Source organism: Chamaea fasciata, unplaced genomic scaffold (assembly GCF_029207755.1).
Source record: "Chamaea fasciata isolate MVZ Bird 193981 ecotype frontalis unplaced genomic scaffold, bChaFas1.0.hap1 SCAF_41, whole genome shotgun sequence".
Taxonomy (NCBI): Eukaryota; Metazoa; Chordata; class Aves; order Passeriformes; family Sylviidae; genus Chamaea; species Chamaea fasciata.
The window spans coordinates 1,768,131-2,040,897 of record NW_027094126.1 but is presented as its reverse complement, the minus strand read 5'-3'; the positions used below and the strand labels follow the sequence as shown (position 1 = coordinate 2,040,897).

Here is a 272,767-nt window from a genome sequence, read left to right as displayed (position 1 = left end):
CCCGAAATGGACAAAAATTGGACCTGAAATGGACAAAAATTGGACTGGAAATTGGCACAAAATGGACCCAAAATGGTCACAAAATGGAGCCCCGGTCAGGAGGCCTCACACTTTTATAAGTTTTGGTCCATTTGCATATTTTTCCATATTGGGCCTTCATTTAAATTAATTGCAATGCCCCAATTAATTTAAACCAATTGCAATGTCCAATTTTACAGCTTCGTGTTTTGAAGTCCCGCCCGTCCTCCTTGTTTTCTCCCCTCAGCCCAACTCTTGTCGATCCTTTCGGGCCTGAAAGTTGTTCCCGGCCGTCCCTTGGTCTCCATCTGGAAAATTATTTGGTTTTATTTTCTCCGCGCGGAGAGCTGAGACACCCTGAACGTGAGGCTCAGAACTGCACAAAATCTGGGGGAAAGAAAAAACCAACAAAACCATGAAAAACACGCCCGGGCGGCGCAAAAAAAAAAAAAAAAAACAAAAACCTGAAAAAAAATAAATGAAATTCTTTCCTAATTTCTGGACAATTAAAGCATCGACCCTAACGAATTCATACCCAGAGAGCTCCCAGTTCCTCCCAGCCCCAAACTGGGGAAGGAGGAGGAGCTGGGGCTGCGCCTGGGGACACATTAAAAATCTTCCCAGGCCCCTCAGCTCCCTCGCTCAGCCCGACAACCATCAATCTGCAAATTATTTTAAAAAGCGCCGGAGCGGGGAGGTGATTTATGCCCCAACGAGCTATTTCCATTTATCTGATTTATTAATCTCACATAAAATTACCAGGAGCCGCTGATTTATTTGCAGCCGGATCCTTTCCTCGCAGGATTCAGGGATATCGAGCTTTAAACCACACGAAGAGGGATAATCTTGTGACGTTTTAAGTTTTAATTTTCGATTTTTAAGTTCACTTTTTGGATCCAACTGATTTATTTGCAGCCGGATCCTTTCCCTGAAGGATTCAGGGATGGCAGATCCAAAATCACACCAAGAAGGACGATCCTGTGATGTTTTATATTTTAATTTTTTTAGATCCAACTGATTTATTTGCAGCCGGATCCTTTCCCCGAAGGATTCAGGGACATCAGACCTAAAATCACACCAAGAGGGGCGATCTTGTGACGTTTTGAGTTTTAGTTTTTTAAGTCTTAGGTTTTTAAGTTTTAGTTTTTTAAGTTTTAGGGTTTTAAGTTTTAGGGTTTTTAGATCCAGCTGATTTTTCTGCAGCTGGATCCTTTCCTCGCAGGATCCAGGGACATCAGACCTAAAATCACACCAAGAGGGACGATCTTGTGACGTTTTGAGTTTTAGTTTTCATTTTTAGGTTTTATTTTTTTTAGACTCGGCTGATTTATTTGCAGCCGGATCCTTTCCTTGCAGGATCCAGGGACATCAGACCTACAATCACACCAAGAGGGACGATCTTGTGACGTTTTAAGTTTTCTTAAAAAAAATTCAACCCGGGTTTTTTCCTCACCCGCCCCTGGCCGGGGGCAGCTGTGGCTGAGGCTCCCCGAGCTCCTGGTCACCGAGTGAGGGGCGTTAATTAAAGAGGCCTCTAATTATTTCACGTCCCCCCTTTTCCCCAGGGGTTGGGAACGGCTGTAAATTCCTGCTGCAGAGGGGATCAAACCCGGCCACAAAGGCTGAGCTGGGATGGGTTTGGATCTTCGGGAATGTTTGGGGAAGATTTGGTGCCTGGGGATTTTGAGATTTTTTTTTTTAATTATTATTATTTCTTTTTATCTGTTTTTAATCCCCGCAGTTCTTTAGCGCAGGACTCTTAAATTCCACGCACAGTGTGAGCTGCTGGTTTCCCATTTTGGGGCGGGCACAACAATTCCTCTCCGGGCCTGGGGATCGAGGACACCTCAGTGCCTCAGGCCCCGAGAAATGGGAATAAAAGCGAATTGGAGGGGAGCAAACTTGGGGTGAACTTGGATTTCGGGGGTGGAAAACGCGGCCACCTCCCGGGGACACACGATCCTCGGGGCGACTGTTTTATTTTTGCACGGTAAAGCGAGAGCCGGGAAATATTCCAGGTATTCGGGGTTTCTCCCGGCGCCGGTCGGCAGCTGAGGAGGAGGAGGAGGAGGAGGAGGAGGAGGAGGAGGAGGAGGCCGGGGCTGCATCCTCAGGGGTACGGGCAGGGTTGGAATTGGGGGCACAGGGATTTTGGGGTGCAGAGGGAGCAGGGGCAGGGGTATTGGGGTTCAGGGGTGTTGGGGTGCAGGGGTCAGGGATATTTGGGGTTCTGGGATATTTGGGGTTCAGGGATATTGGGGACAGAAGTCAGGGATATTGGGGTTCAGGGGTCAGGGATATTTGGGGTTCAGGGATATTTGGGGTTCAGGGATATTGGGGACAGAAGTCAGGGATATTTGGGTTCAGGGGTCAGGGATATTTGGGGTTCAGGGATATTTGGGGTTCAGGGATATTGGGGACAGAAGTCAGGGATATTTGGGGTTCAGGGAGGACAGGGTCAGAGGTATTGGGGTTCAGGGGTGTTGGGGTTCAGGGGTCAGGGATATTTGGGGTTCAGGGATATTGGGGTCAGGGGTCAGGGATGTTGGGGTGCAGGGAGGACAGGGTCAGGGATATTTGGGTTCTGGGATATTGGGGACAGAAGTCAGGGATAGTGGGGTTCAGGTGTCAGGGATATTGGGGTGCAGAGGGTCAGAGGGATGGGGGGCTGGGGCGACAGGAGGCAGGGATTTTGGGGTGCAGGGATTTTGGGGTGCAGGGATATTGGGGTGCAGGGGTCAGGGATGTTGCGGTGCAGGGAGGACAGGGTCAGGGGTATTGGGGTTCAGGGATATTGGGGTTCAGGGATATTGGGGTGCAGGGATTTTGGGGTGCAGAGGGTCAGGGATGTTGGGGTGCGGGGATCAGGGTTCAACGGTTCAGGGTTGCAGGAGATCGGGGTCCATGGGGCCTGGAATGCTGGGGTGCAGGGGATTGGGGTTCAGGGATATTGGGGTGCAGGGGATTGGGGTACAGGGATTCTGGGGCGCAGGGGATTGGGGTACCGGGATCCTGGAGCTCAGGGGATTGGGGTACCGGGATCCTGGAGCTCAGGGGATTGGGGTACAGGGATCCTGGGGCGCAGGGGATTGGGGTACAGGGATCCTGGGGTGCAGGGGATTGGGGTACCGGTATCCTGGGGCGCAGGGGATTGGGGTACAGGGACGCAGGGATCCTGGGGTGCGGGGGCTCCGGACGCAGGGATCCTGGGGCGCCGGCGCTCGCTCTCCCCGGCTGCCGGGGCGCAGGGGGACGATGTGCCAGGCCGCCGGTGCTCACCGTGCTCGTCCTCCGGGGCGCTCAGCCCCGCGGGGACCCTTCCCATCCTCTGCCCGGAGCGCTCCCCGCTCCATCCCCGCTCCATCCCCGCTCCGCTCCGCCCCGCCGCTCCTCGGGGGCGGGCAGTGGGCGGTGGGAAGCGGGGGGGCAGCCCCAGCCCAGGCCCCGGCCGCGGCCCCGGCCCCGGCCCCGGCCCCAGCCCCAGCCCGGCCCCAGCCCCCGCCGCCCCGGGGCCGCCGCGCCGCCCCGCATTGTCCGGGCGGGCAGCGCAGGATGCGGCGCCCGGAACGGCCTCCCGGGCTGCGCTAAAGGCCCGCCGGCATGAGGAGGTGAGTGGGGCCGGCTTCGGGGTCGCGGAGAAGCGGGGGAGGTCTCCGGCAGAGCATCCGCCGTCCCCCCCCCGCCAGGGATGCGGATCCCGCCCCGCCGCGCTTCGGGGAGAAAGCGGCCGGGATGGGCAGCGAGGAGGGGGAGAGGGAGGGCGGCGGGGAAGGCGAGAGCTCCCGGGGAGCGGGGCAGCCCCCGCGGCTCGGCCTTCCGTGATCCCGTCCCTTCTTCGCCGAGAAAGGGTGCGGGAGATCCGCGGGGGTGACCCGGTCCCGGGGGAGGCCGGCCCCCAGGGGAGGCTGGTCGCAGTGGCTGACCTAACCCTGGTCCTAACCCTAACTGAAGCTCAGGGGGTGCGCACGGCGCCGTGGATTGCGCGTCCATCCCTCCGTCCGTCTCTCCATCTCTCCATCCCTCCCTCCCTCCCTCCATCCCTCCTGCCTTGCCTCCCTCCATCTCTCCACCCATCCCTCCCTCCCTTTATCTCCCCATCCCTCCGTCCATCCCTCCGTCCCTCCGCCCCTCCCTCCAACTCTCCACCCCTCCATTCATCCCTCCCTCCATCCATCTCTCCATCCCTCCCTTTATCCATCCGTCCATCCGTCCATCCATCCATCCATCCATCCATCCATCCCTCCCTCCCTCCCTCCCTGGGTCCCTCCCCCCAGGAACAATGCCGGCTCCCGCAGCCGCTGCCGCACGTCAAGCGCACGCCGCAGCGCTCGCCTTCAAAACACTCCCAGCATTCGGGGGCCCACGGTTGATTTTTAAACAGAACCTTTGCCTGAAAGCTCCTTTTTTTTTAAAAAAAAAAAATTATTATTATTGGAATGAGCATTTCTCACTCGGGGGGGAAAAGAGGAACTTGGGAAGAGCAGCAGGAAGGGTTTAAAATCACTTTGTTCCGTGTATTCTGCTGTAAATTCTGCTCGGTTTGACGGCACCATGTGCTGGCTCGCGTCACTCCTAGTTCCAGCTCCGGGGTCACAAAAATTGACGTTATCACTGAATGGATCTTGGTTTTGTGACAGATCTCAGGTGTGGAAGGGAATTTTGGACAGAACTTGGGTGTGGAACAGAATTTTTGGACGGAACTTGGGTGTGGAACAGAATTTTTGGACGGAACTTGGGCGTGGAAGGGAATTTTGGACAGAATTTGGGTGTTTGATGTGGAGGTGGCCCTGTGGAGGGTGCGGGGCCCTTTAATGGCTCGGGATGGATTTTCTGATGGGAATTGATGAGGTTTCTCCCCGAGATTTCTCCCCGAGATTTCTCCCTGAGATTTCTCCCCAAGATTTCTCCCCGAGGTTTTTCCCTGAAGTTTCTCCCCGAGATTTCTCCCCGAGGTTTTTCCCTGAAGTTTCTCCCCGAGGATCCTCCCAGGGTTTCCCATGTGGGCGCTCCGGCTCCTGTTTGCTCTGCCGCCGATTCTGAATCCAACATTTCACCGGGGGCCGAGGCCTGGCGGTTGTTTATCCCGTCAAACATTTGTTTTAGCTCTCCTCCACAGAAGCGTGTTGACATTTTCTCTTGGGGGACCGCCGGGGAGAATGAATGGCACGTACGGCATTGTGCTCCTCGGAAAGCCACGGGGACCCTGCAGCAACGTAAACACCGAAAGGAAAAAAACCCGAATTCAGCCCGGAGCACAGAGGAACGGGCTCGGCGTTTCCGTCCGCGCTGCTCCCATCCCAACCGTGTCATTGATTTTTTGGGAACACCCCCGGCAACGCTCGTTGTAAATACAGATTGATTTCATTGCCCGCAGCTGCAGTTTTCGCTCCCTGCCCCGTGCTTGGGCTCTTGTGGAGGGGAAGGAGAGAGCAGGGTGGGTTTTGGGGAGCGGCCACTCGCTCTCCCCGCTCAAAATCCCTGGAGGAATTCCAGGGAGCAGCCTCTGGCTGTCCCCGCTCACAATTCCTGGAGCAGGGAAGGGTTTTGTGCTCTCCAGCTCTTCCAGCTCGAAATTCCTGGAGCAGGAAAGGGTTTTGTGCCCTCCAACTCATCCAGCAAGAAATTCCTGGAGCAGGGAAGGGTTTTGTGCTCTCCAGCTCTTCCAGCTCGAAATTCCTGGAACAGGGAACGGTTTTGTGCTCTCCAGCTCTTCCAGCTCGAAATTCCTGGAGCAGGGAAGGGTTTTGTGCTCTCCAGCTCTTCCAGCTCGAAATTCCTGGAGCAGGGAAGGGTTTTGTGCTCTCCAGCTCTTCCAGCTCGAAATTCCTGGAGCAGGGAAGGGTTTTGTGCTCTCCAGCTCTTCCAGCTCGAAATTCCTGGAGCAGGGAAGGGTTTTGTGCTCTCCAGCTCTTCCAGCTCGAAATTCCTGGAGCAGGGCCGGCTTCTGCGGCCGCCTTTGTTCTCCCGCCGAGCCCCCGCTGCATTCTTCCCTTTTGCCATTATCATTTCGGTTAAACAGAGCGGCGCGTTGTGTACCATATGGATCATGTTAACAATTGCTTATCTGGAGCCCGTGTTTTCTCCTCTCCCTCCCTCCCTCCCTCCTCCTCCTCCTCCCCTCCCTCTTTCCCTTTTCCCAGCCCTTTTTTTTTTTTTTTTTCCCATCCCGAGGGCCGGGCTGGCGCTTTAACAGCCTTTGGTGCCGGGCTGGACGCGGTGCTGTAACCCGAACCTCGATTTGTGTGTTTCCCGTCGGAGTTCGTTCATTTCCAGGAGGAAAAAAAAACCAAAAAACAACCCAAAAAACCCCGTGGGATGAAGGCTGAGAATTCTCCCGAGCGCTTTTCCCCCCTCGGTGCTGTGGGATGTGAGATCCCAGCCCCAGGGATGAGCTTCCACCTGCTGCAGCTCCCTCCCTTTCCTTTCTTTGCAGGTGATTTTCCCCAAATCTCTGCTTCACATCCTGGATAAGCTGCCCGAAAGTTTTAAACCCTCACCCTACACCCAACCAACACTCCCAGTAGCCACAGGAGGAGAAAATCCTAAAAAATTGGGAGGGGTTTTTTTGGGTTTTTTTGGGGGGGTTGCAGCCCTAAGCCGTGGCATCACTTCGTTCTTTTTGGCGTCCTCCTGGTGGAGGAATATCAGGAATACCAGGAATATCAGGAAGACCAGGAGCAGCCAAACATTTTCCTGCCTTCACTCCTCGCTTTTCCCAACGCTCTGGGCTCCCTGCGCCTCCCTGCTTGCTCCTGGATTTCATGTGGGAAATCCCTCAGCCCAGCAGACGAGGGTCGGAGCGAGGATTCCTCAGGGGAATTTCCCACTGATGCCTCTGGAGAAGCTCGGAGCTCAAGTTTTGCCCTTTTGAACGCTCCTCACGTCTCTTTTCTCAGCTCCATGGCTGGCGGGAGCTCGGCCAGAGGCTCTTCTCGTCATCGCAGGGCGAAATCCCATCGCAAAGTCCAGCTGAAATTGTGCAGGCTCCCAGCATCTGCTTCTCTTCCTCCCTCCTCTGCTCCTGCTCTGGTGGATCCTCGTTTTGTCGGGTTTTTTAGCAAAAAAAAAAAAAATAAATAAAATTAGTTTTCCTTCTTTTTTTTGGGATGGAGGGTGGTGCTGGTAACTGGTGTTACCAGGCTGGGAAAGCTCGTGCCAGGCTGGTGGTGGTGTTGGTGGTACTGGTGGTACTGGTGATACTGGTGGTGGTACTGGGGGTGATACTGGTGGTACTGGTGGTCCTGGTACTGGTACCGGTGGTACTGGTGGTGGTACTGGAGGTGGCACTGGTGGTCCTGGTGCTGGTGGTACTGGTGGCACTGGTACTGGTGGTGGTACTGGTGGTCCTGGTGGTGGTCCTGGTGGTACTGGTACTAGTGATACTGGTGGTACTGGTGGTCCTGGTGGTGGTCCTGGTGGTCCTGGTACTAGTGATACTGGTGGTACTGGTGGTACTGGTGGTGGTCCTGCTACTGGTACTAGTGATACTGGTGGTACTGGTGGTACTGGGGGGGGATACTGGTGGTACTGGTGATACTGGGGGTGATACTGGAGGTGGTACTGGTGGTAGTACTGGTGGCACTGGTGGTGCTGGTGGCGCTGGTGGCACTGGTGGTGGTCCTGGTGGTACTGGTGGTAGTACTGGTGGCACTGGTGGCACTGGTGGCACTGGTGGTACTGGTGCTGGTGGTACTGCTGGTACTGCTGTTACTGGTGGTACTGGTGGCACTGGTGGTACTGGTGCTGGTGGTACTGGTGTTACTGGTGATGTTACTGGTGGTCCTGGTGGTCCTGGTGCTAGTGGTACTGGTGGCACTGGTGGTACTGGTGGCACTGGTGGTCCTGGTGCTGGTGGTACTGGTGGCACTGGTGGTACTGGTGCTGGTGGTACTGGTGTTACTGGTGATGTAACTGGTGGTGCTGGTGCTGGTACTGGTGGCACTGGGAGTGCCAGAGGTGTCACCCAGTTCACCTCAGGGAGCTGCTGGGGTTAAATCTCGGGAATCTTCAGCAGGAGAATTCCCATTGCTGGACCAGCAGCCGAGCAAATATAATAAACAAATAATCAAATAATACGTATAAACAAATTTTAAAACCCCAAATAATAAATATAAACAAATTCGCGTTCATAACAAATAATTTGGGAATAAACCAAATTCTCCCCAGTGCCCGCCAGGGCGAGCAAATATAATAAACAAATAATCAAATAATACGTATAAACAAATTTAAAAACCCCAAATAATAAATATAAACTAATTCCTGTTTATAACAAATAATTTGGGAATAAACCAAATTCTCCCCAGTGCCCGCCAGGGCGATTCCCAGCTCTGAAAAACCAATTTATCTCCTCTCAAAGCTTTGCCACTGTGAGCTCAGTTGCCACAATAACTCCTGGAACTTGGGAATTTCCTTTGGAAACTTTTTCCTTCCCGCTGCAGAGCCCTGGGTGGGATCCTGGAATTCTTTCTCCTGCTCCAGGAATCCCATCCTTGGTGTTCAGATCATTGCGGTGCCCGCGCCGGGCTGCTCAGACCTTCAGCTCTGGCAGCAGGAGTTGGAAATCAGCTCCAGCTCTCTCCTCAGCGAAGTTTTTTTATTTTCCTGTGCCACGAGGGTGCTGTAAATAAAACAAAAACCACAAAAAACCCCCCAATCCTCTCCTGGCCTTGTGTCCCAACAGCGGCTGGAGTTACCGTCAGTTAAATTAAATCCCGCTCGGGCCGTTCCCCCAGCCCAGTTTCTGCCTGGGGTCGCTTATCAGCAGCCCCAGATCTTTGTGGTGGTCCTGATAAACCCACTTGTGGGAGAGCTGCAGGCTGCCAGGGAGAGGTTTTCCCTCCTGGCTGCTTTCCCCTCAGCACAGACTGCTGGAGCAGGGGGGAAAAGAAAAAAGCAGAAAGGTTTATTTAATTCCGGCGGTGTGGTGTGTGCGTGTTGTGGCGATGCCCTGCCCCGGGCTGGTCTGGATCTGGTTTTCTCTCAGGTCAGGGTGTTGTGGTTTCCTCCCTGGAATTAGATGCGGAGGTTTCCTCCCTGGGTGGAGATCCTGGACTGGGATGTTGAGATTTCCGCCCTGGATGGAGATCCTGGACTGGGATGTTGAGATTTCCACCCTGGATGGAGATCCTGGACTGGGATGTTGAGATTTCCACCCTGGATGGAGATCCTGGACTGGGATGTTGAGATTTCCACCCTGGATGGAGATCCTGGACTGGGATGTTGAGATTTCCTCCCTGGATGGAGATCCTGGACTGGGATGTTGAGATTTCCTCCCTGGATGGAGATCCTGGACTGGGATGTTGAGATTTCCACCCTGGATGGAGATCCTGGACTGGGATGTTGAGATTTCCGCCCTGGATGGAGATCCTGGACTGGGATGTTGAGATTTCCACCCTGGATGGAGATCCTGGACTGGGATGTTGAGATTTCCACCCTGGATGGAGATCCTGGACTGGGATGTTGAGATTTCCGCCCTGGATGGAGATCCTGGACTGGGATGTTGAGATTTCCACCCTGGATGGAGATCCTGGACTGGGATGTTGAGATTTCCACCCTGGATGGAGATCCTGGGCTTCTCTCCCTGGTCAGGATGTTGGAATTTCCTCCCTAGATCGAGGTGTGGAGGTTTTCTCTCAGGTCAGGGTGTTGTGATTTCCACCCTGGAATTAGATGTGGAGGTTTCCTTCCTGGATGGAGATCCTGGGATCTCCTCCCTGGATGGAGATGTGGAGGTCTGAGCTGTGCTACCCAGACAAGCAGAGAGAAAAGACCTGCGGGGTTTTTTTCTTTTTTTCCTTTTTTTTTTTTCCCCCCCTTTTTTCCCCAAGAAAGTGAAAACAAATGTCAGGACGAAGTGCACTTTAACCCCCACTTGTCTTCCCTACAAAAACAAAAAAAGAAAAAAGAAAAAAAAGAAAGAAAAAGCAGCTGAGTAATAGCTGAGTAAGGAGGCTCTGCCTGCACAAAGGCTCTGCTGTGTCAACGGCCAGGGCTGTGACAGCAGCTCCAGCCCGGGGGGAACCCGTGGGATCACAAATGTCGGAGCTGGATCTGCTCCCTGTGTTTCAATTTCCTCGGGGCTCCCTAAAAAACAGAGGCCAGGCAGAGTAAAGGGAGTAAAAATCAGTTTATTTCTATTTATTGAAGGGTTTTCGGGTGCATTTCGGGCTGATTAATCCCACCTAGGCAGAATGAAGGGAGTAAAAATCAGTTTATTTCTATTTATTGAAGGGTTTTCGGGTGCATTTCGGGCTGATTAATCCCACCTAGGCAGAGTAAAGGGAGTAAAAATCAGTTTATTTCTATTTATTGAAGGGTTTTCGGGTGCATTTCGGGCAGATTAATCCCACCCAGGCAGGATGAAGGGAATAAAAATCAGTTTATTTCTATTTATTGAGGGGTTTTCGGGTGCATTTCGGGCTGATTAATCCCACCCAGGGGCTACACCCAAAGACAGACCGCGGGCTTTTCACCCTTTTATAAATCTGGTCTATTTGCATATTGGGAGTTCATCTCCCAATTACAGCTTCAGCTAATGAAGTCCTTCACGCCAAGTTTGCTCCCCTCCAATTCGCTTTTATTCCCATTTCTCGGGGCCTGAGGCACTGAGGTGTCCTCGATCCCCAGGCCCGGAGAGGAATTGTTGTGCCCGCCCCAAAATGGGAAACCAGCAGCTCACACTGTGCGTGGAATTTAAGAGTCCTGCGCTAAAGAGCTGCGGGGATTAAAAACAGATAAAAAGAAATAATAAAAAAATCTCAAAATCCCGTGGCACCAAATCTTCCCCAAACATTCCCGAAGAGCAGCAGGACCTTTCCCCTCTCTGCCACAGCGCAGGGATGTTCCCATCACAGGCTTTTATTTATTTTATTTTTTTTTTTTTTCCCCTCCTTTTTTTTTGCCAAGCACTTGACTCCGATGGCTGCTCCGGGAGCGGGATAATGTGGGTGTAATTGATGGGGAGAGCGCTAATGGCCACAGAAATGTGTAATTAAAGGCCAGGGGTGACACCCAGCCCGGCTGGGCCACGCGCTGGAGGTGACGGAGGTTGAGTTTTGAAGGGCTCATCCTGCGCGTCCCTCTCCGAGGAGGAGAGGGGGTTTTTTTTTTTCCACCTCCTGGCTGCTTTCTTCTCGGCGCAGAATTGAGCAGGAGAGGGGAAAAAAAAAAGAAGCGGAATTTATTTAATTCTGGCGGTGTGGTGTGTGCGTGTTGTGGCGATGCTCTGCCCTGGGCTGGTCTGGATCTGGTTTTCTCTCAGGTCAGGGTGCTGAGATTTCCACCCTGGAATTAGATTTGGAGGTTTCCTCCCTGGATGGAGATCCTGGAGTTCCCTCCCTGGATGGAGATCCTGGAGTTTCCTCCCTGGATGGAGATCCTGGGGTTTCCTCCCTGGACTGGGTGCTGAGATTTCCTCCCAGGATCAAGATGTGGAGGTTTTCTCTCTTGTCAGAGTGCTGAGATTTCCAGCCCAGAATTAGATTTGGAGGTTTCCTTCCCGGACTGAGATCCTGGGGTCTCCTCCCTGGATTGGGATGCTGAGATTTCCTCCCTGGATGGAGATCCTGGGGTTCTCTCTCCAGTCAGGACGTTGGAATTTCCTCCCTGGATTGGGATGTGGAGGTTTTCTCTCAGGACAGAGTGTTGTGATTTCCACCCTGGAATTAGATGTGGAGATTTCCTCCCTGGATGGAGATCCTGGACTGGGATGTTGAGATTTCCTCCCTGGATGGAGATCCTGGGGTTCTCTCCCTGGTCAGGATGTTGGAATTTCCTCCCCGGACTGAGGTTTTCTCCCTGGATGTTGGGGTGTCCTCCCCAGGCAGGATTTTGGGGTGTCCCTCCGCACGAGCTGCTGGAGGCTGGCGTTGCACCCACCCGCCGGGCTCGGGCTGCAGGAGTTCCTCCCCGTTCCGCACCCGGCACCTCCAGATCTCAGGCGCTGCCTCGGCACCTTCTGCCGGCGGAAATCCGCCCGAATTCCACAGCGTTGGACGGTGGCAGAGCTGGGAGCCCCCGGCTGTGTCACCCCCGTGTCACTGTGTCACCCGTCTGCCACTGTCCCAGTTCTGTCACTGTCCCAGCTCTGCCACTCCTGTCACTGTCCCAGCTGTGTCACCCCTCTGTCACTCCTCTGTCACTGTGTCACCCCTCTTTCACTGTCCCAGCTCTGTCACTGTCCCAGCTGTGTCACCCTGTGTCACTGTGTCACCCCTCTGTCACTGTTCCAGCTCTGTCACTGTTCCAGCTGTGTCACTGTCCCAGTTGTGTCACTGTCCCAGTTGTGTCACCCCTCTGTCACCCCTGTGTCACTGTGTCACCCCTCTGTCACTGTGTCACTCCTCTGTCACTGTCCCAGCTCTGTCACTGTCCCAGTTGTGTCACCCTGTGTCACTGTGTCACCCCTGTGTCACTGTGTCACCCCTCTGTCACTGTGTCACTCCTCTGTCACTGTCCCAGCTGTGTCACTGTCCCAGCTGTGTCACCCCTGTGTCACTGTTCCAGCTCTGTCACTGTCCCAGCTCTGACACTCCTCTGTCACTGTCACTCCTCTGTCACTGTCACCCCTCTGTCGCTGTCCCAGCTCTGTCACTGTCCCAGCTCTGTCACCCGTGTCACTGTGTCACCCCTCTGTCACTGTGTCACCCCTCTGTCACTATCCCAGCTCTGTCACCCGTGTCACTGTGTCACCCCTCTGTCACTGTGTCACCCCTCTGTCACTATCCCAGCTCTGTCACCCGTGTCACTGTGTCACCCCTCTGTCACTGTGTCACCCCTCTGTCACTGTCCCAGCTCTGTCACCCGTGTCACTGTGTCACCCCTCTGTCGCTGTCCCAGCTCTGTCACTGTCCCAGCTCTGTCACCCGTGTCACTGTGTCACCCCTCTGTCGCTGTCCCAGCTCTGTCACTGTCCCAGCTCTGTCACCCGTGTCACTGTGTCACCCCTCTGTCGCTGTCCCAGCTCTGTCACTGTCCCATCCTCGGCAGGGGACGAAGGCAGCAGAGTCAGCAAAGAAAGGCGCCACCCCACCCCCCCCCCCCCCCATCCCCAAAAAGGGAATTCCTGGAAAATCCATCCGTGGAAGGAGTGCAGGAGGGAGCTGGGATTTACAGCCGGGGCTGTGGGGGGGTTTTGGGTTGTTTTTCTTAAAAAAGAGAATCCGAGAGTCAAAAGGTTTGTGAAAACAAAAGGCGCGGGGGGGGAGCTGGGAGGGATCCCCCAGGGATGGGAACGGGATCCATCATCATCATCATCATCGTCATCATCATCATCAATCAGCGTTAATTAATATTCACTGCCGGGGGCTCCCAAAAATCAGCGTTAATTAATATTCATTGTTGGGTGGTTCCCCAGTACCAGCATTAATTGATATTCGTTGTTGGGTGGTTCCCCAGTACCAGCATTAATTGATATTCATTGTTGGGTGGTTCCCCAGTACCGGCATTAATTAATATTCATTGTTGGGTGGTTCCCCAGTACCGGCATTAATTAATATTCATTGCTGGGCGGGGCTGGGCATCTCCCCAATATCAGCATTAATTAAAATATTCATTGCTGGGAGGTCCTCCAATATCAGTATTAATCAAAATTAATTCCTGGACGGGGCTGGGAGGTTTCCCAATACCAGCATTAATTAAGATTAATTCGTTAGGTGCAGAGCAAACTGAGAGGACGGGAATTCATCACCTGAGGCTGTAATTGGACAATTAACCCCAATATTTAAATGGACCAAAACTAATAAAAATGAGAAAACTCCCGGCTTGGGATCTTGGGTGTAGCTCTGGCCAGGCCCTTGCACTGTTTTATAGTTTTGTTTTATTTTTTTATTTAATTTCATTTTATTCTTTATTTCATTTCATATTTTTTATATTTTATTTTATCTTTCCTTTCCTTTCCTTTCCTTTCCTTTCCTTTCCTTTCCTTTCCTTTCCTTTCCTTTCCTTTCCTTTCCTTTCCTTTCCTTTCCTTTCCTTTCCTTTCCTTTCCTTTCCTTTCCTTTCCTTTCCTTTCCTTTCCTTTCCTTTCCTTTCCTTTCCTTTCCTTTCCTTTCCTTTCCTTTCCTTTCCTTTCCTTTCCTTTCCTTTCCTTTCCTTTCCTTTCCTTTCCTTTCCTTTCCTTTCCTTTCCTTTCCTTTCCTTTCCTTTCCTTTTCCTTTCCTTTTTATTTATTTTATTTTATTTTAATTTTTTTCTCCCACCTCTTGCATCATCACCCACCCGGGTTTTTCTCCCCACGTCCCCTCGGTCCCGGAATTCCCTTTTCCCAGGGCTGGGAGTGGGGTGGCCCTGACAGATGGGCCCAGATGGATTTCCCATTCAGCAGCCCAGGCCAGGGCCAGGACAGCTGGACAGCCGGACAGCCGGACAGAGGGACAGAGGGACAGCTGGACAGAGGGACAGAGGGACAGAGGGACAGCTGGACAGAGGGACAGAGGGACAGCTGGACAGAGGGACAGAGGGACAGAGGGACAGCTGGACGGGATGGACAGCTGGACAGAGGGACAGAGGGACAGCTGGACAGAGGGACAGATAGATGGTCAGCTGGACAGCTGGACAGAGGGACAGCTGGACACCTGGACAGACAGACAGCTGGACAGCTGGACAGCAGCCCCGTGGTCACTCCCGCCTGTGCTGGTGTCCAGCTGCTCTGCCCTCGGCCCAGGAGTGACCAGCCCAGGGCCCCCGACATCCCCTGTGGAGTTTTTATCTTCTCCTTCTCTTGGAGCCAGGATTAAACGCTGGAGAAATCCCAGGACCGTTTGCCGGGGATCCCGGCCCGGCTCCGGCCGGGGCTCGGACCGCTCACGGCGGGTGGGGACACCCCTGGCCTGGGACACCTGGTCATCCACGGCGTGGAGCCCGCGAGCCGTGGGTGACCACGGAGAGTAGATGACCACAGAGTGTGGATGACTGTGGAGCTGTGGGTGACCACAGAGCTGTGGGTGACCACGGAGCTGGGGATGACCACGGAACTGTGAGTGACCACGGAGCTGGGGATGACCACAGAGCTGTGGGTGACCACGGAGCTGGGGATGACCACGGAGCTGGGGATGACCACAGAGCTGTGGGTGACCACGGAGCTGGGGATGACCACAGAGCTGTGGGTGACCACGGAGCTGGGGATGACCACAGAGCTGGGGATGACCACGGAACTGTGGGTGACCACGGAGCTGGGGATGACCACAGAGCTGTGGATGACCACAGAGTGGTGGATGGCCGTGGAGCTGGGGATGACCACGGAGCTGGGGATGACCACAGAGAGTGGATGACCACGGCGCTGTGGATGGCCGTGGAGCTGTGGATGACCACAGAGAGTGGATGTGTCCACGGAGAGTGGATGACCACAGAGAGTGGATGACCACAGTGCTGTGGATGACTGTGGAGCTGTGGATGACCACAGAGAGTGGATGACCACAGAGAGTGGATGACCACGGCGCTGTGGATGGCCATGGAGCTGTGGATGACCACAGAGAGTGGATGACCACGGCGCTGTGGATGACTGTGGAGCTGTGGATGTCCACAGAGAGTGGATGACCACAGAGAGTGGATGACCACAGCGCTGTGGATGACCACAGAGAGTGGATGACCACGGCGCTGTGGATGGCCGTGGAGCCGTGGCCTGGCAGCTCAGGCCGGCACCCAAGGGCTGGGATAGTCCTTGGGAACGCTCCAGCGATGCTCCCAGCGCGGCCCAAAGGGATGAGAGCCCTCGGGACCCCCTCCCTCCCTGAGCCAGCCCCTCTTCCTGGGGCTCAGGGCAGTTCAAACCCCGTCTTCAGCGCATCCTCAGCCTGAACGCGTTTGCTCTTCTCTCCCGTTTCACCCTCCGAATCCATCGGAGCCCGCCTTGACCCCCGCAGGGATGCGGGGCCATCCGCACATATCGCTCCGGTGGGATTTTTGGATTTTTCCCAGACTTTTTTTTTTTTTCCCCCCTGTCAGCGGCGTGCCCGTGGGGCTGGGGGCGTGCGAAAACCTTTTGTGTGTGCGAACGTGAGTGTGCGAACGCGGGCTGGGGGAGCTCCAACCAAAGCACCCGGGGCTCTCCTGCATCCCGCGGCCCCCGGGGAGGGGAGGGGGAGGTGGATGAAGCTTATTATTATTATTATTATTATTATTATCATTATTATTATTATTGTTATTATTATTATTATTTTTCCCAAGGAGGGGGGAGATGCAGCACGCCCCCATCCCCACGCTGAGCCGTTGGACACCCTCAGCTGCGCAAAAAAAAAAACAACAAAAAAAACAACAAAAAAACCCCCAACAAAACCAAAAAAAAACCCCCAAAAAAAGCCCCGCCGGAACAAAAGCTCGGTTCAGACTCGCTGCTGAATAGATTAACAAGATTTCCATAATTAGGGCGGGCGGGGACAATGGGATTCTGCGCGGCCGGCAGCCCCCGGCCGCCTTTTGTCTTGTGCCGGGGGGAGCGCGGCCGTTTGGCCGCTCACCTTCTCACGGCGCCCTGGAGCATCTGTCCCGCTCCGCCGCTTCCTTCGCGCTCCCGTCTCGACGCCGGCAGCTCCTCCCTGCCCTCCCTCCCCCTCTGCTTGCGTTTGGCTGTTTTATTCCGCGGATATATTTTTTAAATTTTTTAAATTTTTAAAAAATTTTTAAAAAAATTTTTTAAATTTTTTTTTAATTTTTTAAATTTTTTTTTAAAATTTTTTAAATTTTTTTTTTTCTTTTTTGCCCACGGATTTGGGGGTTTTGCTTTTCCACGGATTTAGGGTTTGGTTTTCCATGGGGTTTGGGGTTTTTTTTTCTTTTCCACGGATTTTGGTTCGGGGTTTTTTTTCCTTTTCCACGTTTTTTTTTCTTTCTTTTTTTTTTTTTTGTTTTTTTTTTTTCTTTTCCACGGGTTTTGTTTGTTTGTTTGTTTTTTCTTTTCCACGGATTTTGTTGTTTTGTTTTGGTTTTTTTTTTCTTTTCCACGGGTTTTGTTTTTTGGGGTCTTTTTTTCTTTTTTCTTTTTTTTTTTTTTTCTTTTCCACGGATTTTGGTTTTTGGGGGTGTGGGTTTTTTTTCTTTTCCACGGGTTTTGGGTTGTTTTTTTCTTTTCCACGGATTTTTTTTTTTTCCCACGGATTTTGGGTTTTGTTTTTTTTTTTCTTTTCCAGGGATTTTGGGTTTTGTTTTTTTTTTCTTTTCCACAGATTTTGTTGTTTTGGTTTTTTGTTGTTTTTTTTTTTTTTTCCCCCACGGGTTTGGGGTTTGTTTTTTTTTCCTTTCTCCCAAATTCACCGGGTTTTTCAGAGACTTGCAAACCTGGTGCGTTCTTCTCCTTGCAGCAGCTCCGGGGTCATCCAGGGATTTGGAATGGAGCTGGAGGAGTTGTGGGGGAACTTCCAGCCCCTCCCAGGCCACCCTCTCCAGGCGTTGGAGAAGCGATTCCATCGCTGGGTCCACCTCTAGATTTTTTTTCACCTTTTTTTTTTTTTTCCCTGTCCTCAAAATCCTGGGAATGCCGCTGGGATTCGCTGGTTGTGCCGCTGTGGTCAGAGGAATCCCCGAGGCCTGGGCTCGCTCCTGCTGAGTGATTTTCCAGGGGGGGGAGAGAAGAAGCAGCAGCAGCAGCATCGCAGGGCACCCTGCACCCGCTGAGCGAGGATGGAAACTCCTGGAGGCTTAATTCCTTTAAAAAATAAAATTAAAAAAAAAATTAAAAAAATAAAATGAAATAAAATAAAACAAAACAAAACAAAACAAAATAAAATAAAAGGAGGAGAAGGAGGAGGAGGAGGAGAAGGAGGAGAAGGAGGAGGAGAAGGAGGAGAAGGAGGAGGAGAAGGAGGAGAAGGAGGAGGAGAAGGAGGAGGAGGAGGAGGAGAAGGAGGAGGAGAAGGAGGAGAAGGAGAAGGAGGAGGAGGAGAAGGAGGAGGAGGAGGAGAAGGAGGAGAAGGAGGAGGAGGAGAAGGAGGAGGAGAAGGAGGAGGAGGAGGAGAAGGAGGAGAAGGAGGAGGAGGAGGAGGAGGAGGAGAAGAAGGAGGAGGAGAAGGAGGAGGAGGAGGAGGAGGAGAAGGAGGAGGAGGAGGAGGAGGGTGACGCCAAGCTCAGGTGGAGGAATTCCTTCACGGAAAGTGTTGGATGGGGCTGGGTTGGGTTCCCTGCTGTCCCTCCAAGCGTGGGGCCACCAGGCCTGGTGGGACAGCTGGACGTGCCGCTCCCGTGCTCTGGTTTTGCTCTGGGACTCGATTGGTCTCCGAGGTCCTTCCCGAACCTCCGTGACCCTGCGACGGTCCAGAGTTGGTCGATGCGGGCGTTCACAGTCCGGGGCTGCGGTGGCGTACGGTTCGGGGGGGCGCAGAGTTCCCGTCTCACCTCTCTCACCCGTGCTGTCCTCTCCTCCCCGCCACAGCTCTGTCGAAGATGCACTGGTCACCAGAGCATGCCCAGTCCCTGAACCAGTGGCCGGAGCAGCACCTGGACGTCTCCTCCACCACCTCCTCACCTGCCCACAAACCCGACCCGTACCCCAGCACGCGCCAGCGCTTCAACTACGCCTGGGCCAACGATGACATCTCGGCCCTCACGGCCTCCAACCTCCTCAAGAGGTACGCCGAGAAATACTCGGGGGTGTTGGACGCGCCCTACGAGCGGCCGACCCTGGGCGGCTACGGGGACGGCGCCTTCGGCCCCGCGAACGGGCAGAAGGGCGACGGGGAGCCCCCCTGGCCGGGGGCACACGGCTCCGAGGGCTCCTACCCCCTGACCCCCATCCACGATGGGCACGCCAAGGGTGCCGTGCCACCCTCCAGCAGCGGGGCCATGGGGCTGGGAGGGTCGCCGGTGGTCTCGGCCAACCTCGGCGATGCCGTCTACGCCGGGAATTCCTGCGGGGCGGCTGCTGCCGCCGCCGCCGCCGCCGCCGCCTCGGGAGGACTCGGGGCGGCTCAGGAGTACCCCTCGAGCTACGGTGGCACCTACCTGCCCTCCGGCTACTGCGGCCAGCCCTCGGCCGCGTTGCCTCCGCCGCACCCTCCCGCCCTGCACAGCTCGGGGCTCCTGCAGCCTCCGCACCCCTCGCCCGCGCTGGTGCCGGGTTACGGCTCCTCGGGGCCCGTGTACAACTACACCGCGGGCAGCTACGCACCGCAGCCGGCCTACGGGGGCATCCATCCTCCGCACCCCTCTGCCTCCTACCTGCCGTCCGGCATCGCCGCGCCCACGCCCATCCCGGCCCCGCCGCCTGCCGCCCGACCGCCCGGCGTGCCCGGGTACGGCTACCAAGGGGCTGCGTTGGGTCCCCTGGCAGTGCCGCCGCTGGGCACCGAGGCGGCGGGCACGTTGAAGAGGAAGGCGTTCGACATCCCCGGCGAGGATGACGGGGAGGGCAGGTACAGGAAATACAGCTACGAGCAGCCCAAGTCGCCCTACGCGCTGTCGGACAACGGCGAGTGCCGGGGGAACGGCTTCGGCGGCAGCGGGGAGTCCCCCCAGGTGGCGGCCTTCAAGGCCGGGAAGAGGCCAGCAGGAGCTGGGAGCAACGAGGAACACGGTGGGAAGTACGGCGGGCAGCAGATGAAGGGGATGGCGTCGCCGTCCTACGGCTCCAGGGACGCTCCCCTGAGGCCGGCAGAGCCCTTCGAGAAGTTCAGCCCTCCCTTGGCCAACGGGGAGCGCGCGGCCGAGCCGGGACCCCCCTTCCCTCTTCGGCCGCCCACCAAAGCGCTGACTTTCGGCGGCGCTGCGCTGGAGGAGCAGCCCAAGAACGTCGACCCGCTGGTGCTGGAGCTGGTGAACACCAAGGTGGTGGAGCGTGGGCCGCCGGTGCAGTGGTCGGACATCGCCGGGCAGGTGTCGGTCAAGGCGGCCATCGAGGAGGAGTTGGTGTGGCCCATCCTGCGGCCGGGCTCCTACAGCGGCACCGGCCACCCCCTGCGCACCCTGCTGCTCTTCGGGCCCCGCGGGACGGGCAAGACGCTGCTGAGCCGCTGCATCTCCACCCAGCTGGGCTCCACCCTGCTGCGGCTCAGCGGCGCCACGCTGCTGTCCACCTGGAAGGCCGAAGCCGAGAAGATCCTGCAGACCGTGTTCCTGGTGGCCAACTGCCGGCAGCCCGCCGTGGTGCTCATCACCGAGGCCGAGTCCTTGCTGGCGGACGGCGGCCAGGCGGGCGGCCTGAAATCCCAGCTCCTCTCTTACCTGGACGACGTGGCTTCGTCCTCGGAGCGCAACGTGGTGGTGATCGGCACCACGGCCAGGCCGGGCAGCATCGACGAGGCGTCGCACCGGCGCTTCGGCACGCGGCTTTACATCCCTCCGCCGGACGGCGAGGCTCGGCGTCACATCCTGCGCCAGGCCCTGGCTCGGCAGAGCTGCTGCCTGAGCGAGAGGGAGCTGGCGGCTCTGGCGCAACGCACCGAGAGCTTCTCCGGAGCCGAGATCCTGAGGCTGTGCCAGCACGCCGGGGCGGCGCGCCGCGCCCTGCCGGGACACCCCGCGTCCTACCAGGACCTGGAGAAGGCGTTCTGTAAGGTGCGCCCCGCCGCGTCCCAGAAGGAGCTGGATTTGTTCCTGGAGTGGGATAAGATGTACGGCACCAGGCACTGATGGGGGCGCGGGGACCGACCCCCAAAGTGGCAGGGATGGACTCGGAGGTGGCGAGGACACACCCCAAAGTGGCAAGAAGAGACCCCAAAGTGGCAGGGAAAGACCCCAAAGCGGCGTGGACACACCCCAAAGTGGAAAGGACAGACCCCAAAGTGGAAAGGACAGACCCCAGAGGAGCAGAGACAGACCCCAAAGTGACGGGGACAGACCCCAAAATGTCAGGGACAGACCCCAAAGTGAAAAGGACAGACCCCAAAGTGACGGGGACAGACCCCAAAGTGACAAGGACAGACCCCAAAGTGACGGGGACAGACCCCAAAGTGACAGGGACAGACCCCAAAGTGACGGCGACAGACCCCAAAGTGACAAGGACAGACCCCAAAGTGACAGGGACAGACCCCAAAGTGAAAAGGACAGACCCCAAAGTGAAAAGGACAGACCCCAAAGTGACGGGGACAGACCCCAAAGTGACAAGGGCACACCCCAAAGTGACGGGGACAGACCCCAAAGTGAAAAGGACAGACCCCAAAGTGACAGGGACAGACCCCAAAGTGACAAGGACAGACCCCAAAGTGAAAAGGACAGACCCCAAAGTGACGGGGACAGACCCCAAAGTGACAGGGACAGACCCCAAAGTGACAAGGGCACACCCCAAAGTGACGGGGACAGACCCCAAAGTGACAAGGACAGACCCCAAAGTGACAGGGACAGACCCCAAAGTGACAGGGACAGACCCCAAAGTGAAAAGGACAGACCCCAAAGTGACGGAGACAGACCCCAAAGTGACAAGGACAGACCCCAAAGTGACGGGGACAGACCCCAAAGTGACAGGGACAGACCCCAAAGTGAAAAGGACAGACCCCAAAGTGGAAAGGACAGACCCCAAAGTGACGGGGACAGACCCCAAAGTGACAGGGACAGACCCCAAAGTGAAAAGGACAGACCCCAAAGTGACGGGGACAGACCCCAAGGTGACAGGGACAGACCCCAAAGTGACGGGGACAGACCCCAAAGTGACGGGGACAGACCCCAAAGTGACAAGGGCACACCCCAAAGTGACAAGGACAGACCCCAAAGTGACAGGGACAGACCCCAAAGTGAAAAGGACAGACCCCAAAGTGACGGGGACAGACCCCAAAGTGAAAAGGACAGACCCCAAAGTGGAAAGGACAGACCCCAAAGTGATGGGGACAGACCCCAAAGTGGAAAGGACAGACCCCAAAGTGACGGGGACAGACCCCAAAGTGACAAGGACAGACCCCAAAGTGACGGGGACAGACCCCAAAGTGACGGGGACAGACCCCTAAGTGGAAAGGACAGACCCCAAAGTGACAAGGACAGACCCCAAAGTGACGGGGACAGACCCCAAAGTGACGGGGACAGACCCCAAAGTGACGGGGACAGACCCCAGCGTTTCAGGGACGGACCCCAGAGTGGATTTGGGATGGATTTGGGGTTGGGGTCCTGCTTGTCTGGGTGGGTTGTGTCCCGGCACCGGCCAGCCCTGCGGTTGTTCCTCACTTTCCCTATTTCGGGCTCATCCAGGGATTTTTCCACGCTGTGGTTTTGTTGGCTTTTTTTTTTTTTTTTTTTTTGGTTTTTTGGGGAGCCTCGCCCACGACTCAGGATAAGCTATTTATTATTTTCCCGACCCTCCGTGCCTGGATCGAGGATTTCGGGATCCAGCAGCGGATTCAGGAGCTCCCCCATCCACCCCAAAGCTTGATCGGGTTTTGGGGTGGTTTTTTTTTTTTATTATTATTTTGATTTCTTTTTATTCTTCTCAACAAAAATACCTCGGGCGTCTTTGGAGCCCCTTCTCACCTTGATCAGGGAAAGGGGGAGCTGGGGGAGATGCCCAAAACCAGGGAATTTCACCCCAAAACGAGGGAGTTTCACCCCAAAACCGGGGAGTTTCATCCCAAAACCAGGGAGTTTCACCCCAAAACCAGGGAATTTCACCCCAAAACCGGGGAATTTCACCCCAAAACCGGGGAGTTTCACCCCAAAACCAGGGAATTTCACCCCAAAACCAGGGAATTTCACCCCAAAACCGGGGAGTTTCACCCCAAAACCGGGGAATTTCACCCCAAAACCAGGGAATTTCACCCCAAAACCGGGGAATTTCACCCCAAAACCGGGGAGTTTCACCCCAAAACCGGGGAATTTCACCCCAAAACAGAGGTTGCACCCCGAACCAGGGGATTAAACCCCCAAACCAGTGGGTGACACCCCAAAAACCAGGAGGGTTTTGGAGTAAAACGCTGTAGATTGTTGAATATCCTAGGCTTGGGTTTTTTTATTTTTGTAAGGTCCGTAGTAATTTTATGCTTTATTTTGTTTGTTCGTTCGTTTTTTATTTTCTTTTTAACTACTCAGGAAAAGAATTACCTCAGAAAAAAAAAAAAAAACCTAAAGAATGTTTTTTTGTTTATTTTTTTTTTAAAGAACACTTTTTATCTTCTCAGAAAAGGAATTAAAAAAAAAAAAAAAAGGAGATTTTTTTTTTTTTAAAGAGTTTTTCCGACCTGGGACAAAAAAAAAAAAATAAAGCTGCCTCCTGCATTTGCTTCCGAAGGGGGTGAAGAAAGGAAGAAATAAAAGGAAAAAAACCAAAAAAATAGAAATAAACTTGAAGCTGTTACAAAGACGAAGTTTTGAATGTATTTCAGGTGCTTTCCGCTAATACTATGCCATAATTTTATTGGAAATGTTCGGGTTTTTTCCCTTCGTTTCGTTTCTAGCCCGGTTTATCGTAGCGTTTGGTGGAGTAACGTGTCCTCAGTGGAAGGTTTTAGTGCTGTAGCTTGGGAGCTGTCGCCGGCACCACTTTTTGGAGCAGATTGGGGCAAAAAAAAAAAAAAATCGCTTTTTTTCAAAATCACTTTTTTTTCCCCCCTTTTCCCAAAAAAATTAATAATTTAAAAAAACCACAAAAAACCAGCAGGGCTGAGCGAGGGGCTTTGCACAGAGCGTGACCCCCTGGCCATCCCCATAAAAAAATGTGAATTTTGATTCTTTTTAGTGCTCTAAAAATGTGAATTTTGATTATTTTTAATGCTCTAAAAACGTGAATTTTGATTCTTTTTAGTGCTCTAAAAATGTGAATTTTGTTAATTTTTAGTGCTCTAAAAATGTGAATTTTGATTATTTTTAATGCTCTAAAAACGTGAATTTTGCTAATTTTTAGTGCTCTAAAAATGTGAATTTTGTTAATTTTTAATGCTCTAAAAACGTGAATTTTGATTCTTTTTAGTGCTCTAAAAATGTGAATTTTGATTATTTTTAATGCTCTAAAAACGTGAATTTTGCTAATTTTTAGTGCTCTAAAAATGTGAATTTTGTTAATTTTTAGTGCTCTAAAAATGTGAATTTTGATTCTTTTTAATGCTCTAAAAATGTGAATTTTGTTAATTTTTAGTGCTCTAAAAATGTGAATTTTGATTCTTTTTAATGCTCTAAAAATGTGAATTTTGCTAATTTTTAGTGCTCTAAAAATGTGAATTTTGCTAATTTTTAGTGCCCTAAAGGCCTCCCCTCCCAAACCTCCGGGTCTGCACGTGCAGAGAGAACAAATCCCTCGCTGGGGCTCCCCACAGAGGAGTCCGCCGGAAAAAAAATAAACAAACAAAAAAAACCCACCAAAAATCGATTTTTCCCCCCAATTTTTCCTCATTTTTCCTGCTTCCTCTTGCATCCAAGAGCATTACCCGGGCATCCCTCCACGCCTCCCACCTCCAAAAAGTCGCGCCGGCTTCCCGAAGACTTTATTATTATTATAATTATTATTATTATTATCCTATTTGTACACTCTCTGTAACCATTTCTACCTCATTTTTTTATTTTTTTTTAATTTTTTTTTAATTTTTTTTTTTTTTTTGCAACGTATTGTACATGAAAGTATTTAATTCATGTCTTATTGATGTCTGAGACAGACAAGCTCTAGGGCTGCGACGGTCTACCTCAAGAAATGCTGTATTTTAAAAAAAAAAAAAAGAGAAAAAAAAAAAGACGGGGGAAAAAAAAAAAGTATTACACAGTATTAAAGAGATTTCCTGAACCGTTTCTTGGTGCTTGGGGTGTCCTGGGGGTGGAGGGGAGAAGAGTTCAGGGGGGATTTCAGGTGAAAAAGGAGCAGAGGGGCAGAATTTGAATTCTCTGATGGGGAATTTATAGGTAGATGTGTAGAACGTATCGGTTTATAATATATAATATTCGTGATGTCTATGGATGAAATGTTAATTTTAAATGTTATAATATAACGGGGAGGGGGCTCAGGGGTCACCCCCAGGCTGGGAGGGGACACGGTGACATCCCTGCCCAGTGCCCAGGAGGAGCCCTCGGGAATCACAGTTTGTCATCAGCAGGGAAATCCGGGGAAATTCCGGCAAACCACAGCTGGGTATCAGGGAAATATCAGGGAAATATCAGGGAAATCCATGGAAACAGCCGTGGGATGTGACAAACCCCAGGGACGGGGAGGGGGAGCGGTGGGGGTCAGGAAAACACCCCAGGGCGGCTCCAAAAAATAAAAAACGTGGAAAATTCAAACTGAGGCATCACAGCCGGCCCGCCGGGTGTCACAGTGCCACACCGGCCACGACCCCAGCGACAGGAGCGTCACCCTCTGTGAGGTCAGGAAAACACCCCAGGGCGGCTCCAAAAAATAAAAAACGTGGAAAATTCAAACTGAGGCATCACAGCCGGCCCGCCGGGTGTCACAGTGTCACACCGGCCACGACCCCAGCGACAGGAGCGTCACCCTCTGTGAGGTCAGGGCGGTTCCAGGCTCCGGCACAGCCCGATGCCAGGCGGGCATCACATCCCCGCCGGCACCTGGACGATGCTGGCGCACCTGGGGCTCGCCCTGCTCCTTTCGCTGCCCTTGGGTGGCCGAGGCGACGATTCCGTGGCTGCCAGCGTGGGTCGGCACACCGTGAGCCGCATCGCCGAGCTGCTGAGCGCCTCCGAGTGCCGCCAGCTCCAGGCGGAGCTCAACAGCCCCGAGGAGGATCTGGAAGAGCTCCTGGTTCCCTCCGAGGTGAAAAACCCCGCTCGCCGCCTCCGCCGCCGCGGCATCCGCAGCTCCCGGGGATGCTCCGAAGCTCTGCGGCTGTGGCTGGTGACAGCGGGAGAGGCGACAACCTGGGACCGCCTGGTCCGTGCCCTCCGCCGGATCGGCCGCTCCGACATCGCCCGGGAGCTGGGGAAAAACCTCAACCAGGACAGGAGCCTGGAGCTGCGGAGGAACGTGCAGGGTTACGGGCGGAGCGTGCAGCACCTGAGCTCCGCGCAGCTGCGGCCGAGGGGCGGCAGGGCTCCGCTGCCCGGGGGTCTGCTCTTCCAGCGCCGCCGACCCTCCCGCTACAGCCGCGGCCTCCTGGGTTGGGTGCCCCCCGTGCTTTTGGGGGTTCTGGGAGCCTTCCTCACCTCCGTGCTGCTCACGGGCGCCGCGATGTATTTCTGTCACTGGAGGAGGATGCTGGGCGCCTGAAAGGCCGGGAGGTGCTGGAGGGGAAACGAGACCCAGTGAAGGGCCGGGGGAGGGTTGACATCCAGGGAGGGGCCGGTCCTCGGCTCGTGCAGGGCGAGGTGACCACCAGCCACCGCCAGCAGCCACCGCCAGCAGCTGGAGATGTCCCCGGCTGTCACTGGGTGCCGGAGCCCCCCCCCGGGTGGGGATGGAGCTGGGCAAAGCCCCCTTGGATGAGTCCTCAGTGCAGCTTCCCACCAGGACGGCAGCTGCCAGGGCTTCCTCGGTGCTCAGAGGAGGCAAAAAAATTCCCCCAATTCCGGGTGGGAAAAAAGAGCACAGAGGCGGAACCTGAGCTCTCCGCTGGCTGAGCCAGCGCCTGGGGCTAATTGCTCATGGCTGAGAGAGGTTAATTGCGAAAGCCATGTCATTATGATGCCCGTGAGCTGACCAAGATAATCATTCAAAAGACACGTGTCACTTCAAGATCCTTTATTTTCTGGCTGTTTAAGCATTTCATAGCTACTATCCTTGAGAGCTTTGTTTTAGAATCATATTAAGCGACATCACTCCGGTTTAGAGCTGGAGTCCTGGCCAGACCTTTGATTTTTATTTGGATGGATGTTCTGCCAACAAAGAAAGATGTTTTCTGCATCAAAAACCAGTACAGAAGTCGCATCCACAGTGTGGATTTGCAGGAATTAAGGGCAGGAGCAGGGTGGTCGTGGCAGGAAATGTCTCCTAAAGCAGAATACGCCAGGATGGGGTTGGGGTGGGATTTGTGTTGTGCCTGGGGCGGGTTTCAAAGCTGTGATTCCTTCCCAAACAATCCCTGGATTCCGTTTCAGGGCAGGGATTGGGGTTGGATGCCCAAATTTCAGAGCAGGCCCAGTTTGCAAAGCCACCACTGGAGTCCTGTCCTGCCCCAGGGGACATCACTGGAGTCCTGTCCCGTCCCGTCCTGTCCTGTCCTGCCCCAGGGGCCAGGACCTGATTTTTGGGGCACCAGGGAGAGCAACAGAACCACAGGGCAGTCAAGGACAAGTTGTTAAAACAGGATGGACGTAACCCCTTTATTATTGCAAATTCCAAAGTAAAAAGATGCACAGTACAAAGGAACTGAAAAGGCTCAGCCATGGAACTCCCGGCCCGTCCCTTCCACCGCCTTCCTCCACCCTCCCCCAGCTCCATCCTCCTCCTCCTCTCCCCCAGGTATAAACAGAACGCAGAGGGAGAATAAAACCGCGGGGTGGACAACGGGGAGCACGAAGAGCACGGGGCAAACACCGGCGGCCTGAGCGGGGGCTCCGAGGGTGTGGGACTTTCACAGCAGCATTTTTGTCACCTCCCCACTGGTGCCTGCACACACCCGAGTGCCTGTGACCCTCAGCGCAGCGCGGAATTAAAGCCTCGCAATACCCCTGTGAGGCAGGGAATGAGCCCCCGCATTTACCGACGGGGAGAGCCGGGAATCCTCCATCCCCGCGCCCAGTTGAACCAGTTAAACCAGTTAAAGCGGCGTGTGCCACACTGGGGAGGCGCAGGACGGCACAACCGCGCTCCGGGTTCGCTTTAAACCCGCCTCGAGCGAGCAGCAGAACTCACGTTTGGCAAGAACGAGCCGGGACCGTCTGTTTGTTTGAATAAAGGGACCAAAAGTGGCGGTTAACGCTTCCCGGGCTAAACAACCGCGAAGTGACCCGAAGCTCAACCAGGAAAAGCGACTCCAAGGTGAAGCCTCGGCTGCGCAGCTCCGGGGAAAACCCTGTTCGGCGAGGCTCGTGCCCAGCCCGGCGCCTGGGGTGCAGGGGAGGGGACAGGAGGGGACAGGAGGGGGCAGGAGGGGGCAGGAGGGGACGGGAGGGGACGGGAGGGGACAGGAGGGGACGGGAGGGGGCAGGAGGGGGCAGGAGGGGGCAGGAGGGGACAGGAGGGGGCAGGAGGGGGCAGGAGGGGGCAGGAGGGGACGGGAGGGGACGGGAGGGGACGGGAGGGGACGGGAGGGGACGGGAGGGGACGGGAGGGGACAGGAGGGGACAGGAAGTGGCAGGAGGTGACAGGAGGGGGCAGGAGGGAGCAGGAGGTGACAGGAGGGGACAGGAGGGGGCAGGAGGGGGCAGGAGGGGGCAGGAGGTGACAGGAGGGGGCAGGAGGGGACAGGAGGGGACAGGAGGGGGCAGGAGGGGACAGGAGGGGGCAGGAGGGGACAGGAGGGGACAGGAGGGGACAGGAGGGGGCAGGAGGGGGCAGGAGGTGACAGGAGGGGGCAGGAGGGGACAGGAGGGGACAGGAGGGGGCAGGAGGGGACAGGAGGGGACAGGAGGGGGCAGGAGGGGACAGGAGGGGACAGGAGGGGACAGGAGGGGGCAGGAGGGGGCAGGAGGTGACAGGAGGGGGCAGGAGGGGACGGGAGGGGACGGGAGGGGACGGGAGGGGACAGGAGGGGGCAGGAGGGGACAGGAGGGGACAGGAAGTGGCAGGAGGTGACAGGAGGGGGCAGGAGGGGGCAGGAGGTGACAGGAGGGGGCAGGAGGGGACGGGAGGGGACGGGAGGGGACAGGAAGTGGCAGGAGGTGACAGGAGGGGGCAGGAGGTGGCAGGAGGGGACGGGAGGGGACGGGAGGGGACAGGAGGTGGCAGGAGGGGACGGGAGGGGACAGGAGGGGACGGGAGGGTGTCGGGTGCAGGGGAGCGGTCGCAGCCCCAGTTCAGGCCCCTTTAGCACCACGAGCAGCAGGAATCCGCTCCGGCCCCAGCGGCCCCGCCCCCGTCACTCCAGGGGGATCCCGGCTGGAGAAGGGAAGCTCGGAACGGGGGGGGGGTCCCAGTCTGGGGTCCTCACCTGCCTGGGGTCCTCACCTGGGGGTCCTCACCTGAGGGTCCTCACCTGGGGGTCTTCACCTGAGGGTCCTCACCTGCCTGGGGCCTTCACCTGAGGGTCCTCACCTCCCTGGGGCCTCACCTGAGGGTCCTCACCTGGGGGTCCTCACCTGAGGGTCCTCACCTGCCTGGGGTCCTCACCTGGGGGTCCTCACCTGCCTGGGGTCCTCACCTGCCTGGGGTCCTCACCTGGGGGTCCTCACCTGAGGGTCCTCACCTGCCTGGGGTCCTCACCTGGGGGTCCTCACCTGAGGGTCCTCACCTGCCTGGGGTCCTCACCTGAGGGTCCTCACCTGAGGGTCCTCACCTGCCTGGGGTCCTCACCTGAGGGTCCTCACCTGCCTGGGGTCCTCACCTGAGGGTCCTCACCTGCCTGGGGTCCTCACCTGGGGGTCCTCACCTGAGGGTCCTCACCTGGGGGTCTTCACCTGAGGGTCCTCACCTGCCTGGGGTCCTCACCTGGGGGTCCTCACCTGAGGGTCCTCACCTGGGGGTCTTCACCTGAGGGTCCTCACCTGCCTGGGGTCCTCACCTGGGGGTCCTCACCTGAGGGTCCTCACCTGGGGGTCTTCACCTGAGGGTCCTCACCTGCCTGGGGCCTCACCTGAGGGTCCTCACCTCCCTGGGGTCCTCACCTGGGGGTCCTCACCTGAGGGTCCTCACCTGGGGGTCCTCACCTGCCTGGGGTCCTCCCCTGCCCCAGCACAGGGAGCCCTGAGGCGGCAGCACCGACCCCACAGACCCGGCCGGGCTCCGCCACACCTGCGGGCACCTGCGGGCACCTGCGGGCACCTGGCAGCACCTAAACCCCCCCGAGAACCTTCCGGCAGCTCCTCCTGCACCTCCTCGAACCTCCCAAAGCGCCGCGGAGGAAGCACAGAGAGGGAGGAGAAGGGGAAGGAGGAAATAACCGGGACACCAGGACAACCTTCCCCCGCGCAGTGAAAAGGGTCGTTTGTTTCCCTTTTCTTTTCCCTTTTCATTCTTTAGATTTATTTTTTTTTCCCTTTTTTGCTTATTTTCGGGGTGGTTTTTTTTTTCGGCGCAGAGCAATCGGTAATCGCGTCGGGTCAGAGCCACCAGGCAATTTCTATCACGCCGCTCTTCGCTGTTGAGCTTTCACAGCTTGCACAGGTTGTCGGGTTTGGGGTTTGTTTTGGGGCTTTTTTTTAAATTTAATTTTTTTTTTTTTTTTCTGCAGCAGAAAAATCATTCTGAACACCACGGCGTCACCCGAATTGGTTTTTTTTTTAAAAAAATTTATTTTTCAACGTCGGCTTTCTGTATTTTAAGGAAGAAGGCGAAGAGGAAAGTGAACGAAGCAGCTTGGGCTGGCGTTTCATTAACGCGACTTTTGGGAGACGCAAAATTCACCCCAAAGGGGGGATTTTGGAGGCGGGGGAGGGAAGGGAACCGCTTGGCGCGGTTGTGAATTTCGGCTACGACTTTCTAACGCCACCAACCGCCCTCCCCGCCCCGAACTTTGCCCCCCAAAACCCCGAATCCTGAGCGTGAATTCCCCGTTTGAACCCGCGGATTCGGCTCCTTGGCCCAAATCCTGAGGCTTTTTTTTTTTTTTAACCCAGAAATTTCCTCCAGCTTCGGTTTCACCCCCACTGCTCCCCGGGGAGGAAACATCTGCCCCGGGGGGGATGGAAACCAAAAGAGAAAAAAAAAAAAACCCCAAAAAAAACCCCACAAAAAAAAATAATAAAACAACCCCCAAAACTCCCTTTCAACATTTTTTTTTTGTGAGCACAAGAACCAAAACCTCCAAAGCCTCAACCTCCTCTTCCCTCCCAACCTGCTGCGCCTCTCGCTGCCAAAACATCCAAAATAAATAAATGTGTATCCAGAGTTCGAAGGGACTTTTTATTATTTTAAAGTCGTTGAGCAGCTTCATGAGTTGCCAGCACAAACGCCAACGCACCGAGCGTCACCTACAAGACTCAGCCCAGCCTAAGAACAATTATGGAGTTCAGCCAAATCTTGCATAGAAGTGGTCGACTTATTGCACATTGGAACCCAAAAAAAAAAAAACCAAAAAAAAAAAAAAAAATTTAAAAATAAAAAAATAAAAATAAATCGACACTTTTTGCTGCTGCAAATACCGCTTGCAATAAAGCTTTCGGTTAAAATCTCTTTAACCAAATCAATAGTTGTTTATTTAGTTGGGGGGAGGGGGTTTAGGTTTTCCTTTGGGATTTTTTGTTGTTGTTGTTGTGGGGTTTGGGGTTTTTTTTTTCCCTTTGGGGGACGTTTCCTGGCTATCTAAAATCTAAGGACAACGGAAAAAATCTTAAAAAAATAAAAATAACCATGGACAATGGCGTAAGCCAGAAGCCATTCTATAATTTTTCTTTTTTTTTTTTTTTTCCTTTTTTTTTTTTGGTAGTTCTCTGTATTTACAAAAAAGGCATGCCGATAAAATAAAATGATATATTACAGTATTTATAATATTCTCTTAAAAAGTTTCAACCACACTTTTCAGCTGTTGTGTTTTTTTTTTTCCTTTTTTTTTTTTTTTCTTTTTGTGCTGTTTACAACGTAGCCTGTACATATGTATGTAATTAAATTTTTGTTGTTGTTGTTGTTTCTTCTTCTTCTTTTTTTTTTTTTTATTATACATCCCATCCTAGGAGCAACGGGGGCAAGGCAGGAGAGGGGAGGTCCCTCTCCCCCACGGCCCCGAGGACGCCGAGGTGGCACGGATGGCAGCTGGATGGCTTCGTGCTCGGGTTTGGTTTGGATTTCGGGTCATTTTCCTCTCCTTTCTCTGGGCTCATCTCCCATCGAGCTCTGGGGTCTTGGGGGTTTTGTTTTATTTGGGGTTTTGGGGGGTTTTTTGTTGTTGTTGTCGTTTCGGGGGGTTTTTTTTATCCTCCTCGTTAAGTTTGGGTAACGCTCGGCTCGCACGGGCCCCGGTGTCACCCCTGCGGTGACCTTTGGCTTCCCCGCGCTGGTGCCACCGGCCTGGCCCTGAAGGGACAGCCCTGAGTGGGGCTGGCCTGGGAACTGGCTGGGGACACCCCGGGGACAGCTGGGGACAGCTGGGGACAGCTGGGGACACCCTGGGGACAGCTGGGGACACAGGGAACAGCTGGGGACAGCTGGGGACAGCTGGGGACACCCCGGGCACAGCTGGGGACACAGGGAACAGCTGGGGACACCCCTGGGGACAGCTGGGGACACCCCAGGGGACAGCTGGGGACAGCTGGGGACAGCTGGGGACACAGGGAACAGCTGGAACACCCCAGGGGACAGCTGGGGACACCCCTGGGGACAGCTGGGGACACGCTGGGGACAGCTGGGGACACCCCAAGGAACAGCTGGGGACACAGGGAACAGCTGGGGACACCCTGGGGACAGCTGGGGACACCTCAGGACACCCCAGGGGACACAGGGAACAGCTGGGGACACCCCAGAGCACTGCAGGACACATCTGGGACACCCCAGGGCACATCTGGGACACCGCAGGGCACAGCTGGGATACCCCAGGACACCCCAGGGCACATCTGGGACACCCCAGGGCACATCTGGGACACCCCAGGACACCCCAGGGCACATCTGGGACACCGCAGGGCACAGCTGGGACACCGCAGGGCAGAGCTGGGACACCCCAGGACACCCCAGGGCACATCTGGGGCACCGCAGGGCACAGCTGGCCGCACAGGGCACAGCTGGCCGTGGCTCGTGACGCTCATTCCGCTGCACGGAGGCTGCTCAGGTCGGCCGCAGGGGTGGGAATCGGGGGGAGAAGGTGAAGGCACCGAGCCCCTCCTGGGCTGCAGCCCCCCCAAAAAAAACCCCCCCAGGCTCCACCCCAGGAGCCCGTGGCCCAGCTCCGATCCCCCCACCCCAGAGCAGGAGCCACGAGAGAACCAAAGGTGAGTCCCAAACCCCACCCTGCACGCCAGGACTGCTGCGGGCGAGCTCCCCAAATTCCCACCAGGCTGAGATAAAACGTGCTGCTTTTTCGTTTTGGTTTTTTTTTTTTTTTTTTCCCCTCTCTTTTTTTGAACATTTCTCTCCACCAAAAGAAGTGTCTACGCCGCAGGATGGAGGCTGAACCGATAATTAATATTAAATGCTAAATATTGCAGGATACAACTGACCTTGCTTGGCTGGTTGAAGCCCTAGGGGTTTTTTTTTTTTTGGGTTTACAGTGACATGGATAACAAGCCATTCCCAGATTTATCCTCTCCCCTTTCGGCGAGGTCCAGAGCAGCATTTTGAATTTCGTCCCGTTTTCAGTGCGCCAAAAAAAAAAACCAAACAAAAAAAAAAAAACACAACCAAAAAAAGACCGGAAAAAAACCAACCACCCGCATGGCTGTAGGGAGAACGAGAAGTCGAAGTTGTTAAACAGACACACACAATTCATTCACCTGCTTGTTGGCTTCTGCTGGGGTTTGGGGTTTCTTTTTTGTGAGTTCTAAGAGTTTTTTAGTTGGGTTTAATTGGGTTTTTTGGGTTTTTTTGGGTTTTTTTTTTTCCCTTCTGCTGGCAGAATGGAAGATTCTCTACGAACCGGGACGTACTGGTGGCGGGCAGGAGCATCACTAAGGTTTTGGGATTTTGTTTTTCCCTCTCTCTCTCTCTCTCCAAATACAGCGTGCAGTAGATGCTCAAGAGTGGAGGGCCTCGAATTTGATGGCTTTGCCACACACCTCTGTGGACAGGTGACTGCGTGTCTCTCCTGGCGGCGGTTCCTCACGCGTGGTCCCCGGTCGCGCCGTCGTGCAAAAACCGCTTCGACGCGCCAACGAGCGCCTCGGGTCGATTCGGATTTTTGGATTTCTTTGGATTTTTGCGATTTTTTTTTTTTTTTTTTTTTGGTGGAGGAGAGGGGTGGATCAGCCCAAGCTGAAGGGACCCGATTACCCCATCTCCCAAAACCAAGTGAAGCCCATGTTTTAGAAAGGAGAACGCAAATCACAAACCTCAAATGAACTATGGTATAACTCGGTGGGCTCAATGGGCGCTTTGTGTCGTTTTTCTGCTTTTTTTTCTTTTTGCTGTTCTACTTGTTTTAACTCTTTTTTCAATTCTTTTTTTCCCTCTTTTTTTTTCTTTTATTTGTTTCGTTTTTGCTGCTTAACTAAATGCAAATCTAGTTCTGCACGAACAAACCCATTAACACCGCGACTTCTGGGTTCTCTTCCGAGAATAATCAACAAAATGGGCAAATAAAATCCATTTGGGGCTGCTTTGGAAAACACGTGAATCCCAGCAGCGGGTTTTGTTTTCCTCTCTCTGTGTGTGTGTGTGTGTGTGTATGTGGTTTATTTTGCTTGTTTGTCCTAAGTTGCATTGACTGATGTGGAACATGCAGTATCCACCTGCCCAAACGATAGAAAATCCTTTTTTTTTTTTTTTTCTCCTTTTTTTCCGTGTTTAAATGTTTGTTTACAGGGTCCTTTAAACAGGTGGTGGGTCACTGCTTTAGATGCAACGCTGTCACACAGTAAGCAGACTATGTTTGGTATAAGATCTTCAGGTAAGTGTCTCCACAGCTGTTCTGTATTGATATATTTCAGGAAGTTTGTAAACAATCTCTATTTTTTTGTTTTCCTTACTTTTTTTTTTTTTTGGCGGCGTTTTTTTTTTTTTTTTCCTCTTTTTTTTTTTTTTTCTCTCGCTTGCAAATATTTTAATTCGTACAATTCTACTACTGGTTTTATTTATTTTTTTTTTTTCCTTTTTTTCGGATTGCCTTTTTTTTTTTTTTTTTTGTTTTAATCCCGCGTGAGCGTGTTTGTGTCTCGTGTGTGCGCGCGCGCGTGTGCGTGTCTCTCTCTCTCTCTCTCTCTCTCAAGACTTGGCTCCCCTGGCGTCCTTTTGCCTCTTTGCCTTTTCTCTCCTCCCTTCCTCGGCCCGCTGCTGTTTCTCCTTCTCGGGTTTGGTGACGCTGTCGTAGGAGGGCAGGGAGGCCGTGGAGGGGGTGCCTTCCTTTTTCTCCCTGTTGGCCCCCCCGTTTTCCAGTTTGGTGGCCGCAGGCCTGCGGCTGATGAAGCCCCGCCGTGCCAAACGAGCCCTGTAAGCCCTCTGGATCACCACCGCCGACACCTCCTCCTGCTTGCGCCGCAGCGTGGTGGTGATGGGCTCGTAAGACACTTTGGAAGGGTTGGAAGCCACGAACCTCTCCTCCATCTGTTGCCTCAGGATATCCAGCTCCCCGCTGTCCCCCAGGACGCGCTTGGTGAAGGCGAACAGGATGTCCAAACAGTGGATCCTGTCTCCACTTACCATAGGCAGGTCCATGGCGATGAGTTCGATGGTGTTGGGCTTGGGGACGCGCAGGGGATGCTCCAGGGCGTCGGCGAAATCCGCCAGCTTGCTGTACTCGATGAACTGCGTGGCGTCGGGGTCGAACTTCTCCCAGATCTCGTAGAAAGTCTCGAAGTCGTCCTCGCTCAGCGGGTCGGCGCTCTCCTCCGTGGCCACGCTGAAGTTCTCCAGGATGATGGCGATGTACATGTTGACCACGATCAGGAAGGAGATGATGATGTAGCTCACGAAGAAGAAGATGCCCACCGAAGGGTTGCCGCAGTCCCCTTTGAAGCCGCTGCCGGGGTGCTCCTTGTCCAGGTCGCAGTCCGGAGGCCGGTTCAGGATGGGCAGCAGGAGCCCGTCCCAGCCGGCCGAGGTGGTGATCTGGAACAAGCAGATCATGCTGTTGCCGAAGGTCTCGAAGTTGAACATGTCGTCGATGCCGGCCTCGTGCTTGACGTAGGCGAAGTTGGACATGCCGAAGATGGAGAAGATGAACATGACCAGGAAGAGCAGGAGGCCGATGTTGAACAAGGCAGGCAGGGACATCATTAAGGCAAAAAGCAGCGTGCGGATCCCTTTGGCTCCCTTGATCAATCGCAGGATGCGGCCGATGCGGGCCAGGCGGATGACTCGGAACAGGGTGGGCGACACAAAGTACTTCTCGATGATCTCGGCCAGGAACATTCCTAAAGGGGAGAGGCGACAAAGTGTCACACTGGGGAGGTGTGGGATTTTCCCCTCTTCTGACCTAGACACGGGGCAACTGAGAGGAGTCTGGAAAGCTTTTACTCCCTTTTCAGTCTCGTGTGAAGGGTGAGGTGGTGCAGACGTTACGGTTCACGCCATCCCAATCAGAAGCCAAATTATTCCCTAATTACAATCCATTTTAAGAGCTTCTTGGCCTGTCAGCTTTCGCCACACAGTGCAGCGAACGCCTTGAAGCCGACCACCTAAAATCGCCCCTCGTGGCTCCTACTACAACGCGCCTCTCATAGTTCTATCCCCCCAAAGATTCCAGTCTCGTTCGCAAGGCCGTCCCGTGAAACTTGTTCCCAGTTCCCCTTCCCTCTCAACGATGTCCGTCCTATCCCGTGGCATCCCCCAAGCCAGCAAATCTCTTATCTCAAGAACACGTTCTACCCTGCAAATGCCTCAAAGGCCTGGGAGCGTTGCCACACTTACCCACGATGGACAGGATCACCACCACGAAGTCAAAGATGTTCCACCCGATGGTGAAATAGTAGTGCCGCAAGGCGAACATCTTCAGCACGCACTCGCAGGTGAAGAAGATGACGAACACGAAGTTGATCCAGTACAGGATGTCCTCCATCTGCTTGCTCTGAGTGTCCGTCTCCACCATCATGGTCACCATGTTGAGGCAAATGAGCATCATGATGACGATGTCGAAGGCTTGCTGGGTGACAAAGTCGAAGACGGCTCCTTGGACGCGGTTCTGTGGGGCAGGAGAGGGACAAAGTTGGAACCCAAACCGTGCAAGCGTGGAACGGTTTGCATTGGAAATGCCCTCGAAACCATCCCATTCCACCCCCTGTTGGGACAGGTAGAAGGAGCACAAAAGAAAGGCTTCATAAAATCTGAATCTGCTCTATTAAATGAATAGCTGTCATCCCTTCTAAGCGTCATTAAGAAATTTGCAAGTTCCCGCGTGAAAAAACAACCTCGGTGTGAAAGGTCCCTCGACACAACAACCTCTTCTGGGGTTGAAAAGCAAGTGCACCTGTGTAAACAGTAAGATTTGTTCCATGAGAAGCCATAAAGGACAGAACGTGAACAACCCGAATCTTAGCACCTACGCGCAAATCGCCTTCCGACCAAAAAAAGAAGTCGTAAGATAACTTCCAAGTTTCCTTTCCAGAACTTCAGGCCAAGGGGGGTTTCACGCAAGTCTCTGAAAACTGTATAAAAGGAGTGATGTGAATGAAGAATTGGCTTTTCCCTCATGAAGAAACTGGAGTCTTGGCTGACTTATTACAATAACTCCCCGCCCAACTTGGCCTTGGACACTTCCAGGGATCCAGGGGCAGCCACAGGTTCTCTGGGTAACCTGTGCCAGGGCCTCAAAGGGAGGAGATTCTTCTTAATTTACCATTAGCCAACAAATTATTTCACCACTGGTGGAAAGAGGGACGTCGTTTTGTCAGTATTGAGGAAAGATTTCAAGGCAAACCCTGTCCACACGCCAGTCTGGTCAGGGCCAAGGCAGGAAAATGCAATTATTTGTAGCCCAACATGCTACTCCAGCCCTACCAGCAGCACATTTTCCTCTCTGCTGAGCCTTTCCAGTCACAGCTGGGGAAAGCAGCCAGATCCTCGCACTGATTCTGCAGGAGGATTCACCCTCTTTTGTGTCCTGGCAGCACCACGGTCCCAGGAGCAGGATGCTTCACCCACACTGCATCCCAGGGACTCAACCCCAAACCCCGTTTTTGGCTTTCTGAGGGATTCAAAGCCTTCCAGAGAGCAGGGAAATGAGCTCAGTGCTCCATCAGTGAAGCCCCCCGAGGCTGGGAAATTGCCAAAGGTCCTCCTGGGACTGCCGGGAGGTTCCTGCTCCACATCTGGTGAAGTTTTGGGATTATTTTCTTGATTCGGGCGATGGTATTGATCGACACCCGTCCCAACACAAAGTGTTTTAACCTTCTGCAGGTGACACCCGAGCTACAATGGCAAGGCCAGGGTGATGTGGAGCCCGGCGTGAGTCAGGACAAAGCGATTTGGAGACAAAGCTCCTTTTGAAATCCGCTCCACAGGTTTAGAGCTCCCTCTAATGTACTCACCAGAGGTCGGGGAATGGGTTTTTGAGGCTTCTTTGAGCCCAGCTTTTTCATGGCGTTGTAGTACTTCTTCTGTTCCTCTGTCATGAAAATATCTTGACCTCCAAAGTAAAGGGGGGGCAAAAGGAAAACTTGGTTACAACCAGCTCACAAACCAGAAGGGAAAGGAGTAAACCCCAGCTGAGGCAGGAGGAGCCCTGCCAGGTGAGAGCTCGGTGGCAGCAGTTTCAGACAGGAACAACTCACACCAGGGGTGCACTGGTCTTTCTTTAAAAACGACTTGTTTTTCCTACAGATGACCTGTTTCACTGCCTCCATCCCCAGCCCTCTCTCCCCCTGGGCGGTGAAGAGGTGGGAGGGCATTTACAGGAGCTGCACGATGCAAATCCTCAGCTTGACTTAAGGGGAAAAGCAGGATGTGAGACAGAGGCAAGAAGACATCTTGCTTCCAGCCTGTATTTTAGACAAGGCGTTAAAAAAAAAAACCAAACAAAAATGCACAAAAAATGCAGTCGAGGGAAAAGAATTAATCTGCCTGCAGTTTAAACCAAGCTTGGGGCTGCATGTTGCGCTCAGCCATCCCCGCGATCCACCAAGAGGCCCACAGCCCTAAAAAAGGAGGTTTGTGCCCCCAAATGATTTTATTTTGCAGGGAAAACCCACCAGCCTGAGGAGCCAACACTCCTGGAACAGGTCTGAGCTCGAACCAAGCAAACAGGGATCACTTATCTTTTTCTTTTGTTGATTGAAGTTGTCGATGATGACGCCAATGAACAAGTTCAGGGTGAAAAAGGAACCGAAGATGATGAAGATAACAAAATAGATGTACATGTAAATGTTGTCCTCGTACTTGGGTTGCTCTTCTTGCTGAAGGGGAGATGAGGAGAGCGACAAATGACATTTCAAAGACATCATACAAATAAGGGCAAAATGAGATTGGTTGTGTGCCCAAGCTATTCCTTTCGAAGATGCAGGACCAAAAAATTCAAAAACCAGAAGAACATTTTCACCCTTTCCTGGCACGGTCCTACTTGTTTCAAACCTGCATTCCGTGCAGGACAAGAAAATCCGCCTCAAAATATAAATTTGACGTTTCATATAGAACCAAGAGAATAGAAGGGGGGGGATAAAATTGAAACTCACGGTGTTTGCATGATTCCAGCATGCAAGAACCAGGAAAGTGCCTGAGGAACGATCTCCAACCCAGACACAATTCCACAATTGGATTCACACTAATGCTCAGACTTGCACACGGACGTAAGATTCCTGGGGGACCTTCTGGCTAATTCCTCCCCGTAATTTATCCTAATGATTAAATCTGTAATTTCACTCTGTTCTTTCCTTCACTGTATTTCTACTCCAGGACCAGGACAACTTTAAAAAAACCAACCAGGAGAACCCGCCCTTTTTGGGATTTTCTTTCAGCATCTCTAAACTCCTCAGACCACCGGAGCAAAAGGAAACAACCGCAGCACGAAACACGTGCTACCAACACAGCCCTACAACTTCCAATCCCGATTTTTGCCGAAGCTGAAGAGCAGACACAAACAAGGGGAGGGGAGTTTTGTCTGGCAGGTTTACCTTTCTGGAATCTACAGCTGCGTACATGATGTCCATCCAGCCCTTGAACGTGGCCTGGCAAAGAAAACACGGAGACAGAATTCACCCAGAAATACAAGAAACAAGCCTGAATCGTGCCAGCTCTGTCAAGGACTCCCTGGCACTCTTGACGGCGCTGTAAAATGAACTTTAATGTTATTTAAACAGCATCATTTGTTTATTTATTTGCCTCTTTTAATTTAATCTGAGTTAACAGAAATCAAGCTCAAGCAGCTGAGCCGCGGGAACCTCACGAGGTTCAACCAGGCCAAGGGTAAACGGACAGACTTGGGGCCCCTTTACTGTGCTGGGAGAACCACAGATTAGGAAAGAGAAGAAATATAAAATGGCAAATTCGTTCCAGCCCCAAGCCCAGTGGAATTTCAGAGAGAGGGGAAGCACTCAGAATGCACCATGAGCGTTTTGTATTTCCCACCAACAGGGTGACAGTCGAAATCTGTGGGAACTGGCAGCGGTCAGAACACGGATTTTCAGGCTCCAGGCAGTGCCTTGAAGCCTGTGGGGAAGCCAAGGACAGAACTCTCTCCGTCTGGCCTGGGAAATCACACGGAGGAACCCAAATCAATCTCGTGGATCTCCTCCTCCTGGCACCTGGTGTTTTTCCAGCTTCTTTACTGGTAGAGGTGTTCACAAAAAGGCGCTGCCCTAAAGGACCAACCCCATTCATTGTACCCAAACACTGGATAAAAAGAATCTGTATTTTAACCAGCTTTGCTGTAAACCCTCTGAAAGAATCAGAGTTCCACGCGCGGTTACGTGAGCCCAACAGACAGAACCCCAAACTCACCACTTGCAGAAGAGCCAGATATCCTGCCCCAACGTTGTCAAAGTTAATTTTCACGTTCTTCCATCGGATCTCCGTGGAGTTGGGTGGCATCAGAGCCTCGCAGTCTGTCTTGTTGTTAACAACATCTATCTCAAAGCGATGCTCAGCTGTTTCATTAAAGCAGTAATGATATTTCCCGGCAAACAGGTTAACCCCCATAATGCTGAAAATCAGCCAGAAGATAAGGCAGACCAACAAGACATTCATAATGGAAGGGATAGCGCCAACCAAGGCATTGACAACCACCTGTGTTGGAAGGGGTGGGAAAAAGTTTCAGTATAAAACACGAGGCAGGAGACAGCAAGCATCAGTACAGCTGTTTTTCTTTTCGGGGGGAATAGGGGACCAGGCCACTGACACGTCGGTTGCCCCAGGCAGAAAGCTGGCAGTCAACTTGTTCCAAGCTTCAAATTCTGCTTCAGAGCCACCCGGCTCTGAGGGGGAGCTCTGTTTTCGAAACAAAACAGGCCACGTTTCATTTGGATTTTTATTTGGATTTTCATTTGGATTTTTGTTTGGATTTTCATTTGGATTTTTGTTATTTGGGTTTTCATTCGGATGGTTTTTATTTGGGTTTGCGGAGTTTGGATTGCTGGCTCTCCAACCAAACAGCAGTTATCCGATGGGATTTTATTTATTGTTTGATGTGATTTTAATTGCCCAGAGGGAGAACGCGGGCTCAGACTCTCCGTCGTAACAGGCTCCTGGATGGAATTTTCTCTGAGCCAAGTGCCAGGACACTTTCGCTCGTGGATTCAAGAGGTTGGTTTTTTTTTTTTTTTAATCAGCCAGTGACCCCTCCAGCCATTCCCCACTTTCAAACAAGGCTGTCTTCACTCCAGGGCCTGGTCCTGCTCCCACCAGGGGCCCCAGCAGCGGGGTCAGGACCAAGCCCAGCATCACTGTGGTCACACTAAAGCACCGAGTAACACCGAGATCATACTGCGTGGACTAAGCAAAGCCAGTCACGTTGTGCCAGGCAAGAGAGCCGAGCATGCAGCCTGGCAGGCTCCAGAGGACAGAAAAGCCACGTTCCTCCCTCCGAACGGCAGCAAACGCGGCAGGAACGAGGATGGGGTTTCGTGGTGAGAGCTCGAATCTTCCTAATTTTAGCCGTACACGGTTTGGGAGCACCGTGTCCCTGAGCATCCCGCCCGGCCAACACACCACCAAAATGTAAAGCTTTTAATAGAGGCAGGTCAGCAGGCTATTAAATCTTTTATTACGCCCTCCTAATTTAGATTCCTTTAATAGACGAACATCGGCTTCAACTACAGTTACCCCTCCGCCTTAGTTTTTGAAAGACAACTCAGCCACGGGGGGGAACTTGGGAGGGCCCTGAGGGTGGAAAAAGAGCCACAGCTTGTCCTGGTCCCTTCTCCTCGTAAAAAATCCTCTCCTTGGAAGCCACCGCCACACACAGGGTCGGTCACGGCAGCAGACTGGAGTTCTGGTCTGCTGGAAGGCGTCCAGGGGGTGGGGACAGGATGGGCTTTAAGGTCCCTCCCAAGCTGTGGGAAATGGATTTGCAGAGAGTTCTCAAATTCTCACCAATCTCTACGCAAACTCCGAGATAAAATCCGCTGACTCGGGCAGGCCACGGGATAGGACAGACTTTGTTGAGAGGGAAACGGAACCGGAAACAAGTTTCAAATGTCGGCCTTGCAAACAGACCAGGTATTCCGGAGAACTAGGGCAGGGGTATTGCGGCAGGAGCCACCAGGGGTGATTTTAAATGATTAAGGCATTAGCAGCACGGTGCGGCAAAAGCCGACGGGCCAAAAAAACGTTTACAACGGATTGGAATTAGGAAATAGTTTGGCTTCTGATTGGGATGGCGCGAACTGTAACGCCTGCGCCACCTCACCCTTCACACGAGACCGAAAACGGGATAAAAGTCTTTGAAACTCCTCTCAGGAGCCCCGTCTCTGGGGTTAAAAAAGGGATAATCCGACACCAACCCAAACCAGTCTGGGATAGAGGAATGGAGGAAAACCGAAGACCACAGTGATCCAAGGCAGTGAATCTTCCCTTCCAGCTGCTAAATGATGCCAGGAATTCCTCGCTACACCCAGGAAGGTGAGAGCCCCAGCAGGCTGCACCCCCTGCCCTCACTCTCCCGTCATGCCAACAGGATGCTCAGCTGCTGGAAACCAACACCGCACCAGCAGGACTTTTTGGGTCACCTCCTCTTAGGAACACACGGAATTCTTCCAGGGTAAAGGAAAAAAAAAAACAAAGGGGGTAAAATCCCTCCTGAAATACGGCCATCTGTGGCTCATGAAATCCACACAGCTTTCCAAACAGGAGCGAAGGGAGGAACGTGGCTTTTGTGTGCAGGCCGACAAGAACGCATGCATGTCTCACAGCAGCGCTACCAAACTCCCTGACCGAGCTCAGAGCACAGCAAGCTCCCGGAAATGCAGACTGCTATGGAGGAGAGAAAAGCAAAGAACTACAGCTCCAGTCTCCTTTGCAAATCCGTTTCAGATCTCTGCTCGCCTGGCCTGTGACACTTGTCTCCACATCAGAACCGAAGTTAAAAAAAAAATGATTGGGTCGAGCCACCTCACAGGGTCGTAGCTATCAGTCCTCCCCTGGTGAAAACCCACTCACTTCAAGCACGAGAATTTAATAATTTCTGACTGTACATCAGAAATCTTCTCCCCGGCACGGCTTTCAGTTTCTCCAGGTTTAGTGCTAGGCCTGCTCTTGGTGACCAAACCTCTGGGTGGGACCCAAACGCAGCCCAGCAGAAGCTGCCCCTCTGTGCCAACGGAAATTTTCCTTCCTCGGTGCCTCCGCTGCGGATTCAAGTCCAGAATCAGACGAATGGCACAAAGGAATAACGGCGGGAGAAGGTCTCGGAGAAGAAACAGCTCCCTTGGGTTTGGAGCTCACGTATTTTTGTCACTCCCCAGGGGATTTGAGGACCCCTCCTCAGCTCACTGCTCCTCTGGGGCTGCACTTTGGGCTCAGGCTACAGCAAATCCAAAGATCAGCAGGATCCAGGTGAATTTTCCAGAAGGATCCACACGGGATTGCTCCACTGAGACCCTGAAGTAAAACTGTGACTGCTATTCCCTTCCCTCGTCCTTTCAAATCCATGATTTTCTCTCTGGCAGCGTCTCTGGCTGTGAGCTAACCGGGATTTAGCACAAAACCCCACAGCCTTCTTCTGAGAGCACCTGGGAAATCCATTAATACAAAACACCCCTTGATTTCATTCTTTTCCTACGCAATTTATAAATTTTTTTTTTGTTTTTGTTTTTTTGCATGTTCTTAGGAGACTATTTCAATCCCAAATGGGGAAAAAAGAAAAAAGAAAAAGGCCCCAAAATGACAGAATATTAGTGGCAAAGCAGCGAGACACTGCAATAATTGAAACCCCCTCCCCAAAGGGAGTGGTGCCAGTAACCAATTCAAGGAAAGCTCGTTCAAGTTCAATGCTTTGCTTGTGCTTTGTTCTGGTTCCACAGTGACGGGACAGGGACCAAAAAAGCATGGGAAAAAAAAAAAGGAAAGGGGACGGAAAGGAAAAAGCTTCACTACCAGACAAGGCTGCCAGTCACCACCAGACTGGACTGAGAACAACAAGGTGCAACAAGAGGAATGAAACCAAAGTTTTCAAAGAGCTGAGCTGCCCCCCCCAGTCCCTTCCCGGTGACTTTTCCCCCTGGTTTTCTCTTTTCCCCCCTGGTTACTTTTTTTAATTAACATTTGCTCTTTTCCCCCCGGTTACTTTTTTTTGTTTGTTTTTTTTTTTTGTTTGAAACCCCCCCCTCAGACAGAATCTTTCCATCCAATTCCACCAACAGCCAACGCCCCGAGACCCCGAAGGTGGTTCCAATTCTGCTTCTTTGCACCTGGTGATTCTCCCTAGATCAAAAAAAAAACCAGAACCAAAACCAAACGAAAAACTGAAAAGTTCCAGCTGAGAAGCCCCTCGGATGCTCGAGGTCAAAGCCAGGCCAAATGAGAACAGCCAAGTGTCGACATCGGCCATGAATGGCAGGTGGTTTGGGCCATTAATTAATGTAATGAGGCAGCTTAATGCATCTCCCTTTGTTAGAGGGGAGGGTGCAGCAAGGGTGAGGGTTACATCCACGATAGAGGTGATCAAGTCAGCAGCTGCATCATGATTCTAAGTTTGGAATTTTCTTTCCACCAAAAGTTTTGATCAGTTCTAGCATGCTTTTATATAAAAAAAACCGCTCCACGGGCATGCAGAAGGATCAGCTGCTAATGGCAATTCTTACCCTCATCCCCTCAAATCGGGACAACGCTCTTAAAGGCCTCAAGGCTCTTAGTGTCCTAAGGGATTTTATGGCACCTAGTTCCGAGTAGCCCAGGGCATTAGCTATAAGGCTGACTAAAGAGACCTACACAGAAAATAGAAAACAAATAGAAAGAAAAAAAGCAGAGAGAAAAAAAAAAAAGAGGAAAAAAAAAAAAAAACCACAACGAAACAAAACAAAGAAAGGAAAACGAAAGGAATAAAAAAAAAAAAAAAAAACAAACGAAAGGAAATAAAATAAATGGGAAAAAAAAAAAAAAGAAAAAAAAAAAAGAAAAAAAAGGTTCCAGACTGTTAGATTGGATCCCCTAGCCCTGATTGCCCAGCCCAGGAGCCACCTGGGCCGCCCCAAATACCGAAGCCATGACACCAGCTGCCTACTTCACTTGACTGAACCGACCTGGAAGGAAATAATGCGGTTGAGAAAAGAACAGAGGGGAGAGAGATCGGTGAGAGAAAGGAGAGAGAGAGAGAGAGAGAGAGAGAGAAAAAAGAGAGGCAGGGACACACACGGAGAGGGGGCTGTTTGGAAGGAAGAGCCCAAACGATGACAAAAACCTTACCCTCGCCCTTTTACCGGCTGCAGGGATCCCGGCGGCGCCCATGAAATTTAAGCCAGACAAATGTTAAAGGTACCTATGAGAAAGAATACAGATAAATACACACACTGCACACCTGGGCCAAGAGCTACTCCCGCATCACTCTGGAAATCCGGAGCCTCGTTTCCGGCTCCTCCTGCCTGACCGGCCAAGGATGGGGCTCCGGATTTTTTATTTTCCTGCCTGTCGCGCAAAAGCATCTCAGTTTTCCGCCTGCTCCAACGGCGATGCTCGGCACTGATCCTGTTTTTACAGCTGCTCGGACTCCTGTGCTGAGCCACAGCAGCTTTCGATCCATTTTTCCAACGCTTCTCCAACCACAAAGACAACCTGTTGAGCAGCCTGGAGCCAGGTTTAGGCTCTGAACCTGAATTATCAGATATCCTCGAGCCCACCAAGTCCCGGACGCGACTTGGCCACGTGTGAACGGTTACAGACACGCCACGGCAGCTGCCACTATTCCCATTTTTTCCCCTCCGTCAGACAGATAAGAAAGAGACGTGAGCCCTTTTTAAGGAAAAAAAAAAAACAAACCCAAAAAACCAACAACAACAACGAAAAAAAAAAGACATCCATATAGAGCAACAAACAAAAAACACGGGACCTCCTCCCGGAGCAGGTGAATTCTCAGCACAGGACACTTCCTATGGATCACTCTTTTACAGGAGAGATACTAGAATGATAAGGTGGAATTAATTGCAAGGGTGATTCTTATTTCCGCAGGTTATTTCAGGGAAATATCAGACCCGGGTTTGAAAAGCATGAATGCGTGGAAAAATTGAGATTTCATCTTATTTTGGGCCTGTTGGCTCGCGTGCTTTTCACACCCTGTCCACAGCAGGGACCTGGAATTAGGTGATTTTAAGGTTCCTTCCAACTCAAACCATTCCGCAATTCTGTGGTATCTTCCCCCCCAAAAAAGAAGTGGCCACAACCGACGGCCACAAAGTGCTTTGGTTTTCCCGTCTGATTTTATAATTCCGGGAATTTTGAACCACGCCAGGGCTGTCCCAAAGCCTTTGTGAGGCAAAACCAGCTCAGCCAGGCCAGGTATGTTAAAACTCTAAATATAAATAAAATTAAATATAAAAATCCGATGGGTTTGGAGACGTGGTCTGTTTACCGCTGGAAGTGCCCCATCCCTGGAAACTGCCTCCGGATCCCTGGAAGTGTCCAAGGCCAGGCTGGACAGGGCTTGGAGCAGCCTGGGGCGGTGGAAGGTTGAATTTAAGGTCCCTTTTCCAAGCCCAAACCATCCCACGATTCCATGAACAAAGAATTCTCATTTTCAGAGCTTCTTCCCCTCGGGATAACATCATACTCCCGAGCAGGACACTTAAGACCGCGACAGAAAAGGCTGCTGGAGATTATTTTTTTGTTTTAGGGATCTTTGAGGATCATTCCCCTGAGGACATTCCAACAGAAGACACAGCAGGCACCGAGGTCGGACAAAGGGAATCCCAGATTGACTGGAAAAGCAGAATCCTTCCTTGTTACCCAGTAAAAGTCTTCACAAACACACCCAGGAAGCTTTGGGGATGAGGGGGATTGGACAATGCTAGAGCAACCTGCAAAATAACATCCAAGAGCGTCGTTAGGATGCAAAGGCTCGTTTCCCTGCTGCCCTGGCTCACTCCAGCCCCTTCCGCGACCGCGCCACAAAATCCGGGTTAAAAAGATGCGATTCAACACATACAGGACACAAAGCAGCGCTGAGATTTCGCTGAGGGATGTTTTTGGCATCTCAAAGTCCCATTTTTGGATTTTTTTTTTTTTTGGATTTTTTTTTTGGTTGTTTTTTTTTTTTTTTCAGGGAAAAACGTGCAACTCTTCCACACCAAGGGGAAAACAGGAATTCCTCCTGAAGCCCTGGGAATTCCAAATCCTTCTGCACTTGTTCCCTCACCGCTCCCTTGCTGATCTTTACTCCGCTCCCAGATACACGGGGAAGGAAATTAAACTCGTACCACATCTGCTCATTAAACTGCACTTAAACCAAGTGGAACGAAATTCCTACTTTATCTTCAGGCAGCCAGAGAGACCCAGGGTTACCGACAGAAAATAAAACGTGCAGGTTGCACCCAAGGAAAGGTGCTGAGGGGATCAGAAAGGATTTAAAAAAAAAAAATAAATAATTCAAATTTCAATTTTTCCTACAGGAAACACGGAGTTTGAGTCACTTCTGCCCCTGATTTCCAAGCACAGTTCCTTCCACCTACTCAGGAATATTTCCAGACTGATAATGGTGCTGAACAGCAACTGAATCACACACAGGGTGCTCCAAAGGAGAAGCTGGGAAAAACTTGCAACTCTTTTTTAACATCCTTGCTCCCGGGCCAGTCACTAGAGCCACTGAATCCCAGATGGATGTGACGGAACACTGCAAAAGCGCCCAGGCACTTGGGATTCTAAACTCCCTGCTTCTGAAATTTCCTGTTGGATTACGCGGTTTTTCTGCCACTTTGGACGGCATAAATTCCATTTGTTTTAAATTCCCTCGCTGGGCTTCGGAGCCGAATTTGTTGCTAAAACTTCTCTCTGTTGCCTTTTTTTCCCCTTCTAATCCTACAATCTATCCTCCCTTTTTTTTTTTGGTTTCTCAGATTTATCCTCCCTCCCCAGATGTTCTGCAAGGGGGATCTCAGGGTGGAGCTGTCCCTCACTCTATGCTCTGAGTTTTCTTCTTCGACACCATCCTGCTTTTCCCCCCCCCCCCGTTTCTTTTGAACAGGTTTTCTTTTGACGATGCTGAGCTTCACTGTGCAAAAACGAGCTCTCCAAGGACTGGGATTCTCACAAACCAAGAACAAACCCCGTGGGGTGGTGGGATGGGGAGGTTCTGCTGCCTCATCCCCCCTCCTCATCATTAATAATGCAAGAAAACGATCCCAGAGAACGTAACCACCCCTCGAAATATCACCAAGGGATGCCACACCTGCACAGCTTTCCCACCGGTAACAGGGCAGGCCTCCTAGAAATTCTATTTTCAGCGGAGCAGAAGAGTCAAAGCCTGGAAAATCCTCCTCGGTCCCTGCAGGGTAGAAATCCCACGAGCCGCACAGGAAACACCCAAAGGGGTTTTTATCCTTGATTTGGGAACTCACAGGTATCTTGGGACGGTTAAATCTTATGGTCTGGTTAGGATGTGAGGAGGAAACATTTCCCAGCACTGTTTTTTCCAAGCAGAAAAAAAGGAGGAGAGGATACATACAGCCACGATGAGGAAATCCAGCCAGCACCAGGCGTTGGTGAAGAACTTGACAAATCCATAGGCACACCACTTCAGCAGCATCTCCAGGATGAAAATGTAGGTGAACACCTTGTCTGCATACTCCAGGATGGTCCGGATGGTTTTCCTCTGCTCGATGTAAATATCCTCAAAAGCCTGGGAAACAACCGGGTATTTGTGTCGTTTTATGGGATTGATTGGCCAGTTATTCCAGGGGCTTCAAACGGTACTGAGGTGAGGTCAATATACAGTTATAGGCGAGTTAAATATTTAAATTATATACGTATACTTTTTTTGTGTGTGTATATATATTTATATAATATATATGTATTTATATATATATATTTTTAATATAAAATAAAGAAATCAAACATCGAAAATTGATGTTGTTTCAGTCACTGGTTGGACCCGATGGCGTTGGAGGGCTCTCGGGATTATGTGAAATCAGACATCGACACAGGCTGACTTTTCCCCAGATCCTCACGTTTCTACCCAAACTAGGAGCAGGACCCAGGCCTGAAGGCTTTGCTCTTCATTCAAACTAAACCGAAAACGTTAATTAAAGCTTTTGTACGGTACCACGAAGGAGTTGTGCTGGTTTTTTTTTTTTTTTTTTCCCCAAAATTCCCTGCATACAATTAGATGTCCCCGAGCCCAACACCTCCGGGCTACACACATTTTACTCACCAGAGCACCACTGCTCAGGAGGATCATAAAGATGATGAAAGTCTCAAACCAATTGTGCTCCACGATCAGGAAGCAAGTCTTCCTCAAGGTCCACCACGACTTTCCCAGCCCCTCCTCAATATTGACCTGACAGCACTTGCAGCGCTGCATACAACCTGCAACAGGGACAGGGCACACCTCCACTCAGAAAACACAGGATTTCAGGGGAAAACAGGGAATTCTCACTGTCCAGAAGCAGCTTTGAGGTCACCAACGTGAACCACGCCGAGTAAGTTTCAACGTGAGTTTAAAACCTTTGCATTCTTGAGGGTTTTAGGGTTGTTTCGCCCCGGCTGTGCCTGTAACCAGAATTAACGTCAATTTGGGAACAGATCAGCTCGTTCTGTTCGGTGAGGTCCATGCTCTTGAGGGGACAAATGGAAAACTCGCTGATGAAATAACCTTGAACCATTTAAAGCATCTTTGCCATGGGAATTCCTGTAACGGATCGGCTCACGGAAAGACACCGAGGCCGGTTACAGGAAAGGAAAAGTACTTCAGGCTTCAGCTGTACAAAACTCAGCTTGTTCTACCACAGGTCATCTCTAATTCTTTAGAAATTCCCCCTGTGAGGGTGCCCAGAGAGGCTGGGGCTGCCCCTGCCTCCCTGGAAGTGTCCAAGGTGAGGTTGGACAGGGCTTGGAGTGACCCCGGGACAGTGGGAGGTGTCCCTGCCCATGGCAGGGGAGGATATTTGGATGAGCTTTAAGGTCCTTCCCAACACAAACTATCGAATTATTCTGTGACTGACACCCCAGCAGTGGCAGCTGCATCTCTGAGAGCTTCACTTTGCCAATTCCTCGGATTTAGTGAGAAGCACCTCGAGCTAAGCCAAGAGCCAGCCGTGATCCTGGCCGAACCCTGAGGTGAGCTCAGAGCAGCCAGAACATCCCCAAAGCTTCTTCCTTCAGCCCCTTCTCACCTTCTGTGAAACAGGCATCGGGGTCCAGGTACTCCTCTGGCGCCTCCACGGGCACTTCCTCCACTTCAGGCTTTATATCAATGGTGCTGCCCTCAGAGGAGCTGGTCTCGTCCAGTTTCTGCAACACAGAACCCCGACCCGATCAATAACTCCCAGCAAATCAACTTGACCGTGACTCAGCCAATTATTCACCACGTTTCCTGTCGTCAAAGCTGTGTTTCCTCACTTTGGCCACCGAGATCCTGACCCGTAGCTGATGTCTCACGTTAACAGGACAGACAGGATGAAATGTTTATTGTTATTTATCATAAAATGCGCCCCTGCCCGTGGAGGGGGATGGAACCAGATGATCACACGCTTCTGTTCGAACCACACACCCATTATCCCAGTGCTGCCACTAAATTCCGGAAGCTTTTCCCAAGGCCTCGGGTCAATTGTGGTGTTTTCTTGGGGTGGGTCAGCACAGCAAACCCAAAATTCTCAGCGCCCAAGGTTTCACCGCCTCCCCACTGTGGGCTTGACATTTCTGGCCCTGAGAGATTTTCAGCCTGCCAGCAGCCGCTAACTTTTTCCCAAGGAAAAATTTCACAAGAAAGTTTCTTCTCAAAACAATCTCGGCCAACAACTCTCCTTCCTCAAAACAATCCTTCTCCAGGCGGCGTTTTGCTGTTTCTTTAATTAACTAATGGGATTAAAGAGGTGACGTTCCTATTCACCGACCACGTTAAGTCTGTATGGGAACACCTTATAAAAGGTAGAATTAAAGCAAAGAAAGTAGAAATTAGAAAAACAAAGCTTTCTTTTTCCACGCTCTTTGCCTTCTGAAATATCTGGGAGCCTTCCTCTCGTGTCCCATTAGTTAACTAATGGGATTAAAGAGGTGACGTTCCTATTCACCGACCACGTCAAGCCTGCATGGGAACACCTTATAAGAGGCAGAATTAAAGCAAAGAAATTAAAAATAAAAAAACCCCAAAGCCTTCTTTTCCCATGCCCTTGGCCTTCCGAAGTATTTGGGAGCCTTTCCCTCGTGCCCTACAGCGACAGCCCCTCCCTTCACCTCCTTGCTGCCGTCGGGATCCGTGTCGCTGCTGAAATCCTCCGTGTTGAGGTTCTCGAAGTCCGACTCGCCCACGGCGATGGGGACGCGGACGGTGAGGTTGGGGTTGTTGATGAAGGACATGTGGTCCTCGTCGATGATGTACTTCTCCACGCTGCTGCCGATGCCGCTGGTGGTGCCGTTGCCGTTCTTCAGGTAGTCGATGTCCCTGTTGATGTCGGCCCCGGTGTGGTTGGCGATGCAGTTCACCTTCTTGTCGTACAGCTCGTCCAAGGGCTTCACCTCGTCGGCCTCTCTCTGCTTGAAGTGAGCCTGCATGAACTCCCGCACCTTGGCCTTGGTCCAGGCGATGCCCTTCTTGATGCGGATCACCGAGATCTGCAGGTTGTTCATCTCCCCGTCGTCGTCCGTGGCCGCCAGGTTGTCCGCGCTGAAGGAGCTCAGCAGCAAGGCCAAGAACAGGTTCAGCACCTGGAAGGGAAGGGGTGATGCTGGGCTGACACACAAAGAGGGGTCTGGGTGTTCCCAGAGCTACTCGGCGCCCGCGCCCTGCTGATGCTGCAGAGCTGTCCCAAAACCAGCTCTGCGCTCCCACAGACTCATCCCAAGGTTCAAGACCCTGATGCTGCAGAGCTGTCTCCAAAACCTGCTCTGCTGTCCCACAAACTCATCCAGGTGCTCAAGGTATGAGACCCTGATGCTGCAGAGCTGTCCCAAAACCTGCTCTGCTGTCCCACAAACTCATCCAGGTGCTCAAGGTTCAAGGTATGAGACCCTGATGCTGCAGAGCTGTCCCAAAACCTGCTCTGCTGTCCCACAAACTCATCCAGGTGCTCAAGGTACGAGACCCTGATGCTGCAGAGCTGTCCCAAAACCTGCTCTGCTGTCCCACAAACTCATCCAGGTGCTCAAGGTACGAGACCCTGATGCTGCAGAGCTGTCCCAAAACCTGCTCTGCTGTCCCACAAACTCATCCAGGTGCTCAAGGTTCAAGGTATGAGACCCTGATGCTGCAAAAAGTTCCCTGACCAGGGACCCTGGCGCAGCACGCGGCTCTGAGGAGTCTCAGGGGTCCCTGGATTGAGCCCCTTGGAGATGTCAGAGAGGGGTCCAATCCCCAAGGGATTTAAATTCAGCCTTCCTGGTTTCGTCCCACCTCTGCCTCAAAGAAAACGGGGAAAATCCTGGCACTTTGAGTGAGCACTCCCAGCTCAGTTTCCTCGCCCACAGTTAGTGCCCGTCCCCACGAATCGCTTTATCAAAACCCTCTGGCAAGACAGGACTCCTCAGAGAGAGACCACAACTGCTTTGAAGAATTGGGACTGCTCATGTGACTTCATTCTTGCTCACATTTTCCTCCCCAGACTTTCCTTCGTGAAATTCAAGGCCAGAAGGAAGCATCATGATCTGGTCCAACCTCCCACACAGCGAGGCCCTGCAGATTCACGGCCCATTCCCGCACACAGCAGCACCTCATGACTGAGCCAGTGGGCAGGTTTTTAGAAGAAACCTCCATCCTCATTTTAACGCTTCAGGACCTTCCCCTGTGCACCGAATTATTTCATTTTCCGCCAACTGAAATGCCAGGTTTTGCTTCTTTCAGCTTCTTTTCCCCCTCAGCTCAGGTGTAGGTCTGTCCCCTACGACCGAAGCTTTCATACCTTCCGCTTTTCATGCAAAATGCTTTTAATTACGGGTGTCTGCTTAAGGTCCTCACGGAGCGAAGAACGTCTTGAACGTTGCGCTACCAAAATTTGTGGGACTGTTGTTACACCGAAGGACCTCCACAGAGCGGGAAGAGAGACTCACAAACCATCACTCCCTCAATCCTGGGGTCTCCCCGAGTCCTACCCCACCCCAGAGGCAACCAAGAAAGCCCATCAGTAACCATTTACTGACCACTAAGTTGCCGATGACCATGACCATCATGAAGACAATCAAGCACATGGCCTGTCCCGCCACTTCCATACAATCCCACATGGTCTCAATCCACTCCCCACACAACACACGGAAGACAATAAGGAAGGAGTGGAAGAAATCGTGCATGTGCCAGCGGGGTAGCTCACACTCCGGATTGATCTTGCAGACACACTCCTTGTAGCTTTTGCCAAAGAGCTGCATTCCCACCACGGCGAAGATGAACACGATGATGGCCAGCACCAAGGTCAAATTCCCCAAGGCACCCACTGAGTTACCAATGATTTTTATCAGCATGTTCAGAGTGGGCCAGGACTTGGCCAGTTTGAAGACTCTCAGCTACAGAAAGAAACGCAAAACAAAACAGGGAAACCTTAAACAAAGAGGAAAATCAAGCTCGTTCCTTTGTTCCCAAACAACAACCGTTTTGCATTTTACACAAAGTTCGTGCTTCTGCTACTGAGGTTACAGGGAGCGGAGAATGCGTAACTTTTCTGGGAATTTGGGCTGGAGTATTTCGTACTTATTCCCCACATGCTGATCTCCCTTTCCCAAAGGAAAAGTCACCCTTCCCTGCCCAAACGCACCAAGCTGCTGCTCAGATCTCGTAAAGAGCAGCCATGACGAAAGAAGAGATCATAAAAATGGCACCACTCCATCTCTGTCCTCCCTAAACTCAGACCAAAGGGGGTCTCCCCTCGTCCTGTGGGAAAAGTTACTTCCCTTTCCCTAAGTGGGAAAAACTCCTTACGTGAGAGGAGTGGCTGGAGCTGTGTCAGGGAAGGGAAAGGTTGGGAATCAGGAAAAGGTTCTTCCCCAGGGAATGGTCACTGCCCCAGGGCTGCCAGAGATCAAAGGACATTGGGACAATGCTCTGAGGCACGGGGTGGGACTGTTGGGGTGTCTGTGCAGGGCCAGGAGCTGCACTGGATGCTCCTTGTGGCTCCCATCCTGCTCAGGGCATTCGTGATTCTCTGATTCTGAGCTCCGTAGTAGCTCCACGACAATAACACTGAAAAAGAGCCGGAAGACGGAATACCAATCGGAAAGATCGCAGCACGGAGAGTCCTTCCACATCTGCCAGACTCAGCTCCATTAAACTGAGGGAGACAATGAACCCATCAAAGATGTTCCAGCCTTCTTGAAAATAATAGTATGGATCCATCGCAATGAGCTTCAGGAACATTTCTGCCGTGAAAATCCCAGTGAAAACCTGGAGCGGGGAGGAGAGACAGACAAAGAACAAGGAAAGAGTCATTTTCGGCTTCGGCAGGCTAAGCCTCAACAAGGAAACTGATTCGAAATCCAAGCCCACATCCAAAACCCAGGCATCCCAGCTGGAGCAGGTCTGCGGGGAGGATTTAGCACAGCTCTCTTACCAGATTTCCTACAGAGAGCACATGCTCAAACTCAGGGGTCATGGGGTGGTGCTCCATGGCCATGAACAACGTGTTCAGCACGATGCAGATGGTGATGGCCAAGTCCACAAAAGGATCCATGACAATTAAGTTCACGATCTCCTTCAGCTTCATCCAGTAGGGGTGGCACTCCCAGATCAGGAAGGTGTTGGCAAATTTGTACCAGCAAGGGGGACACTTCCTCTGGGACTCTTCCAGCTCTGCGGGCACAAAACGAGACAGAGTTCAGGCTTCATCCCTGAGGCTGGAGGATTGTAAAGCTGTGAACTTTGTGAAAATGGCCACGGAGGTGACACGAGAGGAGAGCTGGGTCAAGTCTGTGGGCAGGCTGGACATCAGGAGGAAATTCCTCATGGAGAGGGTGGTCAGGCTTTGGAAGGGGCTGCCCAGGGAGGTTTGGAGTTCCCATCCCTGGAGGTGTCCAAGGAATGACAGGATGTGGCACTGAGGGTGCTGGGCTGGGTGACACCATGGGGATCAGTCACAGGTTAGGCCCAAATGACCTCGGATTCCGGGATTTCACTATTTTATTCCTGAGCTTCATGAGTTCTCCTTTGCCCCTACACGACAGCCACGCGACACCTGCGGCAGGTCACCACAACGGCAGCTCTGACCCCGTGCTTCAGCCCCACCAGGATGATTCAACGCAAATTATTCCAAATGAAGGGCTATATTTAACTCGGAACTGATCAAGGTAAAACAGTTAAAGCCGAAGTTACAGATTTCCAAACTGCCTTTGGTGCCAGTTTTTAAATAACTGAGATGAGTTCTGTGCCGAACACAGACACGGTCTAAAAGAGGAAAGGGATGACATAATGCTGCGAAGGATTTTCAACAGGAATAACCTGATTAAGACTAACTACATCCATTTACAGAAATCAAACACAGAAATGCTGCGTCCATTTCTTTTTTTTTTTTTTTTCTTTTTTTTTTTTTTTTACACTGGCTTATCTCAAGTGTTTAGGGGAAAAAAAAAAAAACCCCAAAAAACCCCACAAACGAGGAGTTGCCCCCATTTGTTGACTTGCTGGTTGCAGCCAGGCTGTGCAGCTGTGCACCCTCACCTTTTATTTTTTTATGGGAAGGGAAAGGACCACCGTGCTCTCCTTCCCATTGGCTCTCCGGTTGCTTAGTATTTAGTTGCCTTGGAATTTCTCAAGTTAAAAAAGAGGCCCGTGGCACTGGAGCCCGTAGGCGTTTGCGCAGGAGGGGAGCGGCAGCAAAACCCTGCTCTGTTTCTAAGTATATTCCAGTTTTCATACAATTTTATCGCAGGAGACAGCAGGAATTTGAGATCATCAACCGCATGTGGCTGCTGTTCATGAATTCTTGCTGGCTCCTGCACAACATCTTGGGAAACCTCATCTCCATGCGCTGTCCATTCCAGAGTTCCCACCATCCACCAGCCCCTGTCTCTTCTGACAGCTGACACACTGCAGCTCTCAGTGCAGCTCCAATCCTTCTCTCCCACGGACTGGAGCAAAGGAAAGTCTCTCCAGAGCTGGGGAGATGACAGGAGACAGAACATCCATGCCCGACACTGCCTCACTCCTCTGATCTCCACACTGCATTCTCTTTATTGTAAAGTTACAACTCCTTGCTGCCCTTACCTCCACCTCTGCGCAACTCGGGGTGCAAAACCCAAGTAAAATGAAGCGTAATAAGTATTTCTTTAGTAAGAAAGATCTAAAAGAAGCAGATTGAGGCAAAACCATGCACGAAGACTAGATGTGGCACTTGGTGCCGTGGTTCAGTTGAGGTTAGGGTTGGGTCGGACTTGCTGATCCTGGAGGTCTCTTCCAACCTAATGATTCCGATTCTGCTCTAAAGCACGGGGAGCCGAATTCCACTAGCCCAGGTTGCTCCAAGCCTTGCCCAACCTGTCCCTGGACACTTCCAGGAACGGGGCAATTCCCCTGGGCAACCCCACCCTCAGAGGGAAGAATTCCATCCCAACATCCCACGCAACTCTGGCAGTGAGAAGCCATTCCCTGCGTCCTGTGCCTCCAGCCCTTTGTCCAAGGTCTGCCCCCAGATGTCTTGGAGCCCCTTGAGGCCCTGCAAGGAGCTCAAAGGTCTTCCTCCTAATCCCCAAATCACACCTACCCTCAACAAGGGTGTTGGTCAAGCCAGTCATGACACTGTTGGTCCGATCCTTCCTTCCATAGGATGCGTTCACCTGATCCATCGAGACCAACAGAGACCCGCCAGGCTTCTTCCTGATTTCAATTTCCGTGGTACCCTGAAAAATTCACGCGATGATTAATACAGGCTCGAGTCTTCCCTCTCTCTCTCTCCCGGAAATGCAGCACTCAGTCTGCATTTCCATACTCTGTGCTTTCTATAATCCGAGTTTTCTATATTCCGTGTCCCCCTCTGCCCTCCCCACCCTCCTGCAGTATAGAAACGGTCAAACCAAAACTCAAGCCCTTTGAGGGAAGGAGGGAAAAGGGGCACTGGAAGCTTGGGGTTGTTGAGTTTGGGAAGGAAGGAGATGGGGCACCGGGAGCTTGGGGTTCATTGTTGGGCATTGGGTAGCATTGTTGAGTTTGGGAAGGAAATGAGGCAGCGGAGGCCTGGGATGTTGAGTTTGGGAAGGAAATGAGGCAGCGGAGGCCTGGGATGTTGAGTTTGGGAAGGAAATGGGGTGGCAGAAGCCTGGGGTGTTGAGTTTGGGAAGGAAATGGGCACTGAAGCCTGGGCTGTTTATCATAGATGAGTTTGGGAAGGAAGGAAATGAGGCAGTTGGAAGCCTGGGGTGTTGAGTTTGGGAAGGAAACGGGCACTGAGGCCTGGGCTGTTTGTCAGCACGGCCACTATCGCCGGCGGTCCGACAGACCGACCCACCCTGCCGCCACCCCTCCCTGCTTGTAAAGGAGGAGGAAGAGGATGACGACGATGACGAGGAGCAGGAGATCCACTCCGTGCCCTCCCTCCCACCTCCCTCATCGGCTACCTCGGGCAGGATGCGCCCTCCGGGCATGCTGGAGGGCGGCCCCCCGATGAGGGAGACGACGCCGTTGCAGTCCACGGTGCTGTTCCTCTTGACGCTGCGGCGCAGGGTGGGGAAGATGCGCGAGGAGCGGCTGCCCACGCTGTAGCCGCTGTAGCCGCTGTAGCTGCTGCGCCGGTCGCGGCCTCGGATGGGGATGAAGAGCGAGTCCCTCCTGCCCTCGCTCTCCTCCACCGTGCTGTGCTCGTCGTCGGCGAACTCGTTCTCCGAGCCCGGGTCGCGGAAACGGCCCTTGTAGCTGAAGATGCTGCTCTTGCTGTTGTGGCGGGAGAGGAAAGGGGAGCCCGGGATGCTGAGGAGAGACTGAGGGGGGAGAGAAAGGGGAAAGGGAGGAGGATGGGTTGTTAAAAACCCACAAAGCTCTGCCGGGCGTGGGTTCCTACAACCACGGGACGGTTCGGTTTGGAAGGGACCTCGTATGGTTCCACTCCCCGTCACTGTGGGGTGGAACCGCTGCCTCGAGCTGCTCCAAGCCCCGTCCAGCCTGGCCTTGGGCACTTCCAGGGATGGAGCAGCCACGGCTTGTGGGCCTGAGGGAATTTCAGCCTGCTGAGCAGCTGCTAACCTTTTTCCTAAGGAAAAGTTTCTTAGGAAAGCTTTTTCTCCAAACAATCCTGGTAAACAACTCCCTCAAAACAATCGGCGTCCAGCTGGTTTCTGCTTTTCTGGTTTAATCAGTGGCGCTAGAGAGGTGTCATTCCTATCCACCAATCCTGTTAAGTCTGTACCAGAACACTTTATAAAAGGTAGTAAGATTTAGACAAGGAAGAGCCTTCTTTTTCCACACTTCTGCCTTCTGAATTATTTGGAGTCTTTCGTGTCCAACAGCGACAACAGCTTCTTTGGGCACCCTGTGCCAGGGCCTCCCCACCCTCACAGGGAGGAATTTCCTCCCAGTATCCCATCCGACCCCGTCCTCTGCACTGGGAAGCCATTCCCCCTTGTCCTGGCACTCCAGGTTTGTACAAATGGTCTCTGTCCATCTGTTTCCCTCCCTCTCCAGGCCTGCACTGCGAGAGCTGCTCACTCCTGGCTGCCTGAGCTGTCTCTGTGGAGGATTTTACCTGGTTGGATTCCTCAGGAACAATTCCTGCCAGGGGAAGTGTGTGTGTCAGAGTCCTAAACTTGGGCTTTAAGTGTTCTCCTGACCCGACACAGTTTAGGACAGCGGCCAGACCCCTTGAGGTGCCCACAAGAACCTAAAGCAGAATGTTACCCCGACCTCAAGCAGCCACAAACATTAGTGAGGGAAAACTACCTGGTTCATGATGGAAAACTTCCTTCCCAGCCTGTTATCCGGCAGCCTGAACGCCTTCCTCCTCATGCCATCCTCAGACTCCGACTTGAACACCTTCTCGTTGTCACACTTCTCATCTCCTTCCGACAGCTCCTTGTCCTTCCTCTTCTTCCTCCTGTTCCGACGCTCCTTGGCACTCTTGGAACTGAGTTTGGAAATCTCCGAGGAGCTCCTGGACATCCTGCCCCCACCATCATCTTCCACAGCATCTTCAGAGACCGTCCCTGCCGAGGTGACCATGGCGGCAGCCTGAGGAAGGAAAAACAAATCCCATCTCCCCACCATGAACGCCCAGTTTGCCGCTTTAACAAAGGGTTTGGCTTAATGCACCCGAGCGAAAGACTTCGGGGGAGGACCGAGACGTTTATTCTCTCCTTGGAAGCAACTCGCAGGCAGAATTTGTTGGAATTTTTACAGTTTACTTTTTATAGTTTACTTCTGTGGAGTTTTTACGGTGGTGCAGGTGGTAAAATCAGCTCCTCTGGCAACCTGGGCCGGAGCCTCGCCACCCTTACAGCGAGGAATTTCTTTTTTTTTTCTCTCCTCTCACCTGCGCTTCTTCCTGCTGCTTTTTCAACTGTTCCAACATGGCCTTGAATTCCGCCTCCTTCTGCTCTGCCTCCTCCAGCGTGGCCTGGTTCTGCTCCTCGTAGGCCATGGCCACCACAGCCAAAATCAGGTTCACCAGGTAGAAGGACCCCACAAAGATCACCAGCACAAAGAAGATCATGTAGGTTTTTCCTGCCGCTCGTAAAGTCTGGAAAAAAAAACCAAAAAACAACAAACCAGCAGAAAAGGGATTAGAAAGGAGAAAGGGAAGCAACTTCAGGCTTCCCCGACATGAGATGCACCACGTTCCTTGACCTGAATGTTTCTAAGAAAACCCAGCAGTGCTGAATATCCCACAGCTCAGCGTTTCCCCCGCAGAGCGCTGAGGCGCTGCACACTCCTCAGCCACGAGCACAAAAGGTGACATCCACCTTCTTCCCTTAAGGGAACGTCCAACAGACACCAGCTGAAAAGGATCCAGAGGCACAGCGTGAAAGCCAACGCTCGGACTCCCTTAGAACAAACCGAAGCAAGGAGAAGCTGCTTCAGCAAGGACCCCGGAAACTCTGTGCCCTCCAAAGAGCCTGAGCACCCTCTGTGAGCAGAGCTGGACGCCCACAGCCTCCTGCAGCTACCGCTCAGGCTCCTCCTGAATTAATTCACAGCTCAGCTGGACCCACCATCCCTTCTGGACTTCAAGCCCGACACCTGCTGACAGGTAACGTCCCCTTCCTCCTCCCCCCCTCCCCACCCAAAAAAAAAAATAAAATAAAAATCTCACTGCGAAGCTTTACCCGCACTCCCTCTTTTTGCGAGAAGGAATAAAACAAAGCGTCTCCCCACTTCCCTTTCCTGCTTTATCCCCAACCTCTCAAACAACACCAAAGGGAAGCGTTCACTTACTAATTGATACAAGTTTTCCCAGAAGTCCTGAGTCATAAGGCGAAATAAAGCCAGGAAAGCCCAGCTGAAGGTGTCGAAGCTCGTGTAGCCGTAGTTGGGGTTCCGTCCTGCCTTCATGCACGTGTACCCCTCGGGACATTGGCTGGGGAGGGACAACAGCCAGGTCAGGGCGCTCTCCGTGCTCCCTGCCACCACTCTCCCAACAAACACCAAGCTCTTTCCACGCCAGTTAAGGACAGCAGACAAGGAGATTTCGGGGATTTCGGGCAAGCCCTGCTGCCCTACAGAAATGAGATGCCGCGGCTTTTCCCTCAAAGCAGGAGCTTGGGCCAGAAGGGTCTTCAGAGCTGATGGTTGTGGTGGAAAAGCAACAGCAGAAGGCGAATTCCCGTTTCTGAGCCTCCGGCCACCCTTCTCTGATGATCCTTAAGATTGGATTCAGAGGGAAATGACGCCACTGGCCATCGTTGGTAGCCAGAGAGGGAAAATGTCCCTTCCACTGCGTCAGCAACGGGCTCAGAATTCGATAAGGAAATTGGAAACCTGGTGAAGTAACACCAGAACCAACAGAGGAAGCGGACAGGGAAGAATTCCAAATATATCCCAGCTTTAGAAAACAGCAGTGAAAACTGATTAATGGAGCTCAACACTCACCCTGCATCTGAGCTGTTACCACAGAGCAAAGGGTCGGGGGCGCCAGGAATGATGTAAAAATTTGCTGAAGATGAAAAAGAAGAGATTATATCCACGCCCAGACGGAGTTAGAGGATTTAACAGACTGTAACACTATTAAAACCTTCATTTAAAAGCCCCTCCCTCCCAAAACCACTGTTGAGCAATTTATCAGTAAAAATATATTTTTCAACAAATTATTTAGCTAAAAGAGCACATCTAAACCCTTTTAAAGGATGAACTCAACCAGGAACATCTCAACAAGGTCAGATCCAAAAGAAAAAACCTTGAAAAACCTCTGGACATGGGGTTTTTACAGTGAAAATCTGATACACTACAGGATGAGCCATGCTGGAACTCCTGAGCGGCAGCATCGAGCCCAGCCAGGAGGTTTTAGGGAACCTCACGCCGCAGAAATACCTACACATATTGTTGGTGTACTCCTCCCAGTCAAAGCCCCTGGAGCCGTTATCCAGGAAAGTCTCGTTCACATTAATTGGCCAAATCACACACTTGTTCCTTAAATTGCCCATGAACAGCTGGAGCCCGATGAGGGCAAAGACACTGAGACAGAAAACTGTCAGGATCATCACGTCCGACAGCTTCTTCACGGACTGGATCAGGGCCCCCACGATGGTCTTCAAGCCTGCGGAGGAGGAAACGAGACTGGGAGTCACCCGTGCGGAGGGAAAACACACTGAGAACCCAAGTTAATGCAGCACCTTCGAGTGACTCTGCGCTGGGAAAGGTTGCGGCTATAACTGGTGCCGGTTCCTGGGTCAGCTTTTCCGGCCAGTGCAACACTGGGGCGGAGGCAAGGGATGGTCAGAACCAACCAAAAATCCCAAATTCTGTCCCCTGAGGATGCCTGAGCCTCGCAGCAGGACTGTGGAATGGGGGGGATCACTCGCCCCGGAGACAATTTGAGGATCAAATTGGGATTTGCTGCCACAAAACCCCTCGCGGGGCGACGTTCAGCCGTGTTCGCCGGGGCACGGGCTACAACGACTTCCAGAGGTGGATAAAACACCTTTAACTCTCCACATCTCGGGTTTTTCTCCTGCTCAGCTGAAGCGTCTCAGCATTTCCCTTCCCTGGGCAGCAGAATCTTCCCTTTCACTGGTGGTTTTGGTTAAAGCCAGGGCAGGGTTTCACCCAGAGCATCGTCGCTTTGGGATTTACTGAGGCCACTGGGTGAATTAACAGGCTCAGGAGCAAAAGTAAAATATTCCCAAAGAAAAATCCTGCTGGTTTCCCCACGCCAGTCTGCCCCTTGTGAGTGGGGAGAACTCGGCATCGATTTTTAGGTGAATTTTTAGCCAGAATTTTGCATGCAGACACAACACCAAAATCAGGCCCCTTTAATCAGCCTTTCTGGCGTTAAGCAGGATGATTCTGCGTGAACGAATAAATTTATAAATCGAGAAGTTCATAAATGAGCGGTGCAGGGAGGAAGGAGGAAAAAAAAATCAATCACAGCTGGATTTGGGGCCAGCCAGATCCAAACTTCCAGCTGAGACCACAGCGAACATTTTGCAAGGAATCCTGGAGCCCAAACCTTGCTCCTTCCACAAAACCCTCGCAGACCGACACCAGCAACACAACGATGCCAGAACCAACAGCTGCAGATCCACTCCTTACAAAGGATTTCCACCTTAAAGCGCCGTTTCCTTCCATGACCCAAAGCTTTTCACGGATTTTTTTTCCGAGGCAGAGCAGGATTTTTTTTTTTTAATTATTATTGTTTTATTGATTTTTTTTTTTTTGCTGTTGTGGCAGACACATCAACCCCCAGCCCCTCCTTGGCCATGCTCGTCCCACAGCTCTGCTCCGCACATGCATCAGCACTTGGGCTCCTGCTTTGGATGCTGCTCTCGCACAGCTGGGCCAGGAGAAGTTTGGGACCAGCCTGGCAGCGGGAGAAATCCCAAAAAAAAAAAAAAAGGGGGTTTTTTGGGGGGCTATTTTAGAGTGGTTTTGGTCTGTTTTTTGAGGGGTTTCGGGCTATTTCGGAGGGTTTCAGGACAGTTTTTTGGGGGGGTTGGGGGAGTTTTGGGGCTATTTTAGGATGTTTGGGGTATTCTGGGATGGTCTGGGGGCTATTTCAGGCTGGATTTTTATGGTTTTGGGTACTTGGGGCTGGGTTGGGTTTTTCTTTGGGTTTTTTTTGGGTTTTTTTTGATTTTGGGGTGTTTTGGCTGTGTTCTTCTCTTCGTTTCAGGGCAATTTTGGGGTTATTTTAGAGCGGGTTTGGGGCATTTAGGAGGGATGTTGGGGCCTGTTTTAATGGGTTTTCAGGAGTTTTGAGCTATTTTAGGGTGCTTTGGGTCTGTTTTATTAGGGGGTTTTGGGGAGTTTTGGGCTATTTTACGGTGTTTCGGTTTGGTTCGGTTTTTTTTTTTTTTTTAGATTTTAATCCTCGGCGTATTCTAAAAATCACCTTTTCCTTCTGAAACCGTAGCGGCAAAACCCATAAAGAGCACTTTCTGCATCCCTATTAAATAACCCCAAAGGCCAATTGTTCGGATGCTTTACATTCCTCCTGCTGTCACAACAAGGAGGCGGGGGCAAGATCCGTGCTGCAGAAACACACCTGGACAATCCTCCCCCCAAAAACGGATACAAACCCTCGAAGTTTTTGCCATTTCTGGTACGTTCAGCATCCCCAGCACCCGAACAGGATCCCCTTGGGCTGCGTGTGGCAAATCACCCCTTTTATTCAATCCAAACAGGCAGCAAAATCATCCCTCCAATAAAAATCACATTAAAAAAAGAAACGTTCTGAACTCAGCAGGGCTCGGCCCCCCCTCCCCGACCGCAGCCACTGGAAATAAAACTCCTTAAATTTCGATTTGTGTGGAGAGAACGATCCAAAACGGAGCTGCTCTGCTCCCTTCCAGGGGAACACGAGGCATGCTGCCACACCTAACCAGCTCCTTCAAGCTGCACCATCTCCACTTTGCTACAACGAAGAAAAAAAAAAGCAAAACACAGGCAAAACTGGGGTTTTTTGGTTGTTTTCGTTGTTTTTTTAACAAGGCTGCTTCTCCTCGGAGCAAGGCAGTGACTCTCTGGAGCAAGCCGAGAGGATGACAACCAACCCTCAGACCCACTCTGCTGACAGCAATTAACCAAAGGTCTTCTGCTCTTAAACATCACCAGACACGAAGGAAAAGGCTCAGGAGGAACATCACCCCAGCACGGTCTCACTGGGTGCAAGGAAAGCAGGTGCCACGTAGGAGCATCACCATCATCACCACCATCATCATCATCATCATCATGCACAACAGGCAGGTACAGCTGATGGGGTTGGCAGTCTGGGATGGGACAAAAGTGCCCTAAAAAACCCACAGGCTGGTCCCTGGGAGCCTGAGAGCAGAACCAGCACTCAGGGAATGGATGAGGGGGGAAAACACAAAGGAACTGAGACCAAAACTGGTCCCTGGCAATGTGAGAGCAGAACCAGCACTCAGGGAATGGATCAGGGGAAAAACACAAAGGAACTGAGACCAAAACTGGTCCCTGGGAGCCTGAGAGCAGAACCAGCACTCAGGGAATGGATGAGGGGGAAAACACAAAGGAACTGAGACCAAAACTGGTCCGTGGCAGTCTGAGAGCAGAACCAGCACTCAGGGAATGGATGAGGGGGGAAAACACAAAGGAACTGAGACCAAAACTGGTCCCTGGCAATGTGAGAGCAGAACCAGCACTCGGGGAATGGATGAGGGGGAAAAAAAATAAAAACCCACAAAGGAACTGAGACCAAGAATTCATTGAGGAGTGATTTTGAAACAGGTTTGAGCCCCTGGAAACCAAAAAGCTGGAGGTGCCTGAGTAAGACCTGAGCCTTGAGCTTGAACACAGAATTAGGGGCACTTTTGAGAAGCCACGTGCACGAAGCTTTTCTGTGCAAGAACTCAGGATCAGGAAATGCTGCAGGCCAGGCTGGACAGAGCTGTGAGTTAAACTGGTCTTAGTGGAAAGTGTTCCTGCCCACAGCAGGAACAAGATGAGCTTTAAGGTCCTTCCCAACCCAAACCAGACTGGAATTCTGTGAGTCTCAGTCCATAATGTCTCCACGGTGGCTCATAATAAAGGAAGGGCTCACCCTGTGACACCCGGCTGAGCTACAAGTGCAGAAGCAGCTTTGGGAAGGGTGGTGCTGACAAATCCCGTTCTGGGGGAGGGGGGGGGCCACAGGAAATGGGCAAAAGGGTTTTAATCGTGGCTGGGTTTTGTTCTGCTGCTTTACAAAATTATTCCTAAAACGACTCCAAAAGCACTGATAACAACAGGGCAAGTCCCTGAGCCAGAAACTGCTCAGCCTGAGGAGGAGCCTGATCCTTCTCATCTGGAATTAAACTTTTAAGCCTGGCTCCAGTTTCAGTGTGGAATGTGCACACAAAGGGACAGAAAATATGGACGAACAGCCTGCTGGTGCCATAATTCGATGGCTCAGGAGCTTTGAATTCAACCTGCTTTGTTACACAGACTGCAAACCCCATCCAAAAAAAAAAAATCCCATCCAGCGCCATTTCTGAGGAGTGAGCAGTGCAGGAGGGGAGGGGAAATACGGAGAGGAGCCACACACAAGCCCAGCCTTTAATGCCGAATGGTTCTCACCTGGAATTACAGAGATAGTTTTCAAAGCTCGGAGAACTCTGAAAGTTCTCAATGCTGAGACATTCCCAAGGTCCACAAACTCTGTGACATATCTGCAATGAGGGAGGTCACACACAAAAAAAACACCATGACAATACACACACCAAAAAAAAAAAAAAAAAAAAAAAAAATAAAACACCAACTACAGACAAGAAGCAATACGTCACTCACAGGGGCCTGTACCCGACAGCTAAACACCAACCGGGGCCGCCTTACCTGGAATTACAGAAATAGTTTTCAAAGCTCTCAGAACCCTGAAAGTGCGCAGAGCTGAAACATTGCCTAGGTTTACAAACTCTGTTATATACCTGCAGAATTAAACCAGAGTTAATGGCACCGTTGGGGTCACCTCCCTGTCGCACAAATCGTCTGCTTGTAGGAAGCAGCTCGTGATTTTAAAAAAAAAGCTTCAGAATCGGCATTGAAAAGAGAGAGAGAGGGAGAGAGGGAGGGAGGGAGGGAGATAAAGTTGCAGAGGTAAAAACGTGGTTTAAGTCTCTCTGCTCCTCAAGCAGCTTGCCCGGGTACCTGGTTGGGTACCTGGTTGGGTACCTGGTTGGGTACCCATGCTCACCTGGAATCACGGAGTGTCCTGAGATGGAAAGAACCCACAAGGATCATCCAGTCCAACCCCTGGCCCTGCAGATCGCCCAAAAATCCCTCCCTGGGCATCCCTGGGAGCGGTGTCCAAAGGCTCCTGGAGCTCTGGCAGCCTCAGGGGAGCCTGGGCAGTGCCTGAACCCTCTGGGGGAAGAACCTTTCCCTGATATCCCTCCTAACCCTCCCCGGGCGCAGCTCCAGCCGTTCCCTGGTGTCCTGTGCCTGTCCCAGGGAGCAGAGATCGGAGCTGCCCCTCGGGATGAAGCTGCGGCCCCCAGGGAGTGTCCCCTCAGTCTGTTCTCCAGCTGAACCGACCCAGAGCCCTCGGCCACTCCTCCAGACCTTCCCTCATCCCCTTGTCCTTGCTTTGGACCCTCTCCAACAGCTTTAGGCGTTTTTTGATATTGTGGCACCCAAAACTTCTCCACAGTCCTCCAGAGAACTTGGAACTCTGCCATCCCCACAGAAGAAGGCAATTGTAAAAGCGTCAAATATTTGAGGAGACTTGGCTGACACCACCCAGAGCAACCTGGGACAGTGGGAGGTGTCCCTGCCCATGGCGGGGGCTGGAACTGGATGAGCCTTAAAGGTCCTTCCCAATCCAAACCAATCCATGATTCCGCGACCGCACGATCCCCTCAGATCAGGGCTCTCGGGCATATTCGCTTCACTTCGTGTTTTTGAGAAAACATAATCACCTTCTGCTTTGATTAACATCCTTCGATTTAATTAGCATCCTTCATTTTAATTAGCATCCTCCATTTTTAATCCTTTATGCTTCAATGTCTGCTTGTGAGCCACAGGAAGGTTTGATTCTCCTCTTTTTTTTTTTTTGGGGATAAACCCAAGATACTCAAAGGAGAAGAGGCAAAGTATCAGGGTTCTATTTTACCCCAGCTCAGAGAATATTTCCTCTGTGCTGCCTGGGGGAGAAACTTGGTATGAAAAAAGCAAAGAAAGGCTCCACATTGGAGGGGTTGGTTTTTTTTCTTCCTGGTGCAGAAAGGCCTCAAGGGCTTCAAAAAACACTCAGACCCTCTCAGTGTGGTTTAAAAAACGCCCTTGACAAAAAAAAAAGGGATTGCACCAGAGCAATCTGGAAAGGAGAGGGATTTAGGACATTCCTTGCAGACCAATGACCCTGGGCCCTTGAAAGCTGCTGGGATGATATTTGTTAATTTCCGGAGAAATTCAGGAATTGCCCAATTCCCAGGTGGGATTTGGTCTGTGGGCAGCCACACCGGGCACAGCAGATCCCTGACCGCTCTGAAATAAAACTCAGGCGCTGGGGAGCTGCTGGTCACTGGCTTTTCATGGACAGTGTTCAACTCTTTGCATTTCATTTAAATGAACAACTAAAAGGTGGGGAAAAAAAACACCTCAGCAAACTCAACAAGCTTTGGTGCAGAACCCAGCAAAATACGATTAAAGCGTTTTACTTCAACTCAAGCGCTCTGAACCCTTGGAAATGAAGCTCCTGAGCTTTCCTCTGTGATCTCTGTTCCATCAGAGCTTGGTGAATGTGGGATCCCAACCATGCCACGTAAAATACCCCCAAAAAAATGAGTGTAAAAGGGCAAAAAATGTTTCTCTTCCACCAGCAACTGGGAGTGCCAGTGACAGAGAGCAGGTTTCCACCAGCAGGACTCGGTTCGAGCCAGGATCAGCTCAGGGCAATATGGAAAAAAACCAAAACCCAACAGGAATTTGGGCTGTGTCTCCTGAAGTGACTCAGGCATGCCCATGATCCTCAGTGTCAGCCCAATCCAGCACAGGAGGAGAGAAAGAGGAAAGAAAATCAATCAGATCTCCTTTCTGACACTGCAGCTCCGTGGGAAATGGGTTAATAACCGCCGCTAATTAACAGGTTATCAGTGGGTTAATCACAGCCCAACCTCCAGTCACAGCCCGAGGGGGAAGGAGTGGCAGAGACGGGAATTTAAAGATATTTGGTTCCTACGCTGATCTGCCCCTCTGGTGCATGAACCACCTAAAATCTTCTATTAACCAAGGCAATTCTCAGAAAATCCTAATTGTTTTGCAGCGGCAGCTCCACTAACTCCACGCTGTTGCAGTTTCGAGCTGAAATCCCATCAGGCTAAAGCTTTCCTTGGGAAAATCCAGGTTGGGTCGGGGAGGGGGGGGGGGGGCGTTTCCATTGAAAATTTCCTGGATTTTCTTTTCCTTTACAAACCCACCTCAGGCCTGGTGCCCTCCCACGCACACGAATCCCCGGAAAAAGCACAACTTACGCCATCATGATCACGCTGAAATCCAGCCAGTTCCAGGGGTCCCTCAGGAAGGTGAAGCCATCTATACAGAAACCTCTGGCAATGATTTTCACGAGTGATTCGAAGGTGTAAATCCCGGTGAATGTGTACCTGCCGTGACAAAAAAAAAAAAAAAAAAAAAAAAAGGAGAATTACAAAGATTTCAGGTGAAATGAGAAGCTCCAAAAAAATAAGGTGCTCATGCAAAAAAAAAAATACAGGAAAGAGCAAGGTCCTCGAGGGAACAAACTCAGTGTTTTGGGAGGTTCGAACGCGGGGTTTAAATGGCATTTAAAGGTGTTTTAAACGCAACAATTTGGTACTTACTCCACATTCTTTGACCATTCTGGCGGGTTACTAAAAGTCATGAATACACAGTTGGTCAAAATAGTGCACATAATGATCATGCTAAATACTGTGGGACAAAGTCAAGGAGCAAAGGGACACAGCGGTGACACTTCACGTTCCCTCAAAGTCCCCAAAGGTCACTGAGCGAAGGGACAAATCGACCGTTTCCTGGCTGCTCCCTGTGGGTCACTAATAAGGGCTGAGATGCTTCCACCGGTCACGGGGAAACACGATTGTTCGTGTTTTTTACATTTTGCGTTACATACAGTACCTACATGCCATAGACACTGTGTTGGATGCAATATTTATATATTTTAATACACTGTTTAGATAGTTTCATATGAAATATAGATTAGAAATAATATACATATTATATTATTCATAATGTATAATGTATAATGTATAATATATAATATACTATATATAATATATGATATATGATATATGATATAGAATATAGAATATAAAATATATTATAGAATATAGAATATAGAATATAGAATATAGAATATAGAATATAGAATGTATAATATACAATATATAATATATAATATATATGTAGTATATAATATATAATATGTAATGTATAATAAATTACATATTACATATTACATATTACATACTATATACTATATATTATATATTATATACCATATATTATATATTTTATATTATATATCATATATCGTATATTATATATTATATATTATATATTATATATTATATATTATATATTATATATTATATATTATATATAATGTATTATATAGAATGTACTATATACAATATATAATATACAATATTTATTCTATATAATACAATAATATATAATATAATAATGTATAATAATATATAATGAACATTTTACATAATAGATCTAATTTGGATGTTTTCATACACTGTATTAAATATAATACACATCCTATAAAATACAATTACATGTAATATGCATTTTATGTAATGCACAGAATTTCTAGATTTTAATATACTGCTTTATGTATAATGCATCTTATGAAAAGATGGAAAAGCTTTTCCTCCGCCTGAGATCCAGGAAGGGAGAGATTACAGAAGCCTCTAAACCACGTGGACGTGTTTCCATTCCAGAGCCATTCTCTAAAAGTAAATAAATAAACAGGGCGAAGCAGCCCGGTCAATAAAACACATTATTTTTTTTTTTCCTCCTAATAACACCAGCAGCTGATGCCTCCAAAGCTCCCCGAGCCCCGCAACGGGACATTTTGGAAGAGCTTTGCCATTAGGAGGAAGTTTTAGAGATGCCAAAAGGGCAAGAAATTACTCAGCGCCTGACTGCAGATGAGGTGGCTGCGGCTTGTTCAACAGATAATAATTCTATTTATTTCTATATAATATTTCAGCATTTATTTCATTTACTATATTGATTTATTATTATATATTATTATATTATTGCACGTTATTGTATATTATTATATTTATTCTATTGTGTTAATTTATTCTATTAATTCAATTTAACCATTTCAGGAGCTCTTAAAGCCTGCACATGAAGCACAGCCTTAAGTCACATCCGTTCCAAAACACATCCTTGTCCAATGAGGCAAGAACAGGGAAAATAAAGAAGAATTTCCCTTCACTAGATGTGGCTAAAAACCTGCTTTTTCCTCCAGGAAAAACCCGGATTTTGTGTATCCTGAGACCAACCCACACCTCCGGGACCGGCATTCCTATCTGTGAACTGAGCAAACGACAACAGGTCAGAGACTTTCAAGGAAAAAATTCAAGAGAACACACAAAGGTAAGCCAGCAATAAAAAGGATATGAATGTATCAAAATTTTAATAGCTATTCTTCTAAACAGATTAAAAGGACTTAAAATGTACAAGGCAGGTGTGGCACTAAATCGGAAGAGTGTTTTCCCTCTGTTTAGTACTACAAAGGTCTGCAGAGAAAAAAAAAAGAGAGAGAGAGAGAGAGAGAGTTAATGCAGGGAAATCATAGCAGGAATTGTACAAAGTAGACAAACAACTTCCAGGGTAAAAAAAAAAAATTATCATTTTCTGGGGTTTTTTAGGGTTTTTTTTTAAATTTAATAATCTCCTTTATGGAGCTCCCTTTAGGGTACAGCACACCTGGACATCAGCCGCCGGGACGCCGTGGATGATCCTACTCCAAATATCCGTCTCTCCAGAGAGACCTCGGCCAGGGCAGAAGCCAAACCTCCCCCCCAAGCCCTTCTTTCCCGTCCCCCGGATTCCTTTTTAAAGGACGAGAAGTCCCAAATGCCTCAGGAGCAGCCCCGGGGGGGCAAACGTGGCCGCCGAGCCCACGCTAGTGATGCCTTAAGGTTTCCTTTTCATATTCGCAGATTCCGTGCTGCCCGGGGATGCAGTTCCGAGCTTCACATCAGCTTCTCTTCACAGGGGACAGGGCAAATCCTTTTCTAACCAAGACCAAGGAGAACCAACTTTCAGGCCCGAGAAGGATGAGACCTCACAACCTGAAGCTGTAAGCGGATAATTAAACCCCAACATGCGAAACGGACCAAAACTTATAAGAACGAGAGATCCTGTGACTTTTTTTTTTGGTCATTTTTGGCGGCTATTGGTAACGGACCCTGGGCGCAGCCTCGGCCGGGCTCCTGTCCTGCTCGAGGTGGATCCTGGAGGCCTTTCAATAAATTCCTGCTTTATCCCCCAGCTCTGTCCAGTCCGTGTTCCGGCTCAGCCTTCCCAAAGCATCACCCCCAACCCCAAAACACCAGCCCTGACCCCGGGCACAGCCCCAGCCTCCTCCCCAGACAACCACAACCGGGAGAAATGGCTTTGCAGAGAATCCCCAAAGCCTGGCCGAAGGCTCAAGAGAGTTTTTTACATCTCCACGCAAACTCCGAGATAAAATCCGCTGACTCGGGCAGGCCACGGGATAGGACAGACTTTGTTGAGAGGGAAACGGAACCGGAAACAAGTTTCAAATGTCGGCCTTGCAAACAGACCAGGTATTCCGGAGAACTAGGGCAGGGGTATTGCGGCAGGAGCCACCAGGGGTGATTTTAAATGATTAAGGCATTAGCAGCACGGTGCGGCAAAAGCCGACGGGCCAAAAAAACGTTTACAACGGATTGGAATTAGGAAATAGTTTGGCTTCTGATTGGGATGGCGCGAACTGTAACGCCTGCGCCACCTCACCCTTCACACGAGACCGAAAACGGGATAAAAGTCTTTGAAACTCCTCTCGGGAGCCCCGTCTCTGGGGTTAAAAAAGGGATAATCCGACCCACAACAAATCCCGCTGCTACAAACACCTGGAAAGAGAGGCTGACGGGATGCTAACGTGGCGGCAGTGTCCCCCAGGCCAGCCCTGGCTCTCGCCGCTTTTCCCTGCAGAGCTGGTTCACGTGTGAGGCCCATTTCTTTATTAAGAACCTGTGGAACGCTCCGTGTGGACGTGGGGTGGAACCCTGCTGCTCCGTCTCCCTGCAGGGAGCACGTGCAGCACCTCGAGGGACGCTTTTAAGTTCGAGTTTTCAGGTTTTTCAGACTCTGTGCTACCTAGGGGGTGTTTTTCAAGGTTTTTTTTTCAGATTCTGAGCCTCACAGTCAGCGTCACTCAGTTCTCTGCACAGAGCAGGGAGATAAAACAAATCCTTTTCCTTCTGGAGACCAAGGACAACTGGGACAAGTTTTCAGGCCCAAAAGCATGAACAACAATGGGCTGCAGAAAGGAAATAAGGAGGATGAGACCTCACAACCTAAAGCTGTAATTGGGCAATTAAACCCCAATATGCAAATGGGCCAAATCTTATAAAAGTGCGAGACCTCGTGACGGGTCGTTCATTTTACGATCATTTTGGGTCCACCCTGGGCGTAGCCCTGGCCAGGCTCTTGTGCTGCCCAAGGTGGATCCTTTAAAGCCTTTTAATAAATCTCCACTTTATTCTCTCAGCTCTGTCCAGTCTCTGCTCCAGCTCAGGCTCCCCAAGGCATCAGGAGCATCGCTGGGCCCGTGGGTGCTTCACACCAGCCCACCCAAAGCACCCACAGAGGGGAGGAGGGGGGAAAAAAAGCAATTTGTGCGCACTGAGAAGCCAAAACCCTTTCCCTGGCACCACCAATCCCATTTTCATCCTCTCCAGGACGGCCCCAAAGCTCAGCCGGACTCGCTCCTGTCTCCAACGCCCGGCCGGCACAGCTCGGAGCCCAACCCAGGGGAATCCACCAGGGCTCTCTGCCAGCTCAGGCTTCCCCAGGAGACTCCCCCTTAGGAAATTTGTCACTTCCATCCTCGTCAATGAAACAACGGCTCGGGGCTCGTTGGGCTGAACTGGGACCGCCGAGCAGTGAGTTATTTGCGAAAGGAAATGGAAATCCGATCGTGGTCCGGCGGCGTAGAGGGGAAGGTTCGTTAGCAGAACCACTAATGCATCCCCACCAAAAGCACTTGAAAGACAACCCTGGACAGCTCTTAAATGGCAGCATCAAGAATTAATGACCAGATCACCCTGGCACGGACAAACCTTCTAAAAGGCCTGAAGATTGGCGAAACTGCCATTACAGAGCGCTCAGGGGACGCCCAATTCTAGGAATCAGCTCTCCCCCCATTCCCTGACGCCACAAACTTTCCAGGACTCGCATCCCCTTCCTTTTTAAATCTCTTTTTGCTCCAGAGCAGGACACTCATCCCACCGGGATTCTCACAAGCTTCTGCTGCGTTCCCAGCTCAGCACGGATCTCCCAACTCTCCCGCAGCTTTTTGAGCAACAAAACCCCCAGCACGACCGTGCTGAGCATTACGTGGGGCAAGGCGAGCTGGAAGGAGAGAAGAATTTCCCAAATTTTCACCGTGTCTCCGTTTCCCATGGGAAAACCCCCCCCCCGTGCAGGAGCCTGCGGGTCATTCAGCCAAAATCAGCGAGCCAGGAGTGAAGCCATCCTTCCCCTGGAGACACGGGAACTTCGGAGCTTCCATTTGTGCGGCTTCACGGAGGTGGAACAACCCCAAAGTCAGAGCCAGCTGACTAAATTCAGCCGGGTCGTGGGGATGGAAACAGCCCCACTCAGGGGTCGGGAGCCTTTTGTCCTTGGCACATGGATCACAGGGAATTTTATCCGCTCTCGGCAGCTCTTTCACAAGGGCTGACCCAGGAACTGGGCACTGCCTGCTGAAATGTCACGGAATCCCTGAGGGTTGAAAAAGGCCACCAAGACCAGCGAGCGCAACTTGTGAGCAACCACCCAGCTCAGAGCGCCGAGTGCCACATCCGGGAATTCCTTGGACCTCCCTGGGCAGCCCCTTCCAACGCCTGTCCACCCCTTCCGTGAAGAAATCCCAGCTTTCATCCCACTGTTCGCCAAACATCAACTCCACGCTCTCCCCGCTTAGTCCCTCGCCTGGTTTACGACTGTACCTAAGGCAGCTCCTTGTTTTCTCTCCGTGCTCTGCCCGGATTTCTCCTCTTAGACCACAAGACTTGCTGAATTGTTCCTGCCTGTAAAGCCCATCACCCCTGGGCCTTCCAGCACAACCCTCGCGCCAATCGGGTGTCGTAATTCCGGTCTGCTCATCGATTACGGCTGCTCTGAGATCCACCAATCCCCTGTGTACCCCGTAAAACCCCCAGGAAATCTCCACTCGGCCTCATCAACAGAAAGAAGAGCCCAAAAAGCCAAGAAGCGCTCGGCAATTTAAACCCTCGCTGAGTTTTCCGTTCCGCTGCTGACATTTGAAAACTCCATTTCAAAATGGCTGCAAGCTCTTAAAACGTCTTCTGGATCTGGGCCAAGGAACGTCCTCAAGAGCTTTGAGGATGTGCTGAAGCGAAGCTCCAAACTCAGAGGATGGGGATACCTGGGAAAAGGTATTTTGCAGTCGTTTTAAGCGATGGCTGCCTCTGGTTGGACTTCCCAAAGCCTCCTTTGGTCGTCAGAGCTGTGACAAAAACTCCACCAGGTTTCGTTTCCATCAAGTTGTCGGGACCCAGCGAAACCTTGGGAATAGGTTTCATAAAAAACAAGGAAGGTTCCCAAAAGATAACGAGGTTTTGGAAATAGGATTCGTAAAAAGAAGGAAGGCCTCCCAAAAGATAAATTCCCTAAATCGATCTGCAAAGCGATGACTGAGCTTGGGAGAGCAACAAGAAGCGACTGAGGGATGGCAGGAATCATTCCAGCTCCAGGAAGATTTAAAACATTCCTGCTCCCTGCAGGTTTTTCCACGGAGCGGTTCTGTAATGGCTGAGGAGTGAGGGGGAGTGGGCAGGAGATTTTTTATTTTATTTTATTTTATTTTTTTTTCAGAAGGAAACAGCTTTAGGAACAGCCTCAGAACATATGGAAGCACATTCCTGCAGCAGCGACACGATGACGGGCCCCGGCGCTCCGTGTTTGAGCAGGGGAGAGCCGTGACTTCCTGCTGACATCCTGAGAGAGGCACCGGAGCTGCTGGAAAAATCAACTCACAGCAAACTCGGGCAGCCTGTGGGCTCCAGGATTACGGCCACAATCAGTCCTGAGAGCAGCCCTGGGGTGAAGGGGTTGAGGTGCTGGACGTGCCCCAGGAGCCCCCCAAGCCTGGGCTGAGCCCCCAGCCCTGCTCAGGTGAGACCCCACCTGCAGAGCTGCCTCCAGGCTGCAGAAGAGAAGCTTTGGGTGAGCTCACTGTGGCCTTCCAGTGCCTGGAGGAGCTGCAGGAAAGACGGAGAGAGACCTCAAGTGCCAGGACAAGGGGCAGTGGCTTCAAACTGCCAGAGGGAAGGGCTGGATGGGATGTTGGGAAGGAATTCCTCCCTGGGAGGGTGGGGAGGTGCCCAGAGGAGCTGTGGGAGCCCCTGGAAGTGTCCAAGGCCAGGTTGGACAGGGCTTGGAGCACCCTGGGACAGTGGAAGGTGTCCCTGTCCCTGGCAGGGGGTGGCACTGGATGGGCTTTGAGATCCCTTTCCACTGCAAACCATCCTGGGATTCTTCAGCTTACCCAAGAGACAATTTCTTTTATCAAAATTCCATTTATCACAGCCCCAGCACAGGGAGGATGCGGAGCTGCTGGAGAGAGTCCTGATTCTTTAAGGACCTCACGATCTGCCCGTGCAAGGAGATCCACTCTGCCTCCGGGCCAGAAATAATTCTCCACCCTTTCCCCCCATCACGAGCGGGCCGCAGTTATTCCGGAGACGGGAGCAGAGATTCCACACTTGGCATTCCCCGCTCCCAGCTCTGCACTGCTGGATCCACAGCAGCTACAGCCACACGCAGCCAACGGCTCCAGCACACTCTGCCGCCCCTCCAACACCTGGAGATGACTGCCAGGGAATCCAATCTCCTTTCTCCACCCTTTCACACTTTCTCCTGCTCCTTTGAAGCCAACTGGAGAGGCAGAGTGGAAGAAAAAAAAAAAAAAAAAACAACAAAAAACCAGCATTAAGCACTCAAGACCTGGAAAAGGCAAGGAGCCTCTGGAAATAAGAATAAAAAGCCGATTTTTGAGCCGGTTCCGACTCTTTCCCTCCCTTTTGGTGACTTCACTGAAATGCAAGCCCAGGGACGGTGTCGTGACCTTGCAGAGTCACCACCTCTCCCTGCAGACACCACGGGCACATCCCAGAGCCAGACGTGCCTCCTGCAGCTGGTCCCTCGCATCCCTGTGATTTTCCTGGGCCAAGGTGACACTCTGGACCCACAGGGCTCGTTTCCAAAGCTGCCATGTGACTTGACAAAGCTGCAAGTCACTCCCTTGGCACAAAGGCTCCGGAGAAATTCCTCAGGTGCTTCTCTGGCAGCCGTGGGTGACCTCAAACGTCCCACCCCACCTCAGATCTCACACGTGCGTCTTCCTTTTTCACTGAAATCCATCCCCCTAAACTCAGCTACAGCCTCACAGAACATCCAGGGATTTTCTGCTGCCTCGTAACTTTGCACTTCCACCTCGTTCCGGAGCTCAGATGAAATCCCTGCCCAGGGGGATGGAAGGAAAAGGGCCACAACCTGGGAAAGAACAGGGTGAGGAGCTGTTTGGTAGGAGGGGTGGGCCGGGCCACGAATGGATCGGAAGGAAAGAGAGGGTGCAGAAGATGGGAAAACATTCCAAAAGGAAATCCCGATAACGCTTCAGGAATGAAAGAGGAAGACGGCCCTGATGTCTGGTTCAGGAGGATTTAACGCCACGAAGCCGCTCTGCTCTCACAGGAGGTCCTCCTGAATCCTGCTTGCACATGTGAGCAGGGAAGTTCCCGCACCTGCCTTTCGGATGCATTCACTGAAATATTTTGGGTTTCCCTAATGAAAACGGGCAACTATCGCTCCCACCTTGTGCTTGAGGGCAGGAACTGGGAGGCCGCTACAAGCTGTGAAAGATGAGAAAATTCTTCCTGGTCCTTACACAGAGACTAAAAGGAGCCAAAGCAGCTCCCAAAGCTGCTACCTGTGAGCAAAGGGATCCCAGATCCTCCTCACTCATTCCAGATTCTCCTCAGAGTCATGACTTACCCCTCACTTCAAGAGACACGGGAGGGGCTAGGATGTGCACCGGGGTTGGGAACAAGTCAAACTCGATCCTGGAGGTCCCTTCCGACTCCAAGGATCCTGGAATTCCCGTCACTCCTATTTTGCAAGGTGAAACTGAACAGGGAAAGGAGCAGCACCTTGGCCAGACCCATTGCTGGAGTAGGGACCCAGGACTTGCGACTACTCCCCGTGCCACGGTTCTGTTTCCAGGTCACACTGTTTCTCCTTTAAATATCAGTTTACAGGCGCTGGGAGGTTCAGCTGCTCTGTTAAAATGCAGTTTCAGTTTCCTTAGACAAACCAAGATCACCGTGTCCTCCTGCAGGGAAAAAGCAACCAGCTGATTCGTCCCTGTGTGCACGCTGCAAAAGCAGAGACCTGTGATGCAAAGCTTTCTGGAGAGGGGAGGGAAGGAAAAAGAAAAAAAAAAAAAAAAAATCTTGGAAAACTTCCCGTGATTCAAGCAGATTCCTGATGATTCAGAGAAGGGCCTTTTTTAATGGCCTTAGGAAAAAAAAAAAAAAAAAATTTCTTTGTGGAAAGTCACTGAGTGCTGGAAGCAGCAAGGAGCACCTAAGGCACGGCCTTGGCGGATGCAGGGCTTGTGGGGAGAGCTCCAGCACCTGGCTGAACTATAAACTCCAGGTTTGATTTGGGAACTGCGTGTCCTCCTAGCACTTTGTGGCCCAGGAGACGCTTTCGTCTCACCTGCTGCTTCTTCCCCTTCCGTAGCTCGCTCTGCACCAGCGAGTAACCACCAAAAGGAGTTCTTTCTGCCTTTCCTTCTGCCTGGTACGGACGTGGTTATTTGGGGGGGATTTGCCTCCCATCTTCCAGAACCTTCCCTGCATCTCAGCCCGCCAAGGATTCCCACCAGGCGCTTCCAGAGATGTGACAGATGCCTTCAGAGAGGGGAAGGCAGCTCCTTCCCTCCTCTAAAAATGAGAGGTTTATTAATAGCCTCGCGTTGGGAGGCAAACGTGGAGCCGGATGAGGCAGGAGGGGTAACGGGGTTCCCTGGGCCTCCTGTCTGTGGTGGGATTTGGAGAACCACGCGGCTCTGCCCGCTGCCCCTCCACGGTCGCCACCTATTTGAGCCAGAAAAAAACCACATCAGTCGGCCCGATTCTCCCACCTGACCGCCACAGAGGCTCCAGAAGCCTCCCAGTGGGACCACGGATGTTTCCTGACGGCTCTGTGGTGGGTGCTAAGGGTCAAGAGACCTTGTGAGGGTGGGGAGGTCCTGGCACAGGGTGTCCAGAGGAGCTGGGGTTCTCCCTGGATCCCTGGAAGTGTCCAAGGCTGGATGGGGCTTAGAGCAACCTGGCACAGCGGGAAGTGTCCCTGCCCCATGGCAGAGGGTGGAAATGGATGAGCTTTAAGATCCCTCCAAACGCATGCCGTAATTCCATGCCCTGCTCCCACCAGAACCAGACTGGTTTAATAAAGAGAAGATATCGAATAAACAAAAAGCGCTCCCGAGGAGAACTTCTTCCCGCAGCAGCGTCTCCTGAAGGACCACACCAGCCGGGCACCACGAGGCACCACAGAGAGCCCCGGATCCCACCGCCCTGCTCTGAGCCAGGGCCCGCACCCAGCACTCTCCACACGAGAAACGAGCACCAAATTCACCAGCGTCAGCGCAGTAAAGAAGGGTCGGCTGCACTCCTCACTCTCCCCAAATTCAGCCGATTCCGTGCGAGCAATGCCCGGACCGTCCCAGAGTCACTCCTGAGCAGGGCCGCAAACGTCTGTCCCAACAAAAACTCGCCGGGCTTTGGTGAGCCGCGACAGGGATTTCACAGGCAGCCCGTCCTGCCCGAGCTCCGAGCAGCCACATCCCAGCTCCCGTCACCCACACGGCTCAATCTGGCACAGCTGAGCCTCGGTGGAGACGGTGGCTGCCTCAGTTAGGCTTGTATCAAAGAGAGCAATGAAATTAAAGACTAAAGAACCTCGGGTTTAGCCTTCCAAAGAAATCAGCGACCATGCTCCTCGCTCCATCACCAGCCGATCCCTCCCCTTCATCCCCAGCAGAGTTTGCCAAGCGCTGCCCTCACTGACGCCGTTTCTTCAAACACCCACAAATGCCTCCTTGCCACGCCACCTTAGCTCCAGACAAACAAAAATCCGCTAATTAGTCTCCATTTCGGCCACGATTGTGTGTCCCAGGGCTTCATCACCGTCAGCTTCAGACCGAACTCCACGGAAGGGCCGAACTACACGCTGAAACCCTCCCTGCCACCCCTCAATTAAATTCTTCCTCTTGCCCCGACGGTTACAATTGGCACATGGGCACAACCGCAACTATTTTTCGTTCCCAGAGCTTGTCAGGAGAACAAGCCGCCCTTAAAGACCGACCGCATCGCCTCCATTAAACCCCACGGAAAAACGTTTAAGAAATGCAAACAACCGAGCCAGCCCCATCCGAAACTCCCTTTCTTCGCCTTCCGTTCAAGCCATCCCCAAACCTGTGACTTCCCGAGGCAACACAAAGGCGCTTTTTTAGCGACTCCTTTCTCGCGGACTCACTTTCTGGGTCATATAATAAGGGTCAAAGTCCTCCAGCGGCACAGCGACCAGCCCTTTAGGGATGTCCCCGTAGATGAAAGGCAAATTCTTCCCCGCCTCAAGGTCACTGTTTGGTTTTGGTTTGCTGTCCTCGTCGTCATCTCGGTGGCTGCTGTCCTGCTTGGAGCGTTGCTTCTTCTTCAGCTCGGCGATGTGTTTCTCGATGTTGGCCAGAGACTCCGGAGTGAAGGGTTTAAAACTCTCGGGGCCCGGTGGTGCGAGCAGCCGCGCTGCCATCTTTTCATCCTGCAGCAGCTTTCTTTAGCGACGGTGCACCCCTGGGCAGGTCAGAGCTCTGAGGGGAGCAAACACAGGCACAAGGTGAGAAAACACAGATCCCCGCTCCTCAAATCCTCAAATCCTCGAAGTTCTGTAGGGAGAAAACACAGGTACAAGGTCAGAAATCACACATGGAGCACCCTGCTCCTCAAATTGTCAAATCCTCAAAATTCTGTAGGGAGCAAACACGGGCACAAGGCCAGAAAACACAGATCCCCGCTCCTCAAATCCTCAAACCCTCAAAGTTCTGTAGGGAGCAAACACAAGCACAAGGCCAGAAAACACAGATCCCTGCTCCTCAAATTGTCAAATCCTCAAAACTCTGTAGGGAGCAAACACGGGCACAAGGTGAGAAAACACAGATCCCCGCTCCTCAAATCCTCAAACCCTCAAAGTTCTGTAGGGAGCAAACACAGGCACAAGGTCAGAAATCACACATGGAGCACCCTGCTCCTCAAATCCTCAAAGTTCTGTGGGGAGCAAACACAAGCACAAGGCCAGAAAACACAGATCCCTGCTCCTCAAATTGTCAAATCCTCAAAACTCTGTAGGGAGCAAACACAGGTACAAGGTGAGAAAACACACGGGGAGCACCCTGCTCCTCAAATCCTCAAATCCTCACGGGGCCCTGCTCGTTTCTGTGGGAACTGGCAGCGGTCAGAACACGGATTTTCAGGCTCCGGGCAGTGCCTTGAAGCCTGTGGGGAAGCCAAGGACAGAACTCTCTCCGTCTGGCCTGGGAAATCACACGGAGGAACCCAAAACAATCTCGTGGATCTCCTCCTCCTGGCACCTGGTGTTTTTCCAACTTCTTTACTGGTAGAGGTGTTCACAAAAAGGCGCTGCCCTAAAGGACCAACCCCATTCATTGCACCCAAACACTGGATAAAAAGAATCTGTATTTTAACCAGCTTTGCTGTAAACCCTCTGAAGGAATCAGAGTTCCACGCGCAGTTACGTGAGCCCTCCTGAATCCTAACAAGGGGTTTTATTCCCAAAACGAGCTCCAGGCACGCGCACACCAAGGCTGGACACAGCTGAAGCCGCTCGTTCCTGCCGTTTCAACGAGTTCTATGTCACAAGAAAGAAGCAGCTCGTAGGACTTGGGCCCTCCTCAACCCAAACCACTCCAGAAGAAAACGTTCTGAAAAGCAACTTCAGCCTCAAAGCCACTGTCTTCCCTGCAAAAGCAGTTTGACCAGTCGCTGCTCTCAGCTAAACCGGGTTTTAGATGGAATTCCAAGCCAGCTCAAGCTGGAGCAGGTGTTTGGCCTGGGTTGATGTGACCTGATCCCAGGGCTGGGCACCGGCACATTCCTCGCTCTGCTAACGAGGTTTGTTGTTAGCAAAGCGCTCCCTGGTACACACAGCGGTCACCTGGGGCTGGGTTTATCGACAGCACCAGCACCAAGGTGAGCTGAGCGCGCCGAGCATTCCCAAAAAACCGCTCAGGTGCTCCTGCAGCCGTGAGAAGTTCCCCGGATGACTTCAGCGCCGGAAGAAGCGGCCGAGGAGAATTCCGAGCGCTCTTTCGGTAGGGCCGAGCCCTCAGCAGGCTCACCTGCCTCACCTGCTCCCGGGCACATCACAGCTCCGCCCGATTCCACAGGAAGTCAAACCGCAGCCTTTCGTTTTACAGAGAGAGAATCACGTGAGGAAATTCCTCCCCGGGAGGGTGGGGAGGTTGCCCAGAGAAGCTGGGGGTGCCCCTGGATCCCTGGAAGTGTCCAGGGTCAGCTTGGATGGGGCTGGGAGCCACCCTGGCATGATGGAAAGTGTCCCTGTCCATGGCAGGGGTGGCACCGGACAACCTTTAAGGTCCCTCCCAACCCAAACCATTTCATAATCCAATCATCGGCCCTTCCACGAATCTGAGGCCACCAAAACGAAATCTTCAAAATAAAAAACTCCCATCAAGCACCGAAGGGATTTCTGAGAGTTCAATTTCTCCCGTCATTTTGGGTTAGACGCAGGGCACCGCCGGCACCAGACACACGGCAAAGGGAAAGGGAAGGAAGGGGCGCAGGGCACAGGTGAGGACAAGCCCCCGGGGTTTGCCCCATCCCTCCACGGAGCCCCCTGAGCTCCTCCACCCACTGCCACGAGCAGCAGAGCCGCGAGGAAGTTCTCTCCCCCCCCCCGAATGCAGCCGCCCACGAACCGCTCTGCAGCTCTGGCTGCTCCTCGTGCCAGGCTCTGGCTCCAGAACCAGCAGCAAGGAAGAAGACGTTGCATTTCTGAGCTGCTGGTACCTCATCAGGCTGTTCCCACTCCGGGAGGAGGCCAAGGGAGGAGAGGGATGACAGAAAGCCTGCACTGATGCAACAGCACTGCAGTGCTGCAGGCTGGAAGAGAACCCAGCCCTGACAGGGTGCTCAGGGAGGGACCCAGGCACCAAATCCAAGAGGAAAGGCACCAAAAAAACCCCCAAAAACCCCACGAGGAAATGGCACAGAATGGATCCCAGAGCTGCCCGGGATAAGGTCCCTCAAGCAAGGGAAAATATAACCAGCAAGGTCAGATCTTTTAAGGCAACACGAACGCAGCATCCAAATAAAGGTCTGGAGAAAAGAATGACTTTCAGATTCCTTGGAAATTCCGACCCGGGGCTGAATTGGTCAAATTCAGTTATTTCAGCACGAGGCCAAGCAGCCACAGCCCGCCCAGGCCGCGAGGATTGTGCTGAACTCACGTGGGAGGAGTTCAGGGAAGCCCCAAAACAGAGAGCCACAACCCTCCGGAGAGCAGTGGGTTTCAGGAATAAACACCCAATAAATAACTGAGTCCTTGGTAAAGAACACCTGGAGATCCCAGCCCTCAACGAAGCATTTCCAGAGCTGGAACCGCCAGTGCAAAACACTCTGAAGGGATCTCAGGTTATCCCTCGCAACTGCCGTGACACAACCTCTTCCACCCCTTCCATCCACACAGAAATCTGAAGCTGCACCACACACACACACACACAGAGACACACAGAGAGGGTTTAAATGCTGTTTCCAGCTCAGGTTTTATCTGAAGATCCAAAAAAACCTGGAGTACAGATCTCCCTCCTTATGTAATTCCAGAGAACAGCAGGGCCAGGAATTCTCCTCCTGTAAACCTGACCGGGTATTTCTAGAGTAACAATAGTAAAGACTCAAATAAAAAAAAAATAAAGAAGATAGCAAGAAGGGGAGAGAAGAGCGGGTATCTTGGTCGTATTATCTCTGAGACATCACCAAATGGCCTGCTGATATTAAGGAAAATTAATTTATGCTATTCTTGCAGCATTTGCATGCATTTAATTACCGAATTTCCCACATACTGTGAAACTATAGAGCAGCATTGGGGATGTGGTCTAATTGAATGGCACAGATAAATATGCAAGGCCTGAATTTAGAAACCAAAGTAGCTCAGGGACACAGCATAAAAAAAAAAAAAGGGGGAAAAAAAAAAATGAAGGCATGAAGGAATTTGTGCAAAATTACACAACCCACAACTGGAGGCACCGACTCGGCTGACCGGCCACTTAAGGGGAAAACCACAACCAAGCCCAACAAAGCAGCACCATTCCCCAAAATCCGGTTCACAGCTGCACGTGGCAGCAGTTTTCCCACATTTTGGAATTACCCCCAGGGCTGTTTCTCGTGCACCGTCAACACTAAACAGTGACCTGAGGGTCTCACTCCTTGGGATGTTCTTGCCTGTCCTGATTTCACTTGTCTTCCCCATAAATGATCCCAATAAATTAAATTAAATAACATTATTCGATTCGTTTATTACATTAAGGCAGCGGACCAAGTTAAGACGTGTGGCTCCACCTCACTTCCACCAAGGAAGAACTTCCACAGCTGGTCTGTTCTGGCACTGGCTGGCAAAGCTTCTGGAAGCTAAAAAAAAAACCCCTCACAAATGTTATTTTCCAAGCAGGAATGGCCCTGCTGGGATTGACATGGATACACCCCAGGATTTATTTCAGCCCTTCCCGCATGAATTTTTTTTTCAACCTGCAACAAGAGAAACGTTCTGAAAACTGTGACAACAGGCTCAGCCTCCAGGTGAGTTGGGGGAAGAGAGGTGACAGGGTCAGGGATCCATGGAGACCTGCACTGGGAGCCAGGAATTCCTCCTGGGAACCTGGATTTGGGTGCACACACAGCACACGCACGTTGTTCAAAAGGCAAAGCTTTTCCACCAGAAACTGCTGCACTGAGGTGCCCAGTCGCTAAGACTTAATTATTTTTTTTCCAAACGTTCCCAGCAGTCCATTTACTGGTACATTATGAAATATTCCGATAAATTATTCAAGCTGATCGTCAAAATAAATTAAAAAAAAAAAAAAACACTTTTGAGGCAATTTCCGTGCTTTAACACACTTCTTCCTCTATTAATTACCAAGAGCCAGCCATTCACAGTGTGTCTTTGAGAGAGAGACCTTCTGTGTGGATTTTTATGTAACCCACACGGACACACGTGCCTCTTGATTGAGGATTGAGGCAGGAAGGAAAAGGTGGTGCAGACGAACAGCACCCCGAAATCCTGCCGCAGGAGAGCCGAGAAAAGCTTCGGGCAAACCCGAAATATCCGCCCGTGGGGAAATCCACGGCTGGAGTCCCCCACCTGCAGTGAATCCTGTGTCTGGAACAGGGTTTTATCAATGAAAAGGGTCAGTGTTGTGACCAGCAGCAGGGAAGGAGGGACCTTTCCTTTAGGAAAGCTCTCACGGCACGTTTGATGCGATAAAGTGGGAGGAAAAGGAAATATTTCCGCTCCCCAGCAGCATTTACTGCTTGGTGCTGGGTGTTTTCCCACCTTATGTAAAACCCTGTGGAAGTTCCCAGGAGTTTGGCTGGACGTGGGAGCTCAAGGGCAGACCTGGGACAGGGCAGGGAAGTGCTCGTGGTCTTCAAGTGGCCGTGCAAGACCTGAACTTGGGCAGACACGCCTCTAAAGGTAAAAAAAACCCAAATGAACAGAAACGTACAGAGGAAAGAGAAGAATATTAAAAATATCAGAATCCTCGAATGGTTTGGGTTTGAAGAGACATTGAAGCTTTTTCTGTTCCACCTCCTGCACCTTCTACCAGCCCAGACTGCTCCAAGCCCCGTCCAGCCTGGCCTTGAAGGCTTGGCCACGCAGAAAACGTTATTATTTAACAACATTTTAATGAAGACTGACTAAAGCCCCATTCCTGCAGGGTCCTCGCTCCCTCCCAGTCGCTGCGTGGCTTCAGTAAAATCCCTCAGTTACAAGGATCAGAACTAGTTAATCCCAGTTAATTAATTAATCCCCGGTTCCCTATTCTGCCCTTACTCAAGGCCAACTTACGTTTATCTCCAAACTCGCACAGGACTTGGGAGGTTCACAAACTGAACAACCTCAAGCGCTTCAACCTCCCCCTTTTAAATTCCAACTTCTGAACAAAGAACTGTTCAAAACAGCCTTTTGTGCAAGAGTTCAGCCACTAACCCAAATTTAATTCCTCCTTCGGTTCATCCGGCCCATCCGTGACCCATAAAACAGGAGGCAGGGAATGGTTATTTTACACTGTAATTCTGGGGGAATTAATTTCTTGTTGCGGAGCACTCAGGTGGTTTGAGTACAGAGAGGGGACAAACATGAAAGGGGAGGGGGGAGAATAAACAACCCCCTTCTGGTGCTGTGTTAAACATTTCTGACGTGTGCTGGAACACAACCCAGGTTTCCCCGCGGAGTGACATTTTCTTCCCTCCTAATCACCCCCCTGAGCATCTGATCAGACAAACACCTCCCTCTGCTCGGGTCAGGTATTCCTGGTTGTCTTGACATCACCATCCTGCGACTGATTTCACTCAGCAGACAAGGAGAAAGTTCCTCTCCCACTGGAAACGCCGCTGCAATGGCCACGCTTGTCATCCAGCCTCACGTTCCCAGGGCGTTTTCCCACCTGGGTGACAGAGATCCCACACTGAGGAGCAGCTGAGGAGGCTCAGCCTGGAGAAAATCCCCCCCTTTTCTCGCTCTCCACAAGTCACTGCTCCCTTCCCCAGCAATGAAGGGTTTATTTCCACAACTTTAAAGCCACCTGCACAGTTATTCCCGTAACTTTAATACCAATGCAATTGAACGCAATTCAGCAGTGCTATGAAGTATTCAACAAACAATTCCACCCCAAGTCACCTCTCAGCAGACTTCACTACAAACTCCTCACGCTCTTCCTGCTGGGGCAGAAGTACCAGAAGCACGGAATGGGATTTTTGGAGGGCAGAAAGATCTCTGGCTTTTGAAACAGCTCTGTTCAGGAAGGAGCAAAGTCCCAGCTTTGCTCTTTCTCCTCAAAATCTCCCATCTGCTGGAATCCTCCATCAGGCAGGAATAACAGTTACAGGGCAAGGCCAAGGGGAGGGAAGGCAGAAGTTGCTCTAAATTTGGAACAGCGTTTCAAGACAGAATCCCAGAACCACTGAGGTTGGAAAAGCCCCCCAAGCTCATCGAGTCCAAGCTGTGACTGATCCCCACCTTGTCACCCGGCGCAGAGCACTGAGTGTCACCTCCAGGACTCCACCAGCCTCCGGACAGCCCCTCCCAATGCCTGACCGCTCTTTGTGCGAAGAAACCCCTCCTGAAAAGGAGAGTTTTGCCTAAGGCAGAAGCGTTACAAGCCGGACTGGAACCTGAGCTAATGTCAGGGAGGTTTTGTAACACGCTCCTGCAGCAGGAAGCCACTTCTTCCCTACTTGTAGTCTCCATCTCTGCACAGAAATAGGACAATGAGGCACAAGAGGGACAAGCGATTCCTGAACGCCACCAGATTCCAGCCAAGGGTCCCACAGCCACCAGCTCTCCACCATCACCAGCGTGAGCCACCACACGCCTTTCCTCCCTGTGGCTCCCGAAATCACTCCCCCTGAGCTTGTTCCCAGCTGGTTTTGTTGTTTCAGCGCTCCGGCTCCAACCCAGCCCATTGCCGTGAACTCAACGATAAATTATTGATCCCAGTGTATCTGTGGATGTCAATGGAGCTGCAGCTGCTCTGGGGGAAGGCGATCGATTCCGAGGAGCCACCGCGGGACAGCAGGAGCCACGCGGCCTCGGGGCAGCTCCACTCAGCCCCTGAAAAACAGCAACTCGCCATCGAGACGGAAACCCAGATCGGGTCGTTTTAATGGAAAAAAAACACACTCAGGCAGCCCCACCAGCAAGCACAGACACGGCGGCAAACAGGAAGATGATCCTGTGATTTATGTTCTGAAGCGACTTCATTTCCATTCAGCGCTGACTTTGTTTCTGCTTTATTTAACAGAATGAAGGCCCGGCCATGCTCCATTTCCTGAGGCACGCGATCGCTCGCCCTCCTGCCTCTTAGGAACTTCCTCCCACCCAAAAGCCACAGGATTGTACTTGTCCCGCTGAGCAGCACAGTATCTATACCGTGATCTACATCTCAGCCATACATACAAGCTTATATAACTGTTTAAATTACCTGTGATGGGTCCAGGCCCTCCACCCTGGGTGAACAAGGCTGCAGAACAGCCCAAACGCGTTGAAATGATCAAAAAAAAAAACCCCAAAAAACCCCTTTGGTCGCGTTGTTAGTTTTATAGGAATCACCAAAGTGAAGAACAGGGACTTCCTAAACGCAAAAAGGATGGAAAAACCTGAGCCCTGGAGCTGTGCGAGGCCTTAGGATGGACCCATCAGGGAAAGGTCCCAACGGAGTGCAGGGGCTGGTTTCTCCTAAAGGCACCAAGTCCCCAAGCCCGGCGCTGGTTAGAGACCCTGAACAGCTGCACCAACTTTATGTGACAGCACCTGCCCCTGAAGAATGGTGATGGTGGGCCCGAGGGGACAGTAATGGGCACGGGGAGTGCCCAAGCCTCACCCACACCATCCGCCCCAGGGCACCCGCTGGAGGAACCCACCCCAGAGCTTCCCCAAACCTCCATCACCCACAGAGGAAAAACCAGCACCACTTGCAGGCCCCATCCCTCCAAACCAGGACTGCCCAGGGAAACCACCACGGGGACGCTTTTCCTCCCTTTCGGCTTCTAAAGACAGCGGCAGGAGGGGGACAGGGACCCCGCAGCAGCCCCGGGGCTCACAATTAACGCTTCCCGGCGTGACAAGAAGACGTCCCGGTCACGGCAGGCGGTGCGGGTGGAATGCTGCAGTGTGCCAGGGCTTACCCATCCCCAAAAACACACACAGACACACGGCACAGACACAAGAGGAGCCGCCAAACCCGCCCCACCTGCGCGGCCCCTCGGGGGGCTCCCGCTGCGACACGGCGCGGAGGGGACAAGAATGATCCTCGCACGGCTGGGATCAGCCTCCAAAACCGAGCCCCGAGGGTCCGCATCCAGCCGCTGTGCCCCCCTGCACACACAGCTCCCCCCCCCTCGCCACGACTTTCCGACTTCACCCCGGCTCATCCGCAGCCGCTGCCGTGGAGCATCTCCCGGTGTCCCCACCCCCACATCAGCTGGGCATCGGTTTGCACCAGAACGCAGGGGGAGGGGAGGAAGACACCCAGATTTTTTAATAGAAAAACCTCGTGAATGTGCAATTCCCTCCCAGCAGGAAGGGGAAAAAATAATAGCAACCGAATCTGCCCTCACCATCCCCCCACCCCCCCAAAAATTAAAAAAAAAATCTGTGGCGGAAGGAAAGAGGGAAGGAAGAGGCACAACCACGATGCTGACCCAACATCTGGGTCAGCTGGAACACCAAGGCTGCCCCAAGCATCCCACTGCCCGCCTCACCCCTCAAAAAAACCCCTAAAAACTGTCCACCAAGATCCCCCCTCCCCGGGCAGGGGAAGCTCTGCATGCCGAGCGGTGGGAGCAGGGGGAGATGGAGGGATGGAGCAGGGGGTGGTGGAGAGATGGAGCAGGGGGTGGTGGAGAGATGGAGCAGGGGGAGATGGAGGGATGGAGCAGGGGGAGATGGAGGGATGGAGCAGGGGGAGATGGAGGGATGGAGCAGGGGGTGGTGGAGAGATGGAGCAGGGGGTGGTGGAGAGATGGAGCAGGGGGAGATGGAGGGATGGAGCAGGGGGAGATGGAGGGATGGAGCAGGGGGTGGTGGAGAGATGGAGCAGGGGGTGGTGGAGAGATGGAGCAGGGGGAGATGGAGGGATGGAGCAGGGGGAGATGGAGGGATGGAGCAGGGGGAGATGGAGGGATGGAGCAGGGGGAGATGGAGGGATGGAGCAGGGGGTGGTGGAGAGATGGAGCAGGGGGAGATGGAGGGATGGAGCAGGGGGAGATGGAGGGATGGAGCAGGGGGTGATGGAGGGATGGAGCAGGGGGTGGTGGAGGGATGGAGCAGGGGGTGGTGGAGGGATGGAGCAGGGGGAGATGGAGGGATGGAGCAGGGGGAGATGGAGGGATGGAGCAGGGGGTGGTGGAGGGATGGAGCAGGGGGAGATGGAGGGATGGAGCAGGGGGAGATGGAGGGATGGAGCAGGGGGAGATGGAGGGATGGAGCAGGGGGAGATGGAGGGATGGAGCAGGGGGTGATGGAGGGGTGGAGCAGGGGGAGATGGAGGGATGGAGCAGGGGGAGATGGAGGGATGGAGCAGGGGGTAATGGAGGGATGGAGCAGGGGGAGATGGAGGGATGGAGCAGGGGGAGATGGAGGGATGGAGCAGGGGGTGATGGAGGAATGGAGCAGGGGGAGATGGAGGGATGGAGCAGGGGGTGGTGGAGGGATGGAGCAGGGGGAGATGGAGGGATGGAGCAGGGGGTGGTGGAGGGATGGAGCAGCGCTGCAGCGAGGGCCGAGGGGGAAGGGACACCGAGGAGAACTCGGGCTCTCCCTTCCTACACTGCAAAAGAGCACGGCCCCGAATTTGGGGCGTGGGAGGAGGGTCCCGTGGGCCCCCCAGGTTGTGGGGTAGAGGAGGGATGCAGGCACGGACGCAGGGAGGGATGCAGGAATAGATGGAAGGATGGGGGCCCAAACGGGGCTCCAGGTGGAGGGTGGGCGCAGAGAGCCGTTGCCCCTTCCCAGACGGAGCCCTCCGGCCGGGGGATGCTGATCCAGGCCCGGCACCGTCCCCCCGCACTCCCCGCAGGCCGGGGGCCTCGGGCTGCAGCGGACGGACCCTCCCCGGCCCGGGCAGCGGCTGCCGGAGCCCCGCGGGCAGCGCTGAGCGGGCACGGAACCGGCCCCCCGACCCCCTTCCCGGGATGCGGGGACACCGGGCATCCACCGGGCATCCACCGAGGGGACGGCTGAGAAGGGCCAGAGCACCGGGACCCTCCTCAGGCGGCGGATTTGGGGCCGGGGGCTCCCCAGGCGCTCCCCCCCACAAGCCGCCCCCGGCGTCCCCGGGGCTCTCCGGGCCGCGCTCTGCGGCAGAGCCCCCGGGGGGACGCGCGCCGAAGGGCTAACGGGGAGGGGGACGGATGTAGCGGAGCAGTAAGCCAGGGCAGCTGCGGGTGGAGCCCGCGGGGGTCTCGGGGGCTGCGACTCACCGTGTCGGGCGGGCTCAGCGCGGCCCCGGCGCGGCGCTGCCGGACTGCGGCGCGGGGGGAGCTGCGGGAGGGACTGCGGGTGTCGCCATCTTGGTGCGCTCCCGGCGCTGCCCCCCCCGCCCGGCCCGGCCCGGCCCCCGCCCGCCCCGCGCGCGCCGCACGGGGGCGCTCCCGAGGCGGCCGGAGCGGCGCGGGGGGAGCGGGGGAAGCCCCGGGCCCGGGCGGCGCCGTGGGCACCGCACCTGTGTCCATCGGCACCAGCATCATCATCATTATCATCATCACCATCATCATCATCACCATCATCATCCCTGGGCCCATCGGCACCACCATCATCATCATCATTATCATCATCACCATCATCATCATCACCATCATCATCCCTGGGCCCATCGGCACCATCATCATCATCATCATCATCATCATCATCACCATCATCACCATCACCATCACCATCATCATCACCATCATCATCATCATTATCATCATCATCATCATCATCACCATCACCATCATCATCACCATCATCCCTGTGCTCATCGGCACCGCACCTGTGTCCATCGGCACCATCATCACCATCATCATCATCACCATCATCATCATCATCCCTGTGCCCATCGGCACCGCACCTGTGCCCATCGTCATCATCATCACCATCATCCCTGTGCCCATCAGCACTGTACCTGTGCCCATCGTCACCATCATCACCATCATCCCTGTGCCCATCAGCAGCAGCGCTGTACCTGTGCCCATCCTCATCCCTGTGCCCATCATCATCATCATCACCATCACCATCATCCCTATGTCCACCACCACCATCACCCCTGTGAATCTCAGGAGCACCCCCAGGATTCCCACTGGGACACTGCAGGGCTGCAGGAAACAGAAACACACTTCCAGGACAGCCTGGCCTAGGGGCGTTGGTTGGGTTTGTGTGAGGGATCCCTGAGCCAGCAGCTGAAGGAATAAAGAGCTCAACACCCAAGGGTGTGAGGAGTAGGGATAAAAAAACACCAAAAAATTCCCAATGGACCTCACTGATCCCACCACAGCAATCCCAGGGGAGACGCAAAGTCCTGCTCAACGCAGTGACACTTCCGCAGGCTGTCCCTGCACCCTTTGATGGGCATGAGGATCATCCAGCTCATGTTCCCGCTTGAGGTGAAAAGGAATCCCTGCAAAATGCACATGTTCAGAGTCTGTGTTTTCATTTATCACATCTGAGAAACGTGAATATAGAATCTCCTTCCCCACACGCCAGCGAGAAAAAGTTATTCCCGGATGTTTATAAAACAAGGGATCTCCTCAGCAATGAGAAACCAAACATCCCTGGGTCAGACACTAAAATATTAAAGTATTTAAATATATTGAAGTATATTTTTGTTAGAATCACAGAATGGTTTGTGTTGGGAGGGACTTGACAGGTAATTGCTTTCCTCTGCCATGGCAGGGACACCTGCCACTATCCCAGGCTGCTCCAAGCCCTGTCCAGCCTGGCCTTGGGCACTGCCAGGGATTCAGGGACACCCACAGCTCCTCTGGGCACCCTCTGCCAGGGCCTGACACTCTCTGAGTATTAAAATTAAATTTAAAGTACCATAATACTGAAATACTGAAGTATTTGAAGTCTTTATCTGCCTTGTAAAGCAGATGAATGTTACAACTCCAGCTATAAACTGTTCATTTTCTCACCTGTAATCAGAACAGTAGATTAATAAATAACTTAAACTCCTCCTTGGGTTAAAGAAAACAGAACTACCCAGGACATGGGAGGCAGAACTGGAATTCTGGAGCTGAGCCCTGTGCTGGCTCTGTAAGGAGCTGCTCAGGAATAAAAACCAATTAAAACTGCTTCATAAGGATCCTGCTTTTTCCTTCTTTCATCCCCAAAGCCCTCACACCTCCTTCCCAGCAGTGACCTCTACTAACGTGTTACACCTATGCTGAAACTCTGCATTTTCTACTCTCCCTCCAACCTCAATCACACCTTTTAAACACGGGAGTTTCATTAGTCATAATTCTCAGGAAAACTCCTTCAGGATACCAGGAGCGAATTTCCGTGGCCAATCCAATCATTTCCATGAGTCCCTGCAGCCCAGCAGCAAGGAATTAAAACCAGATCTACAACCAGATTATAATAAAATAATCCATTACTATCTGTATTTGGTGCAGAGTAACTAAAGGTTGGACTCGATCTTGGAGGTCTTTTCCAACTTAAATGATTCCGTGATTCCCACTGTTCCATCCGCAGCTGCCACAAGGTGGAGGCACGAAGATACAACCGAGGTCGTTAATGAAACACCTAATTACTCCAGGGTTTAATTTGCTTTATTGCCACCAGAGGGAGGAGGAGACACACTGGCGGCGTTCCCAGGAAAACAAAACCCCAACGCAACCCCCAGAACTGTTCCCAAGTTATTGGGGACCACTCATCCCAGGGTTACTGGGGACCTTGGATCCTCCTGTCACCTGTTAATGGCCCATCCACGCTGCCACCAAACCCTTTGGATCTGGAATCCTTTGGAAAACACTGGCCACTGCAAAGTTGAAAAAGTCCTCCAGGATGTGTTCGTGGAGTGGTCAGTGTTGATTCGACCCCAATAAAAACCCAGACTCCAGGTGCTGCACGCAGAACTAAAGAATTAATCAATTGTTCTGTCTCTGTCAATGATTCCCATCCTTCTGGAAGATCACTGGGGGAGCCCGACCTCGCCCACCGAAAGATTTAAGGTGTCCTCGAACTGCAAAGACTTAAAACTGCTGCTCAGAGAGAGCAGTGAGCTGCTGAGCAAACCCAGCGGCTGCAAAATCAACTCCCTAACAATTCCCTGAACTGAAACGTTTATCAAGCCCCTAACGAAATCCCTGCAGAGATCCAGAACTCGGCTGAGCTTCCGAGGGCAGCAGAGGCTGCTTTAAGAGACGTGACTGTGCCCGGGCACTTGCACAACTTTGCCCGGGGTTACACACCAAGTTGCGCTGCCCAGCTTGTCCTGGCTTGTGAACAAACTGGCAGCTCCTCCCCTGGACTCTGGTCACCGCTTGGCTGCACCTGCACTGTTCAGTCCTCGCCTGTGACCGGACTGAGAAATCAGCTGGAGAAAAGCGGCTGAATGTGCTCTGAGAGGACAGAGCACATGAACGCGGCTGTGACCGAGCTCCCCGAGCTCTAACACACACAGGAGAAGCAGTTCTGCTCTGCGTGGATCCTCTGCCCACGCCGAAAAATGCCCGAGGCCGGTGCCAGCGTCCTCCTGCTCCGGGCTTGCCTGGCCCTGCTGGCCTCACCCATCTACCTGCTGTCCTTCCTGGGCATCTGGGAGCCTTTCTGCAAGAAGGTCTTTTTCCCTTTCCTCTTAGACAAGATCTGTTTATCTCACGACAAGAAATCCAAGAAGCACAAGCAGGAGCTATTCCGTAACCTGCCCGACTTCAAGGGCCCCTCCGGGGCGCTGAGGCTGCTGGAGATCGGCACCGGCAGCGGCTCCAACTTCCAGTTTTACCCGCCGGGCTGCAAAGTCACCTGCACCGACATCAACCCCAACTTCCAGGAGGGCCTGGCCAAAAACATGAAGAAGAATCAGCACCTGCAGTACGAGGGGTTCCTGGTGGCCGCGGGGGAGGACCTGGGGCAGGTGGCCAGCGGCTCCGTGGATGTCGTGGTTTGCACCCTGGTGCTGTGCTCCGTGCACAGCGTCAGCAGCACCCTGAGGGAAGCGCTGCGGGTGCTGCGGCCGGTGAGTACCTGCAAAAAAAAAAAAACAAAACCCCTGCCTTTGGTAGAGCGTTAATATCTGCTCTAGAGGTACTGCCCCATGAGGAAAGGGGGGGAAAAACAAACAAACAAACAAAAACACCCCAAAAAACCCCAAGTGAAAAAGAGTTGGTTTGAGCTTAAAAGCCAGACCAAAAAAAAACCCCAAAAAACCCAAGTGAAAAAGAGTTGGTTTGAAAACACCAGTCATGTTAGCAAGTGATGGAAACAAAACCACAACAAACTATTGCTGGAATAGAAGAGGGGTCAAGTAAGTCAGTCCTTTGTGCTTTTAGAATGCGCATTTTGAAATCTCTGGACGTTTCCTTCTTTCATTAATTCCAACTAACAGAGGGAAGGGGGAAAAAAAGGGGGAAAAAAGAGGGAAAAGGGAAGGGAGGGGGGAAGTGGGAGCCACTGGGTGTGACCCCCCACACACACTGTAAGAAAACTCTGTGTTCCCAGGGAGGAGCTTTCTATTTCTTGGAGCACGTGGCCGCTGAGCATTCCAGCTGGACATATTTTTGGCAGCAGGTCTGTTACCCGACTTGGAAACTCATCTTTGCTGGATGCTGCCTCACGAGAGAGCTGTGGAAGAATCTGGAAGAGGCCAAGTTCTCGGAGCTGAAGATCCAACACATCAGCCTGGAGATGCCCTGGATGCCCATCGAGCCACACATCGTGGGGTACGGGGTGAAATAACCCCTGTCCTGCCCCCCTGAACCCCAAAATTCCTCATGGTGACCAACACAACCTTGCACGGCACAGGCTCCTCCACACGTGCCCAGATCAGTGATGGACTTAAATCAGAAACCAAACTGTCAGGTGAGAAGAGAGGGTCAGTTTTCTGAGTGTCTCCGAATCACGCAATCGACAAAAGCTGGAAAAGCCCTTTTGGATCAGAGTCCAACAGTTAACTCAGCACCATGTTCACCACTAAGCCACGTCCCCAAGTGCCACATGCACCCGTTTTTTGAACACCTCCAGGGATGGTGACTCCACCACTGCCCTGGGCAGCCTGTGCCAGGGCCTGACAGCCCTTTCTGTGAAGAAATCTTTCCTTCTAGCTAATTAAATCTCCCCTGGTATAACTTGAGGCTGTTTCCTTCCTGAAGGCCTGGCAGTGCTGACCCTGCCTTGTTAAAGCCCAGTGCAGCCAGGGAGGATCCCAGGACAGCCAAAACCAGCCTGGGAAGCAGAAAATAAATGTATTAATAGAAGAGGACTGTTGTGTGTACCTGGTTAACTCCGGGACGGGGTTCCTCCAGGTGCTCCCCAGCCGGCACATCGCTGGGGCTCCATCGGACCTGCTGCCCGCTCCCCACGCTCCCTCACGGCTGTTCCACCTGATGGAACCTGAACCCCAAACCTGACCCATGGCCCAGGTGAGGGTGAGCCCCCTGAACCTCTGCTCAGGTGAGGGTGGGACCCCAGAACCTCTGCCCAGGTGAGGGTGAGACCCCACAACCTCTGCCCAGGTGAGGGTGAGACCCCACAACCTCTGCCCAGGTGAGGGTGAGCCCTTGACCCTTTGTTCAGGTGAAGTTGAGCCCCCTGACCCTCTGCCCAGGTGAGGACCAACCCCTGGACCCTGTACCTGGCTGAGGGCTGGCTGACAGCGCTCGCTGAGGGCCGGCCGGGCCCTGCCGCCCCTCACCAGCTCCTCCGTCCGTCCGTCCGTCCGTCCGTCCGCCCCAACGGCCCCGCGGCTGCACCGGCCGTTCCCCCGGGGCTCCCCTCACGCCCCGCAGCCGGCACCGGCCGTTCCCCCGGGGCTCCCCTCACACCCCGCAGCCGGCACCGGCCGTTCCCCCGGGGCTCCCCTCACGCCCCGAGGCGGCACCGGCCGTTCCCCCCGGGGCTCCCCGCACGCCCCGAGGCGGCACCGGCCGTTCCCCCGGGGCTCCCCTCACACCCCGCAGCCGGCACCGGCCGTTCCCCCCGGGGCTCCCCTCACGCCCCGCAGCCGGCACCGGCCGTTCCCCCCGGGGCTCCCCTCACGCCCCGAGGCGGCACCGGCCGTTCCCCCCGGGGCTCCCCTCACGCCCCGAGGCGGCACCGGCCGTTCCCCCGGGGCTCCCCTCACACCCCGCAGCCGGCACCGGCCGTTCCCCCCGGGGCTCCCCGCACATCCCGCAGCCGGCACCGGCCGTTCCCCCCGGGGCTCCCCTCACGCCCCGCGGCGGCACCGGCCGTTCCCCCCGGGGCTCCCCGCACGCCCCGAGGCGGCACCGGCCGTTCCCCCCGGGGCTCCCCTCACACCCCGCAGCCGGCACCGGCCGTTCCCCCCCGGGGCTCCCCGCACATCCCGCAGCCGGCACCGGCCGTTCCCCCGGGGCTCCCCTCACGCCCCGAGGCGGCACCGGCCGTTCCCCCCGGGGCTCCCCTCACGCCCCGCAGCCGGCACCGGCCGTTCCCCCCGGGGCTCCCCTCACGCCCCGCAGCCGGCACCGGCCGTTCCCCCCGAGGCTCCCCTCACGCCCCGCAGCCGGCACCGGCCGTTCCCCCCGGGGCTCCCCTCACGCCCCGAGGCGGCACCGGCCGTTCCCCCCGGGGCTCCCCTCACGCCCCGAGGCGGCACCGGCCGTTCCCCCCGGGGCTCCCCGCACATCCCGCAGCCGGCACCGGCCGTTCCCCCGGGGCTCCCCTCACGCCCCGCAGCCATCTTCGGCCGCGGCCGGCCATGCAGCGGGCCCGGCCCGCGCTGCCGCTGCTGCTGCTGCTGGCGGGGCTCCTGCCCGGCGGGGCGGCCCCCACGGACCCCGTGGACGGTACCGGGGCCCAGCGGGGCCGGGGAAAAGGGGCTGCGAGCGGAGCGGGCTGGGGCGGAATAACCTCGGTATTACACGGAGATCTGGTGGGATTGGGAAAGCAGGCAGCGACTTAACCGCGGAGCTGTACGCGAGGAGTACACCTCAGTCAGATAAATACGCCGTGTTTCACATCGGCTGAGAAGGTCCCGGGATCCCCGGAGGCCGGGATGTGTGAGGCAGCGAGTCCTGCGGTGCTGAGATCCGTGGAATGGTTTTGGCTGGGAGGGGAGGACCTTAGAACCCATCCTGTCCCCCCCCTGCCATGGCAGGGACACCTTCCACTGTCCCAGGTGCTCCAAGGCTCATCCAACCTGGCCTGGGACACTGCCAGGGATCCAGGGGCAGCCACAGCTCCTCTGGGCACCCTGCGCCAGGGCCTGCCCGCCCTCCGAGGCAGGAATTCCTTCCCCAAATCCCCTCTAACCCTGCCCTCTGGCAGTTGGAAGCCGTCGTCCCTTGTCCTGGCACTCCAGGCCCATTTAGATGGTCTCTCTCCATCTTTCCTCCAGCTCCTTCATGCACTGGAAGGCCACAGTTAAGTGAACTGGGAGGTTTTTTCCTCGAAGGTGAACAGTCCAAATTCTCCCAGCCGTTCCTCACAGAGCTGCTCCCTCCCTCTAAACAACTCAGTGGCCTCGTCTCCAACAGGTCCATGTCTTTCTTGTGCTGTGGTGATGGTGGAGATTTAAAAATCCAAACCCAAACCAACTTAAACCCCAAAACCCACCAGCAGCAGCAACAAAAAAACCCCACCAAAACCCCCAAACATCCAACCAAACAAACCCCCCCCCCAAGACAGCAGAAAAACAAATAAAAACCAGACCAAGCAATAAACCCGAAAGCTGAGTTTTGCTCTGAGGAGCCCCGTTGTGTTTTGCAGAGTGTCAGCAGCAGCTGCCGCTGGCCCGGAGCGTGGCGTCCTGGATCGTGGGGGGCCACGAGGCGCCGGAGGGCGCGTGGCCGTGGGTGGTGAGCCTGCAGGTGCTGCGCAGCGGCGCGCGCTTCGTGCACCTGTGCGGAGGTGTGCTGCTGAGCCGGAGAGCCGTGCTGACCGCTGGGCACTGCGTGGACGGCAGGACGTACGTACTGACCGCGGCTGACCGCTGCTGGGGTTGACCCCTGAACCCCCTGGGTGGGGGGAAGGAGGTCAAGGGCACCCTGAGTTGTGACTGACCACTGCCGGGGCTGACCCCTGGGCACCACGGCTGGATGGGGCTTGGAGCACCCTGGGAGAGTGGAAAGTGTCCCTGTCCATGGCAGGGGTGGGATGAGATGAACTTTCACGTGCCTCCAATCCAACCCATTCCTGGATTCCACGATTCCAGGAAAACAAAAGGTTAAACCAATGTAAAGCCTGTGAATTCTCTGGTAGGGACCCATGCTCCTGGCGAGCCGTCCTGGGCGTGCACAACCTCCAAAAGCACGGCCCACACACAGCGAGGAGGAGGATCAGGAGGATCGTGGTGCACTCGCAGTTCAGGAGGGAAACCTTTGAGAACGACGTGGCCGTGTTCGAGCTGAAGTCGGCCGTGCGCTACGGCCTCTACATCCAGCCCATGTGCCTGCCCCCAGCTGCCCTGCTGCAGCCGCTGGAGAACAGCTCTGACTGCTACATCAGCGGCTGGGGACGCATTGCTGAGAAGGGTAACGGGCTCTGGTCGCTGCTGGGCACATCCTTACCCACGCACCACGGGGTAACACCCATTGCAGCTGCCCAGATTTGTGAATTCAGTTTGCTTTTCCTGATCTTCCAAGGGGGAATGGCGCCAAACTGAAAGAGCGCAGGTTCAGGTTAGATGTTGGTAAGAAATTCCTTCCTGGGAGGTTGGCACAGATTGCCCAGTGCAGCTGTGGCTGTTTCCATCCCTGGAAGTGTCCAAGGTCAGGCTGGACGGGGCTTGGAGTAACCTGGGATAGTGGAAAGTGTCCCTGCCCATGGCAGGGGGTGGAACTGGATGATCTTTAAGGTTCCTCCCAGCCCAAACCATTCCATGATTCTAACTGGGTTTGCTCAGGTTATGGTCTCCTCACACAACATCATTTAACTCTGCAGTGAGGATCTGCTTTCACAAGCAGCTGTAACCACAGGAATACATTTCCCAGCCTTTCTTCCAAGCGTAACATGAAAAAAAAAAAGGAAAATAAACTCAGGCAATTTCAGATTCATGGTGCAGGTCAATGTGGGCTGCTGGCAACAGCTATTTTTATTGAAAAGCAACAATTGTGATGCCACATGTGAACTGAGGGGTTCCCACGGGATTTATGAATGACTACGCCCCCTCCAATTCTTTCTTTACTCCCACTGGGCACAAATTCAGTGCCAGTTGGTGTCGTGTGTGGGAGTTTGAGGGTCAGCTGGGATTGTATGAGCCTGTTTGATAAGTCACCTCTGACATTTTGAGCAAGGCAGGTGTATTATCATTGATGCTTCTTCTGAGGAAGAACTGCAAAATCTACATCAAACCCAAGCCTTCAAACCTTTAACACTTCCAATCCGCTGAGAACAGACAGGGTCTGTATCATACCCATGTCTAAACATGTCCAGGAACACACCTAGGCTGGCGAAACGAAAAAAAAAAACACACCACCAAACCATCCAAGAGTAAAACAGCTACAACACCTCCAGCATTATTTCACCTTTCTCAATTCTGTCTCCGTTCAAGGTAAAACCTCACCTGTGCTAAAACAAGCCCATGTGGGAATCCTCCCTGCCAGCCTGTGCAACAGCTCCGAAGGGTACGCGGGGCTCATGAACAGCAAAGCGCTCTGCGCCGGCGCCTGGGCCGGAGGCACCGACACCTGCCAGGTGAGAAGGGAGGTGCTGCCCCACCTGCCTCGCTGGAAACTCCCAAGCCAGAGGCTCAGCGGCATCAGTGATTTGTAGCATAATTAATTAAAGCAGCAGAACAATAGTAACTGGGTAAACATGTCAAATGCAAAGGAGGCGTCGTAAAAAGGGTGGGACGGTGATGGCAAAGCAAAAACGTACGCAAAGGATTTGGTGATGGTGGGAAGAGGACAGGAATAGGTGAACAAAGAGGAAGGAAAAAGAATGCAACGTATTTATGTCACAAATGTGTCAGTAAATGATATCTAAGACAAAACTCTGGACACTGTACCATGCAGTGTGTGTGAAGCACATGTATGTCTCACCTGTTCTTATGCTGGAGAGCAGCACTGGACACGGTAAGGCTCAGGGATGTGGTTCAGGGATAGGGTTTTAGGAAGTGGCTCAGGGACGTGGCATGATTTTAGTTTAAATTCTGAGCTATCACCACCTCCTTCTCGGAAGAGCCAGTTCTCGGGTCCAAAGCACTGGCAGAAGCTGCAGCACCAGCTGGGACATGGAGACGTTTCTAATTAAACCCCATAATGTATTCCTAAATGCTTTGTCTGATACACTTCCTGCTTCTCTCAGCAGTTTTCCCTGAGCAGGTGACACGGCCAAGACACAAGATGTCTTTTCCTTATTGTGTCTTTTGGAGCTTCCACACCATGTGGACAAATTCCCCTGTTAAGTGAGGAGTGAAAAGATGCAGAGAGAAAACAACAGAACCTGAGTTAAAAGATACTTGAAGCAGTGCAGGCCTGGGGCTCTGGTCAGTGCAGTGTCTTGACCAGAATCAGGAGGAATTTTCTCCATGGAAAGGGTGGTCAGGAACTGCCCAGGGAGGTTTGGAGTCCCCATCCCTGGAGGTGACCAAGGAACAACCGGATGTGACACTCAGCACTCTGGTCTGGGTGACAAGATGGGGATCAGGCAGAGGTTGGACTTGACGGTCTTGGAAGGGCCATTCCAACCTCAGGGATTGCTGGTTTTGTGTCTTTCAGCAACACCAGATTTACCTTGAGTTCTCCACGTGCTACTGCCCACGTTTTACTGTCACTGTGACTGTCTGGTTAACCGAGCTGCTTCAATTAAATCTAAATAGCCCGATTAGTGCCTGAATTGTTTCCTGGAAAGAAAACCCTGACGTGCTGCTGGTTTTTGTGGTGTTCGTTTGTAGGGAGACAGCGGGGGCCCCTTGGTGTGTTACCACCCTGACACTGACAAGTTCTACCTCATCGGCATCGCCAGCTTTGGGGTGGGCTGCGGCCGCCCCAAAAAACCCGGGATCTACGTGCGCCTGTCCCAGTACAGAAAATGGATAAAAGCCAAACTTCTGGTGACTAACAAGACCTGGAACCCCGTGAGCACCACACTCACCATCCTGCTGACTCTGGTACACACAGTGCTCACGCAGGCTTTGCAGATGGGGGCAACAAACCATCGTGTGGCGTCCTTGCAGAGGCCTGTCCTGCCCGAGAAAAACCTTGGAAAAAAACCCCCAAAAAACCCTAAAAAACCCCAAAAACCAGCTCCCTCCTGACTCACAATAAATCCAAGAGCCAAAGGATGTGCACTTACTTTTTAGGAGTCATGTTTGCCATTGTATGTTTTTTGTTTCCTGCCTCTGATATCCACACTGACAGGAGAGGAAACAGTAACAGCCTCGGCACTAACAAGGAAAATTGAATATAGAAATGTTATCAACTGGAAACGTTTTCTTCTCACCTTATTTCTGTGCTTTTCCAGCCATCAGAAGGCTCAATGCACTCAGTGATATGCCACCGGGGTTTGGGGATGGCTGATGCTCCCTCTGCTGGGTAAAAACCAGCAGAGCACACTAAGGTTTTAATTAACCATTTAATTAACCATTAGCCTTAACTGTGGCTCAGCTTGTCGAAAACTAAGAAGGTAAAAAAACTCTGCAGGAAGGTAAAATCGTGATTTTTAGCACTGGCAGGTGTATACAAGTGCCATTTCATCCGCTAAAACTGACTTATTATTTATTCTGGCTGCTGTCATAAGACCCCATCCCACACAGGTATTCACACCTGGTCACCGCCACTGCAGCTCTAACTTCATTAAAAATAAACAGGGACCATCAGAATTATAATATTTTAGCGACTTTATTTACCAAGATCAAAATTTGCAACCATTAATTGTTTCAACAAATATTTACAATTCATGGAAAGCACGGACTGTTTGGAACCAACCAGCAGAACAGCATCAGCTGCTTCCTCTCTTACCCTCAGGAATGAGATTTTACTCTTTAAGATCGAGATTTTAAAGCAAATCCAAACTAAGAACTTCATGACCAGTGCTTAAAGAGCAAACTTGTGTTACTGTTTAATATTCCCATGATGAAAAATCAGCTGTTCTTTCCAACACACTATTTTAAGAGTATAAAAATTGACTCCTGGCGTGTCTGGCAGGACAGGTGCTTCCCTTGCTGGGTACAAGAATTGGTCACCAGGTTTTTACAGTCTTAACACTTGGTATTTTTTGTTTATTATTGTTCCATATTACAAAAGAGAAAAAAAAAAAAAAGAGAGAACACAGTGAGGATCAGCTACCACAGAGTTCCCAAAGCAGTTCAGAAGTGTAGGTCAAACCCTCTCCCACATGCCAGGTTACACACAGCTGAGGAAAGGTCCAAATCTCTGAGGTGCGTGTTCCAGGCACATTCCAGGCTGTTCAGTTTTCCTGAAATTCCACCAAAGAACCAGGAAAACCTCGCCAGGAGCAGCTCCCTCAGTTTAGGACTTTCCCAACCTTATTTCTGATGCGGCACAAAGCTTTTGTTCCTGACACGATGGCAACCAGGAGTCACACTCCAGCCTGGCCTAAAGGAAACGCATTGGGACTCGTGCCCACAACAATCAGAGACTTAGGAACTTCAGGGGAAAAAAAAAACCAAAATATCCTTTTCTAGCCCACTAACCGGGAGATTGTGGAATGCAGATTCCTCATGGCAAAGAGCTCTGCTTGCTACAAGGCCATTAAATTCCCAAAGGAGTAAAATCAAAAGTACTGACTGACCATGGGATAAGCATTACACATCCAGGGAGGGAGCACAGCTTGGAATTCCATCCAGATCTGAGCCGGCACGACACGCACGGAGCTCCAACACCTTGGAACAGCACGGTCCACAGTGTCATTCCCACCGACAGAACTGGAAGCAGGATTCAATCCCAGCTATGGAAATGGTTTATTACTCATGCAAGAAGCACTGCAGTCACCTACGGCACCTGCCCAAGGCCACGGCCTGACCACCGGGGTCACACCTTGGCCAGGACTGTGTCCTCACCACGACCATGTCCTGCCCACCAGGCCCACAGCCAGACAGCTCTGGGGATCTCCAGGGATGGAGATTCCCCAGGTAAAGGAGTCCTGATCATGTCAAACTCTTGGGTTTTTTTTACCTGAAACAAATGAAAATTGTACAAACTGGACTCTCTGACACAAGGAGATCTAATGTGTAGATATTGTCAACTCTGGGGAGTAAAAAGCCCTAATTTCTTTCTTTTTTTTTTTTTTTTTTTTTTTTCTCTTTTTTCCTCCCAAATACTCTTTAGGATCCATTTTTTCTGCAAGTTGCCTACAGACATACAAAATTAATTCAAGTATCTCCTACACCAAAGAGGATCTCATTTGACTTTGTACTATCCATAAAAATATATCCTTGAAAATCTGGTTCACAAAATATTTCATTTGGTTACTAAAATGAAAGATATAAACTGTCAAAATACGTATAGAAACTCAATTTCAGGTTTTGTAAAGATCACAATTTAGCTACAAAATATACCAACCATCTCCCTGTTTGCAATATAATATTTGCTTACAAAGACACCATTACTTTGCAAAATAGCTCCTACCTTACAAAATTAGGCTGGAAATTGTAATTTTGCACTACTTCCAGCAATAAACCAGAGATTAGAACCTCATAACCCTTTGGTATAGATCTTCCACTTTTTACTACATCATTTTTCTTCTATTTGGTTTCATGTTCCAAAGCCCAGGAGAATCCCCAGCCAGGACAAGCACTGAGTGTTTAATTGTAGATACGATCAGCACAGAATTTAATTTTTCAATGACTGATGTTTGTCATGCCCAGAACTAAGAACAAACTCTTGTGAAATTAAAAAACTTTCAGAAGTTTAATCTCAGAAATTCTTCAGAACTTTTTATCACCAGTCCTTGCCCCTCACAATGTGCTTTAGAATCACTGATGTGTTGAATTCTCTAAGAAATTCAACACAGTTTTCTGTGCCTCAGACATTTCCAGGACCAGGCCTCTTGCTGCCTTCTGCAGATCCTTCCCCAATCTGATAAACACAGCAAACATGGAAAAAAAAAAAAATCATCCCAACTTTTTAAATTGTCATCTGAGAAAGAGTAAAAACATAATTTATACCTCGAGCAAAGTATCAGCTTTTTTTTTTTTTAATCATCTGCACCTGTAAATACCAACTTACAGGTTAAAATAAAAATATTTACAGACAAATAACTGAAGGAAAAAGGCTTGAAAAAGAGTAAGAAATCAAAACATACACTGGTTATAAACGTTACTAATAATGTCAGCTATGGCAAGGATTCTGTTTCATCCACATTTTCTTTGTAACCAAATTCTGCCTCCCTTCTTAGAGGTATTCATAGGAATTTTTCAAAGAAACTCTCATCACCTGCCTTGCCACACGTGACTGTCCTTCTGCTGTAGCTGCAATCTTGAATTTATCAGTTTCCAGTTGTGCCAGCAGGAATTTTGGTGAGGTTTTCTTGTTTCCTGTTTGTACTTCGTCACCAACACGTTGTAAAGAAAATCTACAGAGTCTTTGAGCTGTGAAATCTAGGTAGAAAAGTTTCATTTTTGACCTTTCATCTAGTTTAAAAAATGCAGTATAAAAAAAAAAAAAATTCTCCTCTGATATTTTCACCAGTCCCCAAAGGTTTTTACCTTCTCTTCTTACACACTTTTATGACAGTAAAGATCTTTCAAAGTTTTTAGCTCTTCAATTAGAGTTTTGTTCTGATTTTCCAGGACTGCCACTCGATTTTCCAAACATTTCACATACTCCTTCTTCTTCCTACGGCATTCCCGGGCAGCTTCTCTGCAACAGAGAAGCAGAGTTCTTGATTTTAGCCGTGAGATCTATTTTCTGAATGTCACAATACTGACTAACATGAGAGACCTGCAGTGAGGAACAAAACCAAGCCAAAACTGCCCGAGGAGAGCAGGAAATTCAGCAGGATCTGGTAACACACGTGGCAGCCAATCTCCAGGGGAAACCCAGTTTTGGTTTCTCCACACTGTGAGACTCAAGGGAGCACGTCTGGGTCAAAATTTCTCCTGTCTGGGTCAAAATCTCCCTTGGAAAGAGGCCAAGGGTACCTGGGCTGTACCAGCCATGGCGTGGCACAGGACCAGGGCAGGGATTGATCCCCTGTGCTGGACACTGTTGAGGCCCCTCCAGTTCTGGACCCTCACTGCAAGAGAAATATGGATGGGCTGGAGCATATCCAGAGCTGGGAATGGAGCTAGGGAAGGGGCTGGAGAACTCCTGAGGGAGCTGGGAAAGGGGCTCAGCCTGGAGAAAAGGAGGCTCAGGGGGGCCCTTCTGGCTCTGCACAGCTCCCTGACATGAGGGGCAGCCAGGGGCAGGCTCTGTTCCCAGGGAACAGGACAAGGGGAAATGGCCTCAGGCTGTGCCAGAGGAGGTTCAGGCTGGACATCAGGAGGAATTTTTTCATGGAAAGGGGACTGGAAGGGGCTGCCCAGGGCGGAGGTGGAGTTCCCCCATCCCTGGAGGTGTCGCTCAGTGCTGGACTGGATGTGGCACTCAGAGATCTGCCACCCTTTGGTCTTCCTGATCCTGGAAATCTTTTCCAGCCTCACTGATTGCACGATCTCAGCACAGGAAACTCACCAAGAGCAGGTGAGTGCGCTCACATACCTGTTCTTCATCAGCCTGATCTCTCTTTTCAGCTGTGGATCATCTGTCTTGCTGCTCTGCGATGTCAGAGTGACAGGGGACGTCATCACCACGGTCTGGGGCAGGGAGGAGGTGGTGGGCGTGGTGCGGATCTGGTAGGTCTGCATGTCCCCAGAGGCAGCTGGGGACACAAACGGGGCAGCCTGAACAGGTGACACTCCGCAGGTGACACTCGGCAGGTGACACTCATTACGACAGGGGTGTAACCACGTCCCCAGGGGGTAATACTCACTCTGCACCACCACCTGGTTGCTGGGCACCAGGATCTGCTGGCCATCGGAGGTCTGGGCGTACTGCAGGATGGTGGTGCCGGGCTGGGAGGCGCCGGCGTTGGCCATGGTCAGTGTCTGCAGCCCCTGCACGCCGTCCGCGCCCGGCCCCGCCAGCTGGAGCCCGTTGGCTGCGATGGCAACTGTCAGGGGAGGCACGTGGACAAGAGCATTTGGAGCTGGGCAGTGTAAAATGCAGGTCAATCACAGTGTCCTACAGTTGGGAGGGAGCTTAAAGACCATCCGGTCCCACTCCTGCCACGGGCAGGGACATCTCCCACTGTCCCAGGGTGCTCCAAGCCCTGGCCTTGGAAGCTTCCAGGGATCCAGGGACACCCACAGCTCCTCTGGGCACCCTCTGCCAGGGCCTCACACTCTCTGAGTATTAAAATTAAATTTAAAGTACCATAATACTGAAATACTGAAGTATTTGAAGTCTTTATCTGCCTTGTAAAGCAGATGAATGTTACAACTCCAGCTATAAACTGTTCATTTTCTCACCTGTAATCAGAACAGTAAATTAATAAATAACTTAAAACTCCTCCTTGGGTTAAAGAAAACAGAACTACCCAGGACATGGGAGGCAGAACTGGAATTCTGGAGCTGAGCCCTGTGCTGGCTCTGTAAGGAGCTGCTCAGGAATAAAAACCAATTAAAACTGCTTCATAAGGATCTTGCTTTTTCCTCCTTTCATCCCCAAAGCCCTCACAGGACAGAAGCAGATGTGAAGCCAAGTGGGAACATCAAAGGAACAAATCCTAGTTTTTTGTACCTCTCTGATTCCACAAAAGCCTTTTAGTGTGGCCTATTTTATATATATATATATATATACACACAGGTGTCTGCACTGACATGTTGGGTTAAATCCAGCCAAGACCACTGCTGTGTGTTCCACACAAACTCCCTTAAATGTCTTCATGTGCAAAAATTAAAATTACAAAGCGCTGTGTTTATCCGAAGTCTGTAGATAACCAGTTACTTCTATGTACTAACTTTGTTGACTACCAGGTAATAAACAACTTTTGTCCTCCATCTCACTCAAATATTTAACAAAATCTGTATTTTGAGGCAAGCTGAAGAAAAACTGTGAGGGTTTTGGCTAACGTACTGTACTGTCCAGTGCTGGTCTGGTAGATGGGCGTGGGAACGGACATGGAGGTGACAGTGGAGACCCCGGGACTTTCCTCATCTCCTTTTCTATCCCGTGTGTCTTCAGAAGAAAGATCTTTCAAAATTTTTCTGTGAAAAAAAAAAAAGAAGGAGTCTGACATTTGACTGCGCTCCTCACTTCAGTAAAATGATACAACTGAGTAAAAATTACAGCTGGTGAACATTCTGCCCCGTACAAAAAAAAATCCTGCTGAGGCCAATCTCCAGTTAGTGGAGTCAAAGTTTCCTCAGAGGAAAGACGGCTCAGAATGCTCAGTGCCTGAACAGATTCACTGAAGGGAAAGGAAACAACCTGAAGGGCAGCAGAATACTGAAAACCACGGGAAGAGGCTGCTGTTTTGGTTCCAAATAAAACCACCAATGTCTCACACCCGTACCGGTAGGATGGACGACGAGCCAAGATGCCTCGAGCCTTCTGTGAGGAGCCAATGCTGTCTGAGGAGTCCTGAGAATCCTCACTCTCAGACAAGGAAGATACCTGGTGAAAAAAGGAACAGGAACACCAGTCATGTCCTAGTCAACCACAGAAAGCACCTGGAATCTTTTATGTAGCAGAGGAGCAGTGGGGTTTGTTGGTGAGAATGTTAAAGTCCAGTGAAAATAATATTTAAGGCAGCGGCATATCAGGGAGTAAACATGCAAAGTATTATCTACAATTTTCTTTATTCCACTGTGCGTTCATCCAGTTCAAAGTGTTGTTTTGTCTCTGATGCTCCTTATTAGTGAACAAAACATTTATTTGTTCTTATCCCTGTGCCAGCAGCAGAGTGCAGAGGAGTGCACAGAGCTCTGGGAAAAGCCTCTCACTGAACTGCAGAGACAGAGCAGCCTATGACCAGCAGGGAAAAAAACCTGCTCGTGTTGTACTTTTTCTTTTTTTTCCCCCCCAACAAGGCCACAATGTTCATAAATTACAGAAAAGGAACGAATCCAATCAGTGGAGACTGTGCAGCCAGAGAGAAGGAAAAGGAAAGAGACTTAACAGAGACACCAACAACCAGGCAATGCAGATGCTGGACTCCTTCCAGCAGGGCCACATGTTCTCTCCCTGCTCTGATGTTACAGCAGTGACAGGTGACAATCCCTGCCAGGTTTGCTTCTCATGGCTTATCAATTTAGCGTGGTATGAGGAGAGGAGTGTGGGACAAGGATCAGGGACAAATTCCTGGGTTTTAGGGCAGCTCCTCCCTCGCCTGGCTGCCAGGGCAGTGGTTTCCCAGTGGAACTCCAGGTCCCCAGGGGCTCTGCAGCAGGGACTGAGTGGAGCAGGAACAGACTCACTGCAACTCCCTGGCTACCTCCTGGAAGGGACTCCTACAAAAATCACATGGCCAGTGAGTAAGAGACACAAGCAGAAGTTTGGGTACCACGGAAAGGGAGTTACAGCATGACCAGCAGCTCATTTCCCTTCGCACAGCTCCACCTTTCCCAAACACTCATTTTAATCCACTGCTGAATTATTCCATTATTCCCCACTCCTCTCCTCTGGGTGTCAGACCCCACCTGACTGCCAAGGCACCAACTACAGAGCTGTGGAGTGGATTTTTTTAATAAAGGGAGGCGACATCGAATGGTTTCATTTCGACTGCAAAGGTGACTTCCCACGAGGAAGAATTTCAAACCCAAATGAGGGATCCCACAGGACCGTCCTTGGACTGCTCACTGTCTCTTACAGCAGGGCACAAAGGTCAGAGAAGCCTCTGTGCATCCCTTCACATCTTCTCGCCTACATTAACTGCAGATGTGGGGTATTTAAAGCCATTCTGGAGTTACCTGCACGGTTTGCACCTGAGGGGAGTGGATCACAGAGGAGGACTGAGCTGTCTGAATGACTCCCTGGACCTGGACTTGCTCGCCAGGAAGCTGAACCACTGTGAGGGGAGCAGAACCTCTGAGAGACATCTACAACAGACCAAAAACCATCAGTGAAACATTTGTGCCACAGGACTCAGGAAGTGGAACACGTGGAGGAAAACTGGTGGGGAACCCGCATTAGCAGCTGATTTTAATTCTAATTAAGTCACAAAAGTACCTTTAGAGATGCACATTTTTTAAGACATTATTTGCATATGAAAAAGGGTGAAACCTTATTTCCTTCGGTTGGAGAAAAATGCAAGGTGGCATTATGTCACAGGATCAAATATGTGGTATTATGTAACATGCTAAAAACATGAAAATGCTTCAGCTTCCCACAGGGTTTGTAGTTTTGATGTTGAACTTGAGTCTTTGCACTTTAATTCAATTTATATTGTTCGCATTTCCATACGTTCTCAAACCAAAAATAATTCGAGTTATACACGTAGATTGCAAGTAAATAACCACTTTTGTCATGAAATTTCTTCACTGCTTTTATTAATCTGAAATGCTTGAGAAGATGAGGGGATCATTAAAATACACACGGCTGAATTTCCACTGAATGCTACTTTTGTATTATTATTATTAATTTTGTAATATTAAGGGACAATCAGAATTTTATATAAAAACAGATCAGGAAACCAGCCTGGAAACAAACCCCAGGACAAGTGCTGATATTTTCTCTAAATTTTGCATCAAAATCCCAACTGTCTCCACAGGATAAACAGTGGATGAGCTGCAAAACATTGTTTTTTTTCCCAGGAAAACCCTCCGGGAAGGATTCACTCCTTCACCACTTCTAAGGGATTCAGGTTAAAGCTCTGACAGGCATGTTACCTTAGAGGAAGAATCTCAGATTTTCAAGTTCATATGGTTTATTAGATTAAATATGCTCATGTTGGGCTCAAATCCAAGTGTTTCCATGGTGCTGAGTACCCAGGACTGCTGCTACTACAGAAGGAGCTGGAAATGCTTTTTTTTAAGGAAAAAAATGAAACCAGGCCCTCATTTTATTCCTGAGCAGCTCCTGTGGTCGACTAACCCCAAATCTGGGCTGCACTTCTGCACTGAACAAACACAAAGATCGCCTTTAAAACACTTTTTAATTAATTTTATGTCATCCACCATCAAACAAACCCATTTTTCTTAGCCTCTTTCTGTTTTTTTTTTCCTTCTCTGAGTGCTTCTAAGAACGGATCTATAGTTTGTAGCGCATAAAACCTGGCTCCAAACTCCCTGAAACGTTTGCTGAGATCCAGCCCAGGCTTTACCTGTTGAGCAATATGAGAGAGCTGAGCTGCCTGGAGGGTTGTACCTTGTACAGCTGAGGGCTGGGACGTAACAGAGCTGCTGCTGCTGCCACCTTTGTGCACCTCTTCCATCATCAGCTAGGAGAAAACCAGTTGAATCCAGTTAGTAATGAATTGGGAGAGCAGACAGGTGCCCAGTTCCAGCAGTGTTTTATACCCTCAGTGCCTGACGATTCTGGTCTCACTTGGACACGCTGAATGAGCTCTTTGCCCTCCGATGTCACAGTTATTAAGGCACAGCCTGGATTTTGGTCACTTCCCATCAACACCCTGAGTCTTTCCGTGCCTCCTCCATGGGGAGGGACACGGTGGGGACCTTGCCCTGCTCATCCCTGGGGGTTTGGGCAGGTGAAGCCCCACACCTGGAGTCACCTGCTGAGGCCTGGGGACAGCAGGAGTCTCAGTCAGGAACAGAAGAGGTTTGGTCTGTGCTGTGAAGGACACAGAGAATTGTGGAATCACGGCGTGGTTTGGGTTGGGAGGGACCTTAAAGCCCGTCCAGTGCCAGCCCTGCCATGGGCACGCACACCTTTCATTATCCCAGGGTGCTCCAAGCCTTGTCCAACCTGGCCTTGGACACTTCCAGGGATCCAGGGGCAGCTCCAGCTTCTCCGGGCAACCTGTGCCAGGGCTTCACCAATCCCATAATAATCCCATTAATATCCAATTCCTAATTACCACCTAACCCTGCTCTCTTTCAGCTTGAAGGAAGATCCAGGAAGAAAATCAAGATTCTTTATGCTGAAGAGTATCTTTCTCTAAGTAAGATACTTTCCAAAAATATTTTAGCCGAGCCACCAGCCAAACCTATTTTAAACTATCTGAAGGTGTATAAAAACAAACCAGGGACTCAAATCAAGGCGAAGAGAACACACTTTTGAATTTTAAGACTCACTCTGTGTCTTGATGTAATGCAGTCAGCAACACTTCTCTCATGTCTAAGATTTTATATTTAACTGTTCAACGTCTTGCCAGCATCCCCCCTCGGATTCTGGGGGATTCAGGGATGCACAAACGCAGGTTTCAGCTGGGGTGAGTGGGAGGACCAGCCTGGAGCATTAAAAGCTGATGGGTGAGTGTTAAACATTTTGTCACAGAAGGTTTGAAAGTGTTGAAAGGACAGTTGCTATGAGACTGGAAATTACATTTCTTTCTGTGGAAATGTGAGTCATTGATTTTTCCCTGCTGAGCCGTGCCACAGCAGCCGAGTGAAGAGTCAACCGAGAGCAGAGTCCTGCTCCTGCACCCTCACTGCTCTGAGGGCAGGACCCCCCCCCAAAAAAAGTCATTAAAGCAGGGAGAAAACTGCTGGCTGGGTGATACAAGAGATTAGGACTGATGGAGCAGCTCTGCTGTGAGGAAAAGGTGGGAGAACTGGGATTGTTCAGCCTGGGAAAGAGAAGCTTCAGGGTAACCTAACTGTGCCTTTCCAGGAGCTGGAGGAGCTGCAGGAAGATGGAGAGAGAACATTTACAAGGGCCTGGAGTGACAAGAAAAGGGGGAATGGCTTCCCACTGCCAGAGGGATGGGAGATTGGGAAGGAATTCCTCCCTGGGAGGGTGGGGAGGTGCCCAGAGAAGCTGGGGCTGCCCCTGGATCCCTGCAAGTGTCCAAGGCCAGGTTGGACGGGGCTTGGAGCCACCTGGGATAGTGGAAAGTGTCTCTGTCCATGGCAGGGGGTTGGAATGAGATGTTCTCTAAGGTCTCTTCCAGCCAAAACAAATCCATGGCTCTGTGTGTCCTTTACAGCACAGACCAAACCTCCCCCAGCAGCTTCTCAACATCCTCGAGGCTGCAAACATCAACCACCTCAAAATTCCAGGGAGAATTAATGACAAACCTGCAGTGGACACAACTTTGTCCTCAAACACAGTTTTTAGCTTTTATAAAGGGAAAAAAAAATAAATCTACATTTTGCACCCTGCAAAGCGTCCCAGGTAACCAGGGGCCCCTCAAACCGACATCCAGGCAGCAGCAAAAATGACAATAAATTTCCAGTGCTGCAGAAACCTCCGTTCATTTCTGTAGTGCAAAACCACAGCCTGCCCTCCCCGCTGTCTGCTATTAGTTTCTCGACTTTACTGTCCCATGGAAGACTCACAAACAGCCTCCAAGAAACAGTAAAACCAACAAAACCACCCCAAATAAGCACCCCAGGGAGAAAGCACAGAGGGCTTGGCTGACCTTTCTCTCACTGGTGTGAAGTTCTGCTTACAGGAATAAAAGATGAAGTATTTCCCCTTAGAAATAAAAGTTTTCAGTTGAATTCATCCCTGCTTGCTCGGGAATATTTAATTATTCATCTGACATCAATCAATAAAAAGATTTAGCAAGGATTGCAACGAGATGGAAATTTGTTCTGCACCTCACAGCCTCTGGGGACGTGTCACACAAGACTCCCATTCCTTTATTGGGGTGGAAAACCAGGAATTTCCCCCTGGAATGGCTGTCTGGGAGACAGAGGCTGGCATCTGCCTGTCTGAAGAGAGAAGTTCGAATGAAAAAAACCTCAACCTGCAGGTCTCAAGCTCTGACAAGAAGCACCAAAAAGGAAAACAGCTGAGCACAGTCACCCCCCTCGCAGGTAAAACTGCTCTGACGGCTCAGTTTGATTTATTTACCTGAGAGCAGCTGCTCTCTTTGGGGTGAAGGGAGAATTTTGTTGTCACAGAGCACTGACAAAAGCAGCAACACCCAAGGCTTTATTGTCCAGAGAATGATTATTGTCCCAATCTGTACAAACACCACTCTTTTTTTACCACCAGACGGGTAAGGGTGATGCTTTTCACAGCAAAGTCATTTAAGCGAAAGGATTTTGCAACAGCAGCTCGTGAAATTTGCTTCAAGGACTCCTCAAACTCTGGGCATGGTCTCCCTCCAGCCAAGGAAACTCATCCTACTTCAAACCTGAGCCTGAAAACCACCTTCCTTTGACACATAAACAGGAATGTCACCGTTCATCAGGGCACCTTTCATTCCTCAAAGTTCACAGACCCACCAAGGAGCAGCAATTAAAAAAGAAAACCCGTTCCCACAACTTCCACTGATTCCCTAATCCTGTAAATTCCCTCAAATGCCACAGAGAGCACCAGAGGAAGAAACCAAGTTCTGTTTAGCCCTTGCAAACTGAGCAGAGGAAGGGTTTGAATGATGTTTCGTCACTAAAATACTGTAAAAGCCAATTGATTATCTTTTTTATAATTTCAGAAATCAAGGGAATGTTTGAATTTTATTCTCAAATAGTAACAGGAGTCAAATTCTGACACTGACAAATTGTACAAAGGGATTTCAAAACGTTTTCTTTAATGACACTTAAGTAATCTGGGGGAATTCGGGGTCCTAAAAATCAGCTGCTTTCAGCCGTGAAAATATCATTTACCTAATTTTGCCATTAAGACACTTGGAGAAAATCTGCACACGCAGAAAACTGACAGAACTCAATTTTTTTTCCCCCTCAGAACTCAGTTAAAGACAGAGCAAAAAGGGGCAGCACATCCCATCAGCTGTGCCAGAGAGCAAGGGAGAGTCAACGTGCCCAGTCACTGCTCCAGATTCCATTCCACAAACACACCAAGTTACCCCTTAAAACTCCAGGAGCGCTTTCCTCACGGGATTTCTCCCACTCCCTCCTGGCCGGGAACATCCCCGGACAGGAGCTTCAGAAATAAAACGCTGCAGCCTAAAAACGTCAATATTCTCCCCGCATCAGGGATCTGAGAATAAAACAGCCCAGAGATCATTTATATCCCGCCGCCCTGGATCCGCCCGACCCTCACCGAGCGCTGAAGACAAGGCTCAGGCACGGGTGAGACAAATTCACGGGTCTGGGGCAAAATTCATCCAGGACAGGTAAGGGCGCTCATTGAGGGCGGTTTTTGAGCGATAAAGCGGAGTTTGTCACCGGGCAGGGGCCGGCTGGAGCCGCGGGGTCCCTCATCACGCCCAGACCACCTTTCCCCCACTCCCGAGGGCAGCGGGACCCGGGGCGCCCCTCGTCACCGCCAAACGCCTTTCCTCCCATTCCCGGGCCAGGCGACACCGGGACTGGGGAAGGCTCCGTCGCCCTCGGGTCTCCTTTTTCCCCCCATCCCCGGGGAGAGCGGGCCCGGGGCCCGGCAGCAGCCCCAGGCCGCGGGGCAGCGCCTCAGGCCCGGCTCCACTGGGAACTCCCCGCGCTTTCCTCGCCGAGGCCGCGGCCTGTGCCCGTCCCCTCACGGCCCGCGGGGGCGGAAAGAAGCGGCGGGCGGGCCGAGGGGAGACGGGGCGGCCTCCCCAATCCGCGCTTACCTCAGAGCCCCGCAGGGCCGCGCAGTGAGGAGCGCCGGAGCCGCCGCCGCCGGGTCCCGGCCCCGGTCCCGGCCCGGTCCCGCCTCAGGGAAGCGGCGCCGGCGGGGGGGGGCGGACCGCGACCATAGAGTGCGCGCCCAGGGGCCCCCGCCATAGAGCCCCAGCGGCGCGGAGCGCGCGGGCGCCGGGCTAGAGCGGCCGCCTGGAGCCGGCCCCGCCCGGCCGCACCACCGAGAGGAGGCGGCGGAGCGCCGCTCCCGGGCACGGCGCGGAAACAGCGCCGCCGCCGGCGCCCGGAGGACCGCGGGAGCCGAGCCGCGCTCTGCGGTGGGGATGGGGATCGCTGCCGGGAACATCACGATAATCGCGATATTCCCGGCTCCCCGCGTGCCGAGGGCTGTGCCGAGTTGTGGCGGCACGGAGGCCGAACGCGGCTGGGACGGGCCGGGACTGTGGCCGCGGTTCCTCACGGCGGGGACTGAGGGGTTTGAAGGAAGCAGGGAAGGGGGGGGGGGGGGGTTTGGCCCCTCTGCGGATTATTCCACGGCGGATTTTAGGATCACAGTAAGGCTTTGGGATGCAGTGGGTGGCCCCCTTCATGGGACGGTTCCTCAGCCAGCACTGGATCAGGGGAAATTCAGTATTCCCTGTAACGCACAAACCGCAGCCAAGCACCTCTAGGAACAGGAACCTTGGCCCTGATTTTCACAGGATCCCGGAATTCCCGAGGTTGAAAAGTCCCTGCGAGACCATCGAGCCCAACCTTGTCCTTAACCCAGAGCACTGAGTGCCACCTCCAGGGATGAGCATCCAAACCTCCGTGGGCAGCTCCTTTCCATGAGGAAATTCCTGCTCGTGTCCAAGCTGAGCCTCGCCTGGCCCAGCCTGAGGCCGTTCCCTCTCCTCCTGTGCCCGTTCCCTGGGAGAAATCCCCAACCCTCAGCTGTCCCCTCCTGGCAGGGGCTTGTGCAGAGCCACAGGGTTCCCCCTGATCCCCCTTTTCTCCAGGCTGAGCCCCTTCCCCAGCTCCACTCCCTGCTCTGATCCCCAAAAACTCCGATTCCCAAAGCTCCAGGTACAAGGAACGCCCAGCGCAGCTCCTTCACACCCTCAGAGCTCCAACACTTCTCCAAACAACTTAAAACACAAGATACTTACAAGTTCTCCCTCTGCCCGGGATGCATTTTAAACCCGCGGGGTTTTTTTTTTTCTTCCTTAAAAATAAAATTCCTTCATGGAAACAGCGCTGGAAGGACTAAACAAGCAACCAGGCATCAATATTTATTAACACAAGACAAAGGAAACACAATCAATGCGTTAATGGGACACTGTCCAGCCAGGTGTTAAATTTAAAAATGTTAACTAATCTAATTTTAAATAAATAAAACCTTTATACATAATTACAGAATGCCGGAGTCTGGATTGGACGATGGGAAAGAGGTTGACAGAAATAAAAGCAAAAGCGGAAAAAAAATAAAAAGCATCTAGGGCTAAAACTGATCTGGTTTTCATAACCTTATTGTAGGACAGTTAGTAGGACACAGCTGAATTGATTTACACCAGAAACGAAGTGCAAATTCTAACAAAACGGGACAAGACCGCCCTGTTCCCGCAGCGTTTGCTCGGAGGAGATTCAGGAAACAGTGAGACACACACAACCCTTGAGTCCAGCGGGAAGAACTCCCAGCTCCTCGGTTTCACTGCAGTTGGTAAGTTGGAACCTGAGGGGCAGGAGAAGGGGAATGATGCGCCCTGTGCAACCCCAGCAGAGTCACACCGGGAGGGAGAGGCTGTTTCTTTGGGAAAAGCACCCGGCCCTGCCCACCTGCCAACGTCTGGAGTGAAGGATCTTGCTTTGCTCCCCAAAAAAATACGGGAAGATCATCCTCAGCTACAGAGGAAGGAGTGGAACGACCTGTGGAAAGCTCAGGGCAAGGCCTGAGCAGAGCTGGGGGTGGAATTTGGGGATTCCATCCTTCCTCCTTCTCCAGCACCGTGCCAAAACACGGGCAAAGCATTCAGGGAATTCAGGGAGGCCAAAGCGAGCAGCTTCTCCTTGTCCCTGGAACGTTTCTCTCATCCCATGGGCAGGGCTGTATCCTGCGGTTCTCCAGCACACGGAAATGGAACGTGCTGGAAGATTTGGAGCACACAGGAGAACTTGCAAGATAAAAAAACCCCCCGCAAGCCACAGGAAGCTACCAGTACCTATCCAAACCAAAAAACAAAAAATAAAGGGAAAAAAAAAAAAAAAGATCAATCCAGTCACATTCAAAAAATGCCATTTCAGGAATTCCATCTGCCACATTTGATGGAATTCACACGCACACACACACACAATTGTTTTATTTGTGAAAAATCACGGATAAAAATAAAAGACAATCCTGGAATCGGACTTGAAATCTACTTCAATGGACAAAAAAAAAAAAAAAAGTGTTTGTTGAAACAATTTGTCTAAAGCTTTGAGTAAAGGAAAAGGTTCAAGACCACCAGTTTTCCCTGGAAAGGTCACACTGGAGTGAAGCTGCTTGGGCTGTGCAGGAAACACAAAAATGGTGACAAAGAACATGGAATGACGGGAATTTTCTGGCTGAAAGGGGACAACGACCTTTGTGCACTTTACACCCCAAAGAAGCTGCAGGACCAACTGTTTTAGTCACAGTTTGACCTGCCACCGTCCCCACTTTGTGTTCAATTTGTTAAAACTAAAAATATTCAAGATTTTGTGCATATTCTGCAGTGTTGGCTGATACTGTGGAAAACACAGACAAGGTTCCAAAATGTGCCCCCGAAACCCAAAGTGTTTGCAAAGAACCTAAAGCCCAGACCTGCCACAGAACTGCCAGCTCCTACTCCCCTCAACCAAATATTTTTTTCCAAAAATATCATTTGAAACTTCTTATCTGAGTTTTAAAGCTCCCGTTCTCAGTGAGGAACCACCAGGATGCAGCAGGAGCTTTCCAAGGACACAGCTGGGGTCTGCTCGTGGATCCACTGGACTCTGGTCCAGTAACTGCCACAGGATCTTCCAAGCCCACACCACAAACCTTTTAAAAACTGCCTAAAAACTTTGCGTGAGGTAATCTGGAACATTTGAAAAGTTTATTTACACTGTATACCACATCTGACTCAAAAAAAACCCAAAAAACCAAAAAAAACCAACCCTGTTGCGGGATCTGGTAGCAGCTCCCAAGGCTTCCAAAATCATATATTAGCACCCAGAGAAATGTAATTGTTAAAAGATGAAGAAATTAAAAAAAAAAAAAAAAAAAGATAACTGAGTCGAAGCTCAACCACCAGCTCTCCCCCAGCCTGTGTGGAACCGCTTCCCAGCAGGAAGAGCTTGTCCCTGCGGCTTTAAGGCTTCTCCTTCTTCCCATTCCCTAAGGCTGGAGCTGACACAGGATGTGGAAGGCTGGGACAGCAATTTGCACATTATTTAACAATGTGTGTTTGCCAGAATTGCTGTCTCCTCCTGGAAAAGAAAAATCGCGTCTGACTTAACCCTGGAATTCTCCCGTTCTTTCAGGGAACGCTCTGGGGAAAGAAAGCATTTCTGTTTGCTTCCCCAGTTTCCACTAAAGCCTATTCACAGCAGTTCTTGCTCTGCCCGCAGGGAGCTGAAGGGCACAGGCGGGGAATCCACCTGTGTGTCAACCTGAGCAATGTTTCTCCTTTCCACACCTGGTGCCACAGGATGAGGCAGAGGCTGTCCCTCAGTTCCTTTTGGGACTTGCTCTGCCATTTCTACCCAGCTCCATGCTGAATTCAGCCTCTTGGAGAAAAGATGTGCCTTAAAGCCAAAGGGTTCTACACACTTGTGGCCAGAGTAAAGATCCAAATGAAATCAGAAACCTGGGGAAGGTGGGAGCATCTCACCTTGTGTCTAAGCCAATGCCAGGATGCTGAGGACCACAAAAGTCACCTGTCCTTAAAAACATCAACCTTCAGCTGTCCTCACTAGCCAAGTTAATTTTCTATCTAAGTGAATTATGTATAATAATATTTACATATTTAAAATATAGGCAAAATTCTTTTTAAATTCCAGAAATCTCTATATGAATAAGTAACTCTGATTCTGTAAGTTATTGATTTGGTCATGGCACAATTGTCAATAAGTCGTGTTGATCCCGTGGTACGAACAAGCTCCAGATGCAAAGGAGATCATGGAGTAGGGAACTGCAGAACTCTTGATGACCCTTTTCTTAATAGTTTATTATCTTAACTAAATAAACCCTCCCCTTTATAGAATCCTAACCCGGGATTAGATAAAAATACAAGTATGTACAACGGGTGAAAAAGTAACACTACTGTAAAGGCCTTGGGGATTTCTTTGCTCACACACCTTCCCACTCTGCAGTTCTCGAAAGCTCATGGTTCAGTAAACGGTTACAAACGTTTGCTGCTGCTCCCCCACATTTCCTTCTCCCCACCAGGACTGAAACCCCCAAAGGCAGGAGGGAGGGAATGTGGCAGCAACCTCAAACTTTAGGTCAAGTATTAGTAATTTTCACCAGCTTCACTTCCATAACCACCCTCATCACTCCGTGGGTCCCGTCACATGTTGTAGGCCACGTAGATGGGGTCCAGCTGATCCGCCAGGAAACTGTCCCGGAGGTGCATCCGTTGTTTCTCTCCTCGGGAATTGATGGGGATGACTCCAGGATCCACCACCACCACCACCCCCACGATCAAGTAATGCTCCTCCAGGACCACGTTGGTGACCAGAGGAACCAAATCCAGAGCCTCCTGCTCACAGCCACACAGCTCCACCACCACCACCAGCAGGTTGGTCCAGGTGAACACAGCACTGAAAGGACAAAGGGAAAAGCAACGCAAAAACCAGTTACTGACACGGAGTTTCCAGTTCTTTATCCTCAGATGGAGGTTCCCACCTGCCCTGGGATACGTTCCCAACCTAACTCCACCACGACTCGGTCCTGATGTGACAAAAATCAGACCTATCTCAGCACTACCTGTACGAGACAGGAGCCCAAAGCTGCTGGCAGTGACTCACAAATGGCTCTTCTCACCCCAGAGAAGGAAATCATCATTTCTGTGTTGAACTAAGCCTTGCGAGAAAACACTGAGCCTCTTCTCATCTGCAGGTGGGAAATCGGGTGTATGTAACTTGCTGATGGCAACACAAAAACCCACCATTTTCCCTACTTTTTTTTTTTTTTTTTCTCTTCAGCAAAACCCGCGCATCTTTGCCTAAACTGCTGCATTTCAGCTGGGCTAGGACGGCTGCAGCGCTCAGGACAGTTTTACCATTCAGCAATGCTCCTGTGGGTTCGGGACACCGAGGTCTCGATGTCGATGGGGTGGTAGCGCAGCCCCCGCAGCTCCAAAGTCTCATCCAGTGCTCCCACAACGTACAGGGCATCGTGGCGCTCTGGGGAGGGAGGACAGCAGCTGTAATAAATGCCATTTTGATAAAACATTGTCTCTTGGATAAGCTAAAGAATCCCAGGATGGTTTGCAGTGGAAAGGGATCTCAAAGCCCATCCAGTGCCACCCCCTGCCAGGGACAGGGACACCTTCCACTGTCCCAGGGTGCTCCAAGCCCTGTTCAACCTGGCCTTGGACACTTCCAGGGGCTCCCACAGCTCCTCTGGGCACCTCCCCACCCTCCCAGGGAGGAATTCCTTCCCAACATCCCATCCAGCCCTTCCCTCTGGCAGTTTGAAGCCACTGCCCCTTGTCCTGGCACTTGAGGTCTCTCTCCGTCTTTCCTGCAGCTCCTCCAGGCACTGGAAGGCCACAGTGAGCTCACCCAAAGCTTCTCTTCTGCAGCCTGGAGGCAGCTCTGCAGGTGGGGTCTCACCTGAGCAGGGCTGGGGGCTCAGCCCAGGCTTGGGGGGCTCCTGGGGCACGTCCAGCACCTCAACCCCTTCACCCCAGGGCTGCTCCCTCTGCTCATCCCCAGCCTGGATTAACCCAGGTACAACCCTTGATTAAACCACGAGATTCCCATGGGAATGTCCATGCTGCTCTGTGTCCCTGTGCCCAGCTGTGGGCCTGATATTTCTGGGTCAGAGAGATTTTCAGCCTGCTAGCAGCTGCTAACTTTCTCCCAAGGAAAAAAATTCTCAAGGTAAGTTTCTTCTCAAAACAATCTCGGCAAACAACTCTCCTTTCTCAAAACAATCCTTCTCCAGGTGCTGTTCTGCTGTTCCTTTAGCTAACTAACAGGCTTAAAGAAGTGTCCTTCCTATTCAGCAATCATGTTAAGTGTAGCCCTGCTTCCGTGCCTGAGATATTTTGGTTTTCTGACATTCTTTTCCCAGGGAATTTTCTGTAAACAAGAGAAGCGTTTCTGTAACTGTACTACGTTTTTCATTCCTTTCCCTAGGAAGGACTTCTTCTTGACGTCCCCCCTGCTCTGACCAGTGTGAGTGAAGAGGTTTTGCCTCTGTGCCACCAATCAAATTGGCCCGTGTAAAACGTTATAAAAGGGAGACACATCCCAAAAATGAAGGGAGTCATTTCCAGCCCTCTGCATCTCAGCGTCTGCGCCGCTGCCGCGTAAAACAGCGTCAGTTAAGTCTGTATCGGAACACCTCATAAAAGGTGGTAAGAATTAAGACAATAAAAGCCTTTTTGTTTTTTTCTTTTCTAGGCTCTTTGCCTTCTGAAATATTTGGAGTCTTTCACCCTTTTTTTGCGTCCCACATCCCCACCTCCACTGGCTGCCGTCAGCTCGGTGCGCCGCACGAAGCCCAGGTACCCCGTGCGGGCCCAGAGCGTCTGCGCCGCGTCCCCGAAGCTCAGGCGGGTGTTGAAGTGGTCGGCCTGAAGGGTCTCGTTGTCGTAGATGGTGTAGTAGCCACTGGCTGTGTGGGGGCTGTTCACCCAGATCTGTGCAGGGAGAGGGGGGGAGAAGGGTTAAATCCCGATGTTGCCAACCCAGAACAGCTCAGTGGAGCGGGAAAAGGAATCGCAACAAGAAGGTTCTTGTGGGCCTGACAGATTTTAGCCTGCTAACTTTTTTTTGGTTCCCCCCCCCCCCCCCCCCCCCAAGGAAAAAGTTCTCAAAGAAGTTTTTTTTTTTTTATCTCGAAACAATCTTCGGGAACAACTATGCTTTCTCAAAACAACCTCTGTCCAGCTGGTGCTTGCTGTTTTCTTTGGTTAACCAAGGGGATTAGAAAGGCGTCGTTCCTATTCACCGATCGTGTTAAGTCTGTATCAGAGCACCTTATGAAAAGTAGTAAGAATTTAGACAATAAAGCCGTCTTTTTCTCTGCTCTTTGCCTTCTGAAATGTTTGGAGCTTTTCGTGTCCTGCAGTGACAGGTTCTGGTTTTATCTGTGATTTTTCAGATCTAAAAAAAATTCAGCTCGAATTTCCAAACACCCTGCAGAATCTTAAAAATGCATCTGGAGATGGACTCTTGCAGTAACTGTAACTGAGGATTCACCAAGTAAATAAATCACGTTTATGATTTTTTAACACATCAAGTCCAAAACTGGATAATAATCCATCAACACAGATCAATATACTGGTGTGCAAGGAAAGCCAAAAGTAAATTTTACTATTTAGGAGACAGTTTGCAAGATTTAGGGTGGAAAAAGCTTCTTTCCAAGTGGGTTTTCTTTAAACTTGACAGTGAAATAATATTCAAATTCTGAACGCTCCAGCAATAATTCATCTTACAAAGGCCTCTATCACAGCTTCAAACTCTCCGCCAGCAGAGAAAAGCCCAAGGAGGAGGAGGAGGAGGAGGAGGAGGAAAAGGTCCTCAAGGAGCAAAACCTGCACTTACCTCCCCAAGGTGAGAATCTCCCAGAGGCCCTTTTGTCTCTGGATTGACAATGACCACTTTGACTCCAGGCAGGATCTAAAGAGCACAAGAAGGAAATGTGCAATCCCTGCTGGATTATCCTCAGCATAATAAAACACACAGGCTGTTCAATCAGGGCAGGATTTCACCCACGGACATCACAAACAGGGATAAAACAGGACAGGACGGGTACAGCAAGGCAAGATCAGGTTATGGATGTAGTCCACGGCTCCAGGGCCACATAGGTAAGATATTCTGGGCCTGAATATGTTGCTGGGCCTTGATTTTGAAGAATTCAGCTAAAAAACTGCAGGCAAACCTCTTTCTGTTAAGCTTTGAGGGAGCAGGAGGTACAGTAAATCCCAAATGCAGGCTGATTTCAAGAATGCCAGAGCCCACACTTCTGACACGGTTCATTTACTGCAAAACAAACCAATCCCCCCCCCCCCCAGGATTTCCAGCAAAACACACTCCTAAATCAACAGGCAAGTCCTTGTAAATCAAACTGACTTCCCAGAGGGACAGTGGAACCAAGAGCCAGCCCCTCCCAGCTACAGGAGAAGGGCTGGGGGAAGTGGGGACACGTGGAATCACCTTCCCAGACTCGGAAAGCAGCAGGCTCTGCGGAGCTCCTCGTTCCACCAGACGGACTCTGAAGGTAAAGAAAAAAAACACTGTCAGGGGAAAAAATAAAACCAAAAAGAGCTGAAGTGTCTGGAGCGGTGTGAAAACTCAGCACCGCCAGAGGGTTTTACACAGTTAATAAAAGTGGTTTAAGTGGACTTACAGTACCTGTCATGTCTCAAGGATTTCAGGTCTACATACACCGTGGTGGGATCGGGCCCCGACGTTCCCTGAGGAGTTAATATTTAAAAACCATTCATTTAAAGCAGTCAGGGTAACTTCTGCCCGAGCCCAGAAATGTTCCCAGGGGTTTCCTGCAGCAGAATTCCTACTCAAATTCCCCCACCTTTGCAGCTGCACTAAGGGAAACCCTTCGGTAAGCAGGTGACTTTCTGGAACATCTGTGTGGGAAGGAGCCAGGGAGACGGGGGAGACACCCCAAGCCCTCTCGGCAATCAGGCACTGTTTATGTGGGAATAAACAGCTCAGATTCATGTTCCACTCGTTTTGAGCATCTGCGGTACGATTTGGCAGCTGAAAACGAGAGAAGCCGCTTCAACCTTGTGCCAGCTGTTCTCCACGGGGCAGATGTTGGGCTTCGGAAGCGTGTGCAGACGGGGAGTGTGGAACACAACCCAGCCTGGCATCTGCAATCTGGTGTCAGTGACAACGAAAGAGCCCTTGGGAAGCCTTACCTGTAAACAGATGGCCACGTTGACCCGTGAGCCAAAGGTGGTGCTCACGGCTCGGGATGAGAGCCCGATGTCCTTGAAGAGTTTGGAGAAGGAATGAGTGAGGGAAACTCGCGGCCGTTCCTCTGCCACCACCACGCAGGTCCGGACACAGGACAGGTTAATGCCTCGGGCCTGCACACAAAACATGAGGCAAAGGGCTGCAGGTGTTCATCTGGGCCCTCTCAAGAAGTTACGTTGGTTTCTCGCCCCTTGAAGCGACTCAGGGAATGCAGGATAAACTCGGTCCTTGTGTTCCAAGTGACCTTCCCTTTTTCTGATTCTGTTTGTAATTACGAATCCTGCCTGAGCAGAGCCTGGAAATGCAGCCAGAGCAAGACACGGACTGAGAGTGCTCCCGTCCTCTGCCCCAGCCCTCAGCAGAGCTGCTCCAGCTGAGACGACACCTCTGAGTCACTGCTTATACAGATGGAAACCAAGCCCAGGCAGAGTAAAGTCATCCACTGGGATTGCACCGACTCTTCAACAACACTGGGACCTGAATCCATTCTTGTTTCTCTGGCGAATGCTCTGAGCAGCACCAGGCAGGAGCTCCCATGTGCTGCTCACCTGGTGACACAGCCCAGGCACCTGCAGAGCTCCGTGCCACCCAAAAAAACAAGGCCGAGCCTTGATCTCACAGAGCCAGGAAATCCCAGGGAACAAAAGAACCACCTCAGGCATGGCATGGAGCTGTTTTTTTTCCCTTCTCTCATCTCCAAGGAGAACACACCTCCATTGAGCAGCTCTCCTGACATGTGCTTTCCATCATGTGCTGGTCTGAGCCTCCACTGCAGACTGTTACATAAGGAATCTGCAGCAGAGCAGCGCTGGGATCCTCCCTGCTCAGGGCTGTCCTGGCATTCCCTGGCAGGTGTTCCCTGCACTGCCAGAGCCCCCGCTCCTTCCCAATCCTCTCCTCTCCCAGGGCTGCAGCTTTTTTGGAGATTTGCTTTTGGAGCACCTCCGGCCTGGAGATTTGTGCAACGGGAAAATTTGTATTTAATCGTCGCATCCCTTTGCTTTAGTACCACAGTTTCCTTAATTGAGGTAACGTAACACTCAGGAAACGTTCCTTACCTTTAACATTTCAACTTGGTTTCCAAGTCCCTTTGTACACAGTTCCATGACTGAATAGGAACAGAAAGTGTCCCTTATTTTATACTGGCTGACAGTAGATAACCAGAGAAAAAGATTGGATTCCAGCTCCATAGGAGGAATTAAAATTGACTGATGTCCAGAATACACACTGTGAAGAACATTAAGGGGAAAAAAAAAACATTTTTAGTGAAGCTTGCAGTTATCTTTAAATTAATATTTACTGTATTTGCACATCACATCCCTGCTAGTCCAAAGGCAGGTTGTGGGACTGCAGCCGAGGCAAAGTGGAGCAGCAGCATTTTAAAAATGCAACTTACTGTAAGAGAATAACAATTTATCCCCACACAAACACAGGCTGACAGTGAAGGAAGAGAACTGGCTCAACCCCACACAGAACAAAAACTCCCTCAGTGCAACACGTAATCAAGGAAGAAAGGGAAGAGAAACACTCTGAAGCCAGGAATATTTGGCAGCACAAACACACATCATCAAGATGGGATAACATCCTGCTAATCTGCAGCAAAAAGGGAACACGTTGTTGTCGGTTCCAAGACAAATTCTCCTCCCCGTGCTGTAAATTAAGTCATTCTGTAATGCCGACACATCTGTAATTCCCCACTTACAACCAGCCAAGAGTTAATTTGCCCCTTTTCCCTCCCCCCAGCAAAGTCCTACCTGCAAAGGCACCAGAGCACAAATCCCAGTCCGCAGTAGGGGTCCAGACAAATGGCAATCTGCCGGGAGGAGTAGAGCTCACACTGGAGCTTGATGGCCCTGCACAGGCCACTGACAGCAGCATGGGACATCTGCAACACAGGGGACACTGCTGGAAGCCCAGGACACCACCCAGGGACTGCCCAGCACGGGCAGGTGAGAGAGAACGGGGAGTTCATGGAGAGCTGGTGCGAGGGCAAAGCCATGGTTTGGTTCCTGAGCTTCCACAGCAGATGCAGAGACTGCAGAGCCCTGACACCAACAGCAATGGCAACACTTAAACCTGAAGCTGCCGTTGTTTTGAGTTCCACCTCTCAACAGGAGAAGAGCTTCCCATGGAGGTGGCAGAGCACTGGAATAACTGCCCCGGGTGCTCATGGAGTCTTCCTCTCCGAAGACATTCCGAACCCACCTGGAGATGTCCCTGTGTCACCTGCTCTGGGTGACCCTGCCTTGGACTGGGGGGGTCTCCAGGGTTCCCTTCCAACCCCGACTATCCTGTGATTCCCACTCCAAACACGCACAGACCATCAACAGCAGTCTGAGGCTTCCCTTTGCAGTTTCCGATCCTCTTTTTCTTTTCTGACTGCATCCCTATTCTGCTCTTGGTGGAGGCCAGCAGAGCTCAGAGCTCTGCTGCTCTCCCAAGGCAGCTCTCCAGTGGGATGCAGCAGCAGAATTCCTGACCCCACTGTGGAGATCTGTTTTCCTCCACAGCAGAACTTAGTGAACTGAAGCCCACAGTTTTGTCAGAAGAAAATCAGGGTCTTTCTTTAAGCTACAGTTTGGAGGTGGAGGTCAAGGGGAGGTGGCTCAGAGGGTCAGGCAAAGACAAGACACGAGTGCCCATCTCCCAACCCACTACTATACCTTTACTCCTGTGAGCATGCCTGTTGTAGAAACACTGAAATCTAGATATGCCAACATTTCAGGTGTGGGTGGCTTATAGATCTGGGCCAGTCGCTTCCTGGGCAAATCATCTGTGCAAGGCAGAAACAAACGAGTTAATTTTGGTTACTTGACTGGTATTTGAAAGGAGAGCACAACTTTCAGAACACCAGAGATGGAAGATGAAGCTTTCCATTAATTCCTTTTGCAAAAGAGACAAGTTAGTGTATGGCAAAACTCTTGCCAAAGCTCCCGCACAGAAAATTATTTATTCTCAGGAGAAGGGAGAAAAGACCAACTGGCCCTTGCCTTAAGCAGATTCAAGCTGTCTCCACTGCAATCACTTCCCGTGCACAGCTCACAACAGAAGAGCTCTCAGTGAACAAGGGCACATCTTGGATAGCTTTTTGTACACGTTCAAATAGATTTTCAAGAGCCACTCAACGGAACAAGGGACAAGTCCCTTTGGAAGTCACCGGTCGCCCCTGCACAGAACTTCAAGGAGCCTCCTGGCCCAGGGAGCTCACCTGTGTCGATGATGGTTGGCCAGGTTTTCACATCCACAGCACCAGCTGCCTCCCTGGACTTGAGCAGCCTCATCAGGGTCTGGGTTGTGAGGATACAGGCAGCTTTGCTGACCTGCAAAGATGAACACTCACTGACACAAGGAGTCCCAGCGGCACTGCCGCTGCAAGAGCCGACGTTCCGAGACTCTTTTATCATCTGCAGCCAGTTTCTTTTAGCAAACCTGAATTCCTTCCTCTGGTTTTTGCACACCCTGCTCCGCTTCCCCTTCACCAAACCCCCAGTGCAGCCCAGCCTGCACAGACCCTGTCAGAACCTCCAGAGCAGGTGAGAAGGTGTCACAGCAAGATCCGTGATATCTCCTGGTTACTGGGCTTGGGAAGCGACTAGACTGCAGGATTCGGACTTCCCCAGCACCAAGGTGAAATTCTGGGTGGCAACACCACGCTGGTGCTCTCAGGAAGCACCTGCACTCTGTCTGTGAGGAGGGGGCTCTCCCTGGCGTTTTCTGAACGAGAACACTGTCCCCCAGCTCCAAGCTGTGCCTCAATCCCTCTCACACAGCACCACGTTGGTCAGCTGCGTCACCCGTGGAGCAGCGACGCTCAGCGCGACTCCTGCGTCACCTCTGGAGGCCACGACCGACCCAGCCCCGCTCCCCTGTGACACAGGTGTCACCCCCGGAGCCCCAGGCTCTTCCCCTGCCACTCACCTCCACGATCATCCTCACTGTGGGCAGCGTTGCCACCAGGCTCTGGGCGTGGGGCGGGCGCACGGTGACGGGGACGCAGCCCGAGTACAGGCAGCCGTAGAAGGCCGTGATGAGCTCGATGCCTGCAAGGACACCACGGGGACACTGGGGAGGGAGGCACAGCAGGGCGCTGCTGCTCCTCCCCTGGGCTAAGGGGGACACTCCGAGAAAGCTTGGGATAGGGAGCGGGGAAAGTTAAAGGATGCACAAAGGGAACCGTCACCATCGCACAGGAAAAGAACATCCCGAGTGTCAAACGACTGAAAATTCAGGCAGTGAGCACCTCTCACTAGCACTGAGTGCCTCTCCTGTATTTCCAGATCGCAGTGAGATTCCCAAGAAAGGCCAGGCTGTATTTTCCCCAGCGGGACTCACTCACCAGGAGGATAAAGAAGCACCACATTGTCTCCGGCATTGAGATGGCCTTTGTCACACAGCACTGATGCAATTCTCTCAGCCTTTTTGTGCAGCTGAAGGCAGGTGGCCGTGCACACAGTGGTTCCCTTGAAAGGACACGAAAAAAAATGCTCTAAACAGGGCTTGGCACAACACAAACTGGCTGCTGTGAAATAAACCCAAGCTTGCTGGCGAGCAGGAGGCTACAGCTATGAGTTATCTCTACCTAAAGGCTGCCGGCACGCAGTGAGCCACTCATCCACTACAGTGTCAAAGGACAGAGATGGAGTTAGATCTGCTCTAGAAAGTTCTACCTTCCAGGGAAGTCAGTTCAGCTCTTCTTGCACCAGAACCTTGCCAGAATATACTCAACACCATTGAAAGGGATGGTGGCACCAAGGGATACAGCATTAACTGACACAGGAGCCAGTGGGACCTACAAACACGCTCAGTTTTAAAATGAAGTGTCGAACCGCGAGAGTCATTTGCCGAAGGGACCTAGAGGGTTAAAGGGTCAAATTTTAAGTTACAGATCTATGGGCAAAATCTGATAAAGAGGCTAAAGAGAGGCACTGCAGAGGGCAAAAGATTTTAAAGACTCTCCAACTGGCACTGGGTAACACGTGGACCTTAAAAACCCAACAGCTCAGCACTGACTGTACCTTGGCATTCAATAAAAGGAAGAGTGGGTGGTCAGGAGTCGCTTGAGCTCTCCACTGCAACACTTCTGTCAGGAACTGGTGCTGCAAGAGACAGGCAGGGATTCAACACCAGCCTCTCCTTCAGTGCTTCCCCCTGCTGCACTGCACCCAGGAGGGGAAACTCCTTCCCGCTCTCCAGCTGTCCCAAACACTGATTTACCTTTTTAACCAAATCATTGTCTTCTATTTGACCCAGATCTCTCCCAGAGGCTTGAGCGATCCTCTTCCCAGCAACCAGGTTCCCCACCATCACAGAGGCAGGGCCCACACCTGTGCAGAGACATCAGCACTTGGAGAAGGAGCAGAGCAAAGGTACAGAGAGTCCCTGCAGGATCCCACTGCCCCAGGGAATGAAGCCTCACTGGTGGGAGTTCAGCAGGCATTGCTGCTCTCTATTCATCAGCAGGGAGAATCCCAGTGAGTTCGGAGGTGGGAATCAAAATTCCTGACCAGCACATGCAAAGAGAGGCTTGGAACACGCCCCAGCCACGGGGCACAAGGCAGGCTCTGACCCCCAGCACATGAGCAGGACGCATCACCCGGGTTCCTGGGGCTGAGGCACTGAGCCCCCAGTTTAACAGCACCAAAAAGGGTTCAGGTTACCTGGCTGTTTCTGCCTGGGCTTTGGCAAGTTTGTCACACAAGTGTGTGGGCACATGAGGATGTTGCAGGGGTGCAGAGAGCCCTCCAGAAAGTGCTGCTTGGTTTGGGAGATGTGGATCCCTCCCAGCGGAGTTTTTGGCAATGTGTTGGCTGGCACGAGAGCGAGGCAGTAAACACCCACTTGGTGAATGCTGTCAATTGCCTAGAGAGAGGAGAGATGGTCACTGGCATTCCTGGCACTGCTGGACACAGTCTGCTGCTGCTGCACTGATTCACCGCGAGACAAATCCCTGGACTTGTGAGGTGCTGGAGGAGTGAGTCAATCACTGACATCCCACTTGACTTCTGTGCCACCAGTGAGTCCTGCAGCGAGCCTGAAGTGCTGGGTACATCCCTGCCTTTACAGCTCATTTCACAGACACCAAATCCATTTTTAAATCTTTCATGACCAAAATCCCAAAATACCCACAGTTGCCTGATGAATCACACGATTCTGATCTCGGGATTGTATCCATCTGTCTCCTCTGAACCATCACACTCTGTTCCCTCCTGCCCGCCTCAGCATTCAGGCATCTGATCCATTATTCAGAGCACCAGGTACTTCCCTGATTTTCCACCCCAGCTTGCACTGAATGTCATTCCTGGAATGACACACACGCAGTGCAGGCAGCTCTCAAAGGAAGAACTTGCTGCTCATTCTTTTAGGACCACACTCATTCAGCTGTTCTGGCCTTTCCCTGCCCACTTGCTCCCTGCTGGAAATGCATCTCTAAAGAAAAGGGCGGCTTTAAAGCCAAGCTCTGAGCTCCACATGATCCAGACTAAAAGGAGAACTCCAAAGCTTGGGCACAGATCTGCCTGGCAGTTCTGAGAGGTGACTGCCAGAGCCCCTCTGTCCTCCCAGGACCTTCATGGAATCCCAGACCGGCTGAGGAGTTTCTTCCCAAAATTCAACTTAAATTTCTCCTCTTTCAGTTTGAAGCCGTTCCCCTTGTCCTGTCACTCCAGTTCCCTCAGGACACTAGAGGACAGCCTGGACACAGCCTGTGACCCTGCACAAACAACCTTGTGCCTAGAGGGATGCAAAGCTTGTGGTACCTCCATCCCTGGGCTCCACCTGGCCAAGCCTCTGCTCTGCCCACACCCAAAACCAGCACCGTTTCCCCTGATGCCTTCTGTTTTCACTTCCATGTTTTTCAGGTTCTGCGCTGCCCGGGAGTGCAGTTCTGAGCCTCGCACTCAGTGACGCTCAGCTCTGCACAGAGCAGGGAGACAAAACGAATCCTTTTCCTGCGGGACACCAAGGACAACTGGGACAAGTTTTCAGGCCCAAAAGCATAAACAATGTTGGGCTGAAGAGAGAAAACAAGAAGGATGGGACTGCATAACCTCAAGCTGTAACTGGACAATTAAACCCCAATATGGAAACGGACCAAAACTTATAAAAGTGTGAGACCTCGTGACTGGGGGTCCATTTTGTGCCCATTTTGGGTCCATTTTGTGCCCATTTTGTGTCCATTTTGGGTCCATTTTGGGTCCATTTTGTGCCCATTTTGGGCCCATTTTGGGCCCATTTTTTTGTCCATTTTGTGTCCATTTTTTGCCCATTTTGTGCCCATTCTGTGCCCACCTTGGGCATAGCCCTGCCCAGGCTCTTGCCCTGCCCAAGGTGCACCTCAAAGACCTTTAACTAAACATCTGCTCTATTCTGCAGCTCTGCCCAGTCTCTGTTGCAGCTCAGGCTGCCTGTACCTGCAGCACCCGGCTCATCCACTGGAAGCTGTCCTCCTCAGAAGCATCCGGCCTCTGCTCTGCCACCACCACGATCCTCTCGTCGTAGAACACAGACACAGAGAACACAGCAATCCTAAGGAAAAGGGCAGAGCCACACTCCAGTTTCACTCCTTGGAAACAGGAAGCCAAGGAGAGGTTAAAGACAGAACTCGTTAAAAATAAGCCGTGGGGCAAAAAAAAAAAAAAAATAAAGCAAGCATCAGGCAATTAATTAACATTGAGTCAAAAGGAAAGACTGGGGAATATTGAAGGGGTTAATTGCACTTTCTGATGAAATTTGCGTATGGCACAGTCTCCCATTCTCCCAACCTGCTGTCACATTCCTGTTCCAACTTCTGGCAAGGCACAAATGAAAGGAGATTTAAAGGCACCTACAAGATGGTTTAAAATCTCTCACTAAGTCTCGGAGATATGAGCTCCAGCCCTGCCTGAAGATCTAGAAAATGAGATCTGCAACTGGTAATTAAAAAATCAAATATCTTTGGCCATTAATGAAACTCTTCCTCGCTGCACCAGCCAGCAGCTAACGACTGCAACTCTGCAGAGACAGAGAATTAATTTCTCCATGTGGCTGACTTATCTTGTTGCTTGATTGCTTTAGGAAGCACAGACTTGATGAAAAGCCAGGACGCACAGTGGGAAAAAAGATCCGTGACGGGCAGGATGAGGGCAATTACTACCTAAATCAAAAATATCTTTACTTTAACTGAGCTACCCAAAGAGAAATCCAAGAAAGAACTGAAGCTTCTCCTCCAGTTTATGACATGCAGCAGTTTCTGGGGAGTTTCTTGCGCTGACCTTCCTCTGTAAACCGTTTTTATCGACTCCACAGCCAGCCCAGTGGCCACGATGTCGTCGGCGTTGTGCCTCCTCCCGCTCACCGTCAGCAGCCCGTCCATCTTCCCAACCACAAACACCAAGCTGCCCTGCAAGACAAGAAAGGCACCTGTGAGGAACTCAAAGCCAGCTCTCCTCACGCATCTTCCCTCCCCAAGAGCTTTGCTCTGGAACGCCGAGGGGCCAGGGCAATGCGAGGCTCCAATGCCTCACGTACGGGTCCAACAAATCCCAGCAAGCCGGAACGCACGAAGGGCACTTCTCCCACTGGAGAGCCAGAGGAGTTCACCGGGATCACCTGCAACACAAAGGAGGACGCTGGAGGCAAAGCAGCCTGAGGAGGGAAAAACCTTCCCCAGCCCAAGAATTGCACGTAAAGTGAGTGAAGGGAAGAGGAGAAGGGGAGGGAACCCTCGGTAAAGCGCTTGTTTGGGCAGGGTGGGAGATGTTTATGGAAGGGATTCTGAGTAACTCCGACCGCAAGGAGTTTCCCAGTGCGCGTTTTTAAAAAATAACATTAACGCTTCAGTTACAAACACAAGACCACCAGTTGTAGACAGAAAATGGGGCAGGAAAGATGCATTCTGCTAGACATACCTCGAAAGTATTCTTTGTCACGCCTGCCAGGCCGTAGTACATCATTCCTCCTGCTCTGGAGCTCACACAGATTTCACCAATCTCATCTGTTTTACAGAGCTGGGGTGGCCCATCTGGTTTCACTATACACATCATGCCTAGGACAAATCAGGCTTTGTTAAAACAGCTCCCAAACTTTGCCCTGCGCGAGAACTGACACGTTTAATCGTGACAGAAACGACTGAGCCTGGCACTGCCCCACCTCTCCCACACCGAGGCTGATATGGGAGAGAACACTGACCAGTTCTGCTCCTAAAACTTCCCCAAAAACATCTCGCATGAGCCTCCTGCCTCTTTTTTACCTCCTGGCATCACGTGCCCGACGTCCTGGACAGTGAGAGCAGAGTTTTTATCTTCAGTGTTGACCCGAATCACACCGAAACTCAGCCCGTTCATGGACAGGATGGCTCTGCCTGGCAAAGGAGCCCCGGGGACTCCAGGCCTGGGAAGGACACAAAATCAATAAATACGCTCAGTCAGGCACCTGGGCTTGGTGTTAGATGGCACAGAAACAGAAATAGGTGTATTCAGTGTCTCTGCTTTGCACAATCACTTCAAACTGTGACGGCAGTCGGGATCCCCACCCGAAGGAGCCACGTTTTCAATCCCTAAGGAATTGTGTTCCTGGGCACTGCAGCTCCTCTGCCAGCTCATTTTCTCACCCCACGGCGAACCCCCAGCTCCCAGGCCACGTGATGGCAAGGCTGCTCCTTACAGAAGGGAGCGACGGGCAGAAACAGAGTATGAGAATGCCCAAAGGATCTCAGATCTCAGATTCAGAACAACCCGATTCCCCGGCTGTGGAAATCAAGGAGGAAAAGCAGCACTCAGGCAGTGCTGAGCTGTCACACACCTCGGAAATCACTCGGATCTCAGGAGGGAGGTTTAACAGCTCAGCGACTCGAGTACCTGAGCGCACACAGTAAATGTCAGAGGGGTTTATTACATGCTTAAATCAACTATGACCAACCCAAGTGTGAACAAAGCCCAGCATGGATGATTCAATCTGTTACCTCCGGATCGCAACGGTCATCGCTTCGGGGGAGGTGGCACAGGGACAAATTGCCTCTGGTTTGAGCCCATGGCTCTGAAACAAGCTCAGGAAGGCATCACAGGAGGAAACAGACCCTAGGAAGAAAGAAAAGATGCCACTAGGACTTCACAGAATTTGATTTCATGCCCATCTACAGGAAGGGTCAGGAGGAGGATTTGGGAAACTACAGGAGGAAACGGCCTCAAGTTGTGCTTGGGAGGTTTTAGGTTGGATATTAAGGAAAACTTCCTCTCTCAAAGGATGGTGAGCCATTGGAACAAGCCCAGACTGGTTGTTCAGACATTGGATTCTGCCCAGAGCAGTGGTGGAATCACAATCCCTGGAGGGATTTAAAGGACTTGTGGATGTGGCACTTGGGGACAGGCTTTAGTGGTGACCATGGTGCTGCTAGGCTAAGAGCTGGATTCGATGCTCTTAAAGGTCTTTCCCAGCCTGAACAATCCTCTGATTTTATCAACACTTCCCCCACATCCAACTCTCCCTTTTCCTGCTTTGCAGGATCTCTGACAACCCGAAGGATGGCAACGCGGAAACCCCTCGTCCTGTGCCCAAGCCCCACGAGCCGCGTGCCCCAAAGGAGAGGAGCTGACCCCAGGGGATCCCTGACCCCGCAGCGAGAGGCCAGGGAGAGGGGCTGGGGACACTCACAGGGGTTGGCGCCGTCGGTGACGATCAGCATCCGCAGCGAGCTCAGGCTCACGTCTCTTTGGTCCCGATGGGCCATCATGGCCCAGTGCAAGTCTCGACACTTCACCAGGGCGACTTTTGCTGCAACCGACACGGAAACAGCACCCCGGGACTAAATCAAAAGCTTTTTTGATTTTGGGTCGTTTTTACGTGAGACCCCCCCCCCCCAACCCCAAGTGAGGGAATTCTCACCTCAGCCTTAAATAACTGAGAGCGCGGTAGCAGCAAACCCAACGCACAACGGCATCTGCTGTGGCAGTGCCACCACCTGAGCCAGGGTCTGTCATCATCACAGCTCCTCCTCCAGAGGCCATAAATCATTATCACCCTCTGAAAGCCCTCAGGGAGGCCAGGGATCAAGGGGCTCCTGCTGCACTCTCCCGTTTTCTGGGTTTCATGAAAGGAACTGGCCCCAAGTCACAAGCTCCCCACCACTGACGTGGCATTAGGAGTTTGTGCACAGAAATAAATGGAAAAGTCCCCTGCCCTCCCAAGTTGTCACGTCCCTGTTCCAACCTCTGGCAAGTTACCAATGCAAGGAGCTTTACAACTACCTACACGACTGGGGGCTTAAAATCTCTCCATGAGTTTTAGAGAGATGAGCTCCAGCCCTGCCTGAGGATCTAGAAAATCGTATCTACAACGGCAAAATAAAAATCAACTATCTTTGGACATGAACGAAACTCCTGGCCCTCGAGATTTGGCATGGAAGAGCAAGAAGGATTTAAGGCATTTGAGGTTTTAATGCCCCTCACTCGTGGATCCTGAGAACTCCAGGTTGAAGTTGTGGATCATCCTGAGTTACCTTTGTGGGCGTGAACCCTCTGCACCCAGGAGAGAGGACAGGTTTTCATCACAGAATAGGGCACACTGATAGTGTGCAGCTTGTTCATTACATTCTGAAAAGCAGGAAAAAGGGTAGTTAGGAAAGGATTCACCAACCTTCCATCGAGTCATTAGAAATAAATCACCCTCAGACCCCATTAACTTCCACCCCATCGTGAGTTCAGAGGTTTAGTCAGGATGGTTCTGTCGTTGCCCCAGAGAACTGCAGCTCTGGCAGGGAGAGAAATGGTTGTTTCAACAGGTAATGGTCCTCAGCCACGGACTCAAACGCTACCGTTATCACAGAATCATGGAATTCCGGAACGGGTTGGGTTGGGAGGGACCTTAAAGACCATCCAGTGCCACCCCTGCCATGGGCAGGGACACCTTCCACTGTCCCAGGGTGCTCCAAGCCCTCTCCAACCTGGCCTTGGACACTTCCAGGGATCCAAAGACAGCCCCAGCTCCTCTGGGCAACCCGTGCCAGGGCCTCCACACCCTCACAGGGAAGAAATTCTTCTCAATATCCCATCTAACCATTAATCTGTCATTGCAGAGAGCTCTGGAATGCTTCAACTCACCGTCAGAATGCCATGCCACAGCCCCGCATCCTTCTTAAAATCCAACACGTTCACGATCGTTTCACCTGGGAAAAGAGAGGTGAAGTCGTCAAGTGCAAGGTGCCGGCACAGCTGTGCCCATCGTTCCTGCTGGAACGTGCACAGGGATGAATGAACCTGTCACTGATCCGTCAGAGCTGCTCCACAGGGCACCCCAGCGAGCCCAGGGCTCTCTGTCCGACTACTCGTGTTACCGAGCAGAGCTCCCTGTCACGCAAAAAAAAAAAAACAACTGCACGCCCATTCCTGAGCAGGAACACATCCAGCAAGTGCAAGGAAATCACATTCCAGCCTGAAATGTCCATCAGTAGGACAGGAAGGGTCTGAAGCTCATTATGCACGAGCAGTGGAGGGAAGGGGAGCCAGAGAACATCATCCAAAGCCCTGACTCTCAGCAGCGATGGGAGCTCGAGTGACGGATTCTAAAAGGCAAACTTTGCATTTTAAAGCTCTGTGACCTACAGCTCTATAAATAGTTTCACTCGTGGATGTAGGAATTAGCTTGATTTAAAAAGCAGACCAGAATAAACCACGATCTACAGCAAAAGCCTCTGGAATGCCACCAGCACCTTCCAATCTCCATTTGTGGGTTACCCAAAAAACCTCGCAGGACCAGCCCAGAGACTTTGGTATTTACGCACTAACAGCAAGGAAAGTTTGGGAAGACATTTCTCTGGCCCATCAGTGCAGTGAGAGGGAACTCGAGCTCATTGGAAAATGCTCCATTTTTCAAACATTTGCTCCTCGTTTGGTTCACCAGAACAGACTCAGTAACTCCACAGACACGAAGTAAATCCCACTTTTTACTCCTCTCCATCACGGCAGTGAAAATGCTGCGGGTCTGGACGGGAAAACACCACAGCTAATTTTCACTTTTGAGGGAAGAATTCATCTGCGCTTTTTCAATTTGATTTGTTTTTTTAAAGTAAATATCGGTTACTCAGAGACAAGCTGTTCAAGGTGTGAGAGGCAACCACTTAAAACAACGTTGTCAACCCTTCATTCCTTGGACGTTCTGTGCCCTCACCCACCTTCAGAGTAGTTGCAGGCCTGGGACAAGGCTTGGCAGTGGGCCAGCATGGCCACACGGGACACGGTGACACCCATGACACTGCCCTCTTTGCTGGTCTTGTACTGCACAGGAGAAAACAGAGTCAGGGAGGGCTCTGGATCCCATGCAGGAAGGAAGTTAAATCACAGAATCCACGTGAAAAATCAAAGTTTTCTCTTAAAGCTGCTGAGACAAACCATCTGTGTGAGAGCTCAGAGCCGAGGAGACGGTTATTGCGGTGGCACACACGGGAAATCTCCATGGAGATGGGAGAGAGAAATGAACGTGTTTGTGTTTGTTTCACTGTCACTGCTGCTCACCACATCTCCTCCTGCTCCTGTAACTAACTGGAAAGCCAGTCTGTGATTTCGGGGTGGCTGAACCATCACTGAAAGCGTTGCAATGCCTACAACTCGCCTTCTGGAGCACAACCAAAAATCAGCATTACCAGAAGAGAGAATTCAACCTGCTGCTGCCTCAAGCACTGTCAGAAACGGGTGGTATCAAACACCACCTCAGAGCTCAGCTGCCTCCATCCCTCACTTTTTAGAACAAAAAAAAAAAATCTCCAGCTTATTCCAAGCAGTGCTCAAGGCCACAGAGGGATTCAAACCTAAAAGGAGCCTCACAGCAGGATGTCCACGGTGAAAGGCTTGTTTCAGGGAAGTTTAAGGGAGTGAGGTGAAACTCTTCTCTTCTCTGGTGATTAGAACATTAAATTCAGCTCACGCAAGGTACTTTCTATTCCCCATTCACCACTTACCTCAATATATGCTGGCTCAGTTCCTGCTGCTGAGATGTTGGGCTGCCAGTCCTTGGGAGATTTGGAGAGATATTTCGAATCTGTCACAACCCACTTGAGTCTGGGCCAACCTGGAGCCAAAATTAAAGCGGGACATTCATGTGTCAGTTTATTTATTGAGGGATTTATGTTCTGCAAGGAGACACTAAACCCCATCATTTGTCCAAGTTCGGTTACACAAGCAAAATTCCGAGCCAGAAGGTTCATCTCGTTTCTCATCGGGGAGTTCAGTGGGCAACAAGGTACTTCCTCTCCTCAGGGAAGATCCCTGCAGCATTCCTAAATAAAGCTTGTGAATAAAACTGCCTTGGAACCGGCCAAAGGAAGGGACCTGAGCTCAGCCCTGGCTTGGGAGGTGGCTCCTTGTGACCCCCAGAAGATCAGAGCAGCTGTGTCAGACGCGTGGGTGGATCTCAACCACAAATCCTGCAACATTTTGGTGGTGGGATCAGGAATTGCTCCTTTACCCTCCAAGTGCCTTCAGAGTCCTGACGGCTTCCTTCAGCTGCGGCAGAAGTGCAATCAAAAGGCAATCTATAACCAACTCACCTTTAAACTGCACAATTTCTCCGTTCTGGGTTTTTGGGAGCCCTTTCAGACACACTTCAGTGGTGAGGGCCAGAGCAATCCCACAGCTCCCCAGCAGGAAGCCGATCTGCTGCCCACCAGCATCCTGAGGGAAGAGGGGGGAAAAAGTCACTCCTGTTCAAAGGTGACGAAAGTCACCTTTCCCTTCCCAAAATCCAAGGTTTGATAATGCTCTGGGGACTGGGGGAAGGAATGGCAAGGAAAAGAAGCAAACAACCCGTTCCCACACACACACTCACAGTCACAGAATCGCAACTGGAGCGACTTGGGCTACTGGAAGGTGTCCCTGCCCGTGGCAAAGGATGGAACTGGATGGTCTCTAAGGTCCCTTCCAACTCAAACCATCCTATGACCCCGTAAAACGCAGCATTGGCGAGATTAAAACGCACTGGATGTGAAATCCAGGGAAAACGAGAGCTCCTGCCCAGCACCCAGGCACGGAGCACACCCCATCCACTGGCATTAATGGAAACCCAGATGCTGCAAAGAGGAATTGAGAGGAAAAAAAAAAAAAAAAAAAAAAAAAAAAAAAAAAAAAAAAAAAAAAAAGCCAAACATGTAATTACACTGGAATAACGAGACCTCTCTATCCCCCGGAGCCAATTCCAGTTGCACAACGACAAAGTGAGGAGGCTCACTCAGAAACTGATTGGGCAAACACTGGAGAAGTTTTAATTTTGCATTTGGTTGCTATAGCAGTCTGTCACAGAGCAGAGAATGAAATCAAAGCTCTGTGTGTCCCTGAGTGTTCCCAGCTCATTGCCATCTCTCCTGCCTTAATGTCTGCCACCAGCCTCTCCTGGTTTTGTTTCCTCTCGTGAAATCCTAGAGTTTCACAGGGTTCCTGACACGGCAATAACATGGCAATGGGTGCAAAAGTTCTGCTAAGGGTAAAGAAAACACTTTGTGGAGCAAAAAATTTGCAAAAAAAGTGCCTCGAAGTCTTCAGGAACACCGAGCATCTCCAGCAAAACCAGAGCCTGGCAGAGCTCGGCAAGGCTGGATTGAGCCCCCCCCCATCAGTTAGGGGGTGGATCCACATTCTAATCCGTTCTGTATAAATTATTTGCGATGAGGAATTGCAAACTGCATCATTTAGGAGAATTGACCATCTCCAGCCGCTCAGCACAGCTCTGGTCAATATGTTTTTCCATTTCTAAATGCCACTGCAGGCTCCCAAAGGTCCTTGCCGGTACAGAGCTGCTCAGGCAGCAGCTGGAGGCTGGGAAAAGCCGTCAGAGGCTGATGGGCTGGCTTGGTTTCCATCCCACACGGCTCCTCCAAGTTCCATCAACGTTACCTTTCTGGTAAGAGGTACCTCTATAGGCACTGGGATCACTTCTGCCAGGAGACAGCCATAAAATGCCACCATGAACATCACGGGGTCGTTGTTGGGATACACAAGGGCTACCTGCAAGCCACAAGTTCCAAGATTTCAAAATCCGCACCTGGAGCGACTAAAACTCACTCAACTTGGTGTCGTTTCACACTCTTCCTCCCACAGAGGGTATGGAACGTGCCTGAGCTCCTCATGCAGTGCCCAGGCGTGTGAAGGTTCACACACAGCCACGACACAGAGATCAAACCCTGCATTTTCCTCAGGGCTGCAGGTGTAGCCCAGAGGCAAGAAGCTGCTCACAGAGGAGCCAGGACCCCTGAAAAATCCCACCAGTTTCTGTCCCAAGCAGCCTTGTCCCTGGGGTGAGCCTCACTGCGGTGTCCGTGGTTAAGTTCCAGCCCCCAACCCCCCTCGTTTCACTCCAGAGGGAGAAGCAGAGAGTCCCAAAGCCATTACCCTGTCTCCAGGTTTTAACACAGGTTCGTTTTTGGTCCCCAGTTTATTAAGCAGGGTGTAGGCCAGCTTGAGACTTCTGCTCCACAGTTTGCCTGGAACACAGAGAACAGAGACTTGCACGGGATCAAGCAGCACAAGAGAACAGCTCACACCTTGGCTGCTTTTACCACCTACAGTGACGCTGGCTCCGTCTGCAACGCTCACAGAGACCAGGAAGGTCGAAACCCACGAGCCCTGTGCTCTCCGCACTGCTGCTCTCAGGAGAAGGGGAAGGCAGGGTGGAGGTTCAACTCACCATAGGTGAGGGTATAAACTGGTTTTCCCGTCACATCCAGGGCTGTCAGACAGGGACATTTGGCCTGAGTGGTCCCCCAGCGTTGCAGAGCTGCTTCCAAGGCAGGAGGCCAATTGCAGACCACTCCCAGGGGCTCTCCCTTCACCGGGGTCATCTGGCGGCCCTCGGGCTTGGGCTGGTTGGGGTCAGGCTGGGGAACTGAGAAAATTCAAGAACATTTCCAGTATCTATCGAGATATTTCTTACATAATCCAAGTCAAATAAGATTCTCTGTCCTCGCCCATTCGACACCTGACAGCTCGGGTGGAAATGAACTGAAGGCAAACCTAAAGGAAACGAGGAAAAGGATTTAACAACCCATTCCATCCCATTTCCTAGGAAGTCTCGCACGAAACAAGACATCATGAACAGAGCCTTCCCACGGGATGTTGCTCAAAGGTGTTCAACACATCAGTAAGGAAAGGAACACAGAACTGCGGAAAAGAAAACCTTACAGAGCTGGAATACAATTACCGGTGAGGACAAACCCCTTTGGGAAATTAATTCAAGTAGCCTAAGCAAACGAAGGGGGTTGAAAAATCTATTTAAATAGCTTTTTCAGGAAGTTCAGTATTGAGGAGGTTCCCCCAAAGCTCAGCAGAACAGCAAAATGACTCCAAACACCGGTTTTGGGTCAGACTGTTCATGGAGGCTGCCGCAAATAGCGAATCTGAGTCAACCTTGAGAACAGCAGCACAAAGAACTCCGCTCCCCGAGTGTCTAATTGTAACAAACGTGCACAAACCCATCACTTGTGCTGTTACCTTCCACGATTTCTTCAAAATCATCCACAAAGAATTCTTTCAGGGGCGGTCTTTTAGGTCTTTTCAAGGTGTTCAGCAACTGCTGAATTTTTGTGGAGACTCTGCTGCTGACAGGGACACCTGGAGGGAAAGACCAGAGCGCTGAGTGGCCCCATCCACTCATTCCCTGGAATTTCTCCAGGGATTTGGGACTCCAGCACCTCCCTGGGCAGTCCCAGTGCCTGCCCACCCTGCGCGTGAAGGAATTCCTCCCGAACGCCGACGCCGCAACAGCAGCACAGCAACACCTTAACGCCAAAACCATTCCCGTTTCGCGAAGCGCTTCAAGGGGATCAACGGGGAGTCGGGAGAACAAACGCTGTGATTTAAAGCCCTCTCTGAACTCTGCTGCAGCTCCTGGGGGGCCCCCAAAGGTCTCGTACCATCTGCGGTGTCCATGAGGCTGGAGCGGTTGGATCCCTTGTGCATCCCCTTCACGATCCCCGAGGGAGGGAGGTCGATGGCTGCCGGCCGCGCTGACGGGGTGGAGGTAGTTGCTGTGACATCTGGGGGGACTGAGAAACTTTCTAAAAAAAAGAAGAAAGCTGCTAAATACACTTTTTATTAGCTCCCCAACGAGCAAAGCGTCAGTGTTACCAATAATCCTAAGGATTGGACGGGTTGGATGCGTGGGAACCCTCATTAATGCTAAACACACTGATTCCTAAAGGTTCAGCAGCTCTAGGACAGGCACAGTATCTGTTCTGGAAACCAAAAAAAAACCAAAGGCACAAGGTTTTGTCCGTGTCAGGAAAGCGCTTCAGCAAAACAGAATTCCTGTTCTTGGTTTCTAACCTTGAAGCTCAAATCTCTTGACATTCAGTACTGTAAAAAAAAAAGAAACAGGTATTTTTTTTTTTTTAAGTTTGAGATTCACATGAGCTCTGAAACATCCAAAGTCCAGAACAAATCCCTCCCTCACCTACGCACTGATCTCTCTTGCTGGAATTCTACTGTTTAGCCTTTTTTGTGAGTGAGGGCTTCTGCAAACAAAACACGTGGGAATTTGACCAAAGCAGATCAGCAAAAGTTGTGCTGGGTTTCAATCCCTTCCAGCTGGGCGGTTACAGAGCTTGTCCAGCAGCTACAGAATAAACCCAATGAACAGTGTGAGCTGGGTCTTACTTCTGTTCAAGTCGCAAGACACTGTCCTGCCTTTCAGCCGAGGCTGCAACTGCATCCTGCAGGAATTCTCCGGTGAACTGTCTCTGAAACAAGGGATTTTTGCTTATGTGGGGTTCCTTTACACAGCCCAGCAGGTTCAATCATCTGATAGGGCAAGGATATTCTATTCCGGCTTAGCAGCACCAGCAACTGCTGCTTACAAAGGAAAAAGCCAACAATCTGGAACTGTGGGTTGGGTTTTACAGATTGTCTGAAGTCAAATCCCAAAGAATTCCCACTGACAGCGTTTTGTGATTGACTCTGTGCCGATTTCCCTCTTTCTAAGGAGAAAAAACAACCCACTTCTGCATCCCTTTGGAGACACAGTGGCAAGGAATATTTCTTGTGCACTGAACTTCTAAAATCACTGGAAAGGACGTGGATTTGTACAATCCAAACATCTGCAGGACTTTTTATTGCTCTCAAGAGAGAGATGTACAGAACTGTGTACGTGAGAGTTCTATCCGTTTAAACCGGGTGTTAACACGGGGTGAATGTGGCAAATAGAATTCTGACAAAGATTCAGAGCTTCTCTTTTGCACGAGACACTGATTAGATCAGGCAGTAGATACTCAGGATGGAGGTAAAAAGCTGTGTTACCTTAATTCATTGCAAAAGGTAATGTGGCCTTCTGCAGGCTCCAATTAAAAACAGCCTCTCTGCTTCAGAGACATTAATTATATTGACTACATTTTATGGGCAATCTCCTCAGTTTTCCATTTCAGGAAACAATTTGCATCCCAGCGAATAAACAGACAAAAAATAACAGCAATAAGAAGATAAATAAGTGAAAGATAAAATCACCAGCACTTCTACGCACTGCTTGCCCCAACCCAGTTAAGCAGAAGCAGAGAGCACACGAAATACAGACAATGTCCTACGGTGCAGGAATTTCCTCACCAGCGGCTAAAAAGGACAAACATACACAGAGCAAAAACAAACTTGGCCATTTCATACAGAAGCATCAGCAGCAAGGAGCACCTCAGAGCCTCAGAAAACTGAGCCCAGGGTATCCAGATCTGTAGATTTTGCTCCGTCTCCTCAGTACCTGGGTGCTCTGGTTATTCCTCAGACAGTCATGGAAGAACTGGGCTAAAGCTTTACTCCTCTAACCCTGTTGTTGTTGTTGTTTTTTTTTTTAAATGACAGGTTCATTTGTTCACACACACACACACACACACAAGGCCGGATTTGGTTCATTTTCTTTCCTGATCTGACGCAAACAATAAACCGTCGGGGCTCAGAGCAAAATGAGGATGTTAAACGCAGCATTTCCCCACTCCACAGGCACAGACACCCCTAAGGGATTCGTCAGGACACGGATGAAAATGCCACTTGCACTGGGCAGCTCTGCGCCCACGGGAGCTCCCAAGAGCTGGAGACATAAAAGCAACACAGGACACAGAGAGTTGTGCCTCCTGCTCTGTCCACACTGTCCCTGGAGTCCTCCCTGCTTCCAGCAGCTCCTGCTCCCCCACTCTCCCTTTTACAACCACCTCAAACCTTCTGCAATTCGTCAGGAAAACAACTCCAACCGATCCTAGCAAGTTCCCTCAATACCAGCTAAACTCTGGCTCCGAATTTCCCTCCTGCAGTGGCCAACTGCAGCTTTATCAACACAGTCTGAACTCGAAGCGACCGTTCTGTTCGTACCCAGCTCCTACCTATTCGAGTATTGGCAAATACATCAGCTAGTGACCCACTGGTCCCTTTGCCTTCTCCATGGGAAAGTGTAGAGGATGCTGATGAGGATGTGGATGACCCCTGAACAGATCGGTTGATCCAAGACTCAGCATTCTGTAAGCTCTGGTGCAATGCAGCAGAGAGAGCAGCTTGGCGCCTGAGCGAGCCCTCGTCCTCGGAGGCGGAAGACGTGTCTGTGTGGAAGCAGAAAGAAAATCTAGCTGCTTAGGGAAAAGCACATGGCACTGAACATGCTCTTTCCAATCACATATCAACAGCACAGGCTTTCACAGGAAGATCTGTTTTCCAACAGGCCAAACCAGAGGTTAGAGCAGCAGAATCGTCGGTGGGAACACACTCACCCCTGTTTGATTCACCTCCTCAGACAACATCCTTCCCCTGGGGTCTCCAAGCCTAGAACTTAACTCTCGTGACTTTTCCAGTCACATCCCACGGTATCAGATGCTGTTTTGCCTAACTCTGGTCATTCTGAACTGGAAAGCGAGGGGTCAGGGTCGTTGTCAAACTGCAGAGTCCCAGGAACAAAGAAAACGCAGGAAACAACTGTGCCAAGGCCACAGCAGAAAATGCTTTTGTCTGGGGCTCTAAATGGAGCCCTTTCAATTGCAGAAAACAAACAAAAAGCCCAACCCCAAAACAAAACAGAGAAATCTACAGCAAGGAACTGCTCCCTGCGTGTCCCAGAGCACAGATACCTCGGCTGTCCCAAAAACTGTGAACTAATTATTTAATTACCATGAAGCAAGCACTCAGTTCTTGAGATGTTGAGTTGGACAGTGCTAAATACAAACATACAGCTGGGCTTTGGCCTAAAATTTAGGTGCTCTTGAAAGTGATTTTCTGCCTACGCTCGAGTGGTAAATCAAACCACTAAATCATGTTCTACCCACTCGGCAGAGTGGAACAGGATGTGCTGCAGTCCTGGACAAGTGAGCACAGAGCTGAGACCCAAGCAGACACCAGGAACATGCATCAGCCCCCCGGAGAAAAGGAAGGGAAAAAGGAAGTGTGGTAAAACAGGAAATAAGGAGGAGGAGTGACATGGCCTAGCAGAGCAATTTCAGAGCTATGAATTCACCAGCAGATGTGGATTCATAACATTCGGATGACTCTGTCAATCCAAATGGCTGCGATGCTTCTGCACAATGAGACACAACACAGAAGTCACTGCCAAAAACCACACGGACTCATTTGTCAGTCAGTGCATCCAGCTGCTGGAAAACAGAGGGTTATTGATATCTGCTGCACGTGCGTCGTGACAGACACCGTGTCATCCAGGGATTCTGCTGCAGCCAGTACGTGGCAGGGGTGAGATTCGTCCTGCAATTCCACTGGAGCCCTCTGAGGTCCTTGCCCAGAAAACAAATATCACTGCAAACCCTCCTCCTGTGCGCTGAGCAATAAACATTCACGACATCAAGACACAATTATCCATCAGAAACAGGTGTGAGGGAAGAAGAAGTGACCTCAGTCCTGCCAGTTTGAACCACAGAACACCCCGAGCCGGACCCACAAGGACCGTCCAAGTCCAAGCTCCTCGCACAGGAGGACGTCCCAAGACTCCCACCACGTGGTTCTTTAAGGACTCCTGGAAGAGAGGTCACCTCCCAGCCCTGAGAGAGGACTAACAAAACACCAGGAGCGCTGCAGCCCCTCGGTTTGGACGGTGTAATCCCGGCAGAGTCCGGCACGGCCTCACCTGGGGGAGTGCAGGCGTCAGCTGGGGACTGGACGAAGGTGGAGCGGCGCTTGGTGGGCATGGGCAGGGCCATCTTCTGCTCCTTGTGCTTGGCCAGCGCCGCCTGGACCGCCTCGGTGTGGATGTCTGCCAGAGGGAAGGGCACAGCTGCCTTCAGCAACAGCACAGCACGGAGGGCATGCCTCCAGATCTTAAGATTTCCTGGTTTTCAGATCCTGGACCGCGTCAGCGCGGAGCTGTAGGCTCCGTGTGAAGTGTTAGTTAATTGTCTTCGTGTTAGAGTGAAGACAAAATGACCCCTCTGGGCCTGTGATCCGAGGATACCCGACAGCTTCAGGCCCCAAAAAGTGGGAGCAAAAGTGAATAGGGGGGCAGCAAACCGGGGGAATGTGGCTTCGTTACCTGAAGCTGTAATTGGAGAATTAACCCTGATACGGGAATAGAGTGAATTTATAACTGTCTGAAAAAACTCGTGACCATCATCTGTCTTGGCTGCAGCCTCTGGGAGGCTTCTGACAGCCCAAGGTGGATCTACTGAAGGCCTTTAATAAACACCCACATTATTCTCTTAACTTTGTGTAGCTTTTGCTCCAGGTAGCCACCCCAAGGCATCAAAGGGAGGAGGACACAAAAGGCTCCCACACCTCCAAACATCCCCATCTGCCTGTTCGTGACATCCCTGTTTTCAGCACCTCTCCAACGACTCTCTTCTGCCATCCCAGGAGCAGCATCACCTTCTGTTCTCTTCTTTCAACAAGGAAAACTAATTGAGGCTCCTGAAGTTAGGCAGCTGAATGCAGGGCCAGGTTCGTTACTCTGGAAATTTCTGGATTAAACTCATTCTATCCTCGTGTCTCTGGCAATTTTAACAGAAACCTGGCAGATTGCTCCCCTCAGCCAAAGAATTTCCTAAAATCTGCCTGTGCACAGTTTAAATATGGGCACAGTGTGTGCAGCCTCAGGTGCAGCTCAGGTCTAAAAAGTGACAGTTGTCCGATTTAGGAAAAACCTTCTGCTCCCAAATGGATGCAGATTACATGTAAATCTTGGAAGTTTAACTGTGGCTGTAAATGAAGGTTGATTGGGAGCTGAAACAGGCTGGGATGGGAGGTTTCCATCCCTCTGCAACCCCCAGAGCTCTTTGAAGAAAGACACATCACTGGTGAGGAGAAATCAACTTCGTAAAAACCACCTATGACCAGGGAGAGCATTCATTTCTACACCTACATTCACTTCTCAGATTAATGTATTTTAATTCTGCCCTTGCAAAACCCAAACCAGGCTCTCCTAACGCTCTATGAAACGGTGGGATGTGGCAGCCGCTGGAGAAGGAAGACTTAATGAACTTTATTTGAGAAGCAAACTTAATTCTTGTTATTGCAAAGTGAAAAACAAAACCAGGGAACAAAAACTAAGTGCCAACAGCTTCTCCCCTCCCGAAGTGAAGTGCTGCTCCGAGCTCCTAGAGCACAGAAATCCCCAGCTCCAGGAACTGATATCACCTGTCACCTCACTGAATGTGATCACCTACAGATGTGGTTAAAGAAGTCTTTTTTTTTTTTCCCCATTCTGTGAACAATTTGCACCCAACAATTTACATCGAGCCAGAAAATCAGGGTGCTGTTCTTTGTTTTCCCTACTCGTAAGCGGTTTTGATTCATCAGTCTGACGTTCCATTACAGAGAACCACCAAGGCAGACTGATAATAATAATTTTGATTCCTTCAGAGGACACAGCACATTCCTGGGGAGGAATCCAGGGGACTCCTGGCCCTGCCCTTACCAGATCGATAACGTTCATCTCTGGCTCCCCCAGAACGAGCTCGGTGGAATTTGGATGAGGATGAGGAGGATGATGCTGAGGCTGGAGCTGCGGATGGAACGGGCATCTGAGGTCTGGATTCCTTCTGTAATGCTGGATCAACCCCTGGAAAACAAGGAGTGGGACATCAAAGGAGCTTTTCTGGAGCACGCTTTTCCCCTGACAGGGTTGTGGATGTCAGGAAGCTGGTTTGTCACTCAGTGTCCCAGTGACCAGCGCTTGTTATTGACTGGAAAACCAATAATAAACCAGCAGCAAGAGCCTCTGCTGCTCCCATTAATCACAAACCAAAGGAGAACTCCAGTGGTCTGGTTCTGGCTTTCAGCACGTCCACTGAGTGGCTTTATCATCCAGGAAAAGTTTGTTTTTCCCGTTAAAACAGGAAGCAAAACAGATTACCTGATAAACATTATCAATTTACATAACTGAGCAAGAGCTACTCGGAATTGTTGCTACTGGAAGCTCAGTTCTTGCTGAAATCCTGGAGGGGTTGTCTCTGGACACACTCCAGCCCCTCAGCATCTCTCTCATAGAAAGAATTTTTTTTAATTCCTCATCTTCCTTCATCCATCTCCTGTCCCTTCTAAAAGCCCAAAGAGCAAAATATTATTGGGTTATTATTGAATGTTAGAGCAAAGTAACAGCCCACTTAGTTGTGGATTATTAATTATTCTTTAAACGGCTGTGCCAAAAACCGAGAACCTTTACTTCTGGTTAAAGAGGAGATCTCCTGCTAGCCAGAAATCCTCAAACCGCATTAGGGGGACAAACAATTATTCCCCCTTTCCACTGGTGCTTTTTGGATATAGTAACACATACCAGAGTCCTTATCAAAACACATTCGCCCCCTGTGCAAACGTGAGAGTGGCACAAGAAGCTGAATGGAAAAGGAAGAGAGAGATCTCTGTGGTTCAGGTGCAGGACCCGGGCTCCAGAGCAAGATTATGGATTCAAAATCTCAGCTCACCCACAACCAAAAAAGCATCAATTTGTGTCCCCTGCCGTCACTCTGGGACACATTCCACTGAGAACCAGTTTAACATCTTTGTAGCATCTATTTGCCTTCACCAAACCCAGCACAGTTGTAGTTTTGATCCAAAGACAACACGACGTCAACAGACCAAACAGAAAAGCTTCATGTTTTCCGATCACTCGAGTATTTACGGAGTCAGGCACCCACTAGATGTCAGCAGCAGATTTAACACTATTTTTACATGAATTATTAAATTCATATTCATTTCTCTTTCGTAAGCCTTGTAAAAGCCTCTCATCTCTCCGTGGGGCATCACAGGGCAAACATGACATTCCAGTTAGGAGGAGATCAGAGGTGGCTGTAAGTGACATGACACACAGAGAACAAGCTCTTTGTTCCGATATTTTGCTCTGACACAGTAACATGTTCCAGTGGCCTCACAAAGCCTTCAGACGCAGAGGAGGGAAAGAGTGTAAATCACTGACGGTTACACAACAAAGCGGCACAAGCGAGCCAAGCCTGGCAGGTGACAGGTGATTTATTCAGCGCTCCCTTCAGAATAATCCTGCTACAGCTGCACTTTTCTGCTGGCAGAAACATGACAAATACGACAGAGAGATGAAAAATGAATTCTTCTGGATCGGCTTTGAAGGGTGCCGTGGATTTGTTGACTGTCTTTGGTTTCTGATGAGGATTGACTGCTTTGTGATTCCTGCGTTTTGGTGAAGGGCCAACGATTTAAAGATTCAGAGACTGAACCATTAGAAGATCAACAGGGATAAAGGTTTGCATGAATAACAAGGAGAGCAAGTGCCACGTGCACAAGGAAGCAGCTGCAAACCTGTCACTCCACTGTCTGCAAGCAGGATGGAACAGCAGGGCTGGGGCTGGACTGGCCATTCCTTGAAGATTTTTTTTTCCAAGCCACATACCCGTAAAAACATGGAAATAACCAATTTGAGCCTCCAGGGTTTCCAGGGCAGCCTGAACACACTCCCAGAACCCAGGGACACCTGGCCCAGCTCCAGGCATGGATCCATGGGCTCTGCTTGCTGCTGACCCCCATCATGGAGAACTCCCCGGAATTGGGGACTTCAGATTTTGGGATCTGCAGATTGTAGAGACTTTTTAGGGGTGAGCAGCTAGACGGACCTTAATGGATATTGCACCGGGAAAAAAAATGCATCTTTAGTTAATTAACAGTGCTGCCTTAACTCCTGAATAACGAGGCGAGCTCCCAGAGGCCATGTGAACGGAGCACGGATGGAACACTGAGAATCTCCCAAATTACCCTGCTGGCATGCCCTGACATGTCACCTTCCCTCCCTCCCTCTCACTTCACATCCACGAAATGGAGACACTCCATCAGCCAACGCTGGGCCAGCGCTCAGAGAAACGGCATGGAATGCCAGCACTAAGTATTTTGTTGTTGTTTGTTGTTGTGGACTAAATTAATTTTCTTCTCATTACCAAGGTGACCCGATTCCGAATCCCTCACGCATGACTTCCACGGGGTTTTGACAACAGGAGGTTCCCAGCCACCGGGGCGGCTGGGTGTGAGATGGATAAAAAGCTGGAGAGCTGGGCCGGAAGGGCAATCAAAGCTCTGGGTTAATTGGTGACTCCATCATCCCAGGCCTCTGCCTGGACTTCAGCTCCACTGGCAGCTCTCGAAGCCCCACAATTAACAGAGCACAGCCCAGGCTTGCCAAACGCTTCTTTCCCCCCCTTCCTAATTAAACATTTTCTGAGATAAATCAAACATGTGCACTCTGCCAGGGTTGGGGCCAGGACTGGATCCTCTTCAGGCTCCAGAAGGGATAAAAGCAGGGTTGCCAAGAGCTCCTGAACCACCCAAGGACTCCCCATTTCCTCCCCAGGCTCCAGATCTCCACTGGCACAAATGCTAGCCTGAGGACTGTAAAACCAGCTCAACAAATACCTACTTAATCAAGAGGGATTAGTCATGTGTATATTACTTTTTGGTTTTTTTAAGTAACAGAAACAGATTGGATAAATAGGCAGCAACCAAGTCGCTGAGATTCCCATCGTATCCTGCTCCAGGGAGTCCTCAGCAGAACAATGGACGGAGGAGAATAATCCGGAGTTGGCAAATGGGATCTCAGTGCCCCGTTCCACAGACGCCTTTAATGGAACAGCTCTACAAAAATCCTGATTCCAGCCAAAGCAAGGACCTACCTTGGGTTTGTGGAACATACGGAGCCAGCAGCTTTGCTCTCTTCTTCTCATACCCCTTCTGGGTGATGTCCCCTAAAAACAAGCAAAGAAAACTCATTTAATCACATCCGAATTTGGCAATTTGAAGTCTGCTTGCCTTTTTTTTTTTTTCTTTCAGTGCCGTGAAAGTTTCACCCGAACACAGCCATAGAAAACCTGAAACGCAATAAATCCAAGCACATTAGGATTTCAAAGCTCCATATTAGAGAACTTGTGCAGTTTCCCTTGGGATCAGAGACCTACACTCTCCACTATTTAAATGCAATAACTTGGATCACAGCAGCTATCTAAATGGAACATCAAAGCAGTGAAAAACTAAAAGGGGAAAACTGGGAGCGCATGAAAATATTCTGTAACCACAAAACAACTGAGGCGAACGAAGTGGGATAACTCCCAACCAAAAGGGTGAAGGGGAAGTGCAAATTCAGAGCCGCACCTTCAACTAATCAAACAGCAAACACAAAGTGAGAGTCCACTCCAGCAGCTGCTTTGGGGATCTCCAAAAACTGAGACAAGGATGGACAGTCAACTTCCAGACTCCTGTCCAGCCAGCACAGCTCGTGATCCAGGCGCCAGGGAGGAATTTCTTCCACAGATGTGACTTAAACTTCCCCTCTTTCAGTTGGAACCCATTCCCCCTGTCCTGCCACTGCAGCTCCTGATGAATTGTCCTTCTCCAGCTTCCCCGTAGCCCTTCCAGACACTGGAAGGTGCTGTGAAGTCTCCACACAACTTCCTCCATGCTGGACATTCCCAACTCTCCCAGCCTGTCTCCATCAGGGAGGTGTTCCAGTCCCTTTATCAACTTCGTGGCCTCCTCTGGACTTGCTCCAACAGCTCCACATCCTCCTCAGGGAATTCTTCCGTCCTTCATACATCCCAGAGCTGGACAGAGGACTCCAGGTGGTCACAAGAGCAGAGTAGAGGGGGAGAATCCCCTCTGCAGTGATTATTATTAGAGTGATTACTCCAGAGATCAGAATAAGCATTTGTAAACTTTTCCCTCTTTTAAAAAACTAATCTGTCTGATCCTGGAGATGCACCATCTGGCTGCTGTCTTTTGTTTTAATTTCTCACATTACATCAGAACCACAAGAAAGACTGGAACCTTGGAGGGATTAAAACAAACAGCCCTGCAGCATTTCAAGCCTCTTCATGGCCTGCCTGGCACTTGCAACCTCCCATCTCCTGGAGACGGGGAGTGATCAAACACACGGCACTAAGAAAACAGAATTATCTGGTATCAAGCTAAAATCAAGCCACAGTTACACGATGACAAGAAGTGAGTGATCACAAACAGGATGTTTTCTTTGCTGTGGGCCTCAGCTGAGAGGGAACAGCCTCAGCCCCAGAGCAGCTCTGGCTGCAGGGTTTGCTCTGAACAGGATCCTCCTGCCAGGGCCCACACCACCAAAGGGGATTACAGGGTATTTTAAACCTCCCAACACCACCAGCGTTTCTGCTAAAACGTTCCAGCTCAGTGCCCCGGTTTGGTTCCAAAGGTGATTTGGGAGATGCCTGGAAAGGGAATGGACTCCACTCCTTGGTGCTGGGCGCTCCAAAGCCAGTGGCACTTGTAACACTGAGACCAGGAGTTTCAGAGCTGGAGTGGGACTCAATGGCTTCAGGTTGACAGAGGTTTAGATAAGATATTGGGAAGAAACTCCTCCCTGAGGAGGCGTGAGGGGGCTTAGGCCCTAGCACAGGTTACCCAGAGAAGCCGGGGCTGCCCTATCCCTGGAAGTGCCCAAGGCCAGGTTAGACAGGACTTGGAGCAACCTGGGAGAGTGGAAGGTGTCCCTGCCCATGGCAGGGAGTGGAACAGGATGAGGTTAAAGGTCTCTTCCAGCCCAAAGCATTCCATGATTCCATCCCTGGAATCATGCTCAGGGCAGGGTGTGAATGTGCGCACAGAATTTTATCTCACTCCTCTAACGCTGCGTTTGAGTCAGGGCCCAACAAGTCCAGACAGATGCAGAGGCTGAAAAGGAGAATGTCCAGGACGCACTGAAACGCCAAGCAAAGCAGTAACTCCAGGGGCCGATTGCAATGCAGAGCTCAGGTGCCACTCACCTCACAGGTACGTGCAGGGAGAGGGACACATCAAACCGAGCTCCTGAGTGCCCAAGGATGACCTGCTGAGTGACTGCAGGAGCTTTAAAACCCACCAGCCAGGTCAAACCGAGCTCCTGAGTGCCCAAGGACGATGTGCTGAGTGACTGCAGGAGCTTTAAAACCCACCAGCCAGGTCAAACCGAGCTCCTGAGTGCCCAAGGACGATGTGCTGAGTGGCTGCAGGAGCTCCACAGGCCACCACCTTTGCCCAGGTCTGCCTCCACTTTCTGAGGCAGTTTGCAGAGGATTGTGGAATGTCCTGAGTTGGGAAAGACCCACAAGGATCATCCGGTGCAGCTCCTGGCCCTGCACAGACACCCCAAAAATCCCTTCCTGGGCATCCCTGGGAGTGGTGTCCAAAGGCTCCTGGAGCTCTGGCAGCTGTGCCCATTCCCTGGGGAGCCTGGGCAGTGCCTGAACCCTCTGGGGGAAGAACCTTTCCCTGATATCCCTCCTAACCCTCCCCGGGCGCAGCTCCAGCCGTTCCCTGGTGTCCTGTGCCTGTCCCAGGGAGCAGAGATCGGAGCTGCCCCTCGGGATGAAGCTGCGGCCCCCAGGGAGTGTCCCCTCAGTCTGTTCTCCAGCTGAACAGACCCAGAGCCCTCGGCCACTCCTCCAGACCTTCCCTCACCCCCCTGTCCCTGCTCTGGACCCTCTCCAGCAGCTGCAGATGGTTTCCATGTCATGGGACTGAAGGTGAGGCTGGCCCAGCCCTGGGCAGTGTGACAATCCCCTCCTCTGCCTGGCCAGGGACACTGGAGCCAGGACAAGGTGACCCTTTGGGCTGCCAGAACTCTGGATGTCCATTTGGGAGGCACACACAGAGCCAGGGCATGGACGCTGCAGGAAAACACAGACAGGCGAGGGATTTCTCCTAACAAGCCAACGCACAGGTTGGTTCAGAGCTTGTCGCTCTGCGATTAATTTCCCCACACGATTTAATTGCGTTCTATGACGTTGGCGGTTACACACCACCTGCAATGAAACGTTTGCCACAGAAAACTGTTGGAATTACTAAAGAATACGACATATACAAATGATGTAAGTACACCATGAACAAACAGCAGGAATTCAAGCAGCAGCAGCGCCCCGTTCTGTTTCGCATGCCGGGAAGGAGAACTCTCCCTAATTATTTGTTCCACGTTAATAGGCCACCAGTAAAACAAACCCACCCACACCGGAATGGAAGCAGTTGGGCTTCCCATTTGGAAATCTGAAGCCAAGGTGAGATACTACAGAGGAACAAGAAGGTAACTCAGGCCACGACACTACTTGCAACCTCAACTGCCGTGTGGTGCACATTGTTGATATTACTGCTGTAAAAAGGATTTTCTGACCATAAGCCAATAAAAAAAAAAAAAAAAAGACAAAAGCCTAATGCTATTTGGCAAAAGCAGGGAAGCTCCAAGGAGAAAAATTCAAGCAATAAATATAATAAAGCTGATAGATTCCTGGGACTCCCTGGCAGTGCTCTGTCTTCCTAGTGCTGAATTTCCAATTCCATCTGAATTTTTTATGTTGCTGTAACATAAAACAAACGGATCAACTATTATTTTGACAAATAGATCGACAGTCTCCGACACCTGCACAGGCTTAGAAAACGTACACACGGCACAGGTGGAATGAACTTACTGAGTAAAAGCTCTTTCCTGGTGATGCAGAGTCCAAATTTGGTACCAATCCACTGACACGGCACAGAAGAATCACTAAGGGAGAAATTTTCTTTCACCCTCTTCTGTTGATCTCCAGGAAATGGAAATGGCGAGATCTGGACACAAACACGGACTTCCTCGTGGAATATCATAAATTACAGCCGCAGGAAGAGCAGCAGGACAACAGGGCTGCAAACTCTGGAACCATTCACTCCTCTGACATAAACCTGGTCAATCATTAACCCCCTTCCACAAATCAAACACTCTGGGACACTTTGGGAGTTCAATTCTCCCGGAGAGGCTCAAAACCCACCCTGAGAGCCACAACCCCTCTCCAGGCAGAGACAAGACAGGGCACCACAAAGGAACGCCAGCAAAGCAAACGAGAGCTGATAAATCAGCTATAAAACGGGTTTTGTTCATTGCCAAGGAAGAAATTAAAACACAAAACAGTGCTGAGGCTCTGCTGGCTCCCTCCCAGCCACCACCCATTTCTGTTCCGTTCACTCTGTGTTCATCCATATCCGCAGTGAGCTGAGGATGAGCCTCCCCAGGCTGAGGCCCTGCCCAGGAAATGGGGTTCTGCTCAAAGGGAAGCAGCTTTTAGGGGTTTTAGAGGAGATATGGGAGCGAGCTGAGCTGCTGCTGGGATGGAGGAAGAGGCTCTTCTTTCCTTCCTGCCACCTCTGCCGCAGCCACACCTTCATCTTCCACAGGTAACCAGTGCCCTGGCCCAGAGCAGGTGTAAACACAGGATCATCTGATTCTCCCAGTTCCTTGGGAGGAAACACAGAACGGATCCTCACCGTGCAAATCCAACTGGAACGTCCTGGTCATTTGGGAACGAAAGAGGAAGGATGGACATGCAGTGCCACACAGCGGGGAAGGCCACCTGAGCAACCTGGATGTCACACCTGTATTCAAATGGTGCCCCAGAGAAGGCCCGGGAGCCTCACTCCCCACCCCGGCCGGTGACGCCAGGCTGCTTTTCAGCAATTAGAGCTGATGATCTGTTCTAACCAGTGGTGCTCAATCAGTGCAAGGTGGTAACACCCGCTAATCCTGCTGGCTCAGACAATGCTCCTCTTTCAACATCCCCGCTCCCCTTCCCCCATGGAATGAGAACACTGAATCATTTACCGTCGAACAAAACCATAATTACTACAGTGGAGAAATTAGGGAAAATGATCACGTAGGGCACAGCATCTCCCCCAACAAAGCCTCCAAACACCGGGCTGCAGCAGCAAGGAGAAGATTTCCAATTGGAAAGCAGTTCGTGTGCGTTTCAAAAAAAAAAAAAAATAGTTTGTATGCTTTGAAAAAATAAATAAATCTGTTGATGTTTCCAACAGTTTGTGCCACCAGGGATTCTTGGTGGTGCTTCTGGCACTTCCATTAGCCCCAAAACACAGACAGCTACTCTACTAAAAGAGAGCAGACACGACAAAAAGATTATAATAAAAATAATTAAATTATTCTATTATCACTGATGCATCTGGATTTCAGGTCTCACCACTAAAAACGACCCGATGACTTGGCCTCTCTTGCCTGCTCCCCTGCTGATGTCCAGGCACAGGACAGGCAACATCTCCCCGTGGTTTTATCATCTCAAACCTGCTCCGAAAGAGCAGAACACAGAGTCTGGCTCTGTAGGGTTTGAGTCTGGAGTACCAACATCGAGACAGTGAAGACCAGAAGTGCTGCTGAAAGTCCAGAAGGTTCTTTTGCTGCCTCCAGGTAAGTCCTTTCAAGTGCGACTGGAGCGGCAGGTAGCACATTTGAGGAACCCAAAGCGAGGACTAAGCGCGCTTGTGGCCTGGGCGAAAAAAAAAACGGGCACAGCATCGGGTCAGCACTTAGCAAAGAATGCTGTCACCACTCAGTTATGTCCTCACCCTTCTTAAAGAAAAAATTCCTCCCTGTGAGGCTGGGGAGGGCCTGGCGCAGCGTGCCCGGAGGAGCTGTGGCAGCTCCATCCCTGGAAGTGTCCACGGCCAGTTTGGATTTTCCTGGAGAACCGGCAACTTCTAGACATCCCACACTCTCCCCAATGGTTTTACCAGGGGTTAAAACCGACACATCCTCAGTCCCAGGCTCCAGCAAGCCAAAACACAACACTGAAGCCTTTTTTTCTCAGGTTGTGTGCTCAAACAGACTGTACCTGTGCAGTGGCCTTAAACTCCTCCTACCACTCTCAGCTACAACCGCAGCACAAAAACTACACTTGAAACAAGTTCAGACAATTGCCTCGTCCTGTCTGAGGCCAAACGATGATGCAGCTTCAAAGATTCCCTCCTCCTTCTTCTGGGTGAAGCTGTTTATCAGGTTTCCTTCTTGGAGATAGTGGCAAGGTCTGTGAACGAACAGTCTTCTGGAAAAACAAAAAGTCGGATTCCTTGTGAGGAGTAACACCTTGCTCACTGTACTCGTCACCAAACGACCAGCACAGGTTTGGGCTCTGCAGTCTCCCTTTGACAGCAGCGTTGTATTCCCACCAGGAGCATGAATAGGGCACTGAGAACCCAGCCGGGCTCACAAAGCTGCGTTTGTTGGGCACAGGCATTAAAACTGCTACAGCTTCGGGTGTTAAAAGTTTCACAGACAGATCAGCTCCAGATTAATTTACACACGCTGAACAAGCCGACTTGGCCACGGCACTGTGGGGGCTCTGTTCTACGGCTCCAAAATCCTTTTCTAAAAGGCTTAGGAGTGCTGTTTTACCCAATTCAAACCATTTTAATCTCAACATTTAGTATTTCAAAAGAATTCCACTCACGATGAAGGTTTTTGCGGCACGGCTGCCCCGTGTTCAAGGTCTGGGTCATTCCAGGTCACAAGGTGCTCTTCACCCTGGGTCACCCACTGGGTGCCACAAACCTTAAGGGTCTTTTTTTTTGTTGTTGTTGTTGTTGTTGCTGTTGTTTTAACTTTAAGCAGTAAATCCAACTCCCGAAACTCTACCAAAGAATCTCTTTATCTTCCAGCAGCATTTCCGAGTTGCAGCAGATCCAGTGTCCTGGATTCACCCGTCTGGGCTGCGTATTTCCAGCTGTAATCTTTGAGGCCATATGCGATGCATCACCAAGTGGGTGAGCTAAGGACAGGGCTCAGTCCCCCCTCCCTGTACACCTGGGCTGGGGGCATCAGTGACAAGGATGAGGTGACACCAGCTCAATCTGGGCCACAGACCCTCCCTCGTCCTCACAAGGACACATCTGGTAACTTACCGTGGGCATTCCTGCCGAAAATAGCACAATGCGGGGTCAGCAAAATGAGTTCTCAGGGGCTTGGGGAGCTAGGACTGGGAATAAAAGAGTCTCTCGTGGGTGTATCTGTGCTCCGGTTGATTCTTCTCTCACAGCAGACACGAAAACGTGCTCACCGTGCCTCATGCAGCATCACCATGTATATATCCGTGTGTGTGTATATATTTATACACACACACCGTGTCCTGGTATCTCTGGTTAAAGTTTATTTAAAGGATTTCCTCACGTACATCGGTCAAACCCCCTCGTCTTCACCTCCAGGAAGACTCTGCCTTTCAGATCCTCAGCTGGGGCAAAGGGATGCGAAGTGCACTTGTGCATCAGGAGGAATTTCTTCATGGAAAAGGCAGTTAAACACTGAAAGGGGCTGCCCAGGGAGGTGGTGGAGTCCTCATCCCTGGAGGTGTCGGAAAAACGACTGGATGGGGCACTCAGTGCTCTGGGCTGATGACAAGGCGAGGATCAGCCAGGTGTTGACTTCTCCAGCCTCAAGGATTCTGTGATCAGCCACACAAATCACGCTGCCAATGCACAGCTAACACCCACCTTTCCGAAAGGTAAAATCTTTTCAAAAAGGCTCCAAGGACTCTAGAAGAATCAACTCTTAAAACCTTCAATTCCATCAGTTAATTGTGTCAGCCCTGATAACCCGACACACAGGCTCTGCTCAACTGCCTCCAACCAACACCTGAAAAATCCAATCACCAAAGTCAATTTCATATGAGATATTCTGTTGTGAAGCGCAGCCATATAAATTTTACGTTACCCATAAAATTTACGTGCAGCACATGCACATAAACAGTTGAATCCCATATCCAAATAAAGAGTTTTGCATGTAACTCCATCCTAGGGATAAAAATTAAAAATCCTTTAAACAGCTACAGCTTGTCATTGGGGGGGAAAAGGCATTTTCCATCCTGAATGCAACAAACCCAAGGCTTTGTCGCAAACAGGACTTTACAGAATCTGTTCAGGAGAAACGTTTTCATCTATTTTTAACACGCAGTCAGTGAGAAGCATGTGAGTTGAAAGGCAGGAGCACTGCAGGGTTTTAACACCAGCCCTGCACCAGAACAATCTGCAGGAGGGGACACAGACAGCGTCACACACACGTACCCAAGAACCAGCTGAGCTGAGTAAAGCAAGCCAACTCCCAGAGCATTAAATAACCCAGCCGAAGTGATTCTGAAGAATTCTTTTTGCTGACTAACCTCCTGCTCACAGACACCAGCAGAAATTCCCAATTGTTCAATCCCCGGCACAAGTGCAGACCTCACGCTCTCCCACCAGACTGAAAAGCAAAGTTTCCCAGGAAATGACTAAACTGTGATTCAGCACCTGATTCAGGCAGGTAGAGCACTGTCACCCTCCAGGTACACACTGAATTATTTGAGCTGTGAGTGCTGATAACGCTCTCCCAGGAGTTGCCTGTCCAGCCCAACCACGAGAGATTACACACAAACTCTGCCTGTCCTGGCAGTCTGCACTTTCCACAAGGGACAGACAAGTGTGGACAGATGATTTTCCAAGTCAAGCCTGGTTTTAGCCCAGGAATTAAAGACAAAACCATGCTGGCACCCAAAGAGATTAAAACAGAAGTTACTGTGGGTTTTAATCCTGTGCACGACTCCTGTCAGCCACCTTTTTCTCGGCTCCCAGGTGTCAATATTTAATAATTAATAATTCTCTTGGCTTGGATTTTTAACATAAGCCAAGTGCCACAGGGACTCCTTGCGGGTAACTCTCCTGCCATCCTGACTCCACAGCAGCACCTCAGCCCACCATACCAAAAGGCAAAAGTTTGGATGCACAGACTGCTTCAGTCCAGCTGGACCTGTTACTTCTTCTAAGTAAATCCCAGATTCCTGAGTAAGATGCAAGAAGGGGAGAAGAAAGAAATTATGAGCAATTATTGCCCTATCTAGTGATCAAACACAGCTGCTCACACAAAGCATTCAGGAACTGTGACCTGCCCTTAAACACAGCACAGAACCTAACCCAGTTGGCACCTCACCCTGCACAGTAATTATGTATTTCCAGATGGGATAGTGCTATTCCAAGTCACAGCCATGAGGTCAGTGATTATGCATGCTGAAACAAAGAAGAGAGAACTTGTTGGAGGTACTGAGAAGATCCCAACTCCTCAAACAGAACCCAACAGAAAAACAGAACCAACCAAGCACAGCGATCAACGAATTGCAAGAATGAATCTGTCAAAAACCAAGAGGTGAGAGGCACATCCCACACCCTTCCTGCCCTGGTTTTCCTAAGGAGCCGGTGCCAAGTGTGTATTCCTAAGGATGTTACTCCCATTCTGTAGAAAAAGCAGCAGAGAAAGTGGTGGCTGCTCAAGAGAGCAAAATACTTTGTTTTTCCCCAAAGCACTGAAACCTGGATCAGGAGCCCGAGTCACTGCACTCCCCAGTGCTCACTCGAGGACAGCCACTATTAAACAGGATTAGTCACCAGAGCAGGATCCCACTACTTAAAGGCAAAGCAATACAATTATTAAACTTTTACCAGCCTCCAATTAGTGCGCGACACCTGTAATTTCACTGGCGGAGACTCCCACCAAACTCCCGACGGAGGCAGCAGCAGCTCCGGGAGCAGCGCAGAGGTTTCCTACTCATTCCCTTCAGGCCTGATTAGTGGGAACCCAAAACACCTCGTTGAATACCCTTCAACCTGCTCTGCCCAACCCCATCTCAAACGTGATTCCGCATCTCAGGGATGGGAGGCTGCCCCACGGAGCGGGGGAGCTCCTCCAGGCAGACAACCAGGCCAGCAGCACTCAACAGCACACAACCCATTCAAGTCTGCTACGAGCCTGGGAAACCAGATTTAAATAGACAGAGCAGAAGAAAAATGTCCTGCACAGCATGGCATGAGCAGCAGATTCCAGGCCGTGCGCTCAGGCCGGGCTGTGTGAAGCTTTCAGCTGTGTTTACATCAGCATCCAGGGCTCCTTAAAGAATGGCACTGCTAAGGAAACCCTCTTGGCACGTCACCAGCAGGCCTGAGAAACCCCATTATCCTGTCAGCTGCAAGGCTCTTTACAAGAAGGATCACGAGAGGAGTGACTTCTGTTCAGGGCTCTTTGGGCAGAGTCAACGTCTGTTCCAGCAGCGCTTTGTTCCTGCTGCAGAGCAGGATGTGGCAGGATCCTTCTCATGTGAAAAAGCCTTCAAGCTGCTGTGGAAGATCAAAATAATGAGCCAAACTCGAAGGGGAGAACCCAACAACTCAGCTGCACTTTGTAAACCCCCACCCCAAAGTGACTGGACTCGGCTGCTTCAGGGGAGAAACGGAATTTTCTCCCAGCACGCCCATTCCTCCTAATTAAGAAAGCACATTAATGGTTCTTTAAAAAGAATGACATTTAGGTTTTGGTGCAAAGAGGCCTTTTTTAAATAGAAAAAAAAAAAAAATCCTTTTACCCTAAAGAGAAGGAACAGTCAATTTACTGCCCTTGTTACGCAGGGTGTTGTGATATCACCCCAATATTTCTGTTGTTCCAATCACCAACAGCCTCATACATGGAATTTCCTTGCCTTCTATCAGTACATCACTGTGAAAACGTATTTTCGCAAAACTGGGAGGACAGATATCCCTTCCACACTGACATCAGTGGACCTTGAAACCAAAACAAACAGGCCTAGAAGTAAAAAAAGATCTTTTTCACCAGCTGTCTCCAAATCCACAACTACTTCTGACAGAGGATTTTCCTCCCGTTGCCTCTCTCAGGGTGCAATATCTCCCCTTCCAACTAAAATAAACTGATTTCTCAAGTGTCTCGCTCGCAGAGGGAAGGAAGTATGGAGAAATCAGCAGGATTATTTAAGAGCACACAGTCAGCAACTTGACAAAAACTAAAAGAACACAAACAAAAAGGGCTCTCATGTGCTGGAAGGCAACCAGACCTGCCCTCATGTTCACTCAGCCAGAATGTCTTGAATTTGGAAAAGAAGGAACTTTATGTCTAATAACAGGCAACGATTCCATGGTCCATTCGCACTAACAAGGTGCAATCTCTCCAAGATCAAACCCGCTGTGAAAACGGGTCCAAAATTATGAAATATTTATATGAACTTCTATGCACGTAACAGCAGAACGAGCAGATTTCAGCCCCAACCAAGTAAAAGCTGGACATTGTCACCAAAACACTGCTTGGCACCGGAGAAGTAAGAACTGCTGGTTCTGTCTTCTGGTTGAGATTATGGGGAAGTTACTCACAGAACGAGATGAGCTTCTTAAAAGTATTTCAGTAATAAATCAAAACAAAGAAACCTTATTTCCATACCGCAGGCGAATCCAAATGCTCTTTCCAGTTGTCCTCACATACACCACCACAGGAAGCAGCCGGATAAATCTGCTAAAAGCCTTAAGAAGCCGAAATTAAATATTCATACTATGAAAATGACGAAGCCGGCACTAAACCCCGAGCTCTCCTTTGCCACTCCAGCTCTGTGTAGCCCAGAGCAAGAGATGAAAGATTTCCTGCCATCGGTGATGCTGAGCTGGAATCTCCACGAAGGAGAAGGACACTGGTGGCTTTGCCTTCAGGAGAGTTCAGGGTTGAGTTTGCCACTCGGGGATTTTCCTGAGATGCTCCCTCACCTCTCTGTTACCTAACGGAGAGCTACCCCCATCTCCTTCAATTTCAGGATCCCTGCTTGGTCAGGTTTTAAAATAACAACCTGAAAAAAAAAAATTTGTAGGAAGCTCCTAAAAGATCTTGCAATTGAATGATGACATCAATTACTTAATTGTAATGAGAGTGAGATCATATTTTAATTTTCCTTTCTGCATTAAATTTCAAGCAAAGGTGACTGTGCAGTTTCTCTCAGCAAGAGCCAATGTCCCTCCAAGGTGGAAGCAGAATTACTTTCAATAACCAACTAAACTTTATTGCCTTATTTCTCATTAGCACTTAATTCTACAGAATTAGCTCGGGTTTATTACTATGCAAAAAAGACAGGTCAGTTTTCCAGCTTACTCACTGAAAACAGAAGCCCAACTCTGAACCCTGGTTCTCACAAGAAGAAAAAAATCCTGCCAGCTAAATTCTCTCTAGGCATGGACAGAACAGAACTTAATACACAGCTCTAAAATGTCCAAGAAAAACCCTAAACCTACCAAAAAAAAAAAAGACAAAACGTAACAAAAGCATGACCTGAAAAAGCAAGGAATTGCGGAAGGTGTGAAATTAGACTTGTCAGTCATTTGTGGGGACCCCAAGATCCACATCGCCCCCGATGAAAAAGGCAGGATGGAGGTCAGGGGTGGACACAGGTGCACCAGGCAAAGCCGCTGCCGCTGCTCCAGCTCCACAGCGTGACCCTGGCAGCGTTCCTGGACATCTGTGGCCTAATTCCAGCCCTGCTCAGGCTGCGAAGGGAGGCAGAGACTTTCCAGGCCACTCCCTCTCCACCACTGCAGGAGCCGCACCTCTTCTGAACCTGGAGATCCTACAGAGCTCTGCGGTTTGCCCATCTGAGGATCACCCTAATTGCAGCCTTGCTCCACTGACCTACAACCCATTCCAGCATCCGTGCGCTCCGTCCTGCTCCAACCCATTCCACATCACTCCCCATCCCTGGGAGTGTCCAAGGCCAGGCTTGGACAGGGCTTGGAGCAACCAGGGACGGTGGAAGGTGCCCACGGCAGCAGGGTGGTGTGAGACGAGCTTTAAGGCCCCTTCCAACCCAAACCATTCCATGATCCCATAGATTAGTTCACTTCCTACCTGGTCTCTCAACCTCACTTCAATAAAAGTTCCTCCACCACAGCCTGCGTGACCTTTCCAGCCTCGCCACTGAAGAGATGAAAATCCAACATTCCCGTTTATTCCAGCTAGAAATGACAACATAAAGAGCACTTGGACAGGAACCATCTGTTCCTGTGCCTAATGGAGCCATAATCACTGGATAACAACCTTTCCACAGAACATTCCACTGTTTATAAAACCAGAGTGTCAACGTCATAATATTAATGGGGAGCTGCCTGTGTCTTTTGGATAAAATATGATATTCAGAGCAGGCTCTGCTTTCAGCTGCAAACACCACAGCCTTTTACAGCAAAGCAAAGCACCAGAGACAGCACTCACAACGAGGGGGTGGACGGGCAGGAAGGGCTAAGGACGTGTTGACAGTAATAATTTAAGACGAGATATTCTGCCAAGAAAGAGAAAACTAAAGGATTAACATCCAAACAGAAAATCTGCAATTAAGCAAAAAAACCAAAACTCTGAAAGAGAAGGGCCGTGGACACAGCTCTGGGTTGGATCATTGCCCTCCAGTTTGTTCTCCAAGACTTCTCTGCTGACTCCGTGTGTTTCACAGAAGTAAAATTCACGCCACGTAACTCAATGAGAGAGGTTTTCAAGAGAAACGATGATGTTTGGGAAGTGAAACAACCACTTCCCTCCAACATCTCTTGCACAACAGGATTATTTCTTTCTTAGCACTGGGATTCTACAAGCACAACACAGAGCTGTGTAAAAACCACAGGAACAAAACAAATTCCTTGGAGAATCCCAGCTGAGATCTTCCTACAGAAGACAGCGCTGACCTGCCAGGTCTGAGCATCCATAAAAACTCCTGCAGGCTGTTAGCACCTCAGATGGACCCAGGAAACTCTGGAGAGCTGTTTCCTCCAGCCCTAATTATTCTGCTGGAGGAAGACACAACAAGATTACTCCGAGGACTGTCAGGTCACAGGTGGGTGGCCCCCAGCTCCATGAACACGCACAACCACACAGAAGCCACGAATGCAGGATGTGCTCACCACCCAACAACCGCGGTCACGGTTCTCTGAAGTGTGATGCCTGAATCAGTTGTGCTGAGAAGAGGCAGGATTGAATATTTCATGTTAAAAGCTCCAAAAGGAGGAACAAAAAAAAAAAAAAAAAAAGCCCTGGCCCAGAAGCGCAGCCTGTCAAAATCAACAGCTCAACTGACAGACAGTGCTGTACCCTACAGTGCTGAGAAGCCTGGCATGACAGCCATAAATCACTCCAAACCCTTCTTTCCATGCAGAGGAAAAGGAACAGCAAAGATCCGAACACGAAAACTTGCCCGGTTTTAATTTGCTCGGTTGCACTTGTTTCAAACTGACGTTTATTTTGATACTCGAGCTTGCCTCTCCTTTTTATTTCGGCTGAGAATGAGGAAATTATCACACGGAGAAACCAGGACACGGCAGAGGCACCTTCCCCGGAGCCCAGGCAGCCTGACCACTGCAGACGTGTCCTGCCCTGAGAGCGGAGGGAAGTCACACACGGGCCCCAGACGTTCTGTAAGGGACAGTTCCACACAGAAGATCCTTCCCCAGGGTCTGGTTCCAATAGACAGGGTCAGTCAGTGCTCTCCTGACAGACCTGCTGGAGGAAAACCCTGAGAATTCAACACAAGATCTTCAAATACAAACTCCAGCAGGGTCTTGAGAGGTAACGGACACACGGACACGCAGAAGCGTGTGATCACTTCCAAAAACTGCCCTCACCTCCTGCGCAGAGAGGCCAAGGAAGGCTCTGGGGATGCACCAGTGCCTGAACGGACACAGGTTTCCTTTAGTCTCTAACAAAGGCTTGGAGCAATTGGCTCATTGCCTGGCCTCGCTGCCTTCTTCCTCTTCAGACGTCCTTCCATCCTCAGATAACGTGGGCAGGCGTTGAATTCTCACCCTGCACGATCAGAGGGAAAGGACAGAGCACGGCAAACCCAAGTCAGCTTTTCCCCTCGGCGAGGGAACTCCCCGGAACAGCCAGCACGGCTTCGTTGTCATGCCCAACACGATGTCACAGCAGACAACGCGCTCAGAGCTCCACCATGAACTGGTTGAGTGAGTTAAGACACGGATCTGTCTGCAGCTGCTTGGGGCAGAATGTGCTGAAGGAGCACAAATATACCTTTCAACTAAGAATCCACGAAACAGCTTCAAACAATCCCTTTTGAATGGTGGAAACAATCCAACAACTGCAAGCTTAGCCCGATGTGACAGCACCTCTTGGGGGCTTCTTGTCACACTTCACCCACAGAAAACTATTCTGAAATAGCTCTTCCTGACAGCAGAACTATAGAAAAACCGGCTCTGACGTTTCCCAGGTCTCTCCAGCTCCTTTCCTTCTCCCTCTCTCGGACTATTTTACAGACTGCGCTCATGGTGTCAAGGATTCCACCGCAATACCGTGAGTTTCTTTGTGCCGGTGAGGTCCTGCACCCAAACCCGGGAGCAGCTGCACCAGCACAGCCCCAAGGTCGTCACTCGGCAGGGTGGGAGCGCCAGAAAGCCACACACACGCTCCTGGTCACACCAGGGTCACATCCTCCATAACCTGAAGCCAAACTCAGCTCGCAGAGAAGACTATTTTCTCCTTCTTTACTTCTCCAACCAACTCCCCCCTTTCATCCCTCTGCCCAAATCATTGTGTCTCTGCTGGAAGAAGACCCTGCAGTGCCACATGACATCTCCATGCTCACATCATTCCCCTTGGTCTGTCATTTTAAACACTCCCAGGAAGGTCTTGTGTCATTTCAAACCAGAGAACATCAACAAGTCGTTACTCTTCTAGGAGAAGAGGCCAAGTTCTGGCATCCTGGAGAACTTTTGTGACCATCATCCCCTTACTCTGAGCCTCTCTCCCTTGGGCTTTGCTGAATCAAATTAAATCTCTGCAAGGTGAGAAAGAGAAAACATCACCTTCGCTGCTTCCTCGCAGCTTCCACGCTACAAGCAGCTACTTCTAAACGGGTTTTACCAAAGCTCTGTCCAGAGAACAAGGATTTGATGCACAAAAGGCAAAGGGTAATTTCATCTTCCTGTTTGCTCTTCTCGCCAGAGATTTTTTTTTTTTTTGAAGGTCTTACTGCAAAAAGAACTGCCTTGAAAGCTTTCCAAGGCAACACCAGCTCCAGGGTTATAGATTTTTCTGATTTTGGAGAAATATGAGAGCAAATTAACTCAGGTCTCTGTGCTTCTGGTCAAAATGACTAAAACAATGTTCCCGAGTCCTTCACGCTAACGGCAACTGGCCCTACACAATTTTTAAAGTGCTGCAATTTCAAAACAGGACTTAACAAGTTAAAGTGTATCAAACACAGGAATAACTACACAGAAATGTTTGCTCAAGGTTTCTAGGTGTGGCCGCAGCCAAGACATAATAGGATTATTTATATCTGACTCACTTGCTTCGCCTTCATCCACAATCCTCCCTATTTGGGATGCAGTAAATGACTTCTTTCTGCACCGCACCACTTGTTAAAACCGGGACGTTTCCAAGGAGGACTTGAAAATTTAAAGCAGAGAGGAGAAATGCCACAAATATTTCAACCAAACCTGACCATCACCTTCATGGAAAAGCTTCCTGAACACGCGGCGCGGTGAGACATCCACTCATTGGTAACGAGGCTGCACATGTCACAGTGGGAGTGACAACATCCCCTCAGCCAGGAGAGTCTGATGTCCCCTGCTCACCTCACCCCCGTGCATCTCCCCCCTTTCCTGCTCGGGAACTCAAAATAACAACACTTCCCCCTCTCCGCTGCGCCAACTTCCAACCCCAAATTGCGCAAGAATGGAGGTTTTCATTCCAATTACAATAAGAATTGTTCTTCTTTTTTTTTTTTTTTTTTTTTAATCCACAAGGGATCACTTAAAAAGTTTCTGCCCTAAGAGTAAACACAGGTCTCAGTCTCCTGTAAAAACATTTACGTGAGCACTTGGCCATTCGGAGATCTTTTTGTAACACGAGGGGCTTCAGTCTCGTGATCAGCGTTTTGTCAAAATTGACACAAACCCCCCCCCCCAAAAAAAAAGTCTCGAAATAATTTATAATCTGCTGCTTTCACCGCTCACGAAACCCAAAAGCAGTGAAAGGTTTGGTTTTCTCTTAAGAAACACAGCTCGCATTCCTCAAAGTTTCATCCCGTGCCCTCTCTGGTTTGCCAAAGTTCACGGCTTTCCGCGGAGCTGCGGCACCTGAGCTCCCCGGGATGGAAAAAACAAAAAGAGCGAGGTGCCAAGAGGTGAGAGCAGCCTGAGCCAAGGCTGCTGCCAAGGGCTTTGTTATGAAACCCGGGCTGCAGCTCCTGAGGACACGCAACAGAGAAAAAGACGGCGCAGAGGCGCTTTCCTCCAGCCTGGAGACGCAGCACAGAGCTGGGTGAAGCGAATTTCTCCCCTTCCTCAACGAGCAGCCCCACAAATGCCATCAGGACTTTGTCCCACCAGCCCACGGGACACACGGCGATCTCCCGAACGCCAGAAATGGAGCACCTTTAATAGGCATTTTCCGCTTGTATTCAATTAAGGGAGGGGAAAAAAAAAGGCAGCGTGGTTTAATAACCGCAGATCTGTTTATTCTCTACCGGCACCGCCGAGGATCGGGGACTTTTATCTCCCGCTCCCATTACCTGACTCGCTGACCCCACTCTCCATCACGGGGTGAACAATCGCAGCCCGGAATCTGCCATGTCACTTGGAGGAACTCTCCTCGTCCTCAGCCCGGTGACAATGCACATTGTGAGCAGGAATGTCAGAGCAGGAGCGGCCGGCGCTCGCCTTCCTCACACCAGAGTGACCTTGGAACCGTTAACTCTGCTCTTACCCCTGGCAGGAAAAGGGAGCACAGAACTTCAAAGCCTCCATCCCCTCCTCGGGGCTTCTTTTGGCTGTTTCCAGAGAAGAGCACGTTTACAATTACAGGGAAAGTTGACGATAGAGATGCAACCAGCAGGCAAAGCAAGCAGGAGGATCAGGCCATCCCTGGTGTGCTCTGCTCCTCCTCTCAGGGAGCAAACCACAGCATTTCCAGAAAAGGTGCTTCAGACTGAAATGGCTCCTCTTGGTTAATTAGCACCCGAAATGAAGAGCTGATTCATTAAAGGTGCGGGTGGGACAAGGGGAAACACAAAACCTCCTTCAAGCACTGTCCTTTCTGGAATCACACACAGAAACCGAATCTTTCAGCCCTCGACCTTTTCTGCCGTATCATCCAAGCCCTAATCGCATCCTTCCGATTTACGGCCAACCAAGTGTCCCATCAGAACTTTGCTCGTGCGCTCCAAACCTCGCACTTCCAAAATCTCCCTTGTCCTGGCGCGTGTCGGGTGCTCCCCTCTGTGCAGGAGGGGATACAGCAGAACTTCCTCCAAAAGTTACCTGCGCTGCTCTCAGGGAAATGAATTACCAACCTCTGTTAGAGGAACACCAGTGTTGCTATTCCCAAGTAAACTTCTTAATGCAGCGAGCTAAAACCCAGGAATACAAACACTGACTCAGCTTTGCAGTTGGTGCTTTATCTCCGATAAAAGTCTCACTCGTCCAACTCCTCTAGGACTAAGCCACAGGAACAACATCCCTCCTAAGAGCAAAAGACAGGAAAAACATCCCCAAACAATCCTTTTCCAGCGCTGCACTTTAGACCTGATGTTTGACATTAGTCCTGCTCCCAGAGGCAAAATGGGAGCACTCAGTCACCCAGCTCCCACGGCTACGGCCATCCTAAATGGAATGCATTATTCCTGCATTAAAACATATGTTTTTCGAGGCAGCCAGCCATCCGGCTGTTCCGAGGGAGATTACAGAAGACCTAATTTTATCAGGCAGGGATACAATTCTCCTGGTTGGTTTTTTTGTTGGTTTTTTTTTTTTTTTTTTGCTCCCTAGGGATATGGAGCTGGGGAAAGCAGGTTGCCTGACTGCCGGGGAACAATTCCGAGAGGCTCCGTGGCTGATCGTTCAGGCAGGAATTGGAATCCCGGGTGCACAAAATGTATTAATGGATGCCCTGTAGGCTCTGTGGGTTCCCATCCCTGTGGAATTCGGAGGCCAGGAAGACCTAGTTTGCATCAGCAATTCTCAAGTCAACAAGAATTAGAAAGAGTTTATGTCGGCAGAGAAGCGCTACAACTTTGATGTGGGGGGTTTTTTTTCTTTCCTTTTGCTTCTTATCAGCTTAAGTTACACTAAATAAAAGGAGGTGACTGCTCACAGCGAGGAAAGTTACGTTGCTATTACATTACTACCTTTGGTATAAAAACAGTGTCATTTAAACTTACGTCCTGCCTATGTTTACTTCGAGTGGCGTTTCGCAAACTCTCGGCTTTGAGGTTTGAGAAGAACACAAACTGATGGAAACAGGCATTTTACTCCAGAGATCAGGCGAGAGCAACAGCCCAGCACGTGATTCAAGACGAGAAATACAGGTGTGAGGCTTTTCCCGAGGCTTTTCACGCAATGCAATGGGAAAAATCCGTGTGGCAGATGGAATGCTGCTGCCTGCAGAGCATCCGCTCGCTATAAATCACCGTTTCCTCAGACATGGTGCTAATGGAAGACTCTTCCATTCTAACGAACAGAACGAGACATCCCGGCCTGATGACTCGTCCCTGATTTCACAAGCTCTCCAAAAAAAAAAAAAATTTGGGATTGAATCAGCCTCAGCAGAGAGAAATGCTACAATTCCTCTCTCTATGAATCCACGTCCAAAAAAGCAACTGAGCAACTCACCGAGAGATTCAGGAAATGCTTTTTATAACTGAGACACGGGGTTTAAAGAAAACCATCCTAAGAAATGATCTGCACATTGTATTTGAAAGAAATGCAAACAGGAACTCTCCAGCTTCTGCCCGTCCCTCGGGAATGCTCACCATGAGTTCACTCTTTGGCTCCTGAAACTTGCCACTGAATAAACATGATAAATCCAGCGGACAGAAAACTTCATGACAAACACTAATCAGAGACAGGGAAAATCAGGAAGGAGCCATCACCCTTCTCCACGACACCACCGACGAACCAGAAACACGAGGGGTGCTCTGCTTGCACTTGCCCGTGGAGCTCCAAGGATTGCCGCATTTTGGGAAGAGCGGCAGCTCTGTGCAGCTCCTCTGCCACCCATCACATTCCCTACTCAATATTTCATGCTCGGGAATCTAAAATAGCAAACTGGAGATCAGTTATCTAGGACACCACGGCAAACTCCAAATGCGGCTTTAGCGCAGCTGTGCCAGGGCCAGCAGGTCTGGTGAACATTCCCAGGCTGAACATCCAGCTGGAATGGCGAATGTCACCCACCCTGGAAGCACCAGCAGCCCTAAAATCCACACTGGGAATCCTGGCTGCCAGGTGTCCCCTCCACCCAGCTGAGGAAACTGGTTCTAACTCCGGCAAAGCCTCACAGAAGCGACCAGGGAGGAGGTGCAGGACTCTCTTCAAAGACTCTAATTTCCTCCTCTCCCCAAGGCAAAGGGTCAGAGCCGCAGCTTTTAAAACAAGCCCCAAACTCGCTCCTCGTTTCCTAAGAACAAAAGGGACAACACAAAAAAATATGCACATTCTTTAACCTTCCTGGTTATTTTTTTTTTTTATTATTCCAGTCTGGATGCTCCAAAAACCCACCTCCTCTTCCCCACGTTTACATGCCTCAATCATGTACCAACTAAACCCGACTCCCACTCACAGTAGCCAAAATATTTCTCCCAGTATTTGTGTTGAACTCCCTCTCTCCAAACCCATTAATCACTTAAATCATTCTGCTCCGACCATCTGCAGAGCAGAAGTCTGCGATCATCCCGTGGACCTTCTGTTTGCTGCCCCGGTGATAGATCCGGTACTCTGCTCCTCCTGGTCACGGCTGGGGCTGGATTTCCTTTTCCTGGAACACAGACACTGCACGGAATCCATGCTCTCCGTGCTTACATCGCTCTTTCCTGGGCTGTGAAGCTAAAGAAAATAGAATTTCATCCGCAACGAAAGGGGATGAGGGATCTTTATTGGGATCTTCCTAGAGCCAACCAAGGCTGGATGATCCCTGGCTGAGCACAGCCAGCCCCCTGCGACAGCTCCAGGAGGGTTTTAGGCTTTTCAAAGCTCTCAAACTCTACCTGCACTGGCTGCACACAAGCCCTGCACAGATTTCTCAGCAGATTTGGGACCCGTCTGCTGCCAGTCCTGCAGGTAAATTAAGGAAGCAACATTAAAGCTTTCCCAGCGCTGGTTTTGCCTAATGCAAGACTTGTGGGTGAGATGCTGCATAAATGCACAAAAACCACCTGTAAGTCCTGTTAGCTACAGGCTGATCAGATCCAACTTGCTTGTGTTTATAAAAGCCCTTCTTCAACCTTTTTCTGTGCTTTGCCCACGGTTCCTCTCTGAGTGGGGGAAGAGGCTGAAGTGAAACCTTTCTGCTCACTCAGCACAATCCATACAGCCAGCCCCTGCTCAGACAATTACTTCCTCTGCCTCTGTAATTCACATTCTGTGCTTCAGCTGCTTAATCCATAAAAAAAGGTCCTCACCTACTCTGACAGGCGCCTGGCAATCAAAGATTGCAACCTGAAACGCACAGTTTTTAAAAGATCAGAGAAACACCCTGATTCCATACGAATTTTTCCAGCCAAACAAAATAAAGGCTCTACCCACTGGCTTGAGTCAACGTGTTTCCTTCCAGTAAGGTTCTATCCCACTTGGCCGGCCTTCAGTCCTGGCTTTTCCACCCTTTTGCTGATACTCCTTTTTCCATACGTGCCACCATCCTTCCGTTTCCCCGGCTTCTGAAAATCCTCACACCGAGCTTTGCCCTGCAGACAGACACAGCCTCAGCTCTCCAGCGAGAGGCAACCGGCTTGGAAAGGAACAAACCCAGGTGCGCGGAGCCGTTCGCAGGAACACCCACCCAGAACCACAAAGCAGACGGCAAACGCGTGTTTACCCAGGAAAGCAAACAGAAACCAGCTCCTTCTGCCCACTAGGCAGGACGTGGCAACCCCGTCACAGAACCCAGACGAGGCTGAAATGACGTCCAAGGCTTGAGCTACTCACAGGAGTTCCTCCTTACTACGAGGTGGGATTCCCCTGCCCTTCCCTGGACGTTCAGGCATCTCTCCACTGACACTCCTTTACTAGTTGGAAACATCAGGCAAGACAGAGGCTGCAGTGACACGAACCCCCAGCAGCCAAATCAGCTCTTTCTGTGGGTGTTTAAGCTGTGCCAGAGCCCTCACCTCCAGGAGAACACAACTCCTCACACAAGGCGCTCCAACAATGAAAGGGATCCTCTGAACGTGCCTAATTAGAGCCCTTGAGTCTGGATATCCCAGAGTTTCCCAGCTCCATTAACAGTTGGGATGAGGTTGATGCGAGGGGAGCTGCTGGAATGTTGCACCCAAGGTGTAAAAACACCCAAGCCCGGTGGTGAAAGGCTTTAACATTAACATTTTCCACCGAACAGGGGATGAATTCAGACTTTTAGCTGGTTCTGTGCACCCTTCAGCACACATTGGGAATATTCTAAGGAGCAGCATGACGTGATGGATCCGAAATCACCTTCGCTGAGCGCTGCAGCTCAATCCAAAGGTGAGACTGACGTGTGAAAACGGGAGGGGGGGGAAAACTCTTCCTTAAAGTTAATATCCCCAGCACGCTCACTCCTCAACCAGAAACAGATGTAAATACAAAGAGACAGCCCTTCCCATCATTAGTGATGCATAATGTGGGTGGTACTGACAGATGAAGAAAAGCAGCAGATAGAAAAATATCCCAAAAAGCGAGAAAAAGAAGGAAAACACGAGTAATGAGCAGGTTCCAGGTCTCCCACAGCTCCATGACCCAATTCTCAGCTGATACTTGTTCCTGTTACTTGAACATTCTTCCTCAGAGGCATCAACACCGATCCCTCCTGTGAGGGAATGGAAGGCCTCCCCAAGTTCAGCTTTTCACATCGACAGAGGACAAGGAACTCTTGTGCACGCTCAGAAACGAACGAGCTGCTCTCAAACCCACCATCGAGGGCCAAGACACGGAGCGAGACGCAATTTCTGTTGGTGAGCGAACAATCAGCGTTCCCTGAAACGCGTCCCGCACCTTTGCTCAGACGTTTTCCCTGCGCTCAGGGGATGGGATTGACTCTCGCTCCCGTGCTGACCACAAGGCTCAGTAAGGAATAATCCAGAGGTATAATTAGTCCTGTTGCTCCGTCTGCAGAGATCGCTCCCCGAGAAACTCTCGTGGCTCATCATCGCAAACTCTGATTTCTATTTCCAGCACACATTCAAGTAATCCTGCTCCACTTTGCACGCTGCCTGCTGACACAGCGCCTTTCACAACCACAACGTCAGATAAGGTTTTAATACCGTATTTCCCCCACTTTTCGTTATAAATTCTCTACTCCGTGGTGGTCAGTAGCAGCAAAGGCCTGGATGAAACTCAGTGCAAGGCACAGCACACAAGGTGCCAGGTACAGCCAGGTACTCCCCACCCTCACAGTGCCCATCAAGGACTGAGCCACCTCCAGCTCCTGCTCTCAGGGACCCTGAGCTACACCCCAGCAGCTGCAGTTCCTCTCCCAAAAATCAGGAGTTCCTACGCAAAAAAAAAAAAAAAAAAAAAATTTAAAAAAAAACCCCTGACAGAAATACTCACACACAGTCAACAGCCAAGCCCAGAGACAATCGAAGCTGCAACAAGGGGGTGGGAAGAAAAAAAAAAAAAAGAAAAAAAAAAAAGGATCAAGTGTTCTTATCTGAGCAACAACTGAGCAGTTGCACATGGAGCCCTGCTGCCATTTTTAATAAAATGCTTCCATTCAATATTGTTTACTGTCAACAGCCCATGGTTATATGCAGCTGAACAATGCACACACAGGCCTCGAAATCCCTCAGCTTAAGCCTCAAACTAGGGCGTATTTTTCAAGAACTCCACAATGACATTACCTCACTCCCCCTTCCCACAGCTCACTTATCTCAGCAGCAGCATCCCCTGAAACGTGCTCCCGAGAGTCCTGGGGACACGGCCACCCAAAACTCTCTGTACCCGTGGGTTTTTCTGACAGGAAAAAAGTGATTTGCACAGACAAACCCTCGATGCGCATATTAAGAAATCCAAGCATTAAACCCACAGAGGGGCAGTGGATTTAATATTCAGAGAATTACTTACATAACGCACAAAACTTCACTGCAAAGCACCGAAGTTGAAGCTGGTGGAGCAGCTCGTGAAAGATTAGCGGGATGTCACAGCAGCCAGGCCAGCAACAGAGATCATTTATTTTAAAGTTCGCAGCGCAACCTGTCACAGGCTCAAATCATAACGGGCTCTCAGCGCCACGAGAAACAAACTTCAGAAAACGCAATGAAACGCTTAAAACCTTCAACGAATCCTTCCAAAAGACCTGTTCAATGTCCCACTTCGAGCAACACCACCAATCCCTCCTTTCTTCGTTATCACGGGGTCCCCAAAACCACGCACCAGAGAAAGTCTGATCGCTTTAATGAGATGTCTGAGGGAAGTTTATCTGGAGAAGAGTTAACAAAAGCGGCAAACATCAGGGGTTTAGCTCCAAGCCAGCTGTGTTAGGAGAGCAGTGCCATGGCTCTTTCTGCTGGCAAAGCCCGGAGTGCCAGCGTGGGCTGACAGCCCCCAGCTCACCCCTGGGAGTGAATTCCTCATCTCCAAAGAGTCAATAAGTCTCTTTTATGCACTGCGGGCTCTGGGATAAACAGAGCAAGGAAAGACGTGCCCGTGACTTTGATTTTTCTTCATTTTTAATGCTAAGAGAGGCATCGATGATGCTTGTAGGGTCCTTTGTAACTCTGGTTGTACCAGCCACGCAGTGAACCCTCGTGAGAAGCCACCGATTTTGGCATCAAGTTCCGTACCCCGATGGAGGGAGGAAAATTAAAATTATGCAAATCTGAGCTACCTGCTCTGCAACCTTCCCCCTCCTCCTCAGCTTCATCCCTCGCCCTCCGGCTTCACAAGGGAGATTCACAACAAAGCTGTACCGAGAGCAGCATTTTAAACGCTGGGGAACAAAGACAAACCCATGCAAAAAAGGAAACAACAAGGGGAAAAAAAAAACCAAACCAGCAGAAAGCGCATGCTCTGAACCGATTATGGCAAAAGAACTTATTCAGAAAGTGGGGATAACGCGGGGTTTGCCTTCATTATTGTGCCCAAAGTTCCTGCGACTCCCCCGCCCCAGGACCGGCTGTCCCGAGGTCTCTCACTCCCACTCCGTACCCGGAGCTCGGGAGCTACGGGAAAGAGGCCACAAGGAAAAAAAAAAAACAAAAACAAAAAAACAACCACAACCCACTCCCGAGGGAGGAGAGGACGGCAGGTCACCCGGCCCCGACAGGTGAGGGGGGGTCCCCGCACAGACGATGCTCCCGGCGCTCTTTCCGCTCAGACACAACCCCGGGCCGGGCCGGGCCCTTCCTTCCCCCCGCGGTGCTCCCCGGCAGAGCCCGGAGCCTCGCTCAGCGCCCCGCCGCCGCTCCACACCCGCGCCCCAGCGCCGCCGGCCCCTCACACGGGAGGCTCCGCGGGCAGGGCCGGGCCGGGCTCCCCGGGCGCGCCGCACTCACCTTCCGACAGCTCCAGCTCCAGCTCGGCCAGCTGCTCGCGGACCTCGCGGGGCAGCGAGGACACGGCCGCGGGCTCGGCCATGGCGGCGGGCGGGGGTCGCGGCGGGCGGGGGCTCAGCGGCCGCGGGGCGCGGGGGCAGCGGGAGCGGCCGCAGCCTCCGCCATGGCTGAGCCCGGCGCCGGGGCACGTGACCGCGCGGCGCGCGCGCCCCGCTGCGCCCCCGCGCGGCCCCGCCCCGCCCCTGCCGCCGGCCCGGCTCTCATCGCGATCCCGGCTCTTATCGTGATCCCGGCACTTATCGTGATACCGGCTCTGCCGCCGGCCCGGCTCTCATCGCGATCCCGGCTCTTATCGTGATCCCGGCACTTATCGTGATACCGGCTCTGCTGCCGGCCCGGTTCTTATCGTGACCCCGGTTCTTATCCTGATCCCGGTTCTTATCCCGTCCCGGCTCTACTGCCGGCCCGATCCCCATCCCTGTTCTTATCCCGCCCCGGTTCGTATTCCGCCCCGGTTCTGCTGCCGGCCCCGGTTCTTATCCCGGTTCTTATCCCGCCCCGGCTCTGCTGCCGGCCCGATCCCCATCCCGGTTCTTATCCCGGTTCTGCTCCCGCTCCCGGTTCTGCTGCCGGCCCCGGGCCCGCTCCCGATCGCCGTCCCCAGTCCCGGTTCTGCTCCGGAGGCCCCGTCCTGGTGCCAGCTCCGCTCCCGATCCCCAAACCCAGCCCTGGCTCTGTCGCCAGGCCCCGTCCCTGCTCCCGCTCCCTGGCCGCCGTCCTGGCCCCGTTCCCATCCCGGGCTCCGTGCTCGGCCTCTCCCGAAGCGGGCACCGGGCGGGCGAAGCCTCGGGGCTCTCCGGAGCCGTGTCCAGCCCCGGGCCCCTCCGGCCAGAAGGGACCCGGAGCTCCTGGAGCGGCTCCCGCCGAGGTGACCACGAAGGGGAAAGGCCGAAAAGGACCGGGGGTCCCTCAGAGGCAACACACACCGGACCTGATCCAGGTGTAAAATGGCCACAAAGGGTATTTTGGGGACGGGGAGGAAGCGACACTGCGGCAGCGCCAGCCGAACATCGGGAAGAACTTCGCCGGGAGCACTGGAACCAGAGCGGGCGCGGTGTGTCCCTCCCCGGCAGATTCCAGAACCCTCCGGACACAATCCTGCTGTGCCCTGGGCTGACCCTGCTGGAGCTCACCGCGTCCCCTCCAGCCTGACCCAGTGTGGAATTGTGTCACAGATCCCCGAGCGGGACCCTGAGCCCGCAGCTCCCGGCACAGCCCTTCACCCGCCTGCACTAAAAACATTTCAACCTCCAAAGACACAAAGAGCTCAGGGAGTTGTGGTTTAAAGGTTTTTTTTTTTTTCTTTTTTTCTTTTTTTTTGGTTTGTTTTCTTTTTTTTTTTTTCTTTTTTTTTTTTTTTGGGGTGGGTTTTTTTTTTTTCTCTTTTAAATCAGCTTTATTTTTCTAACTGTTATTTCAATTTCCCATAGCACCTTGGCAATGTCAAAAACAAATACAAATACATGTATTATCATTTGAACACTTAAAGCATGAACCTACTTTACACAAATTTTGTTTTGGACATTTTGACAACAGGAATAAACCAGAACAGACAGTCTAAAAGCCAGATAAGTTGCTTTTTTCTCCTTTCCTACCACTTTGAAGAGAGATCATCAATGCCAAGGGGAAGCTGGATTCATCCGGGAGGAACAAGATGTCTGTAGTAACTCGAGCTCAATATATTATCTGAATATTTTGTATTCTATAAAAATTAGAACAAAACCCATTTATGCACAGTCTGTTTACATTTGAAGTTGCATTTCTTTTTTTTTTTTTTTTTTGGAAACTGTATCCATAACTGAAGTTCCATAAAAATAAACATCTGGTTCTTAAATATAAAATTTTAAAGTTGTTACAGGTTAGTTTGCAGATGGATTTTTTTCTTTTTTCAGAAATAAGTTGCTTTAACTCCATTTCAAGTCCTCCCAAACTGTACATTAAAAACAGACTCAATGAACCTCTTGAAGTGCCTGCGCTAAAGGCACTGAAGAGAAGAGCCAACTAAAATACTACAACAACCCAAAATTATGTACCATCCTAAAGGAAGCTCAGACTATATGGAATATATACACGCAAAGAAGAGCATGAGAAATCATTCAGATTAATGGCAACAATCTTACGTTTCAGAAGGAAATATCAAAATTAGAAACAAAAAAACTCTATTGCATATCTGTAGTAATCAAGGATTTACAAAAAAACTCATCAGAAGCCATTTCCCCCCGAAGTGCATTTCTGTTGCATCGTCTGTAATACAATGGTGCATTTTACAAATTTAAAATATCATCTGTACATACCAGATATCTCAGCCCAGGTGGACTCACCTGGGAACAGTAAAAATCGCGGACAGTTTCAAGACAATTAAGCTGATATTGACAAAGTAGTAAGGCCATAGCTATTTAAACTACAGTAAAGCATCGATTAAGTCACTTATTTGCTACTGATCTGCCACAGTATCATCTTTCTCTTCTGGTTAATAGTGGGTTACTTTTTTTTTTACTTTTTTTTTTCTTTTTTTTTTTTTCTACAGCTAAAACTGCACCATCATACTGTGCCAGGCTAATTAAAAAAAAAAAACCAACAAAACAACAAAACAACAAGAGCAGGAATGTAAGATACTATAAAACTAACTCAATGTTAGAAATCAAAAGAAACAAAACTTTTTTTGCACTTTTAATTTTACTATCACATGCAAAGAATTTCTTCTTTCCACTTCCCAGCAAAAGCACAAGAGAGTGCCCCAATCTTTTCCACACGCGGTAATTTGGAAAAGAACTGAACCGGGAAGTGTATTTCTGTCCCTAACAGAAGTTCAACAACTCTGAAAACAAGTCACAGTTCCTAAAAACTGAAAGTTAGGTGTGATTTGCACCTCCTGGTATTTAATATCAGCAGAGCAGGACAGTTGGTATCCTGTGAGGGCACACCCAGAGGGAACCACAGAGCTGTGGTCACCTGGAGCGCACCTGGAGCCCAGTGACAGTTCCAGCACTGCGGACACACAAATCCATGAATCCAGGAGCTGTCCCAGCAGTGGGTCTGTCCCAGTTTCCCCAGTCTGCCCAACGGGTAAACTGGTGGGGACAGACACAAGATCCTTCCCCAGCTCAGCACGGGGAGGAAAAGGCAAAGCCAGTCCCTGCCAGGTCCCAGTGCTGAGGAGAACTCCCACCCCACGACAGCTTCACAGCCTCTGTATCCAACTGGGAATTTCCCCCTGCGCAGAAAAGAACAGAAAGACAAAAAAAAAAACACCAAAAAAAAAAAAAAAAAAAAAAAAAAAAAAAAAAAAATCCAAACCACCAAACCCCAAACCACAGGTGGAAATGGTGGAAGGGAAATGCTCACGTGAAATCCTTGCATGCAGGTGTGAAATAAATCATTCCAAGTGCCCTAAGCTGGGAAAAGTTTGGATATGCTGGGAAAAGCCAACAGTTACAGCCTGACCTACATCCAGGGCACAAGGGCCACGAGCTGCTGCTGGAAACACTGCCAGCACTCAGAGAGCACCCCTTTGCCATCACCCTACAAGGAAGACGGAGCCACAGCTGGTTGGGTTTTCCCACATCTGATCGATGACCAAGTTCCTTTTCACCAACTCAGGTCCTCCTCAGCACAATCAAGTCACTGACACTGGATCAGGGAATTCTGGGCAACATCTGCACCAGCCCCTTCCCTCACAATTCCTCCTCGAAACAGCCAAGAGCTGTCAGCATCCCAAAGCTCCCTCAACGTCCCAGAACACGTCTCCCCTAAACAGCCACGAACCATCCTACAGGCTTGTTTCGTTCCGGTTTGGCTGCAGGAATTGTTTAGAGCCTTTAAAATGAATTAAACCTCGCATTCATTGCATTTCAGGACTTTTGACACTAAATATTTAAACTTGCCTATCATCCCAACAAGAGTAGCGTTATCAAACGGAGAAGGGTTCGTAAGAATCCCTAAACTGTGGATGTGATCAACGATTTTTTTTTACTAAATTAAAAAAAAAAACCTCCCAAACCCAGTACAGGTAGTTTCAAAGCGAATAGTGATTTTGGGGTTTATACATATATATCTATATATATATATATTTATATATAAATATATATATGTCTACATACTTTAGGACCCAAGGAAATGGCAGGAAGCTGAGCTGGGGGAGGTTGAGGTGGGAGATCAGGACAAAGTCCTCCCCCAGAGGGAAGGGCTCACAGCTCCAAGCCTGTCTGATTTCAAGAAGCATTTAGACAATGCTTTTAGGCACAGGGTGGGATGTTGGGGGGGGGTCTGTGCAGGGCCAGGAGTTGGACTCCATGATCCTGATGGGTTCCCTTCCAACTCAGCCCATTCTATGATTCTCTGACTCTCTCTTTAGAACGTGCCTAGAAATGAACAGTTAACTGCATAAATACATTGTATTGTGTTAGGAATCAACTCAAAGCAATTGCCAAGCTGAATAATAAGTTAGAGAAATGACAACTCTGGCTTTATATATATATTTATAAAAATAGATATGAGTGTTCTCCAAGCAGTTGATAGAGAATTCCTACCGAGGCCCAAGTCGCCAAGGGTTATCTGGCTAAGAAATCAGAAGATGAAAAATTTCACAGTTATTTTAACTGCCACTTACATTCATTCTATGGCAACACGAGCATATATTACTAAGATGGTTACGGAATACATCACAATTGAGTTTTCCAGTGTTCACAACTTACAACTTTAAATTTGTACACTTGCTATTCACTAAAAAAAAAAGAAAAAAAAAAAAAAAAGAGGAAAAAAATAAAGATGTGATTCTTACTGCTGGAAGCTACTTTTCCCTAACACTTTATACAGAACTTTGAACCCTGGTATGCTGATTTTGGCAGATTAACGCGCTGAATGTTCCTATTTTCGGTCATTAATCACCCTGAAACTTAACCACTTACTGCACAATAGTGTTGCAAATTCAGTCAGCACACAGCTGGCAGGGAGCCACTGCTCCAGTAGCTTCTCTGAACACCAGGGGATTTCTTTAACTCTGCATCTTTAGTTCCACTTGAAACAGTTAAAAACGAGTCAGTTGCTATGACATCAGCTGTAAACAAGGAGCTCCCAGGAGTCTAAACCCTGATTTCTGGCAATAGAGCAGCCAACAGCCTATTCCAGAGGCAGCACGGAGAGAACTCAGCCACAGCTCTGGTTTGCTGCCCAGTCATCCAGAGATGACAGGGAGTGCCCAGAGTTCCCACCTGCAAGGCAGAATCCCACGTCTGCAGCTGGAATTCCAGGCTCTTCACCTGTGCAGGTAACACCAGGTGCTGTGTAGCCACCTGCCCGTCCTACCCTGCGGCTGCCTCAGGGAAACACACCAAGAAAAATGCACTGAAGTCTGTAATAAAGAAATTAGAGAAAGTAACAAGAGAGGGGAAAAAAAAAAAAAAAGCAAACAAACAAAACCCCAAACCTAAGGAGTTGCCCTCAAAAGGAGGCGAGGAAAAAAGGGCACAATAAAAATTCCCACATGCTCCCTTTGCCTCCTCCCACTGCGTCTACGAGACAATTTCTGCTGTCCACGCACTCTCATCTACAATCCAGTATCCTGCAAAACTTCTACCTTAAAAAGCTTGCTGAATGAAATATTAGTAAGGTCAAGAGACTCTACTTCAAGCTGGAAACACATGGGTTACTACAGTAGTACATTCAGTTTTCATCATCAGTGACTAAGCGATGACAACAGTTCTGGCTGCACTCGCTCCGCTCATGCTGCTGCAGAGGCCTCTGCAACGCCAGGCCATCCATGGCAGACACGCCAGCCCACAAGCCAAACGTTAAATAGGTTAAAAAAAGTCCTAATTTTACAGAAATGCTCGTTTTCCAAAAATAATATCCTCTTATCCTTTTTCTCCCACACCGAGAGACAGGTTAATTCGTCAACTCGTATTCTCTCACTTCGTCAAAACGCTACTTTCACAATCCCAAAGCTGATTTCAAGCAGGAAACCCTCTGCAAATTAAAAACAAAACAAAAACAAAACAAAAAAAAAAATTACAAAAATTATAATCTCTATATTTATAGTGATTGGAATCCTCCAGCATTTGTGAAATCACTTTTTTTAAGAGATGAATTTTAGGGACCCTCCACGAACTTCTCCACACAAAAAGCCACGCTCCAGTTCAGTATTTCCCCTTCCCGAATCCTTCCCTCCTCAGTCTCTCTGCTGCTCTTTGAAGTCCACAGCTCAAGTGAAACAAAATCATTGGCTGGCCCAGCGTTACTTTGGTGAGCGGGGTGGCACGTACTGCTCCTTGCCGAGGCGGCGCGGCGCTCCCTGAGGCGAAGACCTGCGTCCAAACTGGCGCCTCTGTTCCCTGATTTTGCCAGCAGCTCCCCTGGGAGCTCCGCTGCCGCGGAACCCGGAGTAATCCTTCATTCGACCTTCGGGCCTCTCGTGAGGAGGAGCCTTCTCCGGAGCCTTCTCCGACGTACCGTTCTCTTCGTTTTTGGCAGGGGGAACGATGTTGGTGCGATGCTCCCTCAGAGGTTGCACAGGGGCTGGAGGCGGCTCCTTTGGGGGCTTCTGGCAGACTTCGGCGTAGCTGAGCTTGCGAGGCTCCTTTGGGACCAAGGAGAAGAGCGGGGTTTACGCACCGCAACCGCCTCCCGGCCTATCCCGGGCACCAAGTCACGGCGCAACACGCACAGCGAGCAGAGGGAAGCTCCCAGGTGCACCATCAGCACGTCCCGGAGAAAGCTCCCCGTGTCATTCCCGTTCCCTGCCCGGGGCCTTACCTGTGTTGACAGGGCAGGAGCTGCACTTGCTTGAGCAGAAGGTGAGGAGGTGTTTGTCCTCGGTGGCTTTGCAGCACTGACGGGACTGACAGGTGCCGGCGGAGAAGCTGGGCTGGCCACGTCCTTTGGAGCAGACACTTCTTCTGGTTTGCTCTCTGGCTGAACCGTGCTGATAAAGCAACAACAATTCAAATTAAAACCTCCCGACGACACTCATGTCTCAGAGATTATTTCCTTTCTTTGAAGTCACAAAGTGTAGAACAGAACAGCACAGCCATTCCCACCACGATCTGTTCTTTCCATCTGGTGGCCTCTGGAGAAGACACCACCCAATATTACTGCCAGACTCGGGTGAGAGACTTTGCTAGAACGTGCAAATGAGTCAGCAGCACCTTGGCAGCCCAAAAGGTCACCAGGCTCTGGGGACATCAGGTCCAGCACTGCCAGACAGGCAGGGGAGGGGATTGTCCCACTCTTCCGCACTGGGGTGGCCTCACCTCCAGTGCTGGGGGCAGTTTGGGCACAATATGGAAAACACCTAAAGCTGCTGGAGAGGGTCCAAAGCAAGGACAAGGGGATGAGGGAAGGTCTGGAGGAGTGGCCGAGGGCTCTGGGTCTGTTCAGCTGGAGAACAGACTGAGGGGTCACTCCCTGGGGGCTGCAGCTTCATCCCGAGGGGCAGCTCCGATCTCTGCTCCCTGGGACAGGCACAGGACACCAGGGAACGGCTGGAGCTGCGCCCGGGGAGGGTTAGGAGGGATATCAGGGAAAGGTTCTTCCCCCAGAGGGTTCAGGCACTGCCCAGGCTCCCCTGAGGCTGCCAGAGCTGCAGCAGCGTTTGGACACTGCTCCCAGGGATGCCCAGGGTGGGATTGCTGGGGTGTCTGTGCAGGGCCAGGGGTTGAACTGGATGATCCCTGTGGGTCTTTTGCAGCTCAGGACACTCCACGATTCCACGGTGTGCCCATGCTCTGTGCATACCTCAGCACCACAGGCTCAGCCTGGCTCGGGGAGCTGACGCTGGGCACGGGCGGTTGGGCGGCGCTGGGCGTTTGTTCCTCCGGAGCAGGAGCCGGGCACGGGGACAGGGAGTCTTTGCTTTCCTGCACACAGAGCAGAAGTTGCAAAAATACAGAACAATTCTCAAACTGCTCCACAGTACGGCAGTGCAAGACACCTGAGAAGTGGGGCAGTCCCAAAGGCTGCCCAAGTCCTGATAGGAATTTTACTTCTTTTGGACCATCACCTCTAGAGCAATACCTCTCCATTTGGGCAAAGCAAGCAGTGGGTAAAACCAGAACTAAGGCTGGATCACCCCGAATATCAGTGCTTGGTCCCACCAGCTCAAAGAACAAATTCATCTGGAAAGATCCCTTGCCCACACCCCACCAAACTGCTCCTGCTCCAACAGCCAACATTCCTCCTTTGCCTGCTTTCTTCCTAAACATCACTGAGTTTACAACAGCATAACTGCATGAGCCCTGCATTCCCAAAAAACCCAGGGAAGTGCACTGTTCTATGAACAAACCGGTATGAAGTCTGGGATTAAACCACTGGCTCTAACAAACCAACTCCTTAAAGAGGGAAAAGGGAGCCACAGCACCCAGATATGCCCGTGTGTGTATGGAGACAAGATCAGGCACCTTCTCTTTGCAGACTCCTTTAACAATGTCAGACATCCTGCTCTCCAGCACAGGCTCTCCCAGAATTTTTGCTGTGCTGCCAGGCAAAGGTGGGAAATTGGATGCAAGCAAGTCAAACTTTGGTGTCTGAGTCTTTGTTTCTGCTGAAGGCTGGGGTCTCTGGAGAAGGAAAACACAAGTTACTGGAGTCGAAACACCGAGCAGCGAAAGCCCTGAGCAAGTGTCAGCCAACTTCCTAGAAAAACTGTAAACCCCCAATGGAATCTGAGGATTTAAGGACTCTGCCACTCCTTTGATAACTGGGAAGCCAACACTCTGCACTCTGTGTGACTCCCTGCAAAAAGAGAAGCAGAACTTACTGAAACTCGGTCGTCCTCCCGTCTCCTCCGACCTCTGAACACGTTTCTCCTTTAAAGACAAGAACACCAGTCAGTGCACGTTTTAATTCTGGGGACAAATCAGTTACTTTAAAATAAAGACGCCTCACTGTCTTACTGTCAGCTGTTTGTCAGAGTTAACTACCAGCTAGAGAGTGAAGCTGGAACCATTGCTACTCCCAGGTCAGCAATTACTGCTCCTGATTTCCTTAAGCATCAGTTTTCTCTTTTCACTCAGTTTTCTTGTGGCTGCTCCTCACAGAAATGTATTTTGTGCTGACGGTTGATATCTTTGGCTCACACAAGCTGCTGCGTGACAGCAAACAGGGGACACAGCCCTTTACCTGCCCCTGCCGACGCCGTAATCGCCGTTCTGCTCCAGCGGCGCCGTGGGAGAATCCTTCTGGGAATACCCTTGGTCTTGGTGCCCAGTTAATGAGCTGTTGTGTCTCTCCATGACAAAACTCCTTGAGCTGGTTCTGCTCAGGTCCCCCATGGGCAGGGCGCCGGCGCCGGGCGGCCCCTCCGGGTGCTCGGAGCTGCTGGACGAGCGGAAATGGGGCTTCACCCTGCGGACACAGAGCAGGAGCTGTGAGACCCTCGTGTTGAGGATCCACACCAAAACCACCACCACCAGCTGGCAAGAAAGGCAGGTCAGCAAGCACTGCAACTCCTGTCTGAGATCGCTGCCCAAAAGATACCCAGGAGGGGAAAAAAAAACCCCCAAAACCTCAAACAACTAAAAAAAATCCCAGGGGGTCAAGGAAGAGCCAGAAGAACCCAAAGAATTTTTCCTTTGTCTGGGCCTGCAGCACTGGCACAGGGCATTGGAAATGGAGGTGGAGAAATAAGCCAAGGCCAAGGAACAGACTGATCTGGCCACAGGCAAACAAACTGAACGGAGACACAAGGCCAGGAGTGACTGAACGTGGCAGACCAGGCCAGGGCAGACGAGCCCTGCCATGCACGGCCAGGCTCAGCCTGGCTGCTCCCATTCCCAAAACCCCAGCACTGACTCTGCAGATCCCAACCCCCAAACGTTTCACCCTGTTACTGATTATTCAGCGTTAAAGCTGCGGCTCCTTTGAGCACAGAGCACAGCTCTGCACACTCAGTGCTGCTGCAAGTTCAGGGTCTGAAATGCAGAATTGTCCAGAAAACCTCAGATAGATACAATATGGAACACTTTCCTGGAGCAGCATTTAGGTGTCTTCAACTATTTTCTACTTTTGCCCCTCACCGGTTTTCTACGCAGCACTGATCAAACATAAGAACTCTGAATTCTCTCTCCTTTGGTAAACTCTGCACATCTCGTAATTTAAGGACAGCAGGAGGATTTTGCACACTCGCTGTTTTTAAACGATCTCATTATAACATTCCATGAAATCAGGGAAACTCTCCTAGTGCCAGCCAAAGTATGGTTCTTCCATCTCCCTTTCCCACAAGGATGTTGCAACAAATCAGCACAAAATAAATACGAGTGGCTTAAACAAATGTTTAGCTACAGAGAAAACTCCAGCACTTAACTATTAACTGTCTGTACCACAAAACAAATCAGGTCTAACAGTCCAGGACAGAAACCCCAAAGCAGCAGCTAGATGGACTCTCCAAACAAGCTGTTCTGCAGTACAAGAGGAGATTTGCTGAACAGAGATGAATTCACACTTCCCAGCTTCAAGACGTATCAAGAACCAGTTTTAAGGGCCCAATAAAGTTTAAGTTTCCCATCAGCAAAAACCATAGGGAGGAGGTGGAGTGAAGTCCACTTAATTCTTCCATTTTGTCCAAGTTGTTCCCAAAGCGGCATTTTCTCCAGTCACTGCTCAGCCCTCAGATCTCATAATCTTACCCGTCATCGAGAAGGCCACAGTCTTGTCTGGGCAGAAGAGCAAAGCAGAAAAGACAAGGAAAGATAAAGAGGGGGGGGAAAAAAAGAGCAGAGAGAAAGAGAAATGACGTGAGAGCAGAAGGAAGGAAGAGCAGGAGGAAGGACAAGCAGGGAGCACAGGCTGCCCAGCCTCCAACTGTGACCTGTTCTCTCTTAGCGCGATACTGGATCATCACTGGGCCGGCAGGACCTGCACACACTGACCCTAAAGCTGCAACCTCAAGCACTCAAGTTTTACAGATTGAAGTCTTTACATAACCAGGATTTTAAAAGCTTAGGGTTATGCAGATGTGATGCACAAGGGGGCAGTTCAAGGTGCTTGGATACACACGGTTCTTGCACAGTTGCAGCATCTGTACTTCCAGGAGGGTCCATATACCTGATTGTGCACAACTTAAAGTAAAAAAAAAAAAAGCCAAACCACCTTTGTCAAGATGTGAGTTGGGAGCCGAGCAGCTGCAATTGGAGCAGCTGCTCCATCTTCCAGGCAGAGTCACGCTCCCAGTTCCACCGTCTGTGTTAAGACTCTGCTGAGTCACCACAGACCAGAGCCTGAAGTTCCCCTTCTGCCAACAGCCACAGACCTGAACTGCACCACAAACCACTCACAGCCCTGGCAGTTGTCGACTGATTTCTCCAACAATACCACCAGCAATTCCCATGATCCCAGCCCTGTGCTGCACACAAACAACTCCCACCCCACACACAGGTTGCTGCTCCATTGTATTCACAGAGCAATCGCTCCAGCAATACAAAGTGTTTCCTCCTCCCCAGTGTTTATGTCTGAGCTAAGTCCTTACAGCTCTCAGGAAAGATGGGGATAAAGCAAATAAATTACAGGAACAGCCCCAGCACCGAGCAGTTGGACGCAGCAGTCAGGACAAGCAACTCCCACTGCAGGAATCAGCAGCTCCACGAGCCTGATCCCAGCAGGAAAGGCTTATGTTGTGCTGCAGGAGTTTATAATCTGTATATAACAAACATAATTACAAGTATGACCTTAGGAGGAAGTTATTTATTTGTCTGCAAAAATTCCTCTGAGGCTTTTAAAGGAGTTACCTTTCCTCTCTCCAGCACTCTGTCCACTATTTTAGGATCTTAAGCTGCCACCTTCTACTTCCTTTTTTTTAATTCAGTTGAAAAACATCACACGTTTGATAAAACAAAATAAATAACGTGCTCCCATCAGAAAACACTGCATGTGACATGCAAGGGACACTTGAGGATCTCAGCACTGTAAGTTTAGCAGGAGCAAACACCTGGCAGAACTCTCTTACCGATTCCTGTGGAATGGGCGACCTATACTCAGAGAAGCAGCATTTGTTTTATATGATCCTGGTGTATTAAAGCCATTCACAAATCCACCATTGGGAAACGGGGCCTGCAACAGACAGAACAGTCTCAGTGGCTGAGCTACAAAGAAAATGTCTGCAGATTAATGATCAGCTTCAGCAGTTACTCATGGCTCTAATTTCACACTGGGCTACAGCACCTAGCGTGGTGTGAACTCACTACTCCAGCCAAATCCCCACAGGGTCACAGTCTACATCTGCTTTAGCAGACTTCCCCCATTCCTGGAAAGGCTATGGGCTCTTCCAGTAACACAAGCTGCAGAAAAATGGAATTTCACACCAAAATTCCTTGAAATATGTGGCAGCTCCTCCAACAGTGCTGCTTTATCAGGGCCATGACATAAGCGTCACAAAACAGAAGGATCTGACCAAGAAACCTGGAACACCCTCTCACCCCCCTAGTGATTATTACTCTCCCTGATGAGTTGAGCTCCTGCTCCCCTCCTCACCAGCTGTTACTCACCAGTGGTGTCTCAAAGTAAGGTGCAGGATTGGGAGACCACGTCTGAGGCACGATGCTGTAAATGGAGTACTGCTGAGGGCTATATACAGGCTGCATAAACAGGGGGGAGGCAAACTGGGCTTGGGTCTGCACGGGCTGGGGATACACACTGGAATCCACGACCCGGTAACCATTCTTAGCAAAAAATGTGTTGATGGCTTTTATCCTGGCCTGCAAGACAGCAAATCACACCATGAGTTAGCTGGGGGAAAAGGGGAACGTGGAATCTTTCTTGCCTGCTGGAGGGATGTGAAGGTCGATTACTGCTTATGGATAAAAACTTGATTAAATCAGTTCAGCTCGTATTACCACAGCATGATAAGGGGAAGGACACACGTTGCTTTAGCTGGGTGATCTGGAGAACTGAAGATAAACGCTGCTTTCTACAGCAGGAACAGTCCAGACTCCAATCCTGACAGCTCCTCTCAGCCTACATGCACTCTGCTCTAGCTGCTTTGTGCAGAGGTCAACTCAAGGCTCACAGTGGCAGGAATCCCTCTGCTAAGCTCTGCAAACCCAGATTCTGGGGCAAGTGGAGAAGGGAAGTCAGCACAGGAATGTATTTCACCCCCCCTGGGAAGCAGTGCTGTGAGTAACCAGCAGCCACTGAACTGTAATTTGTCAGTTCCCCATGACCTCGTTCACGTTTCCAGCCTCCAGAGCTGGAGTTATGGACTATCCCACTGCTGAGTCCTCAGCTCACCATCATCCAAACTGGAACAACACAATCAATCCCAACAGAAAGAGCAGCTAAAGAAGCCTCACCATTACTGGCTTGCCCTGAAAGGTTTTCACTTCTTCCCTTAAGTATTTGAACGCCTGTAGGTACAAAAAAAAAGACCAACATTAGGGTATCTTGATGAAGTTGTACTTCCCAAAGGATGTTCCGTGATTTAACAGCAATGTGCAGTCATGTGCTTCCCTGTCAGCCCAGCTAAATTCATTAACACCTCAAATTCAGGATTCTAGTGCCAGTCATGGCCAGCGAGCACCGAGGCACGAGCCAAGGCACGGGAATTATAACCCCACAATCTCTCAACTTGGGTCTTGTTAACCAGAACCTGCCAGCAATCTCTTAAAACAACAAAAAGGGGATCAGTAAATATTTCTTTTAGCTACAGGAAACACACGGGCACTTTCCTTGAGCAGGGGAAGGATTAAAGCTGGGGTGTCAGAGGAAGGCAGCCTTACCTGTTGCGCGTCTGTGTCGGACTGGAATGTAACGTACCAGTTGTTGTTGTGAGCAAACTCACAGCTTATCACCTTGGGGCAGTTCTCGTTCTTGAACAGAGCCTTCACCTCCTGGGGAGAGAAGTTCAGGGCCCTTGTAGAGTGAACACTAAAGTGACTCAAGTTTATGCTCCAGCTCCTCAGCTGCTGCTCTCCCGTGACCAGGGATGTTTTTATTCCCCTGATCAAATCACCCTCTACTTGCTTAACCCACAAAACCCAGCTCAGCCCCTTGGGCTTCCAAGGTAAAGCAGAGCAGGCTCAGCTGGTAAAAAACTCAAGATCTGTGTAGACCTGGGGATATTTTCATATGAAACAGGTAGGAAAAGTGTGGCTTTGGATCAGCACAGGCATGGAGACAATGATTCCGTGAAATATTTCTAAGTCAAGGCAACCTGATAGCTTTGCAATAATCAGATTGTAAAGAGAGGGACAAGCAGCTGCCCAGTGTTTGCATTAAAAGAATTCATTAAAAATGCTGGTAGACAAACACCCTGTGTTACAACTTTAAAAAACAAAGAACTAAATCATTCTGCTCACCAAGTATCAGGAGGAATTTTATTATCCTCCCTCCTTGGGCATAATGAGCTCAGCTCACGCTGGGGCTCAATGAATGAGAAATGTTTAGTAACATTTCTTGCTGCCAAAACAACCATCTGACATCAAGTAAAGTTATTGCTGTGACAAAAATTCAGCCTGAGTTCCAAGCTATGCCCTGGACTGATTTATTTTTGGATCTGAAAAGAAACCAGTTCAAACTTCCTTCCAGAAAAGCCAAGTTAGCTCAGCTTTAGTGGGAAAAAAAAAAAGTTTACTTAAGAAGGTTTAAATATAGCAGTAAATAATGGGAAGGGACAATGGCAGTAAGTTTTTGTTTTGGCTATTTTGACAACGCACCCAGGCAGAAAAAGTTACTGATGTGGTCTAGGAGAAAAATATCCCTGTTTAATCCCATTAAACACCAGCTGACCTTTTCCTGGTGCTGTCTGAAGCCCTGTAGAAGACACCTTCCAAAACCAGTAACACGAGTTTTATTTATTTCCTATTTCTTTATTTACCTCTATAGGTGTTGTTTCAGGGATCTCACGGAGAATGATAATACATCGTTTGTGGTTTGGTCTGACTTTCTCCCCCCTTTCATCCACTTGTACCATAGGAGAAGCTGAAAATAAAGGATAAAATTTGGACATTGTGCACTTCTCAGCAGCAGCAAACTCTTTCATGGAACTTGGAACAAAGAATGAGAATTCAGGAGTCTGGAAGAGCCTCCTACTCAGTAAAGTTCTTGTCAACATTTACCAGAACAACAAACCATAACCAGCTCAGAGACTACAACATCCCTCCGAAGCATGGAAGGATTCTTTGTGCTACTGACACAGATACCAAAGTCCCAGACTTACATCTCAAAACTTCAAGAATAAGGTCCATGTCTGTTGTCAGCTTCTTAATCCCTTCCATGTTGGCAATTGTCCATATTGGAACAAACTGATCGCTGTCCATCTGAGACATCAAGTAGAGATCCTTTGAAAGATTCTCTCTAAAAAGACATAAAATTATTATTTAATAAAGATCCTGAACTTGACTTCGAGAAAACTCAAAACAAGAGGACAACTACAGGCTTAAATAAATATCCACCAGTACCATTCACAACCAAAACACCCTCAGATTTCCTCTCCTGGAACAAATCCCAGCAAATCAATACAAGGCAGAGTAAGATAACTTTAAAAACTTAACGAAATTCCAGTGCCCTACATGTCGGTCTGCAAAAAAGGATCTGCCAAAAAGACTTCTGGTGCCACACAGTAAATGATCTCAACGTCTTATGACTGTGGAGCACAGGAGTCATCCTCATCCAAGGACACGGCGGCACAGACTGGACTGAAACAGCTGGAAGGTGCCACGGGGCCTCTACAGCACATTAGCAAATCCTGCTTTGTGTTTTTATCAAGATGATTGTACATTTCAAGCCATGAAGAGGGATATTTGCCAAGGATTTTATGCCAATGAAGGGTTTACACCAAGGTGGGTTAACTGCACCTACCGTGAGAAGCAGAACTCAAGTTGTTTTCTCAAACATTCTCTGATGTCTTCTGTGGACACAGTGGAGCCGCCATCACCTGAAAGGGACCACAGCCACCATCAGCTCCCACTTTCACGGCAACAAGACCAGGCAAGGACACACCTCATTGCAGAATACAAGAATGAATCCCCTCTGGGCAGGACCGAGAGGAAAAGCTCATCCCAGATGCTTAAAGACCCCCAGACCACATCCTCTCAAAATGACTCTGATCCCACTTTTTGGCTATATGTTGAGGCCATACTGGAGCTTCTTGGATACACACGGACATGTCAGAGCTCCAACTTGGTCCCACCACACTTAGAGCAGCTCCAGGGGGGTTACAGACACTGACAGCAGCATTTGAACCTCAACACTCACCAGACACTTCATAGATTTGGTACCCCAGATCTTCAGTCGCCAGGACAATTCCATTTGCTGACGCCTCATCAACTCCTGTGCCATTCCTTGTGGCTTCACAGGACGGGGAATACATCACTTCATACTGCTTGCAGCTGTCCTCTGAGATCTCTATGTTACCTGGCAAAGGAACACACCAGCAGCAGGAAAACTCCAGTCAGCTTCAGTGTATCTCCCATTTGAAAAATTCTGGCTGCCAACGTTAAAACAAACAGGCAAGAAAGCTGTACCTGAGAGGGTCTAACCTTAGCCTGTATTTCTTAGACTTTGTGTTGGATAGAACTTACACCTCTCCAATTTCAGGAAGATCTGGTTTGCACTAGGCTCTCAGGGAAAAGTAACTAAAAGTAAATAAAGGATCCTGAAATTGATCCCCAAAGTGGCAGAGAATCTAAAAATCAGCCTTTCCACAGGCAATTTGAAATATTTAAGCGAGGTTCCTAAAAACAAGGGATGAAAATTGCTTACACTGCCTCAATTGCTTCACTTTGTTATGAAGAGACAAATGAGTTTGTCAGGCAAAGCACAAACCCAGCACTCTCTCCTCACTTCTGCTGACTTACCAGAAACCTTTGACAAGGCCACGCAAGCTGAATGTTCCCTTCTTTATCCCTAACCTTTACTAAACCATTTTGCAGGGAATCTCCTGCATCCTCTGCCATGCTTTGAGTCACCTCAGCTACACCTCGGATCAAGCCCGAGCCAAACAAGAGAACCCAGGTGAATCCTCAGCTCTGGACAATGCCCTTGTGGTAAAAGGATGGGAATGGGATCAGTGGAACAGCCTGAATGGAAAGGAGTTAACCACGGACACTGCACAGGGTCTGCTCCAGAACAAATGCTCCTGACAGCTCTCAGCAGCACCTTGGTGCCCCAGGATTGCAGGTGGCCCTCAGATCTCATTTTCCTGTTCACAGGGTCCAGTGGATGCTCAAGTGCAGCAATGAATCCATTCCTACACGTTCAGCACCCTGCTCCCCTCTTAGCGCGTTACAAGGTCATCACCAGGCCCCTTGAATCCTGTTCCAGCAGAGCTCAGGCACCTTCCTGACCCACACCCCACTGCTGAGGCCCACCACTCTTACAAACCAACTGCTGCTTTCTCATTTTCCTTTCATGCACATCGCTCCGTCAGCACTGACAACCTCAAGGACAAGAGCCAGAGGCTGCTCCTCACAGCTGAGCTTCCCCCCAGGAAGGGCCATATCACGACCCCTGTCCCAGCACCTCACCCTCAGCTGGAGTCCCCTGGGCTGCTGCTGTCTCCTGCCACGTGTGCTCTGTGCCATTGGTGGGGGGCACGGCCTCACCGCTGCCCTGGGGCACTTCTTGCCACACTTTTGCGTTGGGGTTCAAGCCAGCACCTTTCGATGTTACCTGCTGAAGAGATCAGAACGCTTTGGTTAGTCAGAGCAACCCAGAGAAGCCGCCGAATTCAAGCCAGAAAACACAGGTGAATTTAGTGATTGTCTCTAGAGTTCCACATGTCAAGTGTCTACCCAGCTATTAAGCACCTATGTGATTCTTTTTTAATTAATGAAAACAGGAAAATCCTTGGTATTTTCCAAGTATTTCGTTTCTACCTCCATTAGAAGTGTTGCCTTCAACCTCTCTTTATTGACATCCGACAACATCAGCGGAGGCAGCGGCTACTCGGCAAGGGCTCTGGGAACTCATAAGCTTTTAAAGACTTGACTGTCATAATGCTCCAGTCCCCTTTCACCAGAAAGGGAAATTTTCCCTCCTCCAGACCCCTTCCTAGAAAGGAAGGTAAAAAAACATATGTCAAGGAGAAGAAACTGTATAACTTAACGGAATTAGTGACATCTGTACTAACCAAGCATCACCTGAGCTGTGCCAGGATCCCTCCTGAACTCACCCGAGTCCTGCCCCGTTCCCCCAGGAATCTCACACACATCAACAGACACTAATGATTTCCTTAAAACTTGTAACCAAGGAGATTAAAGGTTTTGAATTGCCAAGACAAACTTACACACCATCCCAGCCTGCTGGGGGAGAGAACAGGATCTTCTCACTTTGGGTCTGGGCAACAAGGACCGTAATTAGAGCGAGAGGGTTACCAACGAGACAGACAAGAACTGCAAAACTCCAGCCTGGCACCTGACAGAGAAACACTCATTCCCACAACATAAATATAGAGTCCTTCAAGGCCCCTCTCCCAAAGCTGCTCAAAGGCATTTGGGTGAGGAATTCAACAGTCCAGCAGCAGCATGGAGGAAAAACATGGCTTTTGTTCCATTCACATAGTGAAAGAATAACTACAGTTATAGGGTAGTGAATGAAACTACCCTTCTGCAAAAATTCTCCCCCCCCCGAGATATCCCAACGCCCCTCAGGCAGCTAAAACAGTTCCTCCAGCCACCGCACGACGCTCCACTTCACTGCTGCAATTTGCTGGACTTTAAAAGGTGAAAGTCATTAATCCAGCTCATATCCACCAACGCACAGATAAGCAAATTGGATATGTTGGAGGCCAAGCTCCTGGATTCTGAAGTTAAGGAGTGGCTCACCACCAGGCCTCAAACTTACAGCACAAGGATAAGGAAGCAGTTGCAATAGCTTTAGAGATAATTCCTCTGCCAAGGTCACACCTCGTGCCAGAGCTGTTGGCCGCAAGGACAAGCTCCAGTTCAGTAACAAGAAGCCTTCAAACACTGGAGAGGTTCAAGACAACCATGTGAGAAGCAAAACAAAGACCACGGTTTTTGCAAAGCTCTGAGTTTCAAACCCCCCCATGCACAACTGATTTAATCCACATAGCAACAGTCTTCCCCTCCCGCTAATCTTTGCCCAGGAGCAGAGCTGGAAATTGGAAATAGTTCAGGGTGAAAGGACACACGTGCATTTCCCTTTGCAGACTTCGGAGTAGTTGTTGCCCAACAAAACAACCTGCAAGGCAAAACCCAGTAACCTGCTGCACCCACAGGCTCTGTCACTGCAGTTCAGCAGTTCCAAATGAAGTTCTGCTCAGCTTCTGGTCACTCCTGGGGCAGCATCACCTGCCCACATGGGCTCCTGCTCACAGACCCAGAGCCAGCAGGTCCCAGTTCCTTGAATTTACTTTTCAACAAAGCAAAAAGTGACAAGACACATCCAAGAGATGATTCACTCTTCTCTAAAAATAAACTGTGCTTCACTACCTCCATCTCTGAGAGTAGCACTGAGCTCAGGCCTAATGTAATCTGAAGGAATAAATGTGATAAAGTGAAACTGAAACACTTTGGGGTGGTTACTGCACTTCTGGAGGTGACTGGGGACTAAAAGCAACTCTGATGGAGTGATGAATGGATCACGAACACAATGGCTGGGACACACACCTGGAACAGAGCGTGGGGCACCTCCCCTTGTGCTAGAAACAGCGAGCTGTAACAGCCCAGCAGGACCCAGCCCTGCTCTCACTCATTTAACAGCAAAACCCCACGGACTGCAGAGGCTAAAAAGTCCCTAATTTCCATCAGCTTTTGGGAAATCCATGCTGCGCTCCGTGAACAAAACCGCTCCATCCCGGCCAGCGGCCCTTCAGAAGAGAAGGCCAAAATATCAATTCCTGCTTATTTAACTGAGCCTACACACGCCCGGCCCGTGGGATTGGCTGCAGCACGATCCTCCCAGCTGCTATCGGGAACTTTCATGACTGAGGTTAAAGCTTTACAGAGTGACAAAGGTTGGGAACACTCGCTGGGCTCCACGAGCTGACAAAGCTCTCCTCCTCAGCGCAGTTTCCCCTCTCCCTCACGCTACTCCCAGCAGATGTGGATCAAAGATTCTCCTCCAGCAACTGCTAAAAACTGGCTATTGAAGGGAGTTCTCATTCTGAAGCATGGCAAAGGATATTTTTCTTATTGTAATTACATTTAAATTACACTTAACCAGATTCAATTAAGCTAACAAAAATGCAGGTAGTCAAGAGTTTGAAAGCATTCAATTTTAATATTAAACTCAAATTTAAAACCCTAACCCAGAGCTTGTGACAGATTTCCTGGAGCGGACAAACTCTCTGAAACAGAATCAAAGCAAAAAAAAAAAAAAAAAAAAATCCAGAAGAGAATTTAACCAAACTTGTGAGGGGAGAAACTCACCCTTTTCCAGAAATGGAAACGTAAGCAGGATGGAAAAACCCCAAGGTCAGCAATGCTACGGGAGGCGGCCAAGAGAAGCCTTGTGCTGGCGGGGGGACAGGCAGGTAGGCACCCTGAGGGGCCCAGACACCTTCCCTGAGGGGTGGTCACCTGCTCAGAGCTCATCCAGAGGCTGGATAAGGAGAAGCCGGTGTCAAACCAACACACAGAACTCCTTCAGAGCCGCTGGCAGGTTTCAGGTGCTCTCAGCGTCCCAGGTAAGTCTCAAGCTCATTGTAATTTCAGTGGTCACAGAAGCACTGCTCCCACCAGGAGCTGCAGGGTTTTTCCATCAGCTGGTACGAGCCCCCCCCCCGTGCCCAGGGCAGCCTCTGGCACCCCTTGGAAAAGCCAGGGCACAGCTGTGCTCTCTGCAGGTGTCAGAGCAGTGTGAACAGGGCCAGTGTGGGGTCACAGGAAGCCTCACCTGCTTGAGAGGGCCAACAACACTCAGCGCTCCCCACAGTCCTGGATTTGTAACTAGGAAACACCATGGGCAGCATTTCACCCACCTGAAACGCAGAGACTCCCGTTTCCCTCATAAATTACAGATATATGGAATTAGGAGCACATACCCATCTGAGTGGAGCCCAGCAGCCGTTATCAATTCCATTTCTCTCGATGCATTTATTAATATTCCCAAAGCACCTAATTATTGTTAACAGCACACAGATCCTGGCTTAGAGGGGAAAAAAAGGCTGCCCCACACATAAATGTATGAAACAGCATGAGCCTTATACAGCCCTTAGAGAGCCATCACTGCAGAGATTTGGAATTAAAGGATGTCGAAGGAAACCCAATTCCTCCACCACACTGCGAAGGGCTCAGCACAATCACCGCATTTACACCTCAAGTAGGTCTAAAACCAACACTGACAGCTACAGCAACTCAGCCAATCCCCCAGAAAACCTGGGGACTTCCACCCATCCTGGGCCTTATTTTCCAGGCATCCCCAAAGATTCCCCAGATAAAGCTGCTGTCTGTGCTCCCAAGCATCCAACTGCAGCATTCCAGGACACCTAGCTCTGAACTCCAGTTCTCTGCCCTGGCAGTGAAAAGAAACCTTCAGAAAGTCCAGACGGTGCTCAGGGACTTAAAATTAAATACTATTGAGGCTTCCAGAATGAAGATCACAGAAACTCCCAACATTATTAGAGGAAGACCAGAGTTGAGTTTGTGCTTGAGGACTCCCCAAAGATCCCGAAGTGCTGACGAGCTGCAGCTCCCATGCCCCCCAGCAGCAGCCATGTGCTCCCTGATCCGCCCCAGCTCCCGTGGCCGTCCCCATCCCGCATTCCAGAACCTGCCTCGTGCAGGGGCCTCTCACATGAGGCAGCTGCTCACGCCTCCCGTCAGCCCCAGCAGTTCCTCTTCCAGCACAACGCCGCAGCCCCTAATCCTCCAGACCTGTCACCGTGTTCAGGACAACTTTTATTCCTCTCCGCGAAGCCAGGCAACGTTCAGCTCGGAACTGAGGTGATTCGCTTAAGAAAAATAACGCGTTTCCCAAAGTGCTTTATTTAGAGGTTCCTAACCACGGAGCACGTGTTGGTGTTTGTGGGTGAGCCCCAAGAGCAGCATCTCACCCGTTACCCGAACAAAACCCCCGAGCAGAACCCCCCGGAGCTGAACCCTGCCGGGCAGACAGAGCCCGGTGCCCGCCCGGCTCCCTCCGTTACCGCCCCGGCCCCGGCTGCTCCTGGCTCCGTGCACGTTTTGGGACAAAACTCGGTGCAAAGTTTATAGCGGCCGCCCGGCTTCGTTCAGCAAAGGCCCAAACCGCTTCACGGAACCCGTGAAACGCCGTGAGCAGGTGAAGCCCCGTCCCGGGCCACAGCGGACACGGCGCCCGCCCTCCTCCTCGGTGACCTCCAGGGCCGGGCTGGGCCGCGCTCCTCGTCCCGCCCGGAGCCGGCGCGCCGGGGAACGGCACAACCATCCCCCTCCCGAGCCATAAACCACCCCCAGCGTTTCATTAACGCAATTATGGAGGCGCCGCGCTCGGGGCCGGGCCCGAGGGGCCGCCCCGCGTGTCGAGAGGCCGGGCCGGGCCCGCTCCCGGGAGGCCTCGGGGAGGCCCCGCGTGTCCCGCGTCACCTTCACGGCCGGGCCGCGGCGGCACCCGAAGGTCACGGCGGCGCCTCCCCCGCCCCCCCTGCCCCGGCGGAACCTTCCAGAGCGCCCACCGACATCCCCCCTCCCCGCCGCCCAGCCCAGCGGCCGCCGCCCCCGGATCTGCTGTGTCAGCCCCGTCCCCTCCCCCGGCGCGGCGTGCGCGGCCTCCCGCCGCCGCCTCCCGCCACATGGCCCGGCGCCGTCACCTCACCTCCACGAACAGCAGCATCGTGCCGCCGCGGCCGGCGGGCCCGCGCTCCCCGGTGCCCGGAGCGGCGATCGGGACACGCGGGCTCCGCCTCCGGCCGCGCCGCCCGGCCCGGCCCGTCCCGCCCGCTCCCCGCCCGCCGCCGCCGCCTCTTCCGGGCGCACCGAGCGCGTCCGGGGCACGGCCGGGACGGACCATGCCCCAGCGGAGGGGGGAGTGCGGCAGCGCCGCCAGCCTCCGCCAGAGGGCGCGGTGGCTGCAGCGCCGCGCGGGGCAAGCGGCGTCCCCCGCGAAGGGAATGGAAGGAGCCGGAGGCGCGTGGTGGAAAATTCTCGGATTTGGGATTTTGGGGGGGGGGGTGGGGGGGGTGGGTTTTGTTGGTTGCTTGTTTTTTTTTTTCTAATTGCAGAATTCAGAATGCTTTACGCTTCCAACCGCCACGGGCAGACCCTGCTCCGACCCGCCGCCCGCCCTGGGCCCTGTTTTTCCTCTATTTTCCCAGTTTTCGGGCCAGCCCCGCGGATCCCGCAGGGCCACTGCGGAACAGGCCAGCGCCGGCACTGCCATGCCGCACGTCCCGCTTCCCTGTGCCCGTGCCCGGTGACACCGAGCAGGGGGTGCCCAGGGATTGTCCCCTCCCGCTGTCCCCCCATCCTGCCGGCAGTCCCATGTCCACCCTCCCGGGATCCCGGCCGCAGATGAGGAAGGGACCAGAGCGGCTGCCAGGGCTCGCCCCGGCCAGGAACGGGTGGGGAAGTGCTGGGAAGGAGCCGTGGCTCCGGTGGGAATGTCACAGCATCAGGATTTCCTCCAGACAGCACCGATATAGACAGGGCACGAACCCACCGCAGTGTCCTGGAGAAGTCAGGCCTTGGTTTGGCTCATCTTTTCGGGAAGGGCTTGGCTGACTCCACTGGAGCCTAAATTGTCCGTTCTGTGCCTTGCCGAGGTGATGCTCCCGCTGTGGGGATCACACACCTGAGCTCAGGTATCAGAAGGGCTGAGCAAGGCCCAAACTGCCCCGCTGAAAGTCCCAAGCACAAAATCCTGTCGTACACCCCAACCTGGGTGTCCACCCCCAGACCCACCAGGGTGGCAGCAGGAATGATGCTCTGAGGGGATTCCTGCCGGGAAAACACACCTTGAAACCACTTTGCTTTAGAGAAAGATCCACAAAATTTCTCATGGCGCATTGAGAGGCAACTTGTTGGTTTTGATTGGAGAATTAAAACACTCCGGTGTGGGTGGAGGATGGAGACTCCAGCCCTCAAGTCCTCTGCCATGAATCAGTGCCCTGTGAGGGACCCCACCAACGCCATCACCTGCAATTAGAGCTGGGCAGATCCGTGTGGATAAGTCGGAGCCAGGGAATAATCAGGGTCCATTGAGGAGATTAGACACGGAGCACAAGCTGCCCAGCAAACACAGCCCAGCTGGCAGATCCTTGGGTGTTCCGTGGGTAGCAGCTCCAAGACATGGAGGAGTGAAAGAAAAAGAAACAGAAGGCGTAGAAGTCAAATAAATAAGCTGGAGCAGGATAAATGGGAAGGGACTGTTCACACACTGCAGAACCCGTTCTGGAATCCTCTCGCTGCCAGGAGCTGCCCGACCTCAGTCCGCAGGGACGGCACAGGAGCAAACCCCTGTCAGATCTGCGTTTGTCACATCAGGCTCTCTGGGACCAGGGATGGGAGCCAAGGGAACAACTGGAGCTGTGTCAGGGGAGGGTTCGGTTGGAAATCAGGGAAAGGTTCTTCCCTCGAGGGGTGTCAGGCACTGAACAGGCTCCCCAGGAATGGGCACGGCCCCAAGGCAGCCAGAGCTCCAGGAGCATTTGAACAACACTCTGAGGCACAGGGTGGGATTGCTGGGGTGTCTGTGCAGGGCAGGAGCCAGACTGATGATCCCTCTGGGTCCTTTCCAGTTCAGGATATTCTGTAATTCTATGATGTAGTGAGACCTCATACGTCCATTGTGGGAGTGAGAACTTCTTCTTTCTCATCCCCTTCCCTGGTAAGAAGCCATCAGACTGAGCACTTGTCATCTCCAAAGCACTTTGCAACCATTAACTCCTTAATCCTCACACCCCCGGGAAGGGTAAGCATCACCCTGGCTCACAAACCTCCTGAGCTCCAAAGCTGCTCCTTAATTTTGACTGTGCCCAAGTGGAGCTCCCAAAGCAATAGGACAGTTCTTAGCCCCATTTCCAGACGTGCTGGGCAGCTGAGATCCCACAGAAGCTGAGGACTCCTGAATCCAGGCTGTGCTGGGATGTAAATTACCACTAATGCTCAGAATAGATCATTTCCCAGCAGTTGGTTCTGCCCATTCCATGGTAATGCCCGGCTGGCAAAGGGCTCAGTGTCACCAGGACACTTCCAGCTCGGGAACACTCCCAGCCTCACTGGCTGGGGTGGAAAAAAAGGCCAAAGGGTGAGAAAAGAATTCCTGCTGAGTGACAACAATTCCGTGTCATCCAAGGGGGAAATGCAGGAGTGACACCACTCGAGCCAGAACACGACCAGGTCCCGTTGCCACCTGTTGGGAGGTGAAACAACCAGTTTTCTGTTTACACCTGGGAAGGTTCTTTCCTGTTAGTCACCAGCTGTGACTGAGGCACGGGCAGGCCCCCTTGAACCCCATGCAGGACAGCCCAGGAGCTCCCAAAGGCTTCTCCCAACAGCCGGGACTGGAATCATGGCAGAAACAATTGTTCCTCCTGCCCAGGGCAGAGCAGAGTGAGCTGGTGGACACACAAATGAGACATCCCAGTCTGAGAACAAAAAAAGGGCAAGGCAAGAAGTTCCTTTCCTACAGCAGTCCCTCACCCAGCTCCATGGAATCAGAACATGGAGCGAGTTCTTCCTTGTTATAGTCAGATTATCTGATGTGAGCCGATGCCAGTAAAAACTGGGATTTCCTGTCACCAACCTCCCTCTGCTCTATTGACTTTTCCTTGCTTCGGGTGCACCTTATGGATTTATTCCTCATTCCCCAGCAGAAGGGATCCAACTGGATCCAAGGGCATCTCCCCTGCTCCTCTAGAGCAGGGGCATCCCAGCACTCAGGACGGGGCAGGAGGAAGGTGAGGACCATGACACAGAGACCTGAACAGTGAGCCGAGCCTTTCCCAGCCCTCAGAGCCAACAGGACACCCGCTGATTTCGCAAGAGGAAACTCCACCTCAGGGTAGCGCCGAGGGCACCAGGAATTTGGCCTTAGGAAGCCAGGAGTGAATGTTACAACCACGAGACAGAGTGAAGGAGCAGTAGGAGTGCTGGGAAAGATTTATGGCTCCTGGGTGTGAGCTGGGACCTCCCACTGGCAGCCCCGAGGTTTGGGCTCTCCCTTGCAGCGCAAAGTGCTGCTCCCCCCACAATTGTGCTGAAACAAGGAGACAGCTTCCCTTTTCCTGGTCTTTCACCCATGTTACATCCTCTCTGGAATGGGTGCTTGCTTCAGTCCCGGCCGAATACAAACACAAGAAAGGCAGGGATTGTTTATTGTCCCTGACTCTGATGAGGTCTCTGCGCAGCAGATTTATCTGTTGGTTACCTGGGCATCAACCTGTCTGAGGGGTCCAAGGCCAGTCCCTGGCTCAGGGGTGGTGTTCTGTCCCTGTTCCCCACATCTTGCCCCGTGCCTGCAGAGCTGATGCCAACGTGGCTCAACCACCTCTTGGCCCCGGTGTTTTGTCCAAAGGTGCTAAATTTGGTTACCACACCTCTGCTGCCATCCCAACTATCAGCGAGGAATAAATATTTTTAGACAAGGAATAAATATTGCGCTGGCTTCACTATCTCTGCCTCAGCTCTTGTTGCCTCCTCCCAGACAGCCAGGGAGCCCTGCAGCAGTGTGGTGGAGCCTTCAGGATTACAGGGTGTTCCCACCACGGAGCTGTGCAGATGCTGCCAAGGCCTCCTCGGTGCCTCCGACACAAAAGGCTGGGCTCAGCAGCTGCTGGAAACATCTGGCTTTAATTCTTCCTTAAAGCCATGACTTTCATTTGGCCACCAAACCACTTCCCTTTCATCTCTCCAGAGGACCAACCCTGTGGCAGAGCTGACTCTGCCTGTCCTTACCCTGCATTATCCTGCAGGAAGAAGGTGCCAGAAAATCCAGGACTGTGCTTCTCACAGGGGAGAGATCTTGGAGAGGGCAGCAGCTCCCAGCTGACAGGTTCCTGCTCTTCTCTCTCCCTAGAGTTCCTTTAAAGTCATTTTGAGGCATGCATTTCTCCATCAGCATGGTTCAAAGAGGCACAGACTCCTGCTTAGACTTAACTGTCCCTTAATTCCCTGGACTGAGAACCCAAAGTTGAAGAATCAACAGGTGTGGCATGTTGTGCTCAGCAGGCCAAAGTGTGTCCTTGGGCTGGAGGGAGAAACTGTGTCTGTTTGGAAAGACACAGTGCTGAAAGTGCTGAAGGTTTGTGGCTGGGCTGGCAGGCTGGGAAGAGGGATGGGGAAAAGCCTGGCAGGATCAGCAACAGCACCAGTGGCAGTTTCTTCAACAACACTTGGCTGATAATTCTGCTATCAGTAAACGATTACCCGAGCAGGGAGACGATGTTTTGAACACTCAGAGTGTTTTTGTGCAGCAGAAGAGGCCTGGAGTGAGAACATTGGAGGTTGGAGAGATCAGCTGCCATCACATGATCCCGTGACGCCAGTAACCACAGCAAAGTTTTATCCAAAGCCAGGGAGACTCTTGGCTCTGCTTCTGGGCCTGAGCTCAGCAGAGATTGTGCCATTGTATTTTCACCAACTTCCATCACTGCTGAAGTAACTGATTGGCTTTTTCAGGCAAAACTGAGTCCCAGTGTGGGAGAAGTGGCTTGGGCAGCTCAGGGGTCTGATCCCAACACACCAGGCAAACCCATGGAGCTCCAGCTCCAAGGGCAGCCAGCCCTGAGCAATCCATCTCCCGTGGCAGACTCTGGCAACACCCAAAGCCTTGGCAGGGCTGGAGTGTAGAAACCGTGCTATAATTTCAAATAAACCAGCTTTTCCCATCTGCCTCCTGCCCTGCTGCTGGGCCACACTCTTCAAATGGCCGCAGGGAAAAGGTTTTACCTTTTTATTTAACATGATCAAATGAAACAATCTATGCAGGGGACAGGAGGACAACAAGAGGCTCATATGGATTCACAGCTGCCTGCCAGGAGCTGGTGGAGCTGCCGTGGAGCACCAGCTTGGTGCTGCTACACAGGGTGAGGGGATTTTTCTGTAGCTCAGGTGGGTCTTTTGGTACCCAGGATTTTCCCTTCTTGCTACACTGTATTCCAGGCAGGAAACCCTCCAGGGCATCCAGCCAGCAGGATCCGATCTCCAGTGGTAAATTCAGGAGAGCTCAGGTGTCCCTGTTCCAGCTTCTCACTGCTCTGTCCAGGTCAAAGACTTCCTGGCAGGGAGGAGGAGCGAGTGAATCACCAGCAAAGGGCAGGAGCAGGAAGTGCAGGTGCCAGGCTGACCCAGCATGGCTCCTCCTGGACCTTGGACAGATGGAGCTGGCCAGGAGTTAAAGTTTAACTCCTCTGAAGGCTTCGGCTCAGCAAAAGGCCCTGGAGACACCAGGGAAATCCTGCTTGGCCAGGAGCTGTGCTGGGACGGTCCCTCAGGGCTGCACTTGTGCCTCAAAGGCAGTTAAGTCAAAAGGCAAAAAAGTCCAAAGGGCCTCACAACGTTCAATAAGTGCCAGAAAAGAGATGGATAAAGACAATGGCCTTAATGAGTCCATCTGGGCACAGCAGTTCCCCCCACGCCACCAGTAAGGAAAAGCTCATGAGTTGTTTGTGATTTGTTGTTACCAGTGATCTCGGCAAAGCCGCAGGACTTTCTGCTCTCCCTTCTTTCTCTATCTCCCATTCCTCTTCCCAAGGGCATTTAAATCCAAGCATGACGGTCTGGACTAAAAAGGAGCGCGTAGTGCCCCGTGGGCAGGGCAGGACCTCAGGCATTAATCCCAGCTCAGGTTACTCAACAGCAATTTTGGATTCCTGTTCCTCACTTCACCCTGTAAAATGGGAATGGTGCTTCCTGAATTCCCAACGCTGCCAGAGTCATGTCTGAGGGCTAATTAGGAAGATCCAAAAACACTGGATGAGTGGCTGTGAGATGCTCCTTTGCTGAGGACCAGGAACTCAGATTTTCCTGCTCCTCCAGCCAGGATGCCAAGGACAGCCAGGAGCTGCCAGGAAAGGGCAGAGCAGTTCTGCCTCTGTCACACAGGGAACACACATCCTGCAGGGAATCCATCCATCCTGTTCCTTTGTGGCCTCTGCAATAACCTGACATGGAGAGGGAAGGAATCAATCGTGTTCAGCAGGTGGATCCAATGTCTCTCCCAGTCCCCAAGGCTGGGGAAGAAAGGATTCTGTAACCCAAGAAGAAGCAGCAGCCCTGACTGTCCAGGAATAAAAGAGTCTCAGTGAGCAGCTCCTGGCTAAAGTTACCTGCAGGCAGAAAGGAGAGAGCTCAGGGAAGAGCTCAGGCTGTCCCATCAGAACCACAGGTGTGCAGCCCTGCCTTAGCAAAGCCATGCCACACAAGTTTCACCATGGTGTTTTTCTGTTACCTTGCTTTTATCACAAAGCAAAAAGGGAATGTACAAACTGACAGAGTATGTTTGGAAATGGAAATAAAATTCCAGTTTAATCACTGATTAAACAAACCAGTGGTGCTGTTGGGAGGGGTCACTTGGAGTTTACGGATTGGGTGGGGACCTCAAAACCAAAAAAAATGCCATGAGGGTGTCCCAGGCTTTCCTGGGGGTTTCTTCAGCTGCTGCCTCACCCTGTCTGCTGCTGCTGGGCCTGGGCTGTGGGAAGCTCAGGAGCCCCAACACTCAGAGTCAGTGCCAGCTCCTTGGAAAATGCTGCGATGCCCCAGGTGAGACTCAGGTGAAACATCAGAAAGGGAGGGGTGAAGACAGGAAATGTTTTTTTTGGATTCTCCCCTCTGGTATAAACCTACCAGAACGGTCCCGTTCTGCAGCTCCAAGAGCGACTCCAGGAAAGATGTCCCTGGAAAGCAAGAGGCATTACCAACAGAATAATAATTACACCTGGGGTTGTTTCCTGGGAGGAGGATTGTTTGTATCTCATTGACTCATCAACCTGCAATTCACCACCTCTCACCAAAGCACCAGAAACCCCATTTTGGATCAACGCTGAGCTCAGAGCCCTCAGCTGCAACTGGGGAATGAGATCAGAGCTCAGAGCCCTCAGCTGCACCTCAGGAATGAGATCACAGCACTGTCACTGCCAGTTCTCTGCAGCCGCAGGCTGGTGGGTCCCTTCCAGCACAGGAGATTCCTTGACTCTGTGACACGTTCCCTGCTCATACACTTAACCCAAACAGCATCTGAGGTGGGTCCCTGTGCTGGAGGTGTTGTGGTCTGACCCGGGAGGATGTTTTTAACACCCCAAATTAAACCTTAAAAACCTCACACACAATTAATTAAGGCAAGGCAGCATCTCCTAAGTGCTGCTCTCTTCCTCCTCGTGGCCCAGCCCATGGCTCTGTGAGGTGCCTCGTGTTCTGGCATGGCCTCATTTGGACACTAATCCCACAGCAGATCCCTCTGGCACATGGAGCTCTCACAGAGCCAGCACGGGCACGGAGGCTGAGGCTTTACACTGTCTTTGATGCACAGTCTGACTTTTTATCCATGTTATTCTTCCTCCCTGATTCCAGTCAGCAGTCCGTGGGCTGCTGTAATGCAATCAGTGAGATCCATTCTTTTATCCTTGGTATTTGGATAATTAAACTTCCAGGCACTACTGCAGTGTATCCTATATTCCCAATATTTTCAAAGAACTACTCCATCCTATGTAACCTAAAAATTCTCCCTCTGTCTATATCCATTTCTCATTTTGAAAATCTGTAAGTCTGTTGGAATATTGAAGTTTTCCATAAAACCCTGAGTCAAAGCACATCACTGCAGCATTCTGGATGGGGCTGCACATTGGAAAATCAGGGATGGTTTGCCAAAAGTGCCTCAACGTTGGTATCTGCTGTCACTTGAGGTGCTCTGTGGTGTTGCCATCACCAGAAAAAGGGGAGATGCCAATCCAGAAGGTGCAAGTGTTCCTGTGCTGTGCTGGCCAACCGTGTGCTGATCCATTGAATCCTGGAATGGTTTGGGTTGGAAGGGTCCTTAAAGCCCATCTCATTCCAGCCCTGCCATGGCAGGAACACCTTCCACTATCCCAGGTTGCTCCAAATCCTATCCAAGGCCAGGTTGGATGGACCTGCCTCCATCCCCCCAGGATCCAGCCACGGGAACTGTTATTTATAGTGTGTGGATTTTCTGGGCTGTAATTCAGACTTTTTTTACTGGAATGATTAAATTTCACATGTCAGTGCTGAGACTGTCATAAAAATAACACCAACATTTTAATTTAATTAGTCACTTCCTGTCTTAATGGCCACTGCTCTGCAAGCAGCTTCCAAGGAATTTGGGACAGCCCAGAATTTGGGACAACGTCAACATCCAAGACCTGCAGCTGGGAAAGGAGCTGGAGCACCAAATATATACAGTTTTTGTTTTTTTTTTTAACTCAGGAATTTGGTACTTGACACGTTTGGAAGAATAATGAGGAAAGAAATAGAAACACCTAAAGAAACACAACGAATTGTTCAGAATCTCTCGAGGAGCTGCAAGGCTGGCCAGGAGCAGCACTGGTGTCCTGCTGAGGAACACAGGGATGTACTAAATCTCTGGAATGCCGAATGTCTCATTCGGCTGCTGAAGCCATTTTTTTCTTGTTTCCAAACAAATCAAGGCTGCAGGAGACCCAAACACCTGGCACGGGCACAGCCTCTGCCAGCACAGCCTCTCCTGAGCCCTCGGGAGCCACGGCGGGGTGGATCCCCAGCTCTGAGACCCTTCATTCCACTCTCGCTATGGCGGGTTTGAGGAGAACCTGCGGCTAAAGGCGAGAGGGGAGACAGAGCCAGGCCAGGGGGACAGAGCCAAGAGGGGAGGGAGAGAACCAAGCGAGGGGCACAAGGGACAGAATCAAGCGAGGGCGACAGAACCAAGCCAGGGGCGTGTCCCGAGGGCCCGGGGCGTGGCCCGGGGCGTGGCATCGCCGTCGGGGCCAGGGCCAATGGGGCCGGGGGCGTGACCGGGGCGTGGCCGGAGCCGCTGCCCCTTGCCGCGGCGGGCGCGGAGGTGCAGTCGCCGGTTCGGCCGGGACAGGTGCGTTAGGACCCGTTGTTTCAGCTGCGCCAGGTGCCCTGGGGTGTCCCTGGTTCCTCCGAGATAGGTACGTGGGGCGGGGCGGGGCGGGGCGGGAAGACGACACACAGGTGCGGTAGGATGTGCCGGATGGGCCGGGACAGGTGTGCCGGGACCCGCCGGTTGGGCCGGGACAGGTGCGGTTGGACCTCTCCCACCCGGTTCGGCCGGGATAAGAGCGCGGGGCGGGGAGCGGGGCTGTTGGGACTTACCCCCTGGTAGTAGAGCTACTCGGAGCCGGACCTGCCGTGGGCGCTGGGCCGTGGGTGAGTCCGAGTTGTGCAGGGCGAACAGGGGCCCTGCTCCGCTCATCCGGGCTCGGCCTTTGCGGCGGGGGTCAGCGGGAGAGCCCCGTCCTGCCCGGCTTGGGGCTGCTGATCGTCCGGATAAAGCAGGGCTAGGGGCTTGTGGCTCCCGGGGCAGCGAGGGGCGAGGGGCCGCGCCCTCTGCTGCCCGCAGCCTCCGGCTCTCGGCGGGTTCGTGCCCGCGGCTGTAGCGTGGTGCCCGCGGGTGGCCCGTTCCCGTGGCCACTTGCATCTTGGGCGAGCGATTTTCTTTCAGGGTTTTTCCAGACAGAGGGATTTGTATCCTGTTGCTAAATTCTCGGGTGAAGTCATTGGAGGTGGATTTGATGTGTTGTGCTGGTTTATGGCTCAATCACAGTCCTTCCCTTGCCTAACATCTGGTGCACCTCTGGCATCCATGTCTCCCTTTCCATGTCCTCTGGACTCTGTGCCACCTTCCACAGAGCCTGCTTCCATTGCAGCAGGCAGAACATTCATAGTTTGTTTAAATTTTAGTATATATTTTCTGAAATTATTCTGAATAAACCATTCAAAAGGAGCAGTAAAGAAAGCTCAGAGATAACTTGAACACACCAAAACTGTTAATGAATGAGAAAGTGCTAAGAATGTGGAATGCCATAAAAATGTGGGAGCACAAGTTTCAAGGCATGCCAGAGTTCTGTTTCATGTCATTTCTAGTGACTGAGATTCCAGATAGGCTGCTTCTCTTTCCAGCTGAATGTCCTAGCAGCAGGTACTGACTTTTTATAAAGAGATTGTTGCCTAAACAGGCTAGATTAACTCAGTGTACCTGTGGCTTTGATGGAGAATGGCAGGGAAACAGAAAAACTCAACAGGGAGAAGATGCAGCCCTGAACAGGGCTGGTTGGAGATGCAGTGGGATGCTCCAGCATCCAGACCAGGGTTATTTTCTGAACAATTACATTCAGTTTTGTTTCTCGGTGTTTTACTGAAGTGTTCCTTCCGTGTGTCAATGAGCACCTGTTCCCTGTGCCAGGGGAGCTCTGATGAATGCCCTGCTCCTGTTTCCTGGCCACAGCTGACTCTGCTCTGTGAAAGGCCATTTAAACTGCAGCGGGGCCTCAGGTGAGCTCCCCTTGGCTCAAGATTAGTCATGAAACAAAGTTCATACTGTGGCATGACACAGCTCATTCAGCGTTGGTCTTTAACATGGACAGAATTCTTTTTGTGGGATTTTCCAGCAGTAAATTCTATCTGTAATCTCTCTGTGTGTATTCTGAGGCTCCTGGGGATTGAGACTGAGGGCTGCATCCTGCAGTCACAAAAAATACTGGGTTTATTTGTGTGTGCAATATGATTTTGAAAAAGGGAAGAGATGGAAATGAGATCCTTTGTCTTTTGTGGATGGTGATTTGTGCTGTTGTCACAGGCCAGTCAAATACAGACCAGTCTCAGTGCAGCCTGGATGGAGGTTTCCAGGGGACTTGGTGGTGCAGAAAGTGTTCAAAAAGGCAGGAATTTCAGAAAGTAACTCCAGTCTGGGTTTCCCTTGCTTGTTGGAAGGAGCTCTGTGTGCCTTTCAGAGGCTGAGACTTCAAGTAGCTACACCTGGAAAGGCAACATTGATAAGTGGTTTCAGTGTGTTTCACCATCCCCACAAAACCAACGTCACTTGTTTGCAGCGATAGTTCAACCTGAGTGTCTAAAAACTCCACCAAAATCACTGTTCTGATAAAACATGTCCTGTCGTGGCACGCTGTTCTCTCCAGGACATCAGAGGGATTATGGAATGTGAGAGAAAGGCCCATTCTTCCTGACTGCATCTCCCAGGACAGAGGGAACAGCACTGGAGAGGCTTCTCTGCTCCCAGGGCTCCCATCCCAGCACTGGGAGCTGCCAGACTCTCCCTGTGCCCCTGAATTCTCCTGGACTGAGGTGTTGCAGAGTCCCACGTCTCTGTCATTTCTGAGCAGGTGCATTCCATCCCTGTGAGGATTTTGGAAACCTTGTCTTTCCTCCCTTTGATTGGCTGTTTATGCCACATTGTCTGCAGGTGTTTCTGTTTATGTGTGACCAGTTGTCCGGCAGACCTGGACTCACACTGGATCCAGGGTTCCGTGACTGTGCAAATCCGTTAAAGGAATTAATGGAAAATACGAGGAAGAGCTCAGCCTGCCTGGAGTTGGCATTGCAGGGTCGTGCAGTTCGTGCCCTTGCCACAGGCATTGTGTGACATGGGACTAGGGATAAAAGAAAAGAGGAGAAAAGGAAAGGCGTTGCCCTACAGGCTTTATTTTTGTCTTATCAGCGAACTCTTTAAATTAATCTCCCCTCCTTTCCTCCTCCACAAAAGAAAACGATATGAAAAATAAATCTGATATAGTCTTGCTGGCTTCTGTGGTGAAAAGCTGGACGAAATCTCTTCCCATTTTCAGCAAGATGGGGTAGTCGGAGCAGTTCTTTGGGTAATTAATACTATTTAACTGATATTATGGTAACTACTGCAACAGGAGGGGCACAGCTGCCTCCATGAACACGAGACTTGTTTGAGTTCCCAGAGGAAACGCTGCTGTGCTGAGAGTGAACACAAGAGTGAATGAAAAATGTTTGTATAGTAATTACATCCTCTTAGTTTCGTAACTCAAACCCTCTTACATAAATGCCAGCACTTTTGGTTTGAAACCGGAACAAGAGAGGGCACTTTGGGGCTTCCTGGAGTTCCTCTGTGTGTGTGTGTGTGTGTTTGTGACACAGGGGTGTCACTCTGGCATCCACAGCTCCCCATTGTGCCCGTGGCTTTATCAGGGCACCATCTCAATGGCATCTGCAGAGGAAATTATAACTGTCATCTGCTGCCTCTTTAAAGTCAGTTGATGGACGAGATCCTGAGGGATTAGGATTGGTGGCAGTGGGATGCTGAGAGCACCTGAGTAGGCATGAAGGAGCAAATCACTTCGTGGAACTTTTCTGCTCACAGTTCCTGTTGCTGACACTGTTCCTTCCTCCCGAGCAGGGATTTGGGGAGATAAGATGGAGCCTTCCCCGTTCAATAGAAGGCAATGGACCTCCCAGTCTTTGAAAATCACTGCCAAAGAGCTTTCCCTGGTGAACAAGAACAAGTCCTCGGCCCTCGCGGAGAGGTTCTCCAAGTAAGTGCTGTGGGGCCAGGGAGCACCAGCTGTGTGTAGGTGACAGCTGGCACCTTGGGAAGGGACTGCTGCTCTCACAGTTGCTGTGCCCTGCACAGACATCCCGACAATCCCACCCTGTGCCTCAGAGTGTTGTCCAAATGCTCCTGGAGCTGTGGCAGCCTTGGGACCGTGACCTTTCCCTGAAGAGCCTTTTCAGCACCTGACCACTCTCTGGGGGAAGAGCCTTTTCCTGATATCCAGCCTAAACCTCTCCTGCCTTAGGTAGAAAAGGAGTTTTAAGCTTCCCTTTTTTCTGAGAGATGGATCAAGGGTTACACTCAAGCCATAAATATTGTATACCCCGAGAAAGCTGAGTGGTAGTAACTAATGCATTCCCTGGAAATGCTTCTATTTCCTTAAGGAATTTATATAGGCTACAGCTGGGGTTTTCAATGGGATTTGGGGAACTGAGTCTCCAAGGCTCTTGCTTTAATAGTGTAACAAAGTTTGGGAGTATTTGGATCTTGAGTGTGGGGCAAACTTTATGGAATCTACAGGAGAGGGACAGTTACACACCCACAGCTCCAGAGCTCCTCTGTGGCTCTCTGGCCCAGGGAGAAGCTGTTTGCTGTCACCACCTTGTTAAGGTAATTTATTCACTTGCTGAAGCTTGATTACAGAACCTGGTCATCTTGCTAAATGTTGATAATCCCTTCAAAAAGGCTTACTGGGAGTAATCCAAACTGCTATTCCTTAATCAAGTTGTGTCCCTCTACATAGGTGGGGTCAGTGCCTTGGGAAAACACAGTCCTGCTCCCTGGCTTTAAAAAGTGTGACTTTTTAAAGTGCTGTTAATTAAATATTTGCATGTGAAAACATTTTTCTCTATCCCATATAATCAATTTTGTCAGGTCAGAGGCACAAAAGGCAACAGCAGAGATTCAAAAAGTGCCCCATGCTGGGCTGACTCACAGAGTGAGGGCTGGGATTCCTCAGTTTTCCAGGTGCTGCTTGACTTTCATCTGTGTTCCTCTGTTTCTTTTTCCGGTATTGATCCCTCTTCCTCCAGCATCACTTTCTCAGCACGTTGTGTTCCAATTTGGACCCTTAATAGCACAGAGATGTGGGTTAGTGTGTTAAAGCGGAGTAACAGCCTGTAACACACTCACTGTTGTGTCAAAAGCAGAATTCCACAGATAAGGAGAACAGAAACAGCCTTTGCCCAAGCAGACACTGGGTTCCTTCTCTCTGAAAGGCGGAACTCTCCTTAAAAAGGCAGAATTTGTCACTAATTTTCACGTTTCAAAGGCCAAGTGCAATCACCCTGTGCAGTGTAGTAACCAGTGAGGACTGTGGAGGGACACCCAGCAGAGTACAGGTTGCTGGGAGTTTCCTACAGCTCCTTAAAGGACTTTGATTCATGATCCAGGGTGGCTTATCTCCAGAGGGCTGTGATGGCTCAGCTGCTCAGGAGGCAAGTGCTGAATGGGGGCAGTTCCCAGCCCAGGGAGTAAAATCCACTGGCACTTACGGAGATTTTTGGCATGTGCCAAGCTGGAATTTGTTCTGGTTCAGCAGCTGCTGTATAAAGAGCTGAGTTATTCCTGCAAGGGGGCACAGCAGACAGCTGGGTGGCGGAAACAATACAGCTATTCCAAGGTAAACTGTCTCTATTTGGGAATCAGAATGCTTAGGGAATGAAAAGTATTAATGGATGTTATTGTTGTAAACTGGGTGACTGGAAATGTGTCTGTCACTTGGCTTTGTGTTATTTGCTGCTGTTAGTCCAACCTCTTGTTTTAGTTGATCCAAGGGGTGCACAGGACCCTTGGTGGGGGAAGAAAAATCTCAGCTGTCTTCAGGAGTATTCAGTATTCTGGTTAAAACTTGGGTTTTGTTTGTTTTTCACTCTCTCAAAGGTATCAGAAAGCTGCTGAAGAAGCCACTGCTGAGAAGAAGAGAAGTGTAAGTGTTTTGTATAAGTGTTTGTTTCCTTGGGAATAAGCACAGCCTGCAGTCAGGATGGATCACCTGCAGGAATATTGCTGTGACAGTTGATTCTTGGAATATCAAGATTGCTCCTGTGTGTCCTACGGAAAACCTGGATTAGACATAGGGTTTGCTTTTGCTTCATGCTCCATGCTTTTCCCAGTGTGGAGGGAAGGAAATGAAGTTTCTTGCCCAAAGCTGTGTTGAATCACCGATTCTCTCCTAAGCAAAAGGCAAAATGAGTTAACCACAAGCCAGGAATACCCAGCTCCTGTTCTTAGCTGCAGGCACTTGTGTGGTGCCTTTTCCCTTCTTAAGTATATTTAAAAGTGCTTAAAAGGAGCCTCCAAGCCTCCCTGAAGTCCAAAATGTGTCTTTGAGAGCTGTGGGATCTTTTCTGAAGTGACTTCCAGGGCTGCAAATGCCCCAGGATGAGGCAGCACCAACCTTCTTGGTTCTGTCACAGCCCCACATTCCTTCCTGTAACGTCCATTGCGTTCAGGGGTTAGGGAACCCTTGGCTGATGAAGGTTGCAGGGCTTTGTCCTGGTCCTCAGGGTAATTTGTATTTTAAAACCAGTATTTTCACATCTATAGGCAAGTTGCTGCCTTGATTTCTCTAATGCCTGGGGAGCTGCTGTTTGGGATATAGATGGGATAAAATAAGCATTCTAAAAATTACTTTTCAGTCTTAAATTTTCTTCATTGCTTGTGTCTGTCAATCTTCCTGTGATCAGGGAACAGGCAATCTCAAGCAGGAAGGATTTTGTGTTAGGAAGCGTGCTGGGATTCCAGAGGTGTTCCTGTAGAAACCTGCCACACGATTTTCAATATTTCTGTTCCATTATAGCACTTCCCTTCTAATTTTAATACTTTCTTTTCAATACAGTCAGCAAACACAGCGATTTTTTTTTTTTTGTAAAGTGTAAGTGGATTCAAGTCAATTTGCAAAGCAGCGTTCAAATTGTGACCAGAAGAGTAATAGGGTGAGAGACTTAAATCCCAATATAGCCACTAATGCCGGTTAATTCCTGTAAGCCTGGCAGCCCTGCTCCACTTGCAGTGAGTTTGGAGTGGTCTCTGTAAGGGAGAGACAGGCAACATGCAATGGTGGCAGGTATTGGATTTCAATGGTTCAGACGTGGGCTGGGATGTTGCTCTGGGGAGAGGGAAGTGCTGGAAGCAGCTGGGTGTGAGGTGATGCTGCTCTGGGTGCTCCCTCGGGGGTGAGGCAGCACCAGTGACTTGTGTGTGTGTCCCTAGCAGTGCTTTCGATGGGTTGAGCGAAATAGAACAAAAAATCCCAGCAAGTTACTGGTTATTTTTAACCTGGAGCAGTAGGATGTTTGTTGTGGGTGCTTGGCTTGAGCTTTGGCTTTGTGGTGTAAAATCCTGGGCAGGTCTTTGGGAACTGAAGTGTTGCTCTTATTGGAGAGCAGAAACAGGTAACTCCAAGGATTTAATGGTTTCTGAGAGCTAATGTGCAGCTTTTGGAAGGCCTGATAGCTGTTGTCTTCTGAAGACACTGCAGCATTTGGCACACCAGCCATCTCCTATGGCCGCTTGTGCTCCTGTTCCCTTGTTCTGGGACTGGAGACCCTCCTTGTGTGGATTTGAGTCCCATTTCCTTCATATGTGGATTCAGGTCTTTTGTGTGGCATTTAACTCCTGGAGTTTGACTCCCTTTTGCCTTATAAGGCCATTCCTGTTTGCTCACTTCCTGCCTTACTCCTGACTTTTCTCTTCTCCCCCCTCCTTCCTTCCCTATCCTGGATGCTTTCTCCATGTGGCACAGCTGTAACTATTCACAGCTGGCCGGGAGCGGGGATCGGTGCTGAGCTTCCTCCTGCATGGAAAGGAAGCGCTTTGGAGAGCTGGAATTAACTCCTTGCTCTTTGCAGAACACAGAAAACCTGCCCGCTCACTTTACCAGGGGGAATCTGAGCGTGCTGAAGAAGAAGTGGGAGAATCCGGTGCTGAGAGCGGAGGCTGCGAAGGAAACGATCCGGAGCAGCTGCGCTGAGGTGAGGCACAAGGTCGCGACCGGCCGCGCCCCTTCGCCATCCCCGGGGGCTGGAGTTGCCTCTGGCCAGCAGCAGCAGAGTCCCGCTGGTGACAGCACAGAGCCCCACAGCCACCCCCGGGAGAGTGGCAGCATGGAAAACTGTGTGAGAGAGCCCCGCGGAATGGAAAAGCCCGAAGCCAGCGAGAGGTCGGAGTCTCCGGGGAGGATCGAGAAGTACAACGTGCCCCTGACCAAGCTCAAGATGATGTTCGAGAAGGGTGAAGCTCCTCAGTCCAAGGTAAGGATCTGTCCCTCCCAGTCTCGGAGAAACTAAAGCTGCTTCCTGCGCGGCATCAGGAAAATCCCGGGAGGGAGTGGCTCCAACTATTGACTCCGCAAATATTGTGTTCATTGTTTTAGTGAAAACAGAACATCGTGGTGTTAGTAACTTACTCGAGTCACACAAGTATGTGCAGGGTGCTCGGAGTTGTGGCAGCTCGTGGTTGTTCATTGGAGTAAAGTGAATTTGCTTTTGATAGGGTTCAGTGGAAGAGGGGAAAATAAGTGTGGAATTTATTAAGTTTTGTAAAGTAAGTCGGGATTGTTTGTGTCTCGTGCGCAGATTACAATGAGTTACGCAAATGTGAATTGTATAAAATGCATATTAGGTATTTATGTATTTTTTAATACACGAAAGATTAAGGAATTGTTTGAAGTGAGCTCAGCAATCAGAACTGTTGCAGTCGAAATGAAGCGCCGAGTGAGTTTTTCATCTGTATCAGTGTGACTCGCCCAGACTCACTCACACACACACACTGAGATAATCTCATCCTTCCCTCGCTTTTCCCTCATCTTTGTGTCTTACAAAATGTTTCTTATCGGAAAAAAAAAAAAAAATCCTCACAGAGGGAAAACGAAGCCGAGATGGCCAGAGCAGCTCCTGCCCTCACTAGTTTTGACTTGCAAATGTTCAGGGCTCGCATTTTTCTTCCAACTGCTCATGAAATCTGATCCCACATGTGGACTGCAGCCGGCGTGTCCCGGGGGGAATTGCTTAACTCCAAAATGAGTTGCATATGCTGGGGACTTGCAACACAGTCCCGAGGCCTCGATGCTGGTGGATTTTCCAGTTTTCTCATCATTTCCTCTCCTCCTGGCTTTGTTTTACTGCGGGTGGTTTTCTTGAAGTATTGACTAAAACAAACACATTTTGGGCAAAAGTTGTTTCAAAATGTAACAGTTTAGGACTCAGAGGAGCAACTCGGCGTTAAAGGGAATTTTGGGGCCTGCGTGAAGTCATTTCACAACTTGAATTTTTGGAGTCTTTGTCATGCTGTGAGAGCTGCCCATGACGGACCTTCCCTGAACTCTTGCTGTAGGATTAATCACTCAGGATTCCCCAGGAATTCTGCAGATGTGCTTCGAGTAACCTTATCTCAGCCTGGGGAATAAATTGTTTTGGAGCTGAGTGAATCTGAAACTGATAGTTTGTCAAGTTTAGCAATTCAAACCCTGTTGAAAACCAACTAAACCCAGTAAATACCATCCAGGAGGCACAAAACTGGTCGGGTTCAGTTCAAAACCCTTGTTCCGAGTTAATCTGTTACGGCAGAAGGGCAAAGGGATGTTCTGAAGTTTAGATGTGTTTGGAATCGGATTCCTCGTTCTGGGAATTGATCTGTGGATGGGAGGGTTGGGTCAGTCAGTGCAGAGAAGGGAGCTGGGTGCTGTGGGGAGCCAGGTGTGGCTCAGTGATGTGGAAGCCACGACAGCAGTGCAGCTCTGCAGTCGCCTCTCCCACTTATTTCCTGTGCTTTTTCCTGAGCGAGGCTTCATGGAACCGTTTTGGTGGAAAATTCCTTTCTGTCGTTGAGTCTAACTGTAAATTCAGCTGAGAGATGGCAGTTTTCCTTGGACTTTACTGAAGACTTGATGTGTTGGTGCTGTCAGAGCTTTGCTGACAAAACCTGTGTGTGAACTAAGCAGCACCACGGCTGGAGGCTCGTGGCAGTGCTCATAAATCAACTTCCATGCTTGCTGGGCAGGTCTGGGGCAGGGATTCGGGTTAGAGCCTGGATTTCCTGATTCCCTCTCCCACTCTAAACAAGCCTACTCTCATTTTCAGGATTGTAAGTAAAATCTCATCATTTATTCACTCTGATCTTGCTCTGTCTTCTGCAATAGATAGGAGGCAGATCTTCTTTTATTGCATTTTCATGGAAACAAACTGCTCTAATCCCATTAGGAGCAGGCACAGCAGCCTGGATTGGTTCAGCACTAAGCAAAGACTGGAACTGATAAAAGACCCGATGTTCAAAGGATTCTTCCTGTAAGTGATAGTGAAAGCACGCCCAGGGGGGAGGAGGATCAGATCTGCAACATTTCTGAAAAAGTTGTCTCCAGGCTGGTTTGTGTTTTTCCTTTAAGGCAAAACCTGCCTGTGGTGTGTAGGCGACCTTGTGGCAGGGTCATGTCTGACACAGGTGGTTTGTAACGAAGTAGGTGTACCTTTGATTTGGGTTTTTGCCTAACTCTGTGCCCCAGGCAAAGCTTTACCTGTGCTCATGGTGCTTCTGCACTTGCCCAAGTCTGAGAGCTTGGGGCTTTTCACACACGAGGCATATTTCATCTCCTTTCCAAAGCAGCAGCAGCTGTGCCCTGGGAATTGTGGCCCAGCCACAGAGGGACAAATCCCTAAGGGGGTTTCCTCCATGTGAGAGGAGTTACCTTCCATGAGCCATGATCCTGCTGATTCCCTGCAGTTGGTCAGCCCATCAGTTGTGATGGGGAAAGTCCCCCATCTTCCCTCTGTTTAACACTTCTTTCCTTTTACTCTGCTTTTGTTTTTCCCCTAGATAAAATTGTCGATATAAAACCTACACATATTTGTAGGATATTTGTAGATTTGCTCAATATTTGTAGGTTTACTGAAATATCCCTGACCTCTAAAGCGTTTGGTGGTTGGGATTTTTATTGTGTTTGGCAGCTCACCCACAGAAAAGCTCTTCAGGTGAAGTTGTATCACCTGCAGATGTGAGGTGGCAGAGAGCAGGAGGAGGAGCTGGCAGGGCTCTGGAGTGGAGCACTCTTTAGCTGCTTCTGCTGATTGAACTTTTTCCTGATGGACCCTTTGGACCCCAAATTTCTGAGCTGTGAGAACCCCAGGCTTGTGAGCTCGGGGTGATGTTAAAGGTGACTGAATAAAATTGACTCAATAAAAATAATCTAAGAATAGTTTTCATGGAATGAAGGCTCTGCAAGTCTTTACAAGTGTGCAGGCAGTCCCAGACCTGAGCCTATTGGTCAGTGCAGGACTCGTCAGAGCTAAAGCTCTTTTCCAGTAAGAAAAGTTACCAAAGTCTTTAAACCACAGAAACTATTTCCCATGCTAATGGAAAATGAGGTTTCCCAGCTGCATTTTCCTTTCCTGGTGAAGTTGCTGTTTGTATGGAAAGCAGCCTGATTTTTCACAGTGATTGTCTTACACTGCAGTTCTGCGAAAATAAAACTTTGGAATTTCCTTCAGTTTGGTGACCAGCAAATAAGAAAGTCGTTGGAACTGAGGGGGAATGTGTGGTTGGAGCATCTTGCCAAACCTGCCTTTTTCTCTATATTAGCCTCAATCTGAATTTCCAGCTGTGATTTAACTCTTTCTAGAGAAGGAACAAAGGTCCAGCACCTTCTAGGATTTTGTAGGCTGACTTTTAGCTGTGAATACATCCCACCTTGATGGAGTCCAGTTTAACTCTGTGCTCACTAACTTTTATCAAAGCTGCAGAAATTTCTTTTTGTGCTTTCTTTGGTTGAGATTTAGATTCTGAGGAGTTGGTCTCAACAAATAAGAATAAAATCTGATTGAGGCAGCCAGAGCATCTGTGTGGTGCTACAGGACACCCTGTCCAGCTCTGCAGCAGAGAGTGATTATCCTGGAGATCTGAGAATATTTATCTCTAACACTCTCCTGCTTAAGCTTCAGCCTTATCAGATCTAGTTAGGGAATTATTTGGTACCAAATGCATGAACTATCCAAATCAAACCAAATAACTCTAGATAACTTGTATTACAATACTTTTTCTGTGGCTGAAAATGAATGCACATTTTTGATAAGTGGTTCCTTGCATCCTTTTTCTGATGTTAAATCTTCATGCAATGACCACGACTATTGGTTTCAACAGAAATTGCATGAAATGCAAAAATCTATACTGAAGTTTTGTGTATGTGGTGGGAATGACCTAAAAATCTGATTTTTTGTGGTCCTCTTCAACCAAGAGAACTTCCAAAGGGCACCGACTGACCTCTTCAAGAAAGCATTTCCCAGGTGACAAAGGGTCAGGTACTCTGTGATCAAACTTTATATTGCTTAAATAAGATGTCACTTGCCAGACTTGTTCATTCCAGTAAAGCAGCTTTGCTAGTGACACCTGTGCCTCTTAAGGGATTACCCAGAGCAAACCCTGTGTGTCCAGGCAGCTGATGGGAGGGTCTGTCCCCAACAGGGCCCCCGGGAGCCGCGGAGGGCGGCCGTGGGCAGGAGGAGTTCGGAGAACAGCCTCTCCTTGGAGGACTGCGATGCCGCCCAAGGAGAGAGGAGCCATGGCACAGCAGGTCAGGAAAACCTCAGGGCTTGGGGGTTTGGGTGGGTTTGCTTTGGGTTTTGTTCAGGAGATAAATCTGCTTTATACAATGCAATAGAAATTTCCCTGGAGGTGTCCAAGGAACAGCTGGATGTGGTGCTCAGTGCTCTGTCTGGGCGACAAGGTGGCGATCAGTCAAAGGTTGGATTCACCAATCTTGGAGGGCTTTTCCAATGTCGAGGATTCTAGGAAATAAATTTTGCCCTTCCAAAATGGAAGGAAGTGCAGCCACTGTCCAGCTGCAAAGCCCATCAGCATCCCGTTTAATTAGTGAAGCCTTTCTGGGGGTTTTAAACCATTCCACTCTTAAGCATGGGAAACCAGGGCACAGGGAATAACCAACAAGTTAAGGAATGCAACCTATTCTTTCCTATATCTCAATCCTAGAACTAGTTTTAATAGTCAAGGTAGTTTAGGAAGCAGTGAATAGACAGTCAGTGATCCTTCTGCCTCCTTGCCTCAGTCCTCATCCCTCCTATGGCAATATGTTTATTCTCCCCAAGAAGGATCTTAGTGAGTGTTCTGAGAGTTATCCCTTATTCATGTTTGGTTGTTTTTTACCAGGGTATCCTGTAGAGACCAGTCCAGGACTCAGCCCAGACAAGGCAGAGGCCAGGAAGAACCTGGACATGCCCCGTTTGTCAGAGACATCCATAAAGGACAGGCTGGCCAAGTACCAGGCAGCTGTGTCCAAGCAGGGCAGTTCCTCAGCCATCAGTCCCATGGTAAGTCTCGGTTTGTGTGGAAGTGAATTCAGTCCCAGCCTGAGCTTGGAAAGAAGATTTTATGGAAACCAGGCTGCTTGAGGGTTTTGGAAAATAACTGTGCCCATAGGAGTAATTTCTGATGAAGAGTTGCCTCTGCATACTGCAGGAAGAGATAAGTATATTTGCATCTTCCTGGAATAATGTTGAAAGTTTTCCAAGGAATTAATTGTTGGCACCCTGACTGAGATCCTTCTGAAGCATAGTTGACATTCTTTTTCTTTCTGAGTGTCTGTAGCTCTCGGCATGTTTGTTGTTTTTGTTTAGAAAAAAAAACTCAATTCCATGTTGTTCATCAGCTCTAAGCTGTGGGAAACTGAGGCACAGTGAGATGAAGTGACTGTGTCACACAGTGCTCAGAACTTGGATCTCCTGGCCTGCAGCTGTGGGATCTCCAGCTGGTTTTCCTCGCTTTTGCTTTTCACCTTCCTTCAGGATTTCTCACCACTCTGAATCCAATTAGACTCTTGCAGTGCATGAACCTCTGCCTGTTTTGCAAATATTTGACCAGGAGCTGAACAGTTAATGAAGTGTTACAGCTGAGAAGGTTTCGGGAATCTCAGCTTTTGTTAAAAACTGCTTAGGTACATTTGCTGGAAGCTTCTGATACTTTTGCTGAATGGTGGGAACTTACATTGCTCAAGTATTACTTTTATTAACCAGAGTAATAGATTTGAAGAGGAAAGGCCTTTTTAAGTTGGGAAACTTGCCCTGGAAATGAGAGCCCAAAGTGCTGGCTCTCCCCCTGAGGGGAGCCTGCTTCCCAGGAGTCTCTGTGGAGATCCAAGGGCCTCTTCCCAGCTCAAATGATTCCTGAATTTCATCTGCTCGTGGGTCAGGTTCCCCAGCTGTGGGAGGAGGGACAGTAAAATCTTCCCTGCATGAATGGAAAGTCCTTGCAGCCACTGCAACAAATCTGATTAACCTAATTGCCCATTTCTGCCTCCCGTGACTTGCCTGGGCTCATTTCCTGATGCCTTTTCCAGTTTGGGACTCAGAGTGGTGGCTGAGTCACTAAATTCTGTCCTGATGACAGGAGATCTGCCATTTTTCCAGAGGCTCCTGTTTGCAGCTCCCCAATGCTCTTCGTTTAGTGTCAGTCCGGCCTGATGCTCTCAGGATGCCCCATCTGGGCACAATCTCTTCTCATTTTGACCTGGCATGTGGATGAGGGCAGTGTGAGATGGAACAGACAGGGGTTCCTGAGACCGGTGTTTGCAGTGCCTCTGTTTCAACAGCAGCCCTACCCTTGGGATCTTCTCCTTCTCTGCTGCCAAAGCATCCAGGGCTTTTTTTTGCTATGGAAGTGTGGTGTTTGTGCTGCCCTTCTCACCTGGGCTACAAAGGAAAGCCAGAATCTCTCTTGGGAACAACTTTTTTAGGGCATTGTGGTGCAATAAGGCCTGGATTAAACCTGATGGACACTTGGTTTGAGTAGGGGTGAGGAACAATCAGTTCTCTGTGTTGGAAAGGGAGGGAAATGTGCTGAACAGCAGATACAGAGATCTAAGCATTAAAATTCCAACATTCAGTACAAACCTCTTGGATGTGGTTGGTTTTGTGGAGGTTTGGTTCCAAGTGCAGGAAGAGGCTGGTGCTGGCATGTGGCTCCTCTTCTTTCATGTCGCAGAGAAGATGCCTCATGAAAAGCACGAGGCTTCCAGTGATCTTGTGTCCTGTGGCAATGAAAGAAACACGAGGTTTTGCTGGATTTTATTGGTTTTAAAGTCTGAAAGATCCTTCTGTGACAGTCTTAAGTCAATCTATCAAGAGCAGAAATCTCAGGAAAACAGTCAGGGTTTTGACTAGAATTGAAGCAAATGTGGGATTTGCTTTTATGTCCAATTCTGTTTAGCAATTACACTGTACTTTAGGCAGTGCTTGTCTGGAAATATTTGTCATTCCAAGTGAGAAGTTAACCTTTCTTGAAAAGGAAGATGTGGATTGAGCAGGGAATATTTAGGAGTTGATTTTAAACAGGGATTTGGAAGAAAAGGGCTGCTCAGGAAAACACTGGCATTACCTCCATAGAGCACAGTAAAATTCTACAGCCCAATCTTTTTTCTTCATTAGAATATGTCACTTAACAAGTGTCTGTACATTCTTATGGCCCTTCCTTCAATTACCACTCCACATACTAGAAAAACAGTTTTTAAAACATTTCAAGAAAAATAGCAAATATTTTCTTAGGGGAAAAGAACCTGTCAAACTTTCCAGTGCTTTGTCCTATAGAGTGAGATTCAAGCCAGTGAGAGTGAACTCAAGAATTACAAATCTGGGCAGAAGGAGAATATGGCACCAATTGAGGACTCCAATGCCTGTCAGGATGGGGAGAAGGTAAGATGTCCGTGCTGGTGGAGATCAAGTTCTTGATTTTAAGTGGAGTGGGCTGTGGAAGCACAGCTGATACACTGGTTCCATGTTCCACATGCCATCTGGGAACTGTACGTGAGCAGCTGATGCAGATTAGTTACATGCTGCAAAATTCCTGTTTTTTTAAATTACTCTTTTTAGACTGTCTCTGAATTATAAGACAGCAAGTGTCTGTGGAAGAGAATGTCTAGAGATCAGTTTTCTGGGAGAGTTTTTTCTGTCTTGGTAGGTTTGTTTTATGGTGGGTTTTTTTATAAATAAAAATCCACACCAATTAAAAAAAAAAAACCCACATGAGCAGCTTTGTGTGACCCAAGTCAAAGGAGTTTGTCACTGTTTCTTCTTCATTTAGTGGCTAAATTTTAGGGTAACTGAGAATGGCCGTTTGGGTTTGTTCCTGGTTTTGAGCTCCAGCTATAAATTGAGACTCTGTAAAGTGGACTCGAGCATTTGTTCCCTGAACTGGGGACAGCAGACGGGATAAAAGTAGCTGAATAATAATTGGGGTACTGTGTATTCCATCCAGGCTGAACACGTGGCAGCTTAATGCCAGGAGGGCTTTTAGAGCTTTTCAGCCTTCTTTGGGCAAGGGGCCAAATCTTTGCTTTCAGCTGTTCCTCAGAGACAGCTGAGCAGTTTCGTGTCTGACTGGTCCAGGCTGCTTCCTGCTCCAAGGTGAGTTAATTAAAAGAGCACCTGTTAAATCAGAATATCTCCCTGTTGTGAATGGAAGATTTGAATAAAATTTCTTGTATTCAGCTGTAATTGCGGAGTTACTTGTTGAGGTGTCCAGGTGCAATGAGAACCTGAATAGAGAGCATTGTTTGGGAGCCAGGATTGTCCTTTGGAAGGGACGTGGTGAACTTGGAAACGAGCCTAATTAAAACTGCTTGTCGTTAATGTCAGAAATGGGAATCCTCTGGCAAAAAGGAAACAAAAGACACTTCACTCTGTCACTTTTCACACTGCACCCGTGGCACATTCAGTAGCCAGGCGTGTGTGACTTCAGCAGCCTCAGAACACGTTCATGCTCTGCCCAGGGACACTGGGCTACAGTTCTGGTTTCAGCAGAGCAGAGGATGTTAATACATGTAACTTATCTCCTCGTTACCTCATTAATTTACAAATTTCAGTTGCTTGCAATGGATTTTTCAATCATTAAGGTGAATTAGCGATGATTTACAGTTAATCTTGTTACAGTACTTTAGTTCCTCGGTGTAGCTACTTAAAACTATTTGATTTAATAGCAATAGTGCCAAGTGTAATAGAGTTATACATCAAGAGCTTTATCTGTAGCAGGTTTTGTTCATGGTTGCACACTTGATCATCTTAAAGGTCTTTTCCAAACTAAGCAATGCTATGATTCTGTTTAGCATTTGAAACTGGTTTAAGTCCAACTCCCATAGTTTTTTAGTTACTAATTTGTTTCTGAAGGAGGATAAACAAGGAAGCTCCGGCATGTTTGTCCCAGCCTTGGAACAGGCTTAAAGTTTGACAAAAGGTTTTTTTAATTCAGGTATTCTTTTTTATTTTGGTTGGGTTTTTTTGGGTTTTTTTTCCCCAAGAGCACAGTCTCTGCTGAATGTCTAAACAGCAGATATTGGTCAAATGTTGGAGGGAGCCACGAGGTTTCCAGTAAATGTGCTGCTTGGAGTCAAGGGATTTGTAAGTGAGAAAACGTGGGAGGAACCTCAGCAAATCAGCAAAGGTTTCTGAGGGTTAATAAAGGTGTACAAGGAAGCACGTGTGAACCCTGTGAGGGTGTCTGCCTTGCAGCAAGGACTCTCTTGACACTCAGCTGGACCCTTTTGTGCCTCAAAAACAACGCCTTTCCTGAGCCCCTCAGGTCTCTCTCTCTGTCTCAGTGCTCAAACTGCCTGGTGCCTTCGTGGGGCCATGACTGTTCAGATCTCAGAAGGTCAGAGGTTCTTATTGTCTCGTTTTTTTCTTGCAGGTTTCTGTAGGTGAGAACAGCTTGTCTTTGCACTCTGGTCTGCTGGAGGATGGCCATGGTGAGCCCTACCAAATGATTAATTAGTAAAAATCGTCTTGTACTAAAAATCTGTCCTGTTATAAGAATTTCTTTCACGTTTAGAAGTTCATTTGCAGCTGTAATTTCAAGACATTTCTAACTCCTTTTGCCCTGATTGAACACTTTTTAAGTGTAGCTCCCTCACCATTTAACTGGGACTGATAGTCTGGTGGGTCTGGCAAGCATAAGCTGCCCACAGTTTAAAGCCATTGTAATTGTCTTTTCTCCCTCAGCTGGACAGTTGGAGAGCGAGGCAGAAGCTCAGAAATCTGTCAGCTCAAAGCAGCAGAACCTTGGTGCTAAAGCAGCTGGGCAGACAGAGGCCTCCCCACCGAAAGCCGTGAAGGTAACGCAGCTCTTTAGTCTCGAACCCTGGTGAAGGTTAAAATCAACTGATGGCCCTATTTAAAACTGAAAAGCCTAAATGTGCTTAAGCAGAAAGGTCTGGCAGTAACTGGATCAATACCTGCCCCATCCTCATCAGTGTGTGGTTGTGAGGGCACTAATTCAGGATGGAAAAGCGCCTCAGAGCAGTCAGGTGTTTTCCAGGGACTGGGTGGGAGTTGCTTGTGTCTGTTACACCCCTGTGACACAGAGGCTGCTTCCCTTCAGTGTGGCAGAGCGGCTCGAGCAGGGGATGGTCTCAGGGCTTGTCTGTGCTCCTGGAGACGAGCCCTGAGGTCCTGGCACTGATCTCCAGAGCCTTTAGCAGGCTGGGATTTGGCTTTGTTGTTCTTCCAGATGTTCCCCAGGTAACTGCAATTGGTAGTAACTTTATAGTAAGGGCTCTGTGATGCCTGACTCCATAAAAATCAGGTTTGGCTTTCTGAGTAGTGAGTCTTTGATGTTACAGTTTCTTTAGGGAGTGATAAAGCAGATGGAGAATGTTGGGACAGGGATGTCTTTGCTAATCTGATTAGATAACAAATGGCAACACTGGACATTTTGTCAGGCTGTACTTGCTCATCACATGTGTTGTCTGGGGTTGGGATGCTGATTCCCTAGGCTGCCACACACTTCCTGGCTCACTCCTGAGGAAACAACTGGGCTTTTGTTGTTTTCCCCATCTTTGGGAGGAGCAGTCCTAAGCTCAGAGACTGGGAAGATCTGGCTTCCCAGTGTGCAAGGGAGAAATGCCGCTATGGGAAATTTGAGCTGCCGGTGACAGTTGTGTGATCCAAGTCTCTGACACCAAACGTGCACGTCCTGATGCTCTCAGCTCTCTCTTGATATTATCAAAACCATTTTAGCCTTTTGCCCAGTTACTGCTTTAGATGCTGCACTGTGTGAGATAGAAGCTTCTGTTTATTCATGCAAGGTTCCTATTTGTCTCTTCCAGCTTTTGTCTCCTGTTCTTGGTTCCTAACCTCTCCTCCTGCCTTCTGCTTCCCTCCTAATGTGAGCTCAACTCTCAGCTTTCTCTCAAGTCCTCTTTATACTTACTGGGCCTCATCTTCCTCCTGTAGCTCCTATTTGTAGTACCCTGGGAAGGAATGTCTGTCTCTTCACAGCCCAAAGACATAGGGCTCATTGTATGCAAGTAAGTCCCTCTCCTTGGATGGGGATGTGATTGCAGAAGTAAGTGCCAGCACTGTTGTCTCACCATGCAAAATCAATGCCCTCGTGCAAAACTGAGCTTTCAGGGAGAAAATATTTTCATGGGCAAGCAAATTGTTGCTGCCTTGCTCCACGTGGCAAGCATGGGTGATTAGATTTTTCTTTGCATCAGTAAATCTCTTTTTTAAGATTTTGTTTAGTGACTCAAGATTTAGAGTTTTGGCAGTGCCTAGGAACTGTGGATTCTTTTTCAAAATGTATTCTGAATTTTGTTAGTGATGCTGTCATCACTGGAACTTTAATTTACTGTAACTTCAAGCAATGCCTGGAAACCCTGAAATACATATTAAAATGGAATTAAATTGGCAGCAAACTTTAGGGTTGTGACAAAGTGACTTGAGCTGGCTCCATCTTCAGCAATCTGCCCTTACACACTGGAACTTTCATTCCTAACCATTGTTTCTAGACTGTTATAAATAAATTTCTGTGATTGTCTTCCTGTGACCTTCCTGTTTTTTCTTTAGCCATCAGATTTTTCCGTAAAGCTTTCTGTAAGTTTGTAGCAGGTAATTCTTTGCCAAGGAAAAGCCACACTATTTTATAAACACACGCACATATATATATGTCTGTGCAGACCCTGGAGTGGAGGCTGGGCTACTAAATCACTTGTAATCAACATGCAGCCTCAAAATGCCAATGTTGTGTTATTTAATTTATCCTGTAAAGTGTCCTCCCCACTGGCCAGTGTTAATAGATTTCAAGAAGTAAATGGCATCCAGTGACCTTTTCTCATGGACAATGTTCTTGCTTCCTTGATGCTGTCTGAAAACAAACCCGTGATCAGCAGTGACACTCAACTCCTCAGTGCTCAGGTTTATCCTTGAACTAAACCCTCAGGAAATTCAGTAAGCACATAAGAATTTCAGCTGTTTAACCTCAAAGCTCTGCTCACTTTGAATCTTGAGCAAGTTTGGGGAGTCTGCGAGTCCTGAAACCTGAGTGTGGTTTCTTTGGGGTAGAGTTGGGAATGTTTACAAGTGAAGTCAGGAGTGTTTCCTGCTGTTGTATTGGTGCTGAGACTATTTCCTCCTCTTTGAGAGAAAAGATTTAACAAAAATGGATCATTTCAAACCACTGGGCAGCCTGTTTCACTCCTTTCCTCTCCCACCCTGCAACCTTTGGGGCTATTTCAACTCTTCTGGTGGACAGTGTCCCTGACCATGGCAGGGGACTGGAGCTAGATGATCTTCAAAGTCCTTTCCAACCCAAACCATTTCAAGATTCTCTTTTTCTTCACTATTTTTATTATTTTGGTAAGTCTCACACCGATTGTTATCAACTGGAATGTTTCATCATTCTCCTATCAATAAGAAACTGAGGTTGCAGGAAAGGATGAGACAGCTTTGGGGAACGGGCTCAGTTTTAGTGCTCTCATTGTTCTTCCCATGTGATGCTTCAGCTGTGGGATTCACTGGGGTGAAATCTTGGCTCCCTGTCAAACCTCAGCAATCCCGTGGGCCTGTTGTAGTTTCTTGCTGCCCACCAGACCCCGCTGCACCATAATTAGAGAAAGTGACTCTCTGCAGTTCTTGAAAGTTCAGGAAGCTGTGCATGAACCCACGCCAAGTCCCCAGCAGCTGATGTGTTTTCCAGTTAACAAACTTTCTCTTCCCCCTGTAGAAATTCCAGTTGCCAATGAAGGAAACCTGTGTTGGGTGTCAGAAGACCGTGTACCCCATGGAAAGGCTCTTTGCCAACCAGCAGGTGTTTCACATCAGCTGCTTCCGCTGTTCCTATTGCAACAGCAAACTCAGGTATGCAGGCTGCTCCCTTGGCTGCCCACTGGGAAGTAGATTTTCCTCTCGCAGCTGAGGAAGGTGCTGCTCAGGCCTAAGCTGAGCTGGAAGTCATCATAATCCAGTGATTTGTGGAGGAGAGGTAACACAGGCCTACTTCTGCCAGTGCCTAGTGCACTTGATGCCATTTTTAAACTCTTAATGTGATTTTGCATGGGGGAGAAATGTAATATCCAGCTTTATAAAGAATTCCTGGAAAGAGCCCTACAAACCCTGAGGGCTGTACGCTTGTCTTTCTGAACATGTGGAAGACTGAAATGGAATCTCTTCTGTAACAAAACTAGACACCTGTGTCAGAGCCCCGAGCTCTAATGTTTGATCTGTGTTTCCCGAACAGCCTCGGGACGTACGCGTCTCTGCGGGGGAACATCTACTGCAAGCCTCACTTCAATCAGCTCTTCAAGTCCAAAGGCAATTACGATGAAGGCTTTGGTCACAAGCAGCATAAGGAATTGTGGGCAGGTAAAACTGAATGTGAAGAATCCCTGGAGAAAATTGTCCATGGTGTGAATGCACCAGAAACTCCACAAAGCCCAGGAGTAGAGGATGCCCCGATTGCAAAAGTGGGAGTTCTGGCAGCAAGTATGGAAGCAAAAGCTTCAGCTGTGCCTGAAAGAGAAGAAAGACCAGCAGAAACAAAAAAGCTCAGGATTGCCTGGCCACCTCCATCTGACCAAAGTATCCAAGGAAGTGCCTTAGATGAGGGCATCAAAGTACTCAAACCCAAGTGGCCTCCAGAAGAAGAGATTTCTAAGCCAGATGTGCAGGAGGATGTGGATCTGGATCTCAAAAAGTTAAGAAGATCTTCCTCGCTGAAGGAGCGAAGTCGCCCCTTTACGGTCGCCGCCTCATTTAGAACAATATCTGTTAAAGGCCATAAAACAGAGAACTCACCATCTCCTTCTAAGGAAGAGAGAGACACGTTGAAAAGGAGCGAGGAACTGGAGAGAGAGGTGCTTGTAGAGAAAAAGCAAAAGGAAAAGAAGGTTGAGCATAGGAACATCCAGAATGCCAGGGAGAAAAATGTGGAGGAAGAACGGGAATTGTCTGGGATCAAAACAGTAGAGCATAATGTTGTAGAGAATGGCCAGATGAATGCAGACACGGATGAGGAAGAACACACTACAGAGGAGGCAGAAATTCCAAAGGAAGAACTCCTTGAACCAAATTCTCCTAAACACTCCAGCTTATCCAGTGTTGTGACCGCTAAGGAATCATCTCCAAACCAGAACCGCAAATCCCAAGATGTCGGGTTTTGGGAGGGTGAAGACGTGGAAGATCTGTCTGTGGAAGAACAGATCAAAAGGAATCGCTACTATGAAGATGATGATGATGATGAATAAATTGGCCTTTTTACTAGAAAACTTGCTGCAAGGTGCTGGGCCTTTTGAAATGGGTATTTTTAGCTTTAACAAACAGCTCTCCTGGATGAAGTGATGCTGCACTGCACATCGGCATTAAGGGAATCTACGTACAAATTATCTCAGCTAGAAAACTCTGGAAGCTGCAAATTCTTTAGGTGCATGGAACAAGTGTCTGGCTGTGGGACGGCTTCAGCAGGTAGTGTCTGTCCCCAGCATGAGAACAGAGCTGTTCTCTACTGTCTTATCCCTTTGAGCTTCAACAGGTATTTCACTAACAATTTATGGAATTCCACTGTACTTGCCCCTGCTGGTGTGGGACAGGGCCTCTGGAACACACCAACTGTACCACTACAAATGCTACTGCAGTGCTTAGGGACCAACTTCAAAGGGACTTTCTGGCCTGCTTTAAAATGGTCACTTAATGCACTTTAATACATGGAAAGGGCACAACTGGGCTTTTTTTGTTTTTTTTTAATAATAAAAGCATTTCTGTGTGTAGTGTCCAACAACTAAAGCATCCCAACCTGCATGCAATGTGAATTTCTGTCTCAAACCTGCCTGTGATGAGTTGAGGAATCCCTGCACAACTGGAAGGGTGCCCGTTGCTGGACCACGTGTATTTCAGTGCTATCCCAGGAGCTGTGCTGGCTGCCAGGTCTCTGCAAAAGACAAGTGAACACTTTGGAGCAGCCTGCAGGGCATTACTTCTGCATTTCACATGCATTTGAAGTGGAGTTTTTTGTTTTATTGTCTTTTTTTTTTTTTTACTTGGAGTTCTTCATCATCATTTTAAACTGCAGATAAGATTTTTAAGGCCTTTTGACAACTCTGAAATCCTACTTTTATCAAGCTGCCATAAATCTTTTCCTTACAGCTGTGAAATTGTGCTGCATTGCAAAAATCTCTGGAATCAGTGACACTTTCCGATTGCCAGTGTTGAAGATCAGAACATTTTTTTTAACTTGACTTCGTTTATTTTACAAATAATAAAATCTTGGATTGGGGGGAGGAGGAGGCCCTTTTTTTTTATTAGCTTCTATTTGTACTGTATTCTCAAGAGAATTAGATCTTAACGATTCTTGAGGTGTAAAATATTCTGCTTTCTTAACAGTTCTGCTAACGACACAACCTTCAATAAAGTTTGGGTCATTTCTATTATAACTGAAGTGTGGATTCATCTTGTTTCACAAAGAGGGGAGTGTTGAAAGGGTCATAGAATTGTCATGGAATGGTTTGGGTTGGAGGGGACCTTAAGCTTCATCACATTCCACCCCCTGCCATGGCAGGGACACCTTCCACTATCCTGGGTTGCTCCAAGTCCTGACCAACCTGGCCTTGGACACTTCCAGGGATGAGGCATCCTCTGGGAAATCCATTCCAATGACCTACCACCCTTACAGGGAGGAATTCCTTCCCAATGTCCCCCTCTAACGCTGTCCTCCGGCAATTTAAAGCCACTGCCCCTTGTCCTGGCACTCCAGCTCTCTCACCATCTTTCAAGGCCACAGTGAAGTCACCCCAAATTGTCCCTTTTCCAGGCTGAACAATCCCAATTCTCCCAGCAGAACTGCTCCATCCCTCTGGTCATCCTGGTGCTTCCCCTGGACTCTCTATGTCCTCCCTGTGCTGGGCTGCGGGCAGCTCTGCAGGTGGGGTCTCACTTGAACGGGGCAGGTGAGACTTCCCCCTGCTTACCTGCTGCCCGTGCTGGGAGCTCAGCCCAGGCTCGGGGGGTTCCTGGGGCATGTCCAGGTCTCCTCCACCAGCACCTAACGCCCTTCTCCCCAGGGCTGCTCTCCATCTATAAAAATGGCTGGGCAAAGATGGGTGAATTCCCGGTGCTCCTACAGGAAGGCAGCCCGGGCTGGCTCTGGTGCCCCACTAGGTGACACTGTGTATCCGTGGTTTGCTGCTTGACTCAAATAAATGAGCAGTTTTTGCTCTCAGATTGAAGAGCGTGTGGAAGAGGGATTAGACCAGGACTGGCAAAAGGAATAAGGACATGCAGGGATTTTTCACTTCCATTTCTGGCTCCAGGTGGCTCTCGAGGGCAGCTGAGGACAGCTGAGGGTTTTCCCCCCCCTTCCTACCAGCTGCTTTTTATTTAAGTTATTGTCACTTGAGCCTGAGATGGGTTTGGGTGGGAGAGAGTGGGATAAGAGCCAGAAGCAATGCAGTGAATGTTCTGCAGCAGCATGAGGAAATGTTCATGTGTATGCCATGGATATTAGGAAGAAGGGAAAAGCTTGCTGCCTAGTTGGAAGGTGTTAGCAGTTCCACAACCTACTGCTCATTTTCCTTTCTTTTAAATGGGGAAGTAAGACTTGCTTTGTACAGAGGAAAAACTAAAAAACCTGATGTGCAAACCCGATCTCCTTTCTGTCACCCTTCCCTGTTCCTAACAAAATCCATTTAGTATCAGATTTCCTCGAATTGCTAAGCAACCAGAGATCTCTCTGACTGGAAATTGTGCTATTTGAAAAGGGAGGGAAGACTATTTGTCGTGGACTTGGATTTATGGAATATGCCAACTGCTTGTTTCTAAGGAAACGCAATTGAATTTTACAGTGTCTTCCCGGTTACGTGATACTGAAGCGATACTGAGGCAATACTGGCCGCACTTACCAGAGACTTTAATCATAAAATCATTAATTCAAGTTAAATCTGAGGCATCTGTGAGTCTCTGACATACGGGGGGACACATCTGGTCACTCAGACCAAATGAACATCTTCAAGGAGAAATTAGCGCTAGGGGTACTTCTAAATAAAGTAATTGATTTTAAAAAAAAAAAAAAAAAAAAAAAGGTGACCAGATCATAAATTACTCTAGCCTTGAATCTATTAGTTATCATACCGTTTGAGTGCTTAATGGGCCATTTAATCTATTCTCCACTGGACAGGCGCCAAAAGAGACATTACACTAACGATGGATCGTTTGCTGGCCTGTCTTGCTGCCGTGAGGACTTTTACCAGTTAGAAGTCGTCTCTGCTTGTGGAAACCCCGAGGGCTCAGCAGTGTGCGAAGCCTCAACATCACGGCCGTGACATGTTTGGGCTGCGCAGGGCCAGGAGTCGGACTATGATGACCTTCGTGGGTCCCTTCCAACTCAGTATATTCAGCGACCCTGTGGTACTGTCACTTTTTGGCTCTGGCTGTGTGACTCAGTGGTTCCGTGACTCTTTTCCGTCACTCCGGTCGTGTTCCCTCAGGGAGCGCTGAGGCGGCGGCGGGGCCGTGCGCGCGCGTCCCCCTCACGAACCCGCGCGCGCCGCACTGCGCATGCTCCAAACTAACGGGCCGCGCGAGGGGCCCGGCGGCGCGGCCCTGAGGGAACGGCCCCGCCCCAGGGAGCGACGGCCGCAGTGAGGGCAGGGCTGAGGCGCGGCGGTGAGCGCCGGGACCTCATGTCGGCCTCGTTTGGTGGCTGTGGCGACCGCCAGGACTGCAGCCGACCGGGAGCGACAGCTCCACACCGCCCGTGGGCTGCGGCGCGCGAGGCGATAAGGGGAAGGGTGATGCCAAAGACGGGCGCGGTCTATTCCAAGCCCGCCTCTTACGAACCGTGGCCGTGCGTTCAGAGGCGCGGCCTGCTCCGGCCCCGCCCGCCCGTGTGGGTGGCGCCGACCCGTGTGGCGGCGGCGGGAGGGCCGGGGCGGGGGTAGAGGCGATGAGGGGCGTGGTCTCTCCAAGCACCGCCCCCCCGGCCCGCGGCGGTCTCCCGGATTCGCTGCCGCCGTGCAGGGGCGGGGCGGGGCTGGCGCTCGGCCGCGCCCCCGTGTCTGTGGCGGCCGCCCGAGCGCGGCGGCGGCAGGCGGAAGATGGCGGCGGCCGCGGCGGCGGCGCTGCGGGCCTGGTTCTGGAACGAGCGGTTCTGGCTCCCGCACAACGTGACGTGGGCTGACCTGGCCGGCGAGCCGGGCCCGCCGGGCAGCGGGCTGCAGTACCCGCGGGCCGCTCACGTCCTTTCCGCCTTCCCGCTGGCGCTCGGCATCTTCGCCGTGCGGTTGCTCTTCGAGAGGTGAGCGCGGGGCCGCCTCCGGGGCGGCGGGGCCGGGAGGCGCCGGGGTCTGTGAGCACCGGGCCGGGTCGGGGAGCGGCCCGGTGGGGGTTCCCCCACGCCCTTCGGGGCCTCCACCGGGCCCTTCGTGCGTGGAAAGGGAACATTGTGTAATCCCGGCAATCTGTCGCGACACGCACAAGCCCGTGGGGATCCGCTGCCCTGGGTCCGGCGGTGCTGAGGTAGTGCCCAGAAAACCCCACATTTTGTATAAAAATTCACTTTTATTCCTGCTCCTGCCCAGGAGGACCTCGCTGGAGTGACGGACAGAGCTGGCGGCTGCTGCTGCTGCTCCGCACTTGGCTTCCGTGTGTGTTTTATTGTACTTTCCCTGAGTTCCTGGATGAGGAAATAGGGCTCGTTCACATGGCCTGATGTATTATTAAATACTTGGTGGCTCTCCCTGGTCGCAGGGACGATGGATGTGAGTGCAAACCATCTCTGCCCATTAACAGGTGTAACACGGGATTCCTCATTTACCTGAGCATCCATAAACATGTGAACTTAGCCCTGGGGCAGAGGTAGATCCGTGTGTGGTGTGGATCTGCCACAGCCGCACGCAGTGTGTGGGTGGCAGAGATACTAATTAGTAAAGCGGCTTGCTTAGGAAACCCTTAGGTGAAATGGACCAAGACAGCCTGTATTGCTGTTCAGGCAGTTCATTAAACATTGATTTAATCTTAAATTTCTGCCTTGAAAGGGCAGAAGTTGGCCAGGTTGGATGGACTTGGAGCAACCTGGATCAGTGGAAAGTGTCTCTGCCTGTGACAGGGGGTGGAACTGGATGAACTTGAAGGTCCTTTCCAACCCAAACCATTCCATGATTCCAAAAATATTTTTAAGCATGAAAAGGGCTGCAGGACTAGAGTGGGAATTGTCTCGGGTTTTTTTTCCTGTGGGTTTTCTTTAAGAAGTGTGAGTTTTCCTGAGCTTTCAGAAATGAAGAAGAGGTGGTTGGGATGAATTAAAAGATGGCAGATATGGAGCAAAATGAAGCAGGGTGGAAGAGAGGTGAGAAACTTCACGGGCTCTGTTTTCTCCATGCTGTCTTTCTGCCCTTAGGAAAAAAAAAGTCTTCAGAGAACCCAGGAAAACACGTGGCACTGCCAAAAATCCCATCTCAGCTTGGTGTGCTGCTGGTCCTGGTCAAACCTTGGTACTTGCCAGGACGTGAGGAAAGGAGGTTGTGAGACACAATGATGCCCATGGAAAGGATATTGCAGGAGATCCCTAGTCCAGGTGTCAGTCAGGGGAAGAGGTGCGGAATATTTTCCTGGAGTTGTTGGGGAAGATGCAATGCATCCTCCTACACCTGATGGCACAGTGCTCCAGGCAGCATTTACTTTGTCCTGATAGTATCTCCCTGCTTTATGAAATTTCTTTTGTGTTAATTTCGGGTGGGGTCAAATTGCACTGAACTTCTGAGCCAGCAGAGCAAAACCTCAGTGGCCAAGGTCTGGTTCCTGAGGGGGGTTGTTCCTGCTCTCAGCTGTGTCTCGGTGGTGTCCCAAAGTGAAAGCAGATTGTGACAGCACATCTCAGGCAGTTTCTAGTGTGTTTATTTTAAAAGTGCGTATCTTTGGATAAACTCCTTTCTGTTCCCTCCAGCCACTTAGAACGTGTCATAAAAGTTCAGCTTTGTCTCAGTAAACTCCTGTGGTGCATTTATCGCAATTCAGGCTTTGCTTGTGTCAAATGTCTTTCTTGACACACATTTCACAGTTGGACTTGGTGACTCAGAATGTGAATTATGGACTCTTCTGGTTGAGCTGCTGCTTTTCTCTCTCCTTTTGTAGCTCCTCCCTGTGAGGAAGTGCTTTGTGCTACAACACTTGTAACACTGACACAGTTTTTATTAGTTAGCATTCCCCTAAAAACTACCTTTTACATCATGATATTGATAAAATAATTATAGTTTGTTTGTCTGTGGCAGTTTATGACTGTAGGGGTGAGGCAGAGGAAGGTGAAGCCAGTGATGAGTGGGAGAGTGAGGATTTTTGTCCAGCAAAAAGAAAGACTTCTGCCCTTAAATTTAGGTTTATATTTTTTATCCTTGATTATCCTTTTCAGTATTTCTGCTTGCACGTCTTGTCCCACTGCAGGCACACAAAAAAAAATCTGCAGAAATCTGGCTGTGATGTGTTTCTAGCTCCACTGGGATGCTCTTTGGCACCAAATGTGGGTGTTACTGGACAGATCTGAGGAAGGATCTGCAGCTCGTGTTCCTTCTGGGGAGGGAGAGAAAAAGGTGCTTTGAGATGTTACTTAATCAGGGCTGTTATGGAAGGAAGTGGTTAAAGCTTAACACAATGAAATTGAGAGGTTGTGGAAACACGAACTCAAAGAGTGCACGTTCAATAAATCTCACTCTGTAGACTGTTCTTCCTTCAAGAGCTGTAATAGGGAGTCACCAGCCAAACTGGAATGTTCATAAAGAAAGACTCTGCCTTTTTGTGAAGCACAACATGCCTGAGAACTATTTGTTACAACATAGGAGTCTGTGGACTTGGAAATTGGTGTCGGTTTTCAAATCAGTGTACGTTAACAACTGGTGTAAAAGAGGTGGCTGGGTAGGCTCAGGTGTGAGCTGATCCCTGTTGATAAAGGTTTTATGGAAGTGTTTATGTGATGAGAATTTCTTGCGGGAAGGTGTGGCACTGAGTTGACCTTGGGTATAGTTTGTTGCCGTTGACACTTCTATAAAATCATAAAATCATTTAGATTCAAAGGGACCTTTCAAGGCCACCTCATCCAGTCCTCTCCTCGAAGCAAGGCCAGTGTTCAGGCAACTCAGAAGATCTCGCGGTCTTCCGCTGTTCAGTTTGAACATCCCCAAGAGTGGAAGTTCTGCTGTCTATTTCCTATTCTGGGGGTTGTGCAGAACTTTGTCACTGTGGGATTCAGTGCAAAACACATCTGAAAACCTGCTCTGGGACCAAAAATTTGAAGTGCCACAGCAGTTTGAAGTATGAGTTTACCTAAATAGCAGGTCAGCTTGGGATTTTCCTGACTGGGCATGGGATTGAACACTCACTTCATATTCCACCTCCAAGTTCCCGTGTGAACTTCTGTGGTGCACTTGTGGTATATCCTGTAGGAAAGCAGACTATGAAGATGTTTAATACTCTATATTTTTCACATTTTTGTGGGGGTCTTGCCAAATGTTTCATGACATCAGGACACGATTTCTGGCCGGTGGTCTGGATTGTGGCGGAAGCCGTGAGCCTTTTGGAGCCAAGCTCAAAGGAAATCACTCCTTCCTTTTTTATTTTTTAGTTTTTTTTTTTTTTTTTTTTTAAAGAAAAGCTGTGGGTGTTGAAACGTAGTTTAGCATTTCCAGAGATGGGAGCAGAGCAGAGCTGGGAAGGGTCTGGAGCACAAGGAGAGGCTGAGGGAGTGGAGGGGCTGAGCCTGGAGAAAAGGAGATTCAGGGGGGACCTTGTGGCTCTGCACAACTCCCTGACAGCAGGCTCAGGTTGGACATCAGGAGGAATTTCTTCATGGAAAGGGTGGTCAGACCTTGGAAGGAGCTGCCCAGGGAGGTTTGGAGTCCCCATCCCTGGAGGTGTCCAAGGAAGGACGGGATGTCACACTGTGCTGGTGACACGGTGGGGACCAGGCACAGCTCGGTCTTGATGATCCTGGAGGGATTTTTAAACCTCAGAGATCCCGGGTAGAGACACAGGAAGAACTGGGGCAGACAGGGAAGCCTGAGCCTGCAGCGTCTGTCATTTGTTTAGTGTTTTCTGAGAGCTGGGTGTTCCTTTGGGATCAGTCACAAGCTGATCTGTAATTCCTCAAGGGAAAACCCCACGACCTGAGACTTTTCTTAAACACAGCCACAGATATTTGTTCCCGAAGCACTAAATGAGTATTCCCGAGAATAATTACTGTTGGAGCACTTAGAGCCACGACTCTCCTCAATTTTAATCTTTCCTTGTAAACACAAGGAGGAATTGTAACAATTGTGGTTGGAAAAAGCGGCATTTTCTGCTTGTTGGCACTGGGAGGCTCCTAAATGTGTGTAATTTCAGCTTAGCTCTCTCTGAAACAATCTCTCTGAGAAAGCAAAATGGCTTTAATGGTACAAATGTTTTGTCCTTTTCAAAATCGGTTTGAGAAACAGGTTCTTCCTTAAAATAACTGTTTAAAAATATTAAATATTGTTCCTTTAACCCTCCCTTCTGCCCCCCAACAGGAAAGGAGCAATTGACATGTCAGGTAATGCAGACATTTCCCTTGGAACCCTGAGCCCGTTCTGACACAAACGTGCAGCAAAACCTGTAATTTTGAACACGTTTGTATTCGTTTGAGTTGCAAACCCAGGCTTGTTTCCAGAGTCTGTGCTATAAAATCCAGGCAGAGTTAAATCAGTTTGGAATACACAGAGCACGTGGGACGGATGAGATCCTGAGATCAGGGATCTCTCAGACTGGAGGATTTGCATCTTCCTCTCTTCTCCTGAAGGAAACAAGCCACTTTAGTTTTCCCAAAGGCAGAAAAAAACCCCTCCCAAACCCCAAAAAGTTACTTTTGGGAGCTCTGTCACTTGAACTTCCCTTTTTTCTGAGCTAAATGACACCAAGGCCTATTTTGGAAACAAGATACTTTGTTTTAGGGTTTCATGTCCAGCATTTCTGTTCCCAGCAGACTGCTATCACTCTATTGTTTCATTACTGAGGAATGAGAATCCCCCTGGGGAGCACATTCAGATCCTTACAAGCCAAGGGCATTAAGATTTAATTTTTCGTTCTGGTGTGCACAGTATGTGCTGCCTGCAGTTACCATATGGACTAATAAAAGAAATTTCTTCACCTGGGAAGTGGTGGAATGGAGATTTCAAAAGCTTTTTCACCAGGTTTTGCAGCTGGTGACAAACCCAGGTCCTTGAGATTCAGGCAGAGGAGGGAAATAAATATCTTGTTTTAATCCAGCTCTTTCTGGGGACTTCTTGCAGGTTTATTGCCAAGCCATGTGCCATAAACCTTGGCATTCAGGACAGTGGACCTCACAGAGCCCAGCCCAATGCAATTTTAGAGAAAGTGTTTACATCCATCACTAAGGTGAGTCACGCTTCAAATTCCTCCTCTGTTCCACAGGGAATGGAGGCCTGGACGTGTTGCTTTGTGGGCTTTTTGCTTCCACTTTTCTGGATTGAGATGGACATTTCACACCCTGCATCCGCAAGTGGGCTCCTCCTGGTTTTACTTTGCCTCTGGCATGTCTTTCTGGTAGCAGAGTAAATTCCCTGTATGGCTGAGCCATGGTTTTGTGCACAGAAGAATCTTCTTTGGAATAAAATGTTCCCCCAATAGGCAGGTCTGAGCTGCTTCCTTTAGTCCAAATTGTACAGTGAGGATTCTTAGTTTAACAAGAGATTTCCCAGCATCTTCCAGTTTTCTTTGGAAAGTGTTCCTCTTTTTCTTGAGCTCAGTTCCTTTTCTGATTTTACTGGTTTTATTGTGAACGTCTTGCTATCATTTTTGCCATTTACTGTGAATCTGGACAGCAGTTGTCAGTGGAAGTGGATTATTCAGGGAGGTGTTCAGTCCGTGAAGGATGTCCTGATGAACATTTAATGGTGGCAGGAGATGTTTCTTTGGCTTATTTCCTTTTTTCCCTTAAGCTGCTCATAGGCCTACCCCACTACAGAATTACAGAATCCCACTGTACTTTATCCAATATTGAAGAAGTGCAATAGATTTTCATTAAAGATAACGAAATGGAAAGGTTTTTGTTGGGATTTGGTGATGCTGAACCTCATCTCCTGGAGCAGATAAAGGGGAATTCTATAAAAACCCTCAAAAAACTTGCCTTGTGGGAACATTAAAGTTTGGAATGATGTGTGAACTGAAAAATCCCCAGAATCTGATGCCCTTTGTTGGGAGAACTTCAATGCAGGGGATGTCCTTGAAATTAAAGTTTAGAAAACCCGGGAGGTTACAGGCTGTGCAGAATTTGTCTGGCTTATGAAACCTTTAACTGTGTCCCAGTGTGTTGTGTCTGCTCTTGGGTTTGGAGAGTCAGGCTGGGGGTGGCCCTGGTGCAGGGGAAGGATTTCACTGCTGCTCTGAGCTGGGAGCTCTGAATTCTTCCAGCAGGCAGGTGCTTTCCCAGTGCCCCAACCATTAAATCCCAGGAAAGTGCTGAGAGAGGTGGTGTGATGGAGTGACAGGACTGTCATTGTCCTAACGCTGAAAGTCAAATTACTCTGGTCCTGATTTTCAGCTGGGCAGACCGATGGTTTTGTATTAAATCAGCATTCTGCATAGCTTTTGTGATTTGTATGTAACTCAAATAGTAAAATGTGGTTATCACCTTCCAGTGGTAGAGCTCCCTGGCAGAGCCGGTCTGAATTATCTGACTCCTGGGCCATTGTAGAGGGAGTTACCAGGTTTGGTTCACTTTGATAAATCCATCTGTGTTCATTCAGACACAGTAGAGTTCCCAGGTGGAGAACAGGGATGTATTTTATCTATATTTGTATTTCAGTATTCAGTCTTCAAATACATTTTCATTTATAAACTTTGATAACAGAAACAACACAATTTCCACTGTGCCCTTATGGAATATACAAATATCTACTGTGTTAAACCAACTCTTACTTTAAAGTTTCCCTGTCCTTGCTGTGAGTAGCAAACCTTAAGCATCTTTAGCTTTGCTCCTCCTTTGTTTTCTTGGCGGTTTGAACTGATGTGCAGCTTTGACAGGTAGGACGGGACACTTTAACAGCTCCTCCCCCCAAATTAACAGACAGAGCAGTCACATTCTTTGTCTTAATGTGCTGTCAACTGATGAAATAGGTGAGGCAATGCTCAACCAAAACCATTCTGAGTAATTAAGTAATTAGTGGCTTATGAAGGTTAAACCTGAATGACCATTTGTGGCGGTGGATTCTTGCTTGCATTCTCTGCGGTACCCTCCCGGTGTGTTCTTTGTTATCTGTGCATTATTTCTGTCTTAGCACAGGACTGAAAGTAGCTTGAGGAGTGGGAGAAATGACATTTGTTTCATTTTCCTTCAGTCTCCAGATGGAAAAAGGTTAGAAGGCTTGTCCAAGCAGCTGGACTGGGATGTCCGAAAGATCCAGCGCTGGTTTCGGCATCGGAGGAACCAGGACAAACCCACCACCCTCACTAAATTTTGTGAGAGCATGTATGTTTGTGCAGAGGGGCTTCATCTTAGAACGCTAGCTGTTCTCTAGCTGGGCCTGGGGGCAGCTGGTCTGCCAGACCAGGGCCAAAACTCCTGTACAAGCAAACGAGGGCAGTTAAAGGAGGTTTTAAAATTCTGAAGTGTTTTGTGGGCATGCCTGAGAGACCAGAGCGGGGTCCAGGAGTCAGTGCTGAGCGGCTTTAGACACCGGGCCACATCTTTCATGGCACTTGAGAGTGTCTGTGTCTGCGTGTGCACACGTCTGAGTGTGTCCATGTCTGTGTCCAAGTGTCCATGTCCGTGTCCATGTCTGTCTGTATGTCCATATCTGTGTCCATGTCTCTGTGTATGTCCATGTCTGTTTGTGGTCCGTGTGTCCATGTCCGTGTGTCCATGTCTGTGTATTCATATCTGTTTGTGTGTCCGTCTGTTCATGTCTTCATGTCCATGTCTCCATGTGTGTCCATGTGTCTGTGTCCATGTCTGTGTGTCCATGTCCATGTCTCCATGTCTGTTTGTGGTCCGTGTGTCCATGTCTGTGTATTCATATCTGTTTGTGTGTCCGTCTGTCCATGTCTCCATGTGTGTCCATGTGTCTGTGTCCATGTCTGTGTGTCTATGTCCATGTGTCCTTGTTCGTGTTCGTTTGTCCGTGTGTCTGTGTCCGTGTGTCTATGTCCATGTGTCCATGTCCTTACGCCCATGTCCATGTTTGTATCTGTGTCCATGTGTCCATGTCCATGTGTCCGTGTCCGTGTGTCCATGTCCATGTCCGTGTGTGCACGTGCCCCCCCGGCTGTCAATCCCCTGGGACGCTCCTGCAGGGCTGCTTTCCCCCCCAGAGCTCGTTCCTGTCCCCGCAGGAATGACCTTCTGCCTTTCCCACTTACAGACACTCCTTGGCCTCCTTTTCTTCTCTCTTCAGTCCATTCTTTGTTCCCTGTTCCCCCCGAGCTCCTGCAGTTTTCTCTGTAGTGCAGTAGAACCTCAGTATTTTTTCCTGACTTGTTTCTCCTCTGCTGATTTCTTTCCTTTCCAGTAACTTTCAATTCTTCCCCCAGTATGGTTTTGTCTACCTAAAGCCACAAGGTAAGAGGTAAAAATACATACATTAGGAGACCTCTGGGTGACAACAGCTTTGCTTGTTGTTATCTCGTTGTCTCTTAAAGCATATGAATGATGCATGTTCACCCTGAATTTCAAACTTGGCTGTTGATGCAAACTCATGTGTGGCGTGAAAACTCTTCAACAGGTTTATGTTACCTGTTTAGAAATGAAGGTGGGCAAAGGCTTTCAGGTGTCAGATTTGGGGGTTTTCCCAATTATTTAAATTAATTTTACTAATGCTAACCAAAAGCTGATTCAATGTCCTAAGTTTGTTTGTTTGTTTGTTTGTTTTCTTCTTTTTCCAGGTGGAGATTTACATTTTATTTAAGTATATTTTTTTATGGAATCAGGTTTCTCTGGACGGTGAGTTACTCTCTCACCCACATTGTTGTTCTGCGTGGTTGCAATTGAATGACCCCTGATTTGGGATCCTGGGGGTTCTGTTAAACACCTTCTTTACACTATAGGGAAGTTTCTAAACAGATCTGTCGTTTTGGAATTATTTGAAAAATTTTTGACGTGTTACCCCAGAATTTTGGAAAGAACAAGGTGGGTTTGGGGGTTTTTTTGCAATAGAGAGCTGCTCTTTTTTTTCTCCCTCTTGAAAGGATAGAGGTTCATCTCCTTGGGTCTTTCTTAGAACTGTATGATTAGTCTAGAAATTTCCATTGCAGCAGAACTTGCATTGACAGCACAAATTAGACTTTAAATCACTATAGTGAGATTTTAACAGTAAATGTAATTTTAATGGCAGAATGAAGGTAAAATTTCAGTGAAGCAGTGCTATAGTGTCAGGTGACTTTAGGTGCTGGGGAAGAAAACACCCAGAACAAACTGGGATTTTATAAAACTTCTTATTTAATGAGAACCTACCTGTTCCTTTTAGGCACCCTGGTTTTGGGACACACGACAGTGCTGGTACAACTACCCTTTCCAGGTACGAGAGAAGCACCTCCTAAATTCCAACTTTTTGGACAATTTCAGTTTTTATTTTTGTTACTGTTACTGGATTAAAACTCTGCCGTTTACTCTTTGTGCCTTTACATCCTGGTTAGGTTTGCCAACAGCAGGGTTTCTTCAGATACATCTGACTCAGTCACTTTATGTTTCCTCGCTGCTGAGATTATTAAGAGTGGGAGAAAAAGGCATAAAATCATAGTGGTAATTTATTTATTTACTGTTTAGAGGCCAAGGCTGTTCCAGAGCCTGGTTTTCCTACTCCAAGAGGCTTCAGCAGGAGTTGTAAATATTGACAAGGGAATTTACTCCTTTGGAAGAAAGCTCAAACACACAATTATATTTGTGTGAGTAAGCCTGGAGTTAGATGCCTGTTGCTTACGCTTGTTTTTATTAAACCTGAATGATTTAACTTATGCCTCAGCAATTCTGGAGAAAAAAAAAATGGCGTGGAAAAGGAGGAAGGAAAAAAAGTGATTTTAATGTAAATTCTGAATTATTTTGCCTTGTAACTGTGCTATCTCTGTCTGTTTTCCAGCCTCTAACATCCAGGCTTTATTATTACTATATCTTGGAGCTGGCCTTCTACTGGTCCCTCATGTTTTCTCAGTTTACAGACATTAAACGGAAGGTGAGATGAACCAGAATTGCATTAACCACTCAATAGCAGTAATAAAAATAATAATAAATAGGTAGGACTAACAAAAAATGGGAGTGTGACTGGCCAGGAAAGCCAAAATGCAGTGATAATTATGTTTTCTTCCTCACTTAGAACTTTGTGAGCCTCCCTTCTCCTGTAAGCACTGAGAAAAAGGGAGGAGCAAGGCTGACCTGCAGCCTGGTGTAACCTTGAGTTCCTTTCATCTTCCAGGGGACAGAACAGCATCACTCAATACCTCCCAATCAAAAGTTAACAAATCATTGCCTAAAAATAGATTGAACTGGAAGGCTTGCAAGAAAATGAGCTGCTCCAAGCAGGACCTTGCTGGAGCTGCTGAGGAAATGGCAAACGCTAGGGCAATAATGAATGGGGGTTTTGAAAGGAATTTCTCATCTGTGTGAGGAGCAGATGATGAGTGGTTGCAGTTGCTCAAACCTAATTCTGTCGTGCTGTGTTCCAGGATTTGGTTATCGTTGCTGTTGGAGAACAGTCCCCAGTAAATCCTGGCTTACTGCTTCCTTTACGCGAGCTGCAAAGCAGCAAATTATCCCAATTTTTTGCAGTGGCTGTTAAAAAAAAAAAACAAAAACAAACCAAATTTACCCAGGCGTTTTTTCTGTGCTGAAATATTAGCAGGTGGGGGCAGTATGGAATACAGTGGAGCTGCAGATAGGGAGTGATGAGCAGCCTCTGGGACTCTGTAATGGTTAATTTTGACTTTAGCAAGTGGATGACATTCCCCACTGCAGCAGGGGGAGGTACAGGAAGCCAGGGGCTGAAGTGCAGATGTTGTGAAGCCCTGAAGATTGTGCACTGTAAACATTTTTCATTCTTCCTGCTGAGTTACCTGGTGTTCTGTGCCTGCTCTGCCCTGGCAGGGCTTGATCACTGACAGCAGTAACAGCACTTTAAATGTGTACCAGGCGCTGAGGGGATGAGCAGTGCGTTTGAAAAACCAGAAGGAGACAAAAATAAGGGTGATTTTGTCCTCTGAATCATATCTCTGGGGTCTGCAGGTACAGTTGTGTGTGTGCCAGAGAGACTGTGCTCATCCCTGAGCAGGCAGAGCTCTGCCTTGAGCAGCACCAAAGCTGAGGGACCTTTCTGGAAGCTTTTGTGGAGATGGTGGGAGTGTGATGAGCTGTGATCGGTGTGAAGTCAGAGCCTGAGCAGGAATCCTGTGACCCCAGTGACTCGGTTGGGTGGCTCTGCTCCAAACTTTTGCGTTTGTGTGACAGCCAAAGATTCTTCATCCGTGGTTTTCCTGCTTCCAGGACTTCCTGATCATGTTCGTCCATCACTTGGCCACGATCGGACTCATCACGTTCTCGTACATGAATAACATGGTGCGGGTTGGAACTCTGGTGCTCTGCCTCCACGATGCTTCAGATTTCCTCTTGGAGGTGAATTTCCTCTCTAACCTTTGCATCCCTAATGCTGGGGTGATCTCAGGGGAGCAAGCTGCCACTCCTGTTCTTGGTAAACTGCTTTAAATGTGCCGTGAAATTCGTGCTGCTGATCCTGCCTTGTCAGCTTTGCTTCCAAACTGCTCGAGTGCTGGGAGTCACAGAATCGTGGAGTGGTTGGGGTTAGAAGGAACCTTAAAGGTCATCCAGTTCCACCATCCCAGGTTGCTCCAAGTCTCATCCAACCTGGCCTTGGACACTTCCAGCTTCTCTGGGTAACCTGTGCCAGAGAGAGCCTCACCACCCTCTCAGAGAGGGTGACTGTATCCTCTGGCAGTTTGAAGCCATTCCCTCTTGTCCTGTCACTCCAGGCCTTTGTAAATGGTCTCTCCCATTGTTCTTGTAGGACCTTATAAATAACAGTATAAAAATAGTAGCACGTTATAATAATCCCTCTTTGTTCCAAACTGTACAAATTTGATTGAGAGTTTCTTGCAGCTCTCCAGCTGGATAATTACAGGAGTGCACAAAGGGAATAACATTTGCATGTTTATTGTCTCTTGTAGGCTGCAAAACTGGCCAATTATGCCAAGTACCAACGTCTGTGTGATGCTTTCTTCATGCTCTTCGGGGTCGTGTTCATCGTCACCCGGCTGGGCATTTACCCTTTCTGGTAAGCACCTGGAGCTGGGAGGTCTTGCTTGTTCTCCCAATCCTTTCAGCAGAGTCTTTGTTTTAGACTTTTCCCAAGCATTCCAGCTGTCCCTTGGGACAGCCTGGAGTGGCACATGGCCTGAGTGCTGTTTGGGGCAGGAGGTTTGAGTAGGCACATGGAGAAATCTCTCCCCAGTCAGCTGAGGGACTGGGAGAAGAGTCCAGAATCCCATTCACAGCTGCCCCTCCCCTGCTGTAGTAATGACAGAGTCAGCCAGAATCTGCTCTGAGAGGCTTGAAGGATTCTCTGCTTCTCTGAAGAAGTTCTAGAAATAATTACAAGTGAGGCACAGTCTCTTGAGGTAATTTTTGTTTGTATCTGGCTTAGTCATCACTGCAGTTTCTGATTCTTATGACACTTCTGTCCTGTCCTTGTGTCGTGACTATTCAGAGCCTGAAAAAAGTCTGAGGTTTCTTGGGAGGTAAAACCCTGGATAAATGGCTTAGAGAGAATCATCCCATAATGAGATTCCCTCTCACCTCAGTAGGTCAGACCTGGAGCAGTGCTTTGGTTAATGAGCTGTTGTCCGTTTATTGTGTGTGGCGACAATTTGCTTAACATCATTTTACTGCGTGTATTTATTTCCTAGGCCGTGAACACCTGCCATTCCCATTCTTCTTGGGTGCCTGGCAGGCAACAACAATCCTTTCACTTTAGGATCAGGGTTGCAGTTAAAGCTCTTGCTTATTTTCCAGTAAATGCACCAAAGGACTCCGGATGAAGAAAAGCTTTAATTCCTGTTTCCTCACAGGCTCCTTCCAGAAACAGATGAGAGAGTTTTTGCAGCTGCCTGTCTGTCGTGAGGGGATGCTCTTACCTCACACCAGTGCTCAGCATCCTGTAAATCTTTAATGTGTTTTCCACTGGCTGTAATGTCACTCCTCAGCTTTGTAGAGGAATCTGGCGAAGCTGCAGCAGCACTGCAGACCCTGTGCTGTTTCACTGCACGTGTATTCCCTTCCCTAATTAGTCATCCAAAACATCAGCAGATCTCTGGAATTGCGTTTAATTCTTTCATAAACCTGCTATGAGTTAAATACTTCTGGAGCTGCCTTTTGGGGAATTTTGGTTCTTGTTTGAAAGGCTTGTTTTGCTTTTCTTGTGAAATGTTAAAAGCTGTGTGAAATTAATGTGGTTGTTAAAGGTCTCTCCGTACCTCTCTGCATCATAAAATCTAAAGTGTTTATTAAATTGCTGAAGGACTGGCAATAACTCCCAGCAACAAGAACAGCAAAACAGTAATGAAAGAAACACAAAGCTTGGGCCATAAAGCAATTTGGAGTCTTCCAGCCTGGTGGAGGAATCTATAAAACTCTGAGGGAAGAGAAGAGCACCCAGGGAGGGAGGGAGGCCTTCTGGGGACAAAATTCCTTCCTGATCCCAGAATCCTTGAGGTTGGAAAAGCCCTCCAAGACCACCGAGTCCAGCCTGTGACTAATCCCCACCAAAGCAGTGTCCAGTTGTTCCTCGGGCACCCGCAGAGATGGGGACACCTCCCTGGGCCTTCCAATGCCTGACCACATAAGAAAACGTCCAAGCTGAACCTTTCCTGGCACATCCTGAGGCCGTTCCCTCTTGTCCTGTTGTTACCTGGGAGCAGAGCCTGGCAGCCCCTCCCAGCTGTCCCCTCCTGTCAGGGAACTGTGCAGAGCCAAGTCTCCCCTGAGCCTCCTTTTCTCCAGCTGTTCCCAGCTCGGGATGGCCTCCAGCCCCTCAATATCTCCTTTGCTGTGAGGGCCCAGAACTGGACACAGCCTCACAGTGCCCAGCACAGAGGGACAACCCCTGCCCTGCTCCTGTGCCCACACTATTTTTGAAACGGTTTTTGATCTTTAAATCTGGGTGAAAGCTGCCCAAGCAGGAAGGTGTTAACGGTTGTTTTGGTGACCAGAGCAGCCTGACATCACTTCCTGTGAAGTTGTTATAAATAAATGCTTGTGCTTTGGAGAAGAAAATTGGCAGCAGATCCGTGTGTGTGTGTGTGTAACCAAATTGCAGCACATTCACATGTTCTGTTTTGTTGCTCGGTTCAAATGCTCCTAATGAGCTTTCCTCAGTCTCCTGACTCTGGCAGGAGCAGAGCAGCAGATGCTCAGTGAGACACAAACTGTTGTGCATCTGGCCTGGCACCTCCAGTCAGAGCTGGGCACAGCTGAGCTGAAATGTGTTTCTGGGTCTCTTTAAGGATTTTGAACACAACCCTGTTTGAAAGCTGGGAGCTGATCGGTCCCTACCCTTCCTGGTGGCTGTTCAACGGGCTCCTGGTGACCCTGCAGGTGTTACACGTCATCTGGTCTTACCTCATCATCCGCACGGCCTCCAAGGCCCTGGTGAGGGGCAAGGTAAGGCTGAGGGAGGCTTCTGAGTCCTCTTTTCTACAAACCCCATGAAGGAATCATGAGAAATTGGGCTTTTCAGTGAGGGCTGGTGTTGGTTCTTAAGGGACTTGCGTCAAGAGTTCACAAAAATTTCTTTTTTTGTTTACCTTGGTTGGTCTGCACTTGTGAGTTCCCAGGTGTGTTCAGAGGCAGGGAGACTCTTCCTGGGCATGCAGGGAAATAACTCCATTTTCTAGTCCATTCAAATCTCCTAAAATGATGATTATGACACTCTTGTTGTGCACTCTGGAGTTTAAGGTGGTAGCAGGATCTCTTTTGGACAAGAGGGTGAACGTACAGGATGTTTCCCAACTTCAGCCGGTCCTTGGGTTGTGCTGGGGATTGTGCATCTTCACCGGCTTCTGTCTGCCAGTGCAGGCACTGAGCTCCAGCTCCCAGGGGAAGGATTCCCAGGGCTGCAGTGGGGTTTGCTGGTTGTCAAAAATCACAGAATGGCCTGGGTTAGAAGGGACCTTAAAGATCATCCAGTTCAAGGCCAGACTGGACAGGGCTTGGAGCGACCTGGGATAGTGGAAGGTGTCCCTGCCCGTGGCAGGGGGTGGAACAAGGTGAGCTTTAAGGTCTTTCCAACCCAAGCCATTCCATGATTCTATGAAACCAGCAAGAAAGCGGATTTAGTAGCACAAATGCTTTTTTCCTGTCAGATATTCTGATCTGGGTTTCTCTGATGGCTCTGCATTATTTTGTGTTTGACTTTAGCTGCCCCTACACATGGATTGTGGCCTTGAAAAATATAAATATTCTGGTTGACTCTGGGGGCAGGCAGGTTTCAGGGTACGAGCTCTTCATCCGTTCCCCACAGCTGCTACTACAAATGCCTTATTTTCATTCTCTGCAGCTGTTTCTGTATCCTGAGTTCTACACCTTTTCCCTTTCCTTGGTTCTCTCCTGTCCAGGTGACCTAGCCAGAGAAAGGACTCTAAGCTCTGTCTCCTTCATTCTTTTCTCCTTTTCTCTGTGCCAGATTGGAGCTGGACAGTTTCACCCTGTGCATGTAAGTGTGACCTGTGGTTCTGTTTGTTCACTGAAACACGTCTGTGTCGAGGCCAAGACAAAAGCAGAGCCCTGGTCTGGGGGCTTTGGTGCCTTCTCCTTCTCTCCCTGGTCCTGACAGAGTGCTAAAATACTGTTTTTTCCAAAGGTCAGAGCAGTGTCCTGGGGTCTGTTCTTACCTGCTGCCACCTGCCTGCACAACCTTCACTTTCTGCTTTTACACACCCACACACTCCAGTTTCTTCCTTTGCTCCTCATCAGCACCACACTGAGGGGGAGAGGGCAGGAGGAATTTACTCCTTCTTGTGAAAAGCAGTGAAACAGTCACTTCTCCCCCCAAAAACAGAAAAAATGTCAAGGGATTTCTGCTTCTTTCCAGTGACCCTTTGAACTTCCAATACAGCAGGAGATTGGGGAAAGATAGCAAAAGTTCTGGCAACAGGCAGAAGCCAGGACATCCAAAAAGTTCCCGGAGATCATTAACTTCATCTGGCTTCCAGCCAGATCTTCCCTGGAGTTCAACCACTTCCTGCTGCTGGAGAGCCCTAACCCTGACTCCAGGAGACTCCTTGGAATCCTTGGAAAGCTGCAAGCCAGAGCACATGGAGTCACTGAGGGCTGTTGGCTGCAGAGGGAGGGGAGTGAGCAGAGTGAGGAGCTGCCTTGGGCAGAGCAGGGGCTGCTCTCCAGGCCTGGCTCATGCTGGGGAGGTTTGGCTCTGGCACCTGCCACCACCCAAGGTGTGTGTTTGCAGTTGGGGCTGGGTTTATGGGCTTTTCCCTTCCCCTCCTGGCTCTGCAGGGTTGCCCTGCTGTGGCACTTGGAGCAGCTGGCACCACACTCCTCCTGGGAAGGTTCAAAATCCCACGGGGAAGTCAAATGGAGCTGGATTTGCAGGCAGTCTCTGAACTAAGGCATACTCTGTAAGCAGATCTGGATCCCTGGGCTGAGGCTCCTCCTGTTCTGAGCAGGTGTTTGCTGGATCAGACACTGCCTTTGTTCTCCATCCCCTGTCCAAACAGGCTCCTGGCTCCTAAATGGGATGTCCCAGATGAAGCACAGGCTGTGGAAAATGGAGGTGCTTTGTTCGAGCACTGATGTGATAAATAAAGCCGGTTAATTTTTAAAATAGCGAAGCTGCTCCCTGTAGGACAGAATGTTCTCTCTCAAACTGACACATTCCTGGTTTTTGGTTGTTGGACCCACTTGTGATTGTGGCATGAGGAATTTTTGATTCAAACAAATAGTTTAGAAAAATGGCCTTGAACTGATCTAGAGAGGAGCTCTTGGAAGACAAGAACAACGCCAGATCTGTAATATCATCTGATCTGGTGAGAACAAGAGTGAAGTGCTATCACAGATATACAGAATATTTGGAAAATGGAGCTCAGCTTTCCAAATCGTCTTTTTCAGTGTCTGTGTCTTGTTCCTAATGTGATGACGGGCTCCTTTTTGGGAGCTTGAAGTGAGCCAGACTCAAATGTAGGAGGTAGATATGAGTGAATGTAGTTCATCACAAGGACCCAACCTTCTAGCTGCTGGTTTCTGTCAATTTTTCAACTCCCTTTCTCCTCTCCCACTACCCAATTCCATTGGGAACGTTTAGGTGTCCAAGGATGACCGCAGTGACGTGGAGAGCAGCTCTGAGGAGGAGGATGTGACTTCCAACAGCACAAAAGGAATTTTCAGCACTTCCAGTAACGGTTCCAACCGCCTGAACGGCCACGTGGCCGGCGGCCAGTGGACAGGGGAGGAGTAAGGCCCTGGGCTGGCCTCGAGCAAACACGAACTTCTCTTTCAATATCTAGTTGTGTTGAGCTCCACATTCCCAAGTGATCTTTAATCAAAAACCCCTTCCCCAGAAACCTCCAGCAGACCTGAAACGGGCACACAACCCTGACCAGTCAGAGGCGTTGCACGGCACAAGGGATGAAGCCAACGACCGGGGGCAAAAAACAAAGCTGCAGATTTCACTTCAAGCCATTCTGTACTTCAAAAGTACAAGAAAACACCCCTGAGTCCTGTTGATATTTGCAGAGGTGTGTTTGTTTGTGACAAAGTGGCTTTTACTGGGATCAAGTCAAGGCAGAGCAGGTCTGGACCGCGGCGTTCGGTGCCACTCAGTGACGGTTCGCTCCCGGCAGGTGCAGCAGCTCTTGATGCACTCCAGAAGCCACTTCAGAGCGTGGAGAAGGCAGGTTCCGTGTCCCAGCTGCCCTGGGTGAGGCAGAGACTCTGCTCCCAGCCGAGCTTTGAACTGTGCTAACCCAGAACCACTGCTCTGCCTCGCCCCAGGGTGCTGGGGAGGTCCCAGCTGCTCATCTCTGCTGTCACCAGGGACCAGGCCAGCGTCTGCTGCCTCTTTTGGTGCTGCAAACCCCTCTGAAGTCTTGACCAAAGCCTTCTGCAAGGGGGTGGGGGGGTGGTTTATTGCCCCTGAGACAACCAGCATAATCCAGGCCTTTTAAATTGTTTTCTTCCCGTTGCAAATTGTGGTTTTGAAGACTTCTCTAGACTTACTGGATTCAGATGGCTAAGCTGAGATCGGAGGGAGGATCAGAACTGGTGGGCTGGGTTTAACTCTCCAAAAAATGAGATGTTTTGGTCCTGTGATTGTTGCTGCTCTGATGTTAGAGCTGTGGAGGAACCCGGGGCTGGAAGAGCAGCCACACTGTGGGCTTTGCTTCTCTTTTTTTTACTCAATGGTACTTGGGGGCAATGGAACAGTCAATAAGGAGCAGAATTTTGGAAACTTCTCGAGTTGTTACCATTTTATACTGTTGTTTACTCTTATCTCCAATTAAATGTTGCTTCAGAAACCTGGGGTGATGTGTTTCATCTTGAGGAAAGAGAGGACAGCACGTGTCCTCTTGGCTGTCCCTGAGCACCTGAGCTGCTGCCAGGACCACAGGAGAAACAGCTTTTTGGAAGAACAGAAGTGATGGGCTCGTGGAAAGCATCCCTGCCCATGGAAGTGGGGTGGAACCAATTGACCTTTGAGGTCACTCCCAGCCCAGCCCAGTCTGTGATTTGGGGGACACACACACACCATCACACAGGCCACTTCCACATAGGTTTTATTGTGCTCCATCTGCCTCCCCCAGCCCAGGGGGGGCCGGGAAGGTGGGGCTGGTCCAGCGTAGGCTCAGCTCCCAGGGCCGGTCCCAGCTCCCAGTCCCGGTCCCTGCACAGGCTCAGCTCTCGGGGCCGGGCGTGTTCTCCCGCTCACGGCGGTGCTGGAGCATCCTCTGGACGCGGACACTGCACAGGTACCCGGCGTACACCGTCAGCAGCATCATGGAGCCCGAGAAGGCCTTGTAGCCAAAGTCTGCCAGCTGCTTTCTGGACACCATGGCTGCACCTGCAAGAGAGACAGAATCCCAGGAGAGTCAGGGTTGGAAGGGACCTCTGGAGTTCATCTAGTCCAAGCAGGGTCACGCAGAGCAGGTGACACTGGAACACATCCAGGTGGGCTTGGGGTGCCTCCAGAAAGGGAGACTCCTGTGACTCCATGTTCCAGTGCTCTGCCCCCCTCCACGGGAAGTTCTTCATGTTGAGGTGAAACTTCTGGTGGTTTAGTTTATCACTGTTGCTCCTCATCCGGTTTCTAGGCATCCCCAAAAAGAGCCCGGCATCATCCTCTGACCCCTTGGAGATATTTATATGTATTAATAGGATCCCCTGTCTGTCTTTTCTCAGTCTCTCCTCAGAGAGATGCTCCAGATCCCTCAACATCTTTGTGTCCTGCACTGGACCATCTCCATCAGCTCCCTGTCTGTCCTGTCATGAGGAGCTCAGATCTGGGCAGATCTCTCTGGATGTGCCTCTCTAAGGCAAAGGGGCAGGATCCCCTCCCTGACCTGCTGGTCATGCTCCCTGCTATTCCTCCGCAGGTGCAGGATCCTACACTTGCTCTTGTTGAGCCTCATTAGATTATTCTAATAGATCGTGAGGTCTCTCTTTGGCCAATTCTCCAGCCGATGGAGGCCCTGCCGAACGGCAGCACAGCCTTGGGGTGGATCAGCCACTGCCCCACGTTTCGTATCATCACCAGACCCGCTCAGGCCACATTCGATCCTTTCATCCAGACTCGGTGATGAACACGGTGAGTGAGACTGGACCCAGCAGCGGTCCCTGGAGAACTCACCTGGTGAGCTCGCTGACTACCGGCCCGCAAGAAGGCGGGGCTGAGCGGGGCAGGGAGCGCGGATTCGCCCGTCCCGTCCACCATCCCGTCCCTCCGGGCTCACTGCTCCCTTCCCTTCCCGTCCCTTCCCGTCCCGTCCGGTGCGGTCGGGTCCCTCCGGACTGACCTGACCTCCCGTCCCGCTCCGCCGCTCTCCCGGCCCGCGTCACGTGGCGCGATCACGTGTCCCGCGGGGGTCACGTGTCCCGCGGGGTCACGTGTGGCCGCCGCCGGGCGCGGGAAGCCCGCGCGGTGCCCGCAGCGCCCCCTGGCGGCGCCGCCGCCGCAGTCTCCCCCTCAGGGGCCGCTCCCGCCGCCATCGCCGCCGCCTCGGGCCGCGGTGCAGCCCACACGGGCCTCCCTGCACGACAGAACCCGCCGGCCTCCCTGGCTGAGGTGCGGAGCCGGGAGCCCGCAAGGGACAGTCTTTGGCCGCGCATGGATGGAGGCGAGGCTCTCCTGCTGCAGCCCTGAGGCTCGGAGGCGCCGTGCCATCCCGGTGGTCACGGTGGCTTTACAAGGGCTTTGGTGCCATCCTGAGGGTCCCAGTGCCATGCCGAGGGTCGGGGGGAACTCCTAAGGGCTCCTAAGGAACTCCCCCCAGCCCAGAGCCTCCTTCCCAACAGGCCGTGTTCCCCCAAGTCCCCCCCTGTCCCCCCCTGTGGCAGCTGCTTCCCTCCCGGAGCTCCTTTCCAACATTTGAACTCTGCTGTCCCAACCCTGCTCCATCCAGGAGCTCCATCTCAAGCTCCAAAGCTGCCAGGATCTCTCTTTTCCCCCTCCTCATCCTTCTTTCCCCCAGCAGCAGCTCCCGGGGGCTGCGGCACTGGGATGTGCTGAGCCTGCAGAACATAATTCCAAATGGCAAAGGGAAGACTTTTTATAGCTCGGGACATCCAGCTCGAGTGTGGCGTGTTTGAAAGCGAGAGATCAGTGTGATGGTCTTCCCACGTGAGACCTGGGACCCTCAGCCAGGGTCTGCAGGGACTTGGATGCTTCCAGGCTCAAAGAAACATGGACAAAGGGGATGCACAAAGCATTTCCATTGCAGAGGAGCTCCCAGCTAAACACAAATCCCCGCTGGATTCTGCTGCAGCTCCAGGCAGGTGCTGACAGTTTTTGCAAGGGAGTGGAGCTCAGGGCCCCTCGCTCCTGCATGAGCCTCGTATCCAAACACTTGGATTCTTGAAGACAAAGAGAACTACAAGTCGTGCCAGCCCTGCAGGAACACGCTGGACTTCCTTTATCCTCCCTCCAAGCTCAATAAAGCTCCTCAGCAGAGGAAGCCGTGTCAGCTCCCCCCACACGACAGTTCTGAATTTAAAGGTCGCAGAGTGCCTGCTGAGACAACGTGGCTAATAAAAGGCACAGAAACAAGTGCGGTGCCAGCAGATTAAATTCCCCTTGTAAGACACCGAGCAGAGGGTTCAGAGCCTTGGAAAGGTCACTCAGTACGGGGCTCCTTTAAAAACACACAGGGACAAGGCGAGTCTGGGAAAAGCAGCTGGGAAGAGATGAATAAAATCCCACAGCATGTCCTGGGGAGCCCATCAGAGGAGGAGAGGCCTGGGGTGTGTGGGGCACAGTGGGGTCCTGGCCTGGCTCCTGCAGGCCCCAGGTGAGGACTCTGGACCCGGCTCAGTGTTGCAATCCCAACCCACCATAGTCCTACGGCCAAATTTTAATCCTGGAACCGTTGCTGAGACAAAGCAAGTGGGACACTGTGTGACGTTGTGGCTAAACAGGGACCTACAGGGACATTCTTGTTTCTGGGACAGCACAGGAGGGTACAAAGCCAGGAGGGAACGGGCAGTGCCCTGCTCTGAGCATTCGGCCAGTCCAGCAGGCACCAACCCAATGACAGCGATGCACTGAAGCCACAGAACAAGGAGAACATCTCCTATTTCCTCTCCATGTTTATTGTTATTTTAAAGGTACACGGCTAGTCAGAGACCCTTTGGCTCTGGGACTCGGATGGGGGAGAACAGGGAACCCTGCAGCATTCCAGGTAGGATCAGTGACTGCTGGACACGGTGGCCTGAGCAAACACCACCAGCTTCAGAGGAGCAGAGGGACAGGTGGGACCCGGCTGGACAAGGGGCAGATTTCAAAGGCTGAGTGTGAGGGCTAAGACCTCTGTCCTGTCCTGGGATGTTGGACATCTCCATGTACCTGTTGTGCATCATTTGCCTATTCCTGCCCCCGTGCCAGTGGGAAGCTTGCAGCATCCCCACGTGAGGGGAAGTGTGAGATCTCCTTCCTCAGCTCCTGGACAAGCCACACATGGAAGCACAGAACGCTCTAAAGCACAGGTTGAGGCGAGCCAGAGGAAGGCAAAGTGTGGCTGTGGAGCATTTATTTAACAGCAGCATGACTCAGGTGCCTTGTGGGGACCCACCTGCCTGCTGTGCAGGTACAGGGGTCACAGCAGCTGCTCACACAGACTCGGGGGCAGTTGGTCCCTGCAGTGCCAACACCCAGAGGACAAAATGAGACAGAGACAGAAGTCAGCGGGCATGGAATTAGCACAGGCAAACCTGTGACAACAGGGGAGTTTCCCAGGGCTGGGGCCAGATCTGATAGAGCAAAAGCTCTAAATAAACAAGCTCCAGAGTATCCCTGGGTCAGCAGGAGCAGCTGGGGGAAAGCAGCACATGGCAGGGTGGGAAGGAATGCCGTTGTCTGTGCCTGGTGCTGCTTAGAAAGATCCTCAGCGCCTTTGGAAGTCCTGAGAGCTCCACTCACCAGGTGGAGCCTGGCAGGGGACTGTGCCCTCTCCACCAGACAGGGAATGCAAAAGCAGCAGCAGATAGGGAAGAGCTGGTGTCACCCAGAGCGGCTCCATGGGGCTAAGAGGGAGGACTTGGGACACTGTTTTCCCTCCCAGGCAGTGCCCAGCCCTTTTCCATCATGATGGCCTGGCAGAGTCCTTCCCACAGCTGAATCCACTGTGAGGAAGTGGAAGGAGGAAGATGCTCAGCCCTGCTCAAGGCAGACCTTAGACAGCAGCAGCAATTAAACGAGCCCTTCAAAGAGAGAGAGGCCAGCAGGTACCTCTGTGTCAGGCTCAGTGTCCAGGGCAGTGTCAGGGAACCTCTGCTCTTCCAGCAGTCTGCAAAGGCTCCCAGGAGACCTGGGTCCCTTCCAAGGCTGGCAGCAGATCAAGTTGGTGAGGGCAGGAGCTCTCAGCACAGCTCAGGGCCTGTGGTCTGCAGGCAGAGCCCCTTACATGTGCTCAGGGTGGTTCTGGAGACACGCGATGAAGTCAGTGACGGGTTTTCCCTCGTAGCAGATCCGATACACAGCAGTGAAGAGGGGGAACCTGCGGGCAGGCAGAGAAAATCACCACAGATGGCAGAGTCGTGGCACACAGGAGCAGCTGCTGTGTCGTGGACAGTGCAGAGACACCAAGGGGGCTTTCCCCTCCCTGCTGCTCCTGAAAAGGTCCCGGCCCCACCCCAACGAAGCACAGAGATTCCAGCACTCACTTCTCCACTACATTCTTGCTCTTGAGGATTAGATGCAGCTCAGCAGATGTCTGGGGACCCTGCAGCTTCTGCCCATTCAGCATCTCCGTCTCCAGCTGCTCGATGGACTGAAACAACCCAGCAGTGAGGAGCTGGACCTGCAACCCCGCTGCTGCACCGCCTTCCTGCCCTGGAGCTGGGCTGCAGCACTAAGCCAAGCACAGACAGATCCCACAGTGCTAACTGGGATCACCTCCCTGCCTGCTCACCAGGTTGGTGCAGGGATCATACAATCATGGAATATCCTGAGTTGGAAGGGACCCACAAGTTGGAAGGCCCCACACAGACCCCTTGAGCTCTGGCCGCCTTTGGGGAGCCTGTTCAGTGCCCAACCACCCTCTGGGTGAAGAATCTTTTCCTGATACCAAACCTAAACCTGCCCTGACACAGTTTCATCCACACGTGTCAGAGTCAGCCTCTTCCAGCTCTGCTCACCTTCCCAGTCTTGACAAAAGCCTCGGCGACCTTGCGGTTGCGGCCCCCATAGCAGGTGGTGATGAGGTCGGCAACGCCACAGCTCTCCAGGAAGGTGGAGGGGGTGACAGGGCCCTTACAGAAGAGTTTGGCAAAGCCAATCATCTCCATCAGGCCCAGGCGGATCACGGCAGCCTTTGTGTTGTCACCGTAGCCGAGCCCATCACAGAAACCAGCTCCTACAGCCACCACGTTCTGGAAAACAACGGCAACGTGGAGGGATCTCTTCCCAATGGAACTCGGGGCTTGGCTGCATCCATGAGCCAGTGCCCATCGTCCCTCCTGCCCTGAGCTCCCTGCAGAGCCCCGGGCTCCGCTCACCCACCTTGAGAGCCCCACAGATCTCTACGGTGTCAGCCTCCTGCACCACCGACACACGGAAGTTGGGTGTCTGCATCAGGTCCTTCAGCATCTGCCCGTGCTTCATGTTCTTGCAGCCTGAGGAGACAAAGGGACGAGGAAGAAGATGATGGGGAAGACCGTGAGGTAGGTTCGTGCTCTCCTGAAGGTCATCCAGTGTGGGAAACCTATTGCCCAACCAGTGGATGTTGCATAACACGTGCAGGTCCACACAGAGCCAGGCACACATCGCCTGACAGATAAGCAATGTTCAACTTTGGCATTCCCAGAAGATAGGGACAATCCCTGCTGCTGTGTCAAGCAAGACAGAAATGACTTTTTGAATGCTCAGTAGATTAAAAGCATCTTCAAAGCTTTCTGTCCTGCCTGGCCCTGCAGGGTCCTGTGTGCTCACAAGGGCTGTGGGCTCTGCTCCACCTCCCCAGCATCCTGCCCAGTGTGTTTGCTGTTGTTTAATAAAACAGACACTTTGAATGCCACAACTTCTGAGCCAGCAAACGGTTCTGTTTGCTTTGGCTCTGTGCACAGTCCCCAACAGTGTGGAGGATGTTGAAACAGTCACCAGATGAACTTCCAAGCAGTCCTGGCTGGCAATAACATGAGATCCAGGTGGGCATCCTGTGAAGCCCAAGGAAACCAAGGATGGAACTAATTCCTAAAGAGCCTCTTGGTGCCCACCCCTTTAATTTGTGCCAGGCAGCTGCCTGACGCTGGGTCCAGGCTGGCAGGAACTTTTAGCTACACAACACCATTGTTAATGAAGCAAGTGATCCCATCACAAACCCTGGGAATGGGCTCAGCCAGCTCCTATGGAGTCTCCTGTCTTCCCAGGAACAGGGCAGCAGGAGTTTGAGCTGCACCATCCTCCAGCCTTTGCCTCTTCCTGCTCATCACAAATGAAAGCTGCTAACGAGGAGGCATGTTGGCTCCTTACCGATGGTGGTCTCACAGAACTTCTCTTCTGCCACTTCCTTGGCAATATTGGCCCCCATGAGCACGTTCATTTCTATTCCCAGTTTCTCACGGATGATGTCTGAGATCAGCCTCAGCCCGTCTGGTCCTTCATCCACACCCTGGGACAGAAATCACAGAATCAATTAGACTGGAAAAGATCTCTAAGGACATCGAGTCCAACCTTTGACTGAACACCACCTTGCCAACCAGACCATTCCCCTCCTGGACACCTGCCCTGCACCCCAATCCTGCCATTCCCTGTGCTGCAGTGCTCTGACTGATCCTGACATGCAGAGCTCAGTACCTGAGATCCCCCCTATGCCCTCACACCTCCAAATCCCCACAAAGACTCCACCCCCACTTCCCTTCTTCCCCCCACTGCCTATTTCTGTTCCAAAAGCCCCGGATTCCCTTGGCAGCCACTCCAAGCCAGGCTGTTTCCAGCTCCCCTGCCTTGGCCTGGCACCCTGGCGAGTGCTGCTCCTGCTCACACCTTGATGAGCGACATCCCAACAGCCTCTTTCTTCACGTGGCCCTTGAGCTGGTCACAGACTTTGCCAATGAACTGGTGGGGCACCACGAACAGGAGGACATCGGCCCCTGCACAGGCTTTGAGCAGGTCTGGCTCTGCCACCTGAATAAAGCGTGACTGTTATTAGGGACTGGGAAGCTGGAAGGGAAGGAAGGGCCCAAAGTCACCATGCCGAGGTCCCTGCCAGAGCTGGCAGGGCAGAGGGGCTGGAGCAGAGCAGGATGATGCCAGCTCAGAGGCAGCCACATGGCCTCCAGCCCAGCCTGTGGGATGCCAGAGCAGGGGCAAAGGTGGGCAGCGAGAGCAGCCGGGGCTGCAGCTCACCCAAGCACAGATGAAGGTCAGTGGGAGGGCGTAACAGCCCTGCACAGCCCGGGGCATCCCCTGCCTTCACACCGTGCAGTTCCAGCAGCCCCCCAGAGCTGCTGGCCTCTCCCCAGAGCCCAGCCGTCAGCTCTGCCCCTCGGAGAGACTGCTGGCAGCCAGCCCGCACTCACCACATTAGGGGGCAGCTTGTGCCCCGGCAGGTACTTGACATTCTCGTGCTCCGTGTTGATGATGTCCGTGAGCCGCCGGCCGCCCACCTCCTCCTCCAGCACCCACATGTTCACCTGGTTCTCGAAGCTGCTCAGCCGAGCTGCGTTGCTGCCGACGATCTTGGCGATGGCCGAGCCCCTGCGAGGGCAGAGGGAGGCCGTGGCAGTGGGCACTGGGGAGCCCAGGGCAGCACAGGTCACGCTGTGACCTGCAGGAATGGGGATGGCTGGCACCGGCTACCGGGGGTGCCGAGGGAGGACGGGGAGGGGGGGGACAGGGACCGCGCTGTGCTCGCCGAGGGGACCCGGCGCTCACCAGTTGCCAGAGCCCACGATGCAAACTTTCTTGCCACCCATGATGCCGGGAGCGGGGCACTGCGGGCTTGGAGCCCGTCTCTGCTATTTCAAGGCTGCCCGGAGCAGGGGCGGCCCCGGCCCGCCCCCGGCCCCGCCTCGCCCCGGGGGCACCGAGCACCCGCTCCCGGCACAAGCCGGTGCTCGGTGCTCGGCAGGTGCAAAGCCTTGGAGCAGCTCGGAGCCCGCAGAATCAGGAGTCACAGAATCATGGAATATGCTGAGCTGGACGGGACTCACAAGGATGAGAGAGTCCAAGCCCTGGCCCTGCACAGGACACCCCAACAATCCCACCCTGTGCCTGACAGCGTTGTCCTGAGCTCCGGCAGGGTCAGGGGTGGGACCATTCCCTGGTCAGTGCCTGAGCACCCTCTGGGGAAAAAAACCCTTTTCCTAATATCCATCCCAAGCCCCCTGACACAGCTCCAGCCGTTCCCCCGGGTCCTGTCACTGTCCCAGAGAGCAGGGATCAGAGCTGCCCCTCATGAGGAAGCTGCAGACCCCGCGAGGCCTGTGACTCGTGACTGCTGAGCCTTTCTGCATAAAAGCATTTCATTGTCCCCCTCTTGCTAAAAAGTGCCATTTCCTCCCCCCCATGAAGGAGCAGGAACCGCCTGGTGCAGCGCCAGGACTCGGCTCCTGCCCCCACCACAGCCCGAGGCAGCAGCACTTTCCTCTTCACCCCGAGCATCCTTCTCTTGCCCCAAGGGCTCCCAGGTGTGCAGCAAAGCATTTAAGTTCTATAAACAAGCAGGGTGGAGAGAATAAATCCCCTTTTGGATAATTTTAAACCTTTGCATGTAAACTGTGCTAGTTTCCTTGAAATTCTGCCCTACTCCCCTGGGATGTCCAACAATCCAGCTGAGTGGACGCAGGGCAGTTCAGGATCTAACACTGGCCACTGGATTTCCAGTTTTGCTCGAGTTACTTTGTTTACCACAAAAGCACCTCTGCAAAGGCTTAGCAGAGTCTGCAAGCTGGGAGATCCCTCCGAGAAGGGCTCGCTATAAATGGCCAAAATATGAAGAACATTTTCTCTGCAGTCACTTAACCCTGCTGGCTTTGAAAAGAAGGAAGCAGAGATAATCCTGTCCCTTTCCCTGGGAGTCACCAGGCTCATCCCCCATGGCAGTTGGGAGAGTGCAAGCTGTCAGCATGGAAGGAGGAGGACAGCTTCCTTCACAGGAGTCTTTTATTAAAACTGGGTGACGTCTACAAGGATACAGTACAAAAAAAAAAAAAAAAAAAAAAAAAAATTTGGTCCATGGAAAAAACCGTAATATTCAGTTAAGAAAAGCAGTTACTCTGCAACAGCTACGTTTGCCTATGTAGGACTCAGCATCCCTCCTGTGGGAGTACCCTGAGGAGTCAGGGGCTGCTTTTCCGGCACCAAGACCTTCACCCCAGTACCACAGAGGAGCATTTCAGAAGGGCAAAGGAGAGGGGAAGTCCAGAGTCTATTACTCAGGGACATGAAGTAACACAGACACAAGGAGTAGTAGGGCCACCCAGGTGCTCCAACTCACAGCAGCCTCCCCAGCCACACTGAACTGGGCGAGGGCTCATCAGTAACATGATCCTGCAGCTATTCCAAGAGTCAGACCAACTTTTGAGTCCATTTGCATTATAGTCCCGAGCAGAAACACTGGGATCAGGGTGAAGAGGAGCTCTTTCATTCTCCTAAGCCTGACCACCAGTAACTCATTCCAGGAGGAGGCATCAGGGCTGCTACTCCTCACAGTGGAGAAAAATCTATTTGTACATTCCTGAACCCTGCTGGGCCCTATGGCAGCCCCACAGCCTAAAACTTGACTACAAACCACAGGAGCTTCAGCATGGAAACACCTGCTAACTCACATATGCTTGGAAAAATGTCCATTTCCAAGGGCTGTCCTGTTACACCCTTGGATCCACATGAAGGAGCCTCTGGTCCCCACAGCCAGTGACGCAGGACAACTGTCCCAAAGGAATGAGCCTACAACACTGTCCCTGCAGAATTCCAGGCAGCTGCTGCATCCCCTCTCCTTGCTCCAGGGAAAACAAGCAGCCACGTGGTTTGCCGGAACCCACTTGTAGGTGTTTGAAGTGCAGAGCGCTGCATCACTCCAACGCTTCCACATCCCTGCAGGAAGCCTTGTCTCCCTGTGATCCCAGCCTAGGACAGTCTGTCATGGAACACGAAGGGAACGGGGCAGGGAAGAAGGGAGAAGGGAAGAAGCAATTCTCTACACAGTTCAGTAACTTCCTCAAGGAGGAGAGTGACCTATGAGGCAGCCCAGTGCAGCAGCACCCTCCGAGGAGGGGGTGAGGGCAGGGAGGTATGTCAGCTCGCGGCATCCTGCCCACAACAGTGCCTGGCACGGGCTGTAAAACGTGGCAGGGAAGAGCCCAGCCACACCTTAAAGCCGAGCCAGGCTTCAGAGCCAGCTCTGAGTGCCCAACCAGATGCTGGCTGGGGAGGAATGGGCTGAAAGAAGACTCTGGCTACGGGGGACACTACAGGCAGGGCGGCGTCACGGGGATGCTTGTGGAAGCCTTGGGACTGCCAAGGCAACAGTCAGGAGGAAAACCAGGTAGAAATGTGTGCTCATTGGAGCCTGTCTGCTTGCCCCAGGTGTCCTGGACTTGCCCCAGCAGGGACAATGCCAGGATGAATAACGTGGGCCTTGCTGTCGGAGTGGGATTCGGTGAGCTGGAACAGTGAGCTCTGCAGCTCTGTCTCCACAAACAGCTGTGATGCTTCTGCCCGGGGAGGAGCAGAGCAGCCTATGTGTTCCGGATCCCCAGGGCCTGCTCCAGTTCCTGCCGTCTCTGCTGCACCTGCAAGAGGAGCCGAGTTGCAGCATTAACATCCCGGGGTGGTGCAGCACCACAGCACCCAGTTACCACAGGAGCCAGCTGGGAAAGGGTGAGCTCCAACTGGGACCAGGATGCAGCCACCACCTTCCCCCAGCACTGTGTGCCCCAAGGAGTGACAGGCAGAGAGGGAGCCCTGCTCACCTTGGAGTAGAAGTATCGGCACACGGCTTCCTGCGCCCACGGCTGGAAGTAGAACTCGGCTCTGCGCTCCTCCTCGGGATTCCCAACGACGTCAGTCATTGTCTGGGGAGCACAAAGGCACAACAGCTCAGCAAGTGCAAAAGCTCTGGCTGTGCTGAGCAAACCCACCTCCTTCCCTTCCCTCACAGACATCTCCGTGCACTCAGGTCAGCTTCTTATGTTTGACTCAAATCCCAGGCTCGCTTTCCGAGGAGGAAATTGCCTCCTTCTCTCTGTGGGAGCTCATTCTAATGAGGGAAGTGTGTGAACTGGACCACCTTCCACGCAAGACAAAGCTTTTACCTTCAAATCCCGGCACTGGGACTGGAGCCAGTCGTTGATGAAGCCCTGAGGATCTCGGGCAAAGCTCAGCATGAACTCGCGCTGTGTCTTCAGCTGGTTGATGGTCTCAATTGTTTCATGGATCTGAAGGAGACAAACACAGAATGGAACTGCTGAACAGGAGAGAAGTCAGAAACATCAAGAGAACCAACACATGAAGGCAAATTCCTGCACTCTCTGGCTGACTTACACTTGGCAGATTTTCAGTTTCTGCTCTAAATACTACTAATTTTCCCATAGACTTTTTGCTTTAAAAATTACATTTCCAGGTACAGCCACATATTTGTAAACACGGCTCATCCCACTGCAGCTTCCAATAAACAGAGCACTCCTGTCCAGAGACACATCCCTGCTCAGCAACAAGGAGAGCAGACCTGAAGAAGCTTTTCCTACCTTGTTATCCAGAGCAGCAATTTCCTGCTGACTGGCTGTGGACAGCAGAAAGGAATTCATCTGAGTTTTCAGGGTATCGTCCACCTCCACGTCAATGTCATAGCAGGCTGTTTTCTTCTGGTCATTTGGGTCAACACTGGGGACAACCACAAGAAGCCAAAATCAGGGAATAGCTCCAGAAAGAAGGCAAAATCTGGGATCAGTTCAAGGAAGCAGCAAATGCAGCTGCTCTGGGATTCTGCAGCAAACGGACTGCAGGCAGGGACAGGGAAAAGCCATGCCACTGTCAGCCTCAATCCCCAAAGTAGCAAAAAGCCCACTGGTGCCTTTGCAGCAAAAGAAATGAGTGACTGCTCTAAAAAGGCTTCTATCCACAGCAAAGGACAGCAGGGATGTGGGAGTGCCTTTGGAAGAGGGATGTGGTAATGAGAGAGGCGGCTGTTCTTGTACAAAGGAACAGTGACAGGCAACACGGGGACCGCTGCTGAAAATCAGGACATATCTCACATTGTCTTCCCGAGCCAGCCTAATCCATCCCTCCCACTCCTTCCTGGAAACAGGAACTCGCACGGAGCAGCCTCACCTGATCACGTGATTGATGATGATCGGTTCGGGGGGCATCAGCAGGGCGTGAAGCCTTTGTGGGATCTCAGAGAACTTCATCCGCTGCGACTCAAAGATCTGTGACAGAGACAGGGCTGAGGGAGGAGCAGGGGCTCGGTGCAGCCACCCCTGGCTGCCCACACAGGGAAAACTGATCCAGGTGCTGCTGTTCCAGCCCTGCCATTGCTCACCTGCTGCAGGTACTTGTCACAGATGACGAACTCCCGCTCGTGGGGGTCCTGCAGCTTGTGGGTCTTGATGTACTGCCAAAGGGCCTGGATGATCACGGGCCGGGTCTGGGTGTGGATGCCCAGGAGCCGAGCCAGGCGTGGATCCAGTTTGAACTGGGGAGGCTGAAAGAAGAGCACGGAGAGGTGAGGCAGGCCCAGACACAGGTCACGGTGCATGCCCAGCACGGCTGCTGCCAGCATGGAATCATGGAATGGTTTGGGTTGGGAAAGACCCTAAAGAAATCTCATTCCACCCCCTGCCACGGGCAGGGACACCTTCCACTATCCCAGGTTGCTCCAAGCCCTGTCCAACCTGGCCTTGGGCACTTCCAGGGATGGGGCAGCCACAGCTTCTCTGGGCAACTATGCCAGGACCTCACCACCCCGACAGGGAGGAATTTTTCCCTACTGTGCTACCTGGTAATCCAGCATCAGCAGGACAGTGCAGCGCACGTTCACATCCCCCGGCCTCTTCACCTGGAAGCCATCTGTCTCCTGAGTAGTAGCAGTCCTGTGCCACTGGAACATGAGAGGGAATTTAGAAGTTCCGCCCCACATGATTCCCCCTGCTCCTGCTGCTGGGCACTCAAAAGCTTTGCTAGTAAATCCCCACCCAACTAGAGAAAGTTCCAATTCTTCCTACTTAAGAGTTTGAAACGAGTCAATACATTGATTCTGATTTTCAGCAAGTGAGAGGAAAAGCCAAAGTGAGAATCCAAGAGCTCCTGGCTCCCAGGATTCCCACCTTCCACAAACCCCACCTGCTCAAACACCAACCCACTTTCAGAGGAAACACAGCAAAAAGCAGCTCACCTCTACTAGGTGATTGTCAGGGCCATACAGGTCTTTATCAAGTTCAATGACCAGAGATTTAAAGAAGGACGAAAATTTCCTTTTCTGCTTGGTGGCATCATATTTGGACAGAGCAGACTGCAAGCAACACAGGGAGGAAGAGGGTTAGGGCAGCAAGTCTCAGCACTCAAGCACAGCCACCGTGCACGACAGCTCCTGTAAGTTCTGAACACCTGAATTCACCAACGTGTGCTCAAAAATCAAGTTTCCAAGTCAGAAAGGGAAAGACTGGAGTTAAAGACGAGCTCGCAGGAGTTAAACCCCTCAGCAGTTACGTACAATGCCAGTGCCCTGCTTCTCAGAGCTGGGGACACAAGTGCCACTGTGCTGCTCTCACCAGTGATTCTCACAACTCTAAGAACTTTGGACAACCCATGTCCTGCCATGGGGACACCCATCGGTCTCCAAGCTGGGCTCTCGGTCTCGCCACCATCAGTCTCCTTGGAAAACAGAGATGAAGGAGGATATCAAGCCCCAGCTGTGCTCTCAGACGCTAGCAAACTGGTTTCATCGCCAATTCCAGATGCACAGTCTCCTCTGAGGTTGGGTGCTTGGCACTTACATCCTCCAAGAGCCGTCCTTCCACCCGCAGCTCCCAGGAGGCGACGGTTCCTTCGCCGTCCTCCGCGTCCGACTTGGCTGGGTTGAAGGTGTTGGAGATAAAAATCCGCAGCTTTCGCTTTTGCTACGAGAGAAAGCATCAGCTCAGCCTTAATTCTCCTCTACAGGGCCAACTGTCCTGCACAGGTTTTGCTAAAGCCGAGCTCAGTGTTTTCAGCTGCCTCACATTCTCCCTCTCCTGGAGCAGACAGTGAGAACAGAGGTGCTGCTGGGACCCCTGATATGCCACGTTCACAGGACACGACCCTTCAGTGCCCTCCTGCTGCCTGAACTCAGGAGCCTCCAACCCCTGGATACAACCCCCGGGCTCCCCTACCTTGATGGGGCGTTTCAGAGCCTCCTGGATATCCAGACGCTTCCTCATGATGGTCTGGTCCAGCTTCCTCTCAAAGGCCAACAAGTCCATGTAGGCCTGGGATTCGGGCACCAGCTCACGGATCTGTGGCCAAGCAAGGACGGAAATGCCCATCAGCTCCCCGGGCTGCCTCACGTCCCCCCCGAGCCCCTCCCTGTGTCCCACTCACCCTCTGCGGGAGGATTTTATCTGCCATCTTCTTCTTCTTGGCGCTGACAGGGGCGAGAGGCAAAACGGGCGTGAAAATGGGAACTCACCGACCTGCAGCACTGACTGCCCAGTGACTCCCCAGTTAGCTGGGCCCAGCTCCAGGGTGAGTAACTGGTTATCTCAGTGCTCCCCACCCCTCTGAGCACTCAGAAAGGGAATGACATCCGTTGGAAAGGGGGTTCATCCCTTGGGAAGGTGACACAATGCCCACACCAAGGGATTCTCCAGCCTCAATCGACTTTGGATTGGCTTTTCCAGGAACAGCGTTTTAAATCCAGGATGAATTTCATTCTCACTGGGGCATCACATCAGGATGCAGGCACGTGACACAAACTGAGCCCTGCCCTGCCCAGCGTTGTCCTCCAATGCCAGGGGAATGCACAAGGACCTGACGGGACCTTTCAGCCCCCTGAGTGCTCCAGGATGACCGAGAACTCCAGAATCCTTGAGGCTGGAAAAGACCTTCCCGATCTTGTCACCAGCCCAGAGCACTGAGTGCCACATCCAGTCATTCTCTGGAAACCTCCAAGGATGGGGACTCCATCACCTTCCTGCGCAGCCCCTTCCAATGCCTGGCAATTTCCATGAAGAAATTCCTCCTGATCCCCACGACAGCCCAAGGGATCTCCCCTCTGCCCAAGGACGTCGCTGCTGCCCCGAGATGCTCCCATTGTCCGGGGATGCCCCGGGATGTCCCCGTTAGCCCCGGGACGCGCCCTCTCCCCGTGCCTTACTTGTGGTTGCGGTTGGGCACCGCCTGCGGCTGCACCTGCTGAAGCTGCTGCGGCGCCGGCCGCTTGCGAGCCTGGTCCAGCCCGGCCTGCGCCAGCGCGGGCCGCACCGCGGGGCTCCCTCCGTAGCCGGGAGGACCCATGGCCGGGCCCTGCGGCGCCATGCGGCCGCCCGGCAGCATCCCGGGGCGCTGCGGAGAGAAGAGACCCGGTCAGCGCCCGCCGCGCCCGGCCCCGCGCCCCGCCCCGCGCCGCTCCGCCTCACCGGGTAGGCGGCTCCGGGCATCGGAGAGCGGTAGAGGCCTTGCCCCGGCGCCGGGCCCATGCGCACCGCCCCGCCCGGTGCTCCCGGGCCCAGCGCGGCCCCAGGCGCGGCTCCGGCGCCGCCGCCGCTCGCAGGGCCCGACTGGAACCCGGCCCGCGCCGCCATCTTGCCTCGCACAAAGGGAACGGAACCGGAAGCGGCCGCGCACGGCGCGCGGAGCGCCGGGGAGGAGCCGGCAGCGCCCGCCGCCGGCAGCGCCCCCTGCCGGAGGGAAGGAGCGGGCGGCGGGGATTGCCGGCTTTGGGGTCGTGAGGGGTCGGGGGTGCGGGAAGGGCGAGCAGGGCTGGGAACGGGAACCCTGAGGGGTGAGACTGAGGGTGCAGGGTCCTGGGGGTTCAGAGAAGGGAATGGGCACGGTGAGGATGTGAGACAGCGAGTGCGGAAAAGCAAATTCGACAACGGGGACCACGAGGGGTGGGGTTGGGGCTGCGGGATCGTCACACGCACTGGGAAGGGGTGGCAGGTGTCAGCCCCCGCTGCCGGGCCGTGGTCACAGCCCCTGTTCCCTGCTCCTGGAGCTTCCCTTGCTCTGGGATGTGCTGGGGGGGGAGGTGGATGTGGCTTTGTCAGATGTGCAGGTGTGGCAGCGATACCCCTCGCCAGAGCTGCCCTCCATAACATTCAGGAGGAATTTCTCCACGGAAAGGGTGGTCAGGCATTGGAGCTGGGAGCTGGTGGAGTGGCCATCCCTGGAAATGTCCTGGATGTGGCACTCAGTGATCTGGTGAGGATCAGTCACAGTTTGGACTTGGTGATCTTTTCCAACCTCAGGGATTCTGGGATCTTAGGGATGAAGTTTGTGGAGCAAACAAATGGCCATGAATGGATCCAGTTTGTGCAGGTTCAGGCAAAGCACCAGGAAAAGGATTCCTGTCTCCTCTGGGGTTCCATGGAGAGCAGGAGGTTGGAGTTAAAGGCCACTTTCTGCAAGTATTAACATTAAGTTCCTTTTCCCTGAAGCAGTTTCCTGTGCTCAGAGAGAAAAGGGACACAAATCCAGTCAGCATTAATCCATGGAAAAACCCAAGTGCTCAGTGACACCACGAGTATTAATTATACAATTAATGATGATCATCTGATGAGCGCTGCCTCCAGCCTGGGGGTCCCAGCACAGGGAGGACGTGGAGCTGCTGGAGCAAATCCAGAGGAGGCAGCAGGATGATCAGAGGGATGGAGCAGCTCCGCTGTAAGGAAAGGCTGGAAGAACTGGGATTGTTCAGCCTGGAGAAGAGAGGCTCTGGGGTGACCTAACTGTGCCCTTTCTTCTTTCTCCTGCCTCGAGGGTTTGGTGGAACACCTTTGGAAATGCCTCCCCCTGCAGCTGCTGGCGGCTCCACGGAAACTTTCCTGCCCAGCCAGCCTTGCTCTGGCTGCAGGACAGCAGCACCCAGGGCTGTGGGATTGTCTCTAGCGCCTGTTGTCACTGACAGCCAGCGAGGGAGGACCGGGAATTCTGCCCCACGAGGGGAGCTGGTGGAATCTCGGGATCTCCACGGACCCTGAGTGGGCTGGATGTCTCTGGATCCCAGCTGGGCTGAGGCTCCATGGATCCTGAGCGGGCTGAAGGTCCCCAGATCCTGAACAGCCTGAGGCTCCAGACCTCAAGCTGATCCTGATCAGGGCGAGGCTGCCTGGATCCCAACCAGCATCACATCCTGAACAGATCCTAAACAGCCTGAAGCCCTGGATCCCGACCAGGCTGATGTTCCCAGCCCACTCCTGCTGTCCCACGACGTTCCAATGCACACGTCGGAGCTTTGTGCCTGGAAAATGCACCTTTTGCACATCGCATCCCCGAGCCGCTCCCGGTGGTACCTGCCCGCTACCTGCTGCGTTCCACGGGAATTGCAGGGTTGTGCTGCTGCCCCCGGGGCTCAGACACCTCCCCCGAGTCGTCACGGAGCCCTCGGAGAGCCGCGCTCGGCCGGGCTGTGACAGATGAACGGGGTGACCTGCTCCCAGCACAGGCAGCAGGTCCAGCGGGAGCTGCGAGGAGATGACAGCTCCCGGAGCCGGGGGATGCCGCGGGGACGGAGCGGACACGGCTCTGCCCGGGATTAATCGGGTTCATTAACGCCCTCCCGGCCCGGCCGCTCTCCTTCAAATCCCACCCCCTGGCCTTTGCAGCTCCGGCTCTGGCCGGGAAGCAGCAGAGCAGGGCGAGACTGTTCTCGTTGTGATGCAAAACATCCCTCTGCCATTTCCAGGAGCCAGGGGACATGGTCGGAGCCAAGGGACCGGGGGGAGGGTGGGTGTGGGTGCGTGTGTTGGCATTTCTGCGTTCCCTGCCCACTCCCACTCCCTATTATTCAGTCTCCATGGAGTCTTGAGGGCTTTTTTTGGATGCCCACTGTTGGATCTGCTCTGTTGTTACTTTTGCTCTTTGTAGCTGGAAATTTTTAGGACAGAAGGTGTGTTTATATTTGGGTTGTGCTCCAAGGGCTCCTGCCAGGGTGAAATCCCACCTGGCGACTCCTGTTGTGCCTCAGGTGGATCCCAAACCACGGAGGCCTTGGAGTTGTCAGGGATTAACAGCTCGGTGAGTGTTAATTCTCCTTTCCCTGCTGGGGAGAAGAAATCAGCTCCCTCCTCCAGCTCTGTCTCCCTTGGGAGGAGCTCCTTGGGAAAGCAGCGAGGCTGGAGCTCGATGAGGCACCCGGAGCTCCCAGGAAAGGGAGGCTCAGCTCAGCCTCAACTCTGACCCAGGGCACACTCTGCACATCCCAGGCAGCACCGAAATCTGGCCCAAAGCTTTTTCCTCCCCCTCCCTTTCCTTCACCTCCAGGAGCATCCCGGGATGAGGCCGTCCCCACCTGCCTCCTTAGGGGGAGCATTTCCAGCAGCTCAGCAAGACAGAAAGGCTCGGCGTGGGGGAGTTATATCATTTATATCATTCTTTATATCATCGTTGTTAAGAGTAGCAGGTATTGATGTACAATGCATCTGTCATCTTATTGTGCTTCCTATGAAAATGTGTGTACATAGTACAGATACCGGAGAGAATTCCACACTTTATACACTTGAAGGCATTCAGAGATCAGTAACAGAAAAGAAAAAAAAAAAAATGGCACAAGAACAAGGCCTAAATGCTACTGGATGGGTATCTACACTGGCATGATGCATATAGATATATATATATATATGTACACATATATATATAGTCATATATATTATATATAAGAAATATAAAATGCCGATGACATCATAACAAAAAAGCGTATTCGTCAACAGGTGAGCCTCAAGGTCAAATCCCAGCCCCATCTTTAAAAGCTTGAATGGGAAAGAGAAAGAAAGAAAATAAATAAATGAAATGCCATGAAACATTAGGAGAAATCCATAAGAAAATTTATGGATGTGGCCGACCCGTCGTCTTTGGGTGATTGCTGGATACAAAGGACTGACCCCCAGTTCCTAATTTTGGTCAGGAAGCAAATAATAAGAATAAAAATGACAAGAATAATAAAAAACCAAAACTGCAGTTTAGAAAAAAAAAAAAAATTACTAAAAAGACTTATTGCAAAAGCTCTTAAAGATAAGTAGCACTTGGGCCCAGGGAGGGCTCTGGCCTGGGGGCTGGGAGACGGGCTGGGGGGCCAAATGGGGACCCCGGAGGGGAGTGATGAGCACTGACAGGCCCAGGGGACAGTGACCCAGTGGCCACGGCCCCCGGCCAGGGCAGGGCTGTGCCCGGGAGGGGGAACAGCCCTGGGAACCCACCGACACCCCAAACCCCCTGGGGCAGCACTGCCAGGGCTCAGCAGGGCTGGAGCTGTGGCCCCAGAGCCGCCTGTGAACCCCGGGGGGGGTTTGGGGCTCCGGCGCCTGCCCAGCCACGGTGGTGCCAAGGGGGCTGTGGTCAGATGGGGCCAGGGCTTTCCTTCTGCCTTTCTCCCCAGTGGTGGCTGGGTTTGGGGCCGCAGGGTTCCCTGGGGACGGGAGGGGACCGCAGGGCAGTGCTGGAACTCGCCAGGCTGCCCGGAGCCCAGGAGGGGCGGGCGGGGAGGGACAGTGCCCGGTGTCCTCAGAGCCGAGGTGCCACCTCCCGGCTGAACCCCCTCCAGTGCCCCCGGGGCTGATCCCGGGGTTGATCCCGGGGTTGATCCCGCGGCAGGGGCCAAGGAAGACAGGTGGACAGGTGGA

At 50.8% G+C, this 272,767-nt stretch overlaps 13 protein-coding genes and 1 long non-coding RNA gene across 29 annotated transcripts; 6 read left to right on the top strand and 8 right to left on the bottom strand.

Annotated features, from left to right (window-relative positions):
- The first annotated feature begins 18,072 nt into the window (after positions 1–18,072).
- FIGNL2 (fidgetin like 2) lies at positions 18,073–20,654 on the top strand. Its single transcript, XM_066207550.1, has one exon. It carries the CDS (start codon positions 18,391–18,393, stop codon positions 20,572–20,574), a length of 2,184 nt encoding a protein of 727 aa, XP_066063647.1. The 5' UTR covers positions 18,073–18,390; the 3' UTR covers positions 20,575–20,654.
- Positions 20,655–25,378: 4,724 nt separating this feature from the next.
- TMDD1 (transmembrane and death domain 1) lies at positions 25,379–26,068 on the top strand. The gene has a single exon (XM_066207293.1). The coding sequence runs from the start codon at positions 25,379–25,381 to the stop codon at positions 26,066–26,068; it is 690 nt and encodes a 229-aa protein (XP_066063390.1).
- A 7,450-nt stretch (positions 26,069–33,518) lies between these two features.
- Positions 33,519–80,259, bottom strand: SCN8A (sodium voltage-gated channel alpha subunit 8). Of its 6 annotated transcripts, none has more exons than XM_066207575.1 (26): positions 79,926–80,259; positions 70,722–70,840; positions 68,906–68,995; positions 68,561–68,689; positions 65,925–66,016; positions 61,471–61,692; positions 61,029–61,092; positions 60,375–60,516; positions 59,473–59,679; positions 58,884–59,171; positions 57,569–57,928; positions 56,719–56,854; positions 54,574–54,812; positions 54,234–54,407; positions 53,177–53,533; positions 51,278–51,748; positions 50,218–50,335; positions 49,257–49,411; positions 48,552–48,725; positions 44,704–44,826; positions 40,406–40,690; positions 39,580–39,633; positions 38,728–38,865; positions 38,002–38,106; positions 36,386–36,656; positions 33,519–35,889 (listed from the first exon to the last, which is right to left on the bottom strand). In XM_066207575.1, the coding sequence occupies exons 1-26, from the start codon at positions 80,199–80,201 to the stop codon at positions 34,742–34,744; spliced, it is 5,937 nt and encodes a 1,978-aa protein (XP_066063672.1). In that variant the 5' UTR covers positions 80,202–80,259; the 3' UTR covers positions 33,519–34,741. The 6 variants fall into 6 exon arrangements, with proteins under 6 accessions (XP_066063672.1, XP_066063671.1, XP_066063667.1 ...); XM_066207574.1 differs by lacking the exon at positions 65,925–66,016 and adding an exon at positions 65,670–65,761; XM_066207570.1 differs by lacking the exons at positions 68,906–68,995; positions 70,722–70,840 and adding an exon at positions 65,670–65,761.
- A 13,458-nt stretch (positions 80,260–93,717) lies between these two features.
- TMT1A (thiol methyltransferase 1A) lies at positions 93,718–95,678 on the top strand. The gene is made up of 2 exons (XM_066207576.1): positions 93,718–94,419; positions 94,902–95,678. The coding sequence occupies exons 1-2, from the start codon at positions 93,910–93,912 to the stop codon at positions 95,136–95,138; spliced, it is 747 nt and encodes a 248-aa protein (XP_066063673.1). The 5' UTR covers positions 93,718–93,909; the 3' UTR covers positions 95,139–95,678.
- A 1,441-nt stretch (positions 95,679–97,119) lies between these two features.
- TMPRSS12 (transmembrane serine protease 12) lies at positions 97,120–101,619 on the top strand. The gene is made up of 5 exons (XM_066207292.1): positions 97,120–97,207; positions 98,130–98,328; positions 98,622–98,893; positions 99,913–100,055; positions 101,257–101,619. Exons 1-5 carry the CDS (start codon positions 97,120–97,122, stop codon positions 101,617–101,619), a joined length of 1,065 nt encoding a protein of 354 aa, XP_066063389.1.
- A 564-nt stretch (positions 101,620–102,183) lies between these two features.
- On the bottom strand, positions 102,184–115,161 carry ATF1 (activating transcription factor 1). Of its 4 annotated transcripts, XM_066207297.1 has the most exons (9): positions 114,957–115,161; positions 110,631–110,747; positions 109,279–109,407; positions 107,883–107,983; positions 107,444–107,574; positions 106,299–106,478; positions 106,028–106,187; positions 105,031–105,184; positions 102,184–104,922 (listed from the first exon to the last, which is right to left on the bottom strand). In XM_066207297.1, the coding sequence occupies exons 2-8, from the start codon at positions 110,742–110,744 to the stop codon at positions 105,040–105,042; spliced, it is 960 nt and encodes a 319-aa protein (XP_066063394.1). In that variant the 5' UTR covers positions 110,745–110,747; positions 114,957–115,161; the 3' UTR covers positions 102,184–104,922; positions 105,031–105,039. The 4 variants fall into 4 exon arrangements, with proteins under 4 accessions (XP_066063394.1, XP_066063391.1, XP_066063392.1 ...); XM_066207294.1 differs by having other exon boundaries at positions 102,184–105,184; positions 114,957–115,159; XM_066207295.1 differs by lacking the exon at positions 114,957–115,161 and having other exon boundaries at positions 102,184–105,184; positions 110,631–110,863.
- Positions 115,162–116,221: 1,060 nt separating this feature from the next.
- DIP2B (disco interacting protein 2 homolog B) lies at positions 116,222–176,760 on the bottom strand. 3 transcript variants are annotated; one of them, XM_066207551.1, is made up of 38 exons: positions 176,597–176,760; positions 151,163–151,234; positions 147,952–148,095; positions 146,170–146,295; positions 144,431–144,643; positions 141,986–142,129; positions 141,564–141,683; positions 140,761–140,958; positions 140,466–140,557; positions 139,971–140,081; positions 138,632–138,755; positions 138,044–138,153; positions 137,261–137,363; positions 136,191–136,255; positions 135,590–135,683; positions 134,746–134,865; positions 134,057–134,171; positions 133,346–133,485; positions 133,005–133,141; positions 132,625–132,705; positions 132,369–132,496; positions 131,529–131,643; positions 129,777–129,978; positions 129,334–129,443; positions 129,135–129,215; positions 128,456–128,579; positions 128,038–128,159; positions 127,328–127,439; positions 126,783–126,892; positions 125,874–126,004; positions 125,178–125,346; positions 124,062–124,232; positions 123,535–123,596; positions 123,337–123,394; positions 122,725–122,799; positions 121,640–121,817; positions 120,228–120,351; positions 116,222–119,766 (listed from the first exon to the last, which is right to left on the bottom strand). In XM_066207551.1, the coding sequence occupies exons 1-38, from the start codon at positions 176,676–176,678 to the stop codon at positions 119,514–119,516; spliced, it is 4,716 nt and encodes a 1,571-aa protein (XP_066063648.1). In that variant the 5' UTR covers positions 176,679–176,760; the 3' UTR covers positions 116,222–119,513. The 3 variants fall into 3 exon arrangements, with proteins under 3 accessions (XP_066063648.1, XP_066063649.1, XP_066063650.1); XM_066207552.1 differs by having other exon boundaries at positions 139,989–140,081; XM_066207553.1 differs by lacking the exon at positions 144,431–144,643.
- LOC136303853 (uncharacterized) lies at positions 166,069–173,500 on the bottom strand. The gene is made up of 3 exons (XR_010724293.1): positions 172,656–173,500; positions 172,118–172,184; positions 166,069–171,956 (listed from the first exon to the last, which is right to left on the bottom strand). It is a non-coding gene; the product is annotated as an uncharacterized lncRNA (long non-coding RNA).
- A 1,655-nt stretch (positions 176,761–178,415) lies between the features above and the next one.
- Positions 178,416–199,437, bottom strand: LARP4 (La ribonucleoprotein 4). Its single transcript, XM_066207577.1, is given in 17 exon segments — positions 178,416–182,993; positions 182,996–183,230; positions 183,407–183,575; positions 184,388–184,509; positions 185,050–185,208; positions 185,409–185,457; positions 185,771–185,995; positions 188,592–188,695; positions 189,130–189,339; positions 189,934–189,987; positions 190,360–190,470; positions 191,457–191,560; positions 191,799–191,935; positions 192,440–192,515; positions 192,836–192,994; positions 194,107–194,251; positions 199,340–199,437. Coding segments are annotated over 17 exon segments (2,280 nt in total). The 5' UTR covers positions 199,358–199,437; the 3' UTR covers positions 178,416–182,790.
- Positions 199,438–208,513: 9,076 nt separating this feature from the next.
- LIMA1 (LIM domain and actin binding 1) lies at positions 208,514–231,713 on the top strand. 4 transcript variants are annotated; one of them, XM_066207558.1, is made up of 11 exons: positions 208,514–208,610; positions 211,862–211,997; positions 213,899–213,944; positions 215,869–216,270; positions 220,466–220,577; positions 221,171–221,331; positions 223,603–223,707; positions 225,698–225,755; positions 226,009–226,121; positions 229,013–229,146; positions 229,526–231,713. In XM_066207558.1, exons 2-11 carry the CDS (start codon positions 211,879–211,881, stop codon positions 230,529–230,531), a joined length of 2,256 nt encoding a protein of 751 aa, XP_066063655.1. In that variant the 5' UTR covers positions 208,514–208,610; positions 211,862–211,878; the 3' UTR covers positions 230,532–231,713. The 4 variants fall into 4 exon arrangements, with proteins under 4 accessions (XP_066063655.1, XP_066063656.1, XP_066063654.1 ...); XM_066207559.1 differs by lacking the exon at positions 208,514–208,610 and adding an exon at positions 208,796–208,848 and having other exon boundaries at positions 220,469–220,577; XM_066207557.1 differs by lacking the exon at positions 208,514–208,610 and adding an exon at positions 208,796–208,848.
- A 2,655-nt stretch (positions 231,714–234,368) lies between these two features.
- On the top strand, positions 234,369–252,822 carry CERS5 (ceramide synthase 5). Of its 3 annotated transcripts, XM_066207563.1 has the most exons (11): positions 234,372–234,571; positions 239,568–239,673; positions 241,635–241,765; positions 243,178–243,235; positions 243,759–243,809; positions 244,368–244,460; positions 245,765–245,893; positions 246,463–246,569; positions 248,797–248,953; positions 249,975–250,004; positions 251,610–252,822. In XM_066207563.1, exons 1-11 carry the CDS (start codon positions 234,372–234,374, stop codon positions 251,760–251,762), a joined length of 1,215 nt encoding a protein of 404 aa, XP_066063660.1. In that variant the 3' UTR covers positions 251,763–252,822. The 3 variants fall into 3 exon arrangements, with proteins under 3 accessions (XP_066063659.1, XP_066063660.1, XP_066063658.1); XM_066207562.1 differs by lacking the exon at positions 249,975–250,004 and having other exon boundaries at positions 234,369–234,571; XM_066207561.1 differs by lacking the exon at positions 251,610–252,822 and having other exon boundaries at positions 249,907–249,998.
- Positions 252,823–253,063: 241 nt separating this feature from the next.
- On the bottom strand, positions 253,064–254,393 carry COX14 (cytochrome c oxidase assembly factor COX14). Its single transcript, XM_066207366.1, has 2 exons — positions 254,317–254,393; positions 253,064–253,364 (listed from the first exon to the last, which is right to left on the bottom strand). Exon 2 carries the CDS (start codon positions 253,354–253,356, stop codon positions 253,198–253,200), a length of 159 nt encoding a protein of 52 aa, XP_066063463.1. The 5' UTR covers positions 253,357–253,364; positions 254,317–254,393; the 3' UTR covers positions 253,064–253,197.
- Positions 254,394–256,087: 1,694 nt separating this feature from the next.
- Positions 256,088–260,982, bottom strand: GPD1 (glycerol-3-phosphate dehydrogenase 1). The gene is made up of 8 exons (XM_066207344.1): positions 260,889–260,982; positions 260,534–260,711; positions 259,998–260,138; positions 259,485–259,623; positions 258,516–258,628; positions 258,152–258,385; positions 257,678–257,784; positions 256,088–257,511 (listed from the first exon to the last, which is right to left on the bottom strand). Exons 1-8 carry the CDS (start codon positions 260,927–260,929, stop codon positions 257,415–257,417), a joined length of 1,050 nt encoding a protein of 349 aa, XP_066063441.1. The 5' UTR covers positions 260,930–260,982; the 3' UTR covers positions 256,088–257,414.
- Positions 260,983–262,100: 1,118 nt separating this feature from the next.
- SMARCD1 (SWI/SNF related, matrix associated, actin dependent regulator of chromatin, subfamily d, member 1) lies at positions 262,101–268,732 on the bottom strand. The gene is made up of 13 exons (XM_066207342.1): positions 268,568–268,732; positions 268,306–268,493; positions 267,531–267,573; positions 267,323–267,445; positions 266,948–267,070; positions 266,347–266,463; positions 265,951–266,052; positions 265,495–265,656; positions 265,284–265,381; positions 264,701–264,836; positions 264,269–264,391; positions 263,927–264,028; positions 262,101–263,746 (listed from the first exon to the last, which is right to left on the bottom strand). The coding sequence occupies exons 1-13, from the start codon at positions 268,730–268,732 to the stop codon at positions 263,693–263,695; spliced, it is 1,536 nt and encodes a 511-aa protein (XP_066063439.1). The 3' UTR covers positions 262,101–263,692.
- Between the last annotated feature and the right edge of the window lie 4,035 nt (positions 268,733–272,767).

Excerpts from the sequence above, each read along its gene's own strand:
- LIMA1 (XM_066207558.1), top strand. The coding sequence starts at position 211,879 with ATGGAGCCTTCCCCGTTCAATAGAAGGCAATGGACCTCCCAGTCTTTG. Across the intron at positions 223,708-225,697 it reads CCTGTCAGGATGGGGAGAAG|GTTTCTGTAGGTGAGAACAG; the intron begins GTAAGATGTCCG and ends TTTTTCTTGCAG. Across the intron at positions 226,122-229,012 it reads CCCCACCGAAAGCCGTGAAG|AAATTCCAGTTGCCAATGAA; the intron begins GTAACGCAGCTC and ends TTCCCCCTGTAG.
- CERS5 (XM_066207563.1), top strand. The coding sequence starts at position 234,372 with ATGGCGGCGGCCGCGGCGGCGGCGCTGCGGGCCTGGTTCTGGAACGAG. Across the intron at positions 234,572-239,567 it reads GTGCGGTTGCTCTTCGAGAG|GTTTATTGCCAAGCCATGTG; the intron begins GTGAGCGCGGGG and ends GACTTCTTGCAG. Across the intron at positions 244,461-245,764 it reads TTACAGACATTAAACGGAAG|GACTTCCTGATCATGTTCGT; the intron begins GTGAGATGAACC and ends TCCTGCTTCCAG.
- TMPRSS12 (XM_066207292.1), top strand. The coding sequence starts at position 97,120 with ATGCAGCGGGCCCGGCCCGCGCTGCCGCTGCTGCTGCTGCTGGCGGGG. Across the intron at positions 98,329-98,621 it reads CACTGCGTGGACGGCAGGAC|GGACCCATGCTCCTGGCGAG; the intron begins GTACGTACTGAC and ends ATTCTCTGGTAG. Across the intron at positions 98,894-99,912 it reads GGGACGCATTGCTGAGAAGG|GTAAAACCTCACCTGTGCTA; the intron begins GTAACGGGCTCT and ends TCTCCGTTCAAG.
- FIGNL2 (XM_066207550.1), top strand. The coding sequence starts at position 18,391 with ATGCACTGGTCACCAGAGCATGCCCAGTCCCTGAACCAGTGGCCGGAG.
- DIP2B (XM_066207551.1), bottom strand. The coding sequence starts at position 176,678 with ATGGCCGAGCCCGCGGCCGTGTCCTCGCTGCCCCGCGAGGTCCGCGAG. Across the intron at positions 140,082-140,465 it reads TGTTAAAACCTGGAGACAGG|GTAGCCCTTGTGTATCCCAA; the intron begins GTAATGGCTTTG and ends TGTGGCTTGCAG. Across the intron at positions 133,486-134,056 it reads ATGACCGTTGCGATCCGGAG|GCCTGGAGTCCCCGGGGCTC; the intron begins GTAACAGATTGA and ends TGTCCTTCCCAG.
- TMDD1 (XM_066207293.1), top strand. The coding sequence starts at position 25,379 with ATGCCAGGCGGGCATCACATCCCCGCCGGCACCTGGACGATGCTGGCG.
- SCN8A (XM_066207575.1), bottom strand. The coding sequence starts at position 80,201 with ATGGCAGCGCGGCTGCTCGCACCACCGGGCCCCGAGAGTTTTAAACCC. Across the intron at positions 39,634-40,405 it reads ATCTGGCTCTTCTGCAAGTG|GCCACGTTCAAGGGCTGGAT; the intron begins GTGAGTTTGGGG and ends TTTCTTTGCCAG. Across the intron at positions 35,890-36,385 it reads GGTGATCCTGTCCATCGTGG|GAATGTTCCTGGCCGAGATC; the intron begins GTAAGTGTGGCA and ends TCTCCCCTTTAG.
- SMARCD1 (XM_066207342.1), bottom strand. The coding sequence starts at position 268,732 with ATGGCGGCGCGGGCCGGGTTCCAGTCGGGCCCTGCGAGCGGCGGCGGC. Across the intron at positions 267,071-267,322 it reads CTCTGAAACGCCCCATCAAG|CAAAAGCGAAAGCTGCGGAT; the intron begins GTAGGGGAGCCC and ends TTTCTCTCGTAG. Across the intron at positions 264,029-264,268 it reads CCCAGTGCCGGGATTTGAAG|ACAATGACTGACGTCGTTGG; the intron begins GTAAAAGCTTTG and ends TGTGCTCCCCAG.
- TMT1A (XM_066207576.1), top strand. The coding sequence starts at position 93,910 with ATGCCCGAGGCCGGTGCCAGCGTCCTCCTGCTCCGGGCTTGCCTGGCC. Across the intron at positions 94,420-94,901 it reads CGCTGCGGGTGCTGCGGCCG|GGAGGAGCTTTCTATTTCTT; the intron begins GTGAGTACCTGC and ends CTGTGTTCCCAG.
- COX14 (XM_066207366.1), bottom strand. The coding sequence starts at position 253,356 with ATGGTGTCCAGAAAGCAGCTGGCAGACTTTGGCTACAAGGCCTTCTCG.
- GPD1 (XM_066207344.1), bottom strand. The coding sequence starts at position 260,929 with ATGGGTGGCAAGAAAGTTTGCATCGTGGGCTCTGGCAACTG. Across the intron at positions 260,712-260,888 it reads ATCGTGGGCTCTGGCAACTG|GGGCTCGGCCATCGCCAAGA; the intron begins GTGAGCGCCGGG and ends CTGCCCTCGCAG. Across the intron at positions 259,624-259,997 it reads TTGGGATGTCGCTCATCAAG|GGTGTGGATGAAGGACCAGA; the intron begins GTGTGAGCAGGA and ends TTTCTGTCCCAG.
- ATF1 (XM_066207297.1), bottom strand. The coding sequence starts at position 110,744 with ATGATGGAAGAGGTGCACAAAGGTGGCAGCAGCAGCAGCTCTGTTACG. Across the intron at positions 107,984-109,278 it reads CTCAGGTGCAAACCGTGCAG|GTATCTTCCTTGTCTGAGAG; the intron begins GTAACTCCAGAA and ends TTTTTTCACCAG. Across the intron at positions 106,188-106,298 it reads CAACCAGGTGGTGGTGCAGA|CTGCCTCTGGGGACATGCAG; the intron begins GTGAGTATTACC and ends TTGTGTCCCCAG.